Source organism: Acipenser ruthenus, chromosome 28 (assembly GCF_902713425.1).
Source record: "Acipenser ruthenus chromosome 28, fAciRut3.2 maternal haplotype, whole genome shotgun sequence".
Classification (NCBI taxonomy): Eukaryota; Metazoa; Chordata; class Actinopteri; order Acipenseriformes; family Acipenseridae; genus Acipenser; species Acipenser ruthenus.
This window is the reverse complement of record NC_081216.1, coordinates 14844879-15133236: the sequence shown is the minus strand read 5'-3', so window position 1 is coordinate 15133236 and position 288358 is coordinate 14844879. Positions and strand designations below refer to the sequence as shown.

The 288358-nt window shown below is 39.0% G+C and overlaps 6 protein-coding genes and 1 long non-coding RNA gene across 23 annotated transcripts; 2 read left to right on the top strand and 5 right to left on the bottom strand.

Annotated features, from left to right (window-relative positions):
* Window positions 1–33593: 33593 nt before the first annotated feature.
* LOC117434531 (achaete-scute homolog 1b) lies at window positions 33594–35570 on the bottom strand. Of its 4 annotated transcripts, none has more exons than XM_059003345.1 (2): window positions 34616–35570; window positions 33594–34463 (listed from the first exon to the last, which is right to left on the bottom strand). In XM_059003345.1, exons 1-2 carry the CDS (start codon window positions 35206–35208, stop codon window positions 34457–34459), a joined length of 600 nt encoding a protein of 199 aa, XP_058859328.1. In that variant the 5' UTR covers window positions 35209–35570; the 3' UTR covers window positions 33594–34456. The 4 variants fall into 4 exon arrangements, with proteins under 4 accessions (XP_058859328.1, XP_058859327.1, XP_033912985.1 ...); XM_059003344.1 differs by having other exon boundaries at window positions 33595–34466; XM_034057094.3 differs by having other exon boundaries at window positions 33595–34463; window positions 34605–35569.
* A 22476-nt stretch (window positions 35571–58046) lies between these two features.
* Window positions 58047–70427, top strand: LOC117435108 (interferon regulatory factor 3-like). Its single transcript, XM_034906845.2, has 9 exons — window positions 58047–58158; window positions 60110–60269; window positions 62127–62295; window positions 62905–63032; window positions 63618–63672; window positions 64401–64538; window positions 66074–66451; window positions 67613–67728; window positions 68757–70427. The coding sequence occupies exons 1-9, from the start codon at window positions 58151–58153 to the stop codon at window positions 68910–68912; spliced, it is 1308 nt and encodes a 435-aa protein (XP_034762736.2). The 5' UTR covers window positions 58047–58150; the 3' UTR covers window positions 68913–70427.
* Window positions 70428–72880: 2453 nt separating this feature from the next.
* Window positions 72881–78435, bottom strand: LOC117435109 (uncharacterized). Of its 2 annotated transcripts, none has more exons than XR_004549116.3 (4): window positions 76207–78435; window positions 75835–75959; window positions 75320–75387; window positions 72881–74326 (listed from the first exon to the last, which is right to left on the bottom strand). It is a non-coding gene; the product is annotated as an uncharacterized LOC117435109 (long non-coding RNA). The 2 variants fall into 2 exon arrangements; XR_009309201.1 differs by having other exon boundaries at window positions 75835–76001; window positions 76207–76227.
* Window positions 78436–84792: 6357 nt separating this feature from the next.
* Window positions 84793–119271, bottom strand: LOC117435162 (PHD and RING finger domain-containing protein 1-like). Of its 3 annotated transcripts, none has more exons than XM_034058160.3 (18): window positions 119153–119271; window positions 116339–116456; window positions 115375–115497; window positions 114905–115110; window positions 114670–114753; window positions 111894–112015; window positions 111710–111801; window positions 108992–109185; window positions 108383–108515; window positions 107950–108077; window positions 104330–104523; window positions 99572–99694; window positions 96118–96272; window positions 92868–95528; window positions 92449–92528; window positions 88306–88524; window positions 86085–86213; window positions 84793–85664 (listed from the first exon to the last, which is right to left on the bottom strand). In XM_034058160.3, the coding sequence occupies exons 2-18, from the start codon at window positions 116430–116432 to the stop codon at window positions 85509–85511; spliced, it is 4893 nt and encodes a 1630-aa protein (XP_033914051.3). In that variant the 5' UTR covers window positions 116433–116456; window positions 119153–119271; the 3' UTR covers window positions 84793–85508. The 3 variants fall into 3 exon arrangements, with proteins under 3 accessions (XP_033914051.3, XP_058858960.1, XP_033914052.3); XM_059002977.1 differs by having other exon boundaries at window positions 104330–104520; XM_034058161.3 differs by having other exon boundaries at window positions 108992–109179.
* A 9529-nt stretch (window positions 119272–128800) lies between these two features.
* Window positions 128801–188346, bottom strand: LOC117435082 (ras association domain-containing protein 8-like). 6 transcript variants are annotated; one of them, XM_059003103.1, is made up of 7 exons: window positions 188085–188346; window positions 170795–170894; window positions 137092–137242; window positions 135159–136060; window positions 133135–133303; window positions 131514–131621; window positions 128801–129103 (listed from the first exon to the last, which is right to left on the bottom strand). In XM_059003103.1, the coding sequence occupies exons 3-7, from the start codon at window positions 137192–137194 to the stop codon at window positions 129072–129074; spliced, it is 1314 nt and encodes a 437-aa protein (XP_058859086.1). In that variant the 5' UTR covers window positions 137195–137242; window positions 170795–170894; window positions 188085–188346; the 3' UTR covers window positions 128801–129071. The 6 variants fall into 6 exon arrangements, with proteins under 6 accessions (XP_058859086.1, XP_058859087.1, XP_033913905.1 ...); XM_059003104.1 differs by having other exon boundaries at window positions 170795–170891; XM_034058014.3 differs by lacking the exons at window positions 170795–170894; window positions 188085–188346 and adding an exon at window positions 167235–167486.
* A 9632-nt stretch (window positions 188347–197978) lies between these two features.
* On the bottom strand, window positions 197979–239072 carry LOC117434459 (leucine-rich repeat-containing protein 56). Of its 4 annotated transcripts, none has more exons than XM_059002875.1 (13): window positions 238970–239072; window positions 237179–237347; window positions 232867–232954; window positions 231559–231619; window positions 229135–229231; window positions 227243–227440; window positions 219429–219606; window positions 205368–205577; window positions 204700–204764; window positions 203022–203158; window positions 202183–202403; window positions 201064–201415; window positions 197979–199458 (listed from the first exon to the last, which is right to left on the bottom strand). In XM_059002875.1, the coding sequence occupies exons 2-13, from the start codon at window positions 237326–237328 to the stop codon at window positions 199269–199271; spliced, it is 1947 nt and encodes a 648-aa protein (XP_058858858.1). In that variant the 5' UTR covers window positions 237329–237347; window positions 238970–239072; the 3' UTR covers window positions 197979–199268. The 4 variants fall into 4 exon arrangements, with proteins under 4 accessions (XP_058858858.1, XP_058858860.1, XP_058858859.1 ...); XM_059002877.1 differs by having other exon boundaries at window positions 237179–237344; XM_059002876.1 differs by lacking the exon at window positions 238970–239072 and adding an exon at window positions 238710–238919.
* Window positions 239073–240700: 1628 nt separating this feature from the next.
* On the top strand, window positions 240701–281309 carry LOC117434435 (GTPase HRas). 3 transcript variants are annotated; one of them, XM_034056980.3, is made up of 6 exons: window positions 240701–240926; window positions 262432–262570; window positions 272106–272284; window positions 275482–275641; window positions 278227–278351; window positions 280168–281309. In XM_034056980.3, exons 2-5 carry the CDS (start codon window positions 262460–262462, stop codon window positions 278344–278346), a joined length of 570 nt encoding a protein of 189 aa, XP_033912871.1. In that variant the 5' UTR covers window positions 240701–240926; window positions 262432–262459; the 3' UTR covers window positions 278347–278351; window positions 280168–281309. The 3 variants fall into 3 exon arrangements, with proteins under 3 accessions (XP_033912871.1, XP_058858857.1, XP_033912870.1); XM_059002874.1 differs by lacking the exon at window positions 280168–281309 and adding an exon at window positions 278993–280131 and having other exon boundaries at window positions 262429–262570; XM_034056979.3 differs by having other exon boundaries at window positions 240702–240926; window positions 262429–262570.
* Window positions 281310–288358: the final 7049 nt, after the last annotated feature.

The window sequence follows — 288358 nt, the reverse complement described above, 5'->3', positions numbered from 1 at the left end:
TATTAAATCAATTAATTAATAGATTCAGCAATATAATTTAGATGGAATATTAGTGTTTTAAGGGGGGCAACTCAAATTGGTAAATTGGTATGTTCAAATAACCACAGTTTCTCATTCCTAATGGCACTCAAAAACAGTGAATTATTTCACCATTTATCAAGCTCTATTCCCAAGGCATTAAATCATGAGTTATTTCTAGTCTGTGTTTATAAAATATTTGATATTCCTGAAACTGTTCTTGATTACTGATGGTTTCATTAACAGTAAAGAAGTTTCCTAAATATCAAACTCATTTCATTCATTAACAAAATCATTCTTTAAACAACTCTTGAGCCCATTGTTATGCAGTTAATAATTCCAATTGAATAACCTGTCAAGCTGTTTATGAAGGTACATTTTAGCAGTGTATTAGTAAAGGACATAAAACATAGTTGGCCAACTGCATCAAGACGTGAAGAGGTAGGATTAGTTAATATAGAAGGCTCTGGCTTTAAATATATTACAAAACATCAATAACCTGTGCCATACTGTACAAAGCTATGGGTCTGAAAACTGCATTATTTGAAGAATAATTTCTATTGGACAGGCTGCTGGACACCTGCTAAACCCCTGTACCACCTGCACAAAAGCAGAGAAGAAAAACAGAGGCACTTTGTTTTGTAGAGGCTAAAGGTTGATTAGGTTGAGTCACAATTTCCCACACTGTCAAAAACAATTAGGAATTAATGTGTCTATCGACAGTAGCACACATATTCAATCAAGGCTAATATGCCACCTACATGGAAGGCTTCTTGGTGTCAAGGCTTTAACACATACAGGTCTTAGTAAACCTATAAAGAATGAGAGGCACAATAAACAATCATACAGGATGGACCCAGATAAGGGTAGATGACAGATAGGGGAGAGATAGCAGTCAGCTACATGTCCGAGTCTAATGGCCCACACAGAGGAACAGATAGATCACACAAAGATTAGACAAACAGCTTGACAGACCTAGTGAAAGATACTTAGCTCAGCACACAGATTGACAGATTAAGCCTTTGTATCCAGGATCCCCCTGTGTTTTTAGCAGGTTTTGCTATATCCAGATTTTGACTCAGAGTTTTGCCTGCATGTTTCAATTTATTCTACAACAATATATTTTAAAGTTAAATTGTCTTAGTTCTCTGCTACTTTTTGACCAAAACTGAAGATAACTCAAATACATAATGAAATAGAATTTAGCTTGGTGAACACATTCTAACTAGTTTATCAAGGTCCTTTAAGACCCGGCTTGACAAAGTTCTGGAAACAATCAGTTGCTAGGAACTGGACGAGAACTGCAGGGAAGAATAGCCTCCTCTCATTTGTAATGTTCTCATGCATACAAAGATATGCATTACAAAAACATCATTTATGAAGGACTAACATATTTTATTTAATGAGTCTGACAGTATGTGGGGTTGGTATTAAATCATGACACATGGCTGTTCTTTATACCAAAATATAAATGTCCCTAAATTTAAAAAAGGTTACTTTTATTTATATATAAGAATTTGATTTTACTTATAAGAAAAAAAAAGCTAATTGGTGTAAAGACCTTGATAAATGGTGGTTTTGGTGAAAGTATAATAAACTCAAGGGTTTATGTAAGTTTGATTTTCCTGTAACAAATATACGGTGCAAATTGCATTTTGGAAAGACATTGATAGTTCTGGCCATTAGGACCTGATTTTCAAAACTTGGTAAGTGGATTTTGAGGAAACTTCATTGATTTATTTTGCCCTGTCAACTGCCCGAGAAGTTATCCCACAAGATATCCCACAATGCCACACACTCTGCTATTATACAGTGGCTTTAAGGTAAATTTAAAACCACCAACAAAAAGTGCTAGTGTAATGGCATTATGGGGCAAATGGGAGCCACGACCATACTGCCTTATATAAGTTTAAATGAAATGGTTAAAAAATGTTTTGGTTATACTGCAGAATTTTACATATATTTTAAGAAGTTTCAAAGTATTCATGAGAAAGACTTTTAAAACAGCCATTTGATATCCATTGTATTTCTGTAAAAAGTAAATTGCAGTGACAGTGGCCAGGTTGTGTTGTCAGTGAATGCTGGAAGCTGTCATGAATGCATGCTATGCTTTTGTTTAAAAAGTTGTTTCATCGACTTTGTTGAGTGTAAGCTTTTAATGGACCTGAAATGTATATATGTGAGTGGCAGGAGAGGAAGCATCAATGAAAAAAGACATGGGCGGGGGGGTTCTGAACATACCATTCAGTCTAAATACCACCATGTAACAGGGTGATGTTACGTGTGTGGGTTGTCACTGAACAACAATGAGGCAGACACAGAGCATTGGGTGTTGACACGCTACTCAGGCGCGCAGATTTATTATCAACACAAGTGGTGGCATTACGGTATCAGCAATGGTAGTCCTAGTGTCACATTTAATAAAGAAAACAAAAAAAACAAAGCTAAAAATAAAAGTTTGCCACACAAATGGCGAACGCTAGTCCCACTAAAAGGAACGTCCCGCTCCAGGAACCTACTACTCTATGTGAACCCTCTCTATACTGTTTGGGATCAACATCCCCTAAACTGACCTACTTCTGGGCTCCTAGAGTCCCGACATTCTCATGGTGATTCCTGCCTCCTCAAACAGCCTTTTCAAATGGCCTTGGCTGGGCAATGCCTTCATGAGCACCATCTTGCAGTGGATGATGTCAACAAAGCGCCCCTCTGTGTATCATGGTGGTGCAGTCGCCTCAAACTGTAGCGCTGGGCACACCCCCCAGCCAATCCGGACCTCTCGATCAGCTCAGCGACGTGCGAGCCCATCTGCTCAATTAATCGCTTAGCAACGTGTCTCCTGTTGCGCATCCCAGCTGCTTCCATCAAGGCACATGCACTCACAAACCAGCGACAAGGCACTCCCCATCACACACCACTATTTGCACAATTAAAGAGAGGGTTTGTTGGTGTTTGTGACAGGATGGCCGAGTGATGACGTCACAGACCAGGAGGTTGACATACAGGCAAGGTAGTACGGGGTGAGTCGCAAATGCGCGCTTATTTATTGAACATAACAAAACACTTTCACCAAAACAAAATGCACGTTGGCCAAAACAACCAGACAAAATATTCTAACAAGTATCATGCTGGTCAAAATCCAGCACGAGTAGCAATTGTTATTTTTAGATCTTAGTTCTTACGTTCCGCTCGTTCTCTCCAACCCTCCCCAACCCCGGTCAGCAAACACTGCTGGTTTTTATATCGTGGTCTAGGGATTAATTGGCTATCAATTACCTTGTTTATCCCACAACTACATTCTGCACGAGATTTCTCATATGTGTAGTCGACAGCCAATTTGTCAATAAATCAGTAGCTGCCGACCAGGCATTTTCACGAGATGTAGTCTGGCAGAGATGAGCTCCAAACATCATCTCTGCCACTACATTCAAATAAAACACAAATACCTTTCAGTAATAACAGTAAATAAAAATAATACAAAATAATATACATAAACACAAGGCGGGGTGTACCCCGTCATAGTGTTTTACATGCTTTTAAAAGATCTAATACAGCAAAAGCACAATTACATTGTTCAGCTGCTTGATATTAATCACACATTATCAATGATAAGCATCCCATTTATATGTGCTGATAAGTAAATAATTATCTACAATTTGTATAGATGATCATTGTAAAAAAAAGTATTTTAGTAACAATCAAATAGAATGTTAAGTTACAAAAGAGTTATATATACAAGTCTGGGGACGTTATTCCAAATGAAAAGAGAATACAGAGAATACCTTGTGGTTGTTCCATTAACGGTGAAACAACTTTCATAGTAAATTATCTTCTAGACCCATGACATGGGACAGCGCAGAATTACACTCATGGTCCAATATAGCACATAATGACATATATTACTTATAACTGGAATTAGTTAAATGGTTGCTGTGTTTTTATGCAGAAAAAGTAATGCATTTTCTTATTTTTTGGCCATAACCCAACAGTAAAGCAATTGTGTGTACAAAGAGAAACGCTGTGCAGTTTAAGAGGGCTCTTTGAATGCAGCACCAGCCGTGTAAACTAAATTGGGCAATCATCACACAAAAAGGAAAAAATCCTCTTTCAACATGTTGTAGTCTTTTCATTCAAAAAACTATTTACTGATATGTGATCCATAAGCTGTTTTAGTTTAATTTTAATACCAATGCTTCTAAATGTAAGTTATCTCTCTGCAAACGTTAGCAACACAAATTTAAATTGATTAAAAACAATAATGCAAACCGACGGTGGCAGTAGAAGCAAAATGCAGCTGGGGAAGTCAAAGACAAAGAGCTGGAATTAAATTAAAGGCGAGCTAGTCAATGCTTTACAATCTCTTATTAGCACAAGCAACATGATCACCCCCTTTCTTCTGCTGGAGATCTGGATTGAATGTTATACTAAGCTGTGGAACATGCTATATCGATGAAAAGTGTATTCCTGGTACCTAATCAGATATGTTGTAGTGCCAGCTCAATCAAATGGTCTAGCTACAGTCAGACCACGTGCCCTACATGTAACAGGATGCAGTCCTTTATCCATAGTGTTGGATTTTAAATATTTTCGATATTTTCTGTACAAACAAAAGATTTGCAATAAAAATATGACCACGAGATATTAAAAAGATAACAGGAAAGAAGATTAATTTTAGTGCATTGGTAAGCACTCCTTCAATAAATCCTGTGCTGGTTACCTGCTTTGTGAATTGATGGGCTCTGTTCACAAAGCTAGGAATCTTTCTTTCATGGACTAAATACAGTTTGGTATTCATGTTGGCTAAAAATTGACTTTCTTCTGCTCTAAGCTTGAATGCTACTGACTTTCAGAACCCGAACTTCTTTCTTTAATAACAGGCAGTGGGGGTCCTCGACCTCAGTCTATCTCCAAAGAAGTGCGACAGCTCTTTTCTTATTCTGGATGCACCTGCAGGTACAGTACCATTGATGATACAACAGGACAGTGATTCAATCTCCTTTAGGCTCCTCATTCAAAAAATGGCGACCCTTATGCGCTGAATGTGTCTGCCTGTCTGGTTTGTATCCGTTACGATCCAGATACACCTTGGCTATATACAGTAGCGCTGTTTCTGTGTTTAAACAGTTGCTACTTTTATGTTCTAAACAGATATTAATATCAACCAAAAAGCATAAATCTGTTATTTTACAGAAACTTAGGCTAACAAAAGATGCAGAATCTGAAATATCTGTCTTCTGGACAAATGAAATATAAACACTACCAGTGCTTCCAAGATCTCTTACTTGATTTGACCAAATATATTTTCCTCTGTTAGCTTCTTAAGTAGTAGGGCAGCAGTGTGGAGTAGTGGTTAGGGCTCTGGACTCTTGACCGGAGGGTCGTGGGTTCAATCCCAGGTGGAGGACACTGCTGCTGTACACTTGAGCAAGGTACTTCACCTAGATTGCTCCAGTAACAACCCAACTGTATAAATGGGTAATTGTAAGTAAAAAATAATGTGTAAAAAAATAATGTAATTGTATGTTAAAAATAATGTGATATATTGTAACAATTGTAAGTCACCCTGGATAAGGGCATCTGCTAAGAAATAATTAATAATTAAGTAGCTAAAGCCCAAACAATGTCTTGGCACTTAACAATACACAGTTAAGATAACCGCTGCATTCTAAATACTGCTTTTTACAGAACTGGGGTGGGGTGGGGGCTGGGTTACAGCTGAAGAACTTATAAAGATTTGCTGACTTTGAAAGCTCTATGTCCACTCAATCAATATACTACAATACCATATTCTGCTCAAAGTCTAAGAAATGCAATATAACTTGACAGACTTCCTCAGAAGACTCCCCTGTATGCAGTCTTATCACAGATGAATGGCAGGCTCAGTGCTTTGCTGAATTTCTGAATACATGTGTTAACTACTGTGTTCCCAGTTGTGACCCTAGGTCAATCAGCAGGGGGCATTAAGCTGGCCTGTGCATTGGACAGATCAATATAATCAACTGACAGGCTCACAAGCTAATCAAATGAAGCAAAGAGAAAGATGCCTTGTTAGACTGCACGTCAGTGACTGTTAACGTTGCCTTATGATTTCAGATCAGGGAGATATTTTGTATTGAATAATAATGGATCAAAGTGACAGCAAATTGGTTCAGTGTTTATATTCACTTTATAGATTGTGTTTAACGGCTGTTCCATTATTATTATTATTATTATTATTATTAATCTTTCCCTATTATTATGTGTCATTTATGAACTATGAACATCTTAGGACTTGCAATTGAATTGTTGTAGAAGAAGAAAGAGATTATGAAAAAACAAAGTGGAATGTTTACAGTGTATTCTATTTTATTCTCTATTATTGTTTTATATTACCTAGGCAATCATTTTCAGTAATAACAGCTATTTTTAGCTAGTGTCTGATAATTTCATGTGTATTTTTATTTAACCGTAAATCAATCTTGTCAGTGTTCGCATTTAGTATAGGGAAACAGAAAAAATAATGATAAAATCAGTTTATCGTTAAGCCTCTAGAGAAAAATCAAGCTGATTTTTTTTTAGTTGAAGCTGACTATGCATCACCCCATGTGGCACAAATGATCTTTGGGATCATAAAGATGTGTTGAGGTGGCCAATAAACGACAGATGTTCATCAGTAAAAGGCAATTCTTTCAGGGTTGATATTTCTTTCTTTCAAATACGTTTCTGTAGTAACATTACTGAGTGTTTTTTTTCCCTTTAAATTAAAATGTGTTGCTTGTGAATTTAGTACACATGAAGTGTCATGACACAAGAGTCTCCCTCCACAGCCCTCCTCCATCCTGACCTAAACACTCCCTGATAAGGCAGCATTCTCATCTATCACACTATCAGCAACAAATTATGCTTCAAAATTACAATGAAAGCAGGTTATGACAATTGAAGCAGAATTCCTTCCTCTTATTACAAAAGGACCCCGCCACTTTGGTAATACCATGGAGGCAGTGTGGTTCAGTGGTTAAAGAAAAGGGCTTGTAACCAGGAGGTCCCCGGTTCAAATCCCACCTCAGCCACTGACTCATTGTGTGATCCTGAGCAAGTCACTTAACCTCCTTGTGCTCCGTCTCTCGGGTGAGACGTTGTTGTAAGTGACTCTGCAGCTGATGCATAGTTCACACACCCTAGACTCTGTAAGTCGCCTTGGGTAAAGGCGTCTGCTGAATAAACTAATAATAATACCAGCACCCGTATAAAAAAAATTTAGTAAATACTATCTTTTGTTTTCCTTTATTTAGATACATTTTGTAACATCTAACAAACGTTATACAACTTGGTGTAATAAGCAATGTATAAGGTTATGACCCCTTCACCCCCTCCCATGATGGCATAATACTTGGAAATATTAGTGTGTTGGTAGTGAAAGAACTCAGTAGAAGGTCACAACACCTTGTTCTGAGCAATCTGCAAATGAAGCTTCAAACCAGAGCTAGCAGTTGATCCTCTTCACAGACTGCTCCATTTAGGTCTCCATAACTCCTGCTTGTCTCTGCAATTTATGTTCTGCTATCTTAAGGGCCATCATCATGTCCAAGTCATCAATGGCATTCAATCCCTAAACCCCCTCCCACACATGTGCAGAGAGTCAAGTGACACCCACTACAAATCACAGGGATTTATTTAACAAGGGCCCACTCCACACAGTTATGTAAGTCCAAAGGTCTCCCCATGTGGCCAGGGATACCTCCACAGACTAGGCCGGGAAACTAGTGCCTGAATTAGAGGGCCAGTGTGACTGGTCACCCCTTAAACCAGTCATGTAGTTCTAGAGGGTCTACCCCCCAAAGGCTACTACAATATAATAAGGCTATTTATTTCAGCATAAAAGCTTGAACTCCTTGCACTGGCTTTATAAAAAAAAAGTTCAGTGAATTGCTAAATTTCTAAGCTTGTACATCCACAAGTAAGTACTATAATGTGACTTCAGGGCTCCCGAGTGGCGCATCCAGTAAAGGCGCGCCACGTGGAGTGCAGAATGTGCTCTATAGTCTGGACGTCGCAAGTTCGAGTCCAGGCTATTCCTTTGCCGACCGAGGACGGGAGCTTCCAGGGGGGAGGGAGGGCTAGGTCGGCCAGGGTGTCCTCGGCACACCGCGCACCAGCAACCCCTGTAGTCTGGCCGGGCGCCTGCGGGCTTGCCTGTAAGCTGCCCGAGAGCTGCGTTGTCCTCCAACACTGTAGCTCCTGGGTGGCTGCATGGTGAGTTTGCAGTGTGAAAAAAAGCGGTCGGCTGACGGAACACTCTTCGGAGGACAGCGTGTGTTTGTCTTCGCCTTCCAGAGTCAGCGCAGGGGTGGTAGCGGTGAGCTGAGCATAATAAAATAATTGGCCATTCCAAATTGGGAGAACATAATAAAAAAAACAATTGGCAACGACTAAATTTATATTAATAAATAAATAAATAAATAAATAAATAAATAAATAAATAATGTGACTTCAGTTTCCCATTACACTATGTGAACAATATTCCTTGTGTGTTGTTTAATAATCCTCTCATGACAAAGGGGCTGCCCTAAGACAAGTTGCAGCGTGCTAAAGGTACAAAAGCACTTGCCTTCTTCAGTTGACACTGAGTGTATTTACATAAACTCCAAACAGAAAAGGAAGAGCGAGGGAGAGTCAACGGTGCTGCCTGAGGCTATGAGTCTACCTGCTTATTAACAAGGCAAACCTGATCTATGACCACAAGCAACGGCATTCAGAACACTGTCACATGCAGTGATGGAATGTGCCACAGCCTCACGCGCCTAAGCAGAGAAGGTAAACAGTGTTCACACCCAGGTACAAACGCAAGTTGAGACAGAAACTAAGGAATAACCTGCTTCTATCTGATGGACATCTGCAGTTAGTTTGTATAGAGGTCAGGCGACCAAGTGTAGTTCTTTATTTATAAGGAATAGCTTCTTCTTAATGAAGTGATCATATTTTGAAAAGGGATCAAAGACATAATTAGTTTATATAGCATAGAACTAAGAAGAATTAGAGATGACTTCACTGAAATGTTTAAAAGTTCACAAAGGTAAGCCTTTCTAATACTTTAAGTATAGCACAGAAACCAGGACCACAGGACACTGCTGGAAATTAAGTTGAGACAGAGGGTAGGAGACACTGCTTAAACAGTGGTTAGAGTGTGGAATGGGTTACCCAGCCATATCATTGATTTCGAATCATGTAGATCCTTTAGACTCGACGACAAAGTTTTTAAGATCAATCAGCAACTAGAAACCGGACAAGCAGTGATGAGCCAAATAGCTTCCTATCATTTCTACATTTCTATGACATCACCCTTTGATCTTTTGATTAATTAATTATCTTATAACTAAAAGTGGCTGTGTGGGGCAGATATAGTTGATTAATGAATCCACAGTTGGTGCTACGAATCCACAGAAAACTGTTGATTCGTCCACAAAACCACAGTCAGAACAATTCAACAGAAAAGCAAATATAATTTAATTACGCAACAATCATTTCAACAATGAGTTAATCATAGTATTACACATTTCAAACGTAAAAGTTAGAAAAGGGCTTGCAATTTCAGTTTAGCATTTCATATTGTTTGCTAAAAACCAAATCCAATTACCAAATTAACAATCAGTTGAATCTCATTATCGAACAAGTATCAATTAGGAAGAAATGTTTTAAGTGGCATAAACAACTCAAAGTATTGAATCAGTAAGAAAATAATCCACATTTTCTTGTTCCTGACGGCACTCGCTTATATGGCAAAAGGGTATTCGGAGGGCAGGTTCTTATGTATTTATTTATTCTTCAATAGAGTCAGTATTTCCCATTGTCTGCTATAACATATTATACACCAACTGGACACTGTTCTCCCACTGTTTTCTGTGGAGATCATCCATTCTGTGATTACTCTATAATGGAATAGCAGACAGGCTGGCACTAATTATCAACATCTATTATAGAAACTGCTCACTGATGAAACACTTCACATGGACACTGGAGCCCTGTTCTCAAAAAGTCTTTCAGTTGACAGCAATGATTGTTTCAGACAAACAAATATAAATAAATAACTTTAAAACATTGTAGTATAATATCGATAATGTCATTGCTGTGCTGTGTTCTTTGGTAATAATTGAAGCTGTTTATGATAGACTCAAGGGTTCCATTATTACCTCTTAACACATTAGCAATGTCCTTACCGCTTAAATGCAGTATATATCCAATATAATATGTAGTAACTGATGTAACAGTTGTTGTAAATGCTCAATACAGGATACCGACCAACTTTACAGTACAATTCTGTTATTCAGACAGGATGTTGTAATACACAGCAGGGATTACAACATAGCCGCATACCCTTGTAGTGGCCGAGACAAAAGCCCTAACCATTGCACCCTCTGTTTTTGAGGTTTCCTTTGGTTCAGTTATGCTACACTGTTGGTCTACAAAGCTGTGCCCTCGAGCCCAGTGGTGTGTCTGAGACATCGGACATCATCTGGAATTCTGCAATGCTAATATTGGGGTGGGAACTGTAGCCATTATAATCGACTGCCCTGTGCTCTCGATCTCTGCTTTCACTAAGTCATTTAATGTCTTTTTATTTTACATTTTGGAATAAGATTTAAAATGTTAAATGTCACGAAAGGAATATGGGCATGTACTCGAGCTTGTGAGAAATACACAAATGGGCCAGATGCCCACTTTGAGGACCATTGTGCTAAACTGTATGGTTCTTTTGTAGACTACTGGCGAAGGTGAGACCAACCAATTAAATTCACTTAAAGTATTATAGAACACCCTGCAGTCTTCGCATTACGTTACCTTTGTGTCCCATGTCTGTATCACAGTGTTATATTTTTAAACATATTGCCGTGGGTCATAAATCAACTGGAGAATACATTTCTCAACATTGACTCGGGAGCATTCGCCAGGAGAAAAATCATTTATCTCATAAAGATCGCAGTGTATCCAGATCACGCTCCCTCCTGCAATGATGCTGGTTTTAAATTTCCACAATAAGCCACTCATTTCAATAAAAAAATGGTTACTGTTGCAGAAGGAGAATGAACAGGATACACTGCAATGTTTGAAAGAACAATTCACCTGGCGAGCATTCTTGAGTAAAAGTAATTCCCTGGTTGATTTACCTTTGATATGATATGTGAAGAAAAATCTTAAAACAATCAGGATAATGTTTAGAAATGTATTGCTGCAATACAGAAAGCACGGGATACAGCAAAGATAAAGTGATATGTTTTTTGTGAACATTCCAGGGGGTTCTGTAACACTTTAAGATGGATTGGAACTCCAAAGTGTGGTAGTACATTGTATGGATAAACTTATCTATAGCAGCAAAACTGTTATTAGCTAGAGCATTTGTTTAATCTCCCATTGAATCACTGCATCAAGATATGTCATGCATGTTATTTAAGCCAGATATGTGATTTATCAACCCTGCATTGGGCAATCATGAATGCTTCAGCAAACAGGTCTTCCATGAGAAAACTACACCATCCTGGAGGCATAATTATACCTTCAGTATCACCACCTAAACTACAGGACAAGCTGGGTTTGCATTTGAGTTCAAGTAGTTAAACAAGTTATTACTTTCACTGCCAGGTGAAACTATGGGAAAAGCCATCTTTTAAAGTTGAATACATTTTTTTCTAAATAAAAATGCATAGCTTATTATTTATGCTGAAGTGTATCATATCTGATGTTTACATGAAGGGAGCAGTGTGGAGTAGTGGTTCTGGACTCCTGACCGGAGGGTTGTGGGTTCAATCCCCAGTGGGGGACACTGCTGTTGTACCCTTGAGCAAGGTACTTTACCTAGATTGCTCCAGTAAAAACCCAACTGTATAAATGGGTAATTGTATGTAAAAAATAATGTGATATCTGTATAATGTGAAATAATGTATAATGTGATATCTTGTAACAATTGTAAGTCGCCCTGGATAAGGGTGTCTGCTAAGAAATAAATAATAAGAATAATAATAATGAGGGGTCCCCGAGTGGCTCACCTGGTAAAAGCATAGGTGTCATACAGTCAGGGGAGCACAGCTGTGTGGTGTACAGGGGGAGTCATACAGTCAGGGGAGCGCAGGTTTGTCTTCACTGGGGATTCCGGAGGGAGCTTCGCACTGGCTCTGGCGCTCCCATGGGTTAGGGAAGCAAAACCGGCAGGGACTGTTTCTCCCCATTGCGTTACAGCGGACCCTGCTGGCAAGGTGCCTAGTGAGCTCAGAGCAGACACCTGCAGGGCTGGTCTTTGTTCTGTAGAGGCTGGTAGCTCGCTGACATCTGCTCTCAAGTTCCTGGGTGTAAAAGAGGAAGCTGGCTTGGTCATGGGATCAGAGGACAGTAATCGGATAGTGGCCTTAAGTTAGAATTAAGTTGAAAGTTTGGAATAAAAATGTGATTTAAGGTTCGGTTTTATGCTGGAAAATAGAAATGTTTCTTCAAAATGTCTCTCATAAGATAAGACCAAATAAGATTAAATCTATTTAACAAACATGTGGGTCTTGATTTGCATTCATTTCTTTGACATCTGCAAATGGTGGCAAACTGCAAAAAGACCAGCTTCAAAAGAAAATGCCCAAAACCCCACAGTCCATTAGGAATGAATGCTCACAATTTAGAGTTGTTGGAAAGCCACTGTTTCTGCCATCAAAGCCCAGAGCCATTTTAAGAGGCCAAATCTCCAGCCTCAGCAATCTTAAAAAAGATCTTGTCAAAGATCTTGAGCTTTTAGATCTTGTGCCGATTTCTGCTATCACGATCATCGCTCCAGTCACACCATAAACACAATAGATTGATGAATCACAGGTTTAAATATAGTCTGTAGCATTCCTGGGCCAACTTGAGTATAATGCTGCTGTATCGGATTGAGTTAAACAAAGCTAAGAGACAACTGACAGGCATGTTAATGAATGCTTTAAGGCAGTCCACTGAACTATATCACAGGGATGCAGTGTGACCTGGTGATTTGATCTACTCAAGCTGCATCATTCCCATCTTAAATTTAACCAGGGCAAAGACTTTAACTGTCACGCTACTACATTCTTCTTTGCTTCACTGTCCAGAGTGGAGGACAGTGTTGTGCACTTTGAGACACACATTTTAATCTACAGGAGATCTTCATCAGGATCTCTCGTAGATCGAAACATTGATTTTACCTGTTGGCATGGTGTTTTGATAAGTAAAATGACTTATTTTGGAGCTTATTTAGTGTGCAGGTATTTAATTTCTTTATTCTTGTTTTGACTACTTCATACCTTGCGCTTCTTTTGAGTAATGGATGTGCGTATAGATACCTTTGATTCCTGAATAAAAATATATGAAAAAACGTTTTGAAAAACATTTTGAAAAACGTAACAATACAAATATGTGTCACTTCTTTTTTACACATACAGTAAGTGAGAATGTGAAGCCAGGTATTCTGGGGTCTGATCCATTTACTAGTCTCCACTGCTTCCAGAAATGGGAATTTGGATGGGATGCAATAGGTCAATTTTTCAACCCCTTAGAATTCTTAATTCTAAAGTTACTTTATCACTGAAACACACTTACCGATCTAGGGAATGGAAGATAAACAGAGACCTCCCTTCCTCTGTCAAACCAATTGTCTCTTTTCACCCATCAAACCAAAGCAACCAAAGTTACCGAACCCTGAGGCCCAGCCTGCATAATCTCCACCTTACTTTGTCAGGCACCAGTACGAGTCACTAAATCGGGATGAGGTGAACTATCCTCAGACAATTCTCCTCCCTAATGAACAGCAGCACAAAAGCCCTTTGGGCCCCCAGCCAAGATCGGAATAGAAAACAACATTTTAAACCTGTATGCTATCAAAATCGTTAAAGGAGTATGTTACGGAGTTATAGGACTGCAAGTGTCTGTGTATTGTTTATGGGGACTTGCAGCTCATAAACAGAGAAAATGTATCTTGTAGTCGATATTTCCGCATGCACAGACATTTGTGGTCCTATAAACCTATAATAAATTCATTCTTAAATGGGACAAAATTGACAGAGGTGCTTGATGGTTGCCAACTTGACATGCTGCAAGCATTAATGGACCAAACAGCCTGTATCACTCTGTGCAACTCAGACACCATACCTACAGTAGTCTTCGAAAAGCAAACACCCCTCTGTGGTTCAGCACTGAGTTTCACCATGGCTGTCGTTGCACTCTGAATAAAATAGGTCCAAACAACAGCTATTGTCATTAGAGAAATATAAGCTCAGTATCGGATGGGGCCAGCAGCCTACAGTCTAACAGCGTACAATTAGCAGTGCCGTCGAAGTAGAATTACTCTGTAAATTGAGAACGCTTGGAATAAAGGTCCAAAAGAGGGAGAAAAAAAGAGATTCAAATTGTTTGAATTAAGTCCACGCTCAGGCCATTCACTCTGTATTCTGCACAAATCACCTCTTTGTTAGCTTCAGTGTAAAGTAGTGTCAATCATCTCCCCCTGTTTTTGTTCATTTGGAGCGTTTATTATTAATTCACATAATGAGGAGCTGCATCTCAATGCTTGGAAAAGGCAATGGAGAGACTCAAGTTAGCAATCACCAGCAAGTTGCACTCTGGATCAGCATCAAAGTGCTCAAAACGTCCAATCAGATTTATCTTACTGGCATTGCATGATGAATATGGTCGGGGCGCAGCACAAAAGCTCCTTTGTGTCGCCTTGAGCTGAGACTATTCAAATTCTGCAACAGGCAGCCCGAGTGGAAGTAAATGGGAAAGGGTCTTGCAAAGCACCCAAACTTTTCCAGCACAATAGATCATGCAAATGATTATCCCCCCGGCAGAACTGCATCCAGCGGCCCTGTTAGGTCGTCTGAAGTTTAAAGCCTATTCAGGAAGCAAGTGAAGTGTCAATCAGAAGTGTTGGGCTCCCTGTGTTCAGTTTCATTTTTTTTTTTTTTTTAAAGAAGAAGAGGGGATTACTTTTTCATTTCGGAGCATTCGAAAGAAAAAAAAGTCTAAAGACTAACTTCTTTGTCAGAAAGCACGCCAGACTTCAAATTGGAGAGGGGACGCGGTATTCTACTGTAGAGTGGCTCCTGAAATTAATTGTGTGCGGAGAGAAAGGGTTTTGACAGGACAAGAAGAGTAACGCTTGAAATTTCTACATAGTAAAGTGGAGAATAGGGAGGCTAAAAAAATAAAAGTCTGGTAAAGGTAAGGTTTGATGGACGGTGTCTTTTCACACAACAGTGAAAGCTCTGTTATTGAATCTGATTGGGACTGAGGTGTGTTTGTATAAAAAAAAATTTAAAAAAAAGTGTTCAGATGAAATCTCTACTAAGAAATTTTTCCATGAAGCTCCCAAAAATGCTTACAACTGCTTTACAGTATGTATATTATCTACAATAATGTAGTGTAAATAGGCTGGTTAGTGTGGTTTCTATGACAACAGAATGTGACGCGTTACACAAGACAGCTTACTAGGAGGATGTTTGTATAACAAGTGGATTTTACAATATAAAAGATTTTTCTACAGCATACAACTATCTGCAGTAGTTATAAGGAAACTGACCTGAATCGAAAATAAACAAAGACAGATGATGTGTTAAGTCAAGCCCTAAATTGTATTGTTAAAATCAAGAATGAGTTAAATACAGTAAGCTTACTATTTAGGGGTGGATTTTGTCTAGTGGTAAATTTTTGTAACGGTGTAACAGGGTGGAGGCTGGGCATGAACCTAACCAGCTAGGTTTGCCTGAATTCATGGTTATACAGCTTTAATCACCTACAGCACAGCACTGTCCTTTACATGGGCATCAGAGAAAAGTAGGATATAGTCAGCACATTTAATTTTAATACCAATAATACATCTGTAATTACAGTACAAAAAAATAGAAACATATTTATAAGGATACTGGCTCTTTTGAGTGAGTGGTGTCCACAACTAATAATAAAACAAGCTAAACCAGCTTATTAACATGTGTTAGCTATATGTTTTAAAACTACTGTTTTTATTTAGTTGCAGTAAAGCCTTAGTACAGTTAGGCAGTTTCCCTAACCACTCTTTCTAGGCCCTTACAAGAGAGAAACTCCCTCAACTCTGCTATGACACTGCGTGAATCCTACTCTAATCTACTCTGATGAACAGGAGTCCAATCCTATCTGCTTTGCTTCTGAAGGCTAGGAAACTAGTAGCTGTTTTGCCACTGGCCACTGTAAACACTATAGGGAAAACCCCCCTGGTCCACTACAACTGTTAGTAGTCCTGGGGAGCAGTAAAGGGAACTGTCTTGCTGCTGCTGGTGCCCACTGTGAATAACTGTACGCACCTGGATTTGTTTATTTGCTCTTTCCTGAAAGCTTCATACATTTGCATTCTGGCGAGCTTCTTCACAGGGATTGAAAGAGAGGACTTTTCCATCTTGTGAAGAGCCTTCCATTACACACAGAAACATATGGTTCAACAAACACGTATTTCCATTGAAATATCTGGTACTAAATAAGGTTAGAAAGTTTGCAGTTTCTATGACTTACACAAAATATGTTACACTTGCACTTCCTAGGTCCCCAAACAAACTTTATTCATAGTATAGAAATTACAAAAGAGCAGTGAACATTTAAAAAAAAAAAAAAAAATGAAGTCTTTAATTGTGTGAAGGATTGTCTAAATATACCTGTGTGGTTTGAATTATATGATTGACATGCCCAAAACATTTATAGGGCCCTTGATAATTAATTCATTTTTTTTTTTTTTGCATCCCTTATGCCTAAAGCATTTTACACGACACTGGTAGACGTAGATCTTGAAATGCTACCCCTGGAGATAAACCATGGATATCTGGTGCTAAGTTACAAGACGTGTTGCTAGGTGTTTTTGTTTGTCATCATTGCCATACTAATTAGGGGTAAGGCAAGGACAGGAATCTGACCTTTCAGAGGAAATGTGGGTCAGGACAGCCTTGTAAACAAACAAGTGTTCACAAAGCACAACGGAAGATCACTGCGATGCCTTTTTGAAGGCCAGGCCCTTCCGTATCAAAACAAACCTTACACCATGCTGTAGTGTTGGTAATTACATAGGTTACTATATTTACAAACACCCTGGTATATAACTAGGAGATATCTGATTTCATCTCTGCCTTTGCCTCCCACCTCTCTCTCAATTTCCTTGCTCTCACTGAAACCTGTCTGTCCCCTGATAACACTGTAACTCCTGCCGCCCTGTCCTCTCTCTACGTCCTGTCCCATACCCCATGTCTCACTGGACGGGGAGGTGGGACTGGTCTCCTTCTCTCTCCCTCCTTACTCTTTTCTGTCCCCTCCGACCTCTCCTCACTCTCTGTTAACACCTTTGAATTTCATGCTGTCCAACTAACCTCTCCCTGTCAACTCCTGCTAATTGTACTGTACCGCCCCCCTGGACATCTCGCTCACTTTCTCGATGAACTTGACTATCTACTCTCCTCCCGCCCCTCTCTGTCTACCCCAACTGTCCTGTTAGGTGACTTCAATATCCATCTCTCCAACCCCAGCCACTCTGCCGGATTCCTCCCTCTCCTTCACTCCTTCGAATTCTGTCTCTTTCCATCCCCGCCTACCCACAAAGCTGGCCGTCAACGGGACCTCACCTTCTCCAGGGCCTCCTGCCCCTCCACCCTCTCTGTCACCCCCCTGGACCTCTCTGATCACTATTTTATCTCTTTTTCTCTGTCTCTCCCCTCTCTCCCTGCTCCTCCTACCCTCACTGTCACCTCTCGCCGTAAATTCCACTCTCTCTCCCCCTCTGTCCTTGCCTCCACCGCTCTCTCTCACCTCCCTCCTATCGACTCCTTCTCACAACTCTCTGTAGACTCTGCTACCTCCACCCTCTTCTTCTTCCTCACCTCCTCCCTCGACTCCCTCTGTCCCCTCACCTCCTGACCTGCTCGCCCCTCCTCTCCCCAACCCTGGCTCTCCTCTGCGTGCCGCTCAGCAAGAATCACACTGCGATCTGCTGAAAAGAAATGGAAGAGAACCAAACTCCCTGCTGCCCTAGACCTCTACCGCACTCTCCTCTCCCCTTCTCCTCTACTCTCTCCTCTGCTAAATGTACCTATTTCCAATCTGTAATCCAAGCCTCTAACACTAACAACCCACGTAAACTATTCTCTACCTTCTCCTCCCTCCTAAACCCTCCCCCCTCCTCCTCCCTCCTCTATCACCTCTGATGACTTTGCCTCTTCTCTTCTAAAATCTCAGATATCCTCAAACTCTTTAACACCTCTCCCTCCCCCGCACCCTCTCCTGCTTCAACCCCTACACCGACTGCATCCCCTACTAACTCACCCTCCTTCTCCACCTTCTCTCCCCTCTCAGACTCTGACCTCTCCTCCCTGCTCCAGGGTCACAAACCCACCACGTGTGCCCTGGACCCCCTCCCCACTCACCTCTTTCAAGCTGCTGCTCCTGCTCTACTTCCCTTCATCTCCTCCCTTCTCAACACCTCTCTGCTTTCTGGTCTCTTTCCCTCTGCCTTCAAACAAGGCTCTATCACTCCCCTCCTCAAAAAACCTACCCTCGACCCCACCTCCCTCCAGAGCTGCCGTCCTGTCTCCCTCCTATCCTTCCTCTCCAAAACCCTCGAGCGGGCTGTACACCGCCAGCTCTCTGCTTTCCTGTCCAACCACTCTCTGCTCGACCCTCTCCAATCTGGCTTCGGCTCTGCTCACTCCACTGAAACCGCCCTCCTGTCTGTCACCAACTCACTAAACTCTGCCCGAGCTGCCTCTCTCTCCTCTGTCCTAATTCTCCTCGACCTCTCTGCTGCCTTTGACACTGTCGATTCTACTCTATTCTACTATCCTTTCTCGCTGACCTGGGAATCTCTGGCATTGCTCTGGCCTGGTTCTCCTCCTGTCTATCCAACCGCACTTACCAGGTAAACTAGCATGGAGCAACCTCCACACCTCGTCCTCTCTCAACCGGAGTTTCCCAAGGGTCAGTCTTGGGTCCTCTCCTGTTCTCTCTCTACACCCACTCCCTGGGCCCCCTCATCGCATCCTATGGTTTCTCATACCATTTCTATGCTGATGATGCTCAGATTTTCCTCTCCTTCCCCACCTCTGACTCCACCATCCCCTCCCGTATCTCTACCTGTCTGTCTGCTATCTCCTCCTGGATACACTTGCATCACCTCAAACTCAACCTCTCTAAATCTGACCTCCTGTTCTTTCCCTCCTCCTCCTCCCCCTCCTCTGATCTCTCTATCTCCTTTCCTCTGGAATCTATCACACTCTCTCCCTCCTCCTCCGCTAAGAACCTCGGAGTCACCCTGGACCCCTGCCTCTCTTATTCCCAGCACATCTCCACTCTGGCACGCACTTCCCGATTCTTCCTGAGCAACATAAAAAGAATCCGACCCTTCCTCACCAACTACACCACCCAGCTCCTGGTCCAGGCCCTGGTATTCTCCCGCCTAGACTACTGCAACTCCCTCCTGGCTGGCCTCCCTGCGTCCGCCACCCGTCCGCTCCAGCTCATCCAGAACTCCGCTGCTCGCCTGGTGTTCTCTCTGCCTCGCTTCTCCCACACAACTCCACTGCTCCGCTCACTCCACTGGCTCCCGATCACCGCTCGCATCCAGTTCAAGACTCTTGTACTAGCCTACAGATGCCTTGACCAGACTGCATCCAGCCACCTCCAGACCCTCATCTCTCCCTACACCCCCACTCGACCTCTCCGCTCCTCCTGCACTAGAAGACTGGCTCTACCTCCTCTACGCTCCCCTGCCTCCAGAGCCCGCTCCTTCTCCACCCTCGCCCCGCAGTGGTGGAATGACCTTCCTACAGGTGTCAGGACTGCTCAGTCCCTGACCACCTTCCGGCGCCTTCTCAAGACTCACCTCTTCAGACAGCACCTATAGAACTCCTCTTTTTTTCCCTCTGGACACTCATCACTCTTCCTTAAATGCGCTTTACTTTACTAAATGCGCTTTACTTTACTAAATGCGCTTTACTTATCTGCCCCCTATTCTACTGCATTTAATCCTATACGTTAGAGTACTGTAATCTCTTACAAGTGTTATTTAATCTGTAGTATTTTGGATTTAATTATATCCTGAAGTAACTATCACTGACACTGTTATCTGCTCCGTTATTGAATGGTATTTTATTATACTTGTACTTGCTAGAAGCAAAATCATTATATTTTTATCTTGCTCCTAATTGTATCATTACTTGTACTGCGATTCTTGAAATGTATTTTTGACTGTAAGTCACCCTGGATAAGGGCGTCTGCTAAGAAATAAATAATAATAATAATAATATCTAATGAGGTAGCATTGCAAATCCTCACATTAAAGAAGTGGCAATGTTTTTTTTTGGATTGTGTACTTCATTTGCAATACAACACTAAAAAAATAAAAAATAAAAAAATGACAGTACAAGTAACTTACGAGAACATTATTGTGAAAGGGTTCTTTCTCGTGGGTGCGTGCATTCGCTGCTGAGTGACAGACAGGAGATCCAGACAGAGGTTGATGTTGACATGCCCCGCAGGCGTGCACGGTTTATTTACACACGCACACACACAGAACAGCTCACGTGACACTACCAACCATGGTAGCTCACTGAGTGCATACGGCCAGCGTACGAAAAAACAAAATAAAACACAATACAAAAAAAACTATAAAATAAAAGGTGCCATAAAAACGGCGTGCGCTACTCCCTAATGCATGGAGGTCCCGCTTACTCACCTCGCTATACTTTTAAAGGGATCTACCATCCCCGAACTAATCTTTATGTATCAACACAAACCCCGACTCCGGCCGTCGCGGTTTTGGCAGCTTCTTTTGGCTCCGATCCCGGTTCACCATCACGGCGATCGGAGGATTTCAGCAATTTATTTCTCTCACTATGCTCGGGTAGCGTGGACGATCTTCAGCCCGTTGTCCGTGGCTTTGCAGCAGCCCCGAGGTGAACAAACAGGACCTCTTTATACCTGACGCCGTGCTGGAACACACCTACCCGCTGATCATCCACAGCTGGCAATCACACACAGCAGGCAGGCTATCGCAGGAGCGTCAAGTACTGCAATAAATTAAATAACAATAATTACACACCACACTATTTACAATGCATACACACAAAACCCACCTTCTTGTGCAGGACTCCTGCCCTGCTACATACCTCCCCTCTTGTGCAAAGCACAGATGGCCGCCACCGGCCACCTCCCCCCTTGATTGACGCCTCTCTGTGTGGGTGGGAGTTACAGCTGGGCAGGAGGGTACATTGGGTCTTTGTGTGGGCCACTCTTTCCATCCCAGTGCCCCCTTAAAAGGGACCGAGGACCGGTGACAAGGGACCCAGGCGGCGTGGATCGGGCAACCGGAGCGCAGGCTGGTGACCAGAAGGCTGCAGCTGCAGGCAGAGGTGAGAGCCCCTGCGACAGTGTAGTGATGTCTGGTTCACCAGGGGGAGCGAAACAGGAGTCTGGGCGAACGACCGTGCCTGGTGGTGCCGCGACCTGGGACCCAGGCCCAGCGATGAGAGGCCCAGACACGACGGTGGGGTGTCTGGAAGCATGGGCCGAGGGAGCTGACCCTTAGGCGCCGGAATGGAGTGCAGGGGTGGAGGTCGGGGCTGTGGTGGGTTCTGGTCTCCTTGACTCCTCCACCATAGAAACCCGTTGCTTCTCTCCTTCCTCACTGTCGGGGTCGGCAGCACCTCCTCCTCAGGCTGTTGGACGGCAGCTCCTCCTCCGACTGTCAGGACGGTAGCTCCTCCTTTGGCCCTCAGGACGGCAGCTACTCCTTCTTGGACTGTAGCTCCTCCTCTGGCTCTTCAGACAGGCAGGCAGCCACTCACTCCTACTCTGGCCTTTGAGGACGGTAGCTCCTCCTACTTTAGCCTTGGAGGACGGTAGCTCCTCCCCCTCCGGCTTTCGGGGCTCCAGCTCCTCCCTCTGTGGCTTTTCACCCACGTTTCAGTTGGCTCCCCTCTCTGGCTCCCTCAGCAGCGCCTTCAGTGGCTGCTGAACGTCACCTGCGGGCTTGTTCTTGTCCCCCCAAAAAAATTTCAGGGGTTTGGGGCATCAGCTCTTTCCCCAGGGGTCCTCCCCCCTGGAATCACGATCTCCTCCTTATGTCCCGCCTTGCCTCGGCGAAATGCAGTGAATTCCACTGCTGCCACCATATGTGAAAGGGTTCTTTCTCGTGGGTACGTGCATTCGCTGCTGAGTGACAGACAGGAGATCCAGACAGAGATTGATGTTGACACGCCCCGCAGGCGCGCAGGATTTATTTACACACACACACACAGAACAGCTCACGTGACACTACCAACCATGGTGTGCATACGGCCATCATACGAAAAAACAAAATAAAACACAATACAAAAAAAACTATAAAATAAAAGGTGCCGTAAAAACGGCGTGCGCTACTCCCTAATGCATGGAGGTCCCGCTTACTCACCTCGCTATACTTTTAAAGGGATCTACCATCCCCGAACTAATCTTTATGTATCAACACACACCCCGACTCCGGCCGTCGCGGTTTTGGCAGCTTCTTTTGGCTCCGATCCCGGTTCACCATCACGGCGATCTGAGGATTTCAGCAACTTATTTCTCTCACTATGCTTGGGTAGCGTGGACGATCTTCAGCCTGTTGTCCGTGGCTTTGCAGCAGCCCTGAGGTGAACAAACAGGACCTCTTTATACCTGACGGAACACACCTACCCGCTGATCATCCACAGCTGGCAATCACACACAGCAGGCAGGCTATCGCAGGAGCGTCAGGTACTGCAATAAATTAAATAACAATAAGACTGTTTGTCTGCTTGTGTCTGTACCAGGGGAAGCTGTCTCTCCCATTTAAATAGCCTGTGGACCACAGCCTATTCAGTTTAGGATGTAACCAACAAGAAACACCACAGCCTTTTGTGTGTGTGGTACATGCCTTCCGTGCCTCTCCATTGGCTGAGCTGTCCCAGGGAAACGTGTGTCTGAAATAGCAAGTCTAGTTTTTTTTAACACTGTCACTGTGTTGCACTTCTTTAAATGTATAAATGCATCACAATTTTCTGGCTCAGCTAAACCAATGACACATATTAGAGTTAATGGAGTTTACTTTTGGTTTCAATAAAGTTTGTTACATTTAGAACTGTTGTTTTAATATTGAAGGCGACTTGCATATGGGCGTAAATATGGGTAGAAATGTGACCATGAAGTGTTGCACAACCCATTGCAGTGCATATAAGAACTTACTCTTTGCTGTATCACATGTTGCCAATATCCTGCCAATATAGATTTAAACATAGCACTGATTTATATTTGTATTCACGTACAGTATCATATCAGCTGGGAAATAAAACCAAGAATATTTCTCACGTTTTACGTGTGTGTGTGTGTGCCAGGAGAAAGATTTGTCTCATGAGCGTCATCGTTTACCAGATCTTGCTCCCTCCTGTAACAATGCTGGTGTTCAAATGAAAGGCTATTGGGGTACAGAAGACAAGCACCCTTAACAGAGCACTAACCAAGGCAGAGCACTGGCCCCAGTTTTTTCCCTTCCAGATACATTCTCACATGCCTGAAATGGAGGGAGCCAGAGACCACATTTCATACAGGGAGAGGTGATTTATAATCCCTGCCAAACCACAACAAAAGAAATCAAGAAAAATGCAACAGCGGCACCTTACCCCTTATAAAAGTTCCCCATAGTAAACTCATAGCAGCATGTAATAAAGCATAGTGAAAGAACGGTAAGCATAAGTAAGCATTGTAAAGCCCTGAGAGGTATGGCAAAGTTTGTTAAAAAAAAAAAAAAAAACATGACAAACCATTGTGAACTATGGTGACTGCATTGTATAACTATGGGAAAAGCATGGGAAAGCTGTTTGTCTGGTTCATTTTAATTTTATAAATTCTGCCAGTAGTATAAACATCTGCTTAGATCATTATTTCCCTTGTTTACGACAGCAAAGGTTGTTTTGTTGGGGGGGGGGGGTTCCCTTTTTAAAAAACAATTTTGAAGGCTTGATATATATTGTCTCTAAGTATCACATGGCCTGTTTCTTTCTTTGCAGACCTGTAAGGGTAAATTGCAGCATACCAAAATTAGTCCACTTGATGTGTCTAACTAGTGGATTAAGCAGGTTTAGTCCCCTTGATTGGACTAAAGTTAGTACGCCTTCAAATCCTGATTGCAGCGTACCAGAAGTTAATCATCACAGGTGGATCATCTGCTAAATGAGACTAAACAAGATCCTGATTGCAGTGTACCAAATCAGATTCCTGATGATCCTGTTAAAGTGGATTAACTTAGTACTGTGAAGGATAAGAATAATTTAGTACGCTTGCTCGTCCGAAGCATTTACTGCTTACAATGTTTTGCAGAGACAGCTGCATTTTTCCCCTGAAATGACTAGTACATCTGAAAACTTTATTCCATACATTTCTTATGTCTGTCACATTCGGGCAGCCAGATCTGTGAGAATAACGTATTGCACAATAAGGCTATATATATATATATATATATATATATATATATATATATATATATATATATATATATAGGCCCTACATTTAAAATACATTTTTTATGCATGTACCTTTGATACAGTTTTCAGTTTAACGTTAACATTTCAGTTAATATGCTTTAACTATAAACAACGAATTGTCCATTATCACGCAATTACACTGTTCTGTGCCTATGAATGTAACATTATTCAGCAGGTTTCATCTGACTTTATGAAGCCAAATGAGTTCATTCTATAGGGTGATGCAAAACTTGGCCATAGCTGTAGTCCATTGTCAGTCTAACTTGTTATACTTGTTCCGATCAGTTAAACCAATTACCAGGATCATTTGTTTGGTACGATGCAATCAAGATTAAGTTAGTACAGTGCAGGATTTTCTAGTCTGCATTTTAGTCCACTTGATGTGAACTAAATCACTGGTACGCTGCAATTGACCCGTAAGGGTTCGGTACAAGTGTTCAGGCAAAATAACAGGAAATCACGTAGCCATGGACATAGTAATGCTCTTAAGCACTTGTATTTACATTATTAAAACAAAACAAATCATTTTTAAACAAATAACAACTATACACAGTCCCACTTTTGGTTGTTTTTTGACAGCACCTCCACTGGCTCTCCTTCCTCAGCACCAGTCTCTAAAGGACTCAACTTACAGGCCGCTGCAGCCTGCATCATTGAAACCAAATTGAATACTTCATTATTGGACTGGCCCTCCAATCAGGGCCCTCATTTTACTCCACACTCTCATATGGAGAACAAGGGTAAAATTAACCATTTCCTGGTTTGGGTTCAGATACCACCCACATTTAACACTATTAAACACGTATAAAGTAATAAAGTTAACACATTTAAATATGAAAATTAAGATAATACTGCTATTTATATAGTTGGTGGAATAATACACGTTGTATTGTAGAATATGGCAAATTGGAAGCAAGTACCGTTACATTTTATAATGAAAACAATAAATCACAAAAATACACTTTTTGCAAGGGAGGGCCTTTCACCCCCTCCCAAGACCCAGTTGTACTAAAATATTCCAGCATAAATACTGTGAGGCAGGGAAGCATATTTGCATTGCACTGTACACTTAAGCCCCACAGAAAAGTAGATAAAGTATTCCTGTAAGGTCCATACAAGTTTACCATAGTAAAAGCACAATGTAATAAAGCACAGTAACACATAGATAAGCACTGTAAAGCAGAGAGCATGATAAAGCATTTTTTTAAAAAAAAGGCATGGTAAACTATGGTATAGCCATGGGAAAACTGCAAAGTGACTGTGGAAATGTACTGTGCCTGACTGTAACCAGTGCCATGTGGTGTATAAAAAGTATTCAAACAGAATGATCCAGTTGATGACAAAAATCTGTAACTATACAGAAACATGACCTTGCTTTTTGAAGAGCTTAAAAACAAAGACTGATGAAAAATGAAAAGCTAACAACCTTGTTTAGCTGCCATATAACTAAGAGTAAAGACAATAAGACAGCTCAAACCTTGGCTAGGTTTTGCGGTGCCTGGTTTATCTTGAAAAAGGTCTAACTGCAAACTTATCACTCATCGTTTTACTTCCAACATTAGTTGCTTATGTCTGGAAGGATGTTTGCTTACGGATTACAAATACTGTAACAACATGTTATAAATTGCAGAAAGGAAACTGCAAATAGAAATACTTCAATACAGCTTTGCTGCTTAATCATTAAACAACTGGCCTGTTAACAAGGCTGGCGGCAAAGTTTTTTGAAATCTATGCTGCTAATTTTTTTAACAGGGTAAATGATTTATTCTCATGTGAGAAATCACACTTGAAGACAAGCATGACACCAGTATATAAAAGATGTTCTCATAAAGTCTAATGAAAGCATTGTAAGAATAGTGAGGTATGGTAAAAAAAATATTATTTATACATGTCAAACCAGGGTAAAGTATGGTGATTGCATAGTATAACCAAATACCGTGGCAAGCTTTTATAAGGGGAGTTCTGCCAGCCGGCAATCTTGGTCTTAATCTTGTTTGCTGCTGATGAAAATGAACCAGTCTGATAGAAACGTATCTTAAAACAGCATCTCTCAGCAGCTAACCCATCGCCATTATCAGTAAAGTCAGAGAGAGCTAGAGAAGTTAGAAACACTTGAGACTCACATTTACGAGATTCTGACTGCAATCACACTTCTTTAACTTCTTGAATTGCAACTCATTCTTTGGAGTTTGCTGGCTAAAGATCTGAATGGGTCAAGGAGATTAATTAGACTACACAGTAAAGAGATTTAAGCCCCTCTTAAAATATGAATGTTTGTTATTTTTTGCAGTTTTCATATAAACCCACTTTATCAAATCTACTTTATAATTTAAATCTCCAGCCAATTAATACCTGTTGAAGATATCTTAAGCAACATCCAGCTCCCCACTAGCACCACAATGCTGAAATGTTGCCACCATGCTGTACTTCAGTCCTTCAGTCTGAGTTCTAGCATCTCAGCAATGATGCCGAATAGACTCCAGGGTAAATCAAGGCGAAAGTTTTTTTTTCATTTATACACTGACCTTATCTGCATGGCAATCTCAAACCATTAAATGGCTTTATTAGTAAGCACAACAGGATCACACCAATCCTCCTTATAAAATCATTATGAAAGTGTTATAAAGCACAGTGAAGCCACACTTCAGCATAGGTATGAATTGTAAAGCCCAGAGAGGTATGGTAAAATATATTAAAAACACTGCAAAGCATTATAAACTCCATAGGAATATTGCTAAAATACTGTGCAAATTACCTGGTGAACTTTCATAATGACACTATGCCATAAGTTTCATGGAAGTATTTGGTCTTTTCTCCTCATTTAATAACTGTGTTACAGGTAATATAATCAGATGTTTCCAATGGGGAACATAGAACAGGTGGGGTCCTAGTGCTTGCAACACAGGAAGTGAACCTTTAGCAGTGTGCCAGAAATATGTGAATCACCAGAGTGAAAATCTTTTAAAAAATTTAAAAAAGGGACTTTAAGAATATTGTAAAAAGAAACTTCAACTGTTCTAACTGCTTCTGTACTTTAGAATCATGAAGAGGGAGTCTTCAGAGTTGAAAGGTCGCAATATGTCATGATTTCTCGATTTCAGGATGCAAAAAATTAAAAAAAAACATGGGAAAACCACACAGGTCTGCAAGCAAGGTAGAAGACAGTCAGAACCATTCTGGGTGACTACAAACATCATAAAAGCTAAGGAATGTCAACAAAATACTTTTATTGTTTGTACATATATATATCTATATCTAGTATGGACTTTTATGTTTAGTTATACAGGTCCTAAACTAATTTAGTTGTATTTGTGGTTTGAAAACACAAAGCTTAAACTTAACATTGTTTTGTTTTGCTTTGATTGATTAAATAAGGTTTTGTTCACATCAAACTGTTGTTATAGTAACCAAAAAAATGATACAAGTAAAAACCATCCTTCCTCTAAATAGTGACCTTTGTCCCTGTGTTTTGTAAACAGTGACCTATGTCCCTGTGTGTTTTTGTATTATTATTTATCCTTCAGTTATCAGGTACCACCAACGCAGCTTCACATTTACATTACCTTTGTCTTAATCAATTAAAACCTTGTTCTAGCCAACTCACAGCAGTTTGGGGAAGTGACCTGCACCCCACCCCTCCCATTAACTCCCAATACACCCCCTCCAGTACCTTCCATTACTGTATCTTTCTTTAACATCGCATCGGAGCCTCGCTCTCAGTCTGACATTTCTGTAATAGAATAAAACAAAGAAGAAAAATATATTTGTTGATATTATCATAGGTACACACAGTAGCAAATTATCTCAGGAAAACCTTTACAAATTCAGCTGTACATTTGGGTTAAGAAATTATTAATTGGCCATTTTTTGTATACTGAGGACTGGACTTGCACATCTTGGACAGTTCTTGTTTAAATGCTTGAATGTATTTGAACGTTCTCATTGTCGTGTATGACTGTTGTTTGAACTTTGTGTCTGCTTTGTCTTGCCTTTGGAAACAAGGTTATTTTATTATTTCACATGTGAAATATATAAATAATTTCAATAAATGAATACAAATAAAATCCACCCTAAAAATACAATACAAACTTACATTTTTATTGCACCCTTGGAGTAGGCATCAGAGAGCATATTACATGAAAGAATAAAATATAAGTTAACAGGGTGTCGGGTCTCTTACTGTTTAAGAGATCATGAAGCTTGGGTTCTGGCTGCTCGAACAGTATGAAATGATGTCTCTTATAATAAGACAAACGACATATTAACTTATTATTGGAGGCTGTGTGGTCCAGCGGTTAAAGAAAAGGGCTTGTAGCCAGGAAGTCCCTGATTCAAATCCCACCTCAGCCACTGACTCATTGTGTGATCCTGAGCAAGTCACTTAACCTCCTTGTGTCTTTTGGGTGAGACATTGTTGTAAATGACTCTGCAGCTGAAGCATAGTTCACACACCCTAGTCTCTGTAAGTTGCCTTGGATAAAGGCGTCTGCTAAATAAACAAATAATAATAATTATAAATCAAAGGAACAGAGATTGTACTCATGAACTGCTAATAAACATAAAAAGGGTGTTGTTTTTATAACTTTAGAATTGCCTTTTATGTTGTATGCACAAATGTTCCTAGTATTTTAGATGTTACTACTTAGCATGGTAAGCTTTTCCAATGTGCTTATAGCTCTCTGTGTATAAAAGTGCTTCCTACCTTCTGAACTTGCTTCCTGCTTCCTAGGCCCTCTAGTCCTGTGCTAAAAGTACAGACTTGGGTCATAATTTTTAGGATTTTTAGGATTTTATAAACTTCAGTCCTCTCTATTTTTCTACACTGAAAAAATATTTCATTATTTTAACTGGTCCTCACAGCTCATGCTATTAAGTACCCCCACTCATGGGAGTTCCCCTCTCAACTGTTCCAAAAAAGTGGGAAAAACTAGCATAGCCACCTGTCCAGACAGACCATGCCCCACCAACTACTCTCTTAAAAGAATCCCAGTCACTGAGGGGAAACCCAAAACAAAAACAACTCTAGCAGAAACAATTGCTACACCAAATTAATTCGTAAATTTGTTATTCAGATGTGGTACTTTGGTACTGTTCAGTAGAGCAGAAATTGTAAGGGGTACTTCAGCTGAAACAGTTTTAAAAAAAAGGTTGAAAACCACAGATCTGCAATATAAATGTGCATACGTATTCAAATACAAACAGTATTATCACTATCTTCTTATTTAAATGTTAACTTTATTAATTTAGAAATATTCAATAGTTTTGTTAAATGTCTGTTCTAAAGTCAGGAAATGGTTAATTTTGAGCCGTGAATTAAATACTTGACTTGAAGAAACTGTGGCCCTTGATTGGTGGTCCAGTCAGTTAATAATTCAATGTGCTTTAAATGAGGCAGGTGTATAGGAAAATGCACCTGGCCTGTCTGTTCCGTCCTGTATTGGGGGTTAGGAAGGAGTGCCAGTGGGATGCTGCCAAGAGCATCCAGATGTTTTGCATTTATATTGTTATTATCTGTTTAAAATTAATTTGTCTTATTTTATTTGTGTTAAATAAAAGTTATTTAAGTATTAAAGAGTCGTGTTATGGAGTTTAATAAGTCATATATGGCTCAAGAGCCATGCATTGGTGGACAGCCCTACAGTAAACTGATGGTTAAGACAGGCTATGGAAGTAGTAAGTCGGCATCAAGGAATGTAATATCATTATATTGTAATAACACAGTCTCCCCTTATGATGATTAATCCTGGTGGAACTGATGTTTGAGGATCATGACTGGGAGGGATTGATTTGGGTTTTTATTATTTGTATTGTGGAGTGTCATCCATAACTATTAAACTCTCAATAGGGCTACATTTAGAAATACTAAGACAATAAAGACATTGAAAAATATATCTAATCAAAACGTTTGTCATTGAATTTATTATGTTTAGTTTATTGTGAAGTGCCTTGAGATTGTTTATGATGGAATGTGCTATATAACTGCATTTTGGTCAAAGACCTTAACAAATCTGTTTTGTATAGCCAGGAGTAAGGACAACGTTAGACGAATCACATGCAGCACCTCAATATGTGGGTTTAAATAGCTGCATGGAAGTGTTTCTAAACATATCATTTATAAAATAATTTTCTATTTAAAGGTTTTTACTGTTCACCATTTTCAAATATAAAAAGATGTAGTGTTTATTTTGGTAACTTTGTTTTTTTTTATGTTTCTAAAGTATATTCTCAAACAATAAATATAAACACGTCACGTGTAGGTTTGTTGCATAACATTGTGTTTAATTTCTAAACATTTGTTTCTATGGTGCACCTGTAAATATTGTTGCATTGCTCCAATTATTAGAACCGAAATAATTAGTGTTTTTAATACCCAAGTTTAGTCAACACGCTTTTAAATGTATTATTTATGTCATGATTAGCGACACAGTGAAAGAAACATAGCCACTGTTAAACTCCTTGTCTTTCGTTTGTTAGTGCCAAAGATACACTTATACAACTATTTATTTCAAATATAAAACGTGTAGACAAGACACAGTACAAAAATACGCTTGAAAAGCAACGCAACATCTCCAAAATAAACTACAGTATATAATGCAGTATTATCGAACACAGTAACTTAATGCGCAAATTTATAAATGCATTCTCAATCTAAACGGTGTCGTTAGTTTAATAGATGGTGTATGATTGATTGCCCTGCATTATTCGATTTCCCTAAACGACTATTATTATCTTTTCATAAAGAGCTGCGAATATAATTCATCAGCTGAATAATTGGTAGTATCACCCCATTGCAGTCCGCTTGACCCTGCAAGCATAGAATGAAGATCAAAAGAAAACGTGAGCATGGACGCAGTCATTATGCGAGCCACCGTCCATCTCACGAGAAAAAGCAGCAGCTTCAATGCACACAAATCGATGGCCAGCCTTTCAGACCGGAATATTTCTATTCTGTGGAGGACACCCTGTGATACCGGGGTTAAAAACTCCGAGCCTGACATCGCATTCATAAAGAAATGAGTAATTGCTGCCATTAATCACTTGTTTGAAAGTTGGCAATAGTTTGCAGGACTAAGGGAGACGCGAGCCATCAGCCAATAGGCTTTGGTGCATATTTGTGGCTGACTGCAGGCGCGTGGCTCTATCCACCTGCACCAGGAGGGCAGCGGGGGTGTTTTTTCCTTAGTTCAGCAAAGGGCAGCGGTTAATGGCTCTATGTGACAGCTAATAAAAAAGAACGATGATAATACTGTAGGCTACATCAATGGAGAGACGAGTCTATAACTTTTAGCCCAAATGCAATTTTGTAGTGTTTGTATAAATACAAAATATTTAATAGTTACTCATAGTAAGAAAAAGGATACAACCCTTAACATACCTTTTAAACACTGATTGTTACGTTTTACAACAATCCATTCTTTCTGAAAATATAAAACACAACAGTAAGCAGATTTATTGATTAATTTATTGCGTTCATAAAGAAGGATGTCGTTATCTCCCAGGGAGTCGATACAATTCGATTTGTATTCATTCCATTATGCAGGCTTTGTAATGAGACGTGGCAGGCATGCAGTTTCACTGGTATTGTGGATTCTCAATTGCAAGGACTGACGCTTTTAAGTTTCCCCTTTCACAGCTCAAAATGTATGGATAGTTCACTGTTGTAAGCCTACCTATTTATGCAGTGCCTCGTGGCTTTTGTGGGCAGCCTGATTCTGTTTGCAGAGCTGTCCTGCAGGTGAATGTAAACCCCGGCACATTCTGCGTCACAGATTTTGCCGGCAATGTTTATTTACAATAAAAATGGGGAACCACATTATACGTATAATGAGGTTGCAAAAGCATTGTTTATATATTGTTTGTAGTTACTTTGTTGTAACTTTGGGGTACTTTGGGGGTCCGGGCCCAATTCAAAGGCAGAGGGCACTTTGATCAGGTTACGAGTGATAGCCGTAAAGCAACATTATTGGATTGAATTTTCTAGCGTAAGAAGACTTTTGACACGCGTTATTGTATCATTTCTCTTGAACCGTATTTCACGTAGCCCCTGAGACCCCCCCCCCCCCCCCCCCCCCGAGAGCCTTTTTACTGTTGAATGACGTGTGCGCGCAGGGAGGCGCGAAAATGAATGTTAATCTGCGTACACAATGACAACAAATCATAAAGCTGGTATACGACTCTTTAATGGAGGATTGAGAATTTGGCCCAGCTGCTGCTGTTTTGGGCTGAGAAAAAAGTGTTAGCAAAACACGTGCTTTTATAAGACAAATCATACAGAAGAATATGTTGGTTTATATCCGAATAACAGGCTTGCGACCTCACGGCTAGATACATATAATACCATGCTCACCACCAAAAAGAAAGAAGTTTCTGCGCATGTGTATTGAATGATACCTGTCAAAACTATTCATTGACACCATGCATCGTTTGAATTGGAGTAAAATATACTTCTAGTTTTTTGTAAACATCCATAACTATGAAACACTCAAAAGAGATGAATTTAGAAATGCTAAAATAAACTAAAATGCAATGACAAACGTTTTGACTATACAAGTCTTTGAAGACATTGAAAAAGACATTGTAGTCGAAACGTTTGTCATTGATCTTATAGTTTATTTTAGTATTTCCTGTTTTTTGGGAGCTTCACTGTGTGTGCGTTACCTACTGCTTGACTAACAAGTAAATAGCGTGCCTCTCTGTACACCCATAATAATGTTATATGATAGAATCAACTTGTAGGTGGTCGGCACACAATATCAAGAGAGAGAGAGAGAGCGAGAGAGAGAGAGAGAGAGAGAGAGAGAGAGAGAGAGAGAGAGAGAGAGAGACTACTACTACTAATAATAATAATAATAATAATAATAATTATTATTATTATTATTATTATTATTATTATTATTATTATTATTATTATTATTATTATTATTATTATTTATAGTGCATAAAGAAATGTTCTTCAGGGTATAACTTGTGATGGTGAAAGTGCTGAATTTTATCAACCCAGATCTTGATTTTAAAAACTCGACTTGTCTAGGTGTCCAACAAGCTTCTTTCCTTTTGCTCAGATGTGATTGAATATTTAAAGCGTGACTGGATAACCGGTGAACTGTGCAACACAACGCCCATAAACGTACCACAACAAAGGACGTATAAATAGAACATCTTTATTTATAAAGCCTATTTTTACATAAAATATCATCTCTTTTTAAAATAATTGCATATTTACATTTTAGTAGAAACAGAGGGGGAGACACAAGTGCAGACATAAAACGCTTTCCATACATTTAAAAAAAAACCTTCAATCATACTTAATGAGTGTGAACAGCACTACGATTACACCAATAGACACACCACATGTGTAAACTACAGATTCCAATAGGACAGAGGTTTACAGACCTGCATGCCAATGCTCTCCTAACGAAACTATTTTTTTTTCATTCGCTTTATGTACAAAAATACGTCTTCATATAATGCAACGAGAACAAATACAAAATAGAAATTGTACATCAATTTAAAATATATCTAAACTGTTTTTATATATATATATAAAAGGAAGCATCAAAGTGTGCAGTGTTATTTCCAAAAGAGCCGAGGGTGCAAGAGCTAAAAAGTGGCAGCATTTATTTCATGCATACGGATCACCCACATACTACTACTACAGTAGTACCACATTTAGACCGCTTCAAAATAGTAATCAATCTTCATGGTCCCCGTTGTATAATATTAATTGCACTTAGTTTTTTTTTTTTTTTTAATAAGTCCACAGGCTTTTGTCTTGGAAGCATGTTCAAAGAATCCTGGCGAGCTGCAAGTCTGTCTGATACGACTCGTAGTCTGACAGTGTATAGGTAGTGGATACAGACCCATCTGTAACATGGAAACAGCAGTGATTCTCAAGAGGTAACTCCGGTTGAATTCATTCCAAATCGCAACTTTCAGCTTCTGCTAAAAAAAAATAAGAGAAGACAGATATTACAAACTGGTTTGCAAACAACATTTAAATGCGTAAAGTAAAAGTCTACCCATGTCTAAAATAAATCGATACTTGGTACAAGCTACCAATATGCATTAAACAAAGCATACCTGATTAGTACCTGTCAAACCAAGTGGTGAAATCTAGTAGTTCCTGCTCTTCCGAACTGAGATGCTCGTAACTTCCCTCATCTGACGAGTAGGTGGAATGGGGAGAGCCGGGGTCCGCGGAGTAGCTTGTGGATATGGTCGGGGAGGGTACCCCGCACTGGAAAGCAGCTGACACCGCATCGTGCTCATCTAGAAGCTGCTGCAAGGCTCTGATATACTCCACTGCCGACCTCAGTGTCTCCACTTTACTCATCTTCTTGTTGGCAGCCCCGTTCGGAACGTGTTGGCGGAGGGTCTGGAAGCCCATGTTCACCAGCTTGACTCGATTCCTCTCCCTTTCATTCCGCCTTGCCACCGCTACAGGTTGCTGCTGTGGGATTGTGTATCCGAGCCCGTTAAAGCTTAGTCTCCTCTTGCACCTCAGCAGCTCTGGCGAGCTGGATCGCTGCCTCTTCAGCACCTTGCTCTTGCTATTGGAAGAGGGGAGCACGGAGCCGCCACCACACTCCTGTGTGGAGGCTTGTAGGGCAACAACGCCGCGGCTCTCAAGTCCAAAACTGTATGCACTTTGCATGATCTGTGCAGTTGCAATGGTGCTATCCATCGCTTTTAAAAAATGGCCACTGATGTTGTTGTAAAAGTTGACAGGCCAACAGTGTTGTTTGTGTGTTGCTCTCGTGGCGTTCGCGTGGGGCGTGTGGCTGGAGTGCACAGGACTTGGATCCTCCTAACCTACAAGCACCTACTCCAGTAGCCGATCTGAAGCAAACTTTGGCAGCACTCCTCTTTTTCAACACGCGTCCACACCCCACCCCCTGTTGGAGTCGCACGCTCCACTCCAAGCCCCGCCCGGCTGCTCGCTTTCTTCTGTTCACTGGTTTTGCAAGCCAGGCGCGTGGCTCCGGGAGCTCAATAAACAATCCTGCGCTTCAGATGTTCGGGAACACGCGCTCTTCCTGATTTACATTCCAATATACCATGCCTTTCCCTCATTGGCTGATTCAAAATGTCTGGAAGGGAAAAGTGAATGGGTTGTTTCTTTGAAATGTCTTTAAGTTGACAATATACCCCTGGCAAAGCATCACACTCTCACAGCATCGCATTCTCTCGTTTTTTGTACTCAAAAATACCAGAGACCTAATGCAGGGTTTCCAGGTTACACAGTTGAAGAAAATGTGTGTGTTCAAGCAAGCGTGTATTCTATAGGATAATGGACCATGGCAATGTCGTTTCACACCTTGCACAGTGACACTATGAATTTTAAAACACACCCTGAACCCTTTTTAAAGCAAAAAGACAAAGGGTCTTTGGTAAAGATAACCAATTCATAACTTGTTTTCAGTATTTAGAACGTACAGGAGGTCTGGTAAATAGGTACCGTTCAAGTTGGCTAATGCAGAAAACACTATTTATGTTTTTTGTTTAGATTTTCAGCCCTGCACCTGTATCAATATGTATGATTGCAAATTGTGAATCTGATCCATTCTAAGGGATAAGGTGGACAATTTGCTAATTCAGTGATTCTGGATAATGGCGTGGGGTTTTGTGTTTTCTATGACAAAAATACTGTTTAAGGAAATGAAGGATCACTTACCTAGAAATTATCCCTCTTGTTTTCGCCGTTAAGCTAATGAGAATTCTTAAGCGAGTAACCATTTCTAGAATGGGTAAGAACTCATCTAGAACCGGTCAGATTCTCAATTGGGGCGTAATGTATATCATACATTACAATTATCAACTGGTTTAAAGTTATAAGCTTAAAACTGTTCTTTTTTTAAAATATATGTCAGTTGTTATCAACTGTCTTTCTGCTAGTGCACAGGGATTTCATTCAATAAACCTTACTCTAGTATACAACCACAATATTATAGGTAGAAATTGACCAGTAAAGTTCATTGCAGGTGTCAAAATGTGTTATATAAAGGTATTTCAAGTTCAGTAAATCGCTATCACATACATACATGCATTGCACCCAACAGTATTCAATTCATAGTACCAATTCAATTCAAAGTACCAAGTCAATTCATAGTACCAATTCAATTCATAGAAGCAATGCTTTCTAATGTATCTGTAGACGTTGCTCAGTAAACTATAAGCACAAACTATAAATTATAAAAACAAAAAAGTTATGAGAAAAAATAAAACATAACTCCATCATGGTGCTGAAATGCAATGGAATGTGTAAAGTGGCTTACATACTGTTTTTTTTTTGTTTTTTGTTTTTTTTGCTTGAAAACCCCTCATTTTAGAAAGATGCTTATTTTCACTTAGAACGCGAATATTGCAATACAGCATACTGTTGTAATGCTAGTTCATAGACTGTTATAGAGAGTATTTATGCTGACTATTGGACATCCAGATTTTCTTTTTTTTTCTTCTCTGACCCATATCATGCTAGTTGCTGCAGTGCCATCTAGTGGCTACGGAAGACAGTGCTGCACTATATGGTAAAAATGCACCAGTAAAAATGTTTAGTAAATTACATTTTCTAAATACTGGTAGTAAATCTACAATAGGCTACCCTACTCGCCCACATTTCTCACTACATAATATTCTTATACAAAGAAGAAGAAGAAGAAGAAGAAGAAGAAGAAGAAGAAGAAGAAGAAGAAGAAGAAGAAGAAGAAGAATTATTATTTAATCTTACAAAGACTTGGGGATGAACTATGCATCAACAACTGCTACAGTCACTTACAACAGGCCCTTGGTTTTACGTCTCATCTGAAGGACGGAACAAAAGGTTAGGTGACTTGCTCAGGGTCACAGACAGTGGCCCTGAATATCAACGCTTTTCTGAGCGGAGGGCTTTTGTGGCGGGGTTTTAACTTTCCGACTGTTTTTTGTGTTCCAAGCAAAACTCAGACATGGCCAGGAAGGATGAGAAAAGTGGCAAAACCCCAATTCCGACGTTATGAGGAATGTTATGCAAATTAAGTGGGTCCCTAATTAACATACTCCCTGTGCACAAATTCTAAAGGGTTGATGTGGTCGGATTGTGTATTTTCCGTCTAAAGTGGTTCCACCCGATTCAAAGAGTCCTAATGGAGGTGGGATCCTATTTCAAACAGGCTCCATGCTAAAATAAAAAAGGGCCTGCTGTGGGTGGTGACTCTTTGACCATACTAATGGTGATGGTGCCCAATGTGCTGCTGGGGATTGCTGTGATTTTAGAGTATGAAAGGGATAATGTTTATTTTACATGCCATGTCCCAGAACGCTATTATAACCTCCTGGAGTGATCAAGGTGAATATATTTTTAAAGGTAATACTGTAAGAGAGTCACATATGATTGATTTAATCAAGTGTTCCAGGGCATTGCAATGTTCCCCATCCCCAAAGACCTTTAGGATGGACCGAATTCCTAAAAGGCCTGGCTGCCATAAATGTACCTAATTCAGCTGTACCCAATTCTCAAACGCGCAAACTCCTACACAAATGTAAAAATAAACACCCCGATTCCTTAAAAGAAAAAGACAACCATTATGGAACATTTAGTAAATTGTCTTTTACAAATGTTGTATTTTATTCATTTCTGTGCCAATTTTAAACATGCATTTTATTTATGTATGTTATATATATCTTTGTTTTCATTTCTGTTATCTGTATTCATGTGTATGGAATTATACAATAAAAACAGGTTTTTGTTCACCTTAAATTGTCCCCGTTTTTAGTTCATTAAACATTTCCACCCTTTTCTAATATTTATAACATTTTTTTTAAATCTTGGCATAATTTACACACTGCACACATACACACGTGCTTACGCTATTCGGTTTAGAGTAGTACATACGTTGAACAAATATGTAGAATCATTTTTATCAGCTTCTTTACTGTATAGAGCCAGGACCTCTTCGTAAGAAAGACATTTTGCTCTCTGGTTAAGAAAAAAAACACAGTGATGCCCACAGGTGGTTGTTAGAAGTCCCTGTAGCTGCTGATTATTGTTCACTGTCTGATTAGAGTTCTTGAATAAAGACATTGAAATAGCTTTAGGAAAATAATCCAGTGGATAACCATAAGAATCATAAAACTTTCCAGTTCCATCTTCTTATGAATAGACCCCCAACCAATGTTTTGAGGATCGGTGTTGACAATAATCACCACAGGGAGCTTTTTAAGTTTTTTCTTTAGGTAGTTGGTCACAAGCTAAAATGAGTTGTTGGACAGTATGGATGAAAGTTGTAGGGTATTCATTTTAACCCTTAGCGGTCCATTTATTTAGTGCCTGTCAGGCGTATCAGGTCCAATTTATTTTCACACGCACTGTTTATTTTACACGCACTGTTTAAAAGTATTTTTTTTCCACAGTAAAACAGGTTTTAAAGGCACTGCATATCAACAGGACACTCAGTACTGCATCTCCAGCCCCACCCCACCCCTTGTTCGCTGCATTTATCACATACCTCTTCATAGTCGTGCATACTGATAAATCATCTACTGATCACTTGTTTTATCACCAAACTCCTCAATAATGCAACCCAAGTCATTATTTTATTACTATAACATCTCAAAAAGTTCTGCTATTAAATATAGTTTTGTTAAGTGCGATTAGCGGGTTGTCAAAGTTTTGATTTGGTCCGGCCCTAAGAACAGTCCTATGTTGAAATATTTACCTGTAATGTCTCACCATAACCAATAGATGGCACTCTTGATAAAGATAAGAATGAGAAAAAATGCATGCCTCTTTTTGTTTTCAATGAAACAATTCTAAATTACAGAAGACAGCACACAAATACCATGGCCTATCAATTTTAGACAACTGGCTTACCTTTTTTTCTGCCAAATTTAAAGTTATGTTCCCCCACGGCAGTAAACCCCACCCTAGCTCAGAAGAACAGTGAGCATTCTCTATTCCAAGACAATTGCCTCTTTACCCCCTGGAGCTCTACAGCATGGGACCTGCCTTTACCAGATGAGCCACTCCGAGACCTGCCAGCCTTCTAGGTATATCCCTGAATAGATAACAGTCTGCTCTTTAAATATATGCAAATCATTTTAATAAACAAGCAATCACCCCAAATGTTATCAATTTACTACCAGAACAACTTTGTAGTATATTTGTTCTTCATAAAAGTGAACATATTTTTTATTTTGTAAATAGCATGATGTTATATATTATTATTTGTTTATTAAGCAGACGCCTTTATCCAAGGCGACTTACAGAGACTAGGGTGTGTGAACTATGCATCAGCTGCAGAGTCACTTACAACAACTTCTCACCCAAAAGACGGAGCACAAGGAGGTTAAGTGACTTGCCCAAAATCACACACTGAGTGAGCCAGGATTTGAACCAGGCACATCCTGGTTATAAGCCCTTTCCTTTAACCATTGGACCACACAGCCTCATGTTCTGTGCTATGTGATTTCAAACAGAAGTCCCTTCAATTGCATCATTTCTAAGCAGTTACATTCATGCAGCCCATAAAACCATTGAAGAAGTGAAAATGACCAGCAAAACCAAAAAGGGCTCATTTACAGCATTACATTCTGTCCACAGATGAAGAAAGCTAACTAAAGTTTTGATGAGAAAGCATTATGCTGCTGTAGTGTGTGTAAACCCTGAATAGATAACAGGGAACTGATGACAGTGAGAAATGTAGGTTAGTATCATTAAATCTCTCTTCTGCTTTGCTTTTAGTAGATTAGAAGCTAAATCAGGCCACCCCTAGCCAAGCAGACGCCATGCAAGTGAAATGAGGAATCAGACTCAGAAACAATAAAGGAGTCGTGTAAACTAGCTGATCTGAAAAATCTAGGGAGGGGTGATGTTCAGGAAATATTGTTGTGCCATGAATTAGGCATTCATTTAACAACAAGCCCTGGAAAATCTTGCATTTTCAGATTTAAAAACCACACATTTGTGTCTTTCTCGATAGTTAATTTGGTTGTTACAACAGTTTGATGTATTTTGTAGATAGTACTGAATTTCAATTATTAAGGACAATACTGAAATTTGTCTGTAGGTGGTGCTAAACCTATACTTTTCTTTTGTAAAGCTACAATAAAAGAAGCTGACAGTTTCCTGTTTCAAAGAGCAAGGCTGTGTCTTTATTTACCAAACGTAATCAATAAAAGGGTTAAAGAAACATCACAAACAGGGAGCAAAGCAATCCATTTCATTGTGATTTCTGATTTCTGTTAGTACTCCATAGCTACTTCAAACCCTGTTACCTGTAAGGCTTGCAGGTTTGCTTTCTGCCAAGTTTGTAATTATTTTTAGATTGGAATTTCGCTTTTTTTAAAAGGTTCAGATTTGACAATGCAGGGTTTTAGTGTTTAGAACAGTACATCTTATTGATTTCTGTGCATTAAATGTGAACTGACTGCAGAGGACAGAGGGCTAATAAACAAGTGTCTCCACCTAGCCCCCAGTGTATATTTGTCAACATCACAAAACCACCATGTAGTCTGGCACAGTTTGAATATCAGCGGGTGTATAGGACAGGAATTTGCATTTGAACTGTGCTTGCATTAGAGCTCTTATGGTGTTAACCTGATGGCCTGACTGTAGCCCGTGCCCTTGCTCCTCACGTTTCATGAGCACAAAAACAGCTTGTATGGTCCATGGGTGGCTCATCTGGCAAAGATACTGACATGTGGACAGACACTCTCAGGGGTTAAGGAGGTAAAATCATCAGGTACAGCTCAGGAGGACACCTGCAAAACTGGTCTTTGTGCTCCAGTAGGCGGTAGCGTGCAGATATCTGCTGTCAAGCACCTGGGTGTAAAGAGGCATTGGGGATTGTGTGATGCCCATAGACCACCAGTTCTCCTGAGCTGTTGTGGGGACGGCTTTGGTGAGGTGTCATAATTGGACACTCTAAAGAGAAAAAACAGGGATTAAATAAATGGGCACTCCAAATTTAAAATGAAAAGAAAAATAAGATTATACAAAAGAATCTTGTGGATGTTGATGAAGGTAGTATGGTTAAAACAGGTAGTCCCAAGGGCATGGCGCACAACAGGAGGGGTCTTTATCTCTAAAGAAAAACATTGTACCAGCATTGGCCATATCTATCCAATTTCCCTGTTAAATGTGGTGGGTAAGATATTCTTTAGCATTGTGGCACAAAGGTTGTCAACTTATCTAGGCAGCAGTGTGGAGTAGTGGTTAGGTCTCTGGACTCTTGACCGGAGGGTCGTGGGTTCAATCCCTGGTAGAGGACACTGCTGCTGTACCCTTGAGCAAGGTACTTTACCTAGATTGCTCCAGTAAAAACTGTATAAATGGGTAATTGTATGTAAAAAATAATGTGACATCTTGTAACAATTGTAAGTCGCCCTGGATAAGGGCGTCTGCTAAGAAATAAATAATAATAATAATAATAATAATAATAATAATCTAGTGAAGGACCGCATGATTGACACCTCCATACAGGAAGCTGGTATCCCAGGCTTTCCAGGATGCTTGGAGCATGTCAGTGTGATCTGGCATCAGATTCCGTCTGGAAAAAGGAAAAGGAGCCGTCCCGAGGTGTTGTGTGCTAGTCGACGAAACACCGTAGATGGGTTGATCCCTGGAGACAGCATCGCCGGTGCTGTGTGTGCTGATGTGTCAGGGAGGCTGCAAATAGGCTCATCTCTGGAGCCATCATTACACTTCAGCCATCACCGAGCCAATAGGAAATGACCTAGCAGAGGAAAAAGCACTGAAGGCTCATATATTACAGCGAAACTACGTCTTGCTCGCTCCCACCACTGCTATCTCATTTTATCTTGGCGAAAGCCGAGTCCAATATTAGCATGAAATACATAACAGCTACTCCCATGTAATAAAAATCATGTTGTTGAGAGTTAAATAATGTCACCCTTATAATTTGTTACTGAACAACTGTTTAGACACTCAGTACTTTCACTTGTGATTATTATTTTAGGGGGTGGAATCAGTTTTGATTACTGCTATAAAGCTTTTTCATTCCAGCGGAAGTTATCTCAACATCTAATGGCAAAGGAATCTTTATGCTTCAATTGAAATTTGATTATTTGATCTCTACACAACGGCTTAACAATAATCTCAGTGTGCTTGAGTTTAACTGTCATTTATTAGTGCAAACAAAGACCTCAGTCCAGACATGTATAGCACATACCTGTAGGCATATTGAGAAATCCATTTTACTTCCTGTAACTCCTGTCTTAAAAACGATTTGGCTTTGCTACGCTGTAGTTAATCCTAGTTCAACATGCAGTTTAGCCAATCACAAGGCTATGGGCTATTGTGAATGTTTTGACCATGTATTTATTCACACATTTGGAAGGCCAGTCAAGGGGGGAAATATACTGTAAAAGAGAATTGATACATTTGGGACTCCAGAGGGTAGCCTTCATATTTAATACGGGGATGGTCATAACATTTGGGGGGGGGGGGGGGGGGGGGGGGTTTGCCATCAAAAGGAGTCAATAAGGACTGTAAAAAAACGTGGCCTTAAAATAGTGAGGTCTTTATACTGAGATGACCATAAAGCAATGTTTTACTGTACGTGTTGTATGTTATTCCAATGTACCATTTTACAATTTTTTTTGTGAAAGAACTTATGCGCTCTTTTGACTCCACATTAAAATGCAGCTTCAAATGACATTTAAGCATGTTTTACAAAATGGTAAGCAAGCACCAGTAATATACATCCCCGTCAACTATAAATTCAAAATTAGAGCAGTGTGATGAAAAACAGTACCATGACATATATCCACAGGATGTACAGAATAGTTTGGAATAAGAATTAGCAATTAATTGTTTTATCACAATTTGATAAGCAACTCTCCAGATATATGTACGTGTGACATACAGACAGATGGATGAATGGAGAGACAGACAGACGCCTCCATATATCCCCAGAATCAGGTCCTTTCAATGCTAAATACTGTTAATACCACAGCTGTAAATTCTACATTAGAGCTATCAGTCGATGAAAAAGATGACCATGACATAAATCAACAGTATGTATAGAATTGTTAAGCAATGAAATGTTTCATGAGAATTGGGTAAGCAATTCTCCATATGCTATATATGCACACTATACGTGTGACATACAGATGGACATTTCTACAGACAGAGATACCTCTTATATCCCCCTGATACATCATATTACAAATCATGTATGCTAATGAAGGTTAATACCATGTTTCATAACTGATATATTAAGCAATGTGAAGTGTGACATAGCAGGGGATCATACTAGGTAAGAATATGGAGTTTAAAGCATTGGGTAGCACTCTCTTAAGTTTCTTTTAATAAATAAAAACAGTGTAGATTAATAATCCCTTAACTCCTCAATTGGGGCATTAAAATGACCATTTCAAAAATGCATGAATGATTAAAAGTGAAGGTCTCTGTCTTTAATGATAGAGAATTACATGACATGAAAAGAGAAACTGGGGTCTTCAACAAACCACCAGTTGTGCAATACATCCAGAAAAGCTTGTGGAGTAGGTTGAAAGTGATTTAAAAGTCCCTGTGGTCTTCCCCTGGTTATAGCTAAATAAAATGTATTTTTACAATGGAACTGGCGGTGATAGTGGAATCTCTATCACATTAAATGGGTACTTTCTGTCATCCAGATGTTTGAATATGAACATATATATATATATATATATATATATATATATATATATATATATATATATATATATATATATATATATATATATATATTTTTTTTTTTTTAGCAGACACCTTTACCCAAGGCAATTTACAGAGACTAGGGTGTGTGAACTATGTATCAGCTGCAGAGTCACTTACAATTACAATCTCACCCGAAAGACGGAGCACAAGGAGGTTAAGTGACTTGCTCAGGATCACACAATGAGTCAGTGGTTGAGGTGGGATTTGATCTGGGGACCTCCTGGTTACAAGCCCTTTTCTTTAACCACTGGACCACACAGCCTCCTGCTATCCAGATATTAGCTTGTTTAATGATTGTCATGATTACCTTGGAGAGAAGAAAATGTAAGGAAGTCCACGGAGACAAATTGTAATCCAAAGGCAAAGGGGTTCACATTTATTGATTGATACATCACAGACTTAAACACGAACATAGAATAGGTTCGAAATTGGTCGAATATGCGACAAAAAAAGTGCACTCATCAATTTTATTTTAGGAATGACCAATGCTATCACAACCTCAAAGATAGATCATAAATTCAAATATTGTCTAAAAAGAGAGTTTTCTGCATATGTTCTAACTCGCACAAGTATGTTCTATCACTGGGTGTCCCTGGGATTGTTGCCCATTGTAACTGGTGTAAACCATGGTGCAAATCATTCCATGGTTTACACGTCAGTAGTTACCAAGCAAAAACTGAAATATTGGCGGTTATCTGGTTATTACCATGTGTGAGACAGCAGGGAGGGGGTTAAAACCTCTCTGCAGTAAAAACATGTGCGGAATGCACATTTGTCTGGGTTAATTGTTTTTCTGTTAATTGTTTTATTGTTAATTATCACCTGCACCTGGCTATGATTGTAAATTAGAGCCAGGTGCAGGGTTTATAAGGAGAGTAGCCAGTCTGCTCTGGGCTGCTGAGTAGAAGGAGACAGGAAGAGGTACTCTGCTTCCCAGCAGTCGTAAGGTAAAGTGTGTTGTATTAAACCTGTGTGGTGTTGTTTATTGTGTAGTGGGGAAACAGCCTAGCTGTCCCACTGGTAGTCAGGGTGTTCCTGTGGTTTAGTTAGTGCTCGTACAGAGCTAGGTGTTTGTTTGTTTTGTATTTTGTTTATTTTGTGTTTATTAAAAATTAGCGCAACCGTGCTGTAAAAATCCATTTCTGTGTGCTGGGTCTATTTTTAAAGGGGCAACGAACCCGAGTGGGTGAGGTTCATTTACACATGTTATTAAATATACACCAAATAATCTACAGTGCTACCCAGTTGTTGGCGTTTTTGTTGTTTGGAATTTTTAAAAGCTGCTGTAAGGATGATGGCACCATAATTTTAAGTATCATACAAAACCAATGTTGGAAATATTTTTAAGTCTTGCACTGACACCTGTTACTTTCTAGTTCCTCGAGCCATTACGGGAAATAGGTTTTGGGGGCAAAATATGCAAAAGTCTATTTAAACCTTTGCTTGTGTGTTTGATTTCCTACTTGGTCTGCCTGACTATGTGTCCCTTGTAACAGTCATATTTAATAAAAGTAGCAGATGTAGTACAACGGGTACTGATTCAAAATAAAATACACATTTCTGTGTGCGTTTTTTTTCTACTAAAACAGATATTTTGTGGAGATAAGCCATTAAAACAGATGGAATCAGTTCACTTTTCAAATGAACTATAAAACCTGCTGTGGCTTGAACTGGCCTCTTTAGCTGGAAACATTTCCATACCGCAAAGAACATGTTAAAAAATATTGAATGACACATGTGGTTTAACTCTTTATTTAATTACGCAGATATTTCATGAAGAAAGACAATACATATTACATATACAGTTATACAGTCATATTACATATACAGTTATACAGTCATATTACATATACAGTTGTATACTTTTGAATGAGAATTTTTGGAGTTTTGCGAAAGAAATGCTGAAATAAATAATTGTAGACTATTGTATCTATTTCTTGTAACTTTTTTTTTCCTCATCCACAAAAGCAATACTTTTGCTACAAAAGATTTTTCCTAAAATTCTTTGTTTTGAGAAATTTCCATTGGGGTATGTAAACTTTTGACTACAACTGTACAGTATGTACAGTTACATTCATAAGCATTATTTATTGGAAAATAAGATGCAGTCTCTCAATTCCAAGACCAAAAGGAAAGAAAAAAAATACAAGTTGCATTAAACGCTACATGAAAACACACCGTTGAAGCTCTAAATTACTTCTAATTTCAAGGAGCCAGCATTCTGGTGTGTCATAGGCTGATGTCACAGTATCTGTGATTGTTTTAAACTGACCACAATGAAAAACCTACATTGGAAACTTAGGATATTTATATGAATCAAATTAAACTAATTCACATTTTTTAAAAGTACTAGATGTAAAGGGAGCCATGTATTTAATGGAGATCTTTACAGCAACTTGGGTAGATTCATATGTATGGGAAATAGTGTTTATATTCCACTGAAAACAACCATTTTGAAATTCCACTCCAATCAACTCAAATGGAGACGATACTTCCATCAAATCTTTAGTATTGAGGCAGGATAATTGAGCTTCCCCTTGTTCAAAGTAAGAATAAAACCTAAAACACACCAAAGCTACCAACAAAACCACATGGCACATCCCAGAATACTGTTACCGCTATTAAAAATGGTTTTGCACATTGAGTTCCATTCACCTGCACCTTATTTGTGCATAACTGAAGTCATTAAAGCTATTTAATATGCCAATGGGGAAATTTCTGTGTAAAATCATTCACTGGTTTTCAAAAGAAAATATTTCACTTGTCAAACAAACTGAACAAACATTTATCATAATGATTACTGGAGGCCTGTGTGTTGATTTTTCACTCAGGTCATAGATACTATAGTTTACAAAGCCAATACTGTATAGTACTTCAAAACATGGGCAGTGGCTACATTAATAATTAACAGGTAATTGATGGTGATACACCAGATTCTTTGTTTTGAATGGTTGCAGCCATAGGCACATTTCTTTTGGTGCATTGCATTTTTTAATTATTTAAAATGAGTAGCATAGGGTGACGCTACTCATCAGAGCAAAGATCAAAGGGTATTTCCCCACTCACCTCTTCCAGACTTCTGCCCCTGATCTATTTAGCAGATTTATTTAGCAGATGCCTTTATCCAAGACGACTTACAGAGACTAGGGTGTGTGAACTATGCATCAGCTGCAGAGTCACTTACAATTACATCTCACCCGAAAGACGGAGCACAAGGAGGTGAAGTGACTTGCTCAGGGTCACACAATGAGTCAGTGGCTGAGGTGGGATTTGAACCGGGGACCTCCTGGTTACAAGCCCTTTTTTTAACCACTGGACCACACAGCCTCTCTACTCCCAATCCTATCCTCTCTTCTTAACATCTCTCTGATCTCTGGCTGTTTCCCCTTCACCGTCAAACAGGCCTGCATCACCGCCATCTTATATCCTCCCTTGATCCCTCATCCCTCCAGAACAACCGTCCTGTCTCCCTTCTCCCTTTCCTCTCTAAAAGCCTTGAGCGAGTGGTACATTGCCAGCTCTCTGCTTTTCTATCAACACATTCTCTGCTCGACCCCCTCCAATCTGGTTTTTGCCCGGCACACTCTACTGAAACTGCTCTTCTCTCCATCACTAACCCTCTACTCTCTGCCCATGCCACCTCCCTCTCCTTTGTCCTAATTCTCCTCGACCTCTCTGCTGCCTTTGACACTGTCGATCACTCTATTCTCCTGTCCTCCCTTGCTGACCTGGAACTCTCTGGCACTGCTCTTGCCTGATTCTCATCCTACCTCTCCGATCACAAGTACTGGGTGTCCTGGCATGGCTCAACCTCTGCCTCTTGTTCTCTTTCGACAGGTGTCCCCCAAGGCTCAGTCCTCTTGAATCCACCACCCTCTCTCCCTCCTCATCCACAAAGAACCTCAGTGTCACCCTGTGGCAGGATAGCAGCAGAGGGAAGACTCAGAGACAGAAAGTGCAGTGAAACCAAAATATTTTAATTAACAAAACACAAATGAAAAGGCACGATGGCCAACCAAAAAGACAAACACAAAACAGGCTTTAAACAAACCAAAAACAAATCTCTCTCTCTCTCTCTCTCTCTCTCTCTCTCTCTCTCTCTCTCTCTCTCTCTCTCTCTCTCTCTCTCTCTCTCTCTCTCTCTCTCTCTCTCTCTCTCTCTCTCTCTCTCTCTCTCTCTCTCTCTCTCTCTCTCTCTCTCACTCACGTCTTCTCTCTGTTACAAACACATTCCACACATTCTGCACACAAACTCACTGAACCACACTCCAAGCTCACTCACATCCACTCTAAACAATACAAAAAACCAAAACCACCACAAAATAGGCTGCACCCCATCACACACCCTTGACCCCTTCCTCTCCTACTCTCAGCACATATCTAGTCTGGCACGCTCCTGATGCTTCTTCATCAGCAACATACGCAGAATTCAATCCTTTCTCACCGACTACTCCAAACGGGTCCTAGTTTCGGCCCTGGTACTGTCCTGCCTTGATTACTGCAAGTCCCTCCTGACCGGCCTCCCTGCCTCTGCAGCTCATCCAAAAATCTGCTGCCTGCCTTGTCTTTTCCTTTCCTTGTTTCTCCCACGCTACACCGCTGCTCCGCCCCCTCCACTGGCTCCCTATCGCTGCTTGCATCCAATTCAAAGCTGCCAGAGCCCAGTCCTTTTCCATCCTTGCCCCTCAGTGGTGGAACGACCTACCCATGGATATCACACCTTCCGGTGCCTCCTCAAGACACACCTGTTCAGACAGCATCTGTAAACCTCACAACTATCTACTGTATTGGACTATATGGCACCCAATTGTACCAATACTTACATCAGCTTGTACCTTCACTGAACTGCTCCATACTTTGTCGTGTTCTACTACTGCTATTAATTATAACTACTTCCTGTATCTTGATTTTACTCTTATAAGTATCCATGTTCATGTTTTTTGTAATTGTTCTTATTTGAAATCATTCTTATCCTTTTATCATACTTCTATGTGCTCTTAATGGACTTTACTTATATAAGCAAATATTTTTTTTACACACAAATTAAGATGACACATATGACTGGAAAAAATAACCTTCAATAAAAATTGTAGAGGCTCCACAAAGTGAGGGGTAAAACTAAAGGGCTGTTACTGGGCTTAGAAAAACTCAAAACTGCACAGAAGAAATTTCACAAAAAGGTAGCAATGTTCAATGTAATGTAATTCTACAACTACAGTTTTGTTTAGATGACCTTTGAGATTAATTTTTGTGTACAGTGTTCCCACAGACCAGTTGTGGGAGTTAAAAAAAGGAGTTGAATGGACATTACTGGTATTGAAGAGGGCAACAGCCCTTCTGTTTTTAGACACACTTGCATGTATTAAAAACATAACCTTCTTGAAATTGTACTTTTGGCTTTTGGTTATATACCCCAGCTTTCTGTTTGCCTTTTTGATTGCTTCCCTGCACGGTGTGGTTGCTGACAGTGATGAGGCTGTTCCACTTCTATACTCCCCCCCCCCATTTAGTATTTGAATCCTACATTTTTATGAGCGGTATATAAAACTTTACATTTGTTGACATAAAATTAGGTAATCACTTTCTATGTTGTAGGTCAATCTCATTCTACTGGTCTGGTTGCAACCAGTTGTAAAGAGTTAATGAAAAGATTATAAGTACAACACTATGATTCTGAGTGCAGCTATGCAAAGTATGCTGTTATCTGGCTGCTACCATGGAAATAATGTTTTATTACTTGAGCAAATGTCAATAAAACTGACTAAGCTACTAGATACATCACAGCAAGTGTCAATAAAACTGACTAAGCTCCTAGATACTTCACTGGCCTGCTAGCTGCTTAGCGCAGTGTGAGAGCTTTGACTTGTGTTTCTGTGCTTAGGAACTAAGAGATTGAGTTTCTGACTTTTCTGACTTCTGTTTAATATTTGTGTACTTATTAAAATACTACTACTGATTAAACGTGTCTAGCATGGTTATGTGTGTTCATAGTAAAGCCTTGATCTTGTAAGATAACTAAATTATCAATTATAGAATTGTTCTTACAGAACAAAAAAAGGTCACAATTGTACCCCAAAATGTATTAAATTAGCACAACTGGGAATATGTGCCAGTGGTCTGAATATTACTGTGGGCTATCAACCTCAGCACCAGGCTTTAACGACCATGTATGGAGGTGAAGTATAATCTCTTCAAACTAATTTGTCTGGTTTCACGAGAACGAAAACATGAAAAAACTGTTGGTTTCTCATTGTTCAAAAAGACAAATATGGGGCTTAATATCATATTGCTGCAAGACTTATAGAACGAAAGTAAAAAAAAAAAAAAAATCCTGGGTGAATTAGCATCTACTGAGGAGTTTGTTGAAGTTGAATAGACTACCAGTACTGGGCCCGCAATAACAAAAAAATATAACAACATTCTACTGGCTACAACAGTCTTTCACCATCCCTGTGGAATTCGCATTCAGGTATTTAGTGCAAAGCGCTGTCTGCTGGAATGTTGGTATTTAAAACAAAAATGATTGTATTGATGCTATGTTTCCTTCACTTTATTATTTTTTTATTTGGTGGCCAAATGAGGCAGGCTGCACTTGCCGTTCTTCAACACAACCTACCATTTCTTGTAAATACAGTTTAAGAAAGCTGCACCATATCAGTAGTCACAATAGGCTAAATTGGAACACTGCCCGAGATATTTAAATAACCGTCCGATATTTTAATATAAATTCGGTCATTTTAGTTTTGCAGGAGAAGTTCACTCCCTAAAAGAAAACTACATGTAAACCCAAACTGCCCAAATGGTAAGACCAAAATAGCGTGACAAAAAGGTGAGACTTATTTTTATTTTTGCATGTAAACCAAGCCTGGAAAAGAAGTTGCAAAGGTGTTTTAGCAAAACAATTAATACTTGGAACAAATTCAGGATTTCTTTTCCTGCAACAATGCTGGTGCTCTGATATTGTGGGAACAGAAAACCCAGTTGATTCATGATGAGTGATTATAAATTTCAAAAGGAGAGTATTCAGTATGTTTTAAAATGTAACGCTGCGATACAGACAACATGCAATGCATTTCTTGTAAACTTTGCAGGGTGTTTGTCAGCAGACTTTACAAGCTTACTAATTTTCCCCATCTGGATTAGTTATGTAGATAAGAAACAGCAGGGGCCCCAACCAGAAACAGCAGAAACACCAGTCCCTCCAGCACCCTCCTGAGTACATGACCTAAAGTATTCATTTAATACTTTAGTGATTGTCTTGCCATACACTAGGAAAGGAGTTCAGACAAATAATATTTTGTTTTTTTTAGAATCCTACAACTCACGCCACAATATATGGGGCGCTTACGTAATAATGTTCATGCTTATGCAACTCATTTCCTTTCCTTTGTCATAATTAACCAGTTTTTTTTCACCATACATTTACATGCTGTTCTATGATTTGCTTTACTTTCATTACATTTTTAACATGTTTCTATGTTTATACTTTGCACAGTAAAGGAGTACTTAAGTAATATAGGACCAGCGATACCTTTAAACAACTATAAATTCTCTGAAATATGTTAACTTGCTGTTACAGGAGTGATAAGAAAATGCTGCTGGAAATTTTAATTATCAACCCCCGTTTTTGTGTTTGATTTTACACTTGTTTTTTATTCTTCAGATATTTTAAAAACGATGCTATAGATGAGAAATTTGCTGACGGTTCCCAATATCTAATATACTGAAATGATCCAGCAGTAATCAGACCATGTACCTACAGCATAGGTATTATGTAGCAGTTGTATTTTAAATATTGGTATTTGCATCTTGAATTTACATTTTAAAAAAAACAAGTGAAGTATGTACTGTAACTTCATCATTAAATTTCCCTTTCTGCTCCACAGGTTGTGAAAAAGTAATTTCTGCTGGAAAATGGCACTAGGTGAAATGTTAATAGATCCGGCAGTAAGCATATAATACATAAAACATTAGGGAGTGTTAAACAGTAGCTAAAATCTATTTGCAAGTCATAGGCTAGTTTCATGAATATGTCTTCCACAAATACATTTGAAACTGCTGCATGTTTCAAATAGTTAATGTTAAAATATGCATCGTCACTGGCTTCTTGGAAGACTGTGTGCATCTGCAGTAAAAGAGCCACAACCCCCTTTCACAATGCTGCATAACCTGTCTGTGTATCACAGCAGAGCTCTGTTCAATAGTACCAAATCAGCGCCTTATAACATGCTCGAACACACTTCATATAGCTATACTTAGACCTATCATTTCTGTATCTGATGCTGAAAGACTAATGCATGCCTGTGTTTCATCTAGAATTGATTATTGTAATGCACTTTTCTCTGGTATCCCAAAATGTGTGGTGTCTTGATTACAGCTCATTCAGAATACTGCCTCTAGAATTCTGACTAAACCAAAATAAAGTGAACATATTACTGCTGTTTTGGCCTCTTTGCACTGGCTCCCTGTGCAGTTTAGAATTGATTTTAAAATTTTGCTTTTAACTTATAAGACCCTGAATGGATTAGCACTCAGGAATTATTGAAAGGAGTGTGTGACACATTCATCAAGAAGCCTTTGACAAAGTCCACATGAAAGACTAATCATTAAATTGAATCCCTGTTGTTTCTTACAAACATCAATGACTTAGACCACTAGATAATTATCAAGCATGTAAAATTTGCATACGACACATAGCTTAGTGTGTCGTATGCAATTCAAAATGATGTAGACCGCAATACAAAATTGGGCAGAAACATGACAAATGAGATTTATTGTCAACAAATGTACACACCAGTCACAAAAACGTAGCAATCAAATAATAAATGGGTGGTGTAGAGCAAGAGCAGGCCCTCCAAGACCAAAAGAAAGGTGCTGTAATAGACTCATCGCTGTCTGAAACCAGACAGTGTGGTGAAGCAATTAAAAAGGCACACAGAACGCTTGGGTATGTAGTCAAAAGAGTACAAATCCCAGGTTATGATATGGTTATGCAATGCACCAGAGAGGCCGCACTTGGAATACTGTGTTCAGTTCTGGTCCCCTCAGTGCCAAAAGGACATCGCCCTGGAGAGAGCCAGGCTAATCCTAGTCCTTAAAGCAATATAAAGATAGGTTGAAAGAACTGTGAAGCCTGTAAAATGGGTAAAAACATACATAACTGTAAAAGGGCAAGAAATATCAGGCAACACAAAAGGTGAAAGGAAACCCGCACTTCAAATAAGACCATCTTGTGGAAACAAGCATGCAGTTCCTCCCACTGAGTGGCAGAATACCCTGAGGCATCACAGCAGACCCATGACTAATCTAATGACAAAGTGTAGTATTATTATGACATGCCGTACCTTACAACCCTCCCATATTCCCAGCTGCCTCCCACACCCACATTAGGCCATATTTCTCTGTCACTGGCTCCATGGTTCTAATAATGGCATTGTGGCAAGATGGCTTGCGGGTGACGTCAGACCAGGAAGGAGATACACAAGACTGGGGTATGAAAGTTTTTAATAACAAATAAAAGGCTTGAACAAAACGGCATGTTGGCCATAACAGACAAAAACACACACTGAACGGGGGCTCCCGAGTGGCGCATCCAGTAAAAGCACTTGACTAGAGTGCAGGATGCACCCTATAGCCTGGACGTCGCGAGTTCAAGACCAGGCTATTCCTTTGCCGACCGAGGACGGGAGCTCCCAGGGGGCGGCGTTCAACTGGCCGAGCGTCGCCCGGGGGGAGGGAGGGTTAGGTCGGCCAGGGTGTCCTCAGCTCACCGCGCACCAGCGACCCCTGTAGCCTGGCCGGACGCCTGCGGGCTTGCCTGTAAGCTGCCCAAGAGCTGCGTTGTCCTCCAACGCTGTAGCTCTTGGGTGGCTGCATGGTGAGTCCGCAGTATGAAAAAAGCGGTCGGCTGACGGCACACACTTCGGAGGACAGCGTGTGTTTGTCTTCGCCCTCCCAAGTCAGCGCAGGGGTGGTAGCGGTGAGCTGAGCTTAATAAAATAATTGGCCATTCCAAATTGAGAGAAAATAATAAAAAATAATTGGCAACGACTAAATTTATAAAAAAACAAAACAAAAAAAAACCACACTGAACAAACACTAAATACAACAAGTATCGCGCTGGTATTAAGCCAGCACGAGTAGCAATTGTTATTATTCTTTTTAGTTTCTCTGTTACTGACGTTCTGCCTCTGTGCCGGGACTCGATTGCTTATTAATCATTCAATCGAGTCCGGGCACAGTTTGCACGTGAACTGCTTGGGCAGGGATGGCAATTAACCCTCCCCTGCCGACTGAACACCTTTGTCTAAATACACCTGTGTCTAAATTAAATAATAATAATAACACACCCCGTGCACCAATACATACATACATATAACACAAAATACACACGGGTGTACCCCGCCACAGACATTAATGAACATTAATGATTCTAAATTAGCTACTGACTGATTTGGACCTATGAATCATAAAAAGGGCATTGCCTGACTAAGATTAAAATATTACAGTGTTCAGAGGTCTAGCTTTGAATAACCTTTTTCATACTCAACACTGCTGATCTCATCATGGAATCTACCTTCATTCAAATCCAATAAAAACAAATGGTAAATCACACTGCTGCGTCGCAAAAAGATTAATTCCTTTTTAATTTAGGTTTAAACATACTTTCTTTTCCATACATTGTAGTTATATAATGTTAGAGGTACAGAATACTGCATGAACGTGATTATTTTACTCACAAGGATGACAGTGAACAATTATGTTATTTAGCCATTGTCATTCAGGAAATAACTATAGTGTTACATTAACTTTCATTGTGTAATCTCAAGTAATACAAAAGTGTTGAGGATCTAAAGACTTTCCATATACATCTATAGTTTATGCAGCATATAAGGTTCAATTGTAAATAACTATTTTCTTTTCTCAAGCTGTAACCTCAGGCAGTATCCTGTAATTTCATTGGCCAGTACGAATACATCCCTGAAACTTGCCTTATAAATAGCTACAGAGATTTAACCATAAATATTTTAACCATAAGTAACCATAAATATTTTATTTAGTTAGTACTTTGACTCAGAGTTGAAAAACACTTTCAGAGGAGATGTCTGTAAATCAAAGGTCTTTGGCAGTCTTCCCACACAAATGTACCATTTATGCCATTAAAGCATTTACACTGCAGTCATGTGTGCAAGGGATATCATTCAGTATGCTTGTCTGATTAGGGAATTCCCTTCCAAAAGTGCATGTGTGCAAGTTCCACTTGCAAAAATAAAATAAACGGTGATTTATTGGTGAAAAATAAAGACTGGTGCTGGTGCTCTCAGAATAAAAAGAAACCCAACAATTGTGGTTCTCAGTCCTTAAGTGTCCAAACCATAATAGTGGTACAGTATTTCATTAGATTTTGAAATGTCACATATTTCAATCTTTGCCAGTTTTTCGTTAAGTATATGAAAAACTACAAAGCGGTATGTAATTCAATATGTTAACGTAGCATTATTCAGCAGGTTTCATTCGACTTTATGAAGCAAAATTAGTTAATTCTATAGGGTGATGCAAAACTTTTGGCCAGAGCTGTACTGTGGATTGTAGATTGTAGACTGCAGATGAAACCGACTTTTATTATGGAGTGAGACAAGACAAGATTTACAGGCTGGTTTCAATGAGGCATAACCCTTACCCAACTAAAAATATTAGTTTACATAGTAACTTTTAATGATTAAATGTCACTGGTGCAATATTTTGATCAAATTAAAGGACAATTCAGGATATCATATTGGTTTACAAAGATTGCACTGAGCTCTCATGCATATTCATAAGCCTGTCTATGACCCTATGGATTTGCCCATAGTACAGCTAATGCATATAATTCCTCGAAACCTGACGAGCACTCATTCATTTTCTTATGTTCTTATGAAAATTTCTTATGAAGATGATATGTTTCTTAGTACTTTAATGGCAAATTAAATTAAACTCAATTACCCTTTTTCTGGCTTGATATTAAAAACCAAAACCTTAAAACAAGGAATGTTCAAAACACTTGTAAGATATGATACAGTGCTTCCTCGAGTTTGCACAATAATTCTCTAATTTGGTTATCTAGGTTTGTTGACAGTAAATTCTCTTGAACTATAATTTACTATACTTTTTTGTTCACTAACTCACTGTATTTTATTGTTTTGTATGTGTCAGACAGTGAAATAGAGGAAGCACTGTATATGGGCTTTAATTAAATCAGGCATTAAGTTTACTTGGAGTCAACAGTCTCCCTTGCTTCGTCAGAGAACAATGTTTACTCCTTCTACACCCAATTCACCCTGTAGTTATCTGTTTTATTTTCCACCAGTGCTTTTAACCTGTACATTCACTCATCACATTCCTAACAATCCTGCTGAAACTGCTGTTTGGATGGGTCATTTCTGGGTGTGGCATCTCCCTGTCTAGCACACACGGTCACCTTTTATTTTGCAGATGCGTTGTTTACACTGTTTTGTTTAGCATTTTTTTTTTGTATTTCTACACTCTGTACTGTATAGCATCCGGTGTACCACTGTTGGTATAAACCACAGCTCCTCTGAAGAAATAACACCACCTGAGTGATGATACTGCTAGTAGTATTGTAGCCTTCCTGCAACAGGATTTACTGTGTTTATTTATCTGTAAACAATTAAAACCTGTGCTGGCATTTGCAAAACTGTCTCTCACTTTATCTATGTGAATACACACAACCCTTTGTTACAACATCAAAAGCACAACATAGGTCATTGTGGTTCTAGAATGACAAATGCATGTGTTTGATAGTTGGTATGAATACACTTCCTAACAAAATTAAATTATGATCTTATTATGCACCATAAAAGTAGCAGTAGGTAGCAGGGGTACACATCGTTTTGAAATGTGTTTTGAAAGTTGAGCACCAGAGAGCCTACTGGTGCTGAATTATGAAATCCCGCCCTAATCAAGCCCTCCTCCACAACTTCTCACAGGACACAAACCTTCTCTCCTGAGTATGTGGATGAGTGTGGTGGGTCATGTGAGTAGTCCAGACCCAATGAGAATAATAAAATAAAATAAATTAATAAACATGTCTACTAGAGTCAGAATCGAATGCAGCTGGCGCTTTGTGATGTACCCTGGCTCTAGAAATTGCTGATCTTCGCTGGGGATTCCACAGGAAACGCCACATTGGGGTCAAAGTGAAGCACACCTTTAGATTTTGCCAGTGACGTTTCCATAATATTGGCAATATGAAGCTGCCGTCTCAAATGGTTTGTGAGCTTTTAGCAGTTGAAATATTGGCAGCACTGTACTGGAATGAAGTCAGTTAAAATAATGTTAAACAACTCTGTCATTATGAACAACAATGTATACTTTTTAAAGTTTACAAAATAATATTTATTTTAAGTATAAAGAGGCCGACTGGATATTACTAAAATACTGGTGGCAATACGCACTGGGTAAAAATAGTTTATTATTTTTCTCCCATTTACAAAATCAGTGAACCGGTTTTACCAATCATATAAAAAAAGCGACACCAGCAGTCAGTCTGTGTATGTGAGAGGCCGTATCAATCATACAGGACAGCGCCACACAGCTACAGTCTGCGCAGCGCTAGCCTTAAGTTTCAGTTTTCGTCTTCCACGTGTTTTCTCGGAAAGGAAGTGGGCGGGAGAATTGTCCCTCTCTATGTAAAAAACAAGTGAATGAGTATGATGACGCAATGTAACCGGGACGGGAATTACCGAATTGAGAACGAATCTTCAGATTAACGCCTACCAACGGTGACGAAACAGGATGGGGAGGGGGAGGGGTCTGATGTCACTATTTAAACCCCAATCCGTGCAGTTAACTTTCTGTGAAAAAATATTGCTCTTGCTGTGATTGGGGTTGGAAGTTTTTGCTATATCGTTGCAAAACACAGACGGAAATGCAAAGGTAAAAGTTGCTGTTTTGCTTAATAATGCAGATTTGCACAAGTGGTATTTCAATGTACACCGTACTATTTACAGCATATGTGCAGTTTGCTAACAACGTAATGCTCTATAGTGTTAAATGTACAGTATACTATTACAAGGTTATGAATCAGACTTGAAAGCTGGTGTTATTTGCTGTTCACAAATTGCATGATTACGTTAGAAAAGTATTCGTAACAGCAAAAGCAATGTAATTGAAGTTCATTTCGTAGATTTTTGACTGCAATTATTCATATATAAAATCAGATAATTGTAGAAATAGATGTTACTGCAACACATTTGATAAAAAAAAGGGTGTGTATATATGCACGTAACTGTAATTTAGCCTTTATGAAGGTGTTTTACTGTAATGGCAAATACTGTATATATGTATATTTATTTTAATTTATGATGTATATGAATCAATAGTTTCTATTTGTTGTATAATTGTAGTCATTAATGTTAAACGTATATTAATATTTGGGTCAGAAGAACTAGTATAATCTACTGGAATCAGCCTTAGTTTTTATTTATTTATTTATTTTTTTCCCAGTAGTACACATTATAAAAGACTGCTGCCAGTAAGTAGTTTAACATCAGTGAAGTACAAAGAGTAATATTGTGGGTAGTTAAGTTTAGAATACAATTGTGTCACTACTGGTAACAACGAAATCAGCTGCCGTAAAAATATTTAGCTATTACTGATAAAATGGAATGCTACTGTACAGTTCTACATAAAACCTGTCTGTCCTTTCCGGGGTCCGTATCATTTTTCTAGTAAGGGGCTGTCCCAGCCATGACAGAAGCCTCACTTTTTTATTGCATCTTGCAATGCTGTATTTACAAATCATTTAGTTTCAGTGTTGTACAGTGTTTTAGTTTTAACACGCAATACGTGGGTGTGTACTTTGAACAGATAGTAAGCAGATAACGTGCAGGGAGCCACGCTACTTACGCAATCACAAAACCTACCCAGTTGACAGTTTGTTTACATATCCCACAACATGTTTACCACCCGCAAAGCTACTACACTTGTAACTCAAGCAACGCCTAAATTTAAAGTTATATGTAGTTCGACTAGCAGTGTGTGCTACTGTGTTTTTTTTTTTTTTTGTTTGTTTTATTAACGTACACCTCAACAGTCAATTAATTTCAAACATAATGTGATTGTTGTCAAGTTCCAATCGCAACAAGTACAGGCGCAAACAATGTAAATTGTGCTTTCGAATAATCCAGTCCAACCAGACCCTTTAGGAAAGGAAATTGTGTTACTTTTTTAGTTAAGAAGGGGGCAATCGCGAGACCTTTTCGGAATCCACCGTCGGCCATCTTGGTGAGGTCCCGCTCATTACGAAAGTACGTGTATTTTCAATTAATTTAACCCATTAAGTATCATGGGTAATGGCACTAAATGGGTTAAGTTATATCTTATACACACATTTTTTTTTTCTATAGTGTATTTGTTTAATAGTGTATAGAAACCCCTTTTGTTGAGATAAGGTGGCTCCCCTAAACACCCAGCTTTACAAGCAGGTCAGCTCACTTTCTGCAGGGCCCCAGTCTACTTATTAAAAAGCAAAAAACAAAACAATCATGAGTGAATCAGTCTAGGATTGTCATGCTTCCTGCTTCATAAAAAAGCAAGTTTACTTACCAGTTTGTTTACATGAACCCGATAGATCTTCAACAGAATAATGATAATTGCTAGTGCTAATAGGAGGTAAGAAATGGATCTCAGGAACTTTGGAGTTTGCGCTCCTTTCTCACAAAAAGTAAGCAGATGTTTTTGTGCCGTTGTTTCAAATGATTAAATAACAAATAAAGAATCCTCAAACCTGAGAATTTTGTCCAAGGCTTAAATATATTTCTTAGTGACTGGGAGGCCACATATTAATTGTACATATATATATATATATTTTTTTTTTTCTCTGAAGCCCTGCTTACCAAAAGCCACAGTTCGGCAAGTGGCTGACAGATCAGATTAACAGTGGCCAGTACCCAGGGCTGGAGTGGGTGGACAAAGACCGGTTCCGCATCCCTTGGAAACACAACTCCAGGAAAGACTGCAATGATGATGACTGTATGATATTCAAGGCAATTACGTTTTTATTATGCAGTATTCAAAATTTTTACTGGAGTTGAGGCTCATAGTTGAAAACTGGTGCCCTGAGGGTTTCAAATGTGAGACAGTAGGCAACAATACCTGAAGCCACAGGAATTCAATACATCAGCCATTTAGTTAGATATCCCTCCCTTACAGGAACCCAGTAACAGCATTTAAAGCATTTCAAATCTTAAAGTAATTGTAGTTAACAAAATAATTCCCCACTATTTCTCCACCATGCACGTCCATTCATCTCAAATGCGCAGTTTTGATATCTGGTACTACAGTAGGTTAAGAAATTTATATTTACAAGCTATGCTTTTGGACTGTCTTGCACTTCCTGGGTCATTTCACCTAGATAGCAAAACTGTCTCCACCCCTTCACTGGCTTCTTCCCTGTCAACCAGTCGGATGCTTCCCTTATTGACTGATATTAAGAACATAAGAAAGTTTACAAATGAGAGGAGGCCATTCGGCCCATCTTGCTCGTTTGGTTGTTAGTAGCTTATTGATCCAAGAATCTCATCAAGCAGCTTCTTGAAGGATCCCAGGGTGTCAGCTTCAACAACATTACTGGGGAGTTGGTTCTCACAATTCTGTGTAAAAAAGTGCCTCCTATTTTCTGCACTGAATGTCCCTTTATCTAATCTCCATCTGTGACCCCTGGTCCTTGTTTTTTTTTCAGGTTGAAAAAGTCCCCTGGGTCGACATTGTCAATACCTTTTAGAATTTTGAATGCTTGAATACAATCACCATGTAGATTCAATTCTTTTAGCTTGTCTGCATAGACATGCTTTTTAAACCTGGGATAATTCTGGTCGCTCTTCTTTGCACTCTTTCTAGAGCAGCAGTATCCTTTTTGTAATGAGGTGGCCGGAACTGAACACATCAGTTCAGCCGGTAACAACATGCTGTGACCCAGAAGACAAGAGCTGAAGAGAACTGAGCCATGGAAGTGCAAACAGATTACCCAAGAAAATACATATGTGCTTATGACAGGGTAGCATTGCGGGCCCAGGTGGTATCAGCAGGCAAAGAGACTCCGAGGCAAGGAAACTGTGGTAGAAGCGTGGCTGCGCTGTTTAATAAACAAAAATAAATCAATAAGTTGAACAAAATACTACTGCTCATGGAGCAAAAATAAAAGGTCAAACAAAAACAAATCTTGCACAATAAACAAGAACAAAATAACCAGCTCAAGGGCCAAAACAAAAGTTTAAACAAAAACAAAACTGTTCAGGCTGGGTAGAGCCTTCACTGAACTTTGTCAAGCAAAAAATAAAAAAAATACTACAACCACAAACTATTCACTCACCAGCTCCCACCACCAAACAAGCGATTTTCTCTTTTTATACCATGTGGCTGGAGCCTTATTATCAATTATTCAATTAGCTCCAGCCACATTCTCACATGTATTTTGGCAGGGATAGGAAATTAACCCCATTCCTGCCAACCATCACAAAACAATATTATTGACAGGCAGGGCCCTGCCCTGCCCTGCCACAGTGCTGTTGTATGTTTCATTCAAAACGGAACATTTAAAAACCTATGAGGCTAACAGAAGTGCTATTTATGGAATTATTCTGTGGTAGACAGGCATAGGACGGAGGAGACCCTTTTTTACACAGTGGTGAGGGTATGGAATGGGTCACCAATTCACATTGTTGATGCTGAATCAATGGGATCCTTTAAAGTTCTGAGGACAGAATGGCCTGCTCTTGTTCATAAATGTAAATTTGTTTCTTATGGTAACAGCTTATTAGCGTAGGTTGTTAAAAAGCTACATAATAATGATTGGTATGTTGTCCTTATCTTTGTTCTATAGTTTTACCTTTTCTTTTTTGCAGGCTTGGGCTATAGCCAGTGAGAAATTCCATGAAAATCAAAATGACAAAGCTAAATGGAAAGCTAACTTCCGCTGTGCCTTAAACAGCCTGAAGAATTTCATGAAGACACAAGACAAATCAAAAGAGTCGGATGATCCACATAAAGTCTACCAGATTTTAGAAACGCCAAGTAAGTGGGGTTACTCAGAACCTCTATCCATTGGCTACAGGGCACGAAGGGACCCCCACCAAGAAAAAAATGTGACCTTGCTGTTAAAGATCGTAGTTTAAAAGCTGACTTTCCTACTGCTTTAAAATGGACTGGCTCAGACGGACTGTGTAAATGTGTGGGTTCTGTTTAACAGCTGATGTACCCTATAACTGTGGTCATTGTTGTCTTAATAACATCTTAAATATTATTAGTTATATTATTTGTGTAAGTAATATGATGACCTAAACATGTCATGTAAAGGATTCAGCCATATAGAGATGCAATATCTACAAAAGTTCTAAAGATTTGCAGCTAATATTGAAGTGATCTTAATGATTTCTGTTGATTATTCCCTTATACTCGATTATGAAAGCAGTTGCTGATTGCACCTCGAGTAACAGCCGTGGCTCTCGATATGTTATGAAAAGTCTAGTAATCGCTGGATCACATGATTCTATTTGTTTCCCATTGCTGGTAGTGGTCTTTAGGGTCAGTTGTGTACAAACAAGGTTTTCTCATCCATCAAACATTGGGAAACACTTCAGAATACAAACACTTCTTTATATTGTGCCTTCACTTTCTTTCCAGTTAACTTTGTGAACGCCATTAAAGAGGACGAGACTGCACAGCAATATGTCAACCCCCAGCCTTCCCCAGCTCCTATCATATACCAGAACCAGCATGTACCACAGTACCTACAGCCCGAGGATGCACAGGTATTTCACAGCTCTGTGTAGATTAGCCAGTGAATGACATGCAGTGTAGTAGGTGAAGCTGTACAAATGTATTTACATTAGCTTCAACAACTTAGACTACAGCATATTAAAACGTGTCAAGGCTTTAAAACAATCCTTAACTGTCACTAGCTTTCTAAGTTCCTTTATGATTTGGTTGGAGATTGTTTATTTTCATTAGGGAGGCAAAATCAGCCCGGCCGGTTTCTTCTCACTGTGCTACAGCGGCCTCTCCTAGAGAGGAGGCTGCTGAGGTCAGAACGGACACCTGCAGGGATGGTCCTTGTTGGTCCTGGGCTCGTAGCTCACTGACTGCTGTAGAGCTCTTGGGTGTAAAAAGGCAGTTGGCTTGGTCATGGGATTGGAGGACACCCACTGACAGTCAGTTCTGTTGTGAGGATTACTTCGGTGAGGGAACATAATTGGACATCCTAAATTTGAAAAAAGAATGGAGTTAAAATAACAGAACCCATTCATTTAGAATATACATTTTATTTATGTTAATTTTCCTGTCCAGTCGTTTAGGGGTGTCTAATAAATGTGTTTTTTGTTTTTTTTAACAAACAGCAAGAATTGTTGAACGAGCAGCTGCACACACTGATTATTGGAAATCAATACCCAGGTATAGCGTTTTTAGTTTAATACAATATTTCATGGCTTTGACAAATTATTAGTGTGATGTTTTTTGTTAACTAGTATTTTACAATTCATAATACTCTGCCCCTAGAAGGGATTATTTCTGAGCCTTTTTAACACAGTAGGCTGAAGAGGCCCAACTACCCATACAGTTAAACTAAACTGGGGGGAAAGTCACAAAGGGGGCTAAAGAGCAGTGGTTTTAAGATACCATCCCAGGGGAAAAAAACACTGGGGTGTGTTTGTTTGTTTTTTTTTTTGTTTTTTTTTTTTAATGACCTTTACTACCATGAACTGCATAATACACTTCCAGTAAGTTTGAAAAAATAAATTGTATACTTAATGTTACAAAAAAAAGCCATTTCTGGGTCCTGTGTTGTCAGTATTGCAGCGTTTGTATTTATAGCATATGCCAGGAGAAAGAGAATGTATGTTCTAAGGATCGCAGTGTATCCAGATCACGCTCCCTCCTGCAACAATGCTGGATTTCTGTTCCCACAGTATTTCTCTCATTTCAGTCAGAGCACCAGCACTCTGCAGAAGCATGTCGGTAGCAGTGCCGCTGATTAAGACCCTATAGAGTCCCTTTAAAAAAGTGGAGGAAAAATGTGCCTTGAATGAACCAGCCTATTGAATGGCACTAATGACGGTGGTAAATCAAACAGGGTAAACTAACAGCATGTGGTTTCTTCTGTATGTTTCTGTGTTCTGTAGACGACTCGCGGTGGGATCAGCTACCCACCTATGGCATGCCTGCTGAGGAATATCCCATTGAGCCTGTACCCTATGCACCAGATCAAGTCTCTCAGTATGCAATTCCAAATCATATCCCAGAGCAGCCCTACTATGCCGGTAAGCTAACTACTTTCCAGTCCTGCTGTCAAGACAGTCGCTATTCATCTGCCAAACTTTAGCAACAATCATTGCCAAACTACTGAACCCTGGAGGCGAGGCCAGCCTGGCAAGCGTCTGTCTGGCCTATCAAGCACCTGACCAGTAGGGGTCGCTCCAGACAATTATTCATATCAGCTATGGGAATGAAATGCAAATGCAGCTCTCCTCATCCAAGATCCACAAAGGGCCATGTATAGGATTTGAACCAGGAACTTGTTCATTCAAGACTTACTTTTTACTCTGTGTTGTAGTGCTTTTATTACAGTAGGTGAGCCGCTGGGAATGCATTTTTCGATTTATCTGATCCAAACAGGCCCCCTTGTTTACACACAAGTGTCTTGTATTGCTCTTAACAGGGATGCATTTAAATACTGTCACGGAATTAATATAATTGTGTACAATACTAAGGTTATGGATATCAAACATTTAGCAGTGCTTGTAAGACTTTTGGTGCATTTCTTTCTTTAACAATATGTCAGAGTGCCTATTTAGTGATTTAAAGGGCAGTTTTTAGATGTATGTCACTGTCTTTTATGAACACAGAAACACTGTTTAGAATTGAATGCACCCTAGTGTTTTCTAGTCATCCATACTATATGTGCGGATCCGCGGATAAATGAGGTGTTCAGCCCATCATAGCTCACAATTTTCCTGTAAACTAAGTCATGTGGCTAGCAGCTAGAAATATCACAAGGTATCGCTAATTTATTCCACGCATTCATATTAAATAATGGTAGCTAAATATTGCTAGTTTTCTGGGATTTCAAACAAATACAATTCTATTTTTTTTTTTTACTTTTAAAACTAAATAAACAAGCCTGCTGTGTAATTTAAACTTGTCTTACATTTCAACAAAATACATACCAGCAGAAGTGTGTGTGGTGTGTTTTGTTTTGTTTTGTTTGTTTTTTAACAATTCACTGCTGTAAGTCGTCTTTTGTTTGTGAGGCAAAATATGTTTGCTGGGCTTCACTACGTAACTGCCTCAGTAGAATTAATTTTACAGAATTCTTCTGCTGTTCATACCAAGACTTTAATCCTCACATTTGTAACGCTGCTGTCTTGGCGTCGACTCCACAGGTTAGAAAGACGCATGCGTCTTTATGTGTATGTGTGTGCCCCGCGGGGCATTAAGTCTACATTGGCAATAATGTTTCAAAAATAAAACTCGTAAGGGAGCCACAGGTAATTGAAGTCGCGGATGAACAGGGTGCATATAAATGAGGTTCTACTGTAATAAGAGAGAAAAAATATTACACACAAACACAGATTCACAATTTGCACAATCTTGTCGGAGGTGGAGGATGATATGCAAAGGAAACACAATCTTTGACAGAGACATTTGTTACACTGTTTAGCCACCAGAGGGTTGTTCAGTAATGTCAACATTTAAGTAGAATTGAAAACCAGGCAAAACAACAGTAGCCCAGAACTGAACAGAAGGGGGTGTTCTGTTACTGACAAACTTGTTTGTTTTGTTTTTTTTAATATAGAAAATGAACTGCCTGATTTGAACGATTTGGAGATTACCATCTACTACCGGAAGCAGACCGTGCTGTTCACACAGGTACGAGGCCCCAAAGTACAGCTTCACTACAACAAGGTGGACCCCAGCCTTGGCCCAGAAGGGCTTGTGTGCTTCCCCGGAACAGAGCAGCTCGTGGACCACAGGCAGATTAAGTACACCCAGAAGCTCCTCAACAGCATCCAGAGAGGCCTGCACCTGGAGGTCAAACCGAAGGGCATCTACGGGACACGACTGGATAAGTGCCACGTGTACACAGCCCACAACACGCCTGTGATCGAGGAGCCAAGCAAGCTACCCAACAACAGGGAGGTGGAGCTTCTTGGCTTCCAAAAATACTTAAAAGGTAAGGCTATTGTCCTTGTAATTTTTCTAATGAATGTAGTGACTGTAATTGTTTTATTTCCTTGATCGAAGCACTGTGGTGTTATGAACCCAGTAAACACTTAGGTTAAATTTGGAAGTAAAAATGATACCTTTTGTGATACAGTAAATCTAGAGAGATGCACATTTTACTGCCTGGCCATTTTCTTAGGACCTCCAGCTAATATCGATTTGGGAACTGTTTGCCCAGATCACAGCCTTTACACGACTTCACAAGGTGCTGGAAGGTTCCTGGAGAGATTTTAAAGAGGAAGTAGCTGGGTTAAAAAAAAATATATAGCATTACACGTCCCCACGTTTTACTACAACTGTTTTAATAACGTACCTGTAATTTTTCTTTTCGTTGTTAACATCCTGACAACTTTTTATACTTATAACTTTAAAGTCTGTTTCAAAGCTGTTTTCAAAATGTCCGTTCTAGTGCACTGATAGTGTAAGGATTATTGCTCACATTGTCAAACGGGTAACACAGCAATAACGGTCCATGTGGTACGGAACAGAAAAGCCAGAGCATTTGTTTTTTTCGCTCTTCCTGCAGTGATTTAGAGGGCAGATCTCAAACCCCAGTGCACTAGAGCGGCCCTTTTGAAAAGAGCTTTGAAACATACTTTAAAGTTTGAAACAGACTTTAAAGTTTTAAGTGTAAAAGGTTGTAAGGATGTAAACAACGAAAATAAATTACAGGTACATTTTATTTAAAGTTGTAGTTTTCGGAATCACGCTACTTACTGCCAAGTATTTCACGCTTTCATTTAAACATATAACCGACAAACCCTGGGGGTTCCTAAGAAACTAACCTGTACATTATTTCACCTCTTTGCAACTGCCCACACAGCCCCTGATGTAGTGAAAAGGGGTCTGAAGTCAGTTATCCAACTGGCATCTGTAAGGACAGGATTTGAAATTCTAATAGTATAGTTTCCAACTGAAGTTTGTATCGCTTAAGTCTCCAATTGGGATCTCCACCAGTAGAAATAGACATTGTACTTGATTTGAATCTCTACCGCAACTAAAGCATTAAAACATGACCATGTTTTAACTACATGGCGTATGTGTTGTACTATCTCTTGCAGTGTATAAAGCACGTGTGTGTTCCATGAGTTCTGTTTTTTTTTTCTTTTAGATTTATTCGATTTTAAAGAAAACAAGCGCGGCTCTCCAGATTATACAATTTACCTTTGCTTCGGGGAGAAGTTTCCTGACGGGAAATCGAAGGACACAAAATTAATCCTAGTGAAGGTACAGCATAATGAACGTCTATGTTGTCATGCATGTTTTTTGGTGTGTTTTATAAAAGAGCCTACTATGGATTGAGCTTTTAAAAGGCCACAATACTGGGTACGTTCGCAAAGAGTCTGGGACTAGTGGGGGTTTGAAACTATCTCCAAACCTGCTTTGATGCCTGTCCATCTGTCCGCATTCTGCAAATCAGTCATTTTAATATACAGTTGAAGCCCATTACTTGGGACCCCGAATCGCCTTACTAACCGCACTGCAAGCGTGACCCTGACAAATTCAAAATGGCTGACAAATGAAAAAAGGACAGTATATACCCTAGCTGAAAGATTACTGAACTGTTGGAAAATGCTGAACGCGCTGTTCAACATGCTAAAGAGTATGATATGGGAAAGTCAACAATTACTGAGACAAAAACTTGAGAAATTCTCGAGTACCACGGAATCAAGCACTGCGAAGAACTATTCGACTCTGTCAAGACAACGCCAGAGAAAACGCTTGTAGATGTGGTTCATGCAAGAAAGGGAAAGGGCTCTCTGGTTGCAGGAGCAGCACTTCAAGAGAAAGCATGGCTATTTCATAGTCCACTACATCCAGAGGACACGTTGTAAAGCTAGTGATGGATGGCTGTGCAGACACAGCATCAGGCAGCTTTGCTTAGCAGGGGAATACTAGAGGTAGAACCGTTTAGTCATAAAATGTTTCAGTGTACACTAAGGTACACAGTGTTTGAGGCTATGAGAAGAATACTTATGTTTAAATAAACCTTTTAGAGTACAATATATGTACCGGGTTTCTAACATTTGCTTACCTAATGAGTCGTAATTACCACCTTTTCATTGTTTCTTATTCTATACTATTTATTCTGTTATCTATTGCTAGATGTCACGGTCATCCCCTTTTTCATCATACTGCTAGCTCTGTTTCTGATGTACAGCCATGGTGGGGGATGGATGGACCTACTTGTTTTGTATTTACAGCTGTTGCAGGGGGTGTTGGTGTGTCACAGTAACACTCGTTTTCTTTTGCAGGTCGTTCCCCTAGTCTGCCGATTTTGGCATGAAATGGCTCAGAGAGAGGGGGCGTCCTCCTTACAGAGCGGCAACATCAGCCTGCAGTTATCCAACAACAGCCTGTATGAATTAATCAATTCCTACTTGCCTGACATGGAAATGTTTTCTGTCTAAAGTCATATTGGAAATTTAATTTTATTGCTCAGCCGACAGCCTCTCTTGTCCTATCAATAACTTGTATTAGTAAAACTGCTTGCTGCTTTGTAGTAGCAGTGGGCTAGTCTTATATAATACTGTACACTTCAATTCCATTTAATATAACCCTGACAATTGTATGGATTTCATACAATAGTTCAAGATAAAAAAAAAAAATACATGTTTTAAGTATATATATTATGAAAATATAAATGTCAAGTTTGGGCATTGGTGGTAACACTATGCAAAATTGTCTCAGCACACCACTAAATATGCACATGCATATAGAATTTTTAAATTGAACTGCAGGGCCAGTATACTTGACCCATATTCTATGATCAATAATTCTCTGAGTTTGTGAGCGCACACACACTCTCTCTTTCACGCGATTGGAGACTCGGGGGACCACAGCTCAGCCAGTAGAGCACTGGTACTGGAAGCAAAAGGCTCAGGTTCGATTCCTGATTCTGCTGCCACTATTTCCAATAGCACACGCTGATATAATCCAAGATAAAAAGGTGCACAGTAGTTTAGTGTAACAAAACTCATTAAACATGACAAGCACAGGGTAAACGTGTCTGTAACGCAATGGGCAGAGCCGGTGCGGTTGTACAGCACGAAAGTATAACGCAAACCCAGCACACTCCCAAGTACATACCCTTCTAAACAGTGGTATAGTATGAAAGAATAGTGGTCAGAACACTATAGTTTATTATTAAACCCGTACATTGAAACTTAGAACCTCTATTAGCTAATAACAAACTGGCCACACTACAGTGTCAAAGTACGATTGCCCTCACTCAGCAGTCAATAGTTAAACTAGTCTGACATCATACTGTAGATTTAATAAAAACGTTTTTCACCTTATAGTGGAAAGATCATTCCCCTTGGGTTGAAACGGTGACCTTTAGTAAGGTTACGACCTCCAGTTATTGTCTCTCTTTCGCTTTTTCAACCCTCTGGGTAGTAGTTTTTCACTATATACTATACTATACTATTTTGTCTGTTTTATTATATTAACTAGTGTTTTGACCACTACTATAATACTATTGTATTTTATATGAAAAATATATTTATATAAAAGCTATTTAGATTTGCTTAAACTAGACATACTGAAAACGGGAGCTGGACCTCCCACAGTATTTAAACAAATTGTCTTCTTGTGAAGAATTAAACGATAAGCATTATTTTGTTACATGCCCTAAAAAGGGTGCTTTTTTTTACTTGCCCTAAGAAAAGGACACATTTAATTCTCAACTTGCTGACCAGGCATAGGGTTATAAAGTTGTTTTACTGCTATGCCAACTATGGGATTAGCAACCCATGAAGCAATTATTATAAATGTTTCAATACAGTATGAGTAAGAAGATATCTCCTACTAGAATAATAATATTCTTTTTTTTTTTTACTTTGAGAGTCCTATCTGTGTTTCTTTGCTGCTTTGGTGTATAAGGCTTTTGTTGTAAGAATAAAATAAAGATGAATTGGCAGTTCTCTTGGTCTTAATTTTTTTTATTCTGTACACATTTACAAGGAGACAGTAAATGGATCTAATTGGGGTTGGGTCTATGACACTGTTTAAATATTAAACCAAAACTGAAATTTAAAATACTACAGTATATTAAATATTGCAGTTATCTTAACTGTATATCTCCACCTGCAATCCCCCTCTTTTATGTGGCATTTCTTACTGATGTATTAGTGTTGCAGGGGGGGCAGGTTAATGGTTACACTCTGGTGTACCAGCTGAACTCACAAAGATGACATGTTGGAGAGCCCTTTTGAGGCCACGGGTGCAAATGTCGGTTGTAAGTGAAGATAGCAGCGAGCACTATGTTTTAGATGTAGAACTAAAGAACAGGTTTCAAAGAGAATAGCGGTCTGTGGTAAGGTCAGACAAAGCATACTGAGCATCAAAAGAAACTTGATCACTTATATTTGAATAAAATTCACTAGATGTGATCGAAAAATGACAAACTCTTTTTTAGAGCAGGTTCAGTGACTTTATTGTGTTGATTAACAATTGACTTCACGAAGATGCTGCAAAATGATCTGTCGATCTTGGGCAGGTGTTGTGACTCTTGGTCTCTCAGTTTGTGGCCTGTCATTTATACAGTTTGGTTATACCGTCTCGCCAGGTTTGAAATTGCTGGCTGTGAGCACCCAAGACGGCGAGCCACAGTACGCTGCCCTAGTCCAGCCTCCAACATGCTGATTGCACAAAGGCGCTGCTCTCTTGACAGACGTGATATAGTGGTTTTTTTTTTCTGTGATTTTCTTTCGTGCTTTTATTCACTTGCAATTCAACAGCTGAAATCACTCCATACCCAGTGTCCAATCAACTGTCTCACTAATTATGTGATTAAGTGCATATGCTTCAGTCATAGTCACTCAAGCGTGTCATGGTCAAAGATGAATGATCGAGTGATTAAAAAGAAACCAAAAACATTTCGTCAATGTCATCATTTTTTTTTCGAAAATAAATGTGCTATAATAGTGATAAGTTTGTTTTGATGCTCGGTATACATTAAATCTGTGATTTGTGCATATTTAAAGTCAATAAACCCGATTAGCGTCTGACTAACATTAGGGATCCTGTTAAGTTTTAATGCTCCAAAACATGAGTTAGGATTTATTTTAATTTTGTATTGTTTGTTAAAAGAAGCCGTGTTCCCACTGGAAAAAAACCCATCCTTTGTTGTCGAGCTGCTTTATCCACCAAAGACATGTTAGGAACCCAGAACTGTGTTCAAAGATACAGTATACTGTAAATAAAGAAGCTTTGTCACACTTTGTAATTATGGAAAGAAAAAAATGTTTACATTGTTAATGTACAGTGCCTATAGAAAGTCTACACCCCCTTTCAAAATGTTCACCTTTTGTTGCCTTATAGCTTGGAATTAAAATGCATTAAAATAGTTTTTTTTTCATTTATCTACACATCCTACCCCACAACTTCCAAGTGAAAAAATATTCTATAAATCTGTAGAACATTAATTAAAAATAAAAACTGAAATAGCCTGGTTGGATAAGTGTCCACCCCCCTTGTAATAGCAATCCTAAATTAGCTCAGGTGTAACCAATCGCCTTCAAAATCACACACCAATTTAAGTGGCCTCCACCTGTGTTAAATTGTAGTGATTCACATGATTTTAGGATAAATTCAGCAGTTCCTGTAGGTACCCTCTGCTGGGTAGTGCATTTCAAAGCAAAGACTCAACCATGAGCACCAAGGCGCTTTCAAAAGAACTCCGGGACAAAGTTGTTGAAAGGCACAGATCAGGGGATGGGTATAAAAAAATATCAAAGACCTTGAATATCCCTTGGAGCACAGTCAAGACGATTATTAAGAAGTGGAAGGTGTATGGCACCACCAAGACCCTGCCTAGATCAGGCCGTCCCTCCAAACTGGATGACCGAGCAAGAAGGAGTCTGATCAGAGAGGCTACCGGTGGCTGGAGCCTTAATTAATTATGTAATCACTTATTCAATTCATGGCTCCAGCCACATTCCCATGTATTTTGACAGGGAGAAATTTAACCCCCTCCCTGCCAACCTAATATTCCCCACACCAACACACACACATGCCTCGGCAAGGCTTTCACCCTGCCACACTGCCACATAGTTTTAACCTCATGTCAATGACACAGAGTACAGACCATACACTTTCCCAGTTTTTACAGTTGGTACACAGCTGTAATACTATGAGCCACTCAAAGTTACGTTACAGGCGTTGTCCAGTAAAACATAAAAACAGTTTCAGTGCCACATTGTTCTTAACACTGGCTATGTCAATAACGCAGATCATTTTCACATGCTCATTTTGTTTCATGTTTACAAACCATTCAATTGAATATGCCGTTCCACTGACAATGCTCGGGGGATGCTTTATTTTGTGCACAGAATCTCCCATTTCAAACCAAAAATAAAACAACTGAAAGCCAACATTTAAATAAGTACTATTTTTATTTCCGTAATGTATCTATTTGTGTATCTAAATACAAACAGACAGATTCCACAGGAGAGTGTTTGAAAAGTGAAGGATGAGTCTTGAAAGTCTTCTTTAAGAATCCAGACTCCAGAATCCAAATGTCAGCCTGAAGTGACTGTTAGCACAGCCAATCAATGTGTTCCTTTCAGACTTCACAAGCATATACGAACTCGCAATGTAAATCACAATATTCCAGCACACAAAAGAAATAGAAAAAATAATACCTTTCATAATAAATTACCATTAATAGACTATTAAATTATAACAGTAAATATTTTATTACCATTGACTTGATTTAATATATGAATTCTTGTTTGTAATACTGACCGTTGTCGTGATCATATTGTATCAAACTTATGATGTACAATGAAAAAGACCAAAAATTTTGACGGGGAAGAAATGTGAAAAAAAGCCTAATCCTGTTGAGCATGGAGATCCTTAAAATCCGTGACTTTCAAGCAAATTTATATCATTGAGACAAACTGGTATGGAACTCTTACAAAGGTAACAGTTATAGGAACACTATTATTTTCATGTGTAGCTGAATGGAGGTTATTAAAATGAATTCCCACAGGTTGCTAGTTTGGGTTCAACTTTTTGACAAATGTTACAGCTTATTGTGACCTTCTGTGTAGAATCCTAAATTGTACTTTTTTTCCCGTGTTGCACAATTGTGGAGCTGCAGTGTGTGGGGTTGCCACTGCAGTGTGTGGGGTTGCCACTGCAGTGTGTGGGGTTGCCAGTTCACACCCAGCCACTGCCTTGTTACATTGGTGCCATAATTAAGATCTCATAGATTGGCTGTAAGTCGCCCTGGATACGGGTGTCTGCCAAGAAATAAATAATAATTGGCTACAGCCAACGTTAAAGGGGTGGGGGAGGTGTAACGGGCAATGCTGTGTGATACATTACGGATTCTGTCTCCTGTTGGTGAGATGAGGTTAAAAACACTAAAACCACGAATGCAGTAGAGCCCAGCTCTTTTGCATATTGGTTAAGACTCTCATTTAGGGTTTATGCTCTGTAACACCAGCAATTACAGGATGGGTTAAGCGCAGTACAGAAATCAGGACCAGAGGACACAGCTGGAAATTAAGTGGAGATAGACCTAAGCAGAAGGCAGGAGTCACTTCTTCACACAGAGGTGAGGGTATGGAATGGGCTACCTAGTCATGTTGTTGAGGCAGAATCACTTTGGAACCTTTAAGACCCAACCTGACAAAGATCTGAGATCAATCCGCTACTAGGAACAGAGGGAGCTTAGATGGCCCGATCTTTTGTATCAGAAAACAATGTACCTGATGGTGGACAGTCATACTGGTAGGTCCAAAGGCAGTATTTCCATGATTGGTGATGTAAGTGAAATTTTGGAACTTTTCTTTTGATTCTGGTGCACTTGGAGCTGCAAAACAAAAACGGTGTGCTTGTTAGTGAACGTTCCCAGTTATTCAACTTCTTCTTTTCAGCTTAGCCAGTAGATATGTGTTGGAAACGTGCTAACCCCCTACATCAGTCTATGTCGTCGGTCTGCGGATGCCTCAGGGCTGTATCAAGGGCTGAACGAGAGCGGGACTTCATTTTAATATTACCGCAAGGGGGTTGTCATGGGGGATTCTCCGTATGACCTTCATATATTTCTAGCGAGTAAGCAGAAAATTAAGTGTTTTGCAATATCGATTCCAAAGTACAGTACTTGCTGATTGTGATGATACATTGATAACTCGCTATCATACTGGAATCCTCATATGATAGACAGGAACGCAGAATAACATAAAACACAATTCAAAAGTAGCATACAATGCTTCATTGCGTTATGACAAATTCAATGAGAAAGGGCACTTTCCTACACAGACGGGAAGGCAGAATAACATAAAACATAAAATATTGCTTTCATTTTCAGCAACGACGATGCCTGTAAATATACTACTGGTTCTAGTTGCTGCTTCGTTGATTGCAGGAAACTCTTGTTTCGCATGGAACGCAAAATCACTATCGGGGTTGACTGAAAACGGATCACGGACATAAACGATTACATGTGAGCACTGAAATGGTCTTTCAGCTGTACAATGAAGTCTGTCATCGTTAGGAGTCATTTTGAGTTACGTTTCACTTACAGCTACAACACAGGTGCTATATTATTTTATTAATATTTATTTGGAGGTTACACAGACATACTACCAAATTGTTACTTCTTTTGTCCTTTTTGGTTTGTTTTCAACTGGCTTGACCAGCTTTTTTTTTTTTTTTTTTACTGACGAGCCAGTATGCCTGGTGCCATGCTGCAACACATTTTTTGGGCGGGGGGAGGGTATTGCAAATGACCCGCTCTGCGGCTGCCTGCGGGTCATTTGGCCCGCCGTCAAATTTAATTGCCAACCACTGCCCTACATCTTACCTTTTGAGAAAAGCAGCTTTGTTGGATGATTATGGCCTCGGCAACATGTCGATATGTCATCCTTCACCCTGAAAAAATAAATTGAACTTTATTTTTATTTATTTATTTTTTTTAAATCATAATTTCAAAAGAAAGTAGTAAAGACATGTCTCATTATTCAAAAACTGAAATGTTTTCCATTACTTCTGTCACTGCATGTCAATTTTCGAAAGATGGGGAAATGATCTGTCCAGGTTCTGAGTGGAGTTAATAGGCAATATATGTACAGTGTATCCCATGTCCTATTGTTCTGCAGTCCTAGAAATATATTGCATTTTGGGATACAACTGCACTTGTGAGATCGTTTTGTTAGTAAAACATTGTTTCATTATATTTAAAGAGAATTCTCTATTCAGTGATAACAAAACAGCCGGCAAGGGGTCTGAGGGGGGTAAAAGAATCACCCCAGTTGTTCTGCTTCACGGCTGCTGTCAGTAAACTTTTTGGAGCGATTGTATAAAGAAAGAGGGAGTTACATCTCATAAATCTTCTGTTCCTTCCATGTCTGGCCAGTCAAAGTCTTCTTTGCAGCCTGGGAATGGGCAGGGGCTCCTCAAGCAGTGGTAAAGCCCAGACCACTGATCCAGCAGCTTCCGGATTTCTGAAATGATTGACAGAATGAAGTCCCAGGTAAAGCGGAACCCTTAAATAAGACACCATCAGATACTGTATGAATAATGTTTTTCTCTGCAGTCAGTTCTTTGCCCATAGTGCGTTGTGCACTGCCATAGTTAAACAAATACAGACCACAATTAGCACTAATCATGGACTACAGTACCTTACCTTAGGTTAATTAATGCTAATCGGGATTTATACAAATTAAAAAACAGCCAGAGAGTTTTTCCTACCATCCTTTCCAGGTCTTCTACATCGGATTTCAATGTTTTGGTTATCTTCTTTATTCTCTTTAATCAGTAAGTGTTTTCCATTGGAGACCACGTGACATCTTCCACTTCCAACCACATGAGGTGTAAAGAAGGAGCATGCCTTAATAATAAGCCTAGACAAGGGCAGGAGATGCATGTTATAATGCCTGCACCATGATGATTACATAAAGTAATGACAGTATTACATACTAAAACACAACACAGCGCTCCCATTTTATATACTGCAGAACTGGCATGGTCGAGGCTCCCATTTGGTAGTTGGTAGTAAATAGATAACATGGTGGTAAAGGTCTCTCATTAAAATCCTTTGAACACGGCACATTTAGTGAGCAAGGGGGAAAATGGGCAACTAACTCCCCACCCCCAGTCATTCTACATTTAATTTAGGAATACATGCTTTAAGAGTTTTTCCAAAGAGTATGTTTTACCTATGGAAAAAGCCCTGAGGAATTTCTGGTAGTAAATAGATTTGAACACAAAGGTCTTCTTTTTGGTCTTCTCCCCACCACTTTGATACTACCTCAATGCCGTTTAAGCTGCTCGGAAACAAGTAAGCTTCTGAAGGGACATCGGCCTCTTACTTGCACAGCAGTAAGGATGTGGTGTTGGAAGCTGTCAATCTCTTTGTAGTTTGTACAGTCGATAGGGATCAGGTCTAAAACCTAGAAAATATATATATATATATAATTTAACTAGCACTAGTCATGGGCACCTTGCCTAGTAAACATGAAGTAAATGGATGTCGAAAAATCAGTTGCAGTTGTGTTATAGTAATTACTGCTTTCAGTACTTACTTGGTCATTTTACCTGGAAGGTGAAATTGTTACCACTATTTCAGGGCCTTCCTTCCTGTCTTTAACCAGTCAGCTGCTATCCCTATTGACCGACATGCTTTCAGCCAGTAACATGCCCCCGAAGACACTGTTGAGGTGATTTGGAATTGTAACAAGTATAATGAGGATAAGGCATACAGTCGCAGATAAGTATTTGGGCAGTTAAAAAAAATAAGAAAAAACACAAAGATTTTTTTTTCCCCACTGAATACTTGAAGAAGTCTGATGATTTATTCAACCAAATTGGTCAGGCGAATCCAAAATATAACTTTTTTTTTTACCAAGAAAGCAACATTATGTTTGGAGGAAGAGAGGTGAAGAATTTAAAAGGAAAGTTCATCATGCCCAGAGTTAAACATGGTGGAGGCTGTGTGATGGTATGGGCTTGTTTTTCTTCCTCAGGCACTGGCAACCTTTGTATTGCAGAAGGATCAATGATCAGCATGCTCCCTCGGCTCGCACAGATTCTCTTGGTGAATGATACAGTGACACACAATGAACTTACTTGGATCAAGGCTGAGGAGATTCATTTCTTTCCTGATCAGGCCAACAAGTCTGTTTTGTGATCCAGTCATAGCTGGGGCACCATCAGTAGTAATCCCACTCAATTTTTCAAATGGTAACTGAAGCCCGTGCACTGCCGACGAAGCCTTCTCAGAAAAGATCTTCACCTTTGGTTGTGTCATGCATTGCTATTAAAGAGAGCAAATCCTCTCGTGTCTCAAAACCTTGTGTGATTGCACGCAAAAAAAATAGACAGCTGGGCTGTATTTGTTACGTCTGTTGTCTCACTAGCCAGAGAACAGAACTCAAATTCGGTCGCAGAATCTTTCAAAGACATTTCAATATTCTGAGCCATATCGTGAATTCGATCTGACATTGTTCTGCAAGATAAGCTCAAATAATTTAAGTTTCTCAGTCACCAATAAAGTGGCGGTTGCAACTGTGCACTCCTTTACAAACTCACCTTCTGTATGAGGCTTAAGTTTTTTTGCAATAATTTCACTCACCGCATAGCTGCTTGGACAACGCTGTCCAGCTCTTTTCTTGGTCTTGTAAAAATAGCTTGCTGTGCATTCAAATTCTTTTTCAATGCTTGGAGTTTGTCGGCACGCAGTTGTCCCTGAAAGTCTTCATATTTGATGTGCTTTGTGATTTTAGTTTATTTCACTTTGGGGTGAAACTATGTCATTGGCAGCATGTCAGTCATTAGAGAATAGAGAACATGCTTCTCCCATCCTGAACTCAAGAATATATAGAGGATATTGAATGATCATTCGTGATATATGGTTTTTATTCACCGCAGGAGGATGTCCCAGTAAATCACAGACAGGGGTGAGCGGTTTATGTAAGCACATACACCTAAGGGGAATAAAATCTCATTCAGTGTTCTGTTTATACCACTAGTATATATATTGAAAAATAAATAGCAATGAACATTTTTTATATTGAATCAATTAATTTTAACTGGCAGATCTTTACTTTCACTGTCAACAGACTATGCTTCGACGTGGATTAATTTCAAACCCTGTTTATGGCCTCTGCACAACCGTCTTTAGATAGAACCTTGAGCTCAGCCTGTCAGTTTACATCCTCACTGTTGTTTCCTACATTTACCGGTTTCAATGAAGCGGCTACAGGCTGCTCAGATAAGCCAGATGCCATGTACTGCGCTTGCCCAGGCATGTGAAATTGATTATAGCTCAGAAAACAAGGAAACGCCCATCTGAACGCAGTTTGGCCCTTAAAGTTCTTTTTAACATCATTTTTTGTGGGTGATCTACAGTTTGTCTTGTTCGTAGTGATTTGTGCAGTCATCAATCACAGCACTTCCGGATGGATCAGTGTGCTCTTAATCATAGCCTTGTATGGCTGGAGATCTAATTTTAAAAGGTGTCAATATCACTTTTAATTATTATCTTAAAAGATGTGTATTTTAAGTGCAATAGGCTTTAAAGGTATGGGGCTATATTACGATCACAAGGATAACTCTGAACTGTATTTTTGTTTGTTTGTTTTTGCTGATGGCTTAAGGCCCTGTGTTAGCTAGTTAATAAATTACTTGCATGTCATTTTTCTTGACTGTTCTACCCTTGCATATCTTGGATGGTATCAACAAAGGTGTTTATTTTTATTGTTTATATATTTTAGTTACTACTAAAAAAATAACTGCATTTTACAATGCAACGTCCTCTGAGTGTATTGAACCAAACGTTGTTTAAACAAAAGTCAAATCCAGGGGGAAAAAAACAAACTGAAGATCTACTGAATTACTATTTTTGTATTTATTTTTAATTTTAAATAATGGTAATTACCTTTGATCTATTTAAAAGTTGTTATCAAACACATATTGGTGGCAGCATTGTTTGAGCTACCGAAGCACAGCTACTTCCTGAATTTCAGCAGCACACCACTGGAGTGGTGACTGCTAAGACCTCTATGACGTTGTTATTATTTATTTATTTATTTATTTATTTATTTTGTAATTTCACTGCAATTTTATTTCACCATAGCTAGTGAAATAAAAGTTGAATTAACACTATCCTTTGTCAGAAAACGACTTATATATTATTATTTATTCATTACTTTAGTATGTTATGTACTGGTATAATTTCTGTCAGTACTGCAGCTTTACATGTTGAAGACTATTGTTACACACTTATGTTCCACATTTGTGGTTTTATATACAGTAAAGAAGAACTTGTATTAATACTTACCATTTCTTTGTGCCATCTTATTAACAGCCATGGAGACTCTCAGCTGAATAACTGCAGTTTCATTTCCTGAATCGATGTGTCTGACCTACTCTGCTACTCATAACTTGGTGTGATGTCACTCTTTCATTCCAGCAAATCACTTACAGAAGGTGTGCCAATAGACTTATAAATTGGAGTTATTTATTGAAAGCAGAGGGATGTGGTTTGTATTTAGCAGGTATTATCTTTTGTTCTCTTCACTAAATCAGTTTACTGGTTTGTTAGATAATTAGCCTAAAGAATTTGAGCTTTTAATTGGTGTATAATTTGTTTAGAAAGGGCAAGGGTGTTTAACTGTTTTTCCTTTAAAGGAACTAGGTTATATGCAGCAATAAATATGTAGTTTATTTCAATACTGTCATTAATTTTGCGTCAAAGCCGATGTAGGAACACTTCTGCAACGTTGTTTATTTTAAGGTCTTTTCTCCGACTTTGAATCAATTTTTTAATGTGAGCCCCATATTTAAATATCATCCTATAATATGTATATCTTCATGCTAGACAACATACTGAAGACCCAAGTTGTTTAAAGATGGTACTCACATTAAAAAATGGATACAAAGTAAGAAAAAATACCTTAAAATTAGAGAAATTGCACAAGTGGGTCTTGATAGGATTCAATACACATGCTGATTTGGTTGCTTCAAAGCCTCTGTGAAACCTTTATTCAACACCCACTTTGAGAATCCCTTATAAAGCAGTCTATATATGGGTAGTTACGTCTACATCCTGATTACGATTGGTTGTGATAAAGTGTGTGGTTTGTCATTATGTAAATATACAGTAAGATTAAAATAATAAATACACACTGGTAAGATTAGCTCTTGGGCTACATGAACATGTTTGTAAAAACAGGAACATGTTCCACATTTATATATACACACACATACATACACAGAACACCCTCGCTATAACAAACCTATTGGGGTCCAAGCCTTTTGTTCGTTATATCAAGGGGTTCGTTATAGCGAAAGGACAATCAAAATGAACGATAAACTGTAGAGTAAGTTGATGAGATGAGATTGTGAATAAAAGTAGAATTACATGTACCTGTTTTTTTCAAGTATGCAGTATATTCTGCCTTTGCTTTATCCAATTCGTTAAAGAATTAAAACGCAGTACAAAAAGCAAAAATCCTGAATTGAAGCTGAACTTTTATTCAAAATCAATCTGACATGAATCATTTCAAAGTGCACCAAATCTTAATCCAACATGCAAGAATCCCAAACTGAGCTTCTTTTTTTTTCTTTAATCAATTTTGCTTTGCTGCATGGTTGCTGAACAAGCCAAAAAACAGAGTACTTTCTGACAACCTATATTCACGACAGAGATATGCCTGCGTTACTCCTTTTTTCAAACGATCAATATAGTTTCCAGAGTTGTTGTAACACACATATATATATATATATATATATATATATATATATATATATATATATATATATATATATATATATATATTATATATTCATTTCGGGGGCAGTTACACAGCACACAAGCTTCTTATTAAGACAAAAGAGTTGACTTCACTGCGAGGTGGCATCCTGTACGTACAGACCGGGATGCTGACAGTGTGTGTATATTGTAACAACAATCCTTAATGCTGTAAGAATGAGCCTTCAGTCGATTCACCGCCAAACTCGATACTTATTACACTAATAAATGATCAAAGACAATCTGCCAATTGCTAACTAACAATTAACAGGTCGCTGTGGGCCACGACCCACGTGCTAAAACTAATTAATTTGTGTTCATCTACATACATGTCAAATCAGATGAAATAATCAGATATGCAACATACTCGTTTAACCGTCACTGAAGTCAACATTTTATAGGGTCGGATATGTGAGTGCTGACTGTATATATAAGTCATTTTTAATCAAGGACTTCTAGAAAGGTATTTACAAACACAAACAAGTTTCCAACATTTCGTAAATGTCAAATTAGGACAGTTTAGATTGAAACATTACGCCAACATACCCAGGTGAATTGATGGTCTTAAGAATCACAACTTCTGAAACAAAAGCTCAAATCACAGTATGTTCACATTCTTTACCCAACATGGTAGTTTATCAAAACATTCACACCAATATTTACAGAGGTAAAAACATTCTGATTCTGTGAAGCCTGTGACTAGCTTCACATCAATCCCACTTAATAAGCTACCTTTCAAAATAAATCCCTCTATTAGGACTAGCTATTACTAAGGCTCAGTACAATAGAGATTCAATTGTATATGCTTCCTATCTTTGGAAGATAAGAAGTTATAATAAAATACAATTACAAAGTTGGACACAGAAACACAAAAAGGTTTAAATAATACCAAACTTAGGCCAGTTAGTTACACTATAAAATACCTTTCATAAAGACTTTCTGTAATCACGACAATCACTATTATAAATCATTCTTCCATTAGAAAACTACTTTCCTATGCTATAAGAACCAGGGTTATGATAATACGTTCCCTTTCAAGTATGAAACGTAACCATTACCGAATGGATCAGTATACCCAAGCCGTTGCAAGAGCAAGACTGCCGCAAGACCGGAATGCTACAAGGCTGAGCCGAAACTGCCTTGCGCATTACCTTTCTGAACCCCAGTAGCAAGTAGCTATGGCCAAAAAACTGAGGGAGAAACTCACCACTATGCCTGTGTTATAATGGTCGACTGAGAAGCCGCCCTTAACACTAATTCCAAAACCAGGGTTTTGAGGATCCACAACATTTAGTCTGTAGAACTTAGTCAAGGTATGGGGAGTAGCCCACACCGCTGCTTTGGATGCACCCAATTCTTCATCCTGTAGTATGCCAGGGCCTGCACTGGGCAGAGCATATGGAGCTGTCGCTCCCTGTCAGACTGGAAAGGATAGACCATCAATGTAGAGGGGGATTTCCCCTCGTCAAACAGGTCCTGCAAAAATTGCAATATAACTGCCATGGGACAGGTCATGTGGTTGAACCCCCGAGGCAGGCACCACGTCTGAAAGATGCCCCACTTGTACCCTGGCATGTATACTGGCATCGTGTGGACACTGCTCTGGCATTTTGCAGGGTGTCAATATCCCTATTGGACAGACCCAGACTCCACATCCTCAGATGGGAACGCCAGCTCCTGTTTGCCCACCTCATCAGAGGTGGCGATGGACAGTATGTCCTCTGTGGCCAATCTGCGCCCATAGTCCCCTAGGGCCCCAAGGGTACAGGCGGGGGCAAACATTCACGTAGTAAATCTGCTAGTACAGTTCCTTTGTGGGAAACAGCTGCCCAGAGCTTTTCCATATGATCCGAGTCCGCCGATCGTTTGAAAAGGTAACTCTTCTACTTCCTCGGGGGGAGGAGAAGAAGCAGCAGAGGAAGACGAGGAAGACCGTGAAGATGGTTCCCTGTGTGGGCTACTTTCCTGGGTGCATCGTCCAGTCTCCCTTGTTACAGTGCCATGGGGTGAGGATGCAGCCACCTCTCTAACAGAGGGTGATGGGGAAGAGCACTGTGCAGGAGTAAGGGACAAAGAACACTATGTAGAGCTGCAGGAGAGACGTTTCTTGCACAAAACTTGCAGAAACTGCGGTTCTCCAGTGCCTCCTTGGCGTGCTCTGCCATGCTTGTCCTCAACAGGCAGACTGGCCTTGCATGTCTCGCAGGGATAAAACCCAGGCATGATGCAACAAGCAAGCAATGCAGTGTATAGTATACAGATGTGCAGGTGCTGCCTCAATCTGCTTATAGATAGCAACCGGGCAGGTCAAGACCCAACAAGACCAGTTTGGTACCGGACCGGGGGCATGAGCATCGGTTAGTAGCGGGTCAAAACCGTGATGGTACCGGGACTGTACCGGGTCGGTATGGTAAAATAAATAATCTCGTTATGAAATGAGAATAAAATGTCCCGTAACAAAAAACAAGAATAGTATCTCCAGCCGGAGCTATTTTAGCAGCCTGGAGGGAGAGCACAAGTCAGCCGACTTACGTTGCTGGATCCCTGGGAAGGAGCGACTAAGCCGCTAGCTTCATGTGGGGCACAAGGCCGCAGTGGGACGTAACAAGCAACAGCCTATAGTGCACAAATTATGTGTAATTAGTGAAAACTATTGCAGCGATTATTTTAACATCACATCAATTTCATGAAAAGACACAATAAATACAAATTTTATAGCAGATAGAAGTAACAAATACTTATCTGAACAAGGCTCGTCCATCAGGTCAGTCTTGAAAGAAAAAATGTCGTGGAGGTCTGTGACCGCAGTGGTTTTGTGCCCTCGGGGGTGGGCCATGACTGCGTCACAGGCTCTGCGAGCAGCTTTGATATATCTTATTCAGGTTTCGGGGTCTTTAGGCAGTAAATACCCATACAGTAATGGTTACATTTCATACTTGAAAGCAAACCGTGCTTTCAAATAGTGTTGCACTTCCATGGACATTACACCTAGAGGGGTAAAACTGTCACAAAAAGACAGTGCTGAGTTGAAATGACAAGTGTAAGTGTAACAGATATCCTGAAAGTAACGAATGGAAAGAACTCTCTTTAGTCGAATGTAGTACTAGATATCATGTTTTAAAATGAAAATACATGTTTGCTATAACATGTGATTCTTTCATAACTGCACATTTGAGACCATGTCACAACGTACAAGTGAAACACAGTATGTGCACTGTAAATGTATGGGTACTCTTACTCAAGGCTGCTCTATATAGTGTTGTACCTTCAGAGCTATTTTTAAGTTAAGGAAACTTATAAGAAATTAAAAGATATATTAAACAATTATAAGAGGAACATGCAAGGCTGGAGCTATGATAAAGACAATGAAACTTGAATAATCACTGCTTGAGCAGTATTTTGTAAAATGTTCTATATTTGCCAGATGTATCAAATGTAAAAGCACATACACCATTTTCTCCACCTGCACCCTGTGCAGTGCTCCCAGCCAAGATCGGCAATTAAAAATAGTCTTGAACTTACTGTTCATTCCAAATAGCCATGCTTTTAATACAGGAGTCACTTTGGACAGAGTAGATGATTTATACATTCCTGTATTATACAAGAATTAACATCCAAATATGAATTTTTAAAGAATATTCAAAACATGAAAAATCCATTCCCTTCAGTAAAAAAAAAAAAAAAAAAACAGACTGGAAAATAGCACCAAAAGACAATCTTGACAAGTGGTGGCCCACAATGGGCTCGACCTACAACAGATGTATGTCACGGCTCAGTTATTACAAATTGGGTTCTGTTCATAAATTAGCTATCTTCTAACATGATCTGCCCACACAGTTCTCACGAATACAGAAATTAATGGTACCATTTAATTTAATATAGAGCATTAACAGGTTCTGCTATTACTAAGGGAGGACATTAACTACAGGTACTCTTTACTGACCTAATGCTGTTGTGAATTTCACAATCAGCTTCTGAAAAACAAGCAAAAACTACAGTATAAATGCACCCTTGGAGGTTGATAGACCTTGAACATGCTTTTCACGATTTTACTTCCCTGGTGTAATCTGTGAAAATACATGTGTAAAATAGGCGTAAAGAGGGTAAGTCCTGTTTCAAACATTAATACGCATTTTCAGTGCCCTTCGTCTTTAATGTTAGTAGAACAGAACACGAATGTCCATAAATGTCTGTGTTAATAATATTTAAAAAACTGCTTCCTTTGGAGTGGAACTGGCCTTCAAGAGTCCAGTGCTTCGTGGTTCGTTTCAGTTCGGTAACTTGATCCCACAGACTCCTCGTTGTGTTTTCTTGCATGCTTGTACTTGTCGACATATGCCTTGACTAAATTTGAAACTTTGACAGGGTTGATTTCTCCACTTTTGCTGTGACAAACCTAAGCACAACAAACAAAACAAATATAAAGTAATTCAGCTTGCATATTGTTTCATGAAACCTGTAGATTGCTTTCCTAAATGAAGTTTCCTCCAGAACCCAGAATCTGCTGGACTTAACGAGTTATTTGTAGGGAAACAGAGAAGTCAAATGTGTTCTGGTCAGCACTGCTTCAACTACATTACAAATAAGAGTAGATGTTTTATTCCCCAATGACTATAAATAGCTTTTCCTACATTAATGGCAAAAACAAGAGAGGCTGCAAAAATATGCATAAAGTGTAACCCTAACAGAATGCATAGAGCAATATCATAGGAATTAAGCTTGCATTACTTAATAAAGTGATATAATAGGAACTTATATTTATGGATTTTTTTTTCAACACTAGTATTTTCAGGACTAGCTTAAACAATATCATTACCTTCTGCACAGCTTTTCGCAGAATGTCCTTGTATTCCTCCTTGGTGATATCCCTTTTCTGGTAAAAGGGTTTTATTGCAAGTTTAACTTCCTCCACTGCCCTCTCCTGCATGTGAAGTTTCTTCATGTACTGAAATGAAGGAAAATGTACATTAAAAACGTAAGAGGTTTTTCTTCATCAAATAATTTTAACAAGAAACAACAGCTTTGTTTCAGGTCTAATTCTACACATCCTTTACATCCAGTGAATGCTGTACATTTTCAAATAAAAAACAACTAAACAAAAATCAATCATTTAGGAACCATCTCTGTGTATTAGCACCCAGGAGGTGCTAACTCGTCCAGACTTTTATACAGGTATTAATCAGTACAGTGAAGATGTCACTAGATGAAATGTCTGTTTACTTGGTTTCTTCCATCTTAGAATTCTGGGGTCTGTTTCACAAAGTGCTTCTAAAGTCAGAAGCTAGAAGGCTGTTAAATCAAGGTTTAGCAGGAGTCTAGAAGCTCTTCTATTGTCCAGCTCGCTAGTATGATTCTGCAGTAGGTGATGCAAATGATAATTACCATGTTATCTATACTCACATGCAGGACATCTAAACCAATACATGTTGATAAGTCCACTTCTCTGAACGGACAAAAAACTAAAAAACATTTTAGAAACTATAACTATTTCAAAATCTAGTGGTGACTTGTCAATGAAATGTTCAATTGAAAAGGGCATCATGTATTTTAACTGTGTGTGACTTTATTAAATATTTAACAAAACAAAGTTTACGTTATGACTTAATAAAAAATCTAGCAAATATAAATCATACTGACATGTCTTATTTGAAATAATGCAAATATAGGCACGGTATATAAATACAATACATTTCAAACTACATTAAGGATACACACAAGCATTGGTTATGCTTAAAGTGTAGTGTTTATTATTTTTGCATTAATTTCTATTTGAAACTTTGAATTGATTCCTGTCTTACTTTTACTCCATCTTCTTGGTCTCCAGCAATAAAACACTCATCTTCGCTTTCTATGAACAACCTAACAAAATATTCTTCAAAAGGCACGTCAATACAAATATTGTTCAGTACAGTTACAGCAACAACTAGCTCACAGACATGCTGTAGGTAATAACAGAGGGCTCCTCCAAACTTACTTAGACACTAGGACTAAGAATTGGTCTCTTGGCAAGGCTGCGGGAAACACAGGAAATAATTTGTGATGCCATTGCCTTACTAATAAAATGTAAATCACCAACATTTCTTTGAAATTCGCCGGATGCATAAAATGCCAAAGCTACAAACACTTGAATTTCGGTTAGTATAATGTGGCTTCTCATTGTTTGGTATTCAAGATCTTGTCTCAAAATGTCACATAATTCTATCATTACATTTCGAGTAACATTGTTTGAATTCATGATCGTTATATTTAATCTAGCAGATTTGTTCTGTCCCTAAATATTCTTTTTTTTTTTTCTTAGGAAATTTCTGTCGGAAAGTCATGATTACAGGTTTGCAGTCACCGTCAGTGTAATATGGTAGGCCTCCAATGGGCTTCTAGGTTTAGAATTTAACAGCATCAGAACATTTAACAGAGCTTTGTGAGACTCTCTGGAAAGCCAGTAGATCTAGCAGCGTTCTACATATTTAGCAGGTCCTTCTAAAGTTACTGATACTGTACCTATAAAATGTGAAACTGATAGAAGGATGCTAACTAGTTAGAAGTCTGCTAAATGCTTAGAAGCACTTTGTGAAACAGGCCCCTGCTGGAGAATTCTTATGAAGGTTTGTTTCAAACTATTCAACTGTTCACAAGTGGTTTGAACATAAATAAGAACTCACAAACCTGTCAAATTCAGCAGCTGTGGGATGAGCTGGAGCATAACATTTATTAGAGCCCACAAATGCAAACATCCCTGCCACAATGGATATGGAATCTATATCTCAATTTTTGAATCTGGTTGAAAGGAGATCCAACTACATACTGATGGGTGTTTCTAATAAAGTATCTGGGCTCTGTATATGTATGGTTCTAGTTTTAGACTGGGTAAGAGGTAATTCACCCTGTGTGAAGAAAGACCTTATATCAGACAAAATAAGAAAACAACATCCTGTCAATGCTCCCTTGTAGCCTCAAAGAAACTTCTCAATAATGGATGTAATTGTGTTTTGATGGAAATAATTAAAAGTCAGTAAAGCTGAATTCCCAGCTGTTCTTACTTCTTCATTTTTTGCCTTGTCGGCTGCATGTCTGCTTTTGCTAATTTTCGCTTCCTCTTTTCCTGTTTTCAATCCAAGCTCTAACACACCAGCTTGTACATTCAGTTCTGGTGGGAAGGTCTGTCCAGCAACAGAACTAACATGGGAAGGGCTGATTGGGGCACAGGAGGGTAAATCTGGAGGAACTGTAGAGGCCAGGGGCATGGTTTGGGAAGAATCCTGTTGATGGAAAATAATAGAAATAAGATACAACACAATAGGGGTGTGACTAGGTACATGAAGGCACTGACACGTTTTTGATTTTATTTAAATAACAGAACAAAGCATTTACAAGTACAATTATTAGTTTTCATCATCATTAAGTTAGAAGATAGTAGGGCTGTAACGATGGGTACATTTTAACCTTCAAAGGTTCAGAACACATTACCGAAGGAAGGTTCGAACCTTCGATTGTACTAATTTGCATAATTTACTGGTGACCGTCACCATAACTACTAGTTATACTTGATTGAAAATCCTATTACAGATAATCCATATAAACGGAATAAAACATTCACATGTACTTTAAAAATATGTTATATAGAACAGTAATCGTGATTTTATCATTTAAATACAAATATAAATGTACATGTAATTAATGCTGCTTGCAATATTCATATACAGTAGTGCTGGACGAAAATGCAATTTTCTGTTATCGATTTTTGGCTGTTGGGATCTTCATATACAGCTCTTGCTACTTCATTTCTAAAATAACTATTAATTAATACTTACACTTTATTACTTGCAACTTTTGTTGCACAATACAGGGTACCCCGCTGTATCTTTATAACATTCATTCCCCTGGTCCCACCCTAGTCTGTTGAAAATAAATGCTAAAACATAGCTCAACGAAATACTTCAGACTGGATGAACATCTTTTTGCAAACTGTAGATAAAACGAGGGGTTTCTCTGTTTGTATCATTTTTGCTGTCTTCTTTCTTTCTGAAACACATTTCCTGGACACCGTAGAGGTGCCTGCCTCTGTGCTGTGACCTTTCAACTCTGGTTTGTTTCTTTTTTTAACGTGCAGTGCTATAGCCTATTCAGAAAAACCCATTCACAATCCGAATGTCTCTATTATTAGTATATTAAGACGGCGCACATTTTATCTACATGACCTCCACAAAGATGCACATTTATTGTAAAAAATGTATCTTAAGCTCACTTTGACGTAAAGCGCTTGCTGTGACAGTTATGCCTCAGGCAGACAGTTCAGTGCCGATAACTGCTTCAATGCAGAGTAATAGGCATTACACAAATCAAAAAATCTAATTTTGCATGTGAGTGACATTTAATGTCCGTTTCTGTTAACAGAGAGAAAAAAAAAAGAAACAACAACTGACAGTGCATGAATGCATAATTACACTGATACAGCAATGAAGTGTAACTTTCACGCAATCAACATTCTATATTACTGCTGCTTCAACCTAGACTTTCACTTTCATTTATTTAGAAATCACAGCTTGCTGCAGTCAAGTTTCAGTCACATGTTTTTATGTCCTTGAATAACTCTCCCACCGCTTTCTCACATGTGTAACCAAACACCAAAACCTATGCGCTGCTGCCCCTATAAGACTCTGAATAGAATTACATCTAATCAGAAGCCAGTTATTAGAGGTAACTTTCATCAAACACCGCCCGCCAATGCCACAAACAGCAAATCTATCACATTTCAAACAGAAACAAGCTACCTTTATTCAATTAAGTCCCATTTATGAAAATGAACCATGGCTATGCTATAACATGATTTGTTACGAACACTGTTTAATACTGTTTTCCAAAAAAAACATTTCCAAAAAAAAAAGTAAAATGTCGTTAGCACCAAAGCACATTCCAGGGAAGGGCATTTCTGTATATTTTAATAATCGTATACACATGTAATTTACTAAATGATTACACTATTATACTTTACATCAATCGCAGTACTACAGTGGTAGCCAAAACCAGCTATACAAATGGCTAAATATGACACGGTACTCTCCTGTGGTAAAACTGAAGTCAATGCGATATGTGGTTTAATTAACCTGTCCTGCATCTTCTGAAAACATACACATGTATTTTGCAAATATTTTTGAATAAAATAGTAGTTTTAATGACAAGCATATGACATGGCTTTATCTATACCTAACTATTGGCTAAATAGACAATAAGGTGCTGTCCTGTTTTATCGTTAGTTCTTTTTTATTATTAATAAAAATAAATCAATGGCAGTAAGCATGTTTATTTTCTGTGCTGAAACAAGATTTTATTCGCCGACCACCAGTTTGTGTGCACACTTTCTCGGGTTAACATGCACGGTGCAAAAATCAGATTACTTTGGCATAGACAGAGGAAACAGGTAAGTGCTTTTTGGAATGATATTTTGCAAATTGCCAAATACTGTAATACAGTGCTTAGTTTTGTAATATGCAGATTTTCTTTGGATAGTATATGTACATTACCATATTGTGGTGTTTTAGACACACTGATGTACTTGACATTGTTAATTTATAATGCCCCCAACATTAACAAAGCAACCACTAGGTAGTATAACGACTCCCTCTGAGATACAATATTTTAAAAGTTTATTGGCTGCAATCTCATTTATGTTCCGTTTGATATCGGCTTGTTTATTAATATTAACCACAGTGGTTAATATTAATGCATTGTATGATATCTCTTTTTTTGGAAAGTTGTAAACTAACTATTTTGTCGTCTCTTGTGTTAATTAAATTGAATAAATAAATATAGTTTTAATACGTGCAATGCTGCATTCCAACCACCTCAGTTACCCATAGCTACAGTACTGGTATCACCCTGCACTTTTAAGAACACCAGTTTTTTTTTTTTTGTCAGGAGCTCTGCCTTCTCTCTTTAGATCTTGGTGGGGATTGTGACCTTGACCTCCCTTTCCTTCTCTCCCTAGACCTTGATCTTGACCTGGATCTCCTTTGTTTTCTGTCCTTTAATCTTGCTGAACGGGACCTAGATCTCCTATCTCATGACCTTGATCTGGAACATTTTGTCTTTTTTTCCTTACTTTTGCCCTTGGTCAATGCTTTCTTTGTGGCCTCTACTACTACTAACTACTATGTCTGGAACAGTCTTTAGAAGTCCTCCTGTCCCCAGATTTACAACTTTGGTTCAAGCTATGAGCAGATTGCGAGCCCAACCTTGAAGTTGCATTAGACTTTCGTTCTTCACAGACAGGCTTCATCCTATTCTTCTTAAATTTCTTTTCACTTCTAGTATTTGATGTTGCACCCGATCGTGAGTGCGAATGTGCTTCCTTTTGATGTACTTTACTTGAGATTTTACTAAATATCTCATCATCTGTCAAACTGGCATACTTGTGGTATCACTTTTACCTCCATCTGGTAAAGGGTCATTATTTGTTTTATACTAGTATGTTGGGCTGCAGCGGCAAGCTTAGAATGGCTAATGGGTCTGTTCAGACATTTATATTTACTGCAGTACAAGATAGATTACACGATTAGTAATTTTTCTAAACGATTAACAATGTTCTAATCCATTACTCAAATAAACATTTACACATGCCCATTCCTACTATAAACCTTTTCTTAGTTCTCATTAGCAGAACAACATTTTGAGAAACCACTTTTCAGTTGATGAATTTATTTTCCAGATCAGATTTTTACTTCAACTTGGTTGAAGACTTTGTTGTTTTGTTGCCACAACACTAAGTTGCTTTCAAGATCCAACAACCAATAACAATAAACCACACTGAGAGAATATGGGGTATATCAAATTTGTAGTTTTGTGACAGGCTATATGAGCTTCACTTGAATCACAGTTAAAAAAAAAAAAAAGAAAAGGCTAAAAACAAAAAGAATAGCAGCAAAAATAAGTAAAATGCATAGAGATTTTTTTTTTTTAATGAGACATTGCAATTAGCAATTAAAAATCAATGGTAATGAAAAACTTTATAAATAGAAGGTATAAATGGCCACAGTTACAGGGCAGTTACAAATAAGATGAGCTGAGATCATCCATGATGCTTTTGAACAAATCTGGGTGCAGGCACCAACCTGTGAAGGATCAACACCGGAAAACATTGTTTAAGGAACCATGTAATTGGTTGGAGGAGGTTCATTCAACTGCACCTGATTCAACGCCTGGCTGTGATCCGGTGCCTTCCAGGTGCCTTCCTTGCATCTTCGTTGCATTTTATAAAGTGGAATTTCTATAAGAACAAAAAAATGAGTTGCTTTCCCCTCACACGCCAATACTAGAAGAAGAAATGCTTAACCCTACCAAGTTTGATTTGGAAAAACAGTTTATCGCAGCTGTAAGAACAGAGAATAAACACCTGCAAAACCAAGAAGTACACAGCAATACATATTTAATTGATTATAAAACAGCTTTATAGATCTATCCAGTGTTTCTTTTTTTTTTTTTTAAATACATTAATTAGTTTCTGCATATCCTACTGAGAGTTATAAGAAGGTTATGTGTGTGCTTTGTAAAAATAACATATCCTTAACATTTACAAATGAATTATTTTTCCCCATTTTAAACTTACTTGCAGTCTTTGAAGACGATGACTGATCCACTTCCTGCAGATTCCAGGTCACTCTTTTGACAAGATCCTTGGACTTGGAGCCAGCAATCACTGCAGATGGTTCTGACACAGGCTTGACTGCTTCCTGCTTCACTTTCAACTCTGGTTCATCTGAGCTTACACTGGAATTTGTCAATTTTGGTTCTTTCCCTTCATTACTTTTTATGAAATCAAGGGTATTGAGGACATCGCCTTCCAACTTTATTTCTTCAATCTTTACTTTACCAAAGGATTCTGGTTTTTGGAAAGCTTCTTGGGTTACATTACCTATTTTTAACTTGCTAGTTTTGTCTTTAGTTACAGTGTGAGCGCAAACAATGTCAACATTTATTTTACTCGAGACCTGGTTCTCAGATAAAATAGCTTCCTCAGACCACACAAGCTCGGATTTAACCTTTGACTCTAGACCAACACTATCTTTAATGCAACTTTCCATGATTTGGGGTGCAGATTTTGGGATGCCTGGTTCATCCTTCACAACCACAATCGAAGATGTCCCAACTTTTTTGGTGGAAGACGATGCAGAAAACTTGCTTGGCTTTTGCAGGATTTTCTCTCCCTTCCCCTGTACAGACTGCGACAAATCTCCACTGTCTGCACACTTCTTTTCTATGGATCGTGACCTAGACCTCTGCATTCTCTCTTCTGACCTTGACCTTCCTTGCTCTTTAGATCTTGGTGGGGATTGTGACCTTGACCCCCCTTTCCTTCTCTCCCTAGACCTTGATCTTGATCTTGAACTGGATCTCCTTTGTTTTCTGTCCTTTAATATTGCCCCCCTCCCTTTACTATTATTATATCTTTCATAGCTTATTTCACGCTTAGGCTTTTTCTTTTCCGCTCTTTCGGGACTGCTAGAGTGAGAATGCCTCCTTTCTTTTGACCTTGACCTCCTCCTCCTCTTCTTCCATCTCTCAGACACCTCGGATGAAGAACTTGCTGAACGGGACCTAGATCTCCTCCTATCTCGTGACCTTGATCTGGAACGTTTTGCCTTTTTTTCCTTACTTTTACCCTTGGTCAATGCTTTCTTTGTGGCCTCTGCACTACTAGATCTAGAACAGTCTTTAGAAGTCCTTCTGTCCCCAGATTTACAACTTTGCTTCTTGCTATGAGCAGATTGCGAGCCCAACCTTGAAGTTGCACTAGACTTTAGTTCTTCACAGACAGGCTTCATCCTATTCTTCTTAAATTTCTTTTCACTTCTAGTACTTGATGTTGAGCTGGATCGTGAGTGCGAATGTGCTTCCTTTTGATGTACTTTACTTGACATTTTACTAAATATCTCCTCATCTGTCGAATTGGCTTTGTCATTTGTATCGCCCTTACCTCCACCTGGTAAAGGGTCATTACTTGACCCCAGACGGACATGTTCCTTTTTTACACCCTCTCCAGATGACATAGAAGCATCTTGTTCCTCTAAATCTGACCCTCCTTCCAAATCCATATCTTTGACTTTAAGTTTTTCAGCATTATCATGGTGTCTAGCTAATAAGTTTGCAGTTTGTAATTCTTGCTCCTGAGATACTGAATCTTGAACACTACAGCTGGCAGTTTCACTTTCTGAAGAAGGGCTCTGAAATATATCTGAGATGCTACCAGAAGAACTAGAATCAGAGCCAGTGGGATCAAAAGGATCATAAATTTCATTTTTAATATTTTTTTCTTTTTTCTCTGAATGTGAAGGGAATAAATTATGTTTTTCTTTACTAGAGTTCTGGTGGGAGTCATCTGCAGATTTTAAAGGGTTACTGAAAGCACCAGTCTTAGCAAGTCTCCTACAATGCCACAAATTTCCACTTGTATTTATCCTAAAGCTCACAGTTGAAGAACCTGTATTTCCCTGGGAACTGTAAGACACTGGCCTTGCATGGCCACTGTAATTGGTAGAGGTGGAGCTTCCAGGACCATGCCTTTGTCTTTCACTGGTCTCACTTTTACTCTGATCACCTCTTAATGATCCTTGGTCCGCTGTCTTATCACGATCTCCATTACCCATCAATCTGTTCATGCACGAATCAGGTATGCCGTTATTTCTGCTACCACTTGGCTGTGAGTCTCCAGAATTCTCTCTTTTAATCTTTGGTATTCTAGGAAGTTCGGACACATCAAGCCAAACAGGTTTTGGAGGATTCCTTCTGACAACACCTGTACTACTCTTTGAATGCAATTCAGAGTTACCATTCGTGTTCTTTGAAGAGGATTGCACAGTGGACATTGCTCGTTGAGCGCTAGCATTTTTTATACTGTTCCCTTCTGTTTTTAAAGCAGTACCACGAGAATCTGCAATGCTGTGTAACATATTAGGTCTCGGAGTCACTGAAGTCTTTGGCCTAATAGATACAGTTACTGACGTAGTTGGACTTGAACTGAACAAATGTTCTGGCTGGGAAGATGGTTTTGGTGTTGATGGTAAGGAGTGAGAGCCAGAAGCACCAATAGAACCAAATAAGCTAGACATAGAAGGTCTTGAATTAACATTAAGGTCTAACATCTCAGTTGGTCCTCTGGGGCTAAAGGCACTTGTTCCTGAGGGAGATGAATGTCCACTGTACATTTCTATTGATGTATCTCCATCTCGAGAACCACTTCTCTTTGAAGATGTAGTTAATGATGTAACAACTGTAAACAAAAAGAAACACTATTTAGTAAGTGTAATCAATATCCTCTTAGTGTTAAAGCCAAAATAATGATGGCTTTACCACAGAGCATTTTATTATTTACTAAAGTAGCACTTAGAAGTGTAGACTCTTACCATGGTTCAGATTACTAAAAACTCAAGCCTTAAATACGTTTATTTAAATGCTTAAGTTATTTTTACATAAAGATTCAAATAAAAACTGCATGCCCTAATTATTATTATTTGTTTATTTAGCAGACGCCTTTATCCAAGGCGACTTACAGAGACTAGGGTGTGTGAACTATGCATCAGCTGCAGAGTCACTTACAATTACATCTCACCCGAAAGATGGAGCACAAGGAGGTTAAGTGACTTGCTCAGGGTCACACAATGAGTCAGTGGCTGAGGTGGGATTTGAACAGGGGACCTCCTGGTTACAAGCCCGCTTCTTTAACCACTGGACCACACAGTGTTATTATATAAAAAAGAACAAAGATACTAGATACTATACACATAACAATAGCTGCATTATTCCTAAATTACATTTAAGCAACTATGAAACAAGTGCAACAACAAAATATTGCACATTACCAGGATTTTTGGCTTTCAAAGATCCATCTCTGTTGATCAAAACATCAGAACTATCCATCAGTAGCATGCTCTGTCCTGACAGGATACTTCCTAATAGGTCGGGTACCGGGGCTGCCTCTGCAACTGCCTCAGCTTCTGGGATACTTAACCCTCCCCTAGGTGTCAAAGAAACAATCAATTACAGGGGCTATATCAAGTGCTTACAACTATGTGCTCTTGTTACAATTTTAGAAGCATTCTGAACAGCGTTACCATATAATCGCATTAATAAGAACAAGGGCTTACATATAGGAAGTCCACCTATGTGTGATTAACGCCGGGACTATTTTAGTAGAGTAGAAGGAAGTGAAAATACAGTTTTGTTCTTGAACACTTCTTAAAAAACATTTTACAATCAACTATCACTGTGGTGCTGTGTTGTAATGAAAATGTAAAGACATCTTAGCTATATAGTTTAGCTGTGGTATTTGCAAATTAATTTTACCAGTTCTAATGTGTCAGTGACATGTGCTTATACCCAAACATATGTAGATGTGCCAATTAAATTGAAGTAGTAAATGCATTTTATAGCATATATAGTATAAGCCCATGAGACAATTTTTATAGGATAGCTGATTCGCGTGAAGTCAACGCAAATATCATACATCAAACCATGAAATAGTGGTAGGCAGCGTTAACTGAACAAATTAGTAATACGTAGCCTGAAATGTGATATCCTATTTATACCACAAGTATTTTAAATATGTAAATCAATTTAATTTGGTTTATTCTAAAAAAACAAAAAAAAAAAAAAAAAAAAACAGATTATCCGTAATCTAGCAACAGGCAAGGATTCTCATGGATGGGCAGGAATAGGGGAAGAAAGTTTCACAGAAGAAGCTTCAATTAAAACATGTATTGTGGTATACTGTTTACATCTACCGCAGGCTGAAGACCTAACTTACTGTAGGCTACGTTATCTCTTACTGGAACATTTCTTAAAAAGAAGGTAAGACGACACGTTTTGATACTCAGTAAAACCAGAATCTTTATTAACACAACAATAAATGGAATAGGAACCTGTCCCTCACTCTCGAAGAGGGTGGTCCCTCCAAGGAAGACAGTTTTGCCCTGATTTTGTGAACCTGTTTTCCAAGTTTAAAAATGTTCTTACTGATAGCCAGGGTCCGAACCGTTGTAACATAAGTTACTGAATACAGGCTACGGCCCTCTTGAGGGAAGATGTGTTGCCTTGGGGAGTATTATGTGGTAACTCCCAACGACTCTAGACACCCGAGGGCAGAAACCTACAATGACACTCTCAGTCAGATAACATGTTGGAGATTGCAGTGATGTGAACATTGATGAAGGGTAGGGACAACCCTTGTGAAACAAGTGGCTGAGGTATGATAAGAAATTTAGAAAGCGATTTTGGATTGCACCAGAGGACAATTTCTTTCTATTTGCCTGTATGGGCCTGAAAAGTGGAAGTGTGCTTTTTTGGGGAGTTTTTTTGAGCAAGCAGGAGTTTGTACTTGTTCAGATAGGCCTTAGTTCCTCAGTAGTTGTCCTTCAATCATCAGGCAGCTAATATTACCAGAGAAGGACTGAGGGAGACAACAGATTGCTGCTCAAGTTGTTGCCTCTCTGATGATTGATGCATCTGTTTGTTTAAAACAAGGCGAAGCGTTTTCAGCGCACAGCAGATTGCTGAGTCAGAATGATTTAAGTGAAGGTGTTAGTTGTGTTAACCGAGCCTCCGATAAGTGTGCTCCCTGAAAATCGCCACCTTTTGGTTCCTGTTGTGGCTCCCAGAGGAGTTAATGTGGAGGGAAACTGGAAAGATAAAGTTTAAAGAAGAAAGGAGACACCCCTGTGCGTGCGACAGGTGTAGTTTTGCTTCTCTTACCAAGGAGATTACTGCTGCTGGTGCCCAGAAACTCCTGAAATAACTGTGCTGTTGGCCTGGCCCTTATCTAGAAGAGACCCAACAGCTGATGGTTTGTAGCTATCTACTCCTATGTGGAATACACTAGGATACACTCTTCCTGAGTGTATAGTATTGAGTCCTCAAGAATACAGCGAGTATGCTGTTGTAATATTTCCTTGTAGACCAATAGGCCCTTGTCTTGGGGGATGTGTTACTTTGTCTATCACCACTGTGAGTACCCCGGCTGGTATTGACGGATACTGATGGACAAACTGAGGTATAACTGTAGTTCTTGTATACGAGGGTATGGAAGTGACCATATCTATTGGAATATGTCAGTCCCCTGCTTGGACTGCTTTGATGATGGTGGTGGAAGTGCCATCTTGAATTTTTCCCCAAACTGATGTAAATGTTCAGACCGCCAAGATCTAGAAAAGACAGAAACTCACATAGTACCCAGGATATGCAAGGATGAGGGAAACTGTTCTATGGCACGGCAATAGAGCTTGGATTGATTTATTTTAGTATTAAAACTCCCTGTGGCATAACCTTCCGTCTTCAGTGTGTGAAAATGCCTGTCGCTGGTGGCGAGACAGAAGCAATATCTGTGACGTTAGTGTCAAAAGCAATGGGTTTTGCAGGCACATCTTTTTTTTCCTTCTCCCGCTGTAGCTGCAAATTTAGTAAACCACTCCCACATAGAGACATGGCAGTGCTCTGCTCAGAGCAATGGAATAGGCAGTATATTAAACTGCTCGGTCATCTCATCCTTTATGGCTGCTGGAGCCTGCTGTGTTTTCAAGGAGGATGATAAGCGCTTCGTCTGGTCGCAGAGCTGGAGCGGTGGAGCCCTTGTCTTCTGTTTTGGTGTTCACAATACCTAACACACTTTAACACATACCCCTGCTATAGGCTGTGAATCAGGAAAACACACTGTCCACCAGAGTGAGGGGGAGGGCAGATACATAAAAGAAGCATCAGTAACTGAAAGCTAAAGAGGCAGAGAAGAGAAAATATATGTATAAAAAAAAAAAAAAAACTTGTTACTGTACACTACAAAAACTAAAATGCAAAAACGCGACCTCCTATTCTTCTTACGTACCCAAGCAAATGCAGGAGAAATGTGGACAATGATAAGGATATGACGTGGGGTTGTATGATGGAGGGACACTGGCCTTCGCGCCGCAAAGGATTATATCAATGATCTCTAGGTAAGAGATCAGTTTGTTTCTCCTGACCAAGCAACATGGAGACTGGTGTGTGGAGTTCATCATACCAGGTAAGAAACTTATATTACCATTGCATGTCGCAGTCCTGCTTTGTGAAGCTGCTTTTCAACTACATAATGTTACATTTTGTCTGACTTTGCCAACGTATATTATTTCAGGACATTTTCCTGAACAAAAAGGTACTTGGCATATATATATATATATATATATATATATATGCACGCTTAATTTACACTCTATAAATACATTGTATTTCTATTTTAAAAAATCCTATACAAAGCATAACATTAACATTATAAAGTACCATGACTTGTACCTTGAAAGTCCAATTGAAATAGGCCTTGCTACTGGCTGATGTGATCTGAGAGCGGATTGAGAAAGACCTTTTCTCTTGACTTCAACTGGTGACAAGGAACTTGCAGGCTGTTCTGTAGGTGCACTGTAATTAAATGAAGATAATGAAACCAAAATATTAAGCAAACCAAAAATTCAGAGACTACCTGGTAAAAGTACATTTTTCAATTGTGTAAGAAATCAGGCAACAAAAAAAGGGAAAAAACAACCTATAGACAGGAATAATTTAAGCTAGATTCTGTATTTCTATAATTATTTTCTTTTCTTGCTCTTCTGTGTTCTAACAGTAGCTGTTACTAAGGCAACCTGCAGTGTGGAGTAGTGGTTAGGGCTCTGGACTCTTGACCGGAGGGTCGTGGGTTCAATCCCCAGTGGGGGACACTGCTGCTGTACCCTTGAGCAAGGTACTTTACCTAGATTGCTCCAGTAAAACCCCAACTGTATAAATGGGTAATTGTATGTAAAAAATAATGTGATATCTTGTAACAATTGTAAGTCGTCCTGGATAAGGGCGTCTGCTAAGAAATAAGTAATAATAATAATAACCTGCAGCATCTCTCAGGAACATGTGCATTTCCTCATGTTTTTATGACACTATATATCTTGCCTCAGAATGTCAATGATAAAAAACACTAATCATTTAAACCAAAACAGAATGTACTTGTAAACACACTGTAGGTTACATTTGGCTTATTTTAAAAATACATACAGATAAGTAATCTAAGTAATTACTTTAGGACTACAAATTCAGTGACACACTGGTTAGTTTGTAACAAAGGTTATTGTTAAGCACTACATAATCGCCATCTTCATTATTATTATTATTATTATTATTATTATTATTATTATTATTAAAATCCATATTATTATGCGCAGGTCACCACTTGTAATTATTTACTTTTATTTAGTTTTTCCTTTTAAAACAGTCAGGTGAACTTATAAAACAACCTACAGAATAGTAGGAGCTCAAAAACAAACAAACAAACCAAAAAAAAAAAGCCACAGCTTAAAATTAGGTCACATGGTCCAAGTTGTGTGAAGGCGGGACCTTTTTGGTGTCATTTTGAAAGCCAGCAAATTAACTTTTTGTCATCCATGATTAACTTGTTTTGAGGTGTGACTTGTTTTGAGGCATGTGTTTGACGTGTGTCAAGGGTGTTAACCTTGCTTCTGATGGGCCAGTTTCATTCCAGTCGCGCGATAAAAAAAAAATAAAAAAAAGGTTATATTTTAGCGACACAAAATTTTCTCAAAGTGATGTCGCTCGCTGCTGGTGTGGATACTCCCATTTGACTGCAGTGACTTCTAAATTATTCGCTCGTCCAGTGTGGATGCAGCTTTACTTAACTATACATGGAAACTTCACACTAATATTACAATAAGGTTAATGCTTATTAGGGTTACTTAAGAGATGTGAACCATGACAGAGTTAAAATCTATAGATAATTTTACTGTATAAATGTCAGTTTAAAAGCTGTTTTAGGAATAATTAAGGTACTTCATTTGTTAATCTGACTGCATCCAGTACAATTTGATTTGCCCTTAGGGAACTATGAAAGAGATCTTTGGTAACTTAAGGTATTAATTGTGTAGTCATTTTAGAGAATGTATTGTATGTAATATCTTAGAAGTTACTATACCACATGCTATAGCAGGGGTGTGGAATTCACAATGCCCAGGACATTTGTCTGAGCAACAACACGTTTTGCCGTTATACTTTGCCCATTGGACAAATCATTTGAACTTTTTTTTTTTCTTTTACTACGTTCATTCTGTTGCCACGCAAGTTTCTTAAAACTGAATTGTGGAAGTCTAGCACATACACACAAACATTTAAAAATGCGTACCTCTAAACCTCAAATCAAAACTATTATTATTATTATTATTATTATTATTATTATTATTATTTATTTCTTAGCAGACGCCCTTATCCAGGGCGACTTACAATTGTTACAAGATATCACATTATTTTTACATACAATTACCCATTTTACAGTTGGGTTTTTACTGGAGCAATCTAGGTAAAGTACCTTGCTCAAGGGTACAGCAGCAGTGTCCCCACCGGGGATTGAACACACAACCCTCCGGTCAAGAGTCCAGAGCCCTAACCACTACTCCACACTGCTGCCCTACTCACATATACATATTCCCTTAAAGGGCACATTAGGAACTTTTTATTTTATTGTGTTACATGCCCCCATGTGTTGCTACAACTGTTTATGGGAACTACATTTCCCATCATCCTCCTGCTCACTGGTAAATTCATCTCAGTTACACATGTGAGCAGGAGGATGATGGGAAATGTAGTTCTGAGAGGTCCATGCAGGTACATGGGAAGCCATCTTGAGGCAGGGAATGCAATTTGAAAGTTTAAAAAAGTGGTGTAACACAATCAAATAAAAAGGTCCTTATGTGCCCTTTAATTCACAAACCCTGTCACACACACAGTTACAAACGTACTTAAATTTATGCAACTATATTATTACTAATTTACATTGCTTTTGTCTACAGAGCCAAGTAAAGTTTAGCTGCCAGCTGTATGAAGAACATATAACAATTACAATTACAAAAATATATATAAATGGGTCATTTAGGAGAGAATGGCTCACAGTTATACACAAGTGCTTTAAAATCTGGGGTTCAGAATGAAAGAATATCAAGAAAAATCTGAATTCCATAAAGCAGCAGTAATATTTGGCACTGATTTAGTATCTTGCACAACACACTCGAATTTTTAAGCAGGAACCCCGCTGAGAGAAAAAGTGGAAAAAACCAGGCAGAAGCTTTTAACATTGTTTAAACTATTTTCATATTTTAGTAATTCCAAGTATTGCTTATTATAGTTTTAATCTTAGTATGTTACTTAAATGTACTTGCAGATGTGTTCCAAACTGCACTATATATTAGGGCTGTCACTCAATAAAAAATTTTGATTGGTTAATTTATGGGCATTAGCTGATTCATCCATGGGAATTCACTCTTTTTAAAAAACATTTTTATTATTTTCTTTAGTTTAGTAAATGTAACACATTTTCACAAAACAACCGTTCTGTCAGGCCACTGTCAGTCACATACATGACAACACAACATAGCTGAGCTGCATTTCCATCTACCATTATAGCTCCATACTTGGCTTCCTGTAGTTCTGCTTTTATTCGTTCTGAATCTTGTTACCTGAGAAAACTGTGGCTATTGTAACATGCTGTTGTAGTCAGAAATTAGAGCACGTAATTCCACACAATGACCTCTATTTGAGGAATTGGTGCCTTCATCGTGCCCCCTGAATGCCAGTTTTTGTTTGCCAAGGTAAACAACAGAATCAATCAAGTGCTTAAGAACCTCACCGTTTTTTCTTACTTGCTTCTTCTGATGTATTGTATAACTAGGTTTCTGATCATCCAGTTAAACATTAATCCAGGTTTGTCCAAAAGTTTTTAGTGTAACAGGGGCTCGTCAGTGACTTTGGGAACGCTCATGTTTTTGTGCTGACTTCGATAGACATCCTAGATTGCTGTAGCCAGTGCTGTTCCATATCGCCTTTTCTGTACTGAACAAAGACAGCTACCGGTAAGCCACGGATACCTTTAATAATTTTAAGTTGTTGGAAGTGGCGAGTATATCCCTTCCCTTGCTGTATCCGGGTATTTGTCATGTATACCTCCCTTTTTTAACTCTTCAGTTTTTCTGAGTAAGTTCTTCTTGAAAATTGATTCGTAACCAAATCGACTACGATGTCCCTGTTGTCTGATGACATTTTTTTTTTTAATTTGTAAAAATCAAAATTTCGAAGTTCTCAATATACAGTCGCCACCACTTAGAACGGGTGCGTGTTTAGTACTGTCTGTATTTCTATTAATTTTTTTTTTTTCTGACGAATGTACCTCCCTTTAAATATGTTTTTTGCCAACTATTTTTATTAAAAAGTGAAACAAGCCGAGAAAAGACTTCTTCCAGCAAATAACGTGCAGAATGAAGGCGGCAGAATAACATTAATTGCTCTGCATTTTTAGAAGTGCTCTCCTAATGCAAATACAATTAATGTCATTTGACGAGTTTAGCCAGGGTGATGTCTTTGTTCTATGAAACAGTCGGAGGGCAACGCAGCTCTGGGCAGCTTACAGGCAAGCCCGCAGGCGCCTGGCGAGTCTACAGGGGTCACTGGTACACGGTGACCCGAGGACACCGTACCTGACCTAAGCCCTCAAACTCCCTCCCACCCCCCGACTGGCGCTCGGCCAATTGTGTGCCGCCCGCTGGGAGCTCCCGTCCACGATCGGCAGTGGAATAGCCTGGACTCGACCCAGCAACATCCAGGCTATATGGCGCATCCTGCACTCCACGCAGAGCGACTTTAACGGATGCGCCACTCGGGAGCTCCCTTATATGCACTGTAAAACTCATTAATAATTTCATAAAATATGACTAACTTGATTACGAGAAGGAGAAATAGATTATTTGTAATGAATATGCAAGTATATATATGTCATGGAACTGTAATTTATTTTCTATTGCAAAAGCTACTCATTTTTTTAAAAAAGTCAATAAGAACAATCCACATGCACATGGTGGCTACAAAGTCTGTGTATCACTTTATAGTGCTGCTGTGGGGAAAAAAAGCATTAACTGCAGGTAAATGTGATTGCAAATGATGACTACATTTTTTCCAAGATATTAAATAAATAAAAAAGTAAGGAATTGCGCATTAAACAAAGATACTTGCCTGTCATCAAACAAATCCAGCTGAAATGGGTTTCCATAGACTGACAGGGGTGCAGCTCCAATATCTGACCTCATGCCTTCCAAGCTAGCATCCACTTGTCTGTACACAGATGGAACTGAGAGCCCATGAAGTGGCTTACCAATCCCCAGGTTTTTAGCAATACGGGAGCGTGCAGTTGTGTCCTTTCTTACCTGCTAAAAATGAAAAGGGTGTGATTGAAATATTACACAGGTGTAAAGGGGTTGTTGCCAAGGTCTGGTGGTATTGCAGGAAGTAGACTTGAGACTGAAGTTATATGGTCAAAAGCGGTTATTTATTAAAATGGCCGTCTTGTTGTAACACAATTATTTACAAGTGAAACAAACAAAATAAACAGAACTAGTAATATTTGTATTGGCTGGTGAACTCAACAGGTATTTATTACCTCAACACTATTCACACTGAGCCACAGGATACACTACTTGCCATATAAACCTGTATGTATGATTGTATGAGATGGGCTACTGACCTATATTAGTGTGCCAGCCAACAAGTGTGCACCCTTACTGTAAAATAAACACTGATCCCACTGCTATAACAAAGTTAAAACTTGGCTTGTGTTTTCTTTTACAAGAGACAAAACTCTACAACAGAAAAATATTATTAGAGAATGTATTGATTATTATTAACTTGGAAAAAGCCATATTAACTCATTCATCCTGCTCAGCGCCTGCAGGCGCTCTTCATTCAGGCCATGTTGCTCCCGATGGTGCTTTGAGGCATCCTCTGAACAGTGACATTCTTCCTAATGAATGGCTACAGGCATCTGCACGCTTGTGCAGTTTTAAAAAAAATTGCTAGAATTTTTAATAATCTCATCCCATTAAAAAAAAAAAAAAACAGGATTTGCTGCTGGCAATCATATCCCACCTCATCTTCCTGTTTAGCAGCAGAGGACGATAAGTGTTGAAGCTGTATAAGCCTGGTGAGGCAGGGTTACCTTTGAGAATTAGTTTCAGATACAAGTACACTAAATCAAAGCAGGAAGAACATAAAGTATATTTATTGTACTATTTTGAATTGCCGTTTTTCACAGCATGTTCACAAATAAAAATGCAACGCAGTTCTGCATTATACTTAATTCTTCAAACATTCAAATAAATGTTTACTTACTGAAATCTGTCTGCTAAAACAGTATTTCATTTACAGTAACTCATTATAGCATCTACAATGTACCTGCAGCAACTTGGGGAACAACAAAGGCCTTCTAATCAGTTACAGTATTTATCGTTCTTATATGGCCCTTCATTTTAAGGTGCCAGTAAATTTTTATGATAAGCATTTGCTATCTCTCAGTTTTAAAACTTAATTATGGTTCACAAAATAACACAGTGAAATGATCACAGTATCATGTAATTGCCACGTGTGAAAACTTTAACAATACAAAGACGAAACAAAAATGCTTTAATTTGCTTCGAAATTATTTCAAACTGGTTAATAGACTAGCAAGCACTGGTAAAATCAGTTCAGTTTTATACGGTGCAGAACTAATCTTTTTTAACTTTTTGTTTTGTTTTTGGACTTTGCGATATCTGCACGATGGGTGTCTTCAGTAATAGTAGTACCTACAATGTATCAACAACAACAATCAACCATTTTCTTACAGACTTTCTAACAAGTCTGGCATAAACAATTTTTTCTGTTACTTAATTAAACCCTTGTAAAAAAAAAGAAAGAACACAAAAATGCTTAACATAAAAAAGAACAGTCCTACTACAGTAGCAAGCGCAGTTTACAGTGCCTCTGGGTTTCTGACCACTCAGATCAATTCCAGATTTTTTAAATCCTTTGATAGAAATGTCTGGTCTACTTTTAATGTTTTCAAGCAAATTGGCTTCAACACTGGCATTCTTATAACCACTCTGACATCTATCACATTATTCCCCTTGTCCAGCGCTTCTTTAACCTGTTCTGCATACCAGTCTGCCAGAGGATGGGATCGCTACGTATAATTTGCGATCCAATCAAAACTGCTAATAAAACCAAAATAAATTCTCCACCAAAATGTACAGTTGTACGGTAATTATACACATGGGTTCGTGAACGCCAAAAACAAATAAGGTGAGAGAGCCTTTTTACTGATTAAAAAGATCTGAAAACATTAATACAAGTACAAGACTTTTATTAATGTTGTCAGATGCAATAATCTATATATCGCAGACAAAGGTATTTGGGCAGTTTAAAAAAAACAACAAAAGTGATTTCTAGAATTTCTAATTGTTCTATTGAAAGATATAAATTAGAGATTCAGCTTTATAATAAAACAACAAATTACTACATAACAGCAACTCCCATGCATGTAGAGGGAGGGGGATTGCGTAGCGCGGTCGGGGGGGTACTGCGGAGCGTTGCATCTCCGCTTAGTGAAAAACTGAGATTTGCATCGCAACTGAAAAAAAGCAAGCAACAGATCCTTAAATGCAGTGGTAGTCCTGACAGTAAAATACTGTACTGTAATGTCATTTTAATTCAAAGACCATTACACGTAACACTGGACGGCAGTTAAACTAGGCATCCTCACGAGATGATCGCTTCTCAAGTATACTGCAGTAAAATAGGATTCTGCAGCCTATGTTGTTGAAGCTTACACCCTGGGATCATTCAAGAAGCTGCTTGATGAGATTCTGGGATCAATACGCTACTAACAACCAAACGAGCAAGACGGGCTGAATGGCCACCTCTTGTTTGTACACTTTCTTATGTTCTTATGTTCTTATAATCATGATCATATAACAAGTTGCTTACCCACGAGGACTTGTTTTGATTGTTTTGGTGTATTGTCCTCAGTTAAACTGCTGATGCGCGGAGGCACGCTTTTGCTAATTATTATTATTATTATTATTATTATTATTATTATTATTATTATTTATTTCTTAGCAGACGCCCTTATCCAGGGCGACTTACAATTGTTACAAGATATCACATTATACATTATTTTACATTATACAGATATCACATTATTTTACATACAATTACCCATTTATACAGTTGGGTTTTTACTGGAGCAATCTAGGGAAAGTACCTTGCTCAAGGGTACAACAGCAGTGTCTCCCACTGGGGATTGAACCCACAACCCTCCGGTCAAGAGTCCAGAGCCCTAACCACTACTCCACACTGCTGCCCCGTGTAATCATATTGGTCCGCTTTTAAGAATCAAATCGCCCAGGAGGGATGTGATTCTTATAAGGGTTGATTTGATTCTTATAAACGGAGTGCATTATATTACCATTTTCACCCCAAAAAATGGGTAATATTTTGACCATAAAATTAGAAACACAGATGTTAATTTAATATATCAAACTAATTACACAAGTCTTGGGTGTGTCCGACTCATCTATTAATAGTATTCTGTCATCTACATTTGTATGACTTACATCCATAATATGTACATGTAAAAATGTAGTGACATACATACATTTGTATGCTTCCTCTTACCGGCTGTATGCATTCCCCCACAGATGATAAGGTGTTTATTATTTGGGAACACCAAATATACGCAGTGGGAGAGATCTGAGTGGGATGCCCTGAAATTAGGTTATTTTAGGATTACCATTGAAAATAAATAAAACTCCTTAAATTACCCATTCTTTCTTGGAACGTCTCCTCTTAATTCGGCGCTTACGTCTTTTAGTGCCTTTTCCTGTGGTAGATTTTATTGTTCCAGTTTTAGTTTTTTTCCATTGGGGTTTTGTGGTTTTTCTTCTCTTAGCTGTGGATATCATACAAAAGATAATGAAGAAGTTTATTTAGCACAACGTGAACTTCAACAATATATTGTTGGAATCATTTTTAGTCCTCAAATTATATACAGTGATTCTACACAAGTTAAACTTAACATGTCATGGACTGCAGGGGATAGTAGGCAGGAAGCAACATTTCACTAAATGTCAGCTTATTATATAACTTAACACAAAATCTAAACCACTGCCTGCTATTCTCTAGTTATTTGAAACAATACTCTAGTTACATTTTTCCAGTTTGCTTCTCATGATACAACCCCCACCCTCTGCTTACCTCTTCTCCTTTTCCCTGTGGTTCCTGTTCGTGGTGTTAGAGGGCGAATGTATACTGCCGTGTTGAGACCAGCAACAACAGAGTTAATTGTATCATCAAGCATGGAGGACTCCATCAGATACCCGGGAACATGCTAAAACAGTAAAGCATTCATTGCTCATGTTTTTTTTTCTGTCAAGATAATTGCATTTTATATAATTGCAGTAATCAATGAAATACAAATCACTAAAGAGAAAGCTAAACCAGCACAAACATTTCTGTTGAAACCGTCATGTTTTGATTTAATCAGTGTCAAAAAGCTAGTCTTGGATTGATGATTTTTTGATACAGTTAGTGATAAATAAGATCATGTCTTAGACATTAAGAAAACATTGTAAGCATCCAATATAGATACAAACATGATCAATAAAAGACAAACATTATCCTTTAACCATATAACCATCCAAAAAGACATTGAGAAAGACATCTAGTCAAAACGTTTGTCATTAAAGTCATTAAGCTTCTTTTAGTATTTTTGAAAGACAGCATAGCTCACACTTCACCTGGCTAATACGTTTTTTTTCAAACTGCACCTGATACATCCGCCCCGTTCTATAACCTGTGAAATACCTGTGCTGTCTGAGCCTGTGTGATCCTGATCCTGTTCCTGTTGACGGTGGCTCTGACCCTCTCGCTCTGACGAGTCCTGGCAATGGCTCGTGTCCTCCCTGTATTGGTACGCAGTCGGCTGGTGGTGGGCACTGCATCAGCCACTAGGGCGGCCACTTCTTCCTCGCTCACCTCTTCCACTGCTACTGCTGCACCTGAAAAAAACATACATCACACTGAAATAAATAGAGAATAGTTTAACTAATTTTAATTTAAAGGTTTGAAAAATCGCTTGCCTATTAAAACTGTCTCTTTTTTCATGAAATCCCATTCTGTGAAACTGACATAAATGGGACATGAATATTGAATTAGTTACAGTTACGCAGTTTTATTTTTATTCACTATGCAAGTTGCACGTTTCATAGAAGTGAATGCTACTCAAAATTGATGATCCAAATTATACAATGTGTATAAAGTACAAACTATAGGAAAGGATCAATTAGCTGCTAAGAAATGGACATGCATTGATGGGCCGAATGGGCTCTTCTCTATCGTAACCTTTCTTATGTTCTTATGTAATAAACACAACCAACAACATTTTATAAATAACTTATACAAAACTCTATGGTGATGAATTTAGAATTGCTAAAAGAAACATAAAATCAATGACAAACCTTTCGACCTAAAGTAGAGGTGCACCGATAATCAGTAGCCTATCGGCATGGCTCCGATATAAGGAAAAAAAACCACAATCGGCTATCGCCAGTTTTTGTTATTTTACCCGATAATGTACACCGACATTCATGCTTTAATTTGTTCCAGCACAGAACTTAATGTTTGGTCAGGCGCACTTACTAATGACGAAAGAACAATGAGTAATTTTCCTTGCAGTACCGTATGTCTCAAAAGAGTGGTGTTTGGATTTATTTTTAAATATCTGAAGACAACAATAGGATAGCTGAGTTGTGTGCAGCAGAACAGACTTGATGCTACATTGAATCTAACGAAAAACTGTGAGTAGAATTTTATTGTGATGCTTTTTTTAAAACATTTGTTTAGGTTAAATCCTAAATAACATTAATGATTTAAGTTATTGGTTGCAGGTGTATTCGGTGGCATTTTGAAATTGATTATTGTGTCGTCTTTTGTTAAGTAACAAATTGTAGTTTGACTGAATTTTGTAACCAGAATATTTTTATGCCATCTTTTTTTTTTTTTTTTGGTTAAGTGAACAATTTAAGTTGTGCTGCATTTTTAAGCAGTGTATGCGTAAAATAAGAATTTAACAAAAGTTGTTGTAGTTGACATTGCGTAGCCTACATTTTGTTTTTCTACTGTACAGTATAGGACGAAGTTATAATACGCAAACACTTGACAGTAAATGTATGTCTAACAGATGGGTGAATACGCAACTCCATGTATTCTCAAATTCTCTCACTAACTTGTGCTAAAGAATGTCACTCTCTTGAAGTAAGCAAACCTATGTGTGACATACAGTACGTACCTACAGGGCATAATACCCATCACTAGGGCTGCTACGATTAAATCGAAAATTGATTTTTCGATCGATTCCATTCCTCATTATATACATCGATATAAATACTGGATAATCGATTCAATAATTACATTTTTGAACGTGCATAGTTAATAACATTATTTAAGTTTATTAACAAAACTGTACCGAACACCCTGCCTTGCTATTTACAGTATTTCTGGCAGACAAGCAGTGGGCATGCTCTTCTTTACCTGCCCGTGTTAACTAGCATCTGATTTGCCGGTCCCATCCTACCGGTGAATCAGTTTTGAAAATGCTTTGTAAGTATGCCCCTCTGTGAATTAGCTGTAAACAACAACAAAAACAAGTGTGTCACCTTGTATTCAGAGCACATTGAAGAAAACTGACTGTAAATAGTTTCGCTTCTTTGGAGTTTCAAAATGAACTGTTATATAATGAATATTTAACAATATTTAATAACGATAAAAATAATAAAAATAAACGATCAGTGATGTTAAATGCGACTTTGGAGTAACGATTTTTTTATTTATTTATTTTAGGCAGGGATTTCCACACTGTTTCACAGATAGTGAAGGTTAGGTGGTACAGTATTAACAAGATGCAATGCATGATGCTGCAGCTGTCACTAAATAAAAAAAAGACGGTTTTCAAGTTTATATAGATTACATTCCAAAGTACTATAATCTGTTTGTATTAAATATTTTAGTAACACTCCTGTAGTTTGTTAAACTTGCTTTAGGCGAATGTTGTGTTGTTTTTTTTCTCCTGACGCTACCATGGCGTAATTACCCCTTGCATTCAATTGTTGTGCACAAGCTTTTACTTAACTGAAATATTATTAAAATAATCACGTCGGGGGGAAAGTAATGGAGCGATAATGTATGTGGGCAGTACAATCATCGATATTTATTCCAACGATTATATTTTGTGTGCCCAATTAATCGATCGTTATTTTGAGGCTTAACTGACAGACCTAGCCATCACCATACCTTTATATGTGTAATCACTCTGAAAATACATACTTGCAGAGCATTAGGAGTCAGTTAATAGGTAGAAAAATGCACGGTGTTGCTCTTAGATGATCTAGGCCTCCTACGATACATAATTCTATTAAAAATACTCTCAAATCAACAAATATGACCAATTTCAAATAAACAGAATTTCAAAAACAAGTAAAGAATGTAATTGTCTTTCCTAAAAACTAATTTTCAAGAGGATTATACCATGAGATGCATTTTGAACAGCGCATTCAGGACAGAACCATTCCTCTACTGGAACTGCATTCAGTGGGGGGTTAAGACATTCCATGTGGTACCTTAAATAGAAATAGAGGTTTCAGTGGCATGCAATCAGAACAGCAATGGGAGTATTCTTTTCTTCCCTGTAAAAAGTGTGTTGCTTACATACCCAGCATCGCACCCATCACAGAGGAGAAGGCGGTCCTCTCTGTCACTTCTGCCACACACCTCACACTGTGTATTGTCCTCCTCTGCCAGTTCATTGGCAGCAGCATGATTCTGAACAGGAATCTTTAAAAACACAAATTAAAAAAGGGAAAATGGGAAAAATCTAATCATTACTTTGTTGGGAAAGTTTTTTTAGTACTGATGTCAATTAAAAATATATTGGCTAATAATTCTAAGTTGGATGTTGATGCAAATAAGGTAGAATTCTTCTATGTTGTAATAAGTTAAACACAAGTGAAATGATTTGAGGTTCAACACTACATTAAGTAATACAAGGATGTTGTTATTTATAACTGTATTATTGGTTCAGGTAATAAAGACCAATGTTAAAGAGTTAGTAACAGGGTTCCAAAAAATATAGCATTATACGTCACCACGTGTTAGAGTCCTGCATCGGGTCGGGTACCCGTGGATAACCGCAGGTGACCCGCAAAAGAGGGCTGGGTTCGGGTTGGGGTCTTACTTTGAATCCCCCAAAAACGTTTTCTGTCCTTTCAGCGTACTCGTCTGTAACCCTTTCCCAAAAAACCTATTAGAAGGTAAATGTACCGGTATTTCCTGCACTAAAGCAGGAAGCGATTAGGGAGGAGTCAGCTGACTAAACAGTGTTCTCCGTTTGTATTGCCGCTTGTTTGATAAGTCGCAAAATCCTTTTATCAAGTCTGCTTGGTGATATTAAAAATGCATGTGGACGGGGGGCTCCCGAGTGGCGCATCCAGTAAAAGCACTCGCTAGAGTGCAGGATGCGCTCTATAGCCTGGACGTCACCAGTTCGAGTCCAGGCTATTCCACAGCAGACCGTGGACGGGAGCTCCCAGGGGGCGGCGCTCAATTGGCCGAGCGTCGTCCGGGGGGAGGGAGGGTTAGGTCGGCCAGGGTGTCCTCGGCTCACCGCGCACCAGTGACCCCTGTAGTCTGGCCGGGCGCCTGCGGGCTTGCCTGTAAGCTGCCCAGAGCTGCGTTGTCCTCCGACGCTGTAGCTCTGAGGCGGCTGACGGCACACGCTTTGGAGGACTGCGTGTGTTCATCTTCGCCCCTCCCGAGTCAGCGCAGGGGTGGTAGCGGTGAGCTGAGCCTAAAAATAATTGGGCATTTCAAATTGGGGAGAAAATAATAAAAACTAATTGGCAACGACTAAATTTATAAAAATAAAAAAAAATGCATGTGGACGAGGTGAAACAAAAGCGCAGGGTTTATTATTTATTTATTTATTTCTTAGCAGACGCCCTTATCCAGGGCGACTTACAAGATATCACATTAGTTTTACATACAATTACCCATTTAAAAAGTTGGGTTTTTATTGGAGCAATCTAGGTCTTATTAAAACGGGTCGGGTCGCGGGTAAGATTAGGGGTTCGGGTCGGTTCCTGTAGTAGCAGGTCCGTGTCAGAAGCCGGTTGTAAAAATCAGATCCATGCAGGACTCTACCACGTATTGCTACAACTGTTTAAATAATGTACCTGTGTTTTCTTTTCATTGTTAACATCCTGACAACTTCTTATACTTACAACTTTAAAGTCTGTTTCAAAACTATTTTCAAAATGGCCACACTTGTGCCCTGGGGTTTGAGATCTGTCCTCTAAATCACTGCAGGAAGAGCAATTTAAAAAAAAAAAAAAAAAAAAAAAAGTGCTCTGGCTTTTCTTTTCCATACCACATCATGGATCGTTACTGCTGTGTTACCTGTTTGACCATGTGGGCCATAATCCTTACACTATCAGTGCACTAGAGTGGACATTTTGAAAAGAGCTTTGAAACAGACTTTAAAGTTATAAGTGTAAAAAGTTGTTGGATTTTAACAATGAAAAGAAAAATTACAGGTACATTATTTAAACAGTTGTAACAACACGTGGGGATGTGTAACGCTATGTTTTCCCGGGAAACCCCGCTACTTACTCTAAGAGGACCTTCAGAAAAGGTCTGCACTGAGATAAGGGGTGTCAATAGTTTAGAGTTTAAAGTTAGCCAGGTGTTTAAAATTTTGCCTAAACATTTAACCATAAATATGCAGGCTAAAGATCGATGTTAGTCTCAGTGTTTACATAGCAGTAGGTATATTATTATTATTATTATTATTTATTTCTTAGCAGACATCCTTATCCAGAGCGACTTACAGTCGTAAACAAAAACACATTTCAAGAATCACAGTACACGTATTAATACAATTAAGAGCAAGATAAAATACAATGACTTCAGTTCTAGCAAGTACAAGTATATGACAAAATACAATTCAATAACGGAGCAGATAAGTGTCAGTGATAGTTACATCAGGATACAATTAAATACAAAACATTACAGGTTGAATAACATGGAGTCTAATTGGAACACAGTGTATACAGTGTAAGACAATTTATTTCATATTCAGTATTTCTTCACTGTGCTTTCTACATAACAATTAACTGCTGTACACATACAGTAATTTATAAAACGTGATGGAGGGCTTCTTATGTTGGTTTTTCTGGTAACAGAAATTCCAAATATGCAAAGTTTAAACGTTTAAACATGTTTAATTTCCTACATTTTTAAACTTTTGTATTAAACGGAAACTCAAATCACTATAATAATGAGGCAGAACAACCGTCAATCATAGGACTACATTAGACTGCTTTTATTTTACTTTTTCTGAAGAATATGGAGAGCGTGATACCGAATGTATAATGACATCACCCTGGCCACAACAGTCAACAGCTACTAGTACATGAACTACCGAAACCTACCTTCTTGAGGATTTTCCCTCCAAAGCAAGATCTCATACAGATGTTTGTATAGATGATTCGATCCACAGGGCAAGAGTTAGCATTCTATAAAAGTAAAAAACAGCACCTATCAAATTCTGTTCCAAGTAATAGTGAGGTAGACTTCACACAATTGTTGGTTGGTGATAGAAGAGTCTTTTTCTCCATTATTTCAAAATGACAATTTTGCAAACCTTCATACATCACAAGCACTTACTTTTGACCACTCTAAGATGCAGTCGAGACAGAAATAATGTGCACAGCTCTCCGGAGTTCCCAAGGCCTGCTCCTGGAAAGTGTTGAGACAGATGGGGCAGTTTTCAGCATCTTCATCCGAACTCAGGCCAACAAACTTAGCCTCTGTCCCTCCGACTGACCCCTCTAACTCCTTCTCTGCTCCTTCAATCTCATCTTCTTCAGCATCTAAACACAATCAACATGGACGACAATCAGAGACAATCAATTAGAATCACTGGATTGCAGGCCACCTGGAGAAATTCTTAAAAACGCACACTTCTCCATTGGCAGCAGGTTTTTTAGAATTCAAGATCTTGTCAAGTATTAAACTCCTCTGCTAATATCACAGTCACTGAACATTAGGCATTACACTAAAGATGCTTTATGAATGGTGCCATTCCAGCATTTGTGAATCCGTATTTGGAAAAACACAATAAACGTTTTCCTTACCGTCACTATACTCTTCTTCTTCCTCACCATCATCATCATCTATATCATCACCATCCTCCTCTTCCTCTTCACTTTCTGTGTCTCCTTCTTCAAGTTCGTCCCCATCTTCATCACTTAATTCACCTGGCCATGGTGGGGGGGGGGGGGGGGGGGGGGCCGGAGGAGAGCTTATACAGTCAATCGTGCTTAAAGCTATACTGCTTCCTTAAACAATTCTAAAGCAGCCTGAGATCACTGACTACAGTGCTCCTGACGGCGACACACTAGGTTATAACAAGACCTACATCACAGCATGTGGAACAGCATATCATAGCCACTACAGTTTTTGAAATACGACAATATCAAATATATTAAAAAAGGGCAGTCACAACCAAAAGCACAACAAACCAGGATTGGTGGTTGAATACTTTCTTGAGTTACATGTTTTGAAAAGTCATCTCGAAGAGTTACTGTCAATACGATTAATCCAGACTTTCTTTACTTAATTATTTTTAATTTTATTTGGTTCTAATGGTAAAAATATGAATGAGTTTGAATTGTAAAGCACCCTGGGATGCTCTGCATAAAGAGTGCTATATAAAAGCAAATTGTATTGTGTTGTATACATATGAGTTTATGGATAAGACCGTGCACTTGAATTCAATCAACATGCCGGTAGAATGCAGCAACAAAGTAATCAGACAAACAAAACTAATTTCAGTATACGTATAGTAAATAAATTGACTTGCTTATAGAAACACATTTAAAACAGCTTTATTTTCTTTCAATACTTTTGTGTTTGGCTCTTTTAGTCAGTTTAGCATCATTATTTATTTTTCATTAGGTCTACCAAGTGTAATATAACAGACACGACTTCAGCTTTTCACTCCTTAGGATGCATTTTAGGGTGTGCATTTAATCATACTTGAATACATAGTTGTAATTAATTTCTCTGTTCTTATGACCAGTTTGCTTTATGTCTTACCTTCGTCACTGAGTATGGAAGCACTTTGTCTTTTGCCTTTGCCTAGGTAGGCATTCTTATTAATGAGTTCATCCTGGCTGTCCTCATCACCCATGGCTGGTCATTAGAAAAATTATCACTACAAAATTGAAAAAGATTTCAGTTAGTTACATAGTTCATTAGTCTACTGCTTTCCCAGTGTTTGTTTTATAGAGGTTAGCCGTTCTGTTATACCGCAATGGGACGGCACATAAAGCATGGCTGAGAATGACACTTATGACACCTGTTCTAAAAACACTGCTTACTGGTGAAGCAGCTCTCATAGACACAACTCCTGTGCTCTCTGTTTTGTTTTTGGTATAGGCCTAATACAAAGAGGACAGACAGAAACTTTTGTTTCACAAAGAACATAATATCTGTAATACAAGAGGGTCATAATAACAAATCAAATGTAAATCTCAACAAGTAGAATGAGTCACTGAATTTCCCAAATAATGCAGTGCCAGAAAATGTGAGAACTGCAATGTACCAATGCATAAAACCATTCTTACATGTGTCAGAAATATTGGCAAGACAGGGAATATTCTGATACAATCACCAAGTGCTTTCCCTATAACATGGGGAATCCCACTAATATTGAATATTTTCCATTTAAGCAACTTTTTACAGTCTACTCTGTACAGTGTGCAATAACCTAGAGGATCTGGACAACAAATGGAGGTCAACTGGCAATGTACCCACTGTCTATACAAACAACACACTGTAGCACACAGTAGATTTCCTGACAAGTCACACTGCAGACAATTCATGTGTATTTGTTCCTCTTCTCTGCAACCATACATGGCACAAAATAAATGACTCCAGCAAACGATATTTTTTTCATTAAATGTGTAATTAACTAACCTCAATTATATTTATAGTGCTTATAAAATTAAAGCACACGCTCCATTACCCAAAGTCCTCTTGCAACACAGATTTTGCTGTCCAGGTTTTGGACAGCTGAGTGTCATTCTGAAACTCACTCCCAGGGTTACAACAAATGTGTATGTTTGATAGCAATTTGATTGCAGCTAAAGCTGCTACAGCAAATACTGCAGATGTATTTGTAAAAACCAGAAAGAGACTGTCATACTTTTATTGTGTTAGTTTTTGTATACTCCTTCATAATGGTAGGGTCAACATACACAATAGCTGATTGTTATAACAAAGGGTTCACCGAAACACAAATATACCCACCCACTGTCTAGAAATAGATCTATGAGGATAATCATTTGTGCACATCCTTGTGATTTTCGTGTTAGGAAAACATGTTTTTAACTTTGTGTTTTCAAGTTTCCAGAGTTTTTACTTATTCCTCATTTGACATACAACCTGTATACTCGAGCATTTGTTTTACATGCACAATAGATCTTCTAATTAAGTTGGGTACTGGTTTCATAAAACAAATGTTCTCATTTTAAAAAATGTCACTAAACTGTGAAACCAACTTCAGAGCACACCTGAAGAAACTGGCATAAACTACTGTATCAGGCTTTCACTAAAACCATTCTCGGTTGAACCTTCAGCTTATAAAGTGCCCAGTTGGTCACAAATTTGAAAACATTGCAATTATTGGTGAGATCTTGGAGTCTATCCAATTTATATAAACAATGGCAGAATTAAATATTTACATACTGTATTTGAATCACAAAATAGTACCATCTCTGGCATTATCTAAATGTACTGCAGACAGAAATGCATTGAAGAAACACTGTTTAAATTTCATAAAATCGGTAAGCAAATCTGAATTCTCATTGGCAGTATTAGGATCTGCCACTGCTTAGATCAACTGAATGGACCCCCTTGTGCTTATTGGGTGGTTATTTATTTATTCATTCACCTCTTTAGGTTTTGGACTAGGAGGTTATTTGGTGAACTGTACTGTAAAACTAAAAATATCACAACTTTTGCATGCACTCTTAATTGGTTACTGTAGTTTATTTATTTATTTATTTGCACTGGTCAATTGCCAGAACTAGCAAATCTTTGGTACCTATGCTATTTGAAGTCTTTCCTGTTGATTTCTTGAGCAAAACTTGTTCATGTTCCAGTCTCTATCTTGCAGTGTAGGGTGTATACACATATAATTCGTTTTAGAATATGCTTAATACCCTCATGTTTTCAGTAATTTGTTCTCTGAACAATTTTCACCGTTTTAATAACACTCGTTTAACTAAAAAAAAAAGTAAAATACTACTAATAATAATAAACTAATGTTTGTTACTAATTCTTCCGAATCTATCGTAGTTTCCACGTCAGTCGGGTCAGCATTGCCTAAGGGAAACTACATATACTGTATCCTTAGGTATACAAATGTAGGTGAGCGGCTTGCAATGATTCGGTATGCAATGAAACTTAACTACTTAGAAAAAACGTGCGGTTCCGTGTCTTTTATTATGTTATTTTATTATTGTTTCACTGGCTAAGTGTATGTATAGTGTAATGAACACGGCAACTCAAGCTAACCAAACAACGAAAAAATGCAGGTGATTAATCAAACTAAAACCAGTTTATTCACAAAAATAGAATAAAATACAACTATTTCCACAGTACAGCCAATTATGCATCTATTTTTATATCAGCCTGCAAAAAAACACACGTTTGTTGTCGGTTTCGTTTTATTTCACGTCGCAAATGTAAATACAGCACAAGAATTGGACAGGTTTAATAAAAACCAAAACACACTCACTGCAATCCCTCAAAACCCGTATAACGCGAATTCAAGACGTTTTTTTTCAGCCACGCTTGTTTATTGTGTTAAATAAAATACCGTACTTAAAAGCGTTTCGGACCTACCCTACTCTGGGCTTTGATGTGATGTGAGGTTAGGTTTATTTTGGGTGTTTTGCTGTCCACAGTTCGTGTGTTGACTGACACAGGCGTCTGCAGGTCTCGACGAACGAAATGATAGAACGTGCTCGAATTACTGTTACACACTTAAAGGGATAGTACATATTTAAGCCATACCTAAGAAACAATAGTAACCCCACCAGTAGAAAGTCAACATTGAAATTCCAAACTGTATATCATACTACCGAGATTACTCAAATATTAATTCCAATAATTATTCTTACTATAATTTATGAACCGCCTGTACAAAAGTATACAATTATAACATGGTTGTGTGGGTCACTGCATCTTTAAGTTGCACATTTCTTTCATTACTAGTGTAGTTTCTAGTTGATGCCACCAGATGGCAGTTGTTGCAGAACATGGGATTTAAAAAAATTCTATATAAGGGTCTATTTTGAATACACTTGTGGCTTGCAACATTGCGTCACATTGAGTGTGTGTGGTAACATTGCTAGTACTGTACTAATGAAAGGGAAGAACACTGATTTTAAATCCTTGGTTTGCATTCATTTAATAAGCCATAGAAGCCAAACTCCTTACCTGACAAGGCTTCCTATGTGCAGCTTATTGGTGGGGTCCAATTTATTTAAAAACGGTCTCCTTACAGTTTGATGAAGTGTGTAATCATTCTTTTTTCAGAAACAAATGAAAATACTATATTAAAAATGCACTTTTATTTTGAACAAAATGTGCATAAAATTACATAACCTAAGGGTAGCTCTTACCCTTACTAACATTCTAAAGAGGTAAATGTAAAGCAAGGCTTTACCTTGAGGCCCGTATTACTACTGCTGCTGAGGTCACAAATCTGCACAGTAATAACCTATTCCTACATTTGTTACTGTATATACAGCATTAACGGATACATGCATATTGTATGTAAAACACTATAAATCAACCGTGGACTGGAATTAACTGCATAAAACAAACTGGGTTCTATCACACGTCTAACATTCTTTATTTTAAATAAATTGTCATAGGAGTCTATTTATGAAAATGGTGTAATAAGTACAGAACTCCTATACAATTCGGAATCATGACCAGCTTTCTGAAAAGGTAAAACCCCATACAACAGATAAAAGAGATAATATATCAATATAACAATGAAAAACCTTTTTTACTTTTCTTTTTACCAGGCACAGTTCCAAGACAGCTTCTCCTCAGCTCTGAAAACCCTGTCATTCAGCCCTGGACCTCTCTCAAAAAGAGGCTGCCAATGACGTTTGTTTTGCAGTTTGGATTAAAACTTTAGATTACAGATGACAATTTATTGTGGGTCGTCATAAGATTCTTTCTTTCTTCTTATTCTTTTACCATGTGTGTTGTATATGATGAAATGGCTAATCAATTAGTGTTTTAAATGCTTTTTTAAAAATAATATTAAAAATAAAATATTATTCACAAACAAAAAGGAATACAATACTAGTGAATTACAAAAGATTAGTTGTCTTAATATTTCTTGGCTGGCATTTATCTGTATTAACTTAATACATGGAGGCACCTCTACTGTATATTATTATTATGAAGTACTGTAATGTTTCAATTTGGAAAGACTCCAATTCAGACAGTAATAATATCATTGGATAAGCGTGTTTTTTTTTTGTTTCTTTGTTTTTCAACGTATTGCTAGAACCGATTTGAATCCTTGCTTCTGTTTTTTACTAACCATTACAAGCAATTAAAGATGGCCTCATTTTGTGTCGTTTAGCTTCCTGTTTTTCTAAATATTTGAAGTGTTATTTATAGGCTTCAGTCTGTTTTAGACGCATCCTACTCGGGGTTTTCCTGACGCTGAATATTATCGTGCTGTATCTGAAGTACGTGCATACTGGTACTGTTCTAATGGCAAAATCATACAGAAGTAGACAGAGTTCAACCACTATCTAGAAACACGGGTAGAGCGCTTTACGAATCGTACGGTGCTTTCGCGAATTGGCAGCGCCCCGCCTCGTTTGTCCTGTGGAAACCTCTGTTAATATGAGTCTTTCACTACGTCAATATATATATAAGTGAATAGTCGTTGGTAGCAGGAAGTAGATTGGGTGAAAATGGTTTATTCCCACAGTAAGACGTGCAGAAATGAACGCTCCTCGCCCCAACTATAACTCATGGAAATCCACCAAACTCATACCGATGAAGACACGCCTCTGTAAACTGGTGATAAGAGGAGGCTTTGAATAAGGCGGGAATAGGAACGCAGCTGCTGCTTTTGATTGGTTAACCCAGATGCCTGTGAATGCTTATTTGTATAGCCAGGGACGGTTGTGTCACAGGCAAAGGTGTGGGCTGGGCTGGTTATTGTAACTGAAGTAAAGTTCAGTGTTAAGAAGAGTGCAGTGATATTAAAGAAATGTAACTTTATCTGCTCTATATTAAAGAAGAAAAGAAAAAAACGTGCAACACTGTTTTAATGGTCAACTACAATTGATCAAGTGGTATTTATTTTAAAATGCAAGGAGTGCTGAATAATTTAACGTAAGTATTAATACTTGAAATTATATTGTTTTTGTTATTTTGAATTATTTTTTTAAATGGTTAAAATAAAATAGGATTGTTACAAATAATATGCTATGGTTTGCCCTATAAAATTATACGAACTTCTAAAAAAAACGGATTTCAATTTATAATAAATATATTTCATATTTGTATTAATATGTTGGAAAGCATCATATATTTCTATTCCTAAAACTATACTTAAATAGCCTGAAGTTGAAAATGGTGTCAGTCTTTTAGTAAAATGTAATTTTAAAGCTAATTGGTTTCAATTTCTACATGTAACACTACACAAACTCAGTATATTCTGATAATGTCAAAAATGCTTGCTAATGACATGATGAAATTTTAATCAAGGGTTTATTGATGAATGTTGAACGGACTGAAATGTAGGCAGTTAAACCTGCAGGGAAGGTACATTTCCAACGTTATTCAAAAAAAGTACTGCGTAATGAATTACGTTTTGTAAAGTACAGCGTAATAATTAATTACGTTTTGTTATGTGATATTTTTTGAATTGTATGTTGCAAGTTTGTTATTATTATTATTATTATTATTATTATTATTATTATTATTATTATTATTATTATTATTATTATTAACATGCCAACAGGCCCTATATGGTCGGGACAGTCCCGATTTCCTAGCAAATGTCCCGCGTCCCGATGCATAGGAAGAATGTCCCGATATTTACCCATAGAAAAAAAATGTGCAAATGTTGGCAAGTATGTTATTATATTTACAGAATCGCTACAGTAAGAACGACCAGGCTGTATCCAGCAGTAGGAAAGCCACTGACTAACGCACATTGCGCTTGTTTTTTATTCCACTGTGCGTGTGACAGCGGCTAACCTGCTTTTCGGACATCACGTAAGTTACAGCTATCAGCATCAGGAGTTAGTGCTGCCTGCTTCTGTAACGTGTGTGATATACAGAGGGATTGCAGCTCAAGACAGAAGGAGTCCTAGGACAAAAGCGGTATGGTAAACGCACATAACAAGGCATAAGAAAACTGAAAAAAATGGTTGTGCATATTTACAGTTGTAAACTTTTTTTAGAGTTCTTACACAGCTTTTAAAAAGTACCAAATAACAAAACAAACAATAATAAACATTAAAAAATTAAGCATGAAATAAAGGCAGTCCGTTAGATTAGGATTTGCTGTGTATATATATGGATTCTTAAAATATTGTTTATAACTGGATTGTAAAAAGAAATAATGTATAATATTGCCTTTGAATACATCATTTGTTTACCCCTTTGCAGTTATTTTGTGGGATAATTGCTAATTGCTGCTATTGGTATGATGGATTTAAACAATACATATCAACTGAGTTGTCCTGGGTGGTGGTAGAAAGTTGCACAATAAAGCTTAGTATATGCACCAGGCCATGTTCATAGTTTCTACTTGTGTGTCCCTGTTCAATATGTGATTTCAGGTTTTCAACGTAGGGGTTCATTTGATCAACCTATACCCTGCCAGGATAAGCCACAGTTGGAATTTTTAGAGCATTTTACAGCACGTAGGAATCACAGATGCTGTAAAATACTTGTACCACAGCTTGAAATACTAATCAAGTTGTGATACAAGCAATGCTTTCTGCATTGCTAGCAAATGAATAATATTCAGGATACAAGTTGTAGCCACACAGATTGCTTTTAAGTGAACTTGTGGAACGGATTGCCCATTAAAATCATTTGGCTTATTTATTATTATTATTATTATTATTATTATTATTATTATTATTATTATTATTTATTTCTTAGCAGACGCCCTTATCCAGGGCGACTTACAATCGTAAATTTAAAGATGATCTATGTGGGGATACCAGGATATTTAGTGGGATGCAGTACTCCTTCTCAGAAAACTTTTCTTTTCCGTGCACCAAGAGGACTTTGCTGCCCTTTCTCTGACATTTTTTTTTTGGTTTGTATTTTCATGCTCCACAAATGTCATACAGTGACACTGCTATCTGTACTCCTAACTGTGCAAGTGGGGCCGCTAACTAGACCGATGCGCTCGTTGAGACCCTCATTATTCGTGTGTGTTGAGTAATTTGAGTAATTTGACTAATTTGCATTGCTCTTAAGCCTACATGGGGCATAGTGCCTGGCTGCAAACTAATGCAAACACCATGTAAACAGGTGACACAATTACCTGTGCAAGTCTTTATGGAGCAAAACTTAGTGTAGAATCTACACTACGGTTCCTGAATAGATCAGTGTCTCCTCTTCAAATACACTTTTTTTAAATAAGCAACCCCTCTCATGAGTGAAGAATAACCAAATTTAAACAAACGTTTTTAAAAGAGCAAGAAAATGAAAATACAAGAAGAAAAACACTAACTGACATAAACCTCACAAAGTCGTTGGTTTTGAGTTAGTAACTAGCACTCGTAGCTGGTATTACGACTCAAAACATATTATTGTGTGGTAATATATTCTGATATATAAATAATAATGCTTTACTCAGGCATAAGCTAACATACTTCCCTTCCGTTACTTTGCTAGAATTTGCTATTATTATAGTGTAGAAGTGTGCATTTACTTTACAAGTCCAGGTTAGGGGCTAGTTAAGTACAGAGTGAGTTTCTTTAAAGTAGATACCATATCAATATACATGTCTGGACACTGCAATACACTGCACTTAGTCTAGGAAACCAGTTTCCTTTTCAATGAGTCTTTTAAACACTGGCTGCTTTCAAGCCTTTGTTACGTCAGAGGTAGAAAAAAACCTTGCTATACTTTTCTGACATGCATCAGCTGGCAAAATGTAAAAGGAAAAATTCTGTTGTCAGAAAAATCCACCTTTTTATACAGATAATTTCATATCCACACAAAGATACTGTATTACGCGACCATAAATACATGATCTTATGACGGTATGATATATAATTAGACTAATGGCCTACATTGAAATGAAGTTCTAAAATTCCAGGGCAATTGGACTGCTCTAATTTGTTACTATTTCAAAATGACACATGTCCATCTGCATCACGAACCCAGTCCTTAAAACGCAATCTTATTCCAGTATCAAACTGGGGCAGCAGTCAGTACCATCTGCAGTATACAATCCAATCTGCACTCAGATATTATGTAAACAGCAATATCACTTGCATGGATCAAGTATAATTCATCAGCCTCCAATGTTTCTCTGATGGCCCTCATGTTCTGCCTACATATTTTATTCTGCAGTCCCAAGATTTAAAACCTTCTAACTTCCTCCATTATTGCGTGTTGGAGAGTGTTTCACCAGCCCACCATCCTAACTGGGGCTGACAGTCCAAATTGAAATCGATTTGATTTCTGCTGCTGATGGAAATCACCTGGTTTCAAATCACTTTCCAGTCAGGCCCAGTGGCAGATGGAAACATGGCATAAAAGTGCTAAAATCTGTGATTGAGGATACCATCAGAGACAAGCCACACAACACCCTCCACAGTTCGAAAGATACAACAAAAGCAACTTAAAAGGTCTACACCAAAAAAGGAAACTGGGTATGTTTATGACATAGTAAACTAATGTATTCCTGGTTTTTTTTTTTTTTGAGACTCTATTTTTTATTTTAGTCATCACATCCTGGGGATTTTTTCAAACTAACAAGTTTAAAGCACTTATGTGTCCTCTAATTCCCTCTGGTACATCTGCATAACCATTACATGTTGTAACAATTGTAAGTCGCCCTGGATAAGGGCGTCTGCTAAGAAATAAGTAATAATAATAATAATTACCCTGCCCCCTGGTGGATGTAAGACGTACCACATTTGTTCTCTGTGTACAGCTGACTGATGGATTTCATCCAGGAGTGACAGATTCATATTTACAATGCTGCTTGAACTATATTTGACCTTAAGAGCAGTCAAAGTTTAACCAGCAACAACGCAAAGGAAGTATTTCATTGGAATTTGGAAGTTTCTACAAATTGCCTCCTCTACACTGAGAAAGCACGTTTCCTTGAGAGCTGGGCTGAAGCCAGTGGTTTTCTCATTCTATTACAAACACAGTGCACTTGATTCCTTCAACAAAAAGACTTTAAATTCACCTTGTTACCTCTGACCCCTGCTGCTTGCATGTTCAGTATTGCAAACATTGAAATAAGAGAACCTGAGCTAATGAGGTTGCAGAGAGGAAGATGACATCACAATTCGCTTATACTAGCCCATTTGTGTATTTATATTAATGAGTTAAAGTAAGACGTTTTGGCTTATGTTTTCAATGTGCACTGAATAGGTATGTCTGCTTGACAATTCCATGAATCTCATCTGTCCTGCACTGGTGCTTGGTAAAAAAAAAAAAAAAAAAGTTATAAGTTTTCTGGACTTGCCTTCTAGAAATTCTGTTCCTGCTTTACTTCCTAGGTCATTTTACCCCAGTTGTTCAGGGTCAAAGCATCTTACTGGCTGCAAAGCATGTAAGTTGTTAGGGGAAAGCAGCTGGTTGGTTAGAAACCTAAAGGGGTGAGGACAATTTTGTTATGTTCAGTTGTTAAGCGCTCAGCAGCACCGTTTGTGTTTTGAGTTGTGAGTGTGTGAAGTGCTCTGTTGCTAAGCTACGATGCTGTAAGGCAGTGTGAGTTGTACGTTACATCAGTGAGACGCCATGTTCCTTGTACAGTGAAAACTACACAATAAAACGTCCTGTTTAGTTCACCTTGCAGAAGTTGTGAGAATCAGTTATTGCACCATAACAAATTTCACTTTCCAGATGACAAAGGCAAACAATAGGAACGGCAGATTTAGTACCAGATGTTTTCATGAAAACACATGTTTGCTTAATAAGTGCGTTTCTTTCAAAACTGCACATTTTTTCTATCTCTAAACTATGTTGGTAGCTGCGCTCACTTTAAGTACTACAATGAAACCGTTACAATCAAGCCTTTCCTTACATTTAATACACCAGGAAGCTGCAAAATATGCTTTTGTTTGTATCACTATTTATAGCCTCCTTACCACACCAAAGATTGGATTTTCCTGAGTTATTTGTACATTTTTTGACTGCTAGAATAATGTTTACAAGTAGTTCTTGGATAAAACTGCCTTGTGCATGTTTTGGCTTAAAATATCATGGAACAGAGTGCAACTGTATTAAAATAATTATTTATGTCATATACACTTTTGTAATATTTAATTTCTTGCCTATTTAAAATACTATCATCTGTACCCTGTCATTCTCTGTTGGTGTTTTGCTTTAGATCATTATTTATCAAGCGTCTTCACTTTTCCACCAAATGCATGCTTTTTTAACCACTTTTACACATTTCTATAAAACACCCTCTTTTAATTGATCAAGTTTCCATTTCAAGGGAAAACTATGGATTCCACGAGAGAACACATTGAGCTGTGGATTCATCAGGAAACTTTGGATTAATACCAACACTTGAAACATGGTACCAACATGATTAATAGTGATACATTTAGAAATACTAGAAGAAACTTAATAAATGAATGACATTTTGACTAGAAGTCTTTTTCAATGTCAATGATTAAGAATAAAATTGACATGTAGTTTGTAATGTATAAACGCTGCATCTTCCTGTTATCAATCTATTTCTTTAAAATACACTTTGACAAGAGAAAGACTTGTAGTAAAACTCTTTCTCAAAGAATACAAGTATTATTAGTGTTTCTGTAGTTATGGATTAGCAAAACCAGTTTAAGTCACAATGGGTAAGACAGAAGTCAGATCTGACAGCCGTTGATAGAGGCTGTGGTGCTCTACTGGCAGGTGCTTCTATAACCAGGGATGCACACATTACTGGTGTTTCACGAGGAACAGCCTCAAGCTCTCTGGCCTCTTGTCACTTGAACTCGGGAGATTTAAAGTTTTATTTGTATAAAAACATATATACAGTTTGATATTCAATAAACTGCTATAGACTGTTGTCCATGTGTGTGAATATCACATTTTCATTGATTCACAGAAAAATAGTCATTACTTTGTGACGGGCAGCAGTGTGGAGTAGTGGTTAGGGCTCTGGACTCTTGACTGGAGGGCTGTGGGTTCAATCCCAGGTGGGGGACACTGCTGTTGTACCCTTGAGCAAGGCACTTTACCTAGATGGTTCCAGTAAAAACCCAACTGTATAAATGGGTCGGATAAGGGCGTCTACTAAGAAATAAATAATAATAGTATATGTAGACCTGGATACTGGATAGATAGTTTTATTTATTTATAGTCAGTAATTGTTTTTTCATGTTGACCTCTTTTTACAGGCACACCAAAGACCTGCAATCTCTTTCAATGGGCTGGTGTGTATTCAGTATAAAAATGTTTTATGGATGTACTGTATGGAACATAGCAGGGTTTCTAACATACTTTTAAGGTTGTCACTAGATGGCGCCCAAACTACATACATTTTTAACCAGAAGTGCAGTGGTGCATGAAAATCAGCATGTAAAAGGATTTTATGATTTGTAGCAAAAGGAAATGCAATTCGAAGGTGTACCGGCACATTGTCTCAGTTGATCCAGGAATTCTATTTTTCATAGGATAAGTCAAAACATTACAGTAGAGCTATGAATTTAGGTTGAGAGAACTGAATTTATTTAGCCTAGAACAAAAGATTGTTTGAGGCGGACTTGATTGAAGTTTTTAAAATCTTAACAGGAGTTGATAAAGCTAACCTAAAGACAATACTTTTGGCACAGCACAGAAACAGGACCAGAGGTCACACAGTTGGAAATCGAGTGAAGACTAAGGACAGAGGGTAGGAGATGTTTCTTCACACAGAGTGGTGAGGGTATGGAATGGGCTAGCTAGTCATGTTGATGCTGAATCATTGCCTTTACAAAGTTTTGAGATTAACCAGCTTCTAGGAACTGCATGAGCACTGATGGGCAGAATGGCCATACATTTCTTTCTGCCTTGTATCAGGTGTTTAGATCAGCTAAACAGACCCAGATTTATCACATCTGTCTAAAGAAAGGTGTGTCTAAGAGAGGCTTGTCTAAAGAGAGGTGTGTCTAAGAGAGGCGTGTCTAAGAGAGGTATGTCTAAAGAGAGGTGTGTCTATGAGAGGCGTGTCTAAAGAGAGGCATGTCTAAAGAGAGGTGTGGTTAAATAGAGGCATGTCTTTTGTTAGTGAACCATTAACACTGGTTACAGGCTTAAAAACCATGAAACATTTATTCACAACATAAAGAAATATCAAAACATAGCATACATAAACTTTAATATATTTATACACATACAGTTCAAAGTAAAAATTCAGTAAAATAAAAAGACATACTGTGACAAAATATTTCTATTTCATGCTTTGCAGTATGTCATTTTGCAAAAAAACTAACAAAAATAGATAACATTTTATAGGATAAAATCTATAGTTTGATATACAGTGATCTGCACCTTTCCTCTGCTTGCTGGCCCCATGCTACCTCCAGGTGGTCTCCCTTGATGATAGGACTGCAAGACATACAAAAATAATCTAAGTGACCTTTTTTTATTTGGTTTGAAATAGTTGCTTAAGCTCTCCAGGTACACAGTGTAAAACAGGAGCATGCATCTTTGTTACAAGCGAAGATTAAAATAGGAATAATTACAGCTGCGAAAGATGGCAAATATTTTGTTTAGATGTTGAAAGCCCTCTTTGTATCCCTTGGGAGAGAAGTACATAAAGCATGCCTTCCACCAATAGATAGTTTGACCCCTGATTTACTGACTTTCGCTCTTGTTATAAGTTTGCTTCCCTTTTTTTCAAATCAAACCCCAAATATTTGCCTTGTATTTTGTTTTTTGCTATGTTGCAGAAGTATAATTAAACAACTCAAAATGTACATTTTAAGAACTCACACACACATACATTTTTATTTCTCTTATGAAAAAGTGGAGCAATTTTTTCACTGGAGGGAAATTGAAGTTATTTGGCCCATTAACACTAAAGCTGCCAGGCTCTGTTTAGGTTGAAGTGTAGATATTTGTTTTGGGTAGTTTTAGCACAAAATAATTATTATTCTGTTAAACTATAATGACACCACAATTAAAATGAAATACTTTTAAAGCACCAGTCCAATTAAGTTGGACTTTGCTCCTTGTAAACCATGCATTCACGCATATTCAAGTTTGACAAACATATTCTACAAGATCTTTGCTATTTTTTATATATTCACTTTTATTTACTATTTTTATTTACTACATTTGCTATTGATTAAAAGTGTTTTTGTATTTCAAGTTGCCAAATTAAAAAATGCAGTTCTAAATATCTTATAAGAACTTGTTCATACTGTGTTTATGGGGGGTTGGTTTAGTTTGGTTAGCTAGGAGAGGGGTGTGAATAACAAAGCTGAACAGATAAACCTGAAGAAGTGAGTCTGGGCTGAGTGTTAGTGTACAGCATTGATCAAAACACTTTGATGTAATGTTTATATATCAAAGGGTTTTTAAGATCAGGTGTTAAAAAGTTATTGGGGATTAAATTAATGTAAAAATATGGTCTACAGAGCAATGATTAAAACATATATTTTCTTGCTATTGTGTGCTTGTGATTTTTTTCTTCATGAAAGGTCTATTTCCATTGTAACAATCATGCACGGTTCCAAATAGTGGTGTAGTGCAGTTATTTAATTGGGGCTATGTTGAGACCATCAAGCTCATTTCACTTGTGACCTGAGTGGGATTCAAGGTGAAAGGCATTCTAGTGAATTAGTCTGCTGTGTTACCGAGCCCCTCAGCAACGCAAAAATCTGGTCCATCAGCAAACAAAACGAATAAAGTTTAAAGTGCAGTGTGAACACAAGTGAACTTAGTGAACCATGAAAAGGGTCTACTTCACACCCAAACAAACTCCACACGTTTGCTTCCAGGTAAGTACAAACAATACCAATACAAAACCTACTGTTTGTAATGAGCCCATTGTCCACACACCCTAATAAACACAGCTTCTCATTTGTATAGTGTATTTAAAACATCAAGAGATATTGCCGTTCTTACCGCAAATTATTATGTGAGGACAGCCCCAAGCCCTTAATTAACTGTGGTGTTAAACTGAAGGAATGGGTAGTGCCTGACAGCTTTAGGGTTGAAATAAACCCAGATCCTCAGTTTGGTGTTGTGGCACCAAAACACACAACTCAACCATGAAAGCAGGACTGGCTTAAAAGATTACCAGCGTAGCAGGCTTGGCCTCTTATACTTTCTGATCTGACTGTGCCAAAGAACACTTGTAATAGTATTGGCCTAATGTAGGTATGTCACAAATAACATACAATTTGAGGAAAGATTATAATTATAATTTGTAATAAATGTCTGTATCTGTATAAACTACAGAGGTTTACAGTCTTATTATTTAAGCTGTCTTGTAGGATGATAAGACTGTGTGTGCCACCTGTAGATAACAAACACAAACATCTTTAACAACTTCGCCTCAGCTGTGCACAGCGACTGGCAAAATCAACAGATCAAAAAAAGTGTGCTTCTCAAAATGGCACAGGGAGATTTCATGGCACATCTGTGAGAATGTCGGACAAAGTCAAAGCCTTGTACAATGTCCTGGTTTTTCCAAAGTTTTACAACATTTTGGATTTTACAATGCATCTTTTGGATCAGATTACGATTAGGTGCAAAATGCCTCAGTATAAGATAACAACCATTGCTGAACCAGTAGCAAGCCGCTGTGGCAGTAAGGTTAACCCAGAGGAAAGCAGAGAGCAAGAGGGGGAAGGAGAGAGAGAGGGAGAGAGGGATAGTCTGTAACCCTGGCAAAGTGGGAACCCCGAGTCTCCGTCATGCAGGTGTTCCCGGGCTCCCCCGGAGTCATGCTGAGCTGGGTAAAGCTGGCTAAAAGCTGGCAGGCAGCAGGCAGTTCAAACATACACACCCTCTGGATTCAAGCTGGACACCAGTGGATTCTGGAGGTTGCGAGGGTTACCCATGAACTGTTTAGCTGTGGGCCGTGGAGGGGAATCTGTGTTGGGGATTGGAGAACCTGCAAACAGAATATTTATCAGTTACGATAACTAGTGTTTTGAAGGTTATGAAGCATATTTGGGAAACTGTTGCTTCAGGGAAAAGAAATTGTAACACAAAGTACGGTATATATATATATATATATATATATATATATATATATATATATATATATATATATATATATATATATATATATGAGTGGGTGAAAATCAGCTTCTATCTTACACAGCACCCTATACTATATAAAAAAAAAAATACATATACATATATATATAAGAATAATTAAACAGTATATTACATCATTTCTACAGACTATCTGTATAGTGCTCTGATACCTGATACAAAGAAACGTCAGATAGCTGTATCACAATAGTTATCAGGGTTTACTGTATATTTTAGTAAAATATTATTCATGTGTGTTTTATTTGTTATATTCTTCAATAGTTTAGCACCTTATCAGTGAGAAAGTTGACATTGCAGTTTATTACTTTCTCCAAAGGTAGTTGTTGGGACAAAAGCGTCCTCCCCCATTGAAACCTGCTTGCCACTTTTTCATTCTCGAACCACTTACAATGCCTCTTTCCCACTGCCTTTCCCCAGGTATAGCTGAGCTGGCCGGTCTGGGCAGGGGTAGTTAAAGATGGCTGGCTGCGTTCCACAGTCATTTTGTCAGGTATAGCTGACTGAGGAAGTAGTAGTGCGGCAGTAAAGGTCACATTGTTATTATCTGTAATCTTCTTGTATTCATTTGTCAATGTTTGTGTTGCATCTCAACACAAAATAGCATTGCGATCGATTCCCTGCTGCTGCAGAATTTCCGTGATTTTGTTAAACACTATTACATTTCAAACTGTGCCTGACAGCTGCTCATGAATGTGGTTTTATACCCAAATGTTGTGGAGAGCTGTCATTTCTTCTGCATCCCACAAAGCAATAACTTTGTTTTGAACACAGCCTTTGCTTACAGCCACCAAAACAGTTTGTCTCTAACACGTCACAATTTGACACTGGGGTATGAGATATTAAACTGTACTGTCTGATGTGTAGCTGAGGTATAACTGAGCCTCAGTGGAAACACCCTCCAGCTGCACCTCATCCAGCTCAGCTGTACCTGGGGAAAGGCAGTGGAAATGAGGCAGCAGTCATTCTAGAAGCCTGCTACTTTTTCTATATTTGTTTAATGTTCTGCAGATAACATTTTATAGAAAATTCCACAGCATTTCAGCAGGGAGTGCTACTGCAGCTGTTATTTTGTCTAACCGGCTACACAGCCATATGTAGCAATGCTTGTAGCATAATGTTTTGTAATATGTTTTACTTCTGAACTTCACAATGCTTACCAATGCTCTTCTGTGCTTTCACTAAGCTTTATTAAACTTTGCTATGCTTTTACTATGGGGAACTTGTGTAAGGGTTGCAGAGCAGTGAAGGGAAGCTTCCATGACACTTGGAAGTACAGTTGACTAATTTAAATACAAAAGTGAGATAGGGAGAGACTGAAATCCCTGTGGAAGAGAGAGGCTCTGTACCCCCGTTTGTGTGGCTGTATGGCAGGGGCTCTGCGGGTCTGTCCGGCTGCTCTGCATGCTCGCTGTGGGGGTGCTGGGCTGTTACAGGGGTCCCAGTCTGCTGGATGAACTGCTGGAGGTTACACTGCCTCAGCTCCTTGTTCAGCTCCTCCTGCTCCTGTTCCTTCATCTGGAGAAAGGAATGAATTTAGGATTAAGACATTCACAACTAAAAACAGATCTTTGATAGGCAACCACTGTAGGGCAGCAATGCACACAATACAGCCTTGACTATCTGAACTCCTCCTTGTTCCCCTATCTTGATGCATGCAGTGCTCTTCTGCCTTGTTGCTATTCCATCGCAATCACTGTTATTTATGGTACTGCTTTCATTCTGTGAAAGCTAACAACTGTCTGGGTGACCGTGAAAAGTAGGCGAAGTTCACCTTCAGTCTTAACTTCTCCCATTCCAGCCCTGACCACCGCATTGACGCTGCAGAGAAGAAAGAAGAGCGCACAAGGCATCTGTATGGACGGAGCAGCTATCCAGTTTCCACAGAGCTCACATGCTTAATACTAAACTCATTGTAAATGATTCATGGAAACCTGGCCACTGAAGCCCCAGGTTTATATTTCTTCCAAGTCCAGGTAGACTTCATACCTCCAGGTCAGACACCTGAAAAATGTATTCAATGGCTTGCACAAAACCATACAGTTGCCAAGTATTAAAATGTAGATTCACATTGTGTCCACATGGGGGCATTGCATACATAATATCCTACTGGAATCAGGACCTACTGTGGGATTTGGAAAACTCTGTTGGGTTATGATAGTTCAGACTACTATTTGTACCATGGGAGGTTCTAAAAGTGACAGAAATATGTTCCAGGTGTTACTCATCTTAGCAGTGAAGTATTTTGGAATGCTGCTGCTTGGGATTTGAACATGCCTGGACTCACCATCATTAGGAATATTTGGACTAGTGTGCAGGTTGAGGGGAAGTTATTTTCAGGCTGAACAAACAGCCAATTGTGGCACTCAAATCTCATGTACACATTATCAATGGTTAAGGTTCAATAAGTGACGGCCAAAAATGAAATATTTCCTATGGAAGTTGTTTCACCTTTAATGGAACTACCATGGGGCCAATCTGAGTACACCGCCCTCTAAGGTTAGATGAGAAAGAAATGATTGCTAAGATTGATTAAAAAACTACTAAATGGTGTATTTGCAGAAATGAACGTGTGTATTACCACATTCTTATTTTGTCCATGTGTAATCCTATGTAGGCCCACTTGTGTGCAATTTTAAGATCCCTTTTTCTCTTTTTAATCAGTTTTTTTAATATTAGCGGCAACATATTTTTGTCCAAAAAAATTGTAACCCACAAAAATGTACTGAATAAAAGAGTATAAAACTGTGGGATTAATTGATTAAAATCATATAATTTCAGATCTTAATTTGAATGCAAAAGTTCTTACTGTGCAGAATATTTGGGTGAATTCTATATCACATGGGGCTGTGAAAAATCAGTTTAGCAATCATTCAAACGCTCTGAATAATTGGTTATAGGTTCTGTAATTGGTTATAGGTTTAGTATTTCTAGAAGGTAGAAATAGTAAACATATTGAATATATGTTGTCATTTGTCATTGAATTTATTACGTTTCTTTTTTATTATTTCTAAATTCAGCACTATTGAGTATTTAATAGCTATAGATAATACTAGAGGGTAGTACCTGGCGTATTAGTGCACATTAAAGGTGCAAAAACCAAGGCTTTATGAACCTTGTCACTAGCCACCCCACCCTTTTAATTCAATGCTAGTTTTAATTTGTACAAATTTTAATTTCTGCTGCTTCCCGATGATCACTTTATGTGCTATAGGTGGAATGCTTAGGAGTGACGTACAGCACTATAAATGATTAGGTGCCAGGAGAAGCCACTTCTAATCTAAAGCAGCGAGGCATTCTGTTTCAAAGGTGTGTGTGCATCAGAGTTCAGGTGCACCTTCAACAGTGGGATTGATCAGGTTTGTTCTCGTACCTGAAGGATTCTCTCAGCCTCCTGCACGGCACTCTCTGTGACGCTCAGGGAGGATTCCAGAGCGATGCTCTGCTTGATCTTGGCCTCTATCTCATCCTTCATCCTGGCCAGGGCCTCCTCTGGATCTGCGTATTTGCTCTTTTTGGTCCACTCTGCGCTATCCAGCTGGATGTTGCGCTCCAGGGACTCCGACTTGCTGCTGAAGTTGGAGAGTTTGTGGGCGCAGTCCTGCAGGGCCTTGTGCAGGTCATTCAGGTGCCTCTGCATGGCCTGCTCGCTCTCCTGCTCGATCTGCAGCTCGCTCTCCCAGAACTCCCCCTCCTCCAGCTCCACCCCATTCTTCTTGACTGTGAGCTCCAGCAAGGACAGCTCGTCCTCCAGGTCTTTCTCAATAGGCCTCTCCCAGGAGTGGATCTCCGATTCCAGGGACTTGATCTGTGATTCCAGAGCTTGAAGCTGCTCCTGCTGAAGCAGCATCTTTTTGAAGATGTCCTCTTTGGAAACATGGGCAGCTGGAGAAGCCTGGTCCCTAGTGTCTCTGGAGTCACCTCCATTTTGTCTGTGTTGCTTAAATTTACTCCTTGGTGAAAGATCCCCTGTCCCCATAGGTCCCAAACTGAATGTCATGGACTTCTTCGGCTCCCTGTGTTTGGGCAGCTCTGTGCCCTCAGCTCTGTTTTTAAGGGGCAGACTCGCCTTGACAAACGTCCTTTCAGGAGGCTGGGTGTCTTTGCTGGAGGAGGGTCGCTCGCTAGTGCTGGGGCCAGTCCGCCGCAGGATGAACTGCACGTCGTTGGCATACTGTCCGCAATTTGCCAGAAACTCCAGAGGTTTTTCATTGGCCAGCAGCTGCCTCTCTGTATCCCGCAGCTTCTGAATCAGAACATAGCGTCCCGTTTGACCTAGAAACAGAAAAACAAAATTCATCTGATCGTCCTCTTAACATAAACCAAAACTGCAGGTATTAGTCCCTGCAATCCTGCAGATTTCAAGCCAAGGGCACTGACTTTTTGTTGCACAGTATCTAAACAGGAGAATTGAAACAGAACTTTAATAGATTTTAGTTTAAGTTATTTTTATTTATATCATGAAAGGGGCTTTGAGAAATTCTTATTTACACAGGAGTTTAGTACAAAGTACAGGCAAACCTGTTTAACGCAACCTCTTAGGGGAAAGGTGGTCTTTATTTACAAGTGGCATAGAACACTTTTGAGTAACACATTTCACAAACAAAAACATTCTTAACCATTTACTAGCCTTGTTTAAATAGCACAGCATCTTATCTCAGATAATAATATATTTTAACCTGTTCAGCACTAACTTTGCAGAAAAAACTACACTAGGATAATGACTTAAATAGCCTCAGTGTCTGTTACTCACAAAATAGATAATGGTCTGATGTATATGCAGATGAATCACTAAATCATTGTGCCTTAAACTTTTAATTCATCACTTACATGATTAGTTTATTTAGCTTCATTTTATTACCCTAATATAGGATTACATTTGAATTATGACATAGTACCACCTATAAATCCGAGCACAATTATTTAATGCTAACCCTCCAGAAAGGCAAAGCCATCAGTCATCTTTATCACAGTTTTGTTTCGTTTTGTTATTTTCAACAGCAGCACTAATTACAATGTATTACACAAGCACCAAGCCTGCCTAAAACGTGATTCAATGCACTGTTTTAGCAAACAGAGATTTCTTTAGTCTCGTATCAGATATCATGTTTTTTTTTGTGTGTTTCTTTCAAAACTGTAGATCTGAGACCTAAATAACAAACAGAGGTGCACAACAGGTAAGATTCATGGATGTATTTTGCTGGCTACAATCACTTTAACTGCTTTACAGCTAGTTTCAATCCCATTCCCAACCAAGCTCTCGATAATGGCCAGACTTGTTAACTGTGATTGTAGGAGCCTCTTACCGATTGCTTGGGCCAGTGCGATCACCACCTCCTGGCATGATGTCTGCTCTGACAAGCCGCACACCACCCTCATAATCCCATCCACCCACACCTTCAGCTCCATTACCACGGCAATGGCAGACAGGGGCTCTAGACCATCGCAGTCACTGACCTGGAAGAAAATAAAGCCATTTATAAATCAAACACAAACAAGCAATTAATGGAGCTATAATGCTCTTCCTTTATAACACTATAGTCAGGAGCCACCGTTATGAGACTGTGCTACTTGTGTTCAGCCGTATAACGAGAATGCAAGTGTTAGTGGAATAGCATTATGGGGCAAATGGTAGTCACAAATACCTATATATCTGTAAAGTACATATACGCATCTGCCATGAGGGATACCAATAAATATGTATATATATTGTGGTAAAAATATGGGGGAAGGTTGTAGAAGGGAGGTACATTGGCCCAAGAATACAGCGCAGTGTCTATCCATTGTAGTAGTGATCATATGGGAAAAGGTAGTTGGGTTGTCTGTGTTAAGGCTGAGACCTGAAGGATAGACCTGAAGTGACACCCCGTTTAAGGCAGTGTACTCACTAAAGAACAAAACCCTTATGACGATCGGAAAGCGGCTTAGCCGTCCAACGAATAGAATAGGTGAAGAAGTTTATAATTAGTGCTCCTTTACAGAGGAAAGCTTTTGTTTGGTTTGTTTTGTTTTCTTTACTTGGATTGAGGATGATGACCTTCTCCAAAGGGACGCAGCAAAAAATAAAAATACAGGCACCGTTCTGGTTAAACCACTTTGTTGTATGGACTACTTATTGCCACAATAACAACACATTTGTCGCTATATATATATATATATATATATATATATATATATATATATATATATATATATATATAGTAGCAGGATAGTGTCATGCCCCAAGCTGTTACCGGCAGGAGGGAGACAGGAAGCTGCAGTTAAAGAGTACAAATGTATACGTTTATTTAAAAAAAAAAAGGAACAAAATATACAAGACACAGACAGGAACCAAATTAAAAGGTTTAAACAAAATAAATCAAACAAAACAAACTATTCAGGCTGGGAATTTGCCTTCACTGAATATACTCCTAACTATATCCTCCCACACAAAGTCGGTGTCTCCCTTTATATAAAATGGGGCTGGGTCTTGAGTGACCATCAGTTATTCAGTCAAGGCCCCAGACACATTCCCCTCGTGGATTCTGGCAGGGATGGAATTAAACCCATCCCTGCCAAACTTATATTCAGATGAATTCATCTTTATTTACACAAAGATACAACAACCCTACACACACACACACGCTACTTACACCCACAGGGCTTCCGCCCTGCCACACACACACACACACACACACACACATATATATATATATATATATATATATATATATATATATATATATAATACAAATGATCTGTTCCATGTTATGCCAGTTGTTTAACACTACACAGCACATAACTGCATTGATTTGTATGTATTGCTATGTAAACGCTCTTCGATCCTATGACCCTGAATATAGCCCTTACTTATCAATGGCCTGTGATACTGATAAGTGCAGCCTTCCTGCCTTAGGGATCAGTCCAGGTCCTTCTGCAGTAGACAAAGCTGATAGACTTGCTGTTCTATGACATGCTGAAGCTAAAGATGGGTAAGGACATTAAAGTGCAATGAATAAAAGAAACAACCAAGTTAACCACTGACCCTGCCTCTTATGATCTGATATTGCTATTTTGGCTATCAGCCAAAGGGTGATTGACAGCCTAATATCGTAAGAGACAGAATCAGCTAGGTGTGGCAGCTACACCCAGAGCAGCTCTGTGCTCATGCCTGAGAGCTCATTCATACTGCTTCCACTGGCTGCAGGGCGTATTTCAAATGGCTTTGCTTTGTCAATGGGAAGCTGAGATAGCCACAGGGGCTGTATAAATGAAACAATACAAAAAGAGTAACAGTACATGGGTGATATCATTTTGTACTCCCTTATAAATTACTTAAATAAAATGATTTTGATTATGTTATGTGAATAATGCATTTATAATTTCTATAGGATTTATCAGGAATAAGTTATTGTAAAAAAAATTAAGTAATTTATAAGGGAGTTCATCGACCACCTAACTACAGCAAAACATTCAATCATAATTCATAAAAGTAAACCCAAGATAAGCCATGTACAGTACCAATGTATTTAGCCAACATGCTTTATGTTATAGAATGGTGGGGTCACAGTGTCACATGACTTCCCTGGAATCAGGAATCATAGATATATGTCCAGATATCAAAGCTAAGCTCAAAGTCATTCAGAACCAGTTATAAAGAGTCATTAGAATGGTTTTATTTTTCTTACAACAGCTGCCTGGGCCTTTGCAGTTCAAAATAGGGCATGTGATCTGTTGTAGGATTTAGATATTTACACTGTTGGCCCTTTAAGAAATAAGAACTTAAGATACATGATTAGAGTATATAGAGTAGTTTAGTCTGCACTTAGAGCTGATATGCATAACTGGCTTTGTACTGTAACCTTTTAAGAATATGCAAACTGTTGATACTGTACATCCAATTTATTCAACAAGAACACTATTTCAGGACTATTCTTCAGTCACCTTGCACAGATGTCTGATCCCTTAGTAAACTGATATGTTCTACCCACATGCAGAACACAGTCTCCTTTTGTCCTTTACTTTTTCTTGAAACAGGAGACAAAATACCTGCTTTGTGTTCAAACAAAAGAATAAAGCCAGTAAATTCTTGTGTTTCCACTGTTCTTTCCTGTCCAGCAAGTTAGTACTGGAATGTTACTTAACAGGATTGGGATACTGTGCACCCTGCATACCTCCAGTGTTTCTAAATGGGGACCCAATCAGAAGACTAAGAACCTGTTCCCAGCAAGTAATATCCACTCTGTCAGCTGACGGGGACAGAATGGGCATCACAAACTGAGGGAGACTTGAGAGGGAGTTATTTTAATTGAAAACTAAAAGCAGTACTCACAGAACTGAGCACATGCAAAATAGTTTTAGACTAAACTGCTTCCAGTGGAAATCAGTCCTATATAGTAGTTAAAGACTGCTTCTTAAGACAAATCTGAATGCGCTCTCCCGTCCCATCGGGTTTAGAATGTCCCTTATAAAAGTTTCCAATAGTAAAAGCATAGCAAGTTGTAATAAAGCATAGGTAAGCATTGTTAAGCTCAGTGAGGCATGGTAAAGCATGTTAAAAAAACACGGCAAACTGTGGTAAATGCATAATACAACCATGGGAAAGTGTGAACAGGCTGGCTGTAGTGTTGACGTCAGACCCGGAACAACACACAGTACTGAGGGTGAAAGGAATGGATATCCACAGCAGACTGGGGTAATGAATGCGCTGCAGCACTTTTATTATTAATAAACAGAAAATAAAACGGTTGAACGAAACAAAACACTCAAAATGAAGGGCACAATGGCCAAACGAACAGACAAACAAACAAACAGTGGACAAACAGACAAACAAGTATCGTGCTGGTTGATAGCCAGCATGTATAACAATTGTTTATAATTACTTTTTGTTTTTATTTCTCCTCTATCTCCACACCCGTTCTCCACTCACGAACACACTAACCCTGAGTGAGTGAAACGTGCACCTATATATACTGTTGTGCCTGAATTCAATTACTAATTAATTATTAACTTGAATCCCAGCACATGAACTAATTTGTGTACTCCCCGTGCTCACATACTAATACACATTTTATCTGCATGTGAAGTGATTGTGCAATCCCTGTGCCTAAATACATAGCCCAATTTATATTCTGTACACCACTATATCCACATATAACAGACAACATGAAACACAAAATATGCACAGAGGCGGGGCACGCTGCCACAGAAAGGCATGGTGTCACAAGTGATCCTCAAACCCGTTCTCTCTTATATAAGGTGCTGGCTCCTTTTGAATGGAAGGCTTATGCTGCTAAAGTATGTGGCCCTTCGATAGAACCAACTTAATTTCTCATGGGGTTCCCCACTGATGATGTAGAGGAAACTGAGGTGTGGGAAACCTCTGATATGAAAAATAGTGAATTCTGGCCCACTCAGCCCTCTGTGATCAAATTGAAATGCACAAACTAAATAGTTATCAGTGCAGGATTATTACTCCCTGTGGGAATTTCCTGAAAAGAGGGACATATTTGCATACACCCAGATCAATATGTGGATGTCAGAGGTGTAGACAGGGCCTCCACAAGCAGACCCAGAACCCGCCTGTTCACATCTGGTAAAGCATTGTAGAATAATGTTTGAATGGGCCCATAATGACTCACAAGGATTATCCCTTTCTCATCTGAATGTTATAAAAGACAATGTGAAGTGAATTGAATGTATGGGATGGGATGTAGCGCATACAATAAAATGGGCTCACTTAGGAAAACTAGAACGCAAAGATAGGAAAGCTGCTACGAGTTCAAGTATTCTGCAGGTACAAAGAATGTGAGACTGTAAGACACACCTGTGGTTAGCTTTAAGGACCCTTTCAGAGCAGAACCAAAAAAGGATTTTCAGCCCTGCTGGGATATCTGGGAAGAGAACTGGGTACTGTGATCAAGAGACCATTGGAAGAAGAGCAACTGTTAAAGGCAAGAATATTATTGTAAAAACTCTAATTTAGATTATGCTGAGACAGCTACAAGGAGAAATATTATTGCAAAGAACTCTATGTTAGCTTAGTGATGTGTTTAGTGAACCATAAAACACTGACATGATTCAACAACTTTGTAAAGCCCCTTGGAATGCTCACGTAGCCAAATTCCTTATCAGCAGTTGCAGCTTAGGACAAGAGGCCCCTCGCTTTTATATTATTATCTTAAAAAGTGAGAGGAGCTTCATAGTACAAGAACATATAATTATTAGTTTTAGAGAAAGCATCATATATCATTGTATTAGAAGAGGGGGAGACAGCCTGATACTGCATATACAGTATATATATATATATATATATATATATATATATATATATATATATATATATATATACATATATATATATATATATATATATATATATATATATATATATATATATATATATATATATATAAAAATGCTGTAAAGTAAGAATGCTTTCAAAAATAGACATGTTAATAGTTTATATTTATCAATTAACAAAATGCAAAGTGAGTGAACAGAAATCAATATTTGGTGTGACCACCCTTTGCCTTCGAAACAGCATCAATTCTTCTAGGTACACTTGCACACAGTTTTTGAAGGAACTCGGCAGGTAGGTTGGCCCAAACATCTTGGAGAACTAACCACAGTTCTTCTGTGGATTTAGGCAGCCTCAGTTGCTTCTCTCTCTTCATGTAATCCCAGACAGACTCGATGATGTTGAGATCAGGGCTCTGTGGGGGCCATACCATCACTTCCAGGACTCCTTGTTCTTCTTTACGCTGAAGATAGTTCTTAATGACTTTCGCTGTATGTTTGGGGTCGTTGTCATGCTGCAGAATAAATTTGGGACCAATCAGATGCCTCCCTGATGGTATTGCATGATGGATAAGTATCTGCCTGTACTTCTCAGCATTGAGGAGACCATTAATTCTGACCAAATCCCCAACTCCATTTGCAGAAACGCAGCCCCAAACTTGCAAGGAACCTCCACCATGCTTCACTGTTGCCTGCAGACACTCATTCGTGTACCGCTCTCCAGCCCTTCGGCGAACAAACTGCCTTTTGCTACAGCCAAATATTTCAAATTTAGACTCATCAGTCCAGAGCACCTGCTGCCATTTTTCTGCACCCCAGTTCCTGTGTTTTCGTGCATAGTTGAGTCGCTTGGCCTTGTTTCCACATCGGAGGTATGGCTTTTTGGCCGCAAGTCTTCCATGAAGGCCACTTCTGACCAGACTTCTCCGGACAGTAGATGGGTGTACCAGGGTCCCACTGCTTTCTGCCAATTCTGAGCTGATGCACTGCTGGACATCTTCCGATTGCGAAGGGAACTAAGCATGATGTGTCTTTCATCTGCTGCAGTAAGTTTCCTTGGCCGACCACTGCGTCTACGGTCCTCAACGTTGCCCGTTTCTTTGTGCTTCTTCAAAAGAGCTTGGACAGCACATCTGGAAACCCCTGTCTGCCTTGAAATTTCTGCCTGGGAGAGACCTTGCTGATGCAGTATAACTACCTTGTGTCTTGTTGCTGTGCTCAGTCTTGCCATGGTGTATGACTTTTGACAGTAAACTGTCTTCAGCAACCTCACCTGTTAGCTGAGTTTGGCTGTTCCTCACCCAGTTTTATTCCTCTACACAGCTGTTTCTGCTTCAGTTAATGATTGTGTTTCAACCTACATTATTGAATTGATGATCATTAGCACCTGTTTGGTATAATTGATTAATCATACACCTGACTATATGCCTACAAAATCCCTGACTTTGTGCAAGTGTACCTAGAAGAATTGATGCTGTTTTGAAGGCAAAGGGTGGTCACACCAAATATGGATTTGATTTAGATTTTTCTTTTGTTCACTCACTTTGCATTAGTTAATTGATAAATATAATCTATTAACATGTCTATTTTGAAAGCATTCTTACTTTACAGCATTTTTTCACAACTGCCTAAAACTTTTGCACAGTATTGTATATATATATATATAATATATATATATATATTATATATATATATATAATATATATATATATATATATATATATATATATATATATATTAGTTTTAGGAGTAGATTATTACTAAGAAAAGTAATATTAATGTACAGATAAGGCTGTCAAACGAACCAGATGTTTAGATTTAATTAAGTCTTCTGACGCACGAAGAGAACAGGTTATATAAAAGAGAGGAATAAACTACAATTTATTCATCAGTTGAGTTTGTTACCACAGATTTAACTGGGTCCATCCTTTGAAGACCACTTTGCGAAGCTGAATGCTGTTTGTTGTACTCAGAGCCTCTTGTTCAGACGACTGTCCTTTCTTTGTCCTGATTTGTATTTCAAGACATACTTCTAGACATTATATCTCACCTATATGGAATCATGATGTTACTAAGTTAAAGGACTATTATTATTCGCTTTGGAGATGATGGTATAGTGTATGCATTAGTGTAATTGTGTGCCTTGGACCACCCAGAGGTGTGTGTTGTAACCATATTGCTTTATAGTATTAATGCTGTTAGTTTGCAAAGACACCACACTGCGTGGAATGTCTATAAGCTAGGTTTCGATGTGGATCTGTGAACGCTCGAACCATTAAAACGGTAATAAACTAAATGAGTACTAATAATACTCTGATTTGTTACACTTTAAATAAACCGAGTCTGTGTGATTACTCTTGATTAACTGTTATCTGGGTATATGAAAATCTGTAAGCCAGTACACAAACAAAGCACTGTAGAGTTTATTTTATGTCCTCCTGTATAGCCTCCTCTGATTCAATTAGAGCAGGGGTTTTCAATCTTTTTTTGAAACTGTACCCCTTCTATCTGGAGTTTTCAGCTCAACTACCCCTTTACAATTTTCACTCGACTGAATGGTACTACAGTTGCAATAAAAGGCAGAATAATCGGATTAACAAATGTCTTTTTTTCCTGTTTATTTAATCTATAATTGATGTCACAACAGTTTGAGACTGACAAACTGCTGGTTTAGGACAGAATACCAAACAGTAGGCGTCATTCTTAAAACTTTAAATTGCATGTCTTTGGAGGCACAGAATTAAAAGACAGTATTTGGGAATCTCTTTGGAAACACTCGTACTCGCTTTCTATTCACAAAGTTATTATAAATAATAAAAAATAGTCTATTAGCACTGTAAATGTTTACCATGTTACCATTTACTTCCCATCTCAGCATACTTCTGTGTGGCATTTAAAAGGTTTACAATATCAAAAACATTAACCTCAAGATAAAACTATAATAACTAACATTGATAAACCTTTTTATTAAAGCCAACATCAAAATGATCCAAAGGGATTCGGTATAACTTTCTGTCGCTTTGTGTTTTCTTTCTTTGTTTTTCTTTTTCAAGTAAGAAATGTATCCATTTTAACCAGCCGCTATTTCTGTTACTAAAAATGCAGCTGCACCTAATAAATAAAACAAAAAACGTCAAAGTATGAATATGGTGATTATTATTATTTATGTTTACTGGAGCATTTATACTTCTAGAAAATGCCAAAATATTATGCTTCACTGATTTAGTATTCAATTATACAACAAGTTGAAAACAGCAAAGTTAATGAGCAGCACAGAGCACTCTCCATAGGCAGAATCACCAGACCCCTGCTTCACCCACCCATATCACAGTGGAAATACACTTAATCAAAATCACGCATGCGTACAGGCGGAAAGTACGGACAGGTTTTTTTTCATCTGCAGTTCACTTTGAGCTCCTAAACAAAAGTAAAAATATTTATGCACAGTGGTTTAGAAATAATATATAATACCGTAAAAAATTAAAGATCATTACATTTTATTTTTACTTTCATTTTTATTTTAGTCGTCCTGCGTACCCCCCAAGACCCTTAGAAGTACCCCAGTTGAAAACCCCTGTACTAGAGAATAAAATAATGTGACATTGGGAAAACTGATAAACAGCTGTACACATTTACAGTGGTAAACTTTAATAAGGGGTATTAATATTTTGTGGGTAGGCTCTTATTGTTTAAGAGATGTCATCTTGTGTAGTTTGGGAGACCGTGAAGTGAAATGATGTCTCTTATAATAAGAGAAACACTACACACAACAAAATCGCCAACAAATACTGTACTAAGAACTACTGCTTAACATAAAAGGGTTGACTTTTTAACTTTGGAATTGTACTTGATAATATGTCCTGAAGCATCATTAGCTATGGCTGAATGCTTAAACTTTTTATTTTTGGAACAATCTGCAATTAGTCAGAGCTGAACGAGCAAAATGAAACCCCATTATAAAGATAAACATCCTTTTTAATTAAGAATTGGACAGACTCTTCTCAATTCAAATATAAAGAGGGCATTGTGCTTCTGTGCTGGTGTTACCACAGTATAAAATTTGTATAAAAAAGTTTAGTTGGTTGATTTGACTAAGAATGCCTCAAAAGGTCAGTCCATCTTTTCAAATCTGGATCCTATTTGTTTTATATTGATCAGCCAAATGTGGAAACAGTTTACCATATCTGTGAAACTTGATCCTACTAACTTAAGAAGCAGATCATTCCTAAAACAATCTGAAGTGTTATAGAACCTCATCCCGTGTTTACAAGAAACACATTACTTTCCTTTGCTGATTTTGCTGTTGTCCAAATAGCAGCAATTTTTTTTCAACATATTCCAGATAGTTTTGGTATTTTTTATTCAGGCATCATTGGTAAATAAACTAGGGAATAGCTTTTTTTTCCAACTTTTACTCCAGGAACAATGCTGGTGCTCTGATTGAAACGAGTGGCATATTGTGGGAACAGAAAACCAGCCTTGCTGCAGGAGGGAGTGTAATCTGGAATCTTTATAAATGATGTTAAACCAGCCACTGGCCAAGCTAGCTATACCCCAACCTTTCCCAACAACAGGTGTTGTTATTGTAATAAACTATTATGAGGTGTACCCAGGACAAATGTATGCGAATAGATTGAGGGATAACACAGCTAATGTCAACAAGCCCCACAAGGTCTAGCTTCTCTGTTATATACTGTAATTACTACCTTTCTAGGGAAATTATCTAGAATAGTCTCTGTAAATTATTGGTAGACAATAATATGATGTGACTGTTTAAGTCTGTGATGCTGTCATTAAACATGAAGGTCCCCATTTCTCTTTGAATTAAAAAGGTTTTTCTCCAAGGTAATGGCAAGGCTCCAGCCATTACATTATGGTATGTGAAATAAACCCAGCCTTATCTCTGCAATGCATTTTATCTTCTTTTAAAAGGGTCATATGCAATTAAGGTTGAGCTAACCTTGTTTATTTTCAACCCCTCATGGATTTCTCAGTTTGTTTTATCAGTCCTGGCTGATAACCCAAAAGTAATCATTAACTAAACCTGCATTCCTTCAGCTTTACACACCAGCTTCAGGGCCAATGAATCTGCAGACATGTTACTGGAGTGCTGTCCTCCCTGCCCTGTCAGCACAGCTCACTGAACACATCACAAAAACAAACCTTCTGCACAGTCAACAAATCTTCGTATCCATTATGTAATTGCATCCGGTGCGATTATTGCACTTAGTATATTCATAACAAATATTATTGCATTTGATAGGCTACTTAAAGAAAAGTTTTTTTTTTTTTGTTTTTTTTTTATCAGTACTGCATTGTAACAAACTCTGCAAATTATTTTCCTGCCTTAATTCTAAAGACATCATTACGAATGTAATTTAGCTACAAAATAAAACACAGGACTATATTTAGTAAATGATAAGATTAAATCAGCATATGTGTCTGTGAAAGAAAAACATGTTGTACTAGCCCTTACTTTTATTAACCAATCATGATGCAATTAAACATAAAACTATTGTTTCACTTCCCAACCAACCTCATTTGTCCACTCACCATAATCCTTTTTTTTTTTTTTTAGAAATTAAACATATTTTAACAGATTTTTCATCTGCTCTGTCTATGATCATCCATCAACAGTTCTCACAATGCTCATTCAAGCCATCGTTATACAATTGCTCTTTAATTAGGACACAGTATTCCATGCAGGGCCGTGATGAAGGTTGAACACTGTATTTGCTGTGTGTTAGACTAAACGAGTCTGAGAGACATACAATCCTATCCCCCTCACAGTCTCCATACTCCTACTACCTAGACCACACCCATCCCCATAGGAATGCAGAAAGATGTCAGAAGGCAGCTCACAACTTTGTTGTGCATAGGCTAAGGAAATGGCCCCCTGTTAATTATTACAAAAGTATTCCAAGCAGGATACACAGGTATCAAATCAACGACCGTGTGGTTTCTATAAAAGATTGTCACGCATTAGGAAATAACTGTGTTAATACTATAGGTATTCAAATCACAGAGGGTCCCGAAGGTTCCAGCACTCAAGCTTTGGAAATGAGCACAAAGGAACCCAAATGAAATGGCATTTCATTAAACAGGTGGTCTACCAGATGTGGCTATTTTAAAATGATGTACCTACTGTAAAACATCCCTGTTCTTAAATCCAGCCCTTGCTGACAGGTTTTTGATATCTTTCTAGACTGAAGGCAATAGAGACTATGATTCTGTTACACAGCGTGAGTTAAATCCTTCTCTATTAACGTGATCCTTCTGCACAAACCACAGGTAAAGGAATTTCTCCATTTAATCAACATCTTTTACAACATATCCAGGAAACACTCCCCAGTAGTAATATGCTTAGCTATACCAGAGCAGCAGTCCATTTAAAAATAAACAGAGTGGAACTATAAGAAACTAAATCAAGGGTGCAAATATTTAGGCTTGTGCTGATACAAGGCATTAGCTAAAACGACTGACTAGTTGTCTGCTAGGTTCTCCTAGGGTCACCTGTGGATTTATGATGGAGAGTTTGAGTTTATGGATCAGCCAGGTCCCATTAGGACCACACTTTGTCAATCTGGAGTCCATCTGCAGATCTCCTTCTGTGAGGACGAGCTCACAATTAAGACCATTTCACTTTAATGGTCGTAGCAGTGAGATTTTATTTTGGACATAGTAACTTTGTAATACAGACTGCTTACAAATTGATTCCAATTGCAATTTAAATACCATACTATGGGTTCTTCTATAAACGCTGCAAAGTTGCTTTCAGTAGTTGAAACCGAGCAAACCTTGTTTAGAGCAAACATTCAGTGCTGAATTTCATTTTTGTCCTTTTGCCCTTTGAAGTTAGCAGATCATTTTTCTGATTCCAGCAATGCAAAATCAAACCTTTGCAAATGTTACCTGAATTACTGTCTCATAATAAAGGGAGAGCGCACAGCCAATACATCCGTCAGCTTTATTACGTAATACTGACAACACTAAGAGGTAGATGTACTAAAGTGTTGCGGCTGTCGCAATAGTCGCAAACCAGTCACAAACGAGTCGGAAGACTAGGGTGAAATGTACTAAACATGCGCAATGCTGTTAGCGACTTTTTAGGGAATGCTTTACAGCAGCAGTTTTTCTTTGCAGTTCAACCTTAGATGAATATGTAATTATGGGCGTTCCTGCATAAATTCGCAAAAAAGGGGGAGGAGATAGTGCAAATGAGGGTTTTCAAATATTATAATGAGATGTACTAAAGCTGCTGGCAATTGCGACACTTACAACTGCATCAATTTGTTAAGAAGTTTTGAAAGCATGTTTGAAACAATCGCAATTGTTGCCGGCATTTTCCATTTTCTCGTGCGTTGCCAGTTGTGCTCAATGCATTTTTGAGGCAAACACCCAAATACCTATTTTTACCTAAAAGAAAAGCAGTGTGCTTACAAGCCTTGAAAACAAATTTATCTGACATTTCTGGTTTCCCCTCCAGCTCATTGTGACCATCTGTATAGGAATAGGAAACACACCTATTCTATTAATGTGCAGGTGGTTTATAATTGTGTACAATTTAGCACTGCACTACTGACTAACTTAAATAAAAACTGACAGTATACATTTGGCTTATAGGCTACTCATGATAATACAAATTAGTGGTATAATGCACAATGTGTTGCTGGTCCCTGAAATTCATACCAACGAGAATTGACCGTCCTCCTGTAAGTATCATAACTTGTCAATACGGCACCATAATCTATTTTGTGTTAATTGTCTAGGCTATTAAGTAGGCCAAGTTAATAATAATAATAATAATAATAATAATAATAATAATAATAATAATAATAATAAAAAAATTATAAATTTTAGTTTAAGTTTAAAATAATCTTTTATTCACACAAATGTGTACAATGCAGCAGCATGATTTATTTTGTGTTACCGGTGGCCTACAGGCTAAAGCAAAAAGAAGGTGTGCTAGGTATTCATTTGATTTTACTGTATACTGTATACTGTACAGATTTATATTTTTGTTCATAATGTAATGTGTAGCCTACCCAAAACACATCAGTGTTATTTCAGTGCAATGATTTATACATTTAAAATACATTGAGCACTATAAATGTATGTGTGTGCGATTTTATTGTATTTTTTTAAACTCGACACCTCCTTATGTCAGACAAACACGACCGGTTTAGCGAGGGGCTACTGCATGATTATTAATAGAAACACATTTTTTATTTGGGGGTGAAGATAGGGGCCCCACTATAGAATCTGACGGGATTAAACTGCCTTTCATTATTTATTCAAAAGAATGTCGCACGACTCTCGCAATGCTAGTGATCACGCTAAGATGACACAACAAACATTTAAATTTGTATATTGTGGCTCTCTTTATTAACATATTTTCTCTTACTACATACAACAAAATGTATACTTTGCGAATTGTTGCAACAGAAATGCAAATCGCAGTATGTTCGCGCTGCGACTGGACCATCTTAGTACATCTACCCCTAAGTCTTTTATTACATTGTATGAGAGTTCAGTCGTGCCCAAATTTGCATTTAAATGCTCCTGGATACTGAAGTGCACCCAGGACATCGATGGCTTATTTTAGCTGTAAACCCATGTGTGCCTCATTCAGTACATGCATGAATAATACATCAGGACCTCATGAATTAACAAATATTCAGTGGCCTTAGTGACATCCATTAGAGGCTTCATTGGGAGGGTACAGAGCTTTAAAACAGCTGAACTTCGTATTTCAGAATGGGGTTTTAAATGGGTAGTTTTATGATGGTACAATAAAAGCCTGATGATTCAGACTTGAACTATCCAAACCACTCTGTTATCGATAAGCCCTTCCTAACCTGTCTGGTTGAGTGCTGTGCTCCTCAGCCTTTATCTCTGGTATTTACAGTAAAGTGCAGTACTGTAGTTTAGGGCTGTCTTAAATCTTATTTTAGGAGGTTTCTAGGTTTGGAAAGCCATATAAACAATTTTGCAGCTGTAATTCATTATCTTAACACTCCTGGCCCCATTTAGTAAAATAAAAGTTGTACTGTACAAATAAGTTGTACTGTATGAAAGTACAGGCATTATTGTAGAGGGAATATTTTTAACATTAGGTAGATAGATTAAGTTTACAATTAGGCATGCTTAAAATTCAAAGGTAGAGCACAGCACACAGTCAGCCCATATTTATTGACTGGTGAAATACAATTCAAAGCTACTGCAGTATGTCGACTGTCGACAAACCTTTTTTACAAAACAAACAAACTTGCAGCATGAAAAAGCACATTTGTAGGTGAAAAATGCTAAAATAAAAGTTGTTACGTTTTAAAAAAATAGATAAACATGTGAAATTTTTGGTTCACTAAAATAAAGGGCATTATATAATCTCTACAAATTGCAGTGTCCAGTGTGAAAACACAACACGAAATAATAAATTAACATCCAAAGTAGGATTACAGCAGGGGTCTCCAGCCCTGCTCCTGGGGAGCTGCTGGGTCTTCTGGTTTGCATTTCAATCGAGCTCTTAGTTACTTAATTGCACTCATGATGGCTTAATTAGTCAAGATTAACAGGTGTTCCAGATCTTTAGCCACTGATGATGTAAAGACACCTAGAAAACCTGCAGGATTGGGACTCTCCAGGACCAGGGTACCTAACCCTGAATCACTCCATGCACAGAGCAAGTACGTCTAGGCAGTGTTTTATATTCACGTGAGCCACGATATTTCCCCTCAGGCATTATATGCGCATGGTTATTAAAAACAGGAAATTTGACTTTCAGCTTAAAGGGGTAGGACGATCGTTCAAACCGAGGCATTGACTCGGCAGAATCCAGTAAACCCTTTAAATACTACTTTTTCATGACAGTTGATGTTACGAATGTTTCGAGATTCATGCATTGTAGCGGATCCCAGCAACAATCTAGATCTGCAGCAGCTTGTGACGTTTACATCTGATCTGCCAATGTCGTTCAAGTCTCGTTTGGTGGACTTTCACAGACACAGCACTTTGTTCAATTTCATGATTCGTCCCCATGAAACTTGTGTGGAAGCACTGGACTTGATGGCGATTCTGGGCATCTCAATTGGAGATTTGGAGCTGGAAGTTGCTGACTTCTAGGAGTCAGATATTTGGGTTGAAAAGTTTTGCACTAAATTAAAAATGTTGCACTGTACATGTTTAAAGTACATACATAGTGTGTTTATGATTGGCTCTTTGCAGACCACTTGCTCTAAATGTCCATTCAGTTTGGCTCTCTTACACAAAAAGGTTGTCAACCCCTGTTCTAGGTTAATGCACATTAAACACAGCTTCACATGTAAATACCAGTAAGCTGAGTGCTCGTTGCACCCAAATACTAAATAAGTCACTTGTCCTCAACAGTTAAAGGAATATTCAAACAAACTCGCAGCAGAGAGTTTGCCAGTGAGGTGGCAGGTCCTGATCTGCTATTCTCAGAAACAGCCTTGCCAGTGAGGTGGCAGGTCCTGATCTGCTATTCTCAGAAACAGCCTTGCCAGTGAGGTGGCAGGTCCTGATCTGCTATTCTCAGAAACAGCCTTGCCAGTGAGGTGGCAGGTCCTGATCTGCTATTCTCAGAAACAGCCTTGCCAGTGAGGTGGCAGGCAACACAAACAACCACAGACAGCTATTATACATTTTTCTCTCACTCGTAATGTGCTGTCGTGTTTTTATTATAAAAAAGGGCCAAGATACCAGCAAGTGAAATGTAAGGGAGGTCCCTTGAACTGCTGCCCAGGAAAGCGCCATCTGTCTTGGCGGAGCAAACCTCCCTTGAGGACCCAGTGGCGGCTGTCCAAATTATTTTTTCGTGAGAACGATAGAACCTCTCGAAAACAATCCCTCTCATGAAAAAAGAAATTAAATTCCAATTTCTTTTTTCATCAGAATATTTATTGTTTTGCGAGACAGAACCTCACAAAAAAAGATCCCTAGCCTTAGATCTTTTGTCGTGAGGCCAATTTGTTCTTTCATGCTCAAACATCTAACTTGAAAAGCTGTAAAGAGCATGCTCAGAACCCAACATTGCAAACAGATATAACTCATGAACGGATGAATATTTGTTCAACCAAACCTACAGGTTCTTAAATTCGTCAGCATACCTTTTTCTTTTTCATTTTGAGTTGTCCTACAACTTTGAAAATACATACCGTATATGCATTGTAGAACATGTGTATCATATGAAACTTATCATGGTACCATTATGCAGTGAAAAAAGGGTTGTTTGTTCTTTTTACAGATATTATTATATTTTTATGGTTTTGTAGCAAATTGTAAAATACAGAATTTTCCAGGAAGTTCCCATGACAGAGACAGCCCGCAGCATACCTATATAACACTGGCAGGTTAAAGCAACTTCTCCTCACTGTAGTTTGCCATAGAAAAGTGAATATGCTGAGTGCAGACACACAAGTAAAATCCCACAGCAACCACAAGAAATTCTGAGACAATTTGTTTAGTAGCAATTACTAATGATCTGTAACAGATACAGGGATCGGGGAAAAATACTTACCATAGTGTTTAGAGACACCATGGACAATCAGGATCAACATGACAGCGAAACAGAAATACAAAGAAATCTATTTCAGGAGGGACAGGTGATAGAACCAATATATATGTTGCTGTTACGCCCCTAAAATGTTCGATTCAACAGGCCGTGTACAAAAGCATGTCTGATTCTACAGCTTCAGCACTGTCACACATCGTATTCGTTTCACTTTTACTGCAAGGTGTTTCAGTTAACTAAAACGACTGGGGAAACGTCCTTTGTGTGTTAATTTGAGTTGTCCCTCGCTGTAGGTTACAATATGACATGGCTTGTCACAGCTAATCACTAATAATAAATTTAAGTAATAATAAGAAAATATGAAGTTTTATATGCAACTTCTAGATGCAAGACTTGACTTTATTGATTTTCTTACAGCCGTACCAAGGAAAATTTGTAATAAAACTAAACCCTTTACATGTGACTTGTTAATGTGTTTTAGAGGGTAACATAAAACTTTTCATTAGTCTTATTTAAGCATTAATGTCTGATTCATTTTGATACCCTTAACTGATGTTAACAGAGAGTTATCACTAAATATATTTTATACTTTTACTGAATACAAACAACAGTGTTTTACAACATATTCATGCAACTATATTTGTTATACTTTGAATAAAGAAAGACTACTATTCTCAACCCTGTAATTTAAAGGAAGGGAAAGACTGGTACACATCCTATAATTTATGAGACTGACACCCTGCTACATGGTTTACATTCCACACTGGTGAGAAGGATTGAGAGTTTCAGATCAAAACAACCAGTTCAGCATATCACCAGCTTGCTAAAAGCGATCACTGTGTTATTGTCTTAAAGAAACTCAAGTTAGTTTAACACTTTAAATAACACGCCTGAGCTGATTTTACTCCTTCCTTTAAAAACAACAGCTGGTAGCAGCTGTAAAAGTACAGAGCTGTATTTTGCGTACTCTCTGTGTCTTGTACAGATTGTCACAATTCATAATGAAAGGTTACTACAGTCATTGTTAAAATGTTCAAAACTGAGAACACCTATTTTCTGTTTGTAAGGAGTTATAACCAATGCTTTAAATGCATTATAATTATTTTAATATGCAGATTTCTATTCCTGTTGCAAAAAGCTTTGCTTTATCGACAATATTGGAACGAGATTTAAAACAGGCAGCGGAGAAAACTACATCTCAGCATTATATTTAAGGAATGCTTTAAAAACCGTTTTAGGTTCTCAAGCGAACAGAAATGAAGTCTGTTGTGTCTTTGCCAAAATTGTAAACAAATCTTATCTATATTTTATAGGTGATATATAAGAAATATAAAAAACGTCTTTGTTCACCACAGACAGTGACTTTACTGTTTAAAATGAAACATGAAGACAGGTGAGGCAGTTAAAAAAGCTGGAGCCTTGAGCACAACGTCAAATGCAAACAATTCCATAGAAATCCCTTACTTTCAAATAAAAACATATAAATCGGTTTTCCTGTTGGGAGTTTGCAGTTTCCAAAGACTTGTATTGTTTTGTGTTATGAAAGCAATGAAAGCTTGTGGTGAATCACTAACCCTGCTTTTTGTATCTCTTATACAATGATTTATAGTCTGTCTGCGACATTTCAGATAATGCCTTTGCTGTATATTCAAATAGCATTAGCACTGCATAAGACTATAGCATTTACCAGCACATACTGTAACTGGTAATGTGTTATGAATGCAGCCCAAACAGCACAAAGAAAACCCCTGAAATTATTACTTACCTCCATGAAATCAGGGATCAAAAACTCTCTCTGTACAGGTAGAAAACCGACACCAAGTAATACATAAAAGCACCTTCTATCCATTCTTTTCATAAGCCTCTATCCTAAGTAAGCCAAGATTTAGATTTAAGCTCCCAAGATTAAGTTACTGATGACAGCATATCTGTTTAATGATTGATGCAAGGTACTGCGGATATTAAATCACCCATGCACATAGAAACGATCAAAGTGAATTTTAAAAGGAACAGGTTACTGCACTCTGTACAGCTGCCAACCCGGCTTTATTAAAACTTGTCCAGAGCACCAAGCTGTGGCACCAAGAATTATCCAGACAGTTACCCACAGGTTTAATATCTAGTTTTATTAGAGTCGGGTTAAAAAACATTATCAATAGACTTCTGTATAACCAGCAGATGATATTTACATAAGAACATTTACGAACGAGAGGAGGCCATTCAGCCCACAGTACTCTAAGTGCAGTCTCGCCAGTGCACTGTACAGCCTCGTCATAACCTGCTTTGATTTGTACTCTACACTTTTGGCTATATATCCAAGCATTCTGTTTGTCTTTTTTATTGCTTTTCCACGCTGTCTGGTTGCTGACAGTGATGACATACTGTATAGCTATAAATATACAGAATTAGCAACGTTACCGAGGGAATATTTATAAGCGACCAGCTAAGCAGTATAACTGCATGGCGACAATTACAAGTTTAGCAATATACATAACTGCAAGGTTTATGATATATTTAGAGACAGATTCAACTGACACTAGTTCAGTTACCGCTGTTTATTAAAGTATGTGTTTAAAAGCCCTTGAGCACTGTTAAAAGCATTTCTGCAATGGTGCCCACCAAGAAATATGCTATGACATTCAATGTCTTGGTAGTCACCAAGGTAAAATGAAGAACAAATATGCCGCAAAGTCATTCAGCATGGAAAGTAAATAGATACCATTCTGGGTCCCACTGCACGTTTGGATGTCTCTTGTTTTGTTTTACGTGCCCAATTATTTTACCCCCGATTTTCTCCCCAAATTGAAATGTCCAATCATTTTTCCCCTCACCGCAGCAATTCCCCACATAGTGAACTGAAGGTTCAGTGGGCATCCTTCAATCCCACGACCAAGCCAACTTCCTCTTTTACACCCAGGAACTTGAGAGTGGATGTCAGCAAGCTACCGACCTCTGGAGGACAAAGGCCAGTCCTGCCGGTGTCCATTTTTGAGCTCACAGGGTTCGCTGTAGCGCGATGAGGAGTAACAGTTCCTGATGGTTTTGCCTCCTTAACCCTCGGGCACACCAGAGCCAATGCGACGCTCCCTTCAGAATCTCCAGTGAAGACCATCTACTTCGCAAAGCAACAACCTGTGCTGTATGACTCACCCTGCACACCACACTCCTGTGCTTTTACCAAGTGAGCCACTCTAGGACCCTTAGTAAAATGTTTTATCTGTGTTTGCAGAAGGTAAATGATCTATTCAAGGATCAAGATATTTTGTAAGCAAGGGGTCTGAGCAGGGTAAAATGGGATTGCTCCATCACCACAAAACCAGCTTTGCACGTGTGCTTTCCATTCTCTATACTACAGTATAAACAACACGTTCAGCACTTAAAAAATCTGCCTTATTAAAGGTTGGCTTTGAAAAATAATAGATGCTGTAGAGGTTAGCTTTTATTCTATATCTTCAAGTTAAGAATCATCTTTGGTAGCAGGTGCTACCATTTCATTTTGAAGAGCACTCGCATTATTAATAAGGTTTTGGTAGGAAACCAAATGGAAGCTTGATAAAGACATTGTTTAACTTGCCCAGCACAACAGGTAAAGATTTCCTGCTGCAATAAGTACACTCAGTAACAGATGCTACCCAATTACTGACTGTTATACACCTGCTATTCAACAGTGGCTCTACTGGGACTTGTAATTATATACCTTCAGACTGAGGCAGCTCAGGATGATACCACAGGTTAAACTGGCTTTTGATGCTAACAATGAACCCTCTGTTTTGACCACAGACCAGCTGCGGTATGCTTAATAAAGTGTCTGTCCAGCAGGGTAGCTGGGTTACACTTCCCTGAGTTCAGATTCGGAACGGTAACGTAACCTTCCTAGATACCTTGCGGACTCCTAGATTCCCATAGAAGCCCTACACACCCTGTTAACTATGCTATGGCAGGTGTTCCTTATTGTGTTTTTATGTTCCACACAGTAGATGTGGTTGGAAACATTACAACGGAAAAGGAAGTGTAAACATGTGGTGCAAGATTTAATAGGGGACAACGCAGCTGCTTGAAATGAAGCAAATAATCGCAGTGATCATCACAATGTGATGATGTTTTCACAGTCATAGAGAGTGGGCCACCCTGTCTTTACAATAACCACTTAACTAAAATATTGCAACCTGAAAGCCATCATATATTGTATCACAGTACCAATTAAACAAGTTACTTATTGTCAGTGAGTAACAAAGTTTTATTTGAGCTTTGTAATGTAAAGGGTTGTATTATTGTTAATTTCCTAATTATGTAAACAAGGATTTTACTGTAGATGTACAGTACTATATCCACAGCACATGTGCGTATTTATGCAACAAACTTGGAAAGGAAAAAAATCACATGACTTGGTGCTAAACTGGACAGTCAAATTCACATTGGTTTTAAACAAGACTTACAAATCATGCCGGCTTCCAGAATAGACAGGTTCTGGATTGTAGGGGTTATCACGCCATTCATTTCAATAAGGATTTGGTTGGGACCCATGAATGATGTTGAATTAAACAGTATGCTGGTTTGTAGAGGGGCTGGAGTAGGTTTTACTGTGCGGTTTTGCCCCTCGTGATTTAAACTGTGTTGGAACAGGGATATACAGCTTACTGCTGAATAAACGTCTGGATCCCATTTTGCAAAACAAATTAATCAGTCCCATGTGGGGCTACATACAAGTGTGTATTATATTGCAGTTGTAGTCCATTCCCTGCATCAACTAATATAAGTTTGGTTATAAAGAAGATACTACTTTCAATATTTTAGTATACAATTGATTCCTGTGCTCATTAGTACTGTAGAATGATTTAAAAAGATCTCTCTCCCATATAAAAGTACAGTAAAAGCATAGCGAAGTGTAATAAAACCCAGTGAACACACTGTAAAGCACAGGTAAACATATTAAAAACATGGTAAACTATGATAAATACATATTATAACTATGGGAAAACTGCAAATTACTGGGCAAATGTACTGTAGTAAACCCTTATAAGAGCTGAGATCTTAGCCAACAGGTACTATACAACAAAAACAGCTGCAAGCTATGTAAAAGCTCTGTGGCCTGCTTTGTGTGGCCATTAGTACCGGTAACTGCATGTTGATTTACGTTGCAAATAGCCATTACCAGGCAACAGCAATAAGGGATAATGTTTCAGCTCTCCCAACACCCATATCCCACGCTGCCTTTTCATGAGTGAACATTCTTAGCCATCAGTTTCTGATAGACAGCCCTCTACTCTCACTATCTATGCCATAGCTGTGTTTCTTCAAACCCCAAGTCTAACAACTGCAATGTTTCACCAGCACTTTCTTAACAGACCCCAATATCCACCAGAGCCTTCAAATCCTACTACTCTGCAATCCTTTTCAACAACCAACACATCTAACTATGATAAGGTAAAACAATAAAAAAAAATAACATCTAATATATAAACAAATACACCCCAAGTTAAGCTTAACAAAAACATAAGTTACATTACATCAGCATGGCATCCAACTAAACAATAGTGGTACATTTTAAGATACTAGAATAAACTTTGTAAATTCAATGACAAATGTTTTTTACTAAAAGTCGTTAGTCCAGGCTGCTATCGTTGCAGAACCTGGTTTATTAATCTTTGGTTGGCTTAAGAAAACTATAACCGAGGTACAGTAAGACCAAAAGCATCTTTTTTGCAGCAGCAATGTTTGCTAGTAGTATGAAGCTGATTTTGATAGCCCTGAATTATCAAATTTTAAAATCACAAAGGTTTTGGCTCTTACGAAACAAAGCTTGCAGGCACAATGCTGGCAAGCAGCATGAGATTCAATCCTGGGCCTCTCTCAAGCAGTGTCAAATGAGACCAATGTGCAGTGAATTACAGTCCACTGGGGACTAGTCCAGGAGCACCAAACCCATTAGACTGAACCCTGTTTGATTTAGTGAATTAACCTTCTGCATCATCAAGCCCTGTTTGTATGTGACTTTGTATTGAACTCGTATATGTTTAAATAATTAGGTATCATTTTAATAATCATAAACAAATAAAGAAATATAGAATCAAAAACATAAGATTTACAAATTAAAACAGACTCAAAACACCTTTGAGACTTTCATATTATCGTTTGTGCAGTCCCATTTTCTTTAAATACTCTTTGAAGAAATGTTAATGAGCTAAATACTGACAGGGAAATATAGGAAACTAGACATGTTGTCAGGCTGTACGAGGCCCCCTACTATACTGTACACTTTATTTTACTGTATTCCATTTCATCGAAGATCCTTTGTTCCTCCGCTGTGAAACAATATCGGCTTCAGCTATGACCTCACCTGACACCTATTTAAATCTAAAAAAGAAACAGCATGACGTGAATTATCAAGGTGTTTTCCCAATCTGCATCTCCCAGCTGGAAGACACAAGTAGGTCACATTATCAGTTCCCTCCTGGGCTTGGCACCAACCCAGGCCTACTGCATCTGCACAAAACAGCATCCAGACACAAACAGATGAACCACGGTGAACACTGCAACACCTGAAATGATCCGGTAACTCTTAACATACGTGTGTTTCAACAGTGTACTCACATGTATGATTACCCGGTTTTAATTGTAACCCTCTGTACAGTTCATTTTAGACAGTATAGCTCTGTTGACTACAGTACTTTCTAGTCTGGGAGCACAGGATAAAATACAGGGCTCTGTTTGAAGGCTTTTAAGTTAATTGAAGACTGAAGTAAACGCTTTCTAGTGTTTTTACTCTGAACAGTACATTAACGTCATGGTTGGTTTACTGAGCCCAGCAGTAACAGCACTCATTGTTCTAGTGCACACAATAATGATCACAGCAAAGATATTCAAGCCAGTTTACTCGTATATACACTGTTGTGCAAACGTCTTAGACATATTGCATTTTTCTACTCTGATTGCTGGACAACAACACCTGTGCCTTCTGTCAGTTCTGTTATCAATTCAACGCTTGTCTTCTTTCTATTCCTTAAGGATATTATCTTCAAGTATTGCTCATCCTTGTTAGACAGCTTTTTGGGTCTTCCAGTCCTGGGTTTGTCAATTACAGATGGTGTTTCTCTGTACATGTTGATTATGCTTCGGATACCATATATATATATAAATCAATACAGAACCAGTATTCAGATTAGAGAGACAAACATTTCAACAAAATAACTGAAAAACCTAAATAAATATTGAAAAAAAACTGTACAAAGGAAATTTACAACTGTTTTAAATACAACCTGATTCGTAAATGCCTCTAAACAACATACTCGGTAAGTCAAATATTGTTTGTGCTGGATAGTCCACTGTGCTTCTCAATACTCATCTAATACTTGTGGGGCTGTAGTAATACACACATAAAAAGAAGCACACAGCTCTGTCATGTTTCAGTAAAAACGTCCTATCCACAATAAATATGTCAAGTTAATATCTATCTGAGGTAAAACTATAAGGAAGAAGCTAATCCTGGTTTATGGTGAAGCATTCAGATGAGTAACCGATGCCATAATGTTCAGTGACAAAGTGACAGTGTGTAGCCGAAACCACGGTAATGGAATGCAAACAAACCAGTCGACGAACTCTGGTTTCTGCTGAAGTGGCCCGCACAGTAACAAATGGAAGAAAGTTGCCACCCAGGAAATTATTTATTATTTATTATTTTTACAATAAATTAACACTGCATGTTTGTCCTTTAGTTCACTAAATTTACAGTAAAAGCTTTTTTAAACACAGGCATCATTTAGGGCAGGTTTTAGTGCGAAACGCCCTCTTTTACATTGATCTTACTATTTTTCTTGGGTGTATCAGAGAGGTAATATACTTTTAGCAAACATCCATACATCAAGGAAAACAAAAATTGTATTGTAAAATGTAGTAGATGATTCTTAATATTTATGTCATTCATAAAATAGGAACATAACAATGATCAAAGCTTGTCCAGTTCTTGTCTGGCTGATCCCAAAATGTTGTCTAGTTGGCTCTAAGGATCCGAATGATTCAGCATCAACAGCCAGGTAACCAATTCCATACTCTCACCACTCCATATGTAAAAATATGTCTCTTCCCCTCTGGCCCTGGTTTATATTCAGAGTTTAAAGTACTGTATTAGTTAGGGTTAACTTTGTCATGCAGTCTACATCAATCGAATCAGCATACAACTTATTTCTTTAAAGTCTCCATAACCACACACACACTGTGCTGTATTACAACGTGGAACTAGCTAGACTGACAGACTACACTGTGGCTTGTTTGCATTATCGGGGCATATGCAAATATAGGAAAATAGTTCAAATTAAAGACACAGCCCTTATCTTCAAAGGAGAATTAGTATATTATATAACTATTTCACCTGTCTATACCAAAAACACATGTCCGAAATAAATAGTTTGACAAGGTGTTAACCATGGCTGTGTTTAAATGCTTGATAATGCTTTTATAATGGTTTAGGATGACACAGGATTATTCACCTTTTTTGTATTTTACAACAAGTCTCCTGCAACCTCTGACTCACCATGTGTTGCTTAACGCATGACATCACTCAAAGGGCTCCTGTACATAACTGTGTATGTATATACATGGGCGTGCTTGTGTGCAAGTTACCATCTGTGTGTTTCATCAACAAACAAAGCCGACAGTAACATGGACACGGACAGGGATATTGACCTTATCTGAGTTCATTCATTCTGCTTTTTTAAAGCTGTTTTCAATGTGATGCCCAAAGCAGAAAACTCAGAACTGCTTGATATGAAAACAGACCAGTAAACTGTTACAATATTCAGTATTGTTAGGTTCAGTTAAAAAAAAAAAAAAAAGTACTGTACCCTCTCTTAAACAGCCTTCTGCAATAAAGTAATTGTAGGTAACAAAATAAAGTGTTATACGTCCCCACATGTCGCCACAACTGTTTAAATAACATACCTGTAATTTTTCTTTTCATTGCTAACATCCTGATAACTTTTTACACTTATAACTTTAAAGTCTGTTTCAAAGCCCTTTTTAAAATGTCTGCTCTAGTGCACTGGGGTTTGAGATCTGTCCTCTAAATCACTGCAGAAAGAGTGATTAAAAAAAAAAAAAAAAACATAACAACAAGTGCTCTGGCTTTTCTGTTCAGTACCACATCATGGATTGTAATTGCTTTGTTACCTGTTTGACAATGTGGGCTATAATCCTTACACTATCGGTGCACTGAACTGACATTTTGAAAAGAGCTTTGAAATGGACTTTAAAGTTATAAGTGTAAAAAGTTGCCAGGATGTTAATAATGAAAACAGAAATGACAGGTACGTTATTTAAACAGTTGTAGTAACACATGGCGATGTGTAACACTATATTTTTCGGAACCCCGCTACTTACTCTTTAAGTTCTCATACTGTAAAATGAATGATCAGTCACAAATTAAATGAAGTTTAAAAATACATGACTAAGGCAGAATCGATTCCATTCACTTATTTTTTTATTCACAAAATCCAAAAAAATGTGTTTTTTTCATTAGACACTGAAAAGGGCACTGATGTCAAAAAGTTTAAAACCACAGTATTTACTGTGATGCCCTTCAGAAATAGTTTGCAAACAAACATAGATTCTATGTTTAGACTTTTAGAATACTTAATAGAGTTTAAAATCATCCATGTGCAAGGTATATCCAACTAATATGTATTATGAAAACAGCATGTTTTTAAAGCGCTTACTTTGCTCTCATCTGTCACAAACACCCATTGCAAGTTCACACTTTAGAAGGAATGCCCTCCTTCAACCTCAAAAAACAGAAAAGGTCACAAGTTGTTAATCACAGACTTTTTCCCAGAACTGTGACGTCTATTGACACATTTTAGACAACTACAGTGCTTAAAGCGCCAATAATTGATGTGAGCTGGATTTCACAGTCACTGGCCTGGAATTGTGAGTATCAAAGCAAAAGTCCCCAACATGCATCTCTAATTTCTTCAACCATAGGACTGGAGTGAATGTGTGTCTAAAGCGAGGAAGTCCTAGTGGCACAGTCTGAAACACAGCTGCCCTGATACTAACAGAAGGAAGATTGGAAACTATTTAGTGGATAGAAACTGCTGGAGACTTCAGAATCATTTAGACATACAGTAGCACCAATTATATAGACAGATCCAAAGTTTTAATAGCCATAGTATATAGTCAGTATATTTTAGTTCAATTAAAGCAGTAGTGTGACCACTGTATGTTTTGCTGCAGTGTCTATATTTGTATTATCGCCATTACCTGCCAAATAAATGTAGCTAGAGAGACTGTTACATTCACACCAATTAGTTTAATTTAATTAGTCATTTAACTTTCTGAACAGTGTTCCTCCAAATTATGTGTAAATTGTATTTATTTGTTTATTAGAATAATTATTTAATACAGGCCAAATGTTTTAGGTAATATTGTAAAGTTAGGTAGTTTACAGGAAACACAATTGAAACTGTAATATATAGAACTCAATTCACAATTCTATAATACCTCAGTGTAAGCCAAGAAGACAAATGTCAGTTGAAAAAGGCACCTTTGCTGAAACTTTAACAGCAATATTTACTACAAGTGTCCTTTACAAATATGTTGCCTACAAAACATAAGATTAATAAGTATTTATGACATGAACACTTTATATAAAGCATTTGCAAACCATTAAGGGATTATACATGTGATTGTAAAGCATGGCACAAAAGTAATACTCAGTTCTCAAAGAGCTGTTTAACCAAAGATAATGTTTATTAACGCTATAATAACTCAAATAGGAGAAATCAATCACTGGTAAGGATTGGTCAAAATCCCAGAACATCTTATCTTGTGTACTAATGTCATCTTGTGCACAGAATGTCCTGTGTATAAAACAACAACTCTTTGTTATGTTCAGTAGTAGTTCTTGAGCACAATTGTGTTTTTGTGATTTATCAAGTGTCAGTACGTCACGTCAGGCCATCTCTTGTCATAAGAGAAGCAATTTCGCTCAGATTTGGAGACCTGTAAGACAGACCATACAACACGATGTATTAACTTAAATTAAAAAAAAAAACACACATTACAAAAAAAAAAAATGATAACAGTCGTTCAAGTTTTGTGAATAAGGCTCTATACTGAAAATGTAACTGTCTGTAAACTTTCACTTGGGGTCAAGAATCAGCCAAAGTGATTTTGAATTTTAAAAAAGCAAGAGAAAGGTGACAGATTTTCCAATACAAAACCACAGACAGGTGTGATTTTCTTTGTTCTTATTAGTGTGTTGTATTAAAGCAGGTTATTTAAACTAACACTATGTTAAGCATATTAGTCTGTGATACAGTCTGAGTAAACATCCTGTAAAGGTCCAGAGCTTAAAACGTAGGAGTGTCTCGCTACACTGCACCTAGAGAAAACTTTCCTTAGTGACAGGTAGGCCATAACAAACAGGAAAAACAACCATACACCCTTGAAGAAATATCTTGAGGGATTGCCGTGGTGGCCATGCCAGTTTCGAGGAGGCAAGCAAGACACTGAAATACATCTGAAAGGCTTTTCCTCAATCCAGCTACATTAAAAAGGCACCATATATTTTGTTAACATGTTTCCCTGAGATATGGAACTTGCAGGTGGAATTTATGGTATTGTATTGGCAACATTGTAAAGTTAGCATGAACGGTTTCAATAACATTTTGGGCTTTATCTGCTGAATTTGAAGCTATGCTTAAAACATCTTTATATCCTGTTTGCTTATTTGATCAAAATGCACCACACAATCTCAAAATAACCCTATATAAGCCACTAACTTGTATCTAGCTTTGGAGTCTTGCTTACAATTACTGTTAGTGGCATTTCAGGGAATGTGTTTCCTATGAGGGTTACTACAAAACCTCTAAAACACACTGGTCTGCCAAAAAACACTGGAAAACAAGACTGGAAACCCACAGCACAAGCCTCCAAATAATTAAAAAGATAAGCTAGGTGAAGGGAAAGGAGAGTAAATCCCTCAACATCGGCACTTAATCTGTTTGATGTTAAAGGGGAGGGAAATGCCTTTATATGGAGAGAACAAACATGAACTCTTTGTGTAGCTATATTTTAAAAGCAGCAATACTTCCTTCTTACAAAAGTGAGAACTGGACTGTGGATGGAATCACAAGCCCTCACTGTACCCTGGAAGCTGTTCAAGCTGATCACCATAATTACAGAATAACTGTTTCACAAGTAATCAAACAAGAGACATTTTTTTCAAAAACATGTGTATGCAAGCGCTTGCAAAACTGCGGCTCATTATAGAGGAGAAAGATAACTGCACTGAAAATGGGAAACCACTGTTCAAGTAAAACAAATATAACTCAACGCAACACAACAGACTGGTTAACAGCATTTTGATGTATTGTCAAAAAAAAAATGGTCAAGTTTCACAGCCCACAATTAGCATTACTGTTATATCAGGTAAAGTAGTTCAAGATTAGTGCTAATCAGCTGAAAACGTTTGGCTCAGAAGTTTCTTTAACTTAACGGGTACATTTCAGAATTTAACACGCACCGTTATACACATTTTAGAGAATCTCTTTGTGTTACGTACTGCTTGTGCTTATGTATGTAGTATTCTTCTGTAATATTAAGAAAAACTAAAATAAACTTTGTAAACTTAAATGACAAATGTTTCAACTAAGGCTTTTAGTGTATTTTTGTAGTTTTAAATGTACCCCTATTATTGGTTTTACAGTTATGGGTGAAATACTGTAATAGTATTCTGTACTTCGATACAAGATTAACAAGAGTTCATAAGAGGTAGTAATGTATAATAACATTAAATGTCCTACTTTCACAGGTGAACTTCTGTCTAGTGACAATAGTAGACACTTTACACATGGTTTACATACAATGCTTTCTTTGGTTGGCGAAAGCATGTGAAAATTGCAAAAACATTTATTATCATGATTACAAATTCCAAAAGTACAAACTACGGTTTCAACCTTGAACACAGTGTAAACTCAAGTGTTACTCATGCAGACATTCAGATTTGGTAATAGAATACAGCATGTTCAATATGTGTTTATACATGTACCTGTTTTTTTTTTTTCCTGTAAATTTAGCAAAACCCTTCAGATCACCACAAGCCTTGAGTCACTTCTGCCTTCATGACAGCTTCAGACAAGAACTAAACTTCCTAAGCATATTACTTTGACCGTATTGCTACTGATTTTAAACTGTATATGATTACATAATGTACAGTAGCACCAAAAATGATTAAGACAGCCACCCTGAGTTATCCATATTTTCATATTGTGTAAACACAAGTCCAAAGCTGAAGACAAATTCAATTTACACTTTGGAGAAACCAAAAAAAAACATATTACAACAAAAAATATTCAGACAGTTAGATAGTATGCCTTGACTGGTATAAAAGGAAATGCTGTGATAAATGAACTAATAAGTAACTACTGAATCATTCTGGTGCCAGTTACTGAACAGTATACTTCTGAGTGCCACAGTTTAAAGCCCTGAAACTCTTCCCTAGCGGCTAGCAGGTTGATTTAAAGCAACACAAACACTAAAACCAAACAGCCAAAGCAGGAAAGCATAGAAGCACTCTCTCTTGTTACAGACATGGGTTTACGGATATGTGATCAGGTGAATTCGAGAAGGTCTGGAATAGAAACTCACTTGCCTGTTCGGAAATTCCAAAGTTGTTCTTTTGCTCCCAAATCGTCCTTGTCCCACGAAAAAAATGAATAATAAATAAATACAAATAAATTAGCCAGTCAAAACTCAAATATGGTCAGCTGCCAAAGAAAGTGAGCCACAGTATACAAAGGAAGCAGCTTCCTGCTGTTATGCTCTGACAGCAGTTTTGACAGGAGTGTTTTAAGTCGTGGGTTGTTTCACGCTGGCTGACAGCAGCCTGACTAAACATGAATGCAGTGTGATCTCTCACAGACTCTCTGACTCAGCCCCGCCCTGCGGAGCTAACACTGCTCCTCCCCTCCCCTTTCAGGTAGCTTAGCAAGCTTAAATGGAATCTGAAATCGTACACTGACAAATTCCTTGCTTCTGCCTGTCTAAATGACAAAGTCTCTCTGTCTGTCTGTCCGTCCATGTCTATTTTCTTAAAACTTCTGTGATTCTTATCTGAAGACACACGTAAGGTATCTAGACCTGGGAACTCACAGGTGAAACTGACAAATAATGAGCACTTCCTGACTACTAATGAGGTCATCAGCTGTGCGTTTGTTGTTCTCATGATGCATTGTTTAGAAAGCCATTGCAATTTATGGTGAGGGGAAACTGAAATTACAGGTTCTGCTTCTGAAGTAAATTTTTCCATTGCTGTCTCCTTTCTGGCATCTGTTTTACGGAGCTCAGAAACAACCCTACAATCGGAAAGACAATTTAAAAAATAAATACTGATTACCTTAGGGTCAAAGGTTGTGGCCGACTGGAAAGAACTTGTTTTTGTTGTCTTTGTTTATTTTATGGGCCAGCTCTTTTAAGCTCTTTACCAAATACTAATTCAAGTCTCAGAAGTGTGTTTCTATCAGTATTTATTTATTTATGATTCTATTATTGGTTAAGGGAAGTTCATATGAAAATTGGAGTTGTACAATTTACAACAACGTGCTTTCAAAAAAAAATCTGTCCCCTAATTGAAAATATAAAATTACCATACAACCTGTAGCGGTGACAATTATTCAGATTTCACATAAAAATGCATATTCTTATCTCTCAAATTTAATAAACAATTTATTTAAATGTGCTGTAATAAAAATAAAATAATGGGGCGCATTGTCCGTGTCACACAGGGTGACTAATCCAGTACACATCAGGCACCCTATTATAATTTTTTATTGTATTAGTTATATTAATCACGTTTAATGGTGTGGGTTTGATCTTTTATTAAAGTGGTATTGTTACATTTGTATTTATTTCTATGCTTTCTTTCACGTTTTTTTGGAATGCACTGAAATGTTGTTTGTTTTCTTCTTTTATTTTGTCACTATTACTCCCGGTTAAAAGAGGGAGTACCCCTGGGTTTTGTTTCCTTGATACTTTAACTCCTAGTTACAATCGGTGGTTTTATTTGGACTTTGGGGGGGGGGGGGGGGGGGCTGTTCCAAACCTAGGTACAAATTTCAAACCTGTGGGAAGATGAATCCGTTCAAAATTACAATAAGAATTGTATGTCTGGCTTCCAGTATTCTGTCAGCTCAAATTAGTATTGGGTTAGGGATCCTAGTAACCTTTTTAATCACTAAGTGCCGTGGTTGGCACACTGCATTGCAGATGTCGTGTACTGGCCGTTGGAGTTTGACAACGGTATACTTCAGAGGAGGTTCCTTGCCAGACAGGAAAGATCTGCTATGAAATCTACCTTCTCCCAACAGAGACAGCTCTGGACAGCTGACTATTCGAACAGAAAACTGACAGTACACCTCAGAAACTGGTAGTCAACTAATCACATGTCGCATAACTGTGAAGCGCGCAGTTTCACACGGACAGTTCCATAAACATATAAATGATATTTTAGAGCATTAATAGTTTTAAAATATAGCACACAAATAGGAAAGTGTTATGGAACAGTACGTTCACAAATAGAGAACATCAAATCATTTTTTATATTTAAGTGGCGACTAGGCTACTTATTTGACAATTTTTTACTATTTAACAGAAATTAGTAGTCGTTCTACCCCTAGGTGCTGCAGACAGCGCCAATAAGGAAACCTGTTTGTTTCAGATTATATAGTTTTTTCAGGTACTAAATTAAAAGCATCTCTTCACAATGCTGATATGTCACAATGACGTGTTTGTTATTTTTAAAGAGGTTTTCCTGGACCTATAGTTATCTCTGAAACTGTCATTATACTCAGGATCAGCCTCGGGTAAAGTGTAGCTCTAGGTAATGCTGTGTGCATTACAGAGAGAAGCTCCTAAGTGAGTGTCTTAACCACTGCACAAAATAATATATTCTCCATGCAGAGTTCCAACAGTATCCGTTGGTATAATCTATTTTCATTATTGTTTCCAAGGCTGAATCTTCTCAGATGAAATATACTTCCTACTGTATTATTCTTGGTAATAGCTTGTAGATGTCTAAATTATTGATGATTATAGGTGTTTTATGTATATTGATTGAGTTATCTGCAATGCCACCATTCTGAGACAGAACTGACACAAGCTTTGGGTCTCCTAAGAAGTTTAACAAATCTGCTATGAAACCGAAGACAAATAAATGGTATTACATAGTACAGCTTTGAAAACAGCACCTTAAAGATGTAATAAGTAAGACTTTGCCTACCTTTCTGAACAACCAAAGTCCTTTATTATGCTGATCTTTTCGTCTGATTTTCAGTTAGTGACACAGCAGTTAACATAATATGTTTGTAGCTTCGGACATTTGTTTCAATGATATTATTATCACGTATAATGTACAATTGCTTCACAAACACAGAAAATAAATATATGTGCATTTTTCGATGAGAATCCTGAGTGAAGGATCTGCTTTCAAAACTGCTTCACGGAGGGCCAAATGGAAAGGGACCCTTTCACCTCCTCAATCTCTTTACGTGAAAGCCCAGGACAGCAGCTAACGGCCTGCTTCGACAGCAAGGGACAGGATCTGACAGTGCACAAAGCTGACTTGTTTATCAAGGGCTTTCTTCTTTGAACTCTGAGACCTTTCCTTGAAAGCTCAATTCTAAATGATGCCTCCTGTATGCTGAGTCCCGTTCTGTTTTCTTGGAAGAAAACAGGTTCAATTAGTTACTGCTGGTTAATCTTAAGTGTTTATTGATAAAAAAAAAAAATGGACAATGCAATGATCTAATCACACCAGCAAGAAATTCATTTGAAATCCTTGCTTTTCACTTGAAGGGTCTAAGTAATACTGTTGAATGTTGAAAAGCATCTACATATTTAATGTTGGTTAGTAAATTATTCCAGATTCATGCAACTTTAGTAAACAACAGTACAACCAAAAGTATATTTCAAATGCTTGGAACAATGCCCCAAGTTGTGTTATATGCATATATATATATGTATCCTTCTCTAGGAGTAGTACCAGCAGCAGTCTCTGTATAGATAAAAATAGCTATCCAGATTTAACACAGTCTATGCTAAATTTGTACAAATATGTTTTTCGTCTCAAAGATGCATTTAATAGAAGGTATTTTAAGATGTATTGAATGAGAGGATCATAATGGCAGCCAGTTTAGCAGCCCAGCACTCACCTCTTTACTGTGGCCTCTTGTCTGGTTAGATCAGAAAGATCACTTCAGCATGCACCTCTCAATCCAGGGGTGTTTCCGATGTGACAGCTCACAGGACCTGCTGCAAGACAACATACAACTGTGACAGGCGCTCAGGGACTGTTCATCATATAAGTGCTTGGTCTATTTTGGTCTTTTTTGTTACATTTTCGCAGTTTATAAAATATTTTCTCTATAAGCGCCCAGAAACCTTTTTTCGTGAACTTGAATTGAGCTACTGGTTAGTCACAATATGGTTGTTTGATTTGAATTAAAAATCACATTTTGATACTTGTTCAGCTGTAAAGGTGTGTTAACTGTTACAGGGCGGAGGCTGGGCATGAACCGGCGACAATGTACACAGCAAACAAGCTTCTTTACCACTAAACAAAAGAGCCAGGTCTGCATTCACGGGTATAGAGCTTTGAACCTCATCTCACCTACAGTGAGCTCCTTTTTTAAACTGCTGACACTTTATGGCGGGGCATATGTCAGTTACTTTTTCACTGAGCAAAAAGATATGTCAAATCCACTACTTTGTTTACCAAATATTATTAATTATTACTTATATCTTAACCATGCCACAATATTGACTGGGCTAACATCTTATTTGTAATGCAGTACAGTCAGCATTAGTTTTGTGTTTATTACAGGGTTTTGATGGTAAGTATATAGTACGCTACAACTCGAAGAACCCTTTTGTTAAATCTCAACAAACAGCTTTGTTAAATTAGTATTTTCTCATGTTTGATGCCACATTTAGATAATCTAGTAGTTCCCCTTGTCATTTCAAGGATTTTTGGTGTATAAATATTGGGTTTTATAGATTTGAAAATGTTTTGAACTGTTTTGAAAACCCTAAGTTATCAAGTCAAATTTCCTTGGCTACCTGTGGCATCTCTCTAAAAATCCATACCAATCAGATACTGTTCCTCACAGTATTTATGTAGGAATTGTCCCGATGCATTCCTAAATATTCTGCATCAGATCACACACAGCTGCACAGGGGGTGGGACCAGCACCAGCACCAGCATGCGGGCAGAAGACGGAACCGACCAGAGGTGAAGAACGGACATACCGGGGGGAAGCGGAAACAAAATATCCATTTAACCACCAAAGTCTCTTAAAACTATAAATTTTCAGAATGGCATAGGGAAATTCTGTAGTTCAGGGAGGAGTAGATAACGTTTTTAATTTATTTGAACACTTACGTTAGCTTTTTTTCACTACTTTAATCATTTGTGTCCGATTCAGACTCATTCAATATCTCATGTACACTTCAGTTTCCCAAAAGGTCAACATTTACATAAATCTTGTCAGTCATGTTTATTGCGATAAATTCCAAAATGTCTGCATTTTTAGTGGCGTATGGATATCTACAAGTGATTTGTCCCTTTTTCAAACATGCCGACCCATGGTGACCTGTTCTAACCAATCAGGATAGAGTTTTTATAATACCCATTTTACAAAACCTATATAATGAATGGATGTGCATCCAGGAGAAAATGTAACTATTTAGTGAGCTGCAATCACTTTAACTGCATATTAAAGAGGAAGGACATTGGCAGCTTCTGGAATATTTTTCCAAAAGTCCCTGAGAAGTTAATCATTACTTCTGCATGCCCTTACTGTGAAATCTAATCGGTTACTGTTATAACTCCTTGTGACAGAGATCGAATGAGTCTTAGTGTTAGATCTCCCTCTCGACCTGTGAGAGCACGGTATACGAGGAACAGAGTACCCTTAATGAAATGGCACGACAATTTATTCCGTAGGGTAGATGGAAGTCGGTCAGTTCGGAAGGGGGCGGAGCCATGGCACCCGAGCTCAGTGACCCAGACGGTAAGCGGCGTGGCATCCGAGGACTGGAGGAGCGGATGCGCTCGTTAACCTCGGGGTCATGGGCGAGGGTATAAATAGGGGGCATGGCTTGAGTGATCTGTTCCTTTGCATATGGTTAAAACATATAACCGAGAAGGAGCCCGAAACGTGAACGCGACCGTGAGTGTTTTGTGTCTGTGTCCTAACACTGTGTGTCTTGTGTGTTATTGTCTCACTAAGATTACTGAGCACGATCCGGAGCTGCAGCCGCAGGCCAGCGAAAACCCGGACTTCACCACTCACCTGTTTCACTTTCGGAACTGTCTCTGTGTTTGCACCTTTTAACACTTGTATCACGCACTGTCTTTGTGTACGTGTTTAGTGTGGGTGTCGGAACGGGACTTTGGGGTTGCGGGTCAAACCCGTAGGATTACAATTAGAAGTGATACACGCCGCTGTATCACTTCCAGCACTATTATTATTTACAGGTTTTGCCTTGAGGCTCTGGACATTTATTAAATTAAATAAACACCCTTGCACCTGTACCAACGTCTGTCCGTGTGATTATTCTGCACTGCACTCACCTGCACGTCATTACCACTTTGCCACACGTGGTCGTCAGAAGTAGGAGATGGACTACGCAACACTGTCGGCGCTGCTGGAGCAGCTGGACAGCAGACGGGAGGGGGAGGAAAGACAGAGAGAGGAGAGGTACACCGCGTTGATCGAGAGGGTCGGGCTGGCAATACCTCCCACAGCATCAGCGGAACGCGGCTTCATAGCGCCCAAAGCCAGGACGCATAAAATGACGGCGGATGATGATCCAGAGGCATACCTGGTGGCATTTGAGCGGCTGGCTACCACCGCGTCATGGCCCCGACAGTTCTGGGCAAGCCAGCTGGGACCCTGCCTGATTGGGGAAGCGCAGGCAGCATACCAGGCAATGGGGGATGACGACGCCGCTCAATATGACCTGGTAAAGCTGGCTATTCTCCGCCGTCTGAATATTACGGAGGAAACGCACAGAGTGAGGTACAGGGAGTACAGGAGGTCCCCGAACGTACGCCCCAGGGTGGTCGCGCAGAAGCTCTGTGACCACATGATACACTGGCTCACCCCGGCGCTAAAAACAACTGCCCAGATGGGGGAGGCCATCGTTATCGAGCAGTTTTGTCATGTGGTCGGCGCCGAGACCCAAGGATGGATACGGCGCCACAACCCCGACACCCTGGAACAGGCAGTCAAACTCGCTGAGGACTTCGAGGACTCCCTGGTATCCGCCCAGACCGGGCTACTCACCCCGCTACCTCAACGGAGCAGCCGAGCCCCACCTCCTCTCTCTGCTCCATCAGCCCCACCACCAGGACCGGGTCAACGCCCTTCGAGAGCACCAACCCCAATGGGCGACCTTGCCTCCTCTTCATGGAGACCAAGGTTGGCCCCCAGCGGGGGTAGAGGTGCTGCCCCTGCCCCGTTGCCATACCAGCAGCGGGACAGACCATTTAATACTGTGCCCTCCTTTCCCCCTACCTGTTTTAGGTGCCGCCAGCCGGGACATCAGGCTAGGTCATGCCCATCTGCGATGGAGTGTGACGTGGCCGTCTGTAATCTGGCATCTGAAGCGGGTAAGCGAGGGAAAAATGGTCGGGAGGGGCCTTGTATTGTTAAGGTGATTTTTGGAAATGTGAAGACCCATGCATTAGTGGACACAGGGTGTGGTCAGACCTTAATTAGAGCATCTCTCTTGGGCGGTATGGTGTGGCAGCCACAAGGTCAGGTGGCGATCTCCTGTATCCATGGAGACACGGCAACATACCCCACAGTAAAAGCATATTTATCGGTCGGTCCGATGAAACGTTCCCTGGTAGTTGGGGTAGCGGAAAGGTTACCACATCCCATTATTCTGGGTCGGGACTGGCCCAACTATAAAGATTTATTGAAATTAAGGGCAGTCCCGGCCATACACGCAAATGTGGCAGAAAAAGTAGAAGGGGAAATAATTGGTAATGTTTTTCCCTTTCAAGCGGAAATGTTCTCTTCCCTGTTCCGGCCGAAAAAAACAAACAAAGAGAGAAGGCTGCGGAAATGGGAGGGAGCGTTAATGAGACAAGGCTGGGGGCTGGTGGGAGCCTGTTATAACGGTGAAAAACGTCAGTCAAAGGGGGTCGGAACGCAGTGTGACCGAGAGGGCGAGGTTACTGGGCCATCAAGGGCAGATGTTACTCCTGCCCCGCTCAATATACCGGACATGTGGCACTCGAATGTGAACCTAGTGTGGGAGCAGGACAATGACCCATCACTGGTGCACATTCGGGGACAGGTCCGGTCCATTGAAGGTAAGGATGTTGAAGGCGCTGGGGCACTAGTATTTCCACACTTCATTATCAAGGGGCAATTACTATATAGGGTAAACCTGGCCGCGGGCACAGGACATCCTGTAACACAATTATTGGTTCCCCCGTCTTGTCGGCTGGAGGTCATGAGGCTGGCGCATGATATCCCTTTTGCGGGGCACCTCGGAGTTGACAAGACAAGGGAACGGATATTGGCTCGATTCTTTTGGCCAGGTGTTTATAAAGAAGTGTCGAAATATGTAGCCACATGCCCAGACTGCCAGAGAGTAGCGCCGGGTCGAGTGCGCCCCGCCCCTTTGGTCCCACTGCCGATTATTTCCACCCCCTTTGAACGCATCGCAGTGGACATAGTCGGCCCTTTGCTACCTTCTGACTCCGGGTATACGCATATATTAGTGGTGGTAGATTACGCAACGCGATACCCAGAGGCAGTTCCATTGAGGTCCACTAGTGCTGCTGCGATAGCCAAAGAACTAGTGCAGATTATGGCAAGAGTAGGGATCCCCAACGAGATATTGACTGATCATGGAACTAATTTCTTGTCAAATACGCTACAGCAGGTATATAAATTACTAAAAATACGTCCCATCAGAACGTCGGTTTACCATCCACAGACGGACGGTTTGGTGGAACGTTTTAATCAGACTCTAAAGGCGATGCTGAGACGATTTGTGAATCAGGAGCAAAAACATTGGGCATCGCTCCTTCCCTACCTCCTTTTTGCAGTGAGAGAGGTGCCGCAGAGTTCGACAGGGTTCTCCCCCTTCGAGCTCTTGTACGGCCGACAGCCTCGCGGCATCCTCGATCTGTTGAGAGAGGGGTGGGAGGAGCACAAAGGCTCGTCCAAAAATGTAGTGCAGCATGTGCTCGTACTGAGAGATCGCCTAGATTTGGTCGGTCGTTTGGCCCAAGACAATCTTAGATCGGCTCAGCATCGACAACAGCAGCATTACAATCAAAATGCATTAATCCGAACTTTTCGACCGGGAGACAAGGTAATGCTGCTACTTCCCTCAGCGGAATCCAAACTATGTGCTAAATGGCAAGGGCCATATGAGGTGATTCGGGCTATAGGAAAGGTGAATTATGAAATTAAACAGCCCGATCGCCGTAACAAAAAATAAATTTATCACATAAATTTATTAAAGCCCTGGCAGGCAAGAGAGGTGTTATTTATAGCCCCAGGCAATATAGAGGATGATTTAGGGCCCGAGCTAGAACCCTCTAGCACAAAGAACATTTCGATGGGGGAACAGTTACTTCCTGATCAGCAACGTGAACTACGCAGGTTAATTGAGGAATTTAGCGATGTTTTTTCTAACACGCCCGGTAGAACTAACCTCGCTGAATATGACATTATCTCTCCCCCAGGTGTCACAGTGCGAGAGAGACCTTACCGGGTCCCGGAAAGTCGACGGAGTGGCGTTCGCAAAGAGGTATGGGACATGCTCGAACTTGGGGTGATTGAGCCTTCCAGGAGCAAGTGGTGCAGTCCAATTGTGATAGTGGCCAAAAAGGACGGCACCAACCGCTTCTGCGTTGATTTCCGCAAGGTAAACGCTATTGCCAAGTTTGATGCATATCCCATGCCTCGGGTCGACGAACTCCTAGATAGACTGGGGACGGCGAGGTTCATCTCCACTCTGGATCTGACGAAAGGATATTGGCAGATCCCGTTAACTCGTAGGTCTAGAGAGAAAACCGCATTTTCGACACCAGAGGGGCTGTTTCATTTTACAACCATGCCGTTTGGGTTACATGGTGCGCCTGCTGCCTTTCAGAGACTGATGGACCAGGTTTTACACCCACATCGTGAATATGCGGCAGCGTATATTGATGATGTGGTCATTTACAGCTCCACCTGGCGAGAGCATTTGGCTAGGATCACAGCCGTCCTTCAGTCTCTAAGGGCAGCCCGGCTGACAGCTAACTTGCGAAAATGTGCGTTTGCCAAAAGAGAAACACAATATTTGGGATTTGTAATGGGGAATGGCAGGGTGAAACCCGTTGTCTCCAAGGTCCAGGCCTTGGTAGACGCGGCAATCCCCAAAACCAAGGCTCAAGTGCGGTCGCTACTGGGGTTAGCCGGTTATTACCGCCGCTTTATCCCCGAGTATGCCACAGTGGTTAATCCCTTAGTTGACCTCACCAAAAAGAGCGCACCAAATTTAATTAAATGGTCAGAAGAATGTCAGGGGGCGTTTAATACTGTTAAGCAGAGACTTTGCCAGGCCCCTGCTCTCATCACTCCAGACTTCACTAAGAGATTCATCCTCCACACCGATGCTTCGGATGTCGGTTTGGGTGCAGTCCTGTCTCAAATGGTAGGCGGAGTAGAACACCCTGTTTTGTACATAAGTAAAAAAATGCTCCCTCGGGAGCGCAACTACTCCGTCGTCGAAAAAGAGTGTTTGGCCATGAAATGGGCTACTCACTCTTTAAGATACTACCTGCTGGGACACTCATTTGATCTTGTCACTGACCACGCCCCACTCAAGTGGTTAAGCACAATGAAGGACAGCAATGCCCGGATAACTCGGTGGTATCTGGCATTGCAGCCCTTCATGTACCATATGGTACACCGTGCAGGGAAAGACCACCAAAATGCGGATTATTTTTCCCGGGAGGGGGGAGTAATGGGAAAGGTAGGGTTAGCAGAGTGTTCCTTCGGCTCCACTCTGAGCGGTGGGATATGTGACAGAGATCGAATGAGTCTTAGTGTTAGATCTCCCTCTCGACCTGTGAGAGCACGGTATACGAGGAACAGAGTACCCTTAATGAAATGGCATGACAATTTATTCCGTAGGGTAGATGGAAGTCGGTCAGTTCGGAAGGGGGCGGAGCCATGGCACCCGAGCTCAGTGACCCAGACGGTAAGCGGCGTGGCATCCGAGGACTGGAGGAGCGGATGCGCTCGTTAACCTCGGGGTCATGGGCGAGGGTATAAATAGGGGGCATGGCTTGAGTGATCTGTTCCTTTGCATATGGTTAAAACATATAACCGAGAAGGAGCCCGAAACGTGAACGCGACCGTGAGTGTTTTGTGTCTGTGTCCTAACACTGTGTGTCTTGTGTGTTATTGTCTCACTAAGATTACTGAGCACGATCCGGAGCTGCAGCCGCAGGCCAGCGAAAACCCGGACTTCACCACTCACCTGTTTCACTTTCGGAACTGTCTCTGTGTTTGCACCTTTTAACACTTGTATCACGCACTGTCTTTGTGTACGTGTTTAGTGTGGGTGTCGGAACGGGACTTTGGGGTTGCGGGTCAAACCCGTAGGATTACAATTAGAAGTGATACACGCCGCTGTATCACTTCCAGCACTATTATTATTTACAGGTTTTGCCTTGAGGCTCTGGACATTTATTAAATTAAATAAACACCCTTGCACCTGTACCAACGTCTGTCCGTGTGATTATTCTGCACTGCACTCACCTGCACGTCATTACCACTTTGCCACACTCCTACATGAATCTAAATGATGTAAACCCATGCTGGTGCTTTATAGCAGCTGGGTAAATACTGTACCAATTCTCAACTCAGCTGTACCAAGTGGAGGGTACACAGCTAGGGGAAAACAAATTACAACATTTTTTCAAGCTCTCTTAATCATGCTTCTTATGCTTATTAAAACATACAGTTTCTCCAGATGAATACTTTCAGAGAATGTTAGCTGTTGCTATCGGTCTGGCTGACAAACCACTGGGTTACGTCTGGGTCTTCCAAGTGTTTCAGTCTCTTTATTATGTGTTTATTTAGCAGACGCCTTTATCCAAGGTGACTTACAGAGATTAGGGTGTGTGAACTATGCATCAGCTGCAGAGTCACTTACAATTACGTCTCACCCGAAAGACGGAGCACAAGGAGGTTAAGTGACTTGCTCACGGTCACAAACAGTGAGTCAGTGGCTGAGGTGGGATTTGAACCGAGGACCGCCTGGTTACAAGCCCTTTTCTTTAACCACTGGACCACACAGCCTTATGTAGATATGCATAGGTATCAGTGGCTTTTGTTTGGAGTGTTCTTTTTTAAAGAGGAGGAGGTCATGTGTAATTCCCCTGTTGAAAATCTTGGCACATGTGGTTACAGGTGCCCAATTACCCACCATGGGGAGGTGTCAACTATATTCACAACTAGAGAATAAAAGAACATAATGCTGTGCTACACGCTATAGATGTGGTTTAACAGAGCAATTAAGACCGCTGTGTGATTTGCTGGGAAAATATGAAAAAAAAAACACTCATTATTTTATCTTAGCAAGAAGCAAGTCAGAGCATAGATGTAAAAATAGCAATTAAGCAGCTTCATACTGTATGTGGCAGTACTCATTTTACATCTTCTTGATTTTACTTGGCAAATTTTATACAGTCGGCGCCACCTTGTCATCTTAAAAGTAGCCATCCCCATCAGTACATACGTGCAGTAAAGGGCAGCAGTGTGGAGTAGTGGTTAGGGCTCTGGACTCTTGACCGGAGGGTTGTGGGTTCAATCCCAGGTGGGGAACACTGCTGCTCTACCCTTGAGCAAGGTACTTTACCTAGATTGCTCCAGTAAAAACCCAACTGTATAAATGGGTAATTGTATGTAAAAATAATGTGATATCTTGTAACAATTGTAAGTCGCCCTGGATAAGGGTGTCTGCTAAGAAATAAATAATAATAATAATAAACTATGGCATTCATTTGACCTCACAGAGTAAGCAAAGCACCAGGACAACATGCAGAGTTTCTTCTCTGTTCCACAAGTTGGTTACATAAAACAGCTCCTTCATTCCAAGTTACACTCAGAATACTAAGCAACCCCTGATCAGGAGCAAGGCTAGACAGAGACGTCCAGGCTGTCAACTCTGGCCTCAAGGGTTCAGTAGCTTCTCAATATCTACTTAGATTCGCCAGGTGCAAAGAAGCGATTCGCTAGACAGCGGTTACAGAGGATGTCCATTGATCTTCAGTTCATCTGGGCTAAATTTGGCATGCAAATCCATTATAAAAACTGCAGTCAAAAATCCAATTAGTTTAGTTTCTTTATATTAAAAAATATGTTAGTGGTTATAATAATTAAAAAGTCACAGATTATTTTTGTACAGGAAAGAGGCAATTCCAGGATACATGGCGTGATTTTTTTCACAGAAGTTAAAGAAAGAGCTGTTTGAAGTTAAAGAAAGAGCTGTTTGTCTGTTATGCCATTAACGAAGGAGAACAATGTGAGACAACATTATGAAACCAAACATGCAGCGTCATACTCCAAGTATACAGAATGTATGGAAAGAGAACGCCAAGGAACTGAAAATCCATTTAAAATGTACTTACAAGGGGCTCTCACATTCAAGAAAATATCACCTGTGTGAGCTATGGCATTGCAGAGTTTATTTGCAAGAGCGGTAAACTGTTTGCAAAGAAAGATCTGTTCTGCAACACCAGCCTTTCTCGAAACATAATTACTCATTGCACTGAAGATGTGCCAGGATATTGTCTGAGCAGGTGTGTAAAAAGTCTAAAGGTTTTTCTGTGGTTACTAATGTGCTAGATGCGGGCACGGTATCTCAAAGCACCGTACAGTACTGGATTTAAGTGCAGGGTGAAAGTACACAAAATAGACAGTTTCCGTTGCAGGAAAGGGTAGGCTACGTCGAATGTACTGTTTGGAAAAATGATATAGTTGTATTCACTGAAGATAATGCAAATTTAAGTAGCTATGCAAAGTCATGTAAAGTTTTGATTAAAATATGACAGCAAAAAGTGAAATGTATCTCTGCAGCTGCGGCACACTAGAAGGGACTGCTGCTTCCGCTAGCAGAAGCTGGGCCACGTAATTCATAAGTTGTAACCAAAAGCAAATTAAAAAAAAAAAAATGAGAGATTGAATTATTTCCATGTGAATATGCCATAATGTTAATGTAGTTTTCAAAACTTTTTTTTTTTTTCTCCTTTGGACAGTAGGGTTGATTTTTTTTCTTCTTAACTTGCCGTTTACACTAGAAATTAGGTAGACGTGTTTCCTGTATGATGTTTTTTAAGTGTATCATCAAATTTGGCCTGTAGGGATACCCATTTCTTTGTTCCTCGTGCCTAGCCTTATTCAAATACAAGGTTCAGAAAGACTGATTTGATTGCCCCACGGCTTATTATTGGCATGAGACATTCCAGAAGAGAGATTGCGACTTTAGAACAGTCTGGCCGTGTTGAGGTTAAAAAAGAAAAGACCACTAATTCGCTTTTCAAGTTTTAAAGAAGTTAACAGTACAGACAACACTGCAAGTGAAAAAGCAGTTGAGTACGCTGCATTCGTCAAAGATCTATTGCAGGAGTTCCAAAGTCGTTCTGCAGATTGTCGTGCCAGCAAAAAAGATTTTTCTTTATCTTCACACCCATTTTCTTTCAAGGTGGACGATGCATCAGATGAACTGCAAATGCAGTTGATTGAATTTCATTGTGACTCAGTTTTAAAAGAAAAATACAGCACTGTTCCACTCCAAGACTTCTACAAATACGTAGATTCAGACAAATTCCCAGAAATAAGAAAGCATTCTCAGAGGATGCTTTCCCTTTTTGGAAGCACATATATTTGTGCACAAACTTTTAGCTTGATGAAACTCAACAAGAACAGACTCAGAAAAATCTTTAGTGATTCCACTTGCAGGATACGTTGTGGTTGTCATAAGCCAACTGCATCCAGATGTGGAGAACATCATGAGATCTAAGGAACAGTTCCATGCATCCCAAGACCTAAATGACTAATGATGATAAATAGAATCCACCTGTGTGTAATCAAGTCTCCGTATAAATGCACCTGCACTGTGATAGTCTCAGAGGTCTGTTTAAAGCGCAGAGAGCATCATGAAGAACAAGGAACACACCAGGCAGGTCCGATCTATCAGTCTCTTAACATTGTAAATGAGTTACAATGCTGATAAATATTTTTTTCTTATTATTCATTTTGTAAAAGTACTAAAATGTACTGTAAATGATAACCAGCATTGCAATAAATGATATAGCTTATATGGCTTTGGTCGGCCAGGGTGTCCTCGGCTCACCGCACACCAACGACCCCAGTAGACTGGCCGGGCGCCTGCGGGCTTGCCTGTAAACTGCCCAGAGCTGCGTTGTCCTCCGATGCTGTAGCTCTGGGTTGGCTGCATGGCGGGCCTGCAGAGTGAAAAGAAGCAGTCGGCTGACGGCACACGTTTCAGAGGACAGCATGGGTTCGTCTTTGCCGCTCCCGAGTCTTTGCGCAGGGGTGGTAGCGGTGAGCTGAGCCTAAATACAATTGGTCATTTCAAAATCTGAGAAAAACGGGGTCAAATCAATTGGCAACCACTAAATTTAAAAAATTAAAAAATTAAAAAATAAACTGTTCCTCACTTACAGCTGTATGAACAACTTCTATTCGTAAACCTACAGACTCAGCTGTGATAAATGCAACTAGTTCAGAGCAGATTTTCCTGGGGCCTGATAGTTCAAACTCCTGGCACCTGGTCATTTCAATAATATACCCAAACAAGAGAAGTTATAAAACCCAGGAGTGTGTGCAGGGCTTGTGCAAGTTTCAAGCCCTGATATAACAAAATAACAAGCAATTCTATGAAATTTTATTGAAATGTATATGAATTTGCAGCCATTATTTTAAAGTTTTACAGAAAATGCAATCTGTGACTGCCTCCAATATATCCCCATCACTAGAAATATTCATCATAAATTGGGAGGTCAAAACACTTCGACATCACAGAAAAGGAATTTTGTGAACTTTTGAGCTTTGGAATTAAATTCAATATTACTCTGAAACGGAAAGAATGATGCTATACACCCCATTCAACTGACTATTGTTTCCCTCTGCACTGAGGAATTTAAAACTATACACTTAAATTACTTGTACCAGGAAACTGTGCGTCTGGGGGAGGAATTAATTAAGATACTGACTGTTAATAAGAAAAGGAAACTTGCAGCTTGATTTAACAACCTCCCTTTTCCCCTCTGGCGTCACTGTAGATATGCAGCCACAATTGTTCTACAGTTTCTTATTCATTAGATCACCCTGCAGAAGTACAAAGGACTTGCTTTGGTGGATTACTCCAGGATTTAAAGTACATCGTGCTTCATCTTTCACACAGCAGGTCTGACTCTGTTTTATGGAATGTGCAATTTATTGGCACTTCTGTTTTTCATACAGATTGTTTAATGTAGGACAGAAAATAAGTCACTTATATCAGTTAGACAATGTTTGTGGCCACTTAAATAAGAGGTCTGAATTGTCCATCTTTCAAAGACATTAAAAAAGATTTCTACTCAAAGTTTATCATTTCATTAATTGTGTTTCTTTCAGTATTTCTAGGTTTGAAATAAGCGCTTGTAACCAAGTGATTGCCTGCCGTATGCTGCCTATGCCTTTTTGCTCTGTACATCTTCCAATACGGTATGCTCTCCCAATAAAGTCTTTGAAACCCACACTATGTTGGCAATTAATATGCAAGCCTTTTTACAACAGATTTGTGGACATATACTGCATCTCCAGTCAGTTTCAGTCACAATGGGGTAGGAAAGCTTTGAAAGAGGTCTGTTTGTAGAGGTGAACAATTAATAGTGTGATTCAAGCTATTTTCTTTACATTGTATCGTAATGGAGGTATAGCACAGCATAGCTTATTGTAGTTCATCGAATTGTACAATCATCTGTATGAATACATACTCTTCCTACTGTATCTCATTAAGGGGGTGATGTAAGTATAGGCACAGTGCAAATCATTTTGGGGGCATAATTAAAATTGCATTGCGGCCTATGTAAGCTTAAGAGCAATGCAACACGCACAAATAATGATCCGCAATTATGATAATGAGGGTCTCAACGAGCGCATCGGTCTACTTAGCGGCCGCACTTGCAAAGCAAAAAAAATGTCAGAGGAAGGGCAGCAAAGTCCTCTTGGTGCACAGACAAACAAAGTTTTCTGAGAAGGAGCTGAGAGTCCTTACGGCTGAGGTCCCTCAATATGAAACAGAGTTTTTTGGAAAAGCCTCCTTAGGAAATAATGTGAATTGGCCTGCCCTTTTCAGCAGGACATCCAGAAATATGCCCAGCACTCTGGAAAAGGTGGATTGGGTTATTCCTCCAGACATTCCAATTGTGGTCTGAAAGGAACAAGAGGCTAATTAGTACAGAGAACACAGCACTTTCACAGGGATAGCGATCCCTAGATTGACACTGGGGTCTAGCTCATCCCTCAATTCAGCTATTAGGTCTAGGATGACCTACAGAGTGAGACGATAACGCTTTAGCACCGCATCCTCTCGTATCCCTAACAAAGTGACCCTGGGATTAAATATGCAGGGTCTTCTTCGTCTTGCCCTTCTCCTCCGAACGTGTTCCTGCCTCTCCTCAACAAGAGCCAAGTGTCGCCGCATCAGGACAGGTCTCTGCAGGTGTGTGCTTTTATACAGCTCTTAGTTACTCACTTCTACAATGGTTTGCACCTTGCAAGAAAAGGTGTAAAGTTTTTGGAGGGTCAGCAATTGCCTAAATGCAAGGCAAAATCCTCACATCACATTATAATGTTTGAGCCTGCTTAGTATCCAGATCCTGCCCAATTCCATGCTCTTTTCTTCATTTGAATGCATTTCAATAACATTTTAATGGATTAATGATGGCAAAGTGCAAATTTGATAGCGGGTGCAGAATGCCGGATGAACACCATTCTTTACATATGTGCATTTTTAGTGACAGGTAAAATCAGACTTTACGGCTGCTAAACACGTATGGCAGCATTATGGGGGTTTTGCACCTGCAAATCACATTGTGTGTCCTTACATCACCCATTAAATGATAATTTGATATTATTATTCATCATACAAGCAGCTCATCAAGACCATCACATGTATAGCAGTGTTTGGTAGATGCTTTTGTATCCAGGACTGCACAAATAATTTCACAAGGAACAGTCTAAAGTAATTACTTTTTACTGTAGGTCATTTTGGAGAACATTATTTTGGATTTAGAGGCAGCTGATTCTGTATTGAATGCATAATTGGTGAGTTTACACTGTTTGGATATTTATTTTACATTTAATAAAAGCATTCTTCCATATATTTGTAGTGTATATTGTGAGGGATTGGTTAAAGGAAACGAACAAAAAAGGTGAAAGACAATGTAAACCAACTGGTTGGTAAACAAAGAAAATTAACAAAAAGTGTTTGGGAGCAAAAAAGAATGGGTTAAAGAATACACTTTGTAAATAATAACTGTGTGTTAAATAAGGGAAAGTACAAATGAAGAAAAAGTATGGTTTAAAACAAATATTTATTATTGTTCAGAGACAATACCTGGGGGACACTAGGACCAGGTGGAAGCTACGGAGTCAAGGCTGGCTCCAGTTCAAATGAATTATCCAATTTAATGACATGTCAATTGTTTAATGATATAATTGGTTACCATTTAAAATGTCTGTTTGGTGAGTGTTTGAACGAGGGTGATGGTAGGAGCAGAGTGGGAGAGTGGGAGAGGAAGAGAGGAAAACAAGGAAAAAGAGTATTTGTATTGTGAACTGGTTAACGACATTTTGGAAAGGTATTTTGGATTACGATTTGGGTTTTGGAGACGAGGTAACAGGCTTAGCCTGCCCCGTCATTAGTTAGGGAACGATTTTTGTTTAGTTAGGACCCGGGACTGGGTTAGGTTTTGTTTTCTTTATTTTATTTTCAGTGTGTAAACAATAAACACACGCTACGGCGTTTCTTTGCATCTGGTTGTCGAGTGTCTGATTGAAGCAAAGTCTGCGATAGGAACGCAGATCATCACAATATTTGTAGATCATATTTAGCCAAGACAAAAATAGATGGATAAGGTAGCAGTCTTCAAAACTGCTAACCAAGTACCTACTACCAGCTCTCTGTAGTTTTTAACATGTGACCTTTGCACAGCTGCATATTTTACTTGATGATTTTATTATAGAATAATATATTTTAACCAATTGAACATATCTACAAGACATTAAGAATAATGCTGTCTGTGTGAAAAAAACAGCAAAGTGGAGAAGAATAGATTTTCTTTGATTGCAGTTTCATTTTTAACAATGCGTTTTATAACAGGGAAAACACAACAAAAGACTTTTGTTGATCTGAAAAAGATAGATCACTGTGATATTGTGCGAGGGGGAACATGTGAGGAGAGTACTAGATAAGATCATTTTTCAAGCACTGTTTATTAAATAGATTTCAATTCCTAATAGCTGTTTGCATTGGACAGTCAAATGTACCTACTGCACTGTAAAATTGACAGTATGTGATACATTAGAAAATCCTACTATTGGGCTTTGCACCAGCCAGATCTCTCCCCTAACATATTGATTGTTAACTCGAATGAGTGTCAATAACTCCTAAGGGGTTAGCAGCTCCACCACCTCTGAGCCGACCTGCAGGAGGGGAGTGAGCCAATAAACCTGTATTGAGGTGCCAGGATTGAATCAGCCCTGAATCACACCTACAGTACTCATTATCAGGGACCACTCAATGATTGATTGCAATCAGTAACAGGTGGAATTGATTTTCTTCTTTCTTATGAAAAGACAACCTAGAAGAGAGGTCTGATAGAGATTTGACATTTCACAAAGCCACTTCAACTCACAATGCCTTATTAAAAGACACTAATTAAACACTAACATACATCAAACGTTGGCTAATCATACCGAGTGGTGATGAATCTGTTGCCATATGGCCACAATATCTAGAAATGGGTTAAATGTTCCAGAACCCCCTGCACATTAAATCTCACGGCAGTCCAGTTGAGCGCACGGCTCCCTAATTTTTTTTTTTACATTTTGACCACTTTTAAATTGCATTCCCTGCCTCAAGATGGCTTTCCATGTACCTGCAGGGACTTTTCAGAACTACATTTCCCATCATCCTCCTGCTCACATATGTAACTGGGATGGATTTATCAGTGAACAGGAGGATGATGGGAAATGTAGTTCTGAAAGGTCCATGCAGGTACATGGGAAGCCATCTTGAGGCAGGGAACACAATTTAAAAGTTTAGAAAAGTGGTCAAAATGTAAAAAAAAAAATTAAAACAATACACACACCTTACGTAAACAGTTGTAGCAACAAATGGGAACATGTAACACAATAAAATAAAAAGGTTCTTATGTACCCTTTAAGCTATTAATTTATTCATCGCCATGGTTTACTGTGACCTTTCGGTATTATAAATTAAATGTACATTTTAGACATTAAAACCGTATACAATATCAAAACACAAAATAGCTCATGAATGGCCATCACGTTCCGTTTCTTTGCAACGGATCATATGAAATTGTTATTTTAATATTTTAAACTAAATTGTGTAATATGAATACGTTAGTAATAAGGCGTGGTTTACTGTGTACTATTGGTATTACAAATGAAATGTACATTTTAGATATTCTCTCTCTCTCTCTCTCTCTCTCTCTCTCTCTCTCTCCCTCTCTCTCTCTCTATTCAATTCAAATGTGCTTTATTGTCATGCCTATATTACAATTATTGCCAAAACAATTTATAACAATACAATAATTAACTGGCTAAACATTACTAAACATTTCCCTCTCTCCTTATCTTTCACCTTCCCTCTCTAACTTTTCACCCTCCCTTTCTCCCTCTCTTCTTCCTTCCGTCCCTTCGTCCCTTCCCTCTTTCACCCTCCCTTTCTCTCCTTCCATACTATATTCCCACCCTCCATCCCTCTCCCTCACTCAGTTGCAGCACTGTGATGAGATTGTGGTGTGACCTGTTCTCTCTCTCTCTCTCTCTCTCTCTCTCTCTCTCTCTCTCTCTCTCTCTCTCTGATTCAACCTACAGGTCTCAGCCTAAATTGTGAATGCCAGTGAATTAGCGCTATAAACAGGTATTCACATATTCATATTTTCTTCATGCCATCTTTATTGTACGATTTTCATAGTCCAATACTTTGCTATATAATAACTAATAGAAATCGGGTCCTACAATTATCGAAATGAAATATGTAGTTTATGAAAAGCCTTATTCTCTATAATCGTCATGTGAACACTCCACAACAAAACAACATAACTCTTCTACAGTTTACAAAACAAAGCGCTGCAAAAGAAAGCAATCTTGCACTCACCCCTTAGTGCTACTGTAAATCACATAAAGAACCGCTTCTCCAAATCCTCCACCTGAAGCTCTCCCTGTAAATGTGAGCCAGGATATGACACGATCCCGTAGAAATAATGAGGGGACTATTTTTGTTGCCATGGATACGGATGCTTTGAATACGAAGGTCAGCCAATGAAAACGCCCTCAATTATGCTTTGTTTTGAAGTCATGTGACAGCACTGTGTTGCTCTGGAAAGAAAGCATGGTAATTCACAAGGGAGAAGCAGCTCAGCAGCCTCTTATTGTCCCAAGGGACAAACGCTATTGACTGCGCCCCGCCGCCCTCAGAAAAGATGTTTCATACGTTGTGTATGGTAATAAGTGCTTAATTTGAGCTGGATCCTGCCGGAACAGGATCCGGCACCTCTCAGATTTGACTTTTTTCGTTCCGGCACCTAATTTGTCCGGATCCGGTACCTCTCGCGGCATGATTTATTATTTTTTCCACTGTTTGCACTGTAAACATTCTAATAAACGCGATCAGTGTTAAAGTTGTTATTTCTCCCGCCCCTCGTAAAAGCGCATCCTATCCTGCCACACCGATTCCAGACCTGCTCTCTTATTTGTACATAGGGGTTATGGGGCGGGCCGGCGAGGTAAGTAACTGATCTTGAAACAGTGGTGGTCAGCTAGTGAGAGGTCGCTACGTAATCACTTCAAGTAGCCTGAAACATGTCGTGAGAAAGGAAAGCCCAATCAAAAATGAGGTGGAAACTGCTCCTGATAGCTATGCCTTAGCTAGCAGCGCTATCTGCGCTGCTAATTCCGCCAGTTCAGCATCACCACCGGCACGTCCTCCACTAGCTTGTAGCCCTACTAGTGAGTCAGACTCGGCGGGAGAGGGGGACGGGGTCGGGGAGGACTAGGGATGGGCAGTTTGATGTTTTTTAGTGACTCGATTCATTTGATTCAAAAGAACGAGTCGTTCACGAACTGCACATCACAAAAGCTAGGGAGCATCTATATTTGGTTGTCTGGGTTCATAAACATTAAATTAAATATAGTGTGACAAAAAAATAATAATATATATTTAGAATACTGGAGATAACATAACAGTTTGAACCATTAGCATTGTTTAGCCATCAGTATCAATCTAATTGAATTTAATCTTTTTTTTTTTAAAAAGTCAATTGCATTTTTTAGGTGTTTTTTTCTCTACATTTGCAGTCACCCATTGTTTTTTACAACAACAAAAAAGAGAGGCTCGAACGAGTGGTATTTGTGGAAGTAATCCGTGGTATTTATTCAGCACATAGCAAAACGCTGGTTGCCCAATTCCTCTTCTATCCAGTAAACCTTAGGATTAGTCATGTGATCAATCACACGTTGAAGCACACCCATAACCGCAACCTGTACATTGGATATAAACAAAGTTCAAACGTGTATATATGTAGTATTTTTTAGTGTTTAACACAGTAAAATAACATTTAGAAAATGTATATTTAATGTGCGTGTAAGATATAATGGACGTTTAAGAACGTCATCCAAAAATGTGCAATATCCTCCTAAAAGGTTGTTGTATCGTAGCTGATACTACGTTTCACCTTGTGGACTAAGGTGAATCGCCGTCATTATTTAATTATAAAATATTTAACCGTAGTTGATAGGCTGGTAACTCGACTCCTGTGCGCCACGCAGCTTGTTCATTGGGTGAATCAAAAGAACAGATTCAATAGGGACTCTGATCCGATTCCCATCGTTCACCTTAGTGAGTCATTCAAAAAGAACGATTCGTTCGCGAACTGCACATCACTAGGGAGGACAGTGCATCCACCGACGAAGTGCCCGGAGCAGGTGCAGTTTGGACGGAGGCTCAGTTCAAGTAAAAGCAAACGTATAACCCCTGACTTGTCATGCACAATTCAAAGCTGGGCTGTACAACATGCAAAAAGGTAGGGAGCTTTGGTCCGGAAAAGACTGGAGGGATGAAACTAGAAAAAGCGTGGGTGGAATGTACAGTAACGTCCTGTGCCTCCGACGTAAAAAAAAACCCAACAAAGAGCCCTCAGAAAAAAGGTTTTTGAACATGCCCGAACCAAGGCCCATTTAGCGGCAGCAAGCATTGTAGCCAAGGCTAAAGATGACACCTTAACACAGGTTATATTTACATTGTCTGGCTACATTGTGTTTGTCACTTTTTTTCTCATGCGTTCCGGTACCTCAGAGCCCCCCGGAACACCCCCCCCCCCCCCCCCCCCTCTCGCGCTCACTATGTGTTCCGGGACCTCCCGATTTACAAATTAAGCACTGGTAATAATGGTAAAAAAAAAAAAAAATGAACGCATTAGACCCCATATTTATAAAATGTATAAAACTCCCTTCAGATTATAATAACAGAATTACAATTTTATTGGGTTGGCACTTTAGTACGTTATTAATAACTGGTATATTAGTTGATTTTGGCAAATTGTTGTACTGCGATTAATCGGCTGGGAGGTACTATGAATTTGAGCTGTTGTCGTTGTGATAACTATGTATTTGCTTGGAGGGAATAATTGCATTATGTTAAAGTTAAAGTGTTATTTTAACTGTCAATTGCATATTGCCCCCGTCTGTAAATTTAACTTTATTTGTATTTGTAGGGTGTGATTGAGAAGAACGTTTGCACCCAGTGTAGTAGTTTTTATTCACTAGAAATCTTCATAGCTTACAGTGTCGTCATACGGATTGGGTAGCCCTCTGCAGTACAAAGAACTACAAGAGTCGCCTTTAGCCACTAACACACAGCCTGCACCCCAGGCTCCTCCAATGGTTACCATACTTCTTATCTGATAACATGGGATGTACCCAACACAGTGTTCACAAACACTCCGCTATGCAAGTAGAAAAACACAACCCAAGCACCCCCAGCCCCTAGCAAACTAAACCAATTTCAACTGTCCGTGGAATTGTACCAAATATATCAATACATTTTCACATGCATGCTTCCCATTTGCTGTTCCATATATATAGAACTTACAAGCTACAGCAGTTATACCCCCACATTTCCTGCAACAGAACCATACAACTCGTTCCGTATATGCTTCATCTTATTAAAAGCTTTTTCTTATCAAGGCCGTCCTTCTCCATATTAACACGCTGTGCCTGCATGTCTGGATCAGGGTCAACATCAAGAACATTTAGATACACCAGCTAACCACAATTTATGTCAGGATTTAAATGAGTATACAGTACATAGAATGAATACAGGAAGTATTATATCCAATAAAACATATAATTATAGCCATGTTTTACTGGCTCAAAATTAGTTTGGTTAGTATCAACCTTCCATCCACATCCCAGATATGATTTTAATCTATCATCCAGGAACATAATTACAGTTAAGCCTCCTGACAACAGAATCTCTTCATGGTAATTAATATATAGCATTATTGTCTACATATAGTATGAAATGTTTCAGGACCTTGAAGTAGCTCCCCACGCCTCGCCCTGAAGCCTGTCTGCAAACTGACACGTAGACACTTTATTGGTGATCTTGCGATCGGTTGAAGCAACAGACATTTTAAGGTTATAGGATTGTACTGTTTATTTAGTGGTGAGCAAATGGAAACAGGTAAGTTTGGTTGAAGCCTTGAAAAATATTGAAAATCTTTCTTCTGATCTTTCTTCTTGATCGGGGAAGCACAGGCGGATCTACCGAGTCATGGTGAATTATGATCTGGTTAAGCAGGCGATCTTCTAACACCTCAACGTCACCGAGGAGACATATCGTCGCCGGTCCAGGGACTATCAAACCCCCCTGGAGTTAGGCCCCGCGTGGTGGGCCAACATCTCCGGGACCAGCTGACCCGGTGGCTCTGTATCCATGGGTAAACCGAGACAAATCCCACCATAAAAATGTATTTGACTGTCGGAAGTCAACAGCCCTGAGGTATCCTCGGTCTTGTGAGAGTAGGGTGGGAAGACCAAACTGACAATTCCTAAAATGGAGTGAAACATGCAGTAGGTTTGAGAGACTGCCTGTGATTGGTTGGGCAATTGGTAAAGTTAATTACACAGTATTGTTTTGCATGCAATGATATACACAGCTACAGAAGTGTGTGTCTTTAGATTAAAATGCTGATCATTTCTTTTAGCTGCTTGCTTTTACACACATAAAATACTGTTCTCATCCACAAATATTAAGATCGTTGCTGCACCATAACATTGTCAAGATAATCAATAATATGTATTGTTCTTTTTTTAATATATTCCATAAAATTGCTACTGTGCTGGCTGCACTGAAAAAATATATATTAATAAGAAATATCTGCTACAAATCAAGAATTGCTTCCATTCTGAGTGCAGGCTATCGTTCTATATATATAAAAAAATAAAAAATAAAAAAATAAAAGCAATTTGCCACATTTTATGCCTGCTTTTCAGTCACATATGTGAATGCGCAAAGGCGCCTTAAACCACAAATGTGAATGGGGTCTATGTTAGTTATCTGTTATTGTTATGATTTGACTGCTACAGTCTCTATATTGCTCTTCTTTTACTATAAAGAAGAGCAAAACTATTGAAGTTGTCTTTTAATGAAATGTATTGTTTGAAGGAATAGTTAATTATGTAATTAATTTCTACAGTGTACTGTATGTAATTAACATACTGTATTTCAGCCTGTGGGAAAAGCAGAACCTCTTCTTATGTTTTATTATCCTTGCTGGAGATGCATATCCCTGATGACGGGGATATAGTGGAGGCAGGCCTGCATATCTACAGTATCTGTCACACTTTAGAGTTTTGCATATATGTGGAGAACCGCTTCCTAATCACAATTTACTCAGTGTAATACTGTGTCTGTCTTTTCAACCATGTATTTCACCTGTATTTCAGACTTTTTCTAACTGGGACCCCTTTTCATGTGACTTGGGTTTGCCATGGCCCCCTTTATTTTTCGTACAGTATACAAACTCTGAAAAACAGAAACTGTGTATATACTCTGCAAAACTAACATAATATTTCCCAACACATTTCTACAATGATATCAGGCACTTGTGCAGCTATACAAATGAGTAAAGTGTGAATCTTAAAGGTAGCTACCAATGTTGAGTCATCTTCCTCTCTCTGGCTTGTATGTTTCTTTTCTTGTATATGCAAGTTGGGAAATTAATTGAGCTGTGTGGCTGAGTCAGCTTTATAATTGTGGTTATTGTAATAAGAACACAAACATGTAAATAAACTCCAAACTAGCATTTTTCAAACAAGTGGTGGAGGTTGACAGTAGGAGTGCTAACTTAAAGGGATATACCATCTACAAACTGATTTCTGTCTAGAGATTTTCCATTTACTAAGTTGCTATGGGTGGGTACAGGTGTGCGCCCCTAGTGGTCTTTTCTAAAACAACCTCACTTCAGAAACTTCAGATTGAAAAAATGATCTAAGCAGAAACAGCAATAGAGAATTATACAAAATACACCTACAGTAATTGGATAATTCGACTTGCAGGCTTTGTAATCAAGTACTGTTCAAGCTACCAGCTACCAGCCCTAGGTGGACAACCCCCATCAGGTTTCTGGCTAGTTGGGGCCATTGTAGGGCGGTGAGGCAACTCTGTCCCTACTGATTTTGCCTATGCAACACTCCCTGTGAAATTTCCAGCAAGGATTGGCAACCTTACACAGCTAGGATGCAAACATATGCTCTCCTAACTACCTCCCCTAAGTCACCCTGCTCTCGGTCATAGCCAGACACGTAGTTCCTCTAAAACTGTGTTCCCTTGTTGCTGGGCACGAAGCTGGTCATAGCCAGCCACGCAGTTCCCCTAAAACTGTAGAGAGCACTCATGTCACACAGATCACCTTCAGCTGTAAACCACTGTATTATAAAGCAAAGCCAGAGATGGAAAATACTTTGAGTAATAATCACGACACAATATTTAAAGACTTACCTGACCACTCAATGAAGTCTCCACCATTTATCAGCTCACATGGTGCCCACATTCTCAGAACAAAATGCTGGACAATCTGGAGCTGCATGGAGAGGCAGAGCATGGGTATCCGGTGTAAATGACAATGTTCTGAAAAATGTTTTGAAGCTCCTGGTACAGCACTTTGAGGCCTTATAGGCTTTAAAAGAGTCAGAATTGGTCCTCCTAGAACTTTCAGGACTGTTTTAAAGATAAAAAAAATCAAGTTTGCAGTTCATGGAATCATTTTCAGCTGCTTTCCAGGTTAGTTTATTCTCCTTTATAAAAGCACCTCCAGAGAATGTTTATAAACAGGGACACAGTGGCTTTAGAACAGGTGTCGTTAACAGTGTCATCTCTCAGCTATGCTTTATTTTCTGTTATGTTATTGAATAATAAGGGAACAACTGACCTCCATAAAAAACAAACAAACAAAAAAACAATGGGAGAGCAGTATCTGGTTTCTATATAATGTACAATATGTCACTTTAAAAATAAGAAAATGAGGTATCCTAGCTAGGTATACCTCCTGTTATTCCATTCATACCACCAGCCTAGAACTGCTGCCAAACATGAACTGAGGCCAAGATTTCCCAAAGAGGCCCCTCATTAAAGTATGTACAGTATGCACATGGTGCCAGTAGCACACACAGCATCAAAGGACTCATACTTACTTGCTGGGTCTGTTATTGCCAGTCCCTTTGTCATCCTTTTTTTGTTGTTGTTGTTGTTTTGCTGCGTTGGAGTCCTGCTGGACCATTCGATTTTTTATAGTAAAATTGCCAAGTTTTCCTATGTCCGGAATTGTGTTGCTAATCTTTTTTGATTGAGATGAACCCTGTAAGTCGCTTTTCATTGGTCTACTTTCCAACCATCAACAGGCTGCAATGAATCTAGAATGCTGCTGTCACTATTTTTTCTAAGCACTCTGAGCTCATTACTCCAGCGCTCTTTCACCGTCATTAGCTGCCGATCAAATCCTGTATTACATTTAAGATGTTGCTGCTCACTTATCATACTCTACACAGCTCATCCCCTTCTTACATCACTCAGCTCTTCAGTCCTCACGTCCCTGAGTGCCAGTTGTAATCAACCAACACTGGTGTCTTGATTGTACCAGGATTTAAACAAGGCAATTTTGGTGACTGTTTTTTTGGCTGTGTGGAAGTGACGCTTTGGAATCCGCTGCCTAAAGATTTTGTATTTCCGTTGTATTTCTGTTTAATCCAAACTAAAAGCACACTTGTTCACTCTGGCTTATGCTGGTTAAGCCTGATAGCCTTGTCTCTTATGGTATGTGAGTGTCTTTTTGGTCAACTATACAGGTCCCGTGTGTGCTCTGGACATTCTGGAGACATTCTCGAGAATGTCCAGAGCACCCATACAATATGGTGTATGAACTAGTGCACGTCTCATCAGCGGTAGGGTGCACAAGTCTAGGCAGAACTATGTGCATAAAGAACATTCCTTCTGCTGCCTGGAGGACAGTTTTTCTGGTTGTAAATCATTAATATTTATGGCTGTCTCAGAGATGTTGAAATATTTGTGTGCTGCGCTCTTACCTTCCTGTTCTGAGCCCATCAATCCTCAACATTTTAAAGCATGGGTGCACTATGATAATATTTAGATAACATCGAAGCTGTGTTTATAAGAATGTACCATATTTTGAAGAATTCTTTCTTTGGCCTAAAACCTTGCAGATGATTTGGTACATACACACATTAATACATGGCTCCTATGCTCGGCAGGCTCCTAATAGCTGATTGATCTAAACATTTTGTCAAGTTGGGTCTTAAAGGATCCCAGTGGTTTAGCTTCAACAATACGCTTAGGTAGCCCATTCAGTACCCTCACCAGTCTGTGTAAAGAACTGTTTGCTACCCTCTGTTCTACTGTAAGTCTATCTCCACTTAGTTTCTGAATGTGGCCTCTGGTCCTAGTTTCTTTGTTGTACTTAAAGTATTAGTTAGGGTGAACTATGTTTTAGAACAGATGTCATTAATTACTCGTGTCATCTAAGATGTGCTTTATTTGCCGTCCCATTATTCAGTAATAACAGGATGGCTGACCTCCAAGAAAACAATGGGAGAGCAGAGTTCAGTTGTTGTTTAATTTAAAATACTAGTAGACAGTTAAATACATGTATTTTTACTGTTCACTATGCCCGAATGTAATGTATAACTAAAATAAATAACCAGACTGTGAAAAGTTTTTGGTAACATCAACGTAAGTTCTAGTAACATTACTTCTATGCACAGCGATTCATTTTCAGCAGTGACCAAATAAACAGGACCTCTAGCTTCTCACCAGAACCACATAGATTTATTTGCACTTAGCTCAGAAGAATAACAAACTCCAAACATGCTTCCTCCTCAGAGGTCAGTCTCTCCTCTGTCCCACAAATCGGTGCCTGCAGGGATTATAAACGCTAAAACACATGAGCGCAGGAGTTGCTAATCAAATATGTAATGAGAATGATTGGTGGGCTTCCTGCATAGCAACAAATGCAATGCTAAAGTGAAATGACAAGCCCTTTTCTAAGTGTTATGTTTGAAATGTGTAATACTTTTCTATGGATTCGTAGCACAAATGGTGGATTCATGAATCAACAATCATGAATCTGTCTTCAGCACCACAAGTGATAATTATTACATAAACATTTATTTAGAAAATATATAATTCCTGTTGGTATGTAATGCATGGAGAGGGAGTAATAATTTGATGTATGATTTAAGGTGATCTGAGCAGTTTTAATGCCTCGTCCAGGTAGTTTTGTCTTGGTCCGGCTTTTACGCACTCCCGATAATAAGCAGAGGGTGACATTAACATTAAGTAGCGGCAGTGTGGAGTAGTGGTTAGGGCTCTGGACTCTTGACCGGAGGGTCGTGGGTTCAATCCCCAGTTGGGGACACTGCTGCTGTACCCTTGAGGAAGGTACTTTACCTAGATTGCTCCAGTAAAAAACCCAACTGTATAAATGGGTACTTGTATGTAAAAATAATGTCATATCTTGTAACAATTGTAAGTCGCCCTGGATAAGGGCGTCTGCTAAGAAATAAATACTAATAATAAGTAGGTTTTTATGTCCAGGTTTTATTCTCTTCAGATACACAGACTGAGTGCTAAAGGTCCTTTGGTAGCTTTGACTGCTCACAATGGTGCCCGCCCCAGATATGTCTTCAAGTTCCTTAGCTATCCACCAATCACAGCTGATGTGCATGTCATTAGAAGGTAGGGGGCAGGTGCTGAATCAATTTGAAAAGTGTCAAGCTGTCATTTCTTTGTGAAAATAAAACCAAACTCTGCCAGCAGATGGCGATCACAGACTGGGAATATTAAAAGGCAAATGCATAGCTGTGCAGCCAGGGGAGCATCAGGGGAATTGTTTATGATTGTTTATGAAGGTTCAGAAAATGTATATCTATATTGTACTTTATAGGCCAGATTCACTTTTTTTTTTCTAATGCAAAGTTTGCCTAAACTTTTAACTTTTAAATTAACTAATATTGATATATACTGCCTGGCCACCCAAAATCAGGTCACCCTTTGGTCCTGATAAGTCTGGACACAATGTGGCTTAGGTGCAAGGTGTATTCCGGAATGTTAATTCATTAGCATCTTGAAAGTAGTCATTATTATTAGGGTACTAGGGCAGCATTGTTGGGTAGAAATAAAGTATGGCATTCTTTCAGCTTCTAGAGTAGAGTAATCACTGAACCCAGGGTATACAGGAGGACATGCCCCACAAATATCCCCCATATTTACATGAAAAAATAGGAAATTAATTATTTTCAACTGATTTTTTTTTTTTTTTTTAAATAACTGATACATTCCCAGGAATACTTCTCAAAAGTGGAAATAAATTACAGAAATATGAAGCTACAACTCATGTCAATCAACCATAAGTAGACCCATGTCACTGAAACACACTCATTAGACAAATATACGATTAATAAATTACTTGAGACCCCATTTTAAAACATTTTTTTTATTATAAAATAAATACATTCTGTTGTACAAGGTGTAAACAAAGCATTAACAAAAACATTTATTATACAGTCAGCCTTTTTGTTTTTTTTGTTAAAGTTCAAAAAATCTTTTTAAATGATCCGATCTAAAGTAAATCTTTTTAAATGATCTGATATAAAGTTTACAAATTCAGATTTATTAAAATGGACTTATAAAACACAAATAAAATCTACGTGCCGTTCTGCATGTTTAAGACCATACTGCAATAAACAATAGACATGCTGTATAAATGGAATGATCACAACCCCCCAAAAAGTTGGCTTGGCTTTAGAAAAAACCTTGGCTTAACTTCAATACCCAGGTATCCATTATGGTACTATTAAAATATATAGTTTAGCAGTACTATTAATAGTCCAGGTTATTTTTTCTCATACAAATCACAATTGAAGTGATCAGTGTGAGTTAAATGTTATCCCATTTTTTTATCTTGTGAATAATCGCTATATATAAAGAACGAGTTGTATTAAACCCTCCGAAGTAGAATGCTACCTAGTCAAACAAGAAACAGTGAACTCCTGTTACTGTCAAGCATCGACACACTTTTCAAACAAGGGTTTTTCAGTTTAAAATAGTGGGACTTATTAAATACATGCACCATTTGCTTCAGTAATAAAATAAAAAAAGAACCACTAACAGTAGCTGTGATGGACATGAAACAGCATTCACCAGTACACATGTCCTGCATGGTTCTGCAGGATGGACCTGAGTCTATAGGACTGTCTTGAGTCTACACTGAACTAAAGGCTAAATACAACAAGCTCTGCGTAGTCAAAACCCTACAACTAGTTTAAATACAACCAATATGCATGTAATCCGCTAACAGTCAACAATGTCAAGATGATTTGGAGACAACTGCAATAGATTACACTTGAGATTAATAACTTATTGGTTTTGACTGATTTTGTTAGCTACAAAGTGGGTCTATCAATCACTGGGAAAGATGTATATTTTTGATGGTTTACAATTTAATAAAGGATCTATGCGCAGCATGAGAACTGCATCTGTATGTAATACACGTCCTACTGAATTGCTGAAAAGTCAATATTGACTAACATACTCTACAGAGCAATACATTAATAAATCGCTGTCGATGTTAAGAAATAAATGGATTAGAGCACACAATATAGCACACCTGTTGTTCATGATGCTGGGACCTGCATTTCTTGCTCACAGTCTCAAGCCAGCATTACGAGTCCCCTTGTTCTTCTTGCCTGCAGGTTGTTCTGTGAGCTCTTAGCTGGAGTCAGTGTTTCCCCGTCCAGGAATGAGAGCAGGTCTGTTAGGCAGTCTCTGTAGCGCAGCCTTTGCTGTGAGTGGGCGGATAGCGTGCGGTACGCAGGGTCTCTCAGGTGTTTTTACAGAAGAGCGGATGATCGGCTGATGGGTGTCAATGGGTTTTTGAGGGCTTCTGTCAACCGCAGTTCTTTAATACAAAAAACAGCCATATCAATTTGACAGTAAAGATATAGTATAACTGACTCACCACCGCACAATAACATCACCAACGCAACATGTAATCCACATGGCTTGAAACTCACACTTGCCATATTCCCAGTTCTTGGTTTTAGAACTACTTTCAAATAAGTACATTATTTTAATGATCAGGAGCCAATGATGTTAAATAAATTGCTCATCCCTTACAGACTTAGGTGTGACTTATTCATGTTGACTTATTCAATTGCTGCAGCAATTCAGCAAGAACAGTTCCCTGGTCTGAAACAGCTGCCAGATTTTTTCCATCTGCTCAGAGTCTGCCGATCTCTTGGAACGACAACTCTTCTTCCTCTTATGCGGGGGAGGGGAAGGAGAGGCAGAGCTCGAGGAGGATGAGGAAGACCGTTTCTTGCCTGGGCTACTTTCCCGGGTGCATCCACCACTCTCCCTGGCGCAGAGCCATGGGGCGAGAACGCAGCAACCTCTCTAAGAGAGATTGATGGGGACAGTGCTGAGCAGGAGTAAGGGCTGCAGAATGTTCCTTAGAGCTGCAGGATAACCTTTTCTCAAGCATGCGCTTGGAGAAAGGGGTTCAAAATTCACAGAAGCTGTGATTACCCAGTACCTCCTTGGCATGCTCTGGTCCCAGGCAGGAAGGGCACCTGTCGTGCTTGTCCTCCATAGGCAGACTGGCATTGCACGTCTCACAGGGCATGATGCAAGAAGCAATGCAATGTACAGTATAGGGTTGTACAGCTGTTGCCTCAATCTGCTTATATATTGAACGGTTTGATGACCTTGGCAACGGGTCGGTTAGGAACCGACCGGGTTGGGATTGGACACCGGTCCAGTACCGGGTTGGGATTGGACGCCGGTCTGTGACCTTGGTACCAGTTCAGTACAGGTCCACCAGGAAGAAAATAAGCTCCAGTCGGAGCTATGCAGCTTGGGGGGAGAGCACAAAGACAACCGACTTCTGTTGCTGGGTCCCGGGAAAGGAGCGACTCGCGCCGCTGGCTTCATGCGGGGCACAAGGCCACAGCAGGACGTATCAAGCAACAGGCTGTTATGCACAAATACACATAAACAGAAAAACTATTACAGTGATTCGCTTAAATATCACATATAAAATGCGAAATATATACAGATATAAGCAACAATGTACTTATCTGAACAAGTCAGTGTTGAAAGAAAAAATGGTGCAGAGATCTGTCACAGGATCAAAGAGCAGCTTTGGTAAAAAGTATTCAGGATTCAGGTCTTTAGGAGGTAAATAGCCATTCGGTAATGGTTACATTTCGTACTTGAAAGGCAACCATTATTTTTACAAACATGTCTACTGTATAACAGTACCCTGTAACACATTTACTTTATTGTCTTACAGAAAATGCAGTAACTCATCCTTTATGTCTTTACACTGCAATATAGCACTTTCATTACTAAATTTAAAGCACCTGTATTACAATTACATATGGAGATTACTTGATGTCAGATTAACAATCTTACAGTAATAATTTCAATATCCAAATATCTCTTTTCAATTAGCTAGGACGCCTGGTGTTTCACAGTATACAGAATTTTCTGAAAGGCCTACTTGTGAATCCGGGGTCCTACAGCAGCTGGTCCAGAAATAGGCCTGGTGGATTCCATGCTGGAAAGACTGGCCCTCAGATGCTGATGTACTTTTGGCCTCACCACCTCTATGGTTGAATTCTGTTGATCCAGAAGGGCAAAGTTCTCATCTGTGTGTAGTGCTCCAGTTTGTGCTCTGAATGGAGGTGTCCCTGTTCCCTGTCCCAGCCCCTGTACTCCCTCGTGCTGCCCCAGGTCCGGGATCTTCAGGCGCCGCGCTCGCAGGTTGTGGGTCCTCCGTACTCCAGAGGGAGCTCCCGGGGGACATGGGGGAGACGGGCAAACTGGGGGGCTTGGAGAGAGGTTTAGGGCCACTGGAGAAAAACAGTAAAAAATAATAATAAATTAAAAAAAAAAAAAAAATAATAATAATAATAATAATAATAATAAATACATTAAAATATTTATTATATTTATTAGCATTCTTCCAAAAAAAAACCAACTGTCTTACAAAATAATTTAGTAGAGTCTGTGTGTTCTACAAAGATTGTCTGTACTTGACAATAGTTTCTCTTTCTCAATACATTACAAAGTAATGGCATGCAGTGAGTCATACGCTCTAACTCACTTCCTCACAATCAGCCTTTTTACTGTGTAGTTAGTAAAATAATGATCTACGCAGAAACAACAGAGAATCATACCAAACACACATAATGGGATAATAAAGGTAAGAAATGACATATTGGGAAAATACAAATTTTATAAAGGATCCCTCTAAAGGGGTTTTAGCTAATGCTAGGTAAAAGAAAGGTATCAGTTTGCTTGTCTTCCCTTCACATATAAGAAGGCCCTGAAGAGGTGGGGACAATTTCAACTTCCAGGTGAAATTACCAAGGAAGTGCAACACTATCTGAAAGCAAACAGATTTCTTTAACCCAGTGTAGTACCAGATATCACATTTTAAAATGAAAATATGTGTTTGCTAAAACATAGATTTCAAGTTAATTATTTACTAGCTATTTGTGGAACAGATATTCAAATACTAAAATGCTTGAAATGTATTTGAAGGCAAAAATGACCAAGGCAATATTTGCCAGGAGTATGAAACCTGGAGTAGCAGGTGGGAGTGCATTGATCTTACCAGGAGGAGGAGGAGGAGGAGGAGGAGAGGGGTATCCAGAGGACTGGAATGAGGAGTCTGGAGATGCCCTGGCAGTCCAATCATCACTCAAGTCTCCCTTGATCTCATCTTCCTCAGCGCTGTCACTCAGGCTGTACCGATCCTGCTCCCCCTCCTCATCATCACTGTGGGAGATCTTCAGCACCTGGGGCTCTCGCTCCTTCTGAATCGCATCCAGCCGCCTGCAATACAGGACAAGATTATCAAGGTTTCACACACACAGCAACTGGAGTATTGATACACTACATTCAGAATACAACATGTATCATGCAGGTCACAATATCATGCTAAATGTTAGGCTACATTATCATAAAATGATAATGGGCTTTTGATAACTTAAATGTGATCGGGAGAGCATGCATTCATAGGAACAATATACAGTATCACATTTATTCATCAGCTTTTCCAATGTTGTACTTTTTATCATAATACACAAACCTCTGTTCAGCAACAATTGAAACAACGTATGCAGGTGCATCTCATCTCGAGTTGTAAGTAAGTGGTTAAATGGAAGGCATTGAACTGAAGATTCTCATGTTACCCTCTATGTAGCTTTATTTATGGTACCAACCTGCAAACTCATATTATAACAACACAAAGTGGAACTCATCTTGGCTTTAATATATTGCACAGGATGATGTCTAAACTCATCTATGTGGAACATATGAAATAATCCTGTTCTGGTGCCAAAACAATTGGTTTCTGCAATGGTGACTGATAAGACTTGGAATTGTCCCTTACATTTGACTAGAACTAAATACACACATTTTAGAATTGAAAAAATAATAAATAGTTCCTACTTGTTATGTTCCATCCTCCATGCCTTCAGTTCAGCAAAAATGTCCTCTCGACCCCTATTTTCAAGTTCTACGTCGAAGGTGTGTTCGGGTTTGTGGCTGTAGTGTGCAAAGGGATTTGGAGGAGATGGAGAAGCCAGCTGAAAATGATATGTTTACAAAGTTATTTTTTAAATATAGATCATTACAGAGTAAGTAGCGGGGTTCTGAAAAATATAGCGTTACACGTCCCCACGTGTTTCTACTTTAAAGTCTGTTTCAAAGCTCTTTTCAAAATGGCCACTCTAGTACACTGATAGTGTAAGGATTATTGCCCACATTGTCAATCAGGTAACACAGCAATAACGATCACGATGTGGTATGGAACACAAAAGCAATAACACTTATTATGTTATTATTATTTTTTTTTATTTTTTTTTTTAAATCGCTCTTCCTGCAGTGATTTAGAGGACAGATCTCAAACCCCAATGCACATGTGAGGATATATAACGCTATATTTTTTGGAACCCTCCTACTTACTCTTTAATATTAACTTAGAAAAGATACATGTTTTTTAATGCCTAACAAAAATAGTGAAAGCAAATACAGTAATTGTGTAGGTAAAATGTAATTGAACTATTAATTCTTAGGTTGTCAACACCAAACATCTTCTAACCAGCTAAATAAAATGTGTAAGCAAATAATTATATAATTTACACATGCATGTAAGTGTAAAGTCCAACTAAAAAAAAAAACACTGTCAAAGTTGTAGAATCTATATATTTCAGTGCTCCCACTTTATAATGCTGTTGTTGAGGTGCCATAGGTATGACTTGCAATTTGTGTTCCGCCTTACAAGTAGAATACTAATGCTACTGTAGTGGTATTATGGGCAAATGGGAGTCATGACCATACCACCATATAAATGAGCAACATAACAGATAAAAACACTTGGACCTTTAATTTAATCTCAGGGAAAATAGAACCAGGCAGAGATTTAGATGGAAAAAAAGATGCATCAAAACACTGCTCTTTTTAAAATTAAGTCCCAGTATAGTAAATGGTGGGTCTGGGTGACTTCCATATCATGTATGATGTAAGTTTTTCTGAAGTCAGTCATCACCATATAAAACACAACAATCTGTGTAATGCAGGATTTATTTTATGTAGGAATTACATGTATGTAGTAAACAGGTATTAACAATAACTAATTAAAATGTAATAGTAATCTTTAATGCAAGAACATCATCACGTTGAAGTTTTGCTCTGAATTGTCTAGAAATTTAGATTCTATGATTACAAAAATACAGTTATGATCTGCGCTAAAAACACTTCTTTAACAAAAACAATACAATCTTTGTGAATAGCTATGCATTTCAAGGTAAGAATTACTAAATACACTTCAAGCCGCAAAATCAACCAGTTTACAAGCTGGTGGCAATAGCATATTTCAAAGCTGAAAGTCAAATGCAAGGTGTCCCTCTTGTTTGAAGTGACAAAAAAATCTATCACAACATTTTATTATCTGGTGTCTACTGAATGATGACACCCTCTATAATTGAGTCCTCCACTACATCCTCTGCTGCTGTTTGGGCTGAAAAAGACAAATCTAGGAGTAACTATGAACACCAGTGACTCCAGGAAGTATCAATGAGCTTTAAGGTCTCTAAAAGAAGTTAGAAAGCAATACAATAAAGCTTACATTCTGTTTTTGCCTTCTTGCACGTAGGGCTTTAATAGGATTCCCACAAATGACCCGTCCAACACCTGTAAAATAAATGACATGGAGGATTTTTATACCATGGGGAGCAATGTCTGAAACAGGTCTGACCTAGTCGAATTCCCATTGACAATCCCAGTTCAAGTTGGAAACACCTGTAATATGCAGCACACACTTCTGCGTAACACTGCATCACATGGCATATGACATCTCTGATATGAAAAGCTATATTAGAAAGTTTTGATGACAATGGTCAAGACAGCAGATCTGGCAGTATTCTAGGTACCCCTTGTTCAAAATTAACCTCTACTGACACCTCTGTTCAGATGTCTATTGTGTGTATCCAACCACAAAATGAAGCGCTACCAGGTGCATACGGTAGGCAGTATCTATCAAATTAGGTGTCAATATACAGTAGCTAAAGCATGTGTATGGTCCGCACAGTCCCTAGATCTGTTACACTGAAGACATTGAGAAAGACTTCTCGTCAAAACGTTTGTCACTGAATTAAGTATTTCTGAATTTAGTTTTATAGTTATAGATGAGTCCTTAGATCTAATAATGATCATGGTATGATGCCTGGAGTGCCAAATGTATCTTTAAGTACGTCCAATTGAAGACCAATCTCCAACTCTGCAAGTGGAGATTACCATGTGTCAAGTCGCTGGCATCCTCCTCCAGCGTGGTCTCATCAGAGCCTGCAGACCCAGGGCGTAATCCCCCGGCTGACAGAGGCCGGTTGCTACCAGGCATCCCCGCGCTGGCCGGTCTCTGTGCTGTCCAGGGCCTCCTGGCCGATCCGGGCCTGGACGAGTGAGGATGCTGCCCTGAGGAGGGCCTTCCTGAAGCTACAGACTCGTCTGTGGAGAAACAGGTCTTCAATGAGCACCTGCAAGCCAGAGCAAAGGCTCAACTCAACAACACTTCTCAACCTTCCTAATGAAAACAATGTACAATTATCTGTGTGCCTTAATGCAGCTAGGTCAATGAGCACAGAAAAAAGGGCTTGATGGCACAGTAGGTTTCTTATGTCTTGTACCACTGGAAACTGATTCTGTTGCTCCAATATTAAGACGTATCCACTACAATCAATAGCATACATTACATGTGAAGAGGAGATTTTTTATATAAATCAGGGAAAGCAAGATATTTGCAGTAGCTTCACATTTCCTTTACTTTTTATGATGTTTGCAATCATTCTACACAAATACTGTGTTTTATATGTATATGTATATGTTAAGGTGCTTTCTAAATTCATGAGATGAGTTGCTCTTCTGTTCTAGTTGCCTTTTATAGATACATGTCACTAAGGCTAGGTCAGCCAAAATTCTAGATGTAAAGCTGGATCCACACCTGAGCGATCATTTGCGCAACTTAGTTGCATGCAACCGAGTCGCTTATATGTGGACGTCCCTGCAACCAGTTGCGAGCAGTTGCCAGTTGCTTGAAGTAGAGCCGGGGTCTATTTTCCAAGCAACCTCCTGAGCGACTTCTGTAGACATAGGCGATCACGTGGCAATTTGCGAACTCTGATTGGTTCTTATAATGCTGCCTGCACAGCTTGCATATACCCAGCTCCTGGTCCAGGCCCTGGTACTCTCCCGCCTAGACTACTGTAACTCCCTCCTGGCTGGCCTCCCTGCGTCCGCCACCTGTCCGCTCCAGCTCATCCAGAACTCTGCTGCACGCCTGGTGTTCTCTCTGCCTCGCTTCGCCCACGCTACTCCACTACTCCGCTCGCTCCACTGGCTCCCGATCACCGCTCGCATCCAGTTCAAGACTCTTGTACTAGCCTACAGATGCCTTGACCAGTCTGCACCCAGCTACCTCCAGACCCTCATCTCTCCCTACACCCCCACTCGACCTCTCCGCTCCGCCTGCACTAGAAGACTAGCTCTACCACCGCTACGCTCCCCTGCCTCCAAAGCCCGCTCCCTCTCCACCCTTGCTCCGCAGTGGTGGAATGACCTTCCTACAGATGTCAGGACTGCCCAGTCCCTGACCACATTCCGGCACCTCCTTAAGACTCACCTCTTCAAAGAGCACCTGTAGAACTCCTCTGTTTGTATCCTGGGACACTATCACCCTTCATGTAAATGTGCTTTATTTTGCTCTTATCAGCCCCCTATTTTACTGCATTTAATCCTGTACTTCAGAGTACTGTAATCTGCCAAGTTTTTAACCTGTAGTACTTTGTATTTAATCACATCCTGATGTAACTATCACTATTTAATCATATCCTGATGTAACTATCACTATTACCTGCTGTATTATTGAATTGTGGTTTGTCAAACTTGTACTTTGCTTGAACAAAAGTTATTGTATTTCTTGCTCTTATTGTATTACTTGTATTGTAACGCTTGAAATGTTTTTGCTTACGATTGTAAGTCGCCCTGGATAAGGGCGTCTGCTAAGAAATAAATAATAATAATAATAATAATGATACCCTGTCATTAAGAAGCGCTAACTTTCTTTTTCAATTAAAGGTTTTACTAAGTTTAGTAGTATTTCAAATGATTGGGTGTCCATCCGTAAAAAGTTTCGGTATTTTTCTGCCTCATTTCCTCAACAAGGGCATGATATGCCCCATGTTTCTGCCGACGCCTCAACCACGGTTTCGTCCAGGTTTTACGTGGCTTTGTTTTTTCTTTAGGGAATATGGCATTTAAAATAACAACAGTTATAACAGCCAACTCTTCCTGGTTAATTACTGGACACACAATAATTAAATCTCACTGTTGTTAATGACAATTATAATTTACATTCTACATTCTACTGGGGTTAATGCATTAATGGTTTTGTTAGTTTAGCAGAAAGTCCAACAGCCATTATAATATATATATATATATATATATATTGTAACCCGGTTGGTATTAGTTACGTAATATGTGTAGGATAGCCAGAAGGTGTAGAACAGGGTGAACAGATGAACGCCACACAGGAAATGCAAAACTACAGTAACTTTTATTGTGCTGCTGCTCTTTCTGCGTTATCCACAACACAACATAGAGTGTCCCTGTAGTCTTGAGGGAGTAAATCATACACGTAATAAAGTTCAGGATTGTCTCAGGTCCGTCGCTCACCATCCACTTAAACCTCCTGGCGTGGAACTGCAAGGTGAGTAGGTTCAGCTTTCTAGTGGGCACTCCCAACCCTTATAAACCACAGTTACTTTATTCCTGCGTCGCATACATTTCCTCCAGTCCCCTCTAGAGGCAGTGCACAGACAGGCCACCCCTCCTCCAGCGAGTACGTTGGTTCAGCTCTGCTGCTCCTGGGTTACAGAGGTCCTGTACTGCAAGGTGGACACGACTGCCCCTCCTGGTACTTGGTGGAAGTCCTTTATATGCTGCAGGTCTTAAAGTTAAAAAGTATACCGTCCAGAGACCAATCCTCACAACTAATAAAACAGTACTTCAAATAAAGCACACGGTGTTTTTTCTTCCACTGTACACCGTGTGCGCCAATCTCTGCTCCTCTCAGCCTTTGTTCCCCGTAGCTCAGAGGTATAACAGTCACTGACTTATATGCATTGTAAATCCACTCCGTTGAGTAAAAAGAATTAAACACGCTGTTACTTCACGTCTCACAAGAACAGACGCGCACTTTCTGCGTGCACAAGCAGTGTGGTACTTTCCAGCAGCGTCCTCGGTGTTGTTAGTGCACCGAAGGAATCTTAACAATCAGACAGTCCCACAAAGAACGCCAGTTCCCTTTCAAGTCGAAAATAACCATCAACATGAGATATTGCCGTCAGGCAGCACCGGTAGGCTGAGCTTTTATAGCAAAGCTGCCGATAGGCCCCCACACCAGCTGCAGTGTAAGCCCGCCCCCCTGGGAGCTTACTTAACTGCGCGCGTGGGGATGCACTTCCTCTTTTGTCTTCAGCCTTGGTACGGTAGGTAATAGATAACAGAGCGAGCTTGTTAACTGATTGTACTCGATAAGCTTTACGCTTGAGAAGCTGGTTAATTACCCCTTCTCTGAGTTTATTTCAGTTACTGTGTTTTAGGATTTATATATTCTTGTTAATATATATATATTTTTCCTTTCGCTTTGCTTCGGCATCGCGTCTTCGTGGTCTCCCGTCTTCCTTTTCTTTGTTATTATTATAATATATAATTATATTATATTTATTATTTGGGTTTTTTGTGTGTATATATATTGTTATATATATTCTTTTTTGTATATTGTTTGGGGACGCGTGTTGCGTTGGCCTTAGGCCACGCGCATTTTTGCAGCCTCGGTCTTGCTTAGGCTAGACCGCGTGTGTGTGTGTGTGTGCGTGCAGACCTGCATTGCAGTCTCCCCCCCCCACCGCGGCGCGTTCTACCGCCACGTGGCTGCTATTGAGTATAGCCCCACTGTTCTACACTATAAGTAGTGTCTGCTGCAGCGTCCAAACAAAACAAAACAAAAAAAAAACAAAACAAAAAAAAAAAAAAAAAAAAAAAAAAAAAAGTTTTTTTCCCATACAGTACTAAGGAAGACGACCACCAAGTGCATTAACTGTTGCCCTTATAAGCAGCACAACACCTTGTCTTTCGAGACTCAGACACAGTACTAGAGCACATAGCGTCTCCGCTTTGCGGGTCAGCTGACGTGGATCGTCTGGTGCAGTACACGCGCTCCGGCGCTTTCGGTGTCAGCGCTTAGGCGCCTGGTGTAGCGCTTCGGCGCGTAGTGCTTGGGCTCAGTGCACGCAACGCACCTGTGCACGCACCTCGACGCTCGGTGCTCGGTGCCTCGGTGCACGCACCTCGACGCTCGGTGCTCGGTGCACGCACCTCGACGCTCGGTGCTCGGTGCACGCACCTCGACGCTCGGTGCTCGGTGCCTCGGTGCACGCACCTCGACGCTCGGTGCTCGGTGCCTCGGTGCACGCACCTCGACGCTCGGTGCTCGGTGCCTCGGTGCACGCACCTCGACGCTCGGTGCTCGGTGCCTCGGTGCACGCACCTCGACGCTCGGTGCTCGGTGCCTCGGTGCACGCACCTCGACGCTCGGTGCTCGGTGCCTCGGTGCACGCACCTCGACGCTCGGTGCCTCGGTGTACGCACCTCGACGCTCGGTGCTCGGTGCCTTGGTGCACGCACCTCGACGCTCGGTGCCTTGGTGCACGTACCTCGACGCTCGGTGCTCGGTGCCTCGGTGCACGCACCTCGACGCTCGGTGCTCGGTGCACGCACCTTTGGTGCACGCACCTCGACGCTCAGTGCCTTAGTGCACGCACTCGACGTTTGTCTTCAGTGCTTGGTGCACGCGCCTCAACGCACCTTAAAGCTGTTCGCTTGGTGCTCAGTGCTTAACGCTCGGCGCTCCTATTACTGGCACGGTACGCTTGGGCATACAACGTGCTGCACCATGTCATTTCACCGCTGTGTCACCTGTGGGACGAAGTTACCGGCTAATGACCCGCATGAGGACTGCGTGTCCTGTCTGGGGCCGGAGCATGCGGCATCTGCTTTGGCAGACAAAGCCTTTTGCACGTTATGTGCAAGTTTTCAGACGCGCACTGCGTCGTAGGGCGAGGAGAGCAGTCGGGGATCGCTCCCCTTCATCTGGGTCGTCACACACCCTTTCCGCCCCGCAGCCTTCTTTGGCTTCCCCGCCAGCGAAGCTGCCTTTTTCCAGGAGTTCGCCTTCCCAGGTTACCCCTGGTCAACGATCTCCTGACGTTAGGCGTAAGAGAGACCGCTCCCACAGCCTTTCTGTAAGGCGAGGCCCTTCTCCTCACGGCGAACGCCCCCGTCAGATCTCGAGATCCCGCTCTAGATCGCCCCGAAGGAGAGGACGTTCCCGTTCTCCTCGTCGCGACAGGCGAGGTGGTGTAACTGAGCTTACTAGTAAGATGTCTCAGTTTATGGACCTTATGATGGGGCAGCAATCGTTGCTCATGTCCCTGGCCACAGCTCGGGCCGCAGAGGAGCCAGTCAGACCGGCTGTCAACCAACCGATCATCCTACCACAACCCCTGTCCGTTCCAGTTGCGCAACAGGACGCATGGGACGTGGATGCTATCTCTCGAGATGCATCAGAGGGTGAGCCTCTCCACGGAGAGGATAGTGTGGAGGCAGAGCTCACGTCCCACCACTCAGAGTCTGAGATGGAGGTAGGCGTGGATGACTCTTTATGGTCCCTAGTAGAGCGGGCGACTCGCCACCTGGGCTTAGAATGGCCTGCCACTGAAGAGCCTAGGCGCTCTCTTTTTGAGTCGCCTTTGGCACAGGGCCAGCAGTCTAGGACGCTTCCGGCCTTCCCAGACTTTGTTAAGGAGGTGCAGTCCACTTGGGGGACTCCAGCCTCCGCCCCGGCAACCTCGCGTAAGGCGGCTGCCTTTACCATGCAAGGTGCGAGTGAAGCGGGTCTGGCGTCATTTCCGCCAGTTGGCGCTGCGTTCGCAGCGTTGGTGAAGTCACCAACACTCTCTGGGTTGGTGAAAGACCCCACCTGTCCTAACAAGCAGTGCAGGATCACCGAGGTGCACCTCAAGAAGGGCTATTCGGCGGCTACAGAGGCAGTTAGGCTGTCCAATCTGGCCAGCCTCCTCTCAGTTTATCAGGCTGCGCTAATAAAGGATCTCCCAGACTACCCTTCGGTGTCTCTGAGAGCAGAGTTGGGGCTAGTTGCCCAGCTGCTGGTCAAGCTAGCCCAGCTTAACGCGCGGGCCCAGGGCAGGAGCATCGCGTCTCTGGTGGTGGCCAGACGACAGCTCTGGCTCTCGCAGGCGAGAGTCCAGGAGCATGACAAAGCTCCCTTGTTGGATGCCCCAATTACACCGGGGCACACATTTGGCCCAGCGGTGGAAGAGATGTTGCAAAGCTCAGCTAAGGCTAGAGAGGCATCACAGCAGTTGGCTACGATATGGCCGCGTAGGCCTTTCCAGGTCAAACGCCCACAAGAACATCAGTGGCGTAGAGCACCACCGCAACACCAGCCGCGTCCAGGGGGTACTAAGACCTCCCCGGCGGATACAGCAGCGCGTGGCCAAATCCCAAGGGGACGACCGCAGCGCACAGGGTGGCGACCTAGAGGAGGCGGCAGACCACGCCCTCGTGGCGCTGGCCAGGCCCCTCGTGAGCGAGCGAAGCCTAAGCAGCCCTGAGAAAACCAGGCAGCCATTAACCCAACCCTATACTGTTCCACAGCTTCTGTTTTGGCAACAATGCACCAGCGATATCTGGGTGCGCAAAACTATACTCACCGGGTACACCCTTCAGTTCCGGTTAAAACCCCCCCCCTTCAGGGGGGTGGTGGTAACTGTGGTGAAGGACGTGGTTCAGTCCTCAGCTCTGAATGTGGAAATACAGGCATTGCTCAGGAAGCGTGCCATTCAACTAGTAGACCCTGCTCTGACCGACCAGGGGTTCTACTCCAAATACTTCCTTGTGCCAAAGAAGGACGGCGGGCTCCGCCCTATTCTAGACCTGCGTGTACTGAACAAATACCTACGGGTGTTGTCGTTCAAGATGCTCACGCACAGGCACATTGTCCAGTCTGTCCGGCAGGGCGACTGGTTTACCACCATAGATCTGACAGATGCGTACTTTCACGTTCCCATCTGTCCGGGTCACAGGAAGTATCTACGATTCGCATTCCAGAGCAGGGTCTACGAGTTTTGCGTCCTGCCATTCGGCCTGTCTCTAGCTCCTCGAACCTTTTCGAAGTGTATGGACGCCATTTTAGCTCCTTTGCGGGCTCAAGGCGTCCGACTGCTGAACTATCTGGACGACTGGCTCGTCTGCGCGCAGTCAAAGGAGCAGCTGGCACAGCACACAGTGATGGTTACAGACCATCTCCAGCGGCTAGGTCTGAAGGTCAATCCAGACAAGAGCCGCCTCGTGCCCAGCCAACAGACCGAGTTTTTGGGTCTGCATCTGGACTCAGTGTCCATGGAAGCGACCCTATCGACACAAAGAGTTGCCTCATTAGAGCGGTGTCTCTCCCTATTCAGGTTGAGAGAAACAGTCAGCATGGAGCTCTGTCAGCGCATGCTGGGGTTGATGGCTGCCGCCTCGCAAGCCCTTCCTTTGGGCTTACTACACCAGAGACCTCTGCAGGCCTGGTTCAATGCCTTCGCGTTGCACCCGCGGAGAGACAAGCACCGCAGGTTGAGGGTATCCCGAACCTGCTGGGAGGCATTACGCTGGTGGAAAGTTCAGTCGAACATCCGCCAGGGCGTGCGCTTGGGTCCCATCTTCCGAAGGGAAGTTATCACAACCGACGCTTCCAACCAAGGTTGGGGAGCAGTCTGGAACGGGACAGGGACCCGTGGAGTGTGGTCAGGACCCTGGAGGTCAGCCCACATCAACGCTCTGGAACTCAGAGCAGTGGACCTCGCCCTTCGGCACTTCTTGCCAGTGCTTCTAGACAAGCACGTGTTAGTGCGGTCAGACAACACCACAGTAGTGGCGTATATCAATCGCCAGGGCGGATTGCGGTCCCCCGGTCTTCACCGGATGGTAACGCGGCTGTTGCTCTGGGCTCAACCGCGTTTAGCCTCTCTGCGTGCAGTTCATCTGCCGGGCAGAGTCAATTACGCATCTCCTGTCCAGAGGAGGTCCTCTTGCGGGCGAATGGCGTCTTCACCCTCGGGTGGTAGAGCGCATCTGGGAATGGTTCGGCACAGCGCAAGTCGATCTCTTCGCTTCGCGAGAGACCACGCACTGTCCTCTATGGTTCTCGGTGAAGGACCTCGACAGCCCCCTGGGGGTGGATGCACTGGCTCACGAATGGCCGCCAGGGCTCCTGTATGCCTTTCCACCGATTCCGATGCTCCCCGCCTTCTTGGAGAAGGTCAGGGTAGAGCGAGCGACAGTGATTCTGATCGCTCCTCGGTGGCCTCGGAGAATATGGTTCCCGAGTCTAGTGCAATTACTGCACGGCCGCCCGAGGGAGCTCCCTCTGCGAGCGGACCTGTTGTCCCAAGCTCAAGGAGAGCTTTGGCATCCGAACCCCAAACTCATGCAGTTATGGGCTTGGCCCCTGAGCGGGAGCGCCTGTCAGCCTTAGGGCTTTCGACTGCAGTTATATCGACCATCCAGAGTGCGAGAGCGCCCTCTACTAGGTCGCAGTATGCGTATAAGTGGCAGTTGTTTCAGAGTTGGTGTCTGGCTGAGAGCCACGACCCAGTCTCCTGTCCTATGGCAGTAATATTGCAGTTTCTGCAGAAACTGCTGGATGAAGGGAAATCTCCTTCTACACTTAAAGTGTATTTAGCCGCCATTTCGGCTTGTCATGTACGCATTGACGGTTTATCACCTGGTTGCCATTTTTTGGCATCTCAGTTTCTGAAAGGCGCAAGACGCTTGCGGCCTCCAAAAACGACCAGTTTACCGTCTTGGAGCCTTGATGTGGTGCTAGAAGCCCTTACCAAGGCACCATTTGAGCCTCTCCACAGCGTGGATATGAAGCTCATATCTATTAAGACTGCATTTTTGCTGGCTGTGGTATCAGCAAAACGCGTGAGCGAGTTACATGCACTTTCAGTGCATCCTTCTTGTACTCGTTTTGCAGGAGACGGTTCTAAGGTCTCCATGCGCCCTAATCCGGCCTTTTTACCAAAGGTTATATCCCCGTTCCACATGAACCAGTCAGTCGAGTTGATGGCGTTCCATCCTCCTCCTTTTTCTTCCCCAGAGGAAGAGCGGTTACACATGCTCTGCCCCGTGAGGGCATTGAGGTGTTATATTGACCGTACAAGGACTGTGAGGCAGACAGAACAGTTGTTCATATGCCATGGTTCTAGATCTTTGGGTCAGCCGCTGTCTAAACAGCGCCTTTCCCACTGGATAGTGGATGCTATTAAATTAGCGTATGAATCTGCAGGCCTTCCGCCACCAGGGCAGTTGAAGGCGCATTCTACTAGGGGTATGGCGACATCCTGGGCCCTCTTTCGAGGGGTGCCGGTGTCTGATATTTGCGCGGCAGCCAGTTGGGCTACGCCGCATACTTTCATGAGGTTTTACAGGTTAAATGTACTGGATTCCTCTGCTCCACTGTTTGGAGCATCTGTTTTACACTCTATGACGCCTCAGGATGCGGACGTATAGAGTGGTAGATAGCATGGTGTTGACTGTTCCACCTTTAAGACAGGTGTCATTACGAGCATAGACGCTGAGGCGCAGCTCCGCATATGCCTAGATGTACTGCCTACGCAGTTGCGTTATGACGTAAGTCTGTCCTACTGCCGAGAATCCTCCCTCGCGACAGCTAGGGTACACTGTATCCCATGTTGATGGTTATTTTCGACTTGAAAGGGAACGATAGGTTGCGGATGCAACCCCGGTTCCCTGAAAGAGAAAATAACCATCAAGCTGCGAGGTCGCTCCGGTAGCCTTCACGGCCTGAAGAGCAAAAGAGGAAGTGCATCCCCACGCGCGCAGTTAAGTAAGCTCCCAGGGGGGCGGGCTTACACTGCAGCTGGTGTGGGGGCCTATCGGCAGCTTTGCTATAAAAGCTCAGCCTACCGGTGCTGCCTGACGGCAATATCTCATGTTGATGGTTATTTTCTCTTTCAGGGAACCGGGGTTGCATCCGCAACCTATCGTTCCCTGTACCACATTAACACAGGCCGTCTGTCTGGTAACAGCGACTCAATAACAATGCAAAACCTGGGTTTACATACCCTTCCTTTAAGCCTCTGTACTTCGTCCAACTTAAAAGACGTTTTAATTGCTGGTTGTTTTTATAAATCCGAAGTGCCTCTTCAGGTTAATAAAAGAAGGCTTACAGCTTTCCTTCTTCATAAACTGAACTGTGCTTCGTTGTTCAATTTAAATCTTCCACCGTACGCCGTCTCCAACGCTAATGATTATGGGTTCTGTAGTTCACTCTATCCCTTACTTCTCACAACGGGATTTAAAAACAACCAGCAACACATTCATCTTAATACATCCCATTTATACAGCGTTTTCGTTTTGGTACAACCGTTCTTTTTACTTCATTTATTTTATTGTACCCTCTGTATACCTCATTCCTTCTACAATATATATATATATATATATATATATATATATATATATATATATATATATATATATATATATATATAATAGCAGCAGATTATTATACAAAATCAATGTTTTTTTTTCAAAACCTGTTCATAGATCCCTTCACCAGACCAGTAGTAGCATTCAATAGTTGTAATCTAAACCGAGCAAAACAATCTAGTTTAACAAAAAAAGGGAATAACTTTTCTGACTGTCCTTTACTTCTTTTTTATTTTAAACTATTGGTAAGCTATAAAAAAGGGATAAAGGGAGAGAAAAAAATGCTATGGACTTAAACCCTCGTTGTCGGCTGCAGACATCCACGTGTGAATCCTCCTCCACCCGGTTGTGCACATTTGAGACAGGACAGGTTTTTAAATGTGCCCCTAAACTGAAAAAATAGTGCGTAAATTGAGCATGATTCATACATTTACAGTCACTTTATCATGCGCGCTATAACTAATAAACCTAGTCCACAGGAGCGGGACTTTGGTGGGACAGGCGGTTCTCTCCCAGGAGGTAGAGGGTGTGAAGAATTTGGTATTGTACGTTAGCAGGAAGCTGCTTACGCAGCAGACTCACCAGGTATGCTGTAACTAAGCAATAACCCACGACACAAAGAAAACAAAAAACAATAACATTTTAAACTTTAAATTAAGTTTTATGCAATGTCTCCTTCTGCCAGTGCAAACTAGTTTTTTGTCTTTAGAAGCTACACATTTGCGGAAAAACATACTATTGCTGGGTATATTTTACCTTTTTTTTTTTTTTTTTTTTTTTTTTAGATATTCAAGGTTATTTTTTAGTGCAGTTTGAAAAACTAAAAATGTAACTGCTTATTTATATGTTTTATACACTTTGATAAGTAAAGCTGATATTTGAAACCACTGTTTCACAATAATCATGCTCTGCACCTTTACTTTGTATTCCTCCAAACGCACTGCCTAAGTCTCTTCTCAACCCTAGATTAACTTCTCTAGAACCTCTCAGGCAGGCATATCAGTCAACCTCAACAAATCTGCTCACTGCACTATAACACACACTGATGTCTGCAATTGCTGTTATGTATTTAACTTTGTATACCATATTTCTGAAAATATGCACCTAGGTTTTTGTCATATGCTCCCCTCGTTGTTAAGATCCAACGCAACCGATCTCTACCCCGATTGCAGATCCTGCAGTCCAGCGGAATGTGGTACTTAAGCCAGGGGTTGACCCAGATGCGCTTTGATCTTAAGACAATTAATGTTCCCATCCTGTAACTGAAGGCTATTGTTTTAAAATAATCTCCCGTTGATAAGTAGCTACAAAGGCTCATAAATACTTAATGAAGCATTTGATTATTTACAATGTTTATTTCTATTTACTTTTGCAGTTGAAGAATGCAGAATAAATGGAAAAATCTGCAAGATACATACATTAAAAAAAACAGAGCACTAAGAAAACTAAAAAGTGGAAATATGTGAGGCAAATGCAACTTCTACTACCATTAATGCAGGACAGGGAGTAGGTTTCTTTTGTTTAGACATATTTCCAAAACGAAGTGATCAAAGTAATTAATTACGTCACATAAAACTTAATTAATTTAGTTGACTTAGTTCACCATCTAGATGGTTTAATAAGGGACCTCCAAAAGTCCCAAAAGAATCGCAGGGCTCCAAATCTATACCAGGCAACATGTTTCCTTTGAATGTGTTTTATGATCACTCTGAAAGAATATATTTGTGTAGTATCTAATGATTACATTGAACTAATAATAATAATAATAATAATAATAATAATAATAATAATAATAATAATAATTCGCAATTTCACTTAAATGGTTGCATTACAACCTATGAATAGTTATTCTTTTGTTACATTTATCATTCACTCACAGAACATTCAGCAACAGAGGAGCAAGTTGCTGAGGAGACAGAAGAAGAAAATGAAAGTGTGTCATCTCCATCGATTTGCGCACCACAACGGCGCAAATTAAAAAATAATGATGATCCTGTTGGGAAATACCTGATGGCATATTTACAGAATCATCTTCATACTGCGAACTGGTATATTTACAAAAATACCAGTTCGCAGGATGAAGATGAGCTGTTTTTGCTCAGTCAGCTTGCACATTGAGAGCGAATGAGAGGTTTTGAAAAAGAAGTGCATCCGTTTGCAGAAAAAGATGTGCAAGGCCCCAGGTACCCTTTATTTGCTTGTTGCGATTGAGTTTTATCTTTTAAATAAATGTTTATCTTATTTTATCTACATTATTTCTTATATATGGGTCTAAAAATAAGAAGTGTTCCAATTATTACATCTAATTGTAAAACGCTGACACCTCAGCACAGCGTTAATACCGGTTCCCTTCACCTCTCTACATTATTCACACCTGTTGTTCCAGACCAGGAACGCTATATTCAAACTTTTTTCATTATTTATCTCTCAAGGGTTTCTTATGGTTATTGTATTCTTTGCTTATTTGAATGGGTTATACACATGTATATCTCCATTTCAATATAGCAGTTCAATATTCTACACGTGAAGTATGGAAGCAGTGCTCTCCCTGCCCAAGAGAAGTGGGGGGGGGGGGGGGGGGGCAGCGCTCTCCCGCGACCCCCCAGCTCTACACCCCTGCTCCTACCCCTGAAGAAAGCACAAGTGAATCTAGGTATACAGCAGCTCATAAATGAAGCCAAGTTTTCTCCAGCAGTTAATATTATGCAATCCCTCCCACTTCCAATGTTCCAGCCCAACCCACCATCACAGAATTGTTATACCACAATCTGTGAAAATTAAATGTTAGAATAAATAACTGCATGGTTTTGTAAAAAGCGTCTAATAAATATTTGTTTAGCTTACTTTATATTGAATCTTTTTTTTTGTTTGTTTGTTTTATTTTTCTACAAGTTGCAAAAAAAAATTTAAAAAGTTGTGTGATTACCTTAAACAGCTAATCTCTCAGGAGGACTGATGACTTCTCTCCAGTTGGTATTCTTTTTGTGCAGCTTTGGTCCCACCATATCAAGCACCTCCTTGAACTGATCACTTTTCATTCCAAAATACTGGAAGAATCTTGCACTGTCCAGTTTCCAGTTTGAACTAAACGGTGGTACTCCCCAAACCTTTTTCTTTTTTGTTTGATTTCATGTACCCACTTTCTCCTTTTTAGTTTCATTTTCTGTTTAAGAACATCAGCAGTAAAGCCTCTTCATCGATTGGGTCAATTTTTTCCCTCTCCCTTCTCTGCTAAAATCTGCAGTGTCTATAAACCCCAAAAAATTGCTTGCTGTGCGTGCTGCCCCCCGAGTCAATATTTGTGCCACGGTCAGTGAAAAAATCTGCTTGCCACCGCACTGCCCACGTCGCCTGAACCGCGTCCAGTGTGAAAGAGCCTTAATTCTTTGGCTATCTAGCCTATTTTACATGTCGATGATAGGCAATCAGAACTGAAGAGCAGCTCTTGAACTCATCGTCAAAGCATCGTAACACAGACTTATCAAGCAACAGAAAAAGGCAACATCTGAGTAATTACAATAAGAACCACTTAGAATGATAACAAACATAACAATGTATAACAAAATTAATTAAACTTAGTTTTAAGATATTTACTCTTTAATCAAGAAGTGTGGTAAATTGGACAAGAAATGCCCCAACTTCAGTAGTTCTGCATAAAATCATGTGTTCCTAACCCAGGGTTATATATGTGGACTCTGGCTTCAATACTGCAATCCCTACCTTGGTTGTCAGTGTCTTTTGTCGAATTACAGTCTTTGATGGACTGCTTTACAATCATCCAGTCCTCATTAAGTTTATTGCTGCGAGGTGCAGCACTGTGATCAGCAGGGATGTCATCCAAATACTTCAAGTGCGGGACCAGTTCCTTCACTGCAGCTCTATAGCTGTACCCTGAGGACTGCATGCAAAACAAAATCAACCAGTTTAACCAGATTAGAGGCTATCACATTTATTCCCAGCTGTTTGATACTGATATGCTCCATTATTCAAATGAGCCCCTGCACAACCCAGATCCTTTCTGCTAGCTGCAGTGTTTTGTTTTCTGACTGGTGCTGAATGTTGTGCAAACCGTAGACTGTGTCAAATTGTCAGGAGTCCCAATATGACTTAAATAAGGCTTTAAAATATATTGTCTTTCCCCTTATTGGCAGCTGTGTTATCACTCATTCCCTTTTCATTGTGCTGAAGATCTTTTCATTCTTTGCAGTTATTCATAAATTTGTTCTTAACATACATCCTCCACCAAAGCAATAACTACAAAATTACAGCAATCAGTGCCATAAAATTATAGGTCATCATGGACTACATTCACAGTAATGCACATGTGAAATAACTTCAGATAAAGAATTTCATAAACGTACTGATATAATCAAAAAAGTGACAGACAGACCGAGAGGCCCCTCTTATGCTCTAGATTTTTCTGTTTATCGGCTGTTTTTCTTTCCCCCATCAATATCTTTTAAAGAAAAGATTGTATCTTGTGGGATTATAGCTGTACCTAAAATATGGTGTTCATATACATCCTAATATTTACACACCTTTATAAAAAATATTTCAATTTTTTTAAACCTGGGAATGGTAAGCAATGGTGTGGTGTTGAATATTTTCATTTAATATTCAAAACTTGCCAGAAATGTAACAAATCATTTAGATGACTATGTTACAACACTCAGGCAGTACATAAAAAGCAAGAAGCGTTTAGTTAAAAAAATATCTATCTAAAAAGAAAAATATGTACAGCACTTTGACGTTACTCTCCGACACAAAACGTTTTCCTTTCAAATCCATTTTTGGTTTTGCTTACTGTGCCAGAAGCTGAAATATGTAACAGTAGACTAGCAACAGAAGAATTGATTTTTGGAGCAACAGAGTGACATAGTAAGGACAGGCAGGTTTCAATCTTGTAAAATGTCCCCCAAAAAAACAAAAAAAAAACATAGAAGACTATTGTACACTATCTATGAAATATTAGAATCAATATTATGTGCTATACATCTTCAAAATATTGATGAAACAATCTTAATGCAGTTAAATTTCTAATTCTCCAGTTCGAAACGTCTGACCTCATAATCATTTCTCAATAACCTGCAGGTTTACAGTATAGCTCATTTCTATAGTTTCTTTAATGGTCAGTGCAAGTCCCTGCAGAGGCCATGGGTTCAAGACCCAGCGGGGACCCACAAAGACAAAACAAGAGTCTCAAATTAGCACTCAGGCAGGCTGGTAGTGTAACCAGATGGTAAATAATCCCTAGCCAGCTAAAAAATCAAAACACAACTGGCATGGAGTTTATCTCTGGGTCCCCCTGCTGGCAAAGACATGGGTACAGTACCTCTAACAATAAAAGCAAATTGAGACTTGTACAGCTGAGGCCACTGTTAACTGTGGTTCCTGAAGTCAAGCAGACACATGTTTCATCAGTTTAAATGTTTTTTAAACTGTATTTCTCTCCATATGGTAAGTGTAAATCTCACCCATCATTATTATTTTGTACATGTGAATGGACAGGATTATTTACACCAGTGTTTGCCAACCTGAGGTCCAACGCCCTTTGGGCTTCCAGGACAGGGAGTCCTACCTTACACTTCTCAAACACATTCTTTTTACACAGCCACAGGAATTTTGATTTATATAAATATGTTTTACCAATCCCTTTTATTTACTGTATGTAAACTACAATGAGTACAGTGCATCGCAAATGTGAATCAAAGGTAAATGAATTGCAGTACCACAATAAAAAGTATAGTTCATGTAAAAACATTAAAAAGCATTTTTTTAAATGACATAGCCTATTCCTTGCCTCTGTTGCAACATTAATGTCCTTTATCGGCTGCAATATTTAAAAAAAAATGCAAAGAAAAATTACAGTGAGAAGTCTAAGAATTCTCAGAATATAAGATTTACCTGCACTACAAAAGATACTTCATATCAACCATCAAATGTCAAGGTACACACTGTGAAACCGTCAGATAGCTTGTCATTCACACGGTGGAAAGCCGAGACCAGAATATTCTTCTGATTTTGGGTGGGAAATGTTTTAAACGAGCTGGGACAATTAGATGCATTCCTATGGATCTTCAATTAATCGGAACTGCTCCCGGGGGCGGATCGTTTGCTCCCATCACTCCCCTGTGAATACCCCCTAACTTTATTTAACCAACTCACTGTTTCAGGGGGAATAAAATGCCGGTGCACACCCCTCATAGTGATTTGTATGCCTAGCTAAGATGCACTCAGACTGCCCCAAAGGTACAATATGCTGGTGACTATTAAACATGCCACATATCCTTGACTGCTCAAACAGTAATAAATTATACATGTCAAATATTCTTTTATACCCATTTATACCAAAAGAATATCCCATGACTTTTAAATCTTAGCAATGGCTGGACACCATTTGGATAATCAATGCTTTATAAAAACAACTTATTTTTCTGGATCTATCTGGAAACTTTAAACAATTTGAAAAACAATGTGCTTGCTTCTACTATTTTATGAATAACTTTAGCCTTTGTCCTGCCCACAATATTCTCTAAGAAGTTTGTCTAAAACATGGACAATAAATGTAATACTGATAAATTCCCCCATCAATTTGTGTAAAATAATAAATGAAAATATAGAGCACCTCAGAAATCCATTAACACTGTAAAACAAGATTAGGTCAGAAGAGCCTTCTTCTCTTATGAGGGCTTGCTCTCCTAAGTGCAGAGAACAAAGCAGATACTGAATCCCCTGTGAACAATGAGATGCAGTAAAAGCTGATGATCTCATCCATAAACTCTGACTTACAACCTTGAGGAAGGTTATTTTAAACAATAAAGAAGTCAGCTAGTGCACTCATTGACAAAAAATGCAATTGCGTGACTGTTGCCGACATCTTCAGAAATGTTAATATTGTGCTGAGCCTTTAAATGTTTGTAAATCATTAGAAACATGTGCCGTAACACTGGCAACAGCACTGTAAACAGAGGCCACCAGGACGGTACTGATTTGACGTCAGGTATTTGAATGGTTACGGAGGAATAAATGACCATTCCTTATGATTACCACATTTACTGGGGTTCAAAATCTGCAGCACATCTGTTCTCCAGAGTAGAGTCATCACTTCTGAGACTGCTCCTTGTGAATCATCAGTAAGGCTGTATTTATTTCATGGTTATCACGGATTTCCGTGAAATTTATGCACTTACCCGTCTCTGTCACCAGTTTTGTGATACAATGCCCATCTCTCAATGTTACAGAAGCAGTTGCTATTAGATACAGACAATAAATCTACCAGCTACCAAACCACACCCCAGTCTTGACTGCTCATGAACATGCATGACAGTGGCAATTTCTTTAAATTTGATCTTTAATTATATCTTTTTTGTGCTTTTTTTTTCTGCGGCAAATATTGAGACCCTGTGTAGTTACAAAGCGCTTCCTCAATTTTCACCTGACGAAAATGCAGCCAAAACAAAGCGAAGAGACAAGCTACGTTAATGTAACACAATTAGTCATTAAACAGTTTTAGATACTGTGATTTTTTTTTTTTTTAATCTGTGATCTTTAGTTGTTTTTGTGCATTTTCATTTGCAAGTGAACTGTGACATTAGGGCCTTATTGAGCACTATCTGCAATTTTGAATACTGACTTTGGATACTGTTTTAATTCTGGAAACTGCGTAGCTGTTTTTTTTTATTTTATTTGTTTAATCTTTTGCTAAATTGCATTACCTTTTATGTTGTATGCAGTTCTGTGCATGGGTAACATTTTGATTTAATTTTGCTGTTGGGTCATTAAAGGGGAATTTTACATACTGCTACAATAGGTATCAGATTTAAAAGTATGTACTGTATTACAATCCACATGTCGTCTCTTTTGGCAAGTGATATTTTCATTATCACATCGTTCTGAATTAAAATACTTCTGTTGAAAATATAGTACTAACAAAACCAATACAGTACATCCAAATGGCCTACTTAACAGTCTTTTCAGATATGTATTTTTGATATTGTATCATTTTTGTGTTCCCTGAAAGATGGACAAGGGTTGGAACGGGTCAAAATTAAATAATCAATCAGATATCCATCACATGCGTTTAACCGTCACTGAAGTCAAAATTTTATAGGGTCGGATATGTGAGTGCTGACTGTATGAAGTTCCCCGTGAAAATTCCTATTTGTGAAAGAATAGGTAAATATAAATATTTTTTATCACTTAAAATAAATGAAAGGCAGTTTAATCCAATCTAAATCTATAGTGGGGCCCCCACCTTCACCCCCAAATAAAAAATGTGTTTCTATCGAAAAGCTTTTCACAACCATACAGTAGCCCCTAAACTGGTTTGTCCATTTGTCCAGTTTTCAAATAAAATGTGAATTCATATAATAATTCTTCTTTAAGAAAATCTTTATTTTAGTGGTTTCAATTAAATAATATACATAACACAGGGTAGTTGTGAAATGTAAAAATAATAAATACTGTACTGCTATCTAGCTGTACTGGGTAACTATGGAACGTTAGGTTATTATCATAACCCTGGTTCCCTGAAATAGAAATGTAACCATTATTGCATGGGATATATCTCTTGTAGCCTGAATTACCTGAGCACTTATATCAGCTGCTCTTTTAAGAGCCCCTTATGCGTCGTGCGTCGTCTCCACCCCCAGCAGATAAAGACGATTGTCGTGTTGGGATCAGCGCCATTTATTCTTCAGGCCTGCTGCGTTGGAGTGAACGCTGTGACCTTAAAGGGTAATGGTTACATGTCCGCCTTTAACACTCTGGTACCAAAACCATGGTTCTGCTGGTAAAAGTATGAGGCGTGGCCCATACTGAAACGTGCAAATGTCTCTGACAGATGCGCCCTGGAATAACGCCCAAGAGGTACCAAGGCCTCTTGTGCAGTGACCTGCTCTGGTGGGGCAGGTTGGCTAGATCGTATGCAATCCTGACCGTGTCTGCAATCCACCTCGACAGCCGCTGTTTAGACAAGGCTTGTCTGTAGAACTTAGATCCGAAGCAAACAAACAATTGCTCGGATTGCCGCCAACTCTGGGTGCGGTCAACATAATACGCCAGTGCCCTAACTGGACAGAGCATATGGAGCTTTATCTCTCTGTTAGACTGGAAAGGAGGTGGATGGAAGGCCTCCAATTCCACTGACTGGTTGATATGGAAAGCAGAAATGCTCTTAGGGTGAAAAGCAGAGAGTAACCTTAGTTCTGTCCAGAAAAAAACAAACAGGCTTTCGCCGTTGAGAATGCTTGCATTTCACCTACCAGCTTGGCGCAGGTAATAACAAGCAGGAAAGCTGTGTTTAAGGATAGGAATTTCAGCCTAGCTGAATGAAGGGGCTTGAATGGCAGTCTTGCAAGTGTGTCCAGCACTACACTGAGTTGCCAGAGAGGGACAATGGTCCTTTCTAAGGGGTCTAACCTTCGAGCACCCTTAAAAAAACTGTTCCGCCAAGAAGTGTGTCGATATAGCCGATATAGGTGTGGAGGGAGATTTCCCTCCATCAAAAAGGTCCTGCAAAAATGGCAGTATATCTGCCATGGGGCAAGTGTGGTGTTCAGTGCATGCGACTGACACACATTGGACACCCCATTTGTAGCCGTCTCGTGAGAAGGTCTGCCCAGTTCCTCACCCTTGGCAGGTTAACTACTGACTGAAAGCAGGTGTTCGTGAGCCCATAACAAAAGCTTCTGGGCAACATGATTGAGACCGGAGACTGCCCTGGTGGCTGATATAAGCCACCACTGTGGTGTTGTCTCCCTTGTATCTCCTGGGAAAGTTGCTGCAGGGTCAGATGAACTGCCTGCAGCTCCAAAACATTTATTTGGAGACCCTCCCATGGGGGTTTCCACATGCCCTGACCATTCCAGACAGCACCCCAACCAAGGTTGGAAGCATCTGTGGTCACCACCTCTTTCCTTGTGATACTCCCCAGAATGGTGCCCAAGCACAGATAAGCTGGTTGTTTTCCCCCTGAGAGAGCTTCCAAACAGTGACAAGACAATGTGAGCAGGCAGTGCCGATCCATAACAGGGTGAAGGGCCCTGTGGTTGAACCAGCCTTGGGGAGGGCACATGTGTAGGTGCCCTAAAGGGGAGAACCTGAGATGCAGCTGCCATCAGGCCCAGAAGTCTCTGGAAGGTCAGTACCCTCACTGCTGCACTGGGCTCAAAAAGCTCCAAGCAGACAGTTAGCCTCTGGATCCTGTTGTCCGACAGAGTGGCGATCATGTTTACGGAATCGAGGCGTATGCCGAGATAGACAACCCTTTGAAAGAGCGTCACTCAGTTTTTTAAATGGTTCACCATGAAGCCTATCTGTTGGAGGTGTCTGGTGACCAGTCCCATGTGCAACACTGCCTGTGCTGGTGACTCAGCACATATCAGCCAGTTGTCCAGGTTGTCCGATGCCTTTGAGTGTCAGAGGAGCCAGTTTTTCCTTTGACCGGTTTTACAGGGATGTGAAAGTCATGGTAGCACGTCTGATAAGGGCGGTGAGCTCCTCTGACAGGAAGGGACTTACCGTGGGAGCCAAGATATCAGATTCTGAGTCCGCAGGCGGAAAGATGAATTCTTTGGCATCCATGTCCTCCTGGCTGGTTCTGGGTCAGGCAACAGTGCTGAGAAAACATGAGGGAGGGTGGGGCATCGCAGCAGCTCAGTCAAAAAAGGACTGCTGCTGGTTCATAGCTTCCAAAAGCTTTTCCATTTGCCCCACAACCCGGTCTTGGTGCCGAAACGCACTGAACCAGATCACTGGTACCGATTCTGGTATCAAACCAAGTAAGTGGTACCACCTCTGGTACCAAATTGGTACCGGCTCTGTAACATGAGAAGTGGTGTGCATGTGAAGACCTGAAAGAGACACTGCCAACTGCAAACATGCACTGTGAAACAGATAGGGGCTGCATATGGACTGCTAACTAGATAAAAACGTGCTCAAAATTATATATAATATTTTATTAAAATATATATAAGTATGAAAATATATTGACTCTCGAAGAGCAGTGCAGCAAAGGAGAGAGCATGAAAACTTAGCTGCAGAAAGAGACGGAATCCTGGGGTAGGGCCAGGGAGAGCCACCGGCTTTACGCAGCACACAAGGGGACTTAATCAGAACCTAGGCTAAGAAAGAATTATACACTTAAAATACACACAAAATTATTTCAAATTTCAATAAGAGAAAAAAAGTGAATATATCAACTTAACTCCTTAGTTTTGACTAAATGTCCGAGCTCACTCCTTCCTCAGGCAGACTGAAAGAAAAATGGTGCTGATCCCTATGCGACAGTCGTATTTATCTCCTGGGGGCGGAGACAACACCTGATGCAGACAGGGCTTTAAAGGAGCAGCTTTGATATAAGTGCTGCGGTAATTTGGGCTATAAAAGATATATCCCATTCGGTAATGGTTACATTTCATACTTGCTAGGATATGTAACGTAGTAATGGGACATGGCTTGTTTATTATCTATGTCAAAGCAGGGATATCTATTGGGAAACCATGACATTGAAAGATGAGAGAATTATGAGTTACCTTTGTAGTGTATGGGTGAGGTCTCAAGCAGATAGGGTTGCCCTCCAAAGTGAGCATGCTCAGCTTGTCGCACAGTCCCAGGTACTGAACCTGTGTGATGTCATCTATATTGTTCCCCTCAAGGTCCAGAATCTCTAAATGATCCAGCATGCTAACCTGACTCATGTCCGAAATATCATTATAGGCCAGGTAGAGTTCCTATGGGAATGTAACAGTAATTAATTATACAGTCGCAGACAAAAATATTGGCACCCTATGCTTATTATAATTTAAAGTAACAGATTAAGGACAAACATTTAGTAAACTTTAAACTAAAACTTTTTAACATAACTAAAAGTACACAATTTCTAGAAATTAAACAAATAATATTTATCAAAAAACAAATTAACTTGTTTCATTTAAAGTGTTAACGACAAAAGTATTGGCACCCCTGCTTTTGTATTTCATGTGTCCTCCTTTTGCTTTTATTACGGCCTTCAGACGTTCATGATAAACCAGTATATTAAATCTTGTTGGTGAAATCTGGACCGATTCTGTCTTGCATATTTCCTTCAGCTCAGACAGATTGGATACTTGGCTACATCTTTTTTTCAGATCATTCCAAAGCATTTTTATTGGATTGAGATCTGTTGCTTATGAAGGCCATTCTAGAACTTTAACCTTTGTTTTCTTCAAGAACTACAGAGTTGACTTAGCCATATGCTTTTGGCCGTTGTTGTGTTGGAAGATTAACTGTCTGCCAATCAGCCTACGAGGGAATGGTATCATTGTACTGGTATCATTTTGTCTGGAACTGTAATTGCACCTTTGAGTGGATGTGACACTTCACAAACAGCTTGAAGCGTTAGCTAAGCTTTTAAACTGTTAACAATAATACATTATTGCTGGAGGTTGTTATTTTATTGTAGTTTAGCAGAGATAGGGTCAAAATATCCAATCTCTGCATGTAAACTGGTCACTGTTTCCCTCAATTTCAACTATGTGTGAATGTGGCTGGAATGCAGGAAACTGTGGATCTTTGATGGGTCAATACATTAATCAGTTGTTCAATCTGGTTAAATGATCCAGGTGAGGATAAAATGTAAAAAAGCCTAGTCAGGGGCAGTTGGCTGAAGGAGCAGTTTAAATGAGAAGCTATTCCAGCAGTGATGTAAACACAGTACTTGGTAAATAAGCTTCCCATCACAGATCTGTGAGCACACCTTGATCCTGACCTGAACCCCCCGGCCATTTAGTCCTGGGCCTCTCTCAAGCACAGACTGTAAATTGTGCTTTGTATGGTGGTTTTGAGCCTGCCAAACACATTTCACTTGTGACCTGAGCCAAGTTCGAACCCACGGCTCCAGAGGCATGGAATTAAACTGCTTTGCCACCAAGCCTTCTATTATTTTTACATAGCACATAGTGCCAACTGGTGGACAAACCTAAATATAAAGTAAAAACAGATTTTTGTGATAGTGTGACAAGTGATTGTAGCTAATAAAATAATCTAATACATATTACCTGTTGTGCACATACATTTGTTATATAGGTCTAACATGTCCAATATTAAAATACAATCTTGGTTAGTAAAAGTGTTTTTATTTTAAAACATGATATATGGTCCTCATTTGTCAAGACATCTCTGCAAGACATGCTTTCATGTAGTGTTGCACTTGTTTGAAAATAGATATCCTGAGACTTGGAAACTGAGAACTTTATTTAACCTATTGTAGTACCAGAGATGATGTTTTAAAATGAAAATGCATGTCTGATAAAAAACATGTGTTTCTTTCAAAACTGCATACTTGAGACCAATGTAGTAAATAGAAGTGCAAACAGGTAAGATTTATTGAATTATTTTTACTTTAAGAACTAGTAAAGACATTCTTATTTTTTTCATTTATAAATACCTTCAAAGAACAGAACGAGGGAATGCCATCTAAGTCTGACAGCCCACATCGAGCCATCCACAGCACCTGCAGGTGGGATAGTGTGGTTCCAAGATCCCTGAACAGACATTACAGTAACAGGCAGGGTTAGTTCTTGGTATTTAATGACTATTTTTACAGTACATATTCCCGCATCTGGACTTGCTTCTATGTCTTGTTATTTGGATATGGAGGAAAAACATCATGGGTCAAACATTTCAATTTAAGGGTTGTTTTGTAACATAACAAACTGTCTGTCTGGTGAACTGTCTTATGATAAGGTTCTGGTAGCATTGCTCTTTGTTTTTCATCATCAGTGTTCCCACAGCATTCCCACTGGATTAATAAAAGGAAGATAAATTAATACTGCAAGCTGGGAAGAAAAGTGTTCTTTTTTAGGGGTATTGCGTTCTGCCTTTTAGTAAAAATAACTTGGTAATAAAATTAAACAAACATCTTGCATGTTATGAGAATCAAGATGATGCTAGTTTATGGTTTAAGGTGAAAACCATACCATGTCTTCAAAGCAAGCACATGTACTGTACAAGTGAGAAACCTGCAATCTTTAACCTTGATTTCACATGGTGTGCCCCAAACTGATTACATACAAATTACAACAAACTTTCATGTCATTTTCTAAACTATTCTAATTAAAAGGTAGGTGTGACAGTAATGACAGAGGTTGAGACTCAGAGACAGTTTAGAAGTTCAAAAATAAAGTTTTTAATACGTAAAAATACAAAATAAACCGGCACGAGGGCCAAACAAAAAGGTTTAAAAAACACAAACAATCAACACAAAAACAAAACGTACAAAAATACGGCTTCCAGGCTGGGCATTGCCTTCACTGGTTTGCAAAAACAAACAGAAAAACAGCACACACAAAAACACTCACTCACTCACTCTTTCTTTCTTTCTTTCTTTCTTTCTTTCTTTCTTTCTTTCTTTCTTTCTTTCTTTCTTTCTTTCTTTCTTTCTTTCTTTCTTTCTTTTAGAACTCTCTCCAAATGGGAGGCTGAGGCCTCCTTTTATGCCAGGTGGCTGGATGATAATTGAATAATTAATTAACTGATTGCTCCCACCTGACACAATCAACCTGGGCAGGGAGGAGAATTTAACTCCTTCCCTGCCAGTATTTCTAAGGGCAGAGCCCTGCTCTGCCACAGTAGGATAAATAGGGTATACGAAATTAGATAATTCTCTCACCCACATATCATTCATGTTTGTTTTGATTATATCCTTGATACTTATTTTTTTAAAAGTTTGAGCATGATTAATATAAATATTTACTAAAGGCATTCTGCATCATAAATGTGAGACTACACGGGAAAGAGTAAGACTAATCTGATTCCCTGTAATGAAAAAAAAAACAAAAAAACATCACTCATTGCTTCTCATTAGCAGCAGCAATTAACTAAAACATGCTGCATCACAACGCAATTGTCAATAGGGAAGCACGCACAGGTGTTGAAGGTAAGACTAATAATCAAATTAGTCTAAATCCCTTACCTTTAGTCTCACATTGATGCCACAAAAAGCCACTGTGGGGAACTAAAGATGATTTTGTGATGGTCTAGTTGAGCAGTGAACCATGCTGAGCTCAGACTTTTTAAAAATTATTGTAGCTAACAAAATAATTCCATAAAATTCTTCCTCCACGCACGGCCATTCAAATGTGGAGTTTAGAAAGAAACACAAGTTATAGCAAACATGTTTTTTTCATTTCAAAAGATGAAACCTAATACTACACCAGGTTAAAGAAACCGGTTTACAGGCCATGCTTTTAGACTGTCTTGTACTCCTTCAGTCATTTCACCTGAAGAGTGAAATTGTCCCCACCCCTTCACTGTCAGTCAATTTCCTGTCAGCTGCTTCCCCTATTGACTGACATGCTTCAGCCAGTAACATGCTTTGATCCAGAAGGCACTGCTGAGGTGAAATGACTCAGGAAGTGCAAGTGAAAACAGATAACCCAATAATAAGGCATAGAAACCAAGAGCTTCCTTTAACCTAAAGTAGTACCAGAAGTTTCAAAAGCACCCCACTTTGTCACAGTATATATAAATACAAGTAGCTTTCGTGTTAAGGCGGGATTGAATAGCAGTGATATAGAATTATGGGTAATCAGGATATGCAACAGGTGAATGGGTACTCCTGAAATGAATGAGTCGTTTTGATCCTAACCCCTTATCTCCAGAATCTGATATTCTCAATATAACTTGTACTAAATAATGTTAATACCAAGTTCCATGACAACCGGATTCATAGCTCTCCAGATATATTAGAACATGTAAGTGTAAGAAATGTTAACAGAAGGTTTACTGTTTAAGGGATTTGTAGTACTATTGGTACTGCAATAATAAAAATAAAAAATCAGTTTTGCAATATCTGAAGTTGGTATCTTACCTCACAGAGACAATCAAACTGTTGCTCATCTTCAGTTGCATCAGATTGGGTAAATAGGTACCTGTAAGATAATAGGCACTTTGTTTTAACATAAAGAAGACACTCAACAGACTCAATCATAGGTTCAACATGGCATTTATCCATACATTCTTTACATGCTTTTAAATCTTGATCACTACCATATACAATGAGCTACTGCTGAGGCTGACACTAAATATTTCATATGTGCATACAAATAGTGCCTACATATTTAAGTAGGACAAACAATGCTTTCATTTCTTGCATCCTGCAGCAGTTGTGAATTCTGACTTCACTGCATAAAACTCTAAAACATGGCATTTATATAGTGCTGTAGAATGTTGTCATATTTTGTTCCTGCTACAAGACAAGCCAATGACAAGGGTCTATAAGATGGGAAATTATTTGTTTTACTGTAGAAGTTGTTTCACCTTCAATGGTACTGTAATAGGGCATTTTTGCAGACTTGACTATTGTCACATTCTTAGTTTTTCCACGTGAATCGAATCCTATCTAGGCCAACTTGTGCAATTTTGCTAATTGACTTTGCATCCAATTATTTTAATATGTGTGTCATCCTTAAAGAATGCCAACTTTTATTATTTTTCATATCTCATAATGCTAAACAGCATATTGAATACTGAAGTTGTTTAAAAATTGTCTTAAAATCAGCCTACAAAGGATTCAATTCACATAGAAAAAATATGAATGTGTCAGTTGTCCCGTTCATTTTGGCAAATATATCCTATAGTAGTTCAATTAAAGGTGAAACAACTCCCATAGTAAATATTTCATTTTTGGCCGACACATGTAGGCAAAATGCCCATGTAAAGCTGAATGCAATATACACTATTGGGACATATGAATACATACAGCATTTCACTGTATTATGCATTGTTCTTCACTATCTTGTAAAGCGCTTTGTGATGGTGGTCCACTATGAAAGGCGCTATATAAAATAAAGATTGATTGACACTCCACTGCAGTAAAATAAAAAAAACATACATCTCAACCCCAGCCATTCTGCATTAAAATATAAAATACATTGCTACAGTTGTGTGACATCTAGACTTACTGGCCTGACAAAACAAAGACTGCACAATAAGCCACTCTCAACATAATTAGATGCAGCCACAAAACATTTAGAAACATAAAAAAATGCAATGAGTTGCTGTATTTCATATATACTTTAAATATGTGGTAGTACTGAAATGATGTTAAAATATTCAGCTACGCTAATCTAATTTGACAGGGTTTATGAAGCTGGCACTTCCAGAGCTGTGTTCTCACCGATATTTCCTAGGCTGTTTTCCCGCGTATCCACACACATCTCCAGAACCTTGACTAGTCGCAGATCATCAATGCCCGCCAGAGCTTGCTGGGGATGATTAATGTACATAGATGTAAGATCTTCACATAGCTAACACTTATCACATAACTTATCTCACACATATGCCATGACAGTGTGAGAGTTTTTCATGTAAAACAGAAAATGTGTTTGGGTGGTTTGTAATGCTTGTTTCGTGAACAAACTCAAAGCTTCATAGCATCCTTATGAAAGCTTATTACAGTAAAAGCATAGCAAAGTGCAATAGAGCATAGTTAAAGCATGCGTAAGCATTGTAAAGCCCAAGAGGTACGGTAAAGCATTAAAAAAAAAAACCATGACAAACCATGGTAAACTAGGGTAAATGCATACTATATCCATGGGAAAACTGAGGAATTTCTGTGCAAATTTACTGTGGTAAGCTTTATAAGGGTATCACCAGCATCAAAACATCTAAATTGTCAAAGTAAACATAACTACGCCATTTATAGTATGTTAGCTCCATCGTATCATAGATTAATCCATCATAGGTTAGGTGTGTTTGAAATTAGGATGTTTGGAAACATAAATCATGCAACTACATTACCTCAAACACCTAGCTTATTACTGTACATTATGTCTACAGAACAGCAAAACTATATAGTAATGGGTGCTAAGAGTACAACATAAATGTGCCAAAAAACATGTGGTCATGTTACCAGATTAGGAAACCAAAAAAAAAGTAATTTGTTTGATTGTTTGTTTGTTTATAATGCATGTATAGTAAATTGCAGCCTGGCCCTTGCAAAAGGAAAAACAACATTATGACATCAGTGTCGGTGAAAACTATAGCTTTTCTTTTTTCTTTTTTTTTTTGCAAATGGTTGATTTGTTGTTCTGCTTTATATGGTGAAGATTCCAAGTATTATAAAAAATAAAACACAGACTGCATCCTTTTTGGGGTCCTCATTCCATGTCTGTCACATTCTACATGGTGAATACGATAACTGCCTTGATTTAGCAGCAGTCTGCTTCCAGACTCTTATAGATGTTTTTGATTGCATTTGGCTGTAATCCGGTAAACTCTATTTTAGATATTTGAATCTTTAAGCTATTTCGTAATTATTAAGCGATTATTAAGCGATTATGAGGGCTCTTTGTATGTTTGTGCACTGGTGTTTTTTTGTTTATCTTAATAATAGCACAGTCACTCTGTAATCTTCACTCTCTCTCAAGCAATTGTGGAAAATTTTGAGGTAGTTTTGTGATGTGAAATAAAACCCAGACATTCAGAGGTGAAAGGCATAAGAGGCTAGTGAATAAACCAGCTGTGCCACTTAGCTCCATAAATTTAAAAAAAAAGACTTTCTTCATAATAGAGGAATATTCCATGACTGTTTATTAATATACCCCCATTTTTCAATTTGAAATGCCCAATTCAAATAATGCCTCATTGCTGTAACTGAAGCTCCAGCTAATAAACCCTGCAGGCAAAGGCCCAGCTTGGGAAGTCTACCCTAGACGGATGGTAAGGTGCATAAACGATTTTCCTCATTAACTATACAGAAGCGCCAATGCAGTGCTCCCTTTGGGCCCAAGATTGGCAACTCAGCTGAAGTTTCAATTCTTAAAATACATTTGCTTCCCTTCACTGAAATATATTTTACTGTCTACCATTCACTGAGCCTTTTGTCTCAACATAATCTCAATCAGACCAATGCAAAGTGCCAATAAATCAGTTCTCCCAGCAGCTTAATGGCCAGATACCACTCAATGTACTCAGCTGGCCTTAGTCACCTGAAAGCAATCTTACAGAAGTGGCTTGTGGCATGCCATAGAGGCCCCTGTGCCAGCTGATTTATAGGCTGCCTGAATGATCAAATGAAAGAGAACAAATCTGTCTTTTTTCCCAAAGCAAAAGGACAACAATGCTTCTCAAAAAGTGGGATCTAGTGCATATGATATTTAAAGATAGAGTGGTTTAAACTCCTGTTTGTTAATGTATTGTTATTGCCATGTATGTACAGTATATGTTACAGGTACGTACAGTATATGCATGGGTGAGTTATTCATCAAGGTGTACCTGCAATTACCCACAAATATAGGAGGTTAATGCAATCCAGATGGCATTAACACTAAAACCCCTTCTCTCTTGTACAAGGTAGCTCCTTTTGAATGGAAGGCTTATGATGCAGAATTATATGGTCCTTCGATAGAACCAACTTCACTCCTTTGGGGGGTTCCCCACTGATGATGGAAATATAATGAGGCTTGGGAACCCATTGATATGCAAAATAGTGAATTCTGGCCAACTCTGATATTTTAGATGGAAGAAATACCTAATAAAATAGCCCTCTGTGCTCAAATTGAAATGTGTGAACATAATAGTTATCAGTCCAGTATCATTGCTCCCTGTGAGAGACTCTTTCTGAAAAGGCAGACACATACCCAGCTTAAAGTATGAATATCAGAAGTGTGGAACTAGGCTGCCACAAGCAGACCCCAAAACATGCCCTGTCTGCACTCACATGGTGAAGCACTGCAAAATGCTGTTTGAACGCAATGATGTACAAGGATTATCATTCTCTCATTTGAATGTTGAACCAGACAATGTGAAGAGAACTGAATGTATGGGGTGTGAAGTAGATCACCCAGTTAAGTGGCTCATCTGGGAAACAACCTCTCTGTCTTGAAATATTAAACGGTTCAAGTTTAAAGCTGTCCCCCACACTTGCGATGCTCAGCACAGACCCAGTGGTGGCATTTACAGACCCAGACAGCAGAATCAGATATAGACTTTCAATCCTGGATGCAAACTGGACACTGTGATTAGACGACCATTGTTAAAAGTAACTGTTCAGGGCAATAATATTATAATGTTGTAAAACTCTGTACTGGTTTAGAAATCGTTAAAACATGCAGAAATATTATTGCAGAAATCTGTGTTAGCCTAAATGAACTTTCTACAAGAATACTGCCCTAATGTAATAACCCCGATGGAGCCCCTTTTCTAATGTCCCTTATCAGCATAACATCTTAACCCAGACAGGGGCCCCTCACTTGTAATTCTTATCTAAGACTGTACCAATACCTTCTTTGTACCAGAAGGATATGTTTTATCAAGCAAGGCTAAATGCTAACTTAAAGACAGGTTGGTTGTTTATTCTTGGTACCCCAAAAATATATTTTAAACTGAGGCAGGACTCACTGACAGAACAGGTGCTTTAATCTGGGGCACCTCATCTTTATAATCTTTATCTTAACAAAGTGATAGAACTGTGGTAATGGAGAAACATGTTATTAGCTTTAGAGATGACCTCATATATCCTGGGGTTAGAAAAATAAGGAAAGCCTGGTACTGCTTATTATTCATTTTAAAATATATTATTAATTTTAGAGATAAAGGCTATCTAAAAAGCCAGATATTTTAGGTTTAATTAAGACTTCTGACACACAAAGCAGAGAACAAGTCTTATAAATACTGGGGCAAAAGTGCTGGTTATTCATCAGTTGATTTTGGTAACACAGACTCCCTCTGGTCCACCTCCTGGAGATCTTCCTGCAAAGCTGACTGCTGGTGTTGTATTCAGAGCCTCGAGTTTGGACGACTGTCCTTTCTTTGTTCTGTTTAATATTTCAAGACAGAGAGGTTGTTATATTGTTTGCTTTAGGATAGTTTTGGGTGCTTTTAGACTGATTGAAAGTATGCATTGTAACCATATTGCTTTATAGTATTAATGCTGTTAGTTTGCACAGACACCGGACTGCCCGGATTGTCTATAAGCTCGGATTCGACATTGATCTGTGATCACTCGATCCATTTAAGAGTTAGTAAACCGAAAGAGTAAATATATACTCTGATTCATTAAACTTTGAATAAATAGAGTCTGTGTGATTATTCTTCATTGAAGGTTGTCTGGGTATGTGAAAATCTGTAAGCCAGTACACGAAGGATCCACTGTAGGAGTTTAAACCATCTATTTGTCCTCTTGTCATGCCTCCCCTGGTTCTCTTACAGAATAAAAGAAATGCTCAAACGTGACACCCGGTACTGTAAAATGCTCTAAAATGCTGCGGATTAACCAGGGTATCATTTGTTCAATGCATCCTCTAAGTAACTTATAAGTTTATCTTTAAATAGGCTGTAGATGTTGTAATGCTCCAGTGCATTTAAGTACCTACACTATAATTGAAAAACCAAACATCCACTTAACACCTACAATACACTGTTTAGGACTGATGAGGCAAAATGGTTTTAAAGAGATTTTTTAGAGACTAGAACAGTTTTGTGTTTACCAGCTTCTCAGGAGATAGATACTCATCCACTAGCAGCTCATTGTCTTCATATACATCCGGACTTGGGTTCATTACAGCTGATCCACTGAATTCTGTTACCCAGACTCTGGCTGTGCCTGGCCTCATGAGTGGGTCTTGATGAGACTCCATTGCACTGCTACAGCACCTGCTATTTGGGATATAAATGATGGTTGTGTTAGTGATTACTGATCAGTCACATTTACTATACAGCTGCTTGAATGTATTCTGTGGCAAAAATAATCTTGCATGTAACCAAATATAACAGAATTTATAAATTACTATATCATTGAAGGAAACCTGTGCATAAATCCGTCCTTCGGATGAGACGTAAAACTGAGGTCCTATTGTAAGTGACTCTGCAGCAGCAGCTGTGATGCATAGTTCACCCCCAAGTCTCTGTCAGCCGATTTGGATAAAAAGCATCTGCTAAATGACTATAATAATAATAATAATAATAATAATAATAATAATAATAATAATAATAATAATAATAATAATAATAACCATCATTTGATTGGATACTAGCTTTATTTTACTTACAGGAGAGATTTTTTCTACTGTAACACAATACAAATTATACTTCCAATTAATTCACAATTAAAAAATATTCGAACATTCATGTACCTTTTTAAAGAATATTAAAACATGAAAATCCGTTCATCCCAGCACTTTATTACATGAACAGATATATCTGATGCATAAATCAGGCTAGTCATTTGTATATGATCCATATTTGGATAATAAGCTATCTCTCTGTAGCTTACTTAAACCTCATTATTATCCATGCAGGATGAGGCTGTATATCGGCCTGTACTAACGTTTTTACCTAGAACTCATCCAATTGTGTAGAACCAGAATATGTGGTACATTGTCAGAATGTGGTACGCATACCCGTTTAACGCCAGAAAATGGTATACTGTTGCTGTGATTGACTACTGCACAAATCACTACGAACAGGCCAAACTGTAAATAGACCACCAAATCGTATATGTTTACAATGTTAGATAACACAATGTGTTGCTCATCAGTTAAAGTCACATACATTTGTTGAACTGTGAAAAAATATTATGTTAAAAATAACTTTAAGGGCCAAACTCAGTACATCGTACTGCGTTCAGATGGTCATTTCCTTTCGTAGCAGTACACGGCGTAGCACAAAATAATACCACACCCGGTTCAGCACATTTTTGCAGAAAATGATATTTAGATAGAAAGAGATTCCAGTTTTACACATTCCCACCCACCACATCACCATCTGTCCCGGTTGAGGCTCCCAGAAATGTGGTAGCCTTATATTTGCACAAGCAAGGAGTGCTGCTGTTGTATTAATATAAAGTTGCCAAGTGACCAATAATTAATAAACAATAGTGTACACAAGTTAGTTAAAATTAATTAAAAACATTATTATAACAATAGTAAAATACATAGCATTGCGTAGTAAGTAAACATAGCAAAAGCCCAGGCAAGCATGCTAAAATAACTGAAACAAATACTGTAGAAATGTATTTACCATGGTAAACGAAGCGTACCGGTAAGTTGCTATAACGTATTTGTGTTCCACTCAACAAAGTATTACGATCAACCATAAACATATGCATTTGCTTAATATTAAACAACATAGCATTTTTCACTAATTCTGTGACTTCTTAACCTTTATACTAAACTTCCTTTATACATTTATAATAAACTACAGTAACACAGCTTTTGTTCTTTTGCTGTTAATATTTTAAGAAAACACACTCAATGCAAATATAATTTAAATTTGCTTACCTTCAGAAAATAAATGACTCCTTCCTTATACATTTTATTCATCCAATAAAGACCCAAACGTAACTCGACAGTTTGGTTAGCAACGGGAGAGGAGCTTCCTGGAGACACAGCGGAATGCGAAAAGAATTATGGGAATTGTAGTTTATACGCCCAGACTCAATCAATCTTTGTTTTATATAGCGCCTTTCATAGTGGACCGCCATCACAAAGCGCTTTACAAGATGCAGTAACACCAAAATCTATAATACTTTAAATACAGAGAAGTGCATAATACATGATATACAGTAAAAAAAAAAAACAAAGAAACAAAAAAATCTAATACAATACAGTGAAAATGCATAATACATGAATTAGTAGCAACACCACAGCAGCTAATAGCAGATATCAGGCTTAAAGAGCATGGAAAGAAAGAGAGAACAGGTGGGTCTTGAGAGTTAATTTAAAGCGAACAACGGTGGGAGCGTCACGGACCAAAGCTGGTAGAGAGTTCCAAAGAGTCGGAGCCATGAAGCTAAAAGAGCGTTCTCCAAGTGTGGTACACTTGAGGGATCTTTACCGACAGTTTCCTTCACAAAAACCCAAACCCTACCCGTCCAACGATTGCAATGAACCTTGGCATGAACAGGCACAGGTAGTAAGTATACTGTATATAGAGCTGATGCTGATCTACTTATTCATGACAGTGTCACCTCGTTGGATCTTCTATCGAATGCTTGGGGTTTAATTGTCATTTTTAATTAAACAATACATTGCCATTTATTATTTATTATGTTATTATGTACACACATATAACACATGGTCTAATTTGAGCATACCGATAGCTCATGACATACATTTACATCTGTAGAGGGTGGTATCTTACTCACATATCAATACATGTTTGACATGGCAGCCTAGGCTTAAGAACGTCCCTCTTTTTTTGGTGTTCTTCTTCTTAATCTTACTTTTAAAACCGAGAACGCTCATCAAAAATTGCTACCTGTTTTTTTTTTTTTTGGATGAGAAAATACGTGTTTTGTAAAGTTACATTTTACTCCACTTGTAATAATCTGTTTTATGATAAATACAGACAGCTGGTGTTAACAAAAGGTATACTGTAGAACTAGGTACATTTTTTAAATAAAAAAGCAAAAGTTAAAAAAGGCAACTATCTGATGACTGCAAATTTTTACATTGAAGTAGCGTTTTCTTGCCGCTTTAAGTAAACTCTTAAATACACCTTTGTAAAATTGTTTTGCAAAGGTATTATTATTATTATTATTATTATTATTATTATTATTATTATTGATATTTCCTGGTGTAAATTCCGATAATGTTGTTGATATTAGTTTAAAAATAAATAATGTTGATTATATTCCATTATTTTAGTTCTACTATATATTTTTTAGAATTTTTTTCAAACTACTCTCTGTATAACCACGAAGATTAATTGTTGGGTTGTTTTAACTTGACCAAAACGCAAATAACGTTTGGTACATGTAGTAGATTTTGACAAGGTAGCAAAATGTGGCGCTTATACAGGTCATATTTTGCTACCGGTAGCAAATTTAGACGAAGTAGCAAAAATTGACATTACACAGGTAAAGTTGCCATGAGTGACACCCAGTTAGAAATTAATGCTTTGTACCCGCGTTTTATTTGGAAAAGCCCTGGCCAATCAAAACTCAAAGGAGCGCTGGTCTTAGCGGCTCGAGTGATGCGTTCATGGGGCGGGGATAAAGTGCAGCCTGGGCGTGGGATGCCTGCAGTATTTACATAGCATTGTAAGCAACGGGTTAATGAATGATCAGTCACTGGAACATTTCTGGGAAAAGTGCAAAAAAATGCAAAGTGATATGTGAAAAAAAACAGCAAAATATCGAAGATTAATAAAATACTCATTCAGCCGCTGGATTATTCCACTTGATTCCAGCTTCCAGTGGACTGCCTCTTTTTTACTGCTCAAGACTGCGGAGTGGTAAGTACATACTGCCCGTGCTTTTTCTGATTTACAGTCAAGACGACCCCAGTATCTGCGCTATTGTTGAAATAGAAACACTTCATGTGTAGCTATGAAGTTTAAATTAATGTACGAGTGAATGAATGAATGAATGTAGTGTTGCAATGGCAGTTAATTTTGCACTGGACATAAAAACAATACGGTATTCCTCTTCGCCTTATTTCCAAGTTGTTCGCAATGAAATACACAGTAGCCTATGGATGCTGTGGTATAGTATGAATCGTTTTGTCTAAAGCATTCGCTATGATATAACCAGCGTATTTTAAGAAGTCCAAATTGAAACTTTCTCTCACATAACCGTGTTTTGCTTGGATTGCAGTCGCACAGAAGCGAAAAGCTTCATTTGATTCAAATTACGTAGACATTTCATTAATTAACCATTTTAAGTTGTAGCCATTACTTGTTATATTTGAAAGAAACATTGTCTTTTTGATGTTGTTTTGTTATGCACTGAAGCGTTTCTTTGCTGACAGTCTGTATTTTCCTCCTGGTTGTTGCTCACACGACACACAGCACAGATCCAACGGGCTAGGGTGACGCCCCGGCAGAACAAAACCGAAACCTTTTAATTGGGAACACTGCGGAAGTTGCATTCCTGTACATTTAATTTGTTAAAAACAAACTCTTACATTTAATGTTTCAAAGCACTTTTTTTTTTATAAACGGTCAATATTATTATTTCCAATGTAAATACAAACAACGCTGATATTAAATAGCCTACATAATGTTGTTATTCAATCTTTCCAAACTGCTTGTACGTTTTTTCTCTTAATGATAACATGGTAATATGCAATTCATATTCAACAAAGAATGTATGTATTTTATAAACTGATTAAGCTTTTAGAAAAATACTATCTCTTTATCGTATTTTTTTCTATACGAAGCGACAGTATTGTACAAATGAGCTTGGCTGTCATGATTAAGAAGAAACCTCATTAACTATTTTTATTGACAGTTTTACCACTTCTTAAATATAAAATATAGCTGATTTTAGACAGCAGTAATCCATTCATCAGACTTTGTGTTGCCTCAATATATGATTATGAGCTGGACAGACGTTTTGCTTATTTCAGTCCAGTAGTATTATGAAGTGTGATTTCAGTAACACAACAGTACACCACTGGTAATGAAAATGTGCCCAGAGAGGTTAATGGTACAGGTGATTCAAGAATGGTAAATTGTATTTTATTGTTTAACATTATCAATTTAGAATGACCACATTCTTACCATTAAAATACAATTACTACACTCACTGTGGCCTAACATTGGCTAATGTTTACAAGGACTTAAGTTCTGGCACACAGAGAATGCAACGTTCTTTTTCTAAAATTTGATGTCACCAAACTATACTTTTCAAGATTTTGGAACTGCACGTTCCAAGCGTGTAAGGGATCGTACGTATTTCACCAGACATATTGTTTTAACTTGAAAATGTATATTACAGTGAAGCTATTGATACCGATGATCGCAAGGTAACAATAAAACACATTAATAGAACGTAGTTCAGAAAATAAACTTCAAAGGACTTAGTAGTGGCTAGCCATTGGCACTTTTGCACAGCACAGTAACAGATCTCCTTCGTGGTGCAATGCATATTAATGGGAACATTTAACAAATAATTACATTTAACCATCCTCGGAGATAAGGGGGGAAAGAGAGATGGCGAGAAGAGCACTCTGGTTACACTTGCTGTAAACGCTGATGCCACGATTTCTGTAATAGCGTCCTTAGTCGTTGTAAGCACTCTTTTTTTAATGCAATGCGCGTTTAATTGATTTGTTTTCACTGCGTCATCTTAGGAAAACAGAACCAAGGTCTAGAACCGGGTAATTATGATATACAGACCGGTCCATTATTTTCTTACGAAAACCCAGATTACAACCTCGACCCAAAACATGTTTTATTTTTAAACTAACCTTCTTAGTTACTCCTGTTCCCAATATGTTCAGCAAGGCCAATACAAATCATTTTTTTCTTCAGCCCTGATTGAATAAAAACCTTGTCATACTATTGCTTAATTCTTTGTCTTAACGTCTAATGTTTATATTTTTGGTTTGTAATAAAACTACCCCTTCTTCTGTGTCTAAACTTAAGGCATATAACTAAAGCTCCTTTTACAATGGCACTCCTACCCGGGTCCAGACCCTGGTCCCAGTGACCCACCTCAGGATTTGCCAGTAGTATAAAATTGTATTGAAATACAATTGTAAGTAATACAAAGTATTAACATGATGCTATTGTAGCAGTCCGATCAGTGAAAGAAAATCACTTTCAGACAGGCAATGCTTATTCTTGCGTCTCCCGGATATACAGTAACTTGATTATGCCTTTTCCAATCATACAAACAGGAATATGAACTGATATTCTTGGAAGTCTGAAGTCACGCACTGACTACATGCTTGTACCACAACCTTCTCCCCATAATTCCTCCACCATCCCTGCAAGCACTGCGGCACATAACATCACTCTCTTAAAGCTACAGCAGCTCAATTATAAATCATTAGAAAATGATTCAGTATCATCAGCCAATCAGCTTCCAGCTATAGCGGGCATTAATACACGGTAGATACCAGCTGGAACGTCACCGCATCAGTGTGAATCAAATTTCAAATCAATCCGCCCAAGTACTGGCTTTTTCATTTTAACTTGCAGTATTTTTAAACAAAGACACAATTATCCACCAAAACCAGCCAGTCAATACTTTGCATCCATGAAAGCAACCAATCGTGTAGCTGCAACTGCCGAGTCAGCCAACCACAGCCTGTCAGCTCGACTGGAGCTCAGACACAGTATCTTCAACAACAACAACAAACCGAGACCAGGGCCGGGTTAACACATAGGCAAACTAGGCAGCTGCCTAGGGCCCAAAACAATTGATTTATTTATTTTTAAACAGATACATAATTGTGTGCAAAGAACTTCACTCCCTGACATTTCAACCAAGGCAGTGTATGTCACTTGTGTTCACACAAAATCAGAGTGGCTGACCCGGAACTACTCTCGCTCACTTTTGCGCGGTGACACAAGTAAATTCCAAGTCAGTCAGTTTGATTTTGCTTGAATACAGCAAATGATGTCTATATTTTTTGTGTTGCTTTGCGACTTTCGCAATTAGCTCAAATGACATCTACTGTATACCTACACCTTATGTGATGGCAGTGAAAAGTATCAAAACAATGATGCCAGTTACCAATAATGTGCTGAAATGAGAATACACCTTCTTTAACCAAGTAGCCAAAGCACAGCGAGCTCGGGAGACATCGTCCAGCTTGCAATGCTTTTACCACAGATTGTTATTGGAAATGTGCTGGATAGCCTAGATGGAATTTATACAGTAATGAGAGACTGACTTGACGGATCTTAGACAGAATCTGGCAGCTGATGAAAAATAAATAAATACATAGATAATATGTATGTGATGGCTAATATATTATAATGTGATGACACACTGATAGAATTATTTTCCTTCCGTCTCGTCAGCCAGCTGGTCGGGGTAACTTTTTTCTTCAAACCCGATTTCCACACCACGTCAGTGCGAAAGTGCACACCATGAGTGCACCCCTTACATAAGAAATACATTTTTCCTTTTTGTTTTGTACTTGTCCTTTTTATTTTTGCTACTTCTAGTTATACAGTGCTACACTTAATAAAACATTGATTACAACACCTCGTTTTTTATACACTTATCGTCAGTTTTGTAATACCAGTAAAAAGTTGTCTGAATAAACACACCTACAACAAAAGTACAGATGTGGGAAAAGCTTGCAAATAGGAATGTACAATATGTGCTTGTTTCTTCTTCTAGTTTTAAAATGTTAACCTCAAGGTTTTTTCCATTGTCTCCCCTTACATCGCATGATGTGCACATGTTAAGGCACACTGCTGCGCTGAAGGGGTGCACTATCTCAGGGGATGCACTTTCACATGCTACACCGGGTCGGTGAACACAGGGGTGATTTCTGTATATGTCATTCATAAGGTTGAAGTAAGGAAAAATGGATAGATTCGCCCCACTTCGGGTTTTTTTTTTTTTTTTTTTTTGCTTTATAGTACTGTGCTTCTAAAACTACATTGATAACAAACTTGAACCACAGTTCTCTCAAATCTCATCATGATTTCTTCCACCATCCTTTTAAACACTTCTCTGTTTCTTGCTGTCAAGCTGTTTTACGACTTTAAAATCCTTAATAAAAGTGATGTCTCCTCATCAGACCAAAAGTCGCTGCTTAGCCATTTTTATAGCTGTTTTGGCTGCCACTGTACTACCATTGAGTGTTTTTTATAGTTCAGGATAATTGCTGTATTGAGCTTCAGTGCAGCCTGTGTACTGGCAGGTTACACGAGCCTCTGACCTGCTATGCTAGGGCCAGACTCTGATCTTTTATTCGATCGCAAAGGTTAAAAATGGAAAAGTGAAATGTTTAGTGAAGCACTGCCATTACGTATTCTGACCCCTGTCAGTGAGATGAAGTTAAAAGCTTTGCAAGCACAAATGCAGACGAACCTGGCTCTTGCACAGTGATGAAGACACTCCCTTGTTATGTGCATGGGCTCCGGTTTACACCCAGTCTCCGTTCAGGTCACACATATATTCTTGTGCTGTTACAGGTAGTAGCAGGAGCTCACAGAGTACGCTTTATGGGGATGTAAAGAGACACACAAAATGCTACAGAAGCCACTGCAGCGTTTGCAAGAAAGGCATTACTTTATCTTTGTTGTATCCTGTGTTATCCGCATTGCAGCAATGTATTTTTTTTATTCACACATCACTTGTAAATCAGCCAGGGAATTTGTTTTTCACCTTTCACTTGGGAACATTTGCCAAGAGAGAGATTTTTTTCTTCTTAACATTGCAGTGTGTCCAGATCATGTTCCCTCCCTGAACAACGCTGCAGCTCTGATTTGAAATGAGTGGCATATAAAAATATCAATACAGAATTCTGTATAAAAATATAATGCCACAATACGGACAACACAGGATGCAGCAAAGGTAATGTGTTTCTTGTAAACACTGCTAGGGGTTCTGGAACACTAAGTTAATGACTAAGGATAGATTTATTTTCCTGTTGGAATTTAAACAGATTTTAGCTAGATCTTTTTCAAAGTACTTGGCCTAAAAGTAACAAGAACCATGTTCTCCATGCTGGGTTACTGGTAGTGCTACCCTCTACTGCATTGCTTACCTGCAACAAGAGGTGGCAGCTCCAGGGATTTACCAGGCCCAGCCCTCCCACAAGGGCCCTGTTTCATGTTAATTAACCATGCAACTGATCGGGCAGTCACAACAAATATTCAAATCTCCTGCAGGCAATCAAGGACTCTAAAACCATAGATATTTTTAAGAAACGACTAAAAACACATTTTTACCTGTTGACATTCCATCAGAGTTAGGTTTTTATGTAATTTGGAATGATGTATCGCTTTGTATTATACTAAAAATATGTATTGTCTGTGTACCTGCTGTGTTTTTACAAAATTAGTATGTTATGGTATTTCAATACCATTCTCCAGGTGAGGGAGAACATGATATACAGCTGCACGGAGCCTTTGCTTGGGGTTGGCACATGATTGTTGGCACATGACGGGGCTTAACACTAGAACGACCGCGTTTATAGGCATACCTAGAACAACCATGACTGGTCAATTTGACCGGCTTATTAAATACAACATAAACATTATAATGAAAGGACAAACATAGTTTTATTCAGGAATGTCATATAAAGCATTTATACAACCGAAACATTGTAAATAAACAGACATTTGAACAGAAATATGTTTATATACAGACATATTACATAATGCACTGCCTCAAAAAACTGTAAAAAATAAAAATAAATGTGTGTATATACAGGTATATCATATATATACACAACTGTACAAATGAAGCGATGCAAATAAGTCTAATTTTTTTTTTTTTTTAATAAATGGGTTTATATTGCCTAGATAACAAAGCGCATATACGCAACCAAAGCTATGCATTTATACACACATACTATAATCGAAATTACATGAATAAATAAACATTTGAACAGAATGGGCTTCATTTACAATCGTTTACAAAGTCTAAGTGCTGGCACAAATCACACAGAATCTGCGCTTTTCAGAATATGCAGAGCACTTACCACAGACTGTCTGCGCATTTGGCACAGCTATCAACAGTAACCCAGGCTTCTGGCACCAAGTGTTCCACAGGCACATACTAGTGCAATGAAAGCTTCTAATTCCTCCAAGTGCATTGACCACCGTTCTGCTTCAGAGCCAGATTGTCTTTGCTGCCACAGAATCGATGTTTGGTAAAATGTGCAGTAATTCCAAACATTGCTTTGCTGTCCTGCATCTCAGAGAGCCATTTGCAATGTGTATTGGTGTAACAATGAATTTCTTAGAAAAACATGTGACTTACAGTAACTAGATTGCAGACAGACAGCCTGGCGCAGTGAGCTGTCAAGGCTGATTGATGGGCCATTAGGAGGCTCATTGAAACAATAGAAATGTCAACAAACTGCTTACTTGAGGAATGCAGACTGATATAATCAAACTTCAATACACGTCTCCAAGTCCCGACTGATAAATACAAATAATAATATGTTTTATATGTATCGGTCAATTTGACCGCTCCTGGTCAGAATAGTTATGACAGAATTTTATCTCGCAAATTTTTGCAGCTCATGGATTCTTTCTTTGTCAGGGTAATTAGTACATATATTTAGGAAAAGTCAGGAAAGCCAAGCTCTGTATCTTAAACGCACGCACCGCAATTTAAATTTTAATTAATTTAATTCCAAAAACGGTCAAAATGACCACCTTGGTCATTCTAGTGTTAAAGAGTCAGTAATGGTGTTGCTACAACTGTTTAAATAACACACCTGTAATTTCTGTTTTCCTTGTTAACATCCTGACAACTTTTTACACCTATAACTTTAAAATCTGTTTCACTGCTCTTTTCAAGATGTTGTGCACTGGGGTTTGAGATCTATCCTCTAACTCACTGCAGGAAAAGCGGTTTAAAAAAAAAAAAAAAAAGTGCTCCGGCTTTTCTGTTCCATACCACATCATGGATTGTTATTGCTGTGTTACTTGTTTGACAATGTGCGCAATAATTATTACACTATCTGCACTAGAGCGGGAATTTGAAAATAACTTGAAACAGACTTTAAAGTTATAAGTGTAAAAAGTTGTCAGGATGTTAACAATGAAAAGAAAAATTACAGGTACGTTATTTAAAAAAGGTGAGACTTTTTTTCCATGGAAACTGTCCCAATGTAGCCAAATGTCAGCAGATATCAAGACTAGCTCACATTTAAGACCACTTGGTCCCCTTTCAATTGAACACAGAGGAAAGCAACCAATAGCAGCAGACTCACTCACAGTAAATTCAGACTTGCAGCTACAGTAGACAGTTTACGAAGCAGGGACAATCACCTGAAAAGATTTACTTTCGACAGCTGCTCTTTCACAGAAAAACACCTGCCTCTCATCTTCTCAGTTGGCTTATTCTTGTTTTGTACTGTGCAGTACACCCTTTTAGTAAAAATCAGCATTATTGAGTGTTTAATAGTTATGGACAATATCTCTCTCAACACAGTAAAATTATTGTGATAATGAACCCTATTCAGAAAACATTACGTTTTAAAGAATTGTTTTTTTAAGGACTGTTTTTTGAAGAGCGTTTACAAAGGTTTCCTAAATTTAAACATGCTTTGAAAAATAAGACTAGACTTCTAACCCTCAAACAGTTGAAAAGGGTTACATAAACTGCAAATTGATCAAAAAAGGATTTGAAGAAACAGAAGCCTTAACAAAACCTTCCTTAAAATAGTCCTTCAAGTTTTTTGAGTGTGGCCCGTCACTGACTTTTTGGGTGCATGCGTGGTACTGCAGGGGCAGCTCGGACGCTAGGTGGGAGACGGGTCACCAGCCAGGTAGGCTCAGCCGGGGACGGGCTGATACAGAATCCCAGGGTGGGGGCGAGTCTCGGCGAACGCCTGAACTTCTAAAAAGGGAACTGCGCTACATACCACTGTTCTGTGTCTAACGGGGGCGAACCACGTAGAGCGAGAGAAAGAATCAGCTGGGACCAGCTACGTCTACAACTTCGCTAGGAGATCTCGGGAAGCGTGAACTAGCCAATACAGTAAGAATGCTGTCTTCTACACGTCAGTGTTAAAAGTCACTGTGTGTTAACCAGGACAACTGAAACATGTACGATTTTAGAATCCCGCCACAGTATAAACAAGGGTGTGTAGCACTGTGGGCTCCTGGAGCAGAACCCTCCTTTCAGTGGAGGTAGCCAGCATTTATTTTGATTAGCTGTGTTTTGACTGATTTTATTCAGACTGTTTTGCATCTTTTATTTCTTTGTGTATGTGCATCCCTTTAAATAGAAAAACGGTTCAATCTTTTTACTGATTCATTTAGTATTTAAATGAATACACAGCACTTGAGCATACAGGTATGCCAGAAATTAGGTTAAAAATGGAAATACGTTTGGTAGAACATATTCTTTCAAAATGAAAACTGTATTGGTGGTAAACTGTAATGAGCTTCATTATCAACAATCTGAAATTATTTTATTGGCTGCAACCACTTGCGGGAAGACAAATAAAACAGGTTACAATTCTACTTTTTTGTCCTCTACTTTGTATTCTATAGTACTTTAGCCAGCAATCTTTTGTATTTTCTTGTGCTCCTGTATCCCAGATCAGTCCATCAGAAATGAGTTCTCTTCAGGTCCCATTAATATTGATCTTTTACCCATGTGCACTCTCTGATGGTTAGGACCAGGGAATTGAAACCCCTCCGTATACTACTTGTAATGTTGCCGTAGCATTTGGAAGGTGGAGTCACTAAACAATTATCAACAAGATTCTGACTTCTGCCATGGGTATTAAAATAATTGTAGCTTACAACATAGTTCTGCACATCTTTTCAAAGAAACACATGTTGTAGAAAACATGCATTTTCATTTTAAAACATACCACCTGGTACTACACTAGGTTAAAGAAATCTGTTTACAAGCCATACTTTTAGACTATCATGCACTTCCTGGAGAGCGAAATTGTCTCCGCCATTCACTGGCTTCTTTTCTGTCAATAACCATGACTGTCTTTCAACCAATAACAAGCTTTGACCCAGAAGACACTGCTGAAGTGAAACAACCCAGGAACTGCAAGTGCTAACAGATAACCAGGGAATATAAACTGAGAGCTTCCTTTTAATCTAAAGTAGTACCAAATACCATGTTTTAAAATAAAAATGCAAGTGTTATTCTGATTCTTTCAAAACTGCACATTTAAGACCTATGTAGCTAATGGAAGTGCACATTGGCTAACATTTATAGCATTGTTTTGTTAGCTACAATTACCTTAAAGAGCTATGTGGTGTAGTGAAACATACTATGAGATTATAACTTCACTTCCAGATGTATTTAGGGCACCTATTGTCACAACAAAGAGTTCTGGATTTCAAAAAGGACATTAAGAGAGAGTTCAGAGAAATGAATACATTATGAAGGTAGGTTGAGGTAATATATTTACTGTAGGAAATAGCAGGTTTAGGGGAGACCGTATAGCAGTTTTACAAATGAAACCCCAGTACCTATTTCAATATCAACACAGAGACCAGGACACATTTTGGCATGACATGGATTTAAGACAGAGGGTCAGCAACACACTTTCACCCAGAGTGGCGGGTTGAGTTATGGAATAGCTTGCCATGTTGTTGCTGCTGATTCAGATCCTTCAAGAACCGTCTGGATTTAGATTTTCTCAGTTAAGTTCCATTACCGTGTTGTCCAGTGAAAATGGACCCTGGCCATAACAATGATACAGCTTTGTTTTTGTTCATCAGTTTCTAGTTCTAAATTTGAACACAAAAAGCCATGTTTGTCACAGCAAAGCACCGCAGTAACCTGAATTAACCAGTCTCCACGGTAATTGTTATGTCAGTCATGTGATACTTGCAGCTGAGGGTGGAATTAAGATGGCTTCTCACATTGAGGGTTGTCTCAGCTGAGAGCAGCATTATTGATTGGTAATGTTCTGGTTTCTGAATTGAAGAAAGCACTTTAGCTTGGGGCGTTCATATTTCTGCTGAGTGAAGTGCAGAGCTGTTATTGGGGCAGCTACATGGCTAATAAATTGCTCACACAGATGTGCTACTAAGATGTTGCAATGTTTAGTTCAAGACCATGTGTTGTGACAGGGTAGAGGGAGGGTGTATGCAGAGCAGAGGCTTTGCACATGGGTGCACGTGTGTGGTGATGAAAATTGTGTTTAATTCTTTGAATGGAAAAGTGTGGAATGTGGCCAGGTGGAATTGATTGTCAATTGCCCCTGGCCACACCCTATAAGGCAGACAAGGAAATGTTTGTTTTGCCACTTTCAGGACCTTTTCCACTGTCTTCTGGTGTAAATGACAATTCCCCAGGCCACAGCTGAATTCAAAACAGGACATTGTTTTATATATTTTTTGTCTTTATATTTATTTTCAAATCTCCCCCAAGGAGTGCTTAAATAAACTTTTACAAGTTCTTAAATGTCAACCGGACTAAGCCGTTTCCCAATGACCAAAAACCCAACACTTATACAAATAAATGTTAAACACAGCACCTTTTCTGCAGGTCTGACCACACAGGTCTCTCTACAGACAGACAACTGACACAGAGACATTGATTTGCTTTTATACACCTGCCTGCTTGAATACAGGCAGGTGTCCCTCGTTACATTTTAGAGCCAGGTGATTCCCATTCTGGCTCCCTCCAGCCCTGAGGCATTCTGGGGGATTTAGTCGTGAACCTCAAGGACTACACTTTTACTCCACCTACACTGCCACTGTATTGCAAAGGCATCAGAACTATCTTGTGAGATAAGCCACAGCTAGATTTTTTTTTTAGATAAAAATAGGTAAGAATATGAAAAAAAAGGTTTGGAACAAGAAAAGGCCATTCAGTCTATCAAGGCTCGTCCCTTATTAGCACGCCATTCTCCCCTACTTGGGGGATCAAATTTAAAAGCACAGAATCTCGTCTTTTTTATGTTCCCAGTGTTTTGGATCCTACTACTTCACCTGGTAGGCTATTCCATGCATTTATAACTGTGTAAAAAACTCAGCTTCCATTTATGCCCTGTTCTGCTCGCTGCGCTAACTTTGAAATAGTGTCTTGGGTTAACTTTATCTATCCAATATAAACATCAGCATGGCAAATAATTGTTTTTATTACCGTGTTCAAAATGAAACCGTAATATATGTTTTTTTCAATAATAAGAACAAGATGTTTAAATTGTGAATTGTTGTTTCTGAGAAGACTACAGCACTTTCAAAAAACCAAAAAAATAAACGGAGGGTTCAAAGGACACAGGCAGGCACCTCTGCAGTGTCCAAGAAAAAGGGAACAGAAAAATCAGAAAGGCTAGAAAACAGATAAACTTCTCGTTTATCTACAGTTTGCAGGAAATAAGAAAGATGTCCAACTGTCGTCTGAATTATTTTGTTAAGCAATGTTTAGTTTTGGAGAAAGTACATATTTATTTTCAACAGACTACTTGGGAGACTGCATTGTGTGAAAAAAAAAGTTTCAAGAAATAAAATGTAAGTACAGTGCTCCCCTTGATAAGGCAGCCCTTTATACCGTGGAACAGGTTATAAAACGGTACGGTCATGGCTCCCATTTGCCCCATAATGCCATTACCGAACACAAACAGCACAGTCTCTTAACTGTGGCTCCCGACTACAGCGTTATGAAGGGGAGCACTGTACTCATCATTTTTAAAGGTGGAAGCCCACTTTTTGTTTAAAAAATAAATTAGCAAGAGCTGTATGTATATGAAGATCACAACCATGAGTTTACAGTAACATAGACCTGTGTTCAGAATTTCAACAGCCAATTTAGCAGGTAGAAAGCAGTTGTGTTCAAACAGTTTTATAATTACTTATAATGTTGTCATTTTTGTGCATGTATGTTTGTGTGTTAAGTGTGAAGGCACTTCACTTTCAACAGTGAAGACGTACAGTGAAGAAAGACTGCTTTAAGACAGTGTGGCAGACACCACTCGAAACGGTAGACTAACCAAATCTATGTATACTAAATATTCATAACATATTCCAAAAATCAGATATTTGTATTCATTAGAAATGACAAAAATACCTTGCACTTATTTACCGCCTCACCAGAAGTTGCACGACAGTTTAAAATATGGCAAATGAAAAGGAGCTCTGTGTGATATGTCAGATTTAATTTATAAAACAAACAAAAAAAAAACACAGGATCGAGCCTCTATTTAAAGGTTTTGGACAGCAAAAAGTAAAAAAAAACAGATTATGTGTGCACACGCATAGTGATCTTCTCTATGGAAAGCCATCTGGATCAAAAAAGCGTTGTGCTGCTTTAGAGCAAGTCATTTACAACGCCATTTCCATGTTTGTTTTATTTGAAGTGTTTAAAGTTAACTTTCAGTTTTCGTTTGCTTGTTCAGCTGCAAAAAGGCACAAGTAAACCTCATGTTATTGCTTTATGAAAACGTGCCTATCGCCACTGTTTACTGTAAAGAAACGGTAATGGCAAGGAATGAAGAAAAGTAAATAAAATGCGGTTTCAACTTCATGTACTATTTATTTCGGGAATAAACAAAACAACATTTCACTTGAACTGCTATTTGGCATCCTTTGTTTTGCAGTATATTACCTCCTTTCCAAGTAGTTTGTTTCGCCCAGACTGTATGACTGCTTCACACGGAAAATCTCCCCCGGAGTTCAGATCTTCTTCACCCAAAATATTGTTTGCACAAAAAGTACTCCATGTAATTTAGACCGAAGCTTTATTGCCGAATGTATAGATTATGTGGGTTTTTAGTGTTACAGTGGTATCAAATTAATATTAATTTCTGCTGGGTTTAGCTAACCATGCAGGCCCCGGCCTTGGATTGAGCACAATAACAAACAAACAAACAAACAAACACAGCAACACAGCTGCATAAACTTGCAGTGCTAAAGATAGCCCTTCTTTTAGGTTCTAGCTTTTTGCATATGCATGTTCCTGGTCTTTTTGCAAACTGTACACAACAATAATATTAGACAATATTACTTTACAGAATACAGAGATCACATGAAACAGTAGCCCTTTACTATAGCACATGAAGCAATTCAGGGGTGTTAGTAACCAACGGCACCTCCCATGTAATTTCTGAGAGATCGGCGCTGCACACACCTATCAAGTTAAAATAATTGTAGCTAAAAAAACACATCTATAAACTGTACCCTTTTGCACTTTTATTAGCCTCATAGGTCTTAAAAGTGCAGTTTTTAAAGAAACCGATTATTTTTAACACATGACATCTGGTACTATGCTAGGTTAAAGAAGTTCTAAGTTTGCTTGCATTCTGCTCAGGAAGTCTTTCACAGCTTTACTGCCTTGATCATAGCAGCGAAAGTAGCAAAAAAGCAAAAAATAAGAGTTAAATAAAAAATAACTCCCTCTTTTAGCTGGGAGCAAAAGTGACAAAATAAAATTCCAAACTACAATACAACTACGTAAACAGCCCTGGCAAGAACAACTCCACAAGAAGAGAGGTACAGTCACATCGGGTCCAATGTGCAAACTAAGTGTCTTTCTTCTTCAAATCCCAGAGCTGAATTTAACAGATCTCCTGGGTTAGTGCTAACCGCTGTACAAACAAATTGAAAACTAGTGACAAGAGTGAGGCACAAAGCTTATTATACCCCCCCCCCCCCCCAGCAAAGTAAATCCCTTCTTTAATTTCTCTTTAAAATGACTAAAATCAACATCATACGTTCTGGTCAGAGCAAAATTAAAACATTAAATACAAATCTTACCAGCAGAGTAAGAACCCATAAAGTGTAGAAAATGACTGTCTCCTAATTAGTGCTCATTACAGATTCCACACACGCAAACAATGCAATGTTCACATTAAACACACAACTGAAAAGATCAATCAATCAATCAATCTTAGATGTATATAGTACCCCCTATACAATGTGCATGTCTCTGGGCACTTTACATCATCATAGAACAAAAGCCCTATCAAATAACAAGGTTTTAATCTTTGATTTGAACATGGAGATGGAGGAGATGCCTCTGATATCCTTAGGAAGGGAATTCCAAAGCAGAGGGGCTGTATGACTAAGTGCCCGAGTGCCAAATGTAATAGTACGACTAGGAGGGACCACAAGGAGATCAGCCTCAGCAGAACTTTTTATAAGGTGTAATGTTCATTGACAGAAAATCAGAAGAAAAAAGTATGTTTTGTGTCATTTGCATGTAAACAAATGCAAACACTATAACATTAGTTTTCCAGAGCCCCACTCCTTCTCCACCATTACCCCTCAGTGGTGGAACGACCTACCCACGGATATCAGGACTGCTGAGTCCCTGACCACCTTCCGGCGCCTGCTCAAGCCACACCTGTTCAGACGACATCTGTAAACCTCACAACTCTCGACTATACTGGACTATATGGCACCCAATTGTATCAGTACTTGCATCAGCTTGTACTTGCACTGAACTGCTCCATACCTTGCCGTATTCTACTACTGCTCTTAATTACAACTACTTCCTGTATCTTGTACTTGAGTTTACTCTTATAGGTATCCGTATTCACGATTTTTGTAATTCTTATTTGAAATCATTCTCATCCATTTATCATACTTACTACGTGCTCTTACTGGACTTTATTCATATAAGCAAATATTTGTACTGCTTTTAGTCAAACTCACTCAAATGTAATTATGTACTGTATTCTTTAATCTGCTATTATTTGACTTATCTGTTACTGACTTTATTGCACTATATAACTGCTCTCATCTGTAATGTGATATTTTATACTATGATACTTTGTACTGTGATATTTTGTAGCAACTGTAAGTTGCCCTGGATAAAGGCATCAGCTAAGACATTATTATTATTATTATTATTATTATTATTATTATTATTATTATTATTGGTTTTTGGGGCAAGATTATGTGACTTTGTAATAGTAATGTGTGCAACTCTGTCTTTTGAAGTTTTGGGGAAATAAACCTGTTATCCCTAACAATAGTTTGTACATTTTAGTGTGTATTATTATTTATTATTTATTTCTTAGCAGACGCCCTTATCCAGGGCGACTTACAGTCGTAAACAAAAATACATTTCAAGAATCACAGTACAAGTATTAATACAATTAAGAGCAAGATAAAATACAACGACTTTGGTTCTAGCAAGTACAAGTATAGAAAGCATATAGATATGTGGCATGACGGCAAACCTATTTTTTACTATCATCTACTGGCATCTACAATGCTGCTGTCCAGACAGAGCTTGCAGGTTTGGTGGTTAATTTATAAGCCTCTGCAGCAGATCTTGAGTTTATTATCCGGAAGCCTTTTGAATAAAAATCTGTTTTGCTTCAGCCCTGTGCAACAGAACCTTTGGTTACTGTTTTAGAAAATGTACTGCAAAATTAAGCCCGTTTCACACTGGCATGCTTTACCCGGGTCGGAACCTACCTGGGTCAGGACCCGGAGTCATGCGGGTCCGCTATGCGATTTCACACTGCTTTTGATGAAGCAGGGTTGACCTGGGTAACAGACGCAAGTACACAATGCACGTATCAATGCCCCGGAAGCAGCTTGTTACTGATGCTTCCATCCAAGCTTCTCTGGATTGAACCGTCGGCCCAAATGTTGATTCGAGCAAATGTTTCTTCATCCCTGCTCCAATCTGGCTCATGGATTGAGAATCCAGTAATGTAATTCATGCTTAAGGCCATTACATTGTGCATGAACTATATTTTATTGTGTGTTGGGTGAACATGATAAGCACTACTATGGAAACCTGCATGCATGCCTGTTGGCATTCAGCTGCTTTGTAACTGTAAACCGGCTTGTGCTGTAGGGCTGTATAATGACTGCGGGGCACTCATTTCAATCCGAGCACCAGCATATTTGAGGGAGCATGATCTACACTGCAATGTTTAGAAGAAGAAATCTCATTCTCCTGATGAGCCTTCCCGAGTAAAAGTAAAAAAAAAATAGTTGTCTAGTTTATTCACCTATGATGTGTGAGAATATGTTGGGGAAATAAAATGCTGTGATATGGACAACACGGTGAAGTAATGTGTTTCATGTGCCTAAAACAAAGATACTAGGATGCAGCCGATCATCTTCAGCATGTTTTAGAAAAATATTTGCATATCTTGAAAAAGATATGGTTGAAAGGGGATGTTGGTTAAAAAGCCTGGTAAGTAATGATCAAAGCAGAAACAGCAATAGAGAACGAAGGGAATTATTGAAAAAGGCCTATCAGAAGATATTAGAGAACTTGTGTTGTTCCAGGTTAAAGTTTTTTGCGTGAAGATATTACAGTGTTCCGGCTTGCATGTCATCTTTTGCAACATTGTTGCTTCATCATTTAGTGACAAAGGGAAAATGGACCATAACAAGCTTATGGAAATTTGTAATGCAGTTTGCTGAAATCTCTTTGCCTCAACCTGATACTTGTCCTTGTAGCGATGTTTGTGCAGAACTCCACACAAAGGCATGCTTTGCAGATTTTAGAACCTCATCCAGAACCTTTTGAAAGTGTAGATATGATATGATGCAGCAGTGAAGTTTTAGTTATTTCTTTATTTATTTTGGTGCCACTGTATATAAATCAGGTGTGATGGTGTTCATTAATAACCGAAGATGTATTTATCCCTCCATTGGAGGGGTGATTTATTCAACCTGTACAAAAAAACACAGCTGGATCATTTAGATTAGAGAATGTTGCAGTGCCGAGGAATCACCCTGGATTGTATTACCCCTACAGATACATGTATAGGTGATATAATCAAGGTAGATTGTCTAGTACTGTTAAATGCTCTAAAAATCGAGCTGAGGCTTATCCCAGTTGGGTATATATTGAGTAAAACCCCATGTCAAGTGTCTAAATGTAATGACCAGTTTCTGGTGTAGTGGTAAATGTAAAACACTCTGCTCTCTTTCTTGGATCAATACATGCTTTGTGACCAGGCTCCAAATGGATCCTTTGTAGTTATTCTTAGGTTAGCGGACCAAGTTCCCTTTCATTTTATTTAATGCATATTGAGTCATTTATCAGAAGCAGAGGCTGGGAATATCAGATGTCGGAGCGAGGATTATCAGTGCAGTTCCAGAGGCATCAGAAAGGTCTGCGCCGGCTCTGCTTTCAGCCTTGGGGTGATGTCATCCTACTACATAATTGAATTCTCTCAACAGCTGGTGAATCATATATACAATCAGTGTCCTTTCACAGTGGTTACTAAATTAAATCCAATCGTGTTAACCTTCTCTAGTTTGCAACACCTGCCGTCATTTGTTCCCTCTAAATGAATCGTAGTAGGATTTTACTAGCTTCTTGCACCTCTGAAAGCCTGGTTTAATTCCATCTTGGGTCACAAGTTGAATTGGTATAGTGCTGGGCTATAGAGCCACCAGTGGGTAGTGGTATGTCTGTTTCTGCTTGAGAGAGGCCCAGGATAGAATAGCTGGTAGTATTGAGGTCAGACTTCTGGTGCAATCTTTGCCTATGAGCACTGAGTTTATAATCCCCAGAAATTAAAAATAAATAAATACAGTTGCGTATTTTTTCGGCTTGTGCTCAAGCTCAGTCAAGCTTGGCTGTGGTTTGAACTTAAGACCCTATCAATATACCATGTAACTAATAAATAAGTGTAATTAGCTTCAAATTATGTTTTTATTTATATTTTACTAATGATGTATACAATTTTCACATTCTGATCTGTTAAGGTTGGGTTCAGGAGCTGCTGTTCATCTCAAGCTTTGTTTTACTGGACATGATGGAACACTAGAACAGCAAGGTCTATATAGTTGTGAGAGACAGCGCCATCTAGTGAACTAGGATAATGGCATGTACTTATCAGCCAATGTCAGTATTGTCATTATTAAAAAATATCTATAGCATCAAGATCCCCCATCCTCATAATCTACTGTTGCTACTGCATTGCTCAATAGCGCTTACCTTTTACCTCCCTGTAAAGTTATTTGGGGTGTGGTGTGTTCGATAGTCTGTACATCATAAACTGTGTCTCTTAGATTTGCTGGAAGAGCTTGATGTCACTTGTTTTGCTTTGTCATTCAGTGAAATAGTGTGGCAATCGGTGTGCATGTTCTCAATATGGATAGACAGTGAGAATGGGGAAGACTTGTATTTCAAAATCAATACTGTGCATTCCCAAAAGAGTACTGGGTAGTGCCAGCATTTTTAAATAAGGCTTGCTGGGTTTTGTCAGTGTTGGAACGAATATTCGGACAAACAGTGCGTAAAATGTGTTCTGTGGCAAAAATGACCATGTTTGTATTCATTCATATGAAACAATTTATAAAGCTGTTTCTCTCCTTTTTAAAATAGTTTGATAAGGTCTCAGGTTCTTTTACTGTAGGTGTTATCCTTATGTTTTCCAGCTAATAAATTAAATAATCTTGTTTGTTTTAATTTTTGAAAGAGTAGTTGTTTTCCCCAGCAGTAGTTTTTTTGTTTAAAGGTTTATTTTGATAAAACAGGAAAGTGAATAATTTCCCTCAGCTGCTGTAAGTGCTGACAGTTGTGTCTTGCTGTTTGCACAGTTAATGTGTTACACCAACTTCCCTGTTGGGTAAAGCTGTTGCTTGTGGGTGTGTTTGTACAAAAGAAGTGCATTTTAGTGTACTCAAACGTTTGTGAAGTGTACATAAGATATTCTAGTTGACGTCAATCCATTTAAGAAACAGCTGAGTCACCTTGATTGCTAGAAATCCCTGTTTACAGACAGGTACAGCAGTAGAAGGCTTGTGCCATGTCTAAGCATGCAGGCGGATTGAAGTATGATTCTGTTTTGGGTGGGGTTACGCAGGAAGCTAGTTGCAGGATTTAAAAAACTTGTGATCAGAAGAGAGCACGTTTTGACAAAAAGCGTTTGTTGCTCAACGCCTGCATGGATTGCTGTCTGCTTGTTATGAATCCCCTTACGCTTTTCCACAGACTGACGAGTAAACCCTCCTTCCTCTGCCTGGCAAACATAAATAGAATGGTAGTATTTGTATCAGTCAATGAGCAGGGTTGTGTTGGACCATGTCGGTGTGAAACGCTGTCTTGCAAGATAGCATTGAATGAAAAGAGCCGCTCATGTGTTATTGTCAGCTGGCTGCAATCGGATGCTCTTCTTTTGCACAATGAAAAAATAAATCTTTAGCTGTTTTAGCATCTCAGTTTGAAGCAGAACTTGGGGGAGGAACTGTAAATTGATTGAGACCATAGATGCCTAACCCATAGTGCACAGGGAGGCAAACTATATATATATATATATATATATATATATATATATATATATATATATATATATATATATAAATTGCCAAGTGCACACTATCAAGCCTGCCTGCAAGCCAGTGGCCGAGGCATCTGTTCACATTCACATTACTTGCCCTGCTCCCTATTTTGCAGGACTCGTCTAGGAAGGGAAATTTCCCTCCACACTTAAGGTCTACCTGGCAGCTATTTCGACTTACCATATTTAAATGGACTCAGTCTGCCCAGGAGCACACTTCCTGGTGGCACAGTTGTTTAACAGCACTTGGGGGGCTTCTAACTGATGAAGTTAGGAGGGAATTGCAAAAACAAAATGCCCCTGGAGGTGAACAGTTTATGAAAGAGCTCTGTGATCCAGCAATGTGGTCCCAGAGCTCTGGGGCATGGGAATAAATGGGTCCCCTACACCAGTGCTTCAATAAACTTAAAATGGCATCACTTTGCAGTGTTGTTTTGTTCTCCAGGCATGTTGTTCATTAGTCACAGTCTGCTTGTTGTTGATCGATACGTCAGAAACCAGACTAGTGTTGGAGCTGAAACATTGCAAACAATCGGCATGAACCCTGTCACCTTTCAGAAGGAAGGAGGCCTCATCTGTCTGAACGGCTGCATTGATCACTGTGCCTCACCGTGGCTCATCGGAGCAGCATCGGCCATTAGCAGCTGTTGCTGGTACCCAGGGGAACACGTAGTCCTCACTTAAAGGAAATGGTACAGGCCGGCACACTAACACAGCTACTGAAAAGCTCTGCTTGCTGCCAGATAGTCTTTTACTACAAGCACCCTAAACTAGAAGTGTGTGACTAATTATGGAGTCAAGATCTTGTAGTAGAATGGTATCTGCTGTTAAACCATAACTTTAAACACAAACATCTGGTTTCAGGGGCCTCGATTAGCACTACCTTCCCTAAATTAACATTAGGTAGTCCAAGATTAGCGCTAATCTGGGCCTGTGAAACAAGTCCATAGTCATATATTCCGAGAAACTTTATGAAGGGGACCAGATGGTACTGCTGGATAATTGACTTGCCTTTTGTACCTTCATCTCTGTTGCTTCTTAGGTTTGAATCCATCTCCATTCCCAAATGGAATGAAGGTCTCTGTTTATTCTTTTGGTCCACATCATAAAGCCACCACACAATTTGCTGCACAATTCTCAGTCTCTACTTGAGAGAAACCCAGTGTTAGTGACAGACAGGGGATATTCAGATCATATAGTCATGGCCGTAACTAGCTATGAGGACACAGAGGCCGTGACCACGGTTTTTTTTTTTTTTTTTTTTTTTTGCATCATCAGTGCTGATGCTCATGTAAATATTCTGGTAAAGTACAAACGACTCCTTCATTTTTTCTGTTGGTTTGCCGTGTAACATAGATTTGGAGGTTGAATAGTAAATACCAAGCAGTCATATAAATACTGCCAGCTATAGCTTGAAACCTGAGTTGTCAGCTCTGGTTACGACGCTGCATATAGTTAAAATTATTGTTGTAGATTAGAGTAAAGCCATATAAAATGTCAAATACAGTAGACAACAGGTTAGACTTATGCAAGTATTTCATTTTCTGGTGCCCTGTTAACTGCAGTACTCACCCAGACATTTGATTCACATGTGATTTGTAATCACTAATTGCCTAAACTCTGATAGTAAAGAGGCCTCACTTATTTCAGTAATGAATTGCTTGGTACAACAAGGCATACTGACCTATTGAAGTTATCAGGTTTGGCATTGGACAGTAAAAGTATTATTAGAGTGCTTTTAAAAAGTTATATATATTTATGAACCACAGTTAAAATATGTGTGCGATGCCACCCATTGATCTTTTTTTGGTAAGTAACTCGGTGTGTGTCAAATAATCCTAATAATACTAGATTATTTACAGTAATTCCCCACTTATCGTTTATTCCTTACGTCAGGGATGGGCAAATCTCGCCCCTTCCTGACCAGGTCTTTGTTTCAACATTTCTGATTATTTAATAGATCCAAACAGCTCCTAAAACAGGTAACTAGTTCATTAACATGAAAGCTGGCCTTCCAGGAACAGAGTTGCTTGTGCCTGCCTTTTGTAACTGTGAAATGGGTTCCCTGAGGCTTGTCTGGGAGCTCTCCTCCTAACCGCCTGTCTCCTCTTCCTCACCAGCAGAGAGAAGCTCTGAGGCCAGCCTGTGGAGATGACGGAGTACAAGCTAGTGGTGGTGGGAGCTGGTGGTGTGGGGAAGAGCGCACTAACCATCCAGCTCATCCAGAACCACTTTGTAGACGAATATGATCCAACGATAGAGGTATGTACAATAACACTGTGAAGACAACCTGGCCTGTACAATAACACTGTGAAGACAACCTGGCCTGTACAGTAACACTGTGAAAACAACCTGGCCTGTACAGTAACACTGTGAAAACAACCTGGCCTATACAGTAACACTGTGAAGACAACTTGGCCAGCATTTGGGCCTTCATCAGTGTTTGGATATAAACATAATATAACATTACTTGCAAATACAGTGAAACCTGCTTAATGTTGCCTATCAACAAAATTTGACCTTTTATAGGTGAAACGTTTTGGCCTTACTACTGAGGGGAAATGTGTCACAGAATTTTACTTTATATTATTTATTTTATGCAAACTGATTTAATTTACTGTTTTAGTTTCTACATAGGCTACATTATGTTGCATCCAAGTTTTCAGAGGGTGTTTGTTTTTAAAAAAATATATATATTTTTTTTTTATTTTGAAAATTATAGATAGCTAGATGTGGTTTGTAGTTTACAGCGTGTTGGTCGTTTTACAGTTCATTTAACAGTGTCTTTGGGACTGCAGATGGTTGCCTTAATATTGAATACAGAGGTGGCCTAATATTGAATATTGCCTTTAATAGGAGCATAATGGGACTAAAATAGTGATCCTAATTTACTGAACCTTCAGCAAGTTTTAATTTTACTTAAGAAAGCAGTGTTAGACAGAGACATTGTTAGTATCTGTTTCTTCTCATGTTTTTGCTTGCTGTAAGTAACTTGCCCAAATCTTCAAAAGAAAAATGCACAAAAAAACAATGCCTGTATTTCTCACTATATGGAAGTCTATTCTAAAAATGACTATTTATTAAACTGAGTATATACCAGTTGTTACTGATTAATGGACACAACACCATTCTTTTATATATTTTTTTATTTTCACGAAATATTTTATACTTTTTATTGGGGTACTCTATGGAGACAGAAAACTACAGCCCACACAATTATCACAGTAATCACGTAAATGATGTTAAAACAGCAGGCAGAAATGCTGTTCTCTGCTTGGTCGATCACACGTTCCACCAATTGAAACATTGACAACATCACCACTGCTGGAACCTCATATCGATAATGAAATATGAATCTGCTAAGGATAAACAGAAACAAACCAGAGTTGGGGAAATTGAAGAAAACTGGGACTTCCAGGCATTAAAAAGATACTAACAGTGTTCAATGTGAAACGAGTGAAGTGTACAAACCATTCAATAAGATTCAACCTCACTGCTGTTCATATTCTCGCAAAAGCTGGGCTTGTAACACGGTACATAATTAACCATAATTGGTCAAAAAAATAAGGCATCTTGGGGCTCCCGAGTGGCACATCCAGTAAAAGCACTTGCATAGAGTGCAGGATGCGCCCTATAGTCTGGACATCGCCGGTTCGAGAACAGGCTATTCCTTTGCCGACTGAGGACGGGAGCTCCCAGGGGACTGCACACAATTGGCAGAGCGCTGCCCGGAGGGAGGGAGGGTTAGGTCGGCCAGGGTGTCCTCGGCTCACCGTGCACCAGCAACCCCTGTGGGCTTGCCTGTAGGCTGCCCAGGGCTGCGTTGTCCTCCGACGCTGTAGCTCTGGGTGGCTGCATGGTGAGTCTGCAGTGTGTAAAAAAGTGGGTGGCTAATGGCACACGCTTCGGAGGACAGCATGTGTTCATCTTCGCCCCTCCCGAGTCAGCGCAGGGGTGGTAGCGGTGAGCTGAGCTAAACAAAATAATTGGACACTACTAAATTGGGGAGAAAATAACAAAAAACTAATTGTAAAATATTTTTAAAAATTAAATAAAAATAAGGCATCTATCATATGGATACTGGCAGTGGCAGCAGACCAAACAAATTCAAATGGTCCTTCGTCCACACTGGAAAAATTAGCAAAAAAAGCAGAGGCTAACTCCTCCCTCTACACAAACTTCCGCACTGTCCTCTCTCAATAACATTACAGCAATCGTCTTTTTAGCAACTGTTAATAATCAATCCAGTAAAATGTAATTGTATTAAAATACACATTGAATCAGTAGTTATTATTTCTATTTGTAATATAATTAATATAGTTCCTCTCACTCGAACATTCTTTTTTAAAACAGCGACAGGACACACCAATGAAAATCATTAATTATCTGGAGTGAAAGTGTCTTATTAGTGTGTTCGTAAGCAATGATGATAGATGCCATTTTCTAATCGAATTATGGTACAGGGTGTTGTGATGTGCATAATAATGCTCACAGCTGCTGTGATATTTCAGCCCCTGTTTTACCATAATTCTTAATTATTTGCCTGTTTCTCCCTTGTTGGTAGATCTCTCACATTTTTTTTGTTTTGTTTTGTTTCCTTGCACTCCAAGCATCTCTTTACAGCCAAATCCGTTGTCTACAGAGAGAGAAACCAAACATTTCCGTAGCAAGGGCACTGATCCTGTTTAGCTTAAATGCCTGTCAGAAACGCTTTAATTGATGATTATACAGTTATCAATAGGTTTTCACTACAAAAAATAAGCTACAACTATTAAAACCACAGTAGTGCTGAATTATGAAAAACTAAAGGAAATGTATTCAATTCAGTGACAAAACATTGCGACTAGTAGACCTTCTCAAGATATGAGTCATTGAGTTGCTTTTAGTAGCAAAAAATATAATCTAGACTAAACAGACATGATAATATCAGGGCTACCTCTGAATACACCACGTGTGGTGGAGTTGGGGAAGTGAACTTCAGACCACTTTCAAAGAACAATACAGAATCTAAAGTCCCTCTCTGACCTTTGATCATTTCATTTATTTATTTCTACTCTTTGTTTAAGAATTCTATTTCACATGCATTAGGAACAGACCGTGGTTAGTACGTAAGTTAACTACTAGATAGTATAACTATAATTCTTTCACATTAAATAGTGAAGTATTTGTAGCATATGATATATTTTATTTATTTTGCATATATCATAATGGGATCAAATTAATTGACAGATCTATGTACTACCATTATTTAATAGGACCAAACCTGTGTAGATCAAATATGTATAAAAAGAGAAGTCTTGTTATGTTAATTCTAAAGAAATATTACATTATAGAATAGACTTCTTTTTCATAATTAGATTTTTATATTTGTCCTTTACAGCAGCGGTTCTCAAACTTTTTGGGCCGCGCCCCCCTTCCTTTTGTCTGTGGTACTTGACGCCTTCCCCCTCCCCCCAACACACACACACACACGCACGCATACATGTGTTTTTTTTTGCATGAACCAGCCACGATCCATCATAATAAGAGCAAACTTAACACTACAGTTTACCGATTGTGACCAACGCTTAATACATAGTAAGCTGATAAACAACGTACATTACCAGATGACATGGACTTCATCCAAAAATATGCAGGCACCAGTCAGATGCACAGCGCCATCTACAAACTTTGACATGCCTGGAGGTGTCAGTATAAAGATTTGTTTTAAGTTAATATATACCGTATAAATGGGAAATGTTGGCTGGTATTAAATTCGGAGGAGTTGCTACGTTGGGGGATATTTTTCACAGCACGTTCACAAAAAAAGTCCCAGTTTTTGCATTTATATGTTTAATTCCAAAAACATTTAAATAAATGTTTACTTAATTAAATCTGTCTGCTAAAACAGTATCTCATTTACAGTTACTCGTTACAGCATCTACAATGTAACTGCAGCAACTTGGAGAACAAAAAAGGCCTTCTAATCAGTTACAGTATTTATTGTTCTTATATGGCTCTTAATTTTAAGAACCAGTACACTTTTATGATAAGCATTTGCTGTCTCTCAGTTTTAAAACTATGGTTCACAAAATAACACAGTGGAACGACCACAGTACTGCCATGCAGTAATTGTAGGGCAGTATTTCCACGTGTGAAATCTTTAACAATAAAGGCGAAACGAAAATGCTTTTATTTGCTTCGAAATCATTTCAAACTGGTAAATAGATTCTCAAGCACTGGCAAAATCAGCTCAGTTTCATACGCTGCAAAACGTTTTAACGTTTTGTTTTGTTTCTGGACTTTGCGATACCTGCACGATGCCTAATAATAATAATAATAATAATAATAATAATTTTTTATTATTATTATTATTATTATTATTATTATTATTATTATTATTATTATTATTATTATTATTATTATTATTATTATTTTTAATCCAATATGAACCATATTTTCTTTCTGATTTGCATTTTATTCAAACAAAACCCCCCAGTGATATTGTTGGCAACCGTACATTGATTAATCACATCAGGAAGCTACATTATTAATGCCAACTTTTCAAATATGAATAATAATTAAATGATTTTAGGTCGAAGTAAATAAATTATACAGATTGAAATAATAAAGACAAATAATAATATAAAACAATAATTGAATTTGACTAATCAAATTATTGTAAGACTCTTTCTTGTATAGCGGTCCTGTAGTAGAATCAGGAGACTCGATTGGGTTCAAAGACGGTGTTTTATTAATAAAAACAACTTGCAGTAATTTAAATAGCAGTGGTCACTCTAAATACATCTCACAATCCTACTCCCCTCTCCTTCTCCCTCCTTTCTTTTTCCCTTTACTCACTCCTCCCCACTCTCTCTACGGTAGCTCCAGTGGGACAGAATGTCCAGCTAAATATTACACTATGTAACACAATTTTTGTTCCTGGGTAGTAAGTGTTATTTCCTAATTGCTTATGCCTCAAAAGTATAGAAAATGGCTATTATTCCCCACAAACTTTGCTTTTGTGACCAGGACAGTGATATTTTGAAATTTACCTATTTCCAATGAGAAAACGGGCGAATTTGTGTCTTTTCGTTCACATAAAGTCACAAAAAAACAACATATGAATCCAAATTAACATGTATTTATACTAAAGTAATACAAAAATGACTACAAAAGATTTAGAAGTGAGTAGTTTTTGAGATTTACGATTATACTGTAAATCACTTTCACGAATCAGCCCCCAAATGTCTCCCATCATGTTCTCGTTATACTGTCCTTGGTAGCGGCGTTCAAAGTCCAGTATATCCTGGTGGAAGCGCTCGCCTTGCTCCTCCGAGTACGCTCCCATGTTCTCCTTGAATTTATCAAGATAAGCATCAAGGATATGGACTTTGAGGGACATCCTACAGCCCATTGTGCCATAGTTCTTCACCAGAGTCTCAACCAGCTCCACATAGTTTTCGGCCTTGTGATTGCCCAGGAAGCCCCAAACCACTGCGACAAAGCTGTTCCAAGCCGCTTTCTCCTTACTAGTGAGCTTCTTGGGGAATTCATTGCACTCCAGGATCTTCTTTATCTGTGGTCCAATGAAGACACCGGCTTTGACCTTTGCCTCAGACAGCTTAGGGAAGAAGTCTTGAAGGTACTTGAAGGCTGCCGACTCCTTATCTAGAGCTCTGACAAATTGTTTCATAAGGCCCAATTTAATGTGCAGTGGTGGCATCAGCACCTTCCGGGGGTCCACCAGTGGCTCCCACTTGACGTTGTTCCTCCCCACAGAGAACTCGGTCCGCTGTGGCCAGTCCCGCCTGTGGTAGTGCGCCTTGGTGTCCCTGCTGTCCCAAAGGCAAAGATAGCAGGGAAACTTGGTAAAACCGCCTTGGAGACCCATCAGGAATGCCACCATTTTGAAGTCTCAAAATGCGTCTGCCGGATGCTTGCAGCCTCTTGATGCCATCTCAGAAAAATGCAGATATGTATCCACTTAGGCAGCTGGAACTAAACTGAACTGGTGGGCTTAAGGCCCCTGTATTTATACTACTATTTATATTACTGGAAAGTTCTAGAAAGTTCTAGAAGTTACTCCAAGTTTACTCAGCACTGAATCTATCTGGAATGTTCTGGAAAATAGGTAAATTTCAAAATATCACTGTCCTGGTCACAAAAGCAAAGTTTGTGGGGAATAATAGCCATTTTCTATACTTTTGAGGCATAAGCAGATAGGAAATAACACTTACTACCCAGGAACAAAAAAAAAAAAAAAATGTGTTACACGGTGTTATAAAAACCTTTAACAGGAATAACTCTTACATATACTTCCCCCTTTGTTGGAAGAAACATCCTTGTTTCTAAAGGTAACAACAAAACATCCGTTAGTGAACTTTATCTACAATTATCATGCAAATAAGTGATTTATTTTAACTAGAAAAGTGGTATGCAATGGAGAACAAAACAAAGAAATCAACAAACATGCCCTTTGCAGTCCATATGGAAGAGAATGTCTGTTAATAAAGCAACATGTCTTTAAGATAGTGAGGCTGTGCAACAGTACACCGCATCCGTGTTGTCCTCTGTGTGGCTGTAGAACAGTCTGTAGGAACACTAGCAGGAGCAACCTGAGGTTGAGTTATGGCATGCCTCATGGGAAGCAGAACCCAGGCTGGTTCTGGTGCCAGTGCTTGAGGACGTGGTTGGTAAGATCCTGACAGAGCTGGAAGGAACAGCAATGGTGGTGCTAGGTACTGAGGGGGCAGAACCTGGAGTGCCTGGCGAAGAACATTCAGGCCACAGAGAATTGTAGGGCTTCATGTGCTTGTAATGCAAGATTTATGAAGTAGCCTCCGACTCCCTTAAGTTCTGAAGTTCATAATTCACTCCTGTTTCTCTGCTGTTGGCATCGATTCGTTTAAGTACTTTGTACGGTCCTTTCCAATGCGGTGAAAGCTTATTATGAGCTTAGCTGAGTCATCAATCCACACAAGATCCCTGGATGCATATGGCTCGTGACGCATGTTCCAGTCATGATAAAGCTTTTGATAAAGCTATGTCACTGTTTTCAGTCACTGTTTTAAAAGATGAGTGTAGCTTTCTCACCAATTATCAGCAGAATTTAGCCCTTTACCTGCATTCAAGTGCAACCGCCCATTAATCAATCTCTTCTACAAGGTTACTATGGTTATTTGTTTACCATATTTCATTCCATACATTTCTGCACGTGCTTTATCTCTTCAATCATTTTAACCAATACATTTTACTTTTCCAATACATTTTCATCCTACACCCTAATCACTGCTTTGACCCACAAGGATGTAAAGCAGTAACAGACTTGGGAGACAATCATACTGAACACATTTTTAAACTTGTGTAGTACCAGATATCATGTTTTAAGATTAAAATACTTGTTTAGTGTGTGTTTCTTTCAAACTGCACGTTTTGAGATAGTGAACCAAGTGCATGCCAGGCAGGATTTGTGGACTTATTTTGTTAGCTATAATCACTGTAAGCTCCCAGTAAAACCTGGAATGGATCAATCTGCTGTGCAATGTCTTGTTTCCTGCTATAACCTGACACAGAAATGAAGCCCATGATTTGAAAAGGGTGTGAATGGCAGGGCTTACCACTTCACTCCCCCCTCTGTCAACCTCATATCATTAATAGCCCGAGCCATCCTTTTAACTCCGATCAAGATGTGCCCACAGTGTTCAAAGTGTTCTCTTCAAGACCCTTACTAGTCATCATGCATCTGCTTGAACACTCATTAGAACTAATGGGGTTTTGCATTTACTGGCTAGATTTTTTCTTCTCTGTTTTGCTTTTTACTAACCATAAAATAAATCTCGTGACCTGGACAGTGTGCTTCCTCCAAGACCAGCATTTTGTCTTTGTACTGCCCAGAATCTGGTTTCTACAAGAAGCAAACATGGAGCCTCAGATCAACCAGGGAATAATTGTCTGAAAGCATTTCCTTTCATATTGCAATATGACAAGCACATTGTAGTCAATGTCCTTTTGTTGCACAGCATTACACGGTCTCAGCAGAGTCCTGCTATTAAACTCTGCGCTCTAAAGTTACATTAGGCAGGATGTTTTACATTCTGTGTCACTGGCACTGCAATACTTCAACTTAAACTACAGGAGAGGATACACCATTAACTTTCATAGAGTGAAATAACCACAACACTCTCTGTATCTATTCTGTTAATATAACAAGTATGGAAAAGAAAATATGTTAATATACCATACCTAATCTGAATTTGGAGAATTACCTTCCTTACATTAAGCTTTGCATCTGCTTGGAAACTAAGCGTCATTGTGTCATTGGATTCGAATGAATGCAAGATAGATTACAAAATGAGATCTGGTATGAAAAATATTTATTCAGAACCACGAGTTCTTGTATTATTTTACATACAGAACAATAAACTAATAACAGATAGCCTATTCAGAACAAATAAAATAACACTAATGCCAGAAAATATTTCCCACTTAAGGATTCCCCAAACCTTCAATTCATAACCTGGAAATTAAAGGAGAAGTCTTTCTGTCAATATTAACCTGAAATAGTTAAGATAATGCAATTTTGTAACTGAGAATCTGTATATTCCTAAACTTCTGGTTTATTGTACCGGTAAATGAAATACAGAGACAACTTTGATACAAAGGCTCTTATACATGTTCGTTCTGACTGTCCTGTATAGCTGTGTAGTAAGGTAGTAATTCATCTTTAATAATCAGAAAGACCAAAGTTACAGCGAGTGACACATTCATTGGAATTAATACATTTAATTTCAAATCTGTGTTTGCAGAAACGTATGTTTTTGATGGTTAGTTTGAAGGTTAATTTATATTAAACAGAGCTACCAAAAAAAATCCAATACATCTTCTCTACATCTATTACTATCACTTCTTAGAGCTCACATTTTCTTGCATGAAAGAAGCACACATTATGTTGAACGTGGATTTGATTTTTAATGGTATTTTTTTCATATTTTTCATAGCATTTATAAACGATAAAACTCTCCCGCTCTTTTCTGTACTGCACTTCCTGTTGAAGGAATGTATCTTACACACCTGAGTTGCTTCTGGAGGTTTGGGTCCTTGTTGGAAAAACAATTAGGAACTTTTTTCCTGAATGCAAATTTATTTTAAATTGAGATTTCTCTAGGAAAAAAAAACACATTCTAAATGTTTGCTGTTTATTTACTCCCAGAAGCTAGATGCATTGACTCGCATTTGAGAAACAGTCACTGCTTTTTCTATGACTGATGTGTTTTCAATGTCGACTTAATTCCTTCAACCAGAAGTGTTGCATTGAAGTAGCAAGGAGTGTTTGATATATTCTTCATCAACAGCTTCAAATAAATTACAATTAAAAAATCAAATTCACCTTTCTCATAATGTCTGCGTTTTTCATAAAGGAAAATCTGAGACCTGCAAAATGATTTACTGGAAGTATTTTGTTAGCACCGTTTACTTTAAGAGCTTCTACATCTACCTCAGGTGTTTCTTGCTAGTTCTGCTACATTAGAAAACTTAGCATGGGTGCAAACTATAATTTAAGTTACAAAGTACAAATCTTAGTACATCGGATTATTAGCAACCATTGCAAAATATGTTCATACTAATAGTACACTAGTAGGTGTTTAGTATGTGTGTCAGTTTAAAAAACAAAAACCTAACAATGTAGCATATTTCTCAAACACATAGCCAACTTTTAGACTGTAGGGTCATATCTTCCAAGCTGCTGATCTGCAATTCCCCCATTAGAGTCGTTTGTGTCTAACAAGCTTCTTCCTAATTTTGTCTCTGCCGACAGGACTCCTATAGAAAACAGGTAGTGATTGATGGAGAGACGTGTTTGTTAGATATCTTGGACACTGCGGGTCAAGAGGAGTACAGTGCAATGAGGGACCAGTACATGCGGACAGGAGAGGGCTTCCTGTGTGTCTTTGCCATTAACAACACCAAATCCTTTGAAGACATCCATCAGTACAGGTCTGTATTCAGGGCTTCTCTTGAACTGCCCCCGTAATGAAGGTTCCTCTGCAAGCAGACCCAGAGCCGCTATTCCAACGATACTTCAGTTACCTAACAAGACACAAGCCTGACCCGTTATCATGTCATAATCAGAGAGTCTCTTCAATAATCATTTTTAATGAAAAAGTGTGGGGGTCCTTAAATGGCTCACATGGTAAAGGCACAACGTTGTGGTTGAATATTGTGAAAAGTTGGGGATTGCTCGCATTGGCTGTGTCACTTCAACAGGTTAGGGAGCTAAAATTAAAGACATTGAGAAGAACTTCTAGTCTAATTTGCACACTGGGGAATGTTTGTTTTTGTTTTAACATGATTAAGGGTTAATTGTTTAATTGTTTTGTTTTAATTTGATTAAGGGTTAATTGTTTAATGTTTTATTAAGTCAGAATCATCTGGCACTAATGTAAGTAAGTGCACCTGCCTGTAATTAGTAGACAGGTATTTAAGCAGGTAACAATGGTTGGTCTGTGTCTGTGTGAAGGTTGGTGCCAGGGAAGAGACCTGAGGGGAAACCAAGTATATGGGTTTTGTGGCTGGAAAGCTGCCTCATTTTTACAACGCACGTGGATAATGACAGCTGTGGGTACCCGGAATACCAAGCAGAGTAAAATGATTTTAAAGCTGTGTTTAGTAATACATCTTGTGGATCTAAATAGATATAGAAACGATTAAACCATGCAGTGAAAGTCAGTTTCAGCTGCTGGTATATTTCACTGGGGTGGGGGAGGTGGGGAAAAGATTGCCTGTGGGGGCCCTGAGCTAAGAGTGATGTAATCCTGTAGCATTTATCATGGTTAACGAAAGCTTATCCTGTAATTGATAAGTTTACTCTGAAGTACCAGTGAAATCGATCCTGATTCATTTAGAGGGAGAGACACCTCAAGGACAAGATGGATGAGAAGAATTTCTTACACAGATAGCCAGATGTACTCCCATTGCATTTCATCAAGTGTTTTAACACTGTAGGAGGCCCTGTTGGCAGCTTAGATTTTTTCTTCTTGTTGTGGTCCTCCTTGTTATCCCCTTAGCCGGAGTATGTCTTTATAAAGAAATGCAGGGATCATAAAGTGAATTCCAAAACCCATCAATGATTTGCAGTGAATGGTAGTAAAGCACCTACATTCACCACAAAATTTTCGATCAATTTCTAATCACAACCGGAAAATATATTTCTCAACATTTAATCAGAAGCTTCCGCCAGGAGAAAATAAATTCTTCTAAGGATCACGCTCCCTCCTGGACCAGCATTGTGGGTAAACACTGCAGCATAGGTGACGGGACCGCCTCCCCCCACGCAATGAAAACGGGGAGGCGGGGGGGCAGAAATATGTTTTTGCCCCCCCCAACTAACTCTGAGTCGCTTTAAGGCTTGTAAGAGGCACATCTGTGTATTAGAAAATGGATCAGAGATTTCCTTTAACCTAATTGGTCAATATCAGGTCCCTAATCTCTGGTAAAAGAACCTTGAATGTTACCGTTCAAACTAAGTTTAATCTCTGTTCCTAATGAGTCAGCTGAAAAATACGTAAATACAGTATTCTTTTATGTATTTTACCTGTGTTTCTGCTTGATGAGAATCTCAGTTCTAGTCTCTAAGTGTTGTTTGTCAATGTAGACTTAGTCTGCTTCCTCGTTGTCCTATACGTTCAGTTTATCTATTTAAATTTAGCATAAAGTAAAATAAATTAGAAATCGAGTAGTATTTGCTGTCAGTGGCAATACAGTAAGCACAACAGCAATAGCAACTAGTCTCCAGTTTGAATGACAAGTTGTAGAAATCAAACAACTGGATGCTCAGTGGCTACTTTTAGCAACTTTATTTCAGCATATACTGTACCTTCTCCAACTAAATCCAGTCTGGTACCACCTTAGGGCTTCCCACCTCACGTAAACTTGTCAGATCTCACTATGTATCCTGTGAGTGTTGCTTGTGTTGCTTTTGATCACATGTGTGCCTGTACAGTACAGCATGAATTCAAGCAAAAAGAAAGTCTGCAAAAGTTTTTTTTTTTTAAGTTATGTTTGTCAGTGCTATAGACTGGGCTTGGCAGTATCTGAAAAATGTAGCGAGCGCATTGTTGTGTCTAGGCTCACTTTATTTTACTGTGACAATGTATAGTGTAAATGTCATTCTACTGGATTCTTTGTAAGTGATTTACTGTAAAATATTTATATAAAATTGACATTTAAAAAAGAATGCTAGTTATTTCATGTTTCTGCAATTTCAAATCGGTATTTTTATGAAATAAGAAAATGAATTAGTTTAATGACCACAAAAAGTCACTAGAACTACATTTCCCTGATTTTCTTCGTGCTTTGGCTGCAATTGAGTTGGCCTTTTAATGGTCAAATATTAACTCAAAAAAAATTAATGTCGGTGGTAACACTAAGAATAGCATTACGAAGCACCAAGTTATGTTTGTCAGTGTTATAGATAAAAAATAAATATGCAACACTGCAACATTTAATAAAACACACATCTCTACAAATCTATTGATGTTTGCTATAAGGGGTTTTTACATCCTCCTAGTAATGTATTTCAGAGTAAGCTACAGGGGTTTCTGCTTGGTATCGGTAAATTAACTTGGACAAAAATCAGGAAGTCGTGCAGGTCCTTGACTAACCCTAGGAATTTTAATTATGGCAGCACTTTCCTTTTTTGTTGTTTTTATAAGGCGCTATAATTATAGCACCCCCTAATTCAAATTTAAACTAGAATAAGTACTTTTAAATACTATTTTGTTTTCAGATTATTTGTATAGTTGTTATATAAATATAGATTGCTCTTTTTTTTTTTTTTTTTTTTTACTGTTCCTCCAATGTTTAGAATTTTGTGAAATAAAATGACGACTCTTCCTTTTTGCTATAAATACGACATTTTGCATCTGATTCAGTGCTGCCATGTATCCTGCCTGATGGCCTGGAATCTGAATTGTCAGATTTCTGACAACCCTTCTATGGGATGAAAGGAATATTGATTGGTGTTATTGTGTTGTTTATAACCAGAGTTGTTACTGTTGACCTGGCAGTGGCATATTGCCTGAAGACTTCTTTAAAGGTTACTTTGAAGAATGGTGTTGTCTCTTTGACTTTTTATAGTGAAGTCCTGCTTTGATCCCATAAACACAGCCCACTAACCCCCCATGTCTTCACAGAGAGCAGATAAAACGAGTCAAAGACTCCGACGATGTCCCCATGGTGCTCGTAGGAAACAAATGTGACCTGCCGGCCAGGACAGTGGATACACAACAAGCACAGGATCTTGCAAGGAGTTATGGGATACCTTACATTGAGACATCAGCCAAGACCAGACAGGTATGATCCGTTACCCACAAATACATCTGTTACTCCTAACCCTATTCCATTTCATTTTCATCTGTCTGTTTTTGACAGAACTTTTTTACAGGTGAAATCGGATTAAAGTATAGCTAACAGAATAATTAAACAAATCACTACCTTGGTCTTAAATTCGCTACCTTAAATGTGCAGTTTTGAAAGATATGTTCTAGCAAACATGTATTTTAATTTTAAAGCATGATATCTGGTATTAGTTTTAAAATGAAAATGCTTGTTTACTATAACGTTATTCTTTCAGAGTCATTTGAGACCTTATGAGAAATCAGGTCATTTGAGACCTAATGAGAAAAAAGTGCATGATGGGTAACATTTCCGGAATGGTTGTTTTTTGGGGGTTATACAAGGTGATTCACGGTTTGTCAGAGCATCGTGAAAACTGGAGAGTACGTGCAGGATGTAATGCAAAGTAAACAGACACTTGATGATGCACTGTTTTGCCACTAGAGGGTTCTTCAGGCATACAGAGGCTGGATGTCTTCATTTCCTCAGAACTCACAGTCTCTACTGATAATTATAAGAACATAAGAACATAAGAAAGTTTACAAACGAGAGTAGGCCATTCAGCCCATCTTGCTCGTTTGGTTGTTAGTAGCTTATTGATCCCAGAATCTCATCAAGCAGCTTCTTGAAGGATCCCAGGGTGTCAGCTTCAACAACATTATGAATCCCCCTATCAAAACCCTGCATGCCTGATGTGTTGGTGACCATGACATTGAATAATATACGGTCATGTAACTTTTGAATTTACAGCTACATAGAGACATTACACTTTGAGCTATTGTCTTAATGTTTGGTACACAGCTGTATTCTTTGATTTTCTAACTGAAGTTCCATTACCAGTGTTAAAGAATTAACCCTTTCACTGCCGCGTTGCCTTAACCTATGTATCAATGATACAGTCCAAATGTTTTCACAAAGAGGCTTATAGGTAGCACACAGCTGTATTCTATGATTCTCTCAAAGTTCCATTGCAGGTGGTGTCCAGTGAACATTAACCGTTTCAGTGCCATATTCATATATGGAGAGGTTCCTGCCTCTTTTATGCAGCTGTGCCTGAGCTCAATTTGCTTGTCAATCATTCAGTTGTGCTCAGGCACATTCTACACGTGAACTGATTTGGCAGCGGAGGCCATTACCCTTCCCTGCCAACCTAAACCAACAGTTGAAATAAAATACATTTCAATAACAATAATACAAAATAACACAATCAATACAGGGGCGGGGTGTACCCCGTCACAAAGCTGTATTCTATGATTCTCTCAATAAAGTTCCATTACAAGTAATGTTCAGTAAAATGTAACGTTTTCACTGCCACATAGTTTTTAACCTTTTTTTTCTTTACAAAAACTCAAATTTCTAGTTTTATTATAAGAACATAAAAACATAGGAAAATGTACAAATAAGAGGCGGTCATTCAGCCCATCTAAGCTTGTCTGGTTCCTAGTAGCTGCTTGATATCATTCACCTTTTAGTGTTTCAGCTGATCAGAAAAGACTTATACATTGAATACTGTCACATGAAGCACTCCAGCCTCTGAGGTCTAACCTGTTACACAGTGAAGTTTTAATGATGCTGCAGTGAAGAACTCTGAAGTCTGCTCAAAGTAAACACTTTAAAAGATTAACACAGTATTACAGTATTTATGAGCGCCTCATAAAAAAAGAAAAAAAATGCAGAACTCTATAATGTCTTGTAAATATCATACTGCCTGTGAAAGTGCAGCGTACAGTAAATGTGTCACTTTGGCTTGATGACATGTTTCTGCATGTACTAAATTAGATTGTAATGCATGTCAATAACAACAACCATTTGGCTTGTTTGTATTATTGCAATATCAGCAATGATCATTATTTCTATAACAGCCACTGTGTGCTTCTTACTCTGCATTGCAGTCTGACTCATAAAATACTTCACAGATGAAGTCACCTTTTTTTTCTTGCTTCTCTAATTTATTTCACTCTCCACAATGACACATGCACTAATAACGTAAAAACAGATATGAACCTTAATCATGTCCCTGAGTGGCTCACCTGGATAGGGAACAACTGCATAGTGAGAGTGAGTTATATAGCCAGGGGAGCGCTGGTTTGTAACCTGGGCTTTATCAGGATTCTTCAAAACTCTCTGAAAAGGTACATTTTGTATATACATTTGCCTTACTATGTTAGTAATTCTGAGTGGTTCTGTGATTGGGCTTCCTCATTTTCATTCGAATCACGTGACTCTTTCAAATTTGCCACCCCCACCTTCTCTCTCTGTTGATATCAATGTACATGATTTGAATGGAATAAGGCTGTTCAGTCCCGGCACTTAGGATTCTTCAGACAAGCTCATTGCAGCTCAAAGCCAGGCACTGTAAAGGCTGATTCACAGAAACATGGGAGCAACAAGTTTAAGATCAACTCGGAATGATTGCAAACACCTTAAAATGGCAATGGAAATGTTTTAAAAGAATCTACATGCAAAAAGATCGGGGTTTGATTGCTTATAAAGGCTGCTGGGAGATTTCATTAAACGTTGTCCTAAATTTGTGTTTGTTACAGGGAGTGGAAGACGCGTTTTACACGTTAGTCCGTGAGATCCGGCAGCACAAACTGAGAAAGTTAAACCCTCCAGATGAAAGTGGACAGGACTGCATGAACTGCAAGTGTGTTGTGTCATGATCATGGTGAGTTCAACAGCAGTGTTAGAATTTATTGCACAAACATTCTTTATAAAATGTGCCACGCATTGTTTCACTAAACCCAAGATGGTATTTTCAAAGATTAAAACAACATTTGGACTTCGATGCAAATAGAAAATGTGCTTTCCTGCTGTGGCATGGTAGAAATTGCACTTTTACATCATTCAACAGCACATCCTAAAAGTCAAAAAAAAAAAAAAAGTAGTTTAAATTCATAACCAGTCGGAGTACTGCACACGTCCCTGGTAGCGACTCACTAATCTGTATTAGAGCATGTCACCTGTGTAAAACACATACTCAAAAATCATAGTTTTAAGACCATGGATGAGGCCTGCAGGGTTTTTATTGAGAACTATTCCGACATCTTTCCTGCTTTCGCAAAACTTGCAGCAATTACAATTACGATACATTTATCTTGTGTACCAGCAGAACAGGGTTTTAGCTGTCAGAACAGAGTGCAGACCAGCAAATGATCATCTAAAACATGACCATTTCAATGGAAGCTCCTGAGAATTATTAAGACTTTGATTTGGAAAGAGCACGAGTCATTTTTTGATTTGGGTGCTAAAAGGAAAATTTAAAGCACTTTTAAACAACACAACTGTAAATAGTTCTGATGTTGACAGCTACCCGCAGAGACATTGGTACGTGTTCTACAACACTGACTTTTACATTGTGAACGGGGGATTTTCAAAAGAAAACGATTTATGGTAAGCTTGTCTTTATGTCTATTTCTACTACCATTAGTTATACCGTGTACTGTTTCGCATGTTAACTTCGTTAATCTGAAATAGTTGCACTGCACAATAATGTAACTATGTTGATGCAATATGTAAAAATGCAGATGTTATGGTTGAAAACACAGATTTTGAGATGGTAAGCTTTTTACAAATACACATTTTTAAAGGCTAGCGCGACCTCTGCATCTCTAAATGGTCACGCAAATTAGTTGTGTTACCGGAGTATCCCAAACAATACTGTCTTTACTTTTCTTTCCGTCTTACTTTAGAAAACAATTGTCAAACATCAAAAGGCACTGTAGCTCGGTCGATACAGTATTTGTAAATCTAGCACAACGCTCTTAACTCCTGCACAGATCCAATCCCATCAGTAAACACTCACGGGGGGCGGGGCACCATCCACTCCACTTAGGTCTTTTGAATTGCTGTTCTCGGGAATGGAATTTTTAAGCAAAATGGCTTATTAACTGACTATTTAAACTGTTCTATGAAAAATATGTTGTTAATGCTTTCAATAAATCTTTAACAGCAACGTAGCTAGGTAACCCATTCCATACCCTCATTATTCTCAGTGTAAGGAAGTGTCTCCATCCCTTTTTCCTTAGTCTGTCTGTATTTAATTTCAAACTCTGTCATCTGGTCCTGGTTTATGTGCTGTGCTTAAAGTTGTGGTTTGGGTTACCTGTCAGCTCCTTTAAGATTTTTAATAAGTTTAATGAAGTCCTCCATAATTCTTCTTTAATTCTAGACTAAATAATTACCATCTATCTTCATAGCTCATTCCTGTATACCCTGGGATTAGGCTGGTTGCTCTCTCCAGAGCCACAGTGTCATTTTGGTAATGTGGTGACCAGAACTGAGCACAGCATTCAAAGCGCAGTCTCACCAGTGTGTTATACAATCACATCATAACCTCTTTTGGTTTGGTTTGTACTCTACACTTTTAACTATATGACCCAGCATTCTCTAACGTACTTTACAGAGGAAAAATGTGCATTTATATTTTTTGGTAGCAGGAAGGATGTGTGTTTTACCTCAATCTCTTTTCTTTATCCATTCAGTTTTCAGGATATCCGAGGCATGGCTTACCAAGCAGTGCTAAAGGACAGGCCCAAAGCGAAGATGAAAGTGCATATTCACAGAGGAGGAAGTCACCGGAGACTGTTTCCACTGAGCGGAGGTCTCCCGTGGAGATTCCCCAGCTCAGTTCATGACTGCCACACAAACATAACATACCACTTTCTCCCAACTTACAGAGCTGCAGAGCTGGAGTATAATCACACTTTAAATTATTATTGTATTGTCTGAACACTGGTCTTAACCTGCCTTTGGGTGCTACATTTTGTTTTTTTAAAGTGCTGGAAAATAGTGGTTTCTGAGTTGCTTTCCTGAAACAAACAATCAGAATCCTGTACTGAATAAGTCAGACAACTGGGGCAATTGATGGGATTTGAAGTCATTTTTTTAGGGGCTTCGTGATGAAAAAACAAAACATTATAAACATCAGCATAAGAAACTATCTGTATTTATACCCAAAAAAGCCACGATCTTCTTAATATTCAGGGGACACAATTTAGATGCAGGCCTTAAAGAAATGCATTTTTAATGCTATATAATGATCAGACCTGGTGTCAATTACAAATGTAATTGTGTCATTTGTAATTGTTTCCAATTACAATTTAATTGTTACCTGTGTAATTGTATATGTAATTGTAATAACCATATAATTGATCATTTACAGTTCAATTACACACCTATTCAAGCTTAATCATTCACAGTTCCATGTTGTGTTTTACATTGAGGGAACATTCTTCTCGTATTTTCAGTCACTTTTAGTGACCCCATTTATTTGAAAAAACGTTATGTAATATGTTTCTGTATTTGTGCCGGTGATTACTGCTGGGTAGAATAAACAAAGTAAACATGTTAATGTGTATAGCTATTTATGTTACTTTTTAGTGTAATTGTAATTCAATTACAAAGCAAAAATGTATACTGTAATTGAAAATAGCATTGTAATTGTAAAGAAGTATGCTGTAATCATAATTGACCGCAGGTCTGGTCATTATATCCTAAAACACCAGTGGATTCTCCTACCGTTATAAAAGCTACAATTTAAAAAACAAGTACAGAAGCTTCTACTACTTAATGTATAACTTAGGCTTCATTCCTCGCGATATTATGTAAAAAATGGGAAAAACAAGTATTGAAACCATGTGTTCCTTTTTAACAGTTCTGTCATAATTGTGAAATAATCTGTTTAAAAAAGCACTGGGGTAATTGCATTTTCTCTTTCACTGTGACACTGAAAGCCTTAGCAAGGAACAGAATATACGTGCCAAATGTCTTTCAGGGGCAAACATGCAAGTATTTTCTGGCTTATTTTGCCACATACAAGCCTGATAAAATAATAGTCAACATTCAGTGGTAGTCCCAAGTTTTTTTTACGTTTCCAAATTGTGGGAGTCTGTGCATACAAATACAAAATGTCACCCTATACCTACACGAAAATGTTGATTACTACCAGGTTGCTACCAAATAAATTGCATTTCTCCGTCTATACAGTAGTAGACGGCACAACTCAACTGATATCCTTAAGAGGTATTTCTAGTACTACACTAATTAATACGCTATTTAATGTAGCTAATAGAAATGGGTCACAACTGCACAAAAATGTGGTTATAACTACTGTTCCAGATGTGATAAAAAAGCCTCAATGGACCATTAGTACATGTTTATTTGGTTCTCTGTGTCCATTGTGAAGTTCCCCTTTTAAATTCCTACTTCATTTTTAAGATTCTGATGGTATGTATGAAGGGCAGAAGCCCAGTTAGAATACAAAGTTGCTCATGTGTCCAATTTATGAATCCTTAATGTTTGTTCAAGTACAAGCCTTAAAAGTTGGAGGTTCTGGGATGAAAGTTGGATGAAAGTGAATTGAATTTAGTGATCTCAGCTTAACCCCCAGTTGACAGTAGTTTACAAAACCCTTGCACTCAATCTCAGAATGAGAGGCCCAGGATTGGGTAAATATCTAGGCCGACCAGCTCCCTTATGTTATATATAAAAAAAAAAAAAAAAATTCTTACCTCGTCCGGTCTCCATTTTGCAGTCAGGAGAACAAACAGATCTCTAACCCAGAGATCATGGAAATACAGTGCTTTTTGGCACCAAAGTTGGTATCCTTCCCCCATAAAACCTAGCTTCAAATAATTGTCCACATTTCTCCTGTGATTGCTTGGTTTATGCGTTTTTGTTTGTAAGTAAGCAAAGAAAAAAAATACATATATATATATATATATATATATATATATATATATATATATATATATAATATATATATATATATACACAGACGTGCTCAAAATTGTTGGTACCCTTACAGCTCATTGAAATAATGCTTCATTCCTCCTGAAAAGTGATGAAATTAAAAGCTATTTTATCATGTATACTTGCATGCCTTTGGTATGTCATAGAATAAAGCAAAGAAGCTGTGAACAGAGATGAGTTATTGCTTATTCTACAAAGATATTCTAAAATGGCCTGGACACATTTGTTGGTACCCCTTAGAAAAGATAATAAATAATTGGATTATAGTGATATCTCAAACTAATTAGTTTCTTTAATTAGTATCACACATGTCTCCAATCTTGTAATCAGTCATTCAGCCTATTTAAATGGAGAAAAGTAGTCACTGTGCTGTTTGGTATCATTGTGTGCACCACACTGAACATGGACCAGAGAAAGCAAAGGAGAGAGTTGTCTGAGGAGATCAGAAAGAAAATAATAGACAAGCATGGTAAAGGTAAAGGCTACAAGACCATCTCCAAGCAGCTTGATGTTCCTGTGACAACAGTTGCAAATATTATTAAGAAGTTTAAGGTCCATGGAACTGTAGCCAACCTCCCTGGGCGCGGCCGCAAGAGGAAAATCGACCCCAGATTGAACAGAAGGATAGTGCGAATGGTAGAAAAAGAACCAAGGATAACTGCCAAAGGGATACAAGCTGAACTCCAAGGTGAAGGTACGTCAGTGTCTGATCGCATCATCCGTCGCTTTTTGAGCAAAAGTGGGCTCCATGGAAGAAGACCCAGGAGGACTCCACTTTTGAAAGAAAACATAAAAAAGCCAGATTGGAATTTGCTAAAATGCATATTGACAAGCCACAATCCTTCTGGGAGAATGTCCTTTGGACAGATGAGTCAAAATTGGAGCTTTTTTGGCAAGTCACATCAGCTCTATGTTCACAGACGAAAAAATGAAGCTTTCAAAGAAAAGAACACCATACCTACAGTGAAACATGGAGGAGGTTTGGTTATGTTTTGGGGCTGCTTTGCTGCGCCTGGCACAGGGTGCCTTGAATCTGTGCAGGGCACAATGAAATCTCAAGACTATCAAGGCATTCTGGAGCGAAACGTACTGCCCAGTGTCAGAAAGCTCTGTCTCAGTCGCAGGTCATGGGTCCTCCAACAGGATAATGACCCAAAACACACAGCTAAAAGCACCCAAGAATGGATAAGAACAAAACATTGGACTATTCTGAAGTGGCCTTCTATGAGTCTTGATCTGAATCCTATCGAACATCTATGGAAAGAGCTGAAACTTGCAGTCTGGAGAAGGCACCCATCAAACCTGAGACAGCTGGAGCAGTTTGCTCAGGAAGAGTGGGCCAAACTACCTGTTAACAGGTGCAGAAGTCTCACTGAGAGCCACAGAAAACGTTTGATTGCAGTGATTGCCTCTAAAGGTTGTGCAACAAAATATTAGGTTAGCGGTCCCATCATTTTTGTCCATGCCATTTTCATTTGTTTTCTTATTTACAATATTATGTTGAATAAAAAATCAAAAGCAAAGTCTGATTTCTATTAAATATGGAATAAACAATGGCGGATGCCAATTACTTTTGTCAGTTTCAAGTTATTTCAGAGAAAATTGTGCATTCTTCGTTTTTTGTGGAGGGGTTCCAACAAATTTGAGCACGTCTGTATATATATATAATTTTTTCCTTTTTCTCCTATAACAGGGTGATGTGTTATGTGTGGGTCATCACTGGATAATAATGAGGCAGACACAGAGCAGTGCGCACCGATTTATTTCAACACAGGCCTCAGGCCAACAATGGTAATCCTAGCATCGGATTTAATAAAGAAAACAAAACAAAACAAAAATAAAAGGTTGCCACGCAAGATGAACACCAGTCCCACTAAAAGGAACGTCCCGCTCAAGGAACCTATTACCCTACGAAACCTCTCTATACTTGTCCCAGCGTGCTCCGGTTGACTTCGTCCTCAATCAATCTATCTATCATCAATCTGCCTCCGGTGCACCATACCTCCCAAGGGTAGATCAAGTCTACAGAGTGCCAACCGTCCACAAGGACTGTCTGTTCAAAACAACTAAACTAGATACCATCCTAGCTCCACCAGGTGTGGCTACATCCTCCAGAGCCTCAGCATCAGATTGTGAAGACAAGAAGGTGCACACCTTCCTGAAAAAGACCTACACGGCCTCACCATGCAGCATGCGCTTAAGCAATGACCAGGTGTATGCTGGTACAAGCTGTGCTGCTGTATTTTCAGCAGTTTTGATTGCTTAAACTGGATAAGTGGCAATACTGCAGCAATTATATTGAACTTAGAAACATCTATCATAGAAAAAAAATCCTGTAGATTGAAGATTTGAAGATGTTTTACCAGCAACCGGCAAATGTAAAAACAAAAAAAAAAACTAATTAAAACAAACAAAAAAATGACCAAGTGATTCCTAGCACCGACTGCAACCTCCTCCAGCATTACAGTATACTATACTACAGTATATAACTTTTTATATGTTTTCATGCAACTAACATTTCCACCAATGAATGTGCTAGACTAGGTCTTTGTAACACGACAGTTGTGCACAATGCATACATAAATATACATTTCAAATATTACAACACTTACCCTGGCAGTAATTAAAAATATCGTCTTGGCATGTAGGTGCCACACCATGGGATCATTCACCCAACCAGCTCTGAAGTACTTGTAGCTGTCTGTACTTTTAAATGCCTTCATGGGCTCGTCTGTGTAGGGTGATAGAGTTTTGACCAAGTACACATATATGTCACCAAACTGTAAACCTGGTAGTTTTTTGGCGTTTCGCACTGAACTTGTATGGTAGTTTTAACAGCTTTGTGGCAATGTTAGACCGTCAAAATGGCGGACATGACTCCCTGAGTCACGTGACTTGCAAAGCCTCTATAGGTTCACACTGTGTGGAGTTCATCAGACAGGGTAAAAATATGAAGATTACCTGTAATTTGGTTTCTTCGTAGGATGGTGAACACCACACATCTATATCGCGCCCTCCTTTCCCCCTCTTGCTTTCTTATTTTTCTAAAACAATGCTTATTTGGAGCACGGTTTTATAGGGGAAGGATATCGACTTTGGCGCCAAAAAGGACAATATTGCAATGATCTCTGGGTTCGAGATCTGCTTGTTCTCCTGACCCAAACAAAATGGAGACCAGGAGTTCATTCTGTGTGGAGTTCATCATCCTACTAAGAAACCATATTACAGGTAGTCTTCGTAATCAGTTACACTTGCTCTTAGGCCATTTCACCTCAGGAGTGTCTTCTGTGTAATGTTCCTGGCTGAAAGCATACCAGTCAATAGGGGAAGCAGCTGCTGGGTTTATGATAAAGCTGTTGAAGGGGTGGGGACAATCTCATCTACCAGAGTAAATGACCAAGGAAGTGCAACACTGAAAGCATGGTTTGTTTAAAAACAAAACAAAAAAAAAAAAAAAACTGTACTAGAACATGTGTTTATGTGATTATTGTGTGTATATATATATATATATATATATATATATATATATATATATATATATATATTTTTCATTTTGTTAATGTTCATTTTTTTGGCACTGAGACCATTTTTATTTTTGTTAAGAATATGTGTGTTTTACTATAAAGACTGGTAATTGTAAGATTTATTTGTACATAGCGTTGCACCTCCTCCTACCAATGTTAACCTAATTAAATTGTAATATAAACCAGATCAACCACTGATAACACTCAGAAGTCTTATCATGCATGAATAGCTGTAAGTCCTTGTGGTAGTGAACCATATTCATCGTCTTACTGTTCAATCCGAAATGTGCCATTGATTTGCCATTTTGTTCTTTTTTAATGTAAGTAAACCTATGCTTTAAAAACATCTTCTCCATTTTTTGAAGCAGCGGGTATTATAGCCCTGGTATGTGTTTTTGTACTGCACACAGGTTTCTCAACTCATTCATAACTGATCAGAATCCAAAACGAACAGTTAGGGTGCTGCCCCCTGCAGTCTACCATGTCTTTTTGACATTAGTTTCTTATAATTTACTGTATGACAGTGGCTCCATTAAAGGTTTGAAACTGGATCTCAGTACCATTATAACGCAGAAGGCAATATTATATATTTACTACCAATTATATTTAGTAAGTATAACAGAGCAACAGTATATTAATACAGTAACCCATCTGCCCGTCACATACTCAGCCTAGCCGTTTATCCGCCTTGATCAAGCTGTTCAGTGACATTGATATGTAAATAAATCATGTTCGACTGCGGGGCTTATCAACTTTAACCCCTGTCTCAATCTCCTGCCTGTCACTCTGCAGCGAATGCACGCATCCATGTGGCAGACGGCTACTCTGTCACAAGCATTAATACCTTGTATCTTTCTAAACAGTGGATTTAGGGGAGCTACCCAATAAAAGCTGAATCTCAAAACAATAATTGTGTGAATATAGTCATTGTTACAGCTGTGTATAATGGTATTTAAAACATGATTCATTCGTCCACCCTTTTACATATCTGCCCTTACTCTGGTCCCACTGCAATAGGATATGCGACGGATTACTGTCGTAGTTTTATACTGTAAAATGTCCTTTTGCAGACAACGCTATAGTGGGGCATAGGGAAAAGTCAGTGTTATTCAATCCAACTGAAAAGTAAAAAATGTCTGCCAACATACCCACATTGTCTGACTTTACCATAGTAAAAAAGCATCGGTATGAATTGTAAAGCCCAGAGAAGTATGGTATAGCATATTAAAAAAAACAAAAAACATGGTATGTTAAATGCCTGAGACAATTGCATATTTATTGTAGTAAACTTTTATGAGGGGAGTCCCATTACCTGCTACACAGACAAGCATGAAATTAAGTCTCGAAAAATAAGGGATCGGAAACGGTTGAGCATTATGTATTAAAATGTGAGAAATTTGAAGAACAAAGAAAGAACTTGAAGAGGAAGTTGGTGAACGTGGAGATATATGACCTAAGCATTAGTAGCTTGTTGTGAAAAGGGAAAGAGGAAGGGAGGCGAGAAAGAGAAAAGATAATAATTGAATATATTAGGGAAACAGGAAAAGCAGGAATTTTATAGATGACAAATTAAGATGTTTATAGAGAAAAAAGAGACGAATTACAACAGACAGAGGGCGCTAATCAGCTAAAGATATAGATAGAATGCGCTCCAAAAGATAATTTAATAAATAAATAAATAAATAAATAAATAAATAAATAAATAAATAAATAAATAAATACCCAGACGTGTTCTTACCTGGAAACATGAACACTTTTAAAGTTTGAAAGTCATTGTCCGGATCTTGGTGTTATTTACACTGGTCGGTACACTGGGGTTTGAGGTTCAAGCTACTTCTACATATTTTAAGTGGATGGAAGCTGAACATACTTTTTAAAAACACCTTTTTTTATACCAATACAGTACTAACACAATTTGAATAGCAAAATTGTATGTATCTTAAGTATTTCAATTGTGGGGGAAATCTCAACGTTTGTCGAAATATATTTCAAGGGCAATTCTCATCTCTATCTGCATTGTGCCACACTCGCTCTAGCGCTCAACGCAGCCTCAGGGGCCGGTTCTAAAGAGGTCTGATTCTGGAAGCAGGCTCCGATCTGAGCGGAGCTTCAGGGCTCTTTGAAGACTAAAGTAATGGCTTCCTAATTCCATGATTCAGAAGCGACTGAATAATACAGCTATTTGCCACACTCATCACTGATGACAACATCGTGCCAACACTTTATTGTTTTGAATGATTGCCGCAGGAATGTCTTTGAGTCTTATAATTAGACATACAAGGGATGCAATGTTTTGTTATACTTGTTTGTAACATATTTTATTATTTCAGATATAATAATTAAATGCATGCCCCAGCTGCAGAAACTGCCCCCACCCCCGCTTTTTTTTTTTTTTTTT

Bases quoted from the DNA above. Each gene is read 5' to 3' on its own strand.
- LOC117434531 (XM_059003344.1), bottom strand. From the start codon at position 35,208: ATGGATAGCACCATTGCAACTGCACAGATCATGCAAAGTGCATACAGT.
- LOC117435108 (XM_034906845.2), top strand. The intron at 63,033-63,617 runs GTATTTCACAGC...TTTAACAAACAG, and splicing joins TACAGCCCGAGGATGCACAG to CAAGAATTGTTGAACGAGCA. The intron at 64,539-66,073 runs GTAAGCTAACTA...TTTTTAATATAG, and splicing joins AGAGCAGCCCTACTATGCCG to AAAATGAACTGCCTGATTTG.
- LOC117435162 (XM_034058160.3), bottom strand. From the start codon at position 116,432: ATGGGTGATGAGGACAGCCAGGATGAACTCATTAATAAGAATGCCTAC. The intron at 111,802-111,893 runs GTATGTAAGCAA...TTTCTATTTAAG, and splicing joins TGTGATGGGTGCGATGCTGG to GTACCACATGGAATGTCTTA. The intron at 108,078-108,382 runs GTAAGCAGAGGG...TGATATCCACAG, and splicing joins CACAGGGAAAAGGAGAAGAG to CTAAGAGAAGAAAAACCACA.
- LOC117435082 (XM_034058011.3), bottom strand. From the start codon at position 156,705: ATGGTCTTCACTGGAGATTCTGAAGGGAGCGTCGCATTGGCTCTGGTG. The intron at 137,243-156,543 runs GTCGGTAGCTTG...ATTTTCTTCCAG, and splicing joins CTGGCCTTTGTCCTCCAGAG to GTCAGTGACTGCGATGGTCT. The intron at 136,061-137,091 runs GTAAGAGGCTCC...TTCTGTTTCTAG, and splicing joins CGCACTGGCCCAAGCAATCG to GTCAAACGGGACGCTATGTT.
- LOC117434459 (XM_059002875.1), bottom strand. From the start codon at position 237,328: ATGGAGTCTCATCAAGACCCACTCATGAGGCCAGGCACAGCCAGAGTC. The intron at 204,765-205,367 runs GTAATCTCCACT...TTTATTTTACAG, and splicing joins TGCCAGCGACTTGACACATG to GTGTTGGACGGGTCATTTGT. The intron at 201,416-202,182 runs GTAAGATCAATG...GTTTTTCTCCAG, and splicing joins TCCTCCTCCTCCTCCTCCTG to TGGCCCTAAACCTCTCTCCA.
- LOC117434435 (XM_034056980.3), top strand. From the start codon at position 262,460: ATGACGGAGTACAAGCTAGTGGTGGTGGGAGCTGGTGGTGTGGGGAAG. The intron at 272,285-275,481 runs GTCTGTATTCAG...ATGTCTTCACAG, and splicing joins GAAGACATCCATCAGTACAG to AGAGCAGATAAAACGAGTCA. The intron at 275,642-278,226 runs GTATGATCCGTT...TGTTTGTTACAG, and splicing joins CATCAGCCAAGACCAGACAG to GGAGTGGAAGACGCGTTTTA.